The sequence below is a fragment of the Mytilus californianus genome, unplaced genomic scaffold, assembly GCF_021869535.1.
Source record: "Mytilus californianus isolate M0D057914Y unplaced genomic scaffold, xbMytCali1.0.p SCAF_11, whole genome shotgun sequence".
NCBI classification, from domain to species: Eukaryota; Metazoa; Mollusca; class Bivalvia; order Mytilida; family Mytilidae; genus Mytilus; species Mytilus californianus.
In genome coordinates, this window is record NW_026262593.1 from 33131342 (window position 1) to 33419699 (window position 288358).

The window sequence follows — 288358 nt, forward strand, 5'->3', positions numbered from 1 at the left end:
ATCAATCTGCATACATGAAGTCATTGAACAATCGGTGCTTATTGTGATGTGATAGCATAAGCATGATTGACGGAAGAGTGAACGCATTCGAAAGTTGTCCATAGTGAGTTGTTTTAATCGACTCCGTTTGGCAAAATGAACGTCATATAGGTCAATACATCTGAAAGTTTAACCATGTTAAAGTTTTTTCACATCATAATTTTCATAATTGAATGTATTTCACAGATTGCTCGCAAATCAAACAATTTTTAGATCAACGCTGTCTGAATATATTTTGCGGGTAACAATAACTTCAGGTAACAATAAAAAATTATATCAGAAATACATTTCGGCAATTAGTCTCTGGAGTAACAATAACTATTTCTTATTGTTACTTTTTGTGGGTAATCGTAGCCAGTGCCTACTTTTTATACAAACGAATGGTTTGTTTGTTGGCATAAACAAAAGCGCAAATGTTTTCCATTTTGTTAGAATATTATGGAACGGCATCAAAATTCTGTTCTTTAGGTACCTAAGAATGAATAGTTTTACACAAATTGAGAGCTCTAAATCTACGGTTACTACTTTTTATGTCCATAACAATAAATATTTCCTTTTTTTTTATTATTGATATTCTTGTACTGGGCTGATAATTGAGTATTTTTTATACATCAAGATGGATTGGTAGACATAAAAGTGAAGTTATACTAGTCAACAAAAGAAATGACACAAGGCAATGTATTTTCCATATATAATGAAATTGGATACATTGTACATAGGTAAATAATTGCCCAATTGGTCTAATATTTACAGAGTGTTATTTTCTTATCAAAACCATTGATTTAAGGCAAATACGCGAATTTTTTTTTTGGCAATTTTTGTTATTTCAAAAACCGTATTTCACCCAAAAATTCAAAAATCGATATTAGAAATTAAAACTTTAACCTTAAACATGGTCTGATTAAAATTTAGTATGCCTTTGCAGATATTTGAATACTTAATTCTCATCTTCGAAATTAAGTGCCGACTTTTGTCATCATTTTCCGCAAAATAAATTTGACCCCTGTGTTCAATAACACGGTATTTTCTCACTTTCCAATTTGGTCAGATTCTTTTAATCATATGCATTTGCTTTTTGCAAATGAATGTTTTTTTATTGGATAATTTAACAGTTTTTCTTATTTATTATATTTTATGATAAATTGGAGTTCAAACTTGTGTATCGTTACTTTTGTTGACTAGTATATTAAAGTTGAAAATTGAAAAATTTGTTGTCGCATCAAAATAAAAGGTGCCAATATTTTCCATTTTGCTACAATATTTTACAACGGCATTAAAATTCTGTTCTTTTTGTCCCTAAGGATGTATAGTTTAAAATTGAGAGCTCTATAATTCTGGAGTCACTAATATTTATGTCGATAACAATAAAAAGTGACAATATTTCTTTTTGTTTATTAATATTCTTTTTACTGGCCTGATAATTGAGTACCTTTCATACCTCAGCATGGATTGTTAGACATAAAAGTCAAGAAATATAAGTTAAAAATTTCAAAATTTGTTGTTGCTACGACAAAAGGTGCCGATATTTTCCATTTTAATGAATATTATACAACGACATTAAGATTCTGTTCTTTTTGGTCCCGAAGAATGAGTAGTTTTACACAAATTGAGAGTCTTTAAGTCTACGGTTACTAATATTTATGTCAATAACAATAAAAAGTGCCAATATTCCTATTTTTTTATGATGTTCTTGGTTTATGATGGCATGATGCATGTGTAGGGGAAGTGCATGTATAGGGCGTGATGCGTGCATAGGTTGACGGTAATACTGTCCGTGCAACAGATTTTGTACCATTTGGAGTTCATGCAACTCCATCGTTGTTTTTTTTCTATTATGAATATAGTATTTTTAAAATTATTTAAAAGAGTATTGAACACATGTTAAATGTTGAGTGTTCCCCGTTTCTTTTGATCATATTTTGAAAAAAGAAAAACACTAACTAGAATAACAAAACATAACCAAAATAACAACAAATACAAGAAAACAATACAAAAGAAAACAAAATGAAGGCGAAAGACAGTCGTCATTATATACGCTCCCTCGCCTTCTTCATTGGTTATTGATATGAGCAAACAGTACAACCGAACTGCATCATTTCTGTTTTACTCAACGGATACGATCACCTTACGTAGTATACCTAAAGTGTGCGTCAGGACTACAGTATCATCATGCGTAATTCAATTTATTTTCTCCTAATAAAAAATCTTCAATTGACCTATGCATGTTTTACATTTAGTACAAGAAAGTAATGAATGCAGCATTTTCTTGTTCATATTGTCAAATATGAAATGATATGTATTCTAGGATGTTCATCAAGCTTAAGGGGCATCTCTTAAAATTTCATTCCACAAACATAACTGCTTCAATTCTAGTCTTGGAAATTGCATATACTGTCTTTATATATATATATATATAGATGTTTTTATTGAGTATTTTTAGTTCTAATGTCATATTAAAACGCGATCAAGTACTGTACATCTACATCGAACGTTGAACTGTCAATCTTGACCAATACTCAATGCTTCAGGTGGGCACAAGAAAACTAGAGGCTCTAAAAAGCCTGTGTCGCTCACCTTGGTCTATGTGCATATTAAACAAAGGACACAGATGAATTCATGACAAAATTGTGTTTTGGTGATGGTGATGTGTTTGTAGTTCTTACTTTACTGAACATTCTTGCTGCTTACAATTATCTCTATCTATAATGAACTTGGCCCAGTAGTTACAGTGGAAAATATTTTGTAAAAATTTACAAAATTTTACAAAATTTATGAAAATTGTAAAAAATTGACTATAAAGGGATGTAACTCCTTAAGGGGTCAATTGACAATTTTGGTCATGTTGACTTATTTGTAGATCTTACTTTGCTGAACATTATTGTTGTTTACAGTTTATCTCTATCTATAATAATATTCAAGATAATAACCAAAAGCTGCAAAATTTTCTTAAAATTACCAATTCAGGGGCAGCAACCCAACAGCGTGTTGCCTGATTGGTCTGAAAATTTCAGGGCCGATAGATCTTGACCTAATGAACAATTTTATCCTCGTCAGATTTGCTCTAAATGCTTTGGTTTCAGAGATATGAGCCAAAAACTGCATTTTACCCTATGAAATAATTTTTAGCCATGTCGGCCATCTTGGTTAGCGGGCGGGGTCATCGGACACATTTTTTAAACTAGATACCCTAATGATGATTGTGGACAAGTTTGGTTAAATTTGTCTTAGAAGTTTCAGAGGAGAAGATTACAAAAATTTACGAAAAAGGGTTAAAAATTGACTATAAAGGGCAATAACTCCTTAAGGGGTCAACTGACCATTTTGGTCAAGTTGACTTATTTGTAGATATTACTTTGCTGAACATTATTGCTGTTTTCAGTTTATCTCTATCTATAATAATATTCAAGATAATAACCAAAAACGGCAAAATTTCCTTAAAATTACCAATTCAGGGGCAGCAACCCAACAACGGGTTGTCCGATTCATCTGAAAATTTCAGGGCAGATAGATCTTGACCTGATGAACAATTTTACCCCCATGTCAGATTTGCTCTAAATGCTTTGGTTACAGAGATATAAGCCAAAATCTACATTTTACCCCTATGTTCTATTTTTAGCCATGGTGGCCATCTTGGTTGATTGGCCAGGTTGCCGGAAACATTTTTTAAACTAGATACCCCAATGATGATTGTGGCCAAGTTTGGTTAAATTTGGCCAAGTAGTTCCAGAGAGGAGAAGATTTTTGTAAAAGTAAATGGACGACGGACGGCGACGTACGACGGACGCCAAGTGGTGAGAAAAGCTCACTTGGCCCTTTGGGCCAGGTGAGCTGAAAAGTAAGATAAAATCAAAAATATATAAAGCAAGTATATAGGTATGATAGGAAATAATAAAGAAAAATAAAGAAAGAAAGGGTGTTCCAAATGAGCTGATTATCTTTTATGTTGATGAATTCGGATATTTAGAAAACTGAACAAATGATAGCCATTTTAATTAAGGAAGTGAACAATTAATAACTTTAGACTCTATTCATCCCATGTTTATGAGATCTGAGACTACTATAACACATGTTATAGTAGTCTCAGATGAGATGCTTTTTTATAGTTTGCCACATCACATCGTTTTACCTACCTTGTGCATGACCAGCATCATATAATTATAACGACCTTTTCTTGTTATATATGACACAAGGTAGGGATGAATAGAGTCTAAAGTTAACATTATCCTTAGACGTCAGTTCTGCTATTTAGATGATGTATTTTCACTTATGTCCAATTAGTCAAATGTTTGCCGACTATGTTGATTGCAGGTGAAATAAAAACGAAATACCATGAATACAGCTAGGTCAGAGACATATATACACACAATGAATTGGTTTTCCTTAATTCTGTAACAGATTGCCATGGATATGTTCCATTTGACAGAGAACTATACAATTTTCCTTTACTCGATGACTCATCGTTGACAAAAATAGGTTTCCAGTTAGGTTCAGATCAATAAGAACATAGCAATATGTATTTGATGCAATCACTTCAGATATATAACTTTTGTAAAGGGTCTATAGCTACAAATCAGCATTTCAGTAATGAACAAGTGAAACTGCGTGCTAATAATGTTCACTGATGATACCCCCAGCCCAAATACTTAATGGTTGAACAGGAAGTTGTTGAGTGATGAATCTGAAAATGCATCACACGGTATAGCTGACTTCTATAAACCCTGAAATCAAATTTCAGAAATCCTTGTAGTGTAGTTCCCGAGAAAGATGCGACGAAAAATATTCATGGGACGAAGGGACTGACGGATGGATGGATAGACTGACAGACGGATGGACAGACACAGGTAAAACAGTATACCCCTTTTTGTAAAGCGGGGGTATAAAAATATGTTAAGATATTGTATGGACATCGGTCTATACGTGAAAAATGTATTGACCTTTAGATGTCTTCTGTTTTTATGTTGATGGGGTGCTGTCACATTCACCCAACCTATCTGTTTATTCAAAAGCCGACTTAACATCTGGTGATACAATGCTTGGTTCAATGCAAAACGACAGGTGTACTATTGAAAATGGTTGAATACAAATAAACAAGAGTGCACATGCTGAAATGTCTTGCCTGTTTTACGGACCATTGATTTTATGTTGAAAGTCTTAAGGATAAAGGTTTTACAGCAAGTATCATATAAACTTTAACATTTTTTAAAGATCCATGACAATGAGGTCAAGGTCAGATAAATTCTGCCAGACAGGCATGTTTACATTACAATTATTCCATACACCACATATAGTTAATCTACTGCTTATAGTATCTAAGAAACGGACCTAATCAATGATCTATATAATGAGGTCAGGGTCAGGTGAACTCCATCTGACCGACATGTAGACGTTGCAAGGAACCCATATACTAAATATAGTTATCCTATAACTCAAAATAAATGAGAAATTCACATGACAAAAAAAACTTTTTTTTTTTTTCAAGCAGTCACTGAACCATGAAAATGAGGTCAAGGACAATATGACAGACCGAAACTTATAGTATCTGCATACAAGGTATGAAGCATCCAGGTCTTCTACCTTTTGAAATATAAAACTTTACACAAATTGTTTACACCGCTGCCGACGAATAGTAATCCCTATGTCTTGCTGACTGCAATAAAAAGGATAGACAAAAATTGAAGGCTGTTATTTTTTGGGATCCAGTAAAAACAGTACCAACTATAACCAATAATATATTTATTAACATATATATAGAGAGATCATGTAGTATGCACCAATTAACCTGTGTTAGTTGTAAATATACCTATATATTATGCACAATTATAAATGAACAAACTGACAATGATGTCATAAAGAAATATATTTTGCTTGTTTTAACAAAAGCTGTAAACAATAATTAGATATACATAACACATTCATGTATCTATTATTTTATTACTATAATAGAAAAAAATTCTATATGAAATAAAAAAGAACAGAGTTCCAATGTCCCCAGCGTTGCACATATCTTATCTGTGGAAGGTCAATAACTACAAAAAAATATTTATTTTTAAAACTTTTAAAATTTTCTTGAGAGTTTTGAAGACTTGAGAGCAATTTCCGATATATTCAATATTTCCAAGGGGCATAACTCTTTAAAATTTTTGATCTGCAATTATTTTCGAAAATTTTCCATGACATTGCTGATATTAACCTTTGATATGAATTTGATAAAAAAAATCTGGCAAGAATTGTACACATGACAGCGGTAAGAATGTAATTTTCCATATTATTAATATTTCTAAGGGCCATAACTCTTTTAAAAATTATTGATCAGCACTGATTTTTGAACTTGTCCGAGACATTGCTAATATAAACCTACAATATAAATTTCATAAAAATCTGGAAAGAATTGTACACATGAGAGCGCTAACGATGCAATTTTCCATATAATTAATGTTTCCATTAGCATAACTCTTTTAAAATAGTTCATCAGCACTGATTTTAAAACTCGTCCAAGACATTGCTGATATAAACCTATGATATTAGTTTTATAAAAATCTGGCAAGAAATGTACATGTGAGAGCACTAACAAGACCAGACGTTATTTCTAATGTCCCCTGCAACGCGTTGCAAGGGGAGCAATAAACCCTTCCAAATACAGGAGATGTATTGAACAATTATAATGATGAAGTTATTAGAAGTGCCAACAACTTCCTTTTGACAACTTACTGCCTATCAGAAATTGTACAGTTTTGATTCCTCCATCCACAGGTCCTGCTATGTGGTTTGTACAAGGATCACCTGAATTTTATATTTTGATCTGACCACTGTCCATTTATTATGTTGAGTTAAAACTCTAAATATTTGTTCAAAATTAAAAAGAAGTATAAGATAACATAAATGCAACATAATTATACACTAAAAAAATTTCTACACTTTTTCTTTTCTATACAATATCTGTTTTCAGTTTTTCTTACGTTAATTCCAAATATTATGGAAAGGCAGAAGAAATTTAAATCATTAGATAACAGCACCACAAGCATAGTGATAAATTATCTGGATAAAAGATTATATTGAACTCATATAAGGAAATATATACCATACCTCAAATTTAATTTGATCCATCTAATTCATAACAAAATTGTCATCTGGAAGAATTTTATTTCTTAATAAGGGATTTTTTTCATGTTACAACTGCTTTACCAACTTCTGAAATCATAAACTAGCTTATTATATATATATAAATTTTAAATAGACTTCATGACTGAACATTTAGCACTAATGAATACATTTAAATGTGTAGAGTGGGTGGCGCATATTCGCCGTGGACACATTTTCGCCGTTTTTGCTATTTTTCTGTAAATTTCGTGTGCCTTTACCCAATACTTGCCTAAAAAGATGCTAAACGCTGTTTGTAATGTTCGAACTGTTGATATTCCTCTTTACCCCATTTCCAATGTTATTCGCACATATAAAGAAATACGCAGGTGTTTTTGAACGACTTTGGCAATTATGTAAGATTTATATGGCACGCATGCGCAGTCATAAAGTAAATATCTGTTAGAAAAATCGTATAGGAATGATCTCTCAAGCTAATTCATGTAATTGCAAACAATTGTTTTTATAATATACATCGATAATGAGGATGGTCATATCATACATTGCGGCAAAAATGTGTCCCCCATTGTACAAGAACAACTTGATTTCCTCTTGAGTTTGCGTTCATTTTTAAAACATTTAACCAATGTTTTGAAGAGAATTCTTTTATCAAACATTTTTTTCATATAGTAAACTTTCTGAAACCTACATAATAAGTTTCAAATATTCGAATGTAGGTCGGATGTAGGTGGAAATGAACGAATTTTGCGGCGAATATGCGTCACCCACTCTACCTGTAATGAACACACTCTTGACAACTGTAATCAGAAAACAATTAAACATGTTTTCAAAAAAAATAAAATATAATTATGCACCAAAAATAAACACTACAAAAAATATAAAGGTAATACAAAAAAAGTTGTAAACAATATCAACAAAGGCATATACAATGTGGGCAGAAACTCAAAACAGTAAATCATTATTTTATATCTACAGAAGTTTCTGAATGCAAGTTACCCTAACATGGAACTTGACATAAAATAATTGTATTTGGGAAAATAAGTCTGTTTAATTCTTTTTATGAAAAATAAAATTCAAAATGCATGTATATCAACTTCTCTGATCTATTAAATGCAAGTCTGGAACTAGAAATGATATATACCTTTACTACCATTTGAATTTTAGGACTAGTCTATTCAAATTACTCTGGAAGGGTAGGATGTACGCAAAATTACTTAATGAGAGTATGTTAGTTGTGGGGTATTTTGATAGTACCTTCCTTAAATATCTCACATTCATTTTAATGGAAAATTTCTTACCAAACTAAATAAATGACAGACTAATGACTAAATGCTTTCTAGGTTAACAGAAAAAGAATAAATAACCACAACAAACCAATTTTAGATATTCAATAAATGCCCAATGTAAATGGCAGTACAAGTCTTATAATTGACTAGAATGCAAATTTGAAATTTAAAATGGACTTAAACAGGGCAGCACCCAACATTCAAATGAAGTATTACAGATAAGTTTTGTAGTCATCTTTGAATATGAAGTTAGGGTAGCAGACCAAAAATATATGTGCAATGTAAAAAAAGAAAAAATAATAATTCTGAACACTTTTCATAATTATGGATCTACAGATGAAACCCTGAATACCTGTTTGAAATTATGGATTTATCAAATAACTACTGTAGCACTTTCAAAAATAGATATAAATCTGTATACTGTAAATAAAGAAATTATTTTAGGTTTTTGATAATACAAATAATGCAGCTTGGTGATTATCACAATAATAAGAACTCGAATTCTGATATCTGATACAGAAATCTGTATGCAGATTTTCCTGAGATTGCAAAAATTAATATTGCATTATTGTCTATTCTTCATAAATTGCAAGTATTACTAATTTACAGTATAACAAATTATTCATAAGTTTTACTAGCTTTTACTTGTTTAATTTGAAACTGATATTTTTCAATCTGAGAATCATCCATAAAGATGTCACATTTTAGTAAACATTTGATGATTGATATGAATGAACTTGTTAGTATCTGTGCTAGCAGTAAATTGTGTCATTGCCCTGTAACTTGAGGTTAACCTTGAGGTTAACCTTGAGGTTAAGGGACAAATAATGTAAACAAATAATGTTAGATAGTTCCACATCATAGCTTTTAAGTATCTTGTTGTCATAAATAGTATTCTATAAATCATTAACCTTTTTAAAATATAATGTCTTATTTTTCAACAAGCATTATATATGCTTTAATATAATGACCTCCTTTTTAACAGACCACACACAAGGTTTATGTTTATATATACTGAGTGCCAATAGAAACACAACACTTCATGTAATTTTATGTTGTAAAAATCAAAATATGAAAACAAATCTTATGAAGTTTAACCTATTTCTGTAAGGTTTCTGCAGACTTCTAAGGACATGCATATTCAAAGCTTAAAGACTTTTGAGTTTCAAATTGCAACCATAATGATCAAAAAGTGACACAGTTCATCAACATTTTTTCTTTCTACATTCAGTTCAATTTGATTACATTTGGATTAAATCGTGTTAGTTTTGCTTTTGATTTATTTGCAAGTTATTGCAAGTTTTGGAGTTAAAAAAAAATCATTGTTAGAAATTTTTTTTTAGTAAAATTTAGCCAAATGTTCAAAGAATGCTTTCAAATGACTATTTGTGTATTGCCATTCAAAAAGGGACAGAAGGAGGCTTGGAATATGATAAGTTGCATTTTTATTGGCACTCAGTATATATTAGTTTTAAAGTAGTTTAAATATTACAGACCACCTAATTTACATTATATGTCATCTATGAAAAAATTTTACACAAACAACCTTTCTATATGTGAGAACCCTCAGGCAAAAAGCTCATTCACATAAATCTTTTTACAGCTTGTTTACTATAAAGGATTAAGTTATATTTCTGATAATCAGAGCCTGACACAATATAATGTACATGTATGTAACCATTAGCTTCAAAGTGGGTCATTTATCAACATTTGCCAAGAACTAATGCTAATAATGCCATCCTAACAAACATTCCATTCTCTGTCTGTCTGAAGTAAGCAGCCCTTGGATCAGTATCAAAAGCAGTGCTAAAAGTGAAACATAAATAGTGTTTTAGTGTTCCCCATCTCAGTTTATATAAAGGACTAGCATATTGAATTTTTTAATTGCTATCCTTTGGTAAAGACATTCATTTGTAACTACTGTACCACAATTTCCAGATAAAGATATCTTGGAAGGTTTTGATGTATAATGAGGCAGAATTGTAAACAAAAGTTTGTCTATTTTGAATATATGAGATTAATGCTACATTTTTACAATGCTCTCAACTTGAAATTCAAAAAAAAAGGATCAGGTAGTCTCCATTTTGCTTGAGATTAGTATCTAATAATTTAATTTTTGAGGTAACACGTCTTCTGATTAGAATAAAATTATAAGGAATGACTGTAATATCCTTTCTGTCTATTTGAAATGACTTCAAAAATGTGCTGCACATTTTTAAATAAACTGCTTCGCGGGTTATTCAGTGTGCACCACATTTTTTTTATGTTATTTCTTCATAGACAGAAAAAATATTACAGTCTTTCCTTCAATAAATGATAAATTGGTTCCATATCAATGCAGGTCCAGAAAACTTTTTAAAATTAAGATATTACCTAATTTCATTATTTCTTGGTAGTGGATGCATAACAACCATTTTCTTCTTAGCTTTTGTCATCAATTCTGGTGTGACAATAAATTGTCCAAATACCTAAAATGACAATGCAGTTTTGTCACTAATTTGTCTTCGTAAAAATATATAAATAACATACATGTGATGGACTGTGAAACTCAGATCAGGAGATTGGGAAATTTTGGTCACGAGATTAGGACTCGGATCAGGAGGTTTTTAATTGACATAAATTTTGTCGTAAATGTAAACGTGTGCTGTAAAAATTGTCTTTTAAAGTGTGTTTTCTTCAACTTTCCATCCAATGTATTATGTTTATAGTACCCTTGTACTTATAAAGTTTCTCCATCTTTATATTCTACATGTTCAATTTAACATTCTTTTTTTTTAGTACGTTCTTTAAATTTTTTACTTCATATCTTTTATATATCATTATTCTATAGAACAATCATTGCAATCAGAACATTTGTTTAACTATCTGCAATTGCAATTAATTTATATTTGAATATTGAGAAACTCATATAAACCTCACACAAATGGAAGTTTTTAACGACCTTGACTGGCTATACAGTCCTTGCACGGTCGGAAAAAACCTCACACAAGGGTCATAGTTATAATATAAATTTCAATTTAAGCCTTGAAAGGAAGTATAGAACCCTCAAATAATTTTCAAATTATTATTTTTTTATTTGTCCTAAGACATTTAAAATCATTTTATTACCATCCTTTTATGATTATTTGTTCAATTTATATTTTATTTATATTGAACAAATAATTTGTTCAATTTATATTTTATTTATATTCTTTTAAAAAATTTCATTATTTAAAGGAAAGTAACTTAAAACAGGATAAATCAAGGGAAGTAACCCAATAAATACACAAAGTTTTTATTACACAACGGCAGTTAGCTTGAGCTGGGAACAGTATATCTAACGGGAAATGAATCTGATACGCTTTTCAGTATAAAATTGATAAAATCTCGGACTCCCCGAGACTTCCCAAGATTTACGGATTATGGTAGCGTCTGACTGAAAAACTATCAGAACTGCTCAACAAATAAACCACATAACTCTAATTGTAAATAAATACAAGTTTTATCATTTAGTAGATATATTTTGTCATATAAAATTACCAAAATAAGTTTGATTTATTTGATGTGAAGTGTTTTATAATAGTTTTGCAATTTGTAAATCATCGCGGCAATGGCCGCCATTTTTTTTATTACCTGGTTTGCATTCTGCACAATTCTGTGATGAAATGCTTGCGATTTTAACAAATTGAAGTGACAGAATACAAGTTTGATACACAAGCATCACTATAAAACTAGTTTGAATGACATTTAATTGATAATATCAGAAATTATTAGGATAATAGCGAGTCCGTTTTTAACACATGTCCGTTTCTGTATCGTATCTTTATTAACTATGGCACGACGATAAAATCGACTACAATCAGGTAGTGTCAAGTCCCGTCAATATATATGTTCCTGGCCTGAGGTAAAAATCGCTGATTATCAGTATGTTTGACACCCAAGCTGACAAGTGAAGCCATAAAATTATGCATGTTAATTGATTTACAGGTAAAATAAAACTTCAGGTACATGTAATGTCAGTTACACCAGATGTCTGAGATGATACATTTGGCAGAAATTTTTCATTTATGAAAAATTTTATACACAGGATTTTTTTCTCTTCAACGGGAGGTCGGGAGGAGACCCCTGAAAACGGGATTATTGTACTCCCTTCGGGAGGTTCACATGTATGAAATAAAGTTCAGCAAGTATGCTATTCTTTTGGAAAATAAACATGTTATCCTCAGATTCCAATGAAGTTTTTTTTCAGGAAAACAGGAAATTCATATTATGCTGTTTCTAAACAAATTATCTTTAATTAACCTTTTTAAATAGTTCAAATAGATTTAAAGGTCTTATCTATACTTTGCTCTGCTAGTCATCTTTTTCCCCTCGATATACATGTAGCAAGATGGATTGAGGTTTTTACCTTGAGAGCATGCCTAGTAAAAACTTCCAGGAGATTAATGCAACATTTTCCAAAAAATTGTTTGTAGGCAATTTCATCTCAATCATATACAAAACATTATCCTTGCATATCACTTATTAGGCATGCTTTAAAATTCATCTGTTGGAAGGATTATTACATATGTATATACCTTTTCAAATTCTTCTACAGATGAAAATCGTTCTTTCTGTATCCTTGTCATGTACAGTACATCTGTCTCTGGTAAGGCATCTTCTAAACAACTAAACTCTTCCTATTATCAATAGAAAATTACTTGTACAATAGAACATACATAGGGGGATAATGTCCTGCTTTTCACTCCCCCATTTTTTGTTAACTTAAGAGATATTATACAATGGAAAATGCAGCACAACATGGAATATAAGCGTAGGGAAAAAATACTATACTGCAACATTACCCTATTCCCTTGCCAACAGTGCATGTGTGTCTCTGTTTAAAATTTGATATTACTAACATGTTGGACAGGCAAAAGAATCCTGTTGATCCCTACATATACTCTGTTTGAACTGGTAGTGGAATAAAAAACACTCAGTAGGATTATTAGATGATAAAAATAAATAAAGAAAATTCCTATACATTATTTGAGTCATGATTTGATACTACTTAACCCATTACCGTATAGCGGGTTATTTTCGCGGTGTGTAAATTTTCGCAGATAGAACAAAATTCACCAAAATAAATTCCTCCAATTTAAAAGTGCACAAACAATGGTCTTGTATAAAAGTTTCGAATCTGCCAAAATAATAAATGCCAAAATATTCTGTATACCTTATTCAATCAAAATCATGAAATTTTACACCCGCGAAAATAACCCGTTATACGGCCCGAGAACACAGTTATTTCGTAGTGCATTTCTTTTAGACAATAAATTCAAATTAAAAAAATCGCACCTGCTCTATCTCAAAAAGATTTTTACAGTGTAGTGTACTACTATTGATACAAATAATATCAAAATTATAGAAACTTCTACCAGCTCTAACTCAAAATATTGACAATTCTGTGTTAAGGGGGCTAAAATTCAGTTTGACAGCTTCAGACATTCTAATTTTTGACCTTTTTTAACTGGACCAAATCACTACTTAACATAAAGATTCAGCACCCAAATTTTTTTAACATGTAATTTCATCCCCTTACTTAATAGTTCATGCATAAAATATCAAGAAATAAATTGGGAAAGTGTATCAAAAAAAAATGCAAGTTATACACTGTTCACACTAGGGACTATATTTGTAGACAACGAAAACCAAAGGACGATAACTGTGTCCTTGGACCTAATAGGATAGAATGACTTGACCAATTTTAATAAAACTTTGCATAACCTAAGTTTAGGCAATTATAAGATAGTTGGCCAAGTTTCATGGCCATAGGATATATATTATAGAAACTAGGACCATTTTAATATTGAAATTTGGTGGTTTATTTTGGACGTTTAAATCAAATATTTTCAACTGTCAAGATTTTGGCCTAAAAAATTTAAATATTGCAAAAATTTGCTTTTAAAATACTCTTGAATTTAATATAATAAGTATTAAAAGCAACGGAACACTCATTTGATTTATCAGATTTATTACAGTTATTCAAAAGTCAAATTTATATGAGCCTGTGCCTGAAAATAGAGATTTTTGAATTAAGGGAAGCCTTACATAAACATGCATTTTTTTCAACCAATTTGAAGTTTTTGAAGTTTTTTAACCATACATTATTCTTCCATATATATTAAATGTACCTTAAATGTAAAGAAAAGTTACAAAAAGCATACCACATGAGTATAAAATGGTCTTAGGCCATGTAAGACTGAGAATTATTTAGAGTCGATTTAGGTCGTAGCCCATATTTACATATAAAAATGCACACAGAGGCTATAAGAAATTGAAATTTGTTACTTTTGGCTCATTTCTATGCTAAGATGTCATGATACAAGAAGTCTAATTGCAAAAGGACTCTTGAATTCAACTTTTTTTTGCAGACAGTATGGTCTGATGACCAGTTTTTCACTTTTCAATGGAAAACTTGCATGTAGTTTTAGTCTCATTTGGCATATATTTGAACCACTTACTATCCTAAAGAAGAAAATTATGATAGCATATGAAATGAATAGGGTGTACTGATCATTGTAAAGTGGTTTTTTTTACAGATTTAGTGAAATATTTGTGATGGACTACAGATTTTATGTACAAAGCTCTTCACATTTCACATACATCAAACAGGCCGTTTAACCAGGGACATAAATACAAATATTCTGCACATTTTTTCTGTGATAATCTACTTTTCTCTAGATTCCGAGTTCACAAATGGTTAATTAAATTTGATTTAAGCATAGAAACGCAAATATCAGGAACATAAAAAGCTGTCAGATAGAAAGTCAGCATGGCTCTTAGGCATAAAATGGAAACTGCTTTAAAATGCCTATTTTAGCCGTATAATGCCAAAATGGGACATTTTAACAGAATTTCTGTCAAACAAAGATGTAAATCCTTTACTTTTATTGCGTTTGACAAATTGAAACCAGCAAACCATTCAGGAAAGTTGCCAAAGTACAGAATCTACATTTACGGAATTCATCTCTTAGGCCCGAGAACACAGTTATTTCGTAGTGCATTTCTTTTAGACAATAAATTCAAATTAAAAAAATCGCACCTGCTCTATCTCAAAAAGATTTTTACAGTGTAGTGTACTACTATTGATACAAATAATATCAAAATTATAGAAACTTCTACCAGCTCTAACTCAAAATATTGACAATTCTGTGTTAAGGGGGCTAAAATTCAGTTTGACAGCTTCAGACATTCTAATTTTTGACCTTTTTTAACTGGACCAAATCACTACTTAACATAAAGATTCAGCACCCAAATTTTTTTAACATGTAATTTCATCCCCTTACTTAATAGTTCATGCATAAAATATCAAGAAATAAATTGGGAAAGTGTATCAAAAAAAAATGCAAGTTATACACTGTTCACACTAGGGACTATATTTGTAGACAACGAAAACCAAAGGACGATAACTGTCCTTGGACCATACGGTACGTCCTTTAAGGCAAAAGAATGGCTGCAAGATTAATTAATTTGTAATTAAATTTCATTGCACTTAATAAATGTCTATTACCAATATATGGGTCTGAATGTTAGGTCCAATAATGTTCTTCTCACTTTGCTGTGGGCTTTACAAACATTCATTGTTGGTCACTGAAGCAATCAGTTGCTGACCCATTGGACTTGCCATATGATTTAGTCAATATATGTATTAGATACACCTATGAGGATGTTAGCCCAATTTGGTGTATCTAATTTACAACAAGATATAATTGTCACTGCAGAATGTCAGTTTTCCATAATTTAGGAGGGGGATCTTTCAGCAATTTGACCATATGTTATAGAAAAGCATGATAAATGCAGGGTATCCAATTTCATTTAATGACATCTTAATTATAAAATATGTTGGTTGGCTTTCAGTTCCAATTAATCTCCTCTTAGCTGATGGAATCAACTAATGCATACTACATGGTTTTACTTTAGCCATGGGATTCATGCCACAAGAGACACAAGCTGCTTTATTCAACTGTACTAACCTGTGGGATTCCCTTTTCTGCAACAATATCTTTGACACTATCTGGCATCTTAAGCATATCTGGTGACACATATCTGAACTTGACTCTGTATTGTGTCAGTAGCTTGGCCAAGGAATGTACAGTTCTACCATTCTTAAGGTCTCCAACCATTGTTACCTGAAATAACACAGCATCCATGATGATCATGTGACAAGGACCAGCTGACCTTTTAACCACTTGTATGAGTCTTTAGTGTTTCACAGGTTTTCTTTGAGTGATATTTTGTTTGAGGACCTTGCTAATGAATACCATAGAATTACTATGAAAAATACCATAATACGTCCCGTAAACGGGCGTATAAAAACAGTTGCGATGAGCTAATCTGGCTTGAACATGAATCAGTTAAAATAACCTGTGTAATGCCTTAAAGTGGCTTTCTTTCTAAAATATATATGAAGCTGTTTCGACTTTATATAGAGATGGAATTAATATTTTATGTAAAAAATATAAAAATTAAAATTAATTGGTTGATTATTAGTGTTTAACCCCACTTTAAGCAGTCAGCACAGTTGAATTTATCATGACAGTCAGTTTTTATCAATGGAGCAAGCAAGAGTACCCTGAAAGAAAAGGACCTTCAGCTGGAAAACTGGCAATACTAGTCACTTAAGTGCCAGTCTTTGTTAGAATCTGGCAATTTAGAAAAATTCAAAACATGGCAGAAAAAAAAAAACACCGACCTAAATACCCTATTTCAAAGGTACCCTCATCCTGAGTTAGAAATGGTAGGTCTTTTGTTTCTGCGTGTCTGGTAATTCGAGAAATATCTAGATAAATTTTGGTTAGAATGATAGCAAATGCATGGTTATCTCCTCTTAATTGTAAATTTCTAGTGCATTTCAACCAAATTATATCTTCAATTACCAGAACAGGGAAAGGAAACGAATTTGATACTCATGCACCATTATACATTTTGAACTTAAATGTAAAGCTGTGTGGGTTTTTGTTTGTCATGTTTTCACCACTGCCTGATTCTTAGCCAGATTGGCACTTAAGATTAAAAAGACTTACGGTTAATCCATTACATGTACCAATTTCTTCTCTGATTGTGAAGACGTCCAGTAAGGCTTGTGTCGGATGTTCTCCTACTCCATCACCTGCATTTATAACAGGCTTCCTTGAAAGCTGGGCTGCAGACTGAAGAAATACAAGAATACATTTATAGCAGGGTTACATTGAAGCTGGTACTGAAGAGAAACTAGAATAAGTGATCTAGTAGTTACAAATACTCCTCTTGCAAAAAAAATTAAAAAAAAACTTTTAAAACATTTACAAAAATTCAAATAAAAAAGAACCTATATGTTATTTTTTATAACATTGTGTTAAAATCTAAAAAGATTTGCTCAAGCCTTTTATCATTATCATATATAAACCAAAAAACAAATGGGCAGTAACTCTTAACGGTAAATGACAAAACAATTAATATTGAATTTAAGCAGTATTTCATAGTCCAAGTCATTTTCCAAAAATACTTAAAACTTTCTAAAAGATTTGGTCAAGAGGTACTTTAATTATCATCCAGACATAAAACTTAAGATCAAGGACAAAATGACAAGACATGTGTGCATACACAACCACCCCTCCTCTTAGAAGTTGGGGTGTCACAAGAAAATATATTAACAGGACTACAAGAATGCCAAGCTGCCAACTGAAGGAAAACAAGGTGACATTTATAATGTGTTTGAATTTTGTTCAACATATTTTTGCCATGATTTTCATGAAAGTTTTAGGATGTGTACTATAGAAACATGTGATATTTAGAATAAGACCAAGGGTATATAATGGAATACCTAAGTCTCAACATAACTAATTTCATATAAAGATTTAATATTGATATTGTAGTTTTTGCAATAAGTAGGAAATGTCTTTTTCATATCAATCTCAATCCAAAAATTGCAGTTTCAAGATAAACAGTCAGTGTCTATGTAAAAAAAAAATTTTCAAACATTGTTTTTTATGTAAACTTTTCACACAGAGATCTGTCTAGCATTGACACTGCCAGCACAGAAATACAAGTAAGAGCTTGCTCTAGTGAATTTTGTTACAGGTAAGAAAAACCAAAACCTATAATATATTTAGTGTAAATTGAAATCTATAACTTACAGCTATTGCTCCAGGCTTTGGATGTCTTATAACTATTACATCTGAGTAACCGCTCATTGTCATCACAGAATCTACAAAAAACATACAAATTATATCCATTATCTGATTTAAGGTAGCACTACAGTCAGAATTTTCTGACTCCAACCAACAGTCTTTAAAGATTAATTTTTCCAAAACTACTCAATGGAAATTTAAAATCTTTAACTCATTTTAAAGCTGAAATATAACTCTTTCTTAATCTATAGATAAATTTATTTTTGGTATGATTAATCTCAAAATATAGCTCATTAATTGCCAAAAAAGTGGTCTTCCAACTTGGATGAAAATGGCACATTCAGGTCAAATGGTAGTAAAAATTTGTTTTCATCCCTTTAATCAACCATTCACAATCTACAAAACCGTGTCTCAGATTTTTGATATATGCCTCCAGTAATAAGATATATTATTTTTACTGCTGGATGCCAAACCTCGTTTCACCTTTCATCTTTGGAGACCTATAAATTCATTTAGAAACAAATTATCCAAAAACTGGGACACGGTATTGTAGAAAATACTCCCTTCAATCTCATATATCAAAGTCAAGCCAAAGGGGGTACCCATAAAGTTTCTATTTTCATTTTTTCCTTACAATTCTCATGAAAAATTGTTCTGAGAAATGACCTTAAAACTGAATTTCCTCTTAAGAACCCCTATAAATGCCACATAAATACAAAAATTCCACTGGGAACACACCAGGAGTGTTCTGACACCATTACTTTATCAATAGAACCACACACATTGTGTCTTTGATGCTCTAATGCTGTAAAATTTGCATTTTGTGTGCACTGTATAACACTAACTTGGCATTTGGCGGGAGTTTGACGTCACAGATTTGACCAACATCTGTGATGTAGTAATTAAATAAAGACAAAGCTCCGCCTCTGTCCAGACAGTCTAAGATAAGAGAATAACAGGATTGGCCAGCTGCATCATAATTAATATTTAACATCATTATTCTCACTATAAAGAATAATTTTCATTTGAATTTTAAAAAGAAATATAATATGACGATGATGACTGAAATTAGCTAAAATATTAAAATTGTGCATTAAAAGACATGTCCATAAAAAGATCAAGACCATCCCCTTCTTGAAAATAGACTGTCCAACATGATTTATGAGTTTCATGGAATTAAAAAATTTCACATAAACTTAAAATTAGTTAAAATGCCTAAAATTATTTTTAAATGTAGAAGACCAAAGACGAGAAATTTATGCAGGCAGTCAGAGGCTTTCAAAGATACTTTCACACTATTTTCCATAGTTTTTTTTCATTTTGGTAGATTTTTTCCCTTTAATTTTTTCCTATTCATATCTTTTTCTTTTTCTCTGTTCTAAACTTCCATGTTTTATAAATGAGTTTTGTTGCAATGCAATGAGATATTTATCTTGTGGTCAGGGATTAACAGCTGGACACTGGTATCAACAGATGATTGACTAGCGACGCGCAGCTAGATCGGGCCGGGATGCCAGGCTAATGATTGACATATTAGCCCCTCCCAAATGCCTATATATTTAGATTAATTACATGTGCTTTTATTTACATAAGATCATTATCAATTTACTCCCTGTTGTGATATGATAATGACTTTGGGATTTTTACAAACTGTGCAGAATAATACTTACTTCAAAATTATGTGATAGAAAAAATATCTTCAAAAAATCATTGTTAGACTGTAGTGCTACCTTAAACAACTAGTTCTTGTTAATTACTGGTGCTCTATCCGTCATTACAGAGCTTACAGATTTTGGATACCAGATTTTTGGTACAAATTAAGTCAATCTGCTTAGAGGAAGGTACAGCTAGAATTTGTTTCAGGAAACTTAACTAGTAGAAAGGTATAATCAAACATGACAGAGTTTGTTCATATTCTGCCAAAATGTGGGAAAATCAAGCTATTTTCAGAAAGCAGTATTATGTGAATATAAAATGCTCCGCAGGGCGCAGCTTGATACGACCGCAGAGGTCGAACCCTGAACAGTTGGGGCAAGTATGGACACAACATTCAAGCTTGATACAGCTCTGAATTTGGATTGTGATTAAATATTTGACACAGCATAGGTTTCTGACACAGAATGAATGTGGTCTAAGAACTTAAAAATTTAAAATTGGACATTCACCTATTATGGTCCAATATCCAAAATCTAAATACATGGTTAGATTCAGCATATCAAAGAACCCCAAGAATTCAATTTTTGATGAAATCAAACAAAGTTTAATTTTGGACCCTTTTGACCTCAATGTGGACAAAGTTGATAATGGGGCCCAAAAATCAAAAATCTAAATACATAGTTAGATTCAGCATATCAAAGAACCCCATATATTCAATTTTTGTTGAAATCAAACAAAGTTTAATTTTGGACCCCAATTTGGACCAACTTGAAAACTGGGCCCATAATCAAAAATCTAAATACATGTTTAGATTCAGCATATCAAAGAACCCAAAGAATTCAATTTTTGTTAAAATCAAACTTAGTTTAATTTTGGACCCTTTGGACCTAAATGTAGACCAATTTGAAAATGGAACCAAAAATTAAGAATCTAAATACACGGTTAGATTCAACATATCAAAGAACCCCAATAATTCAATTTTTCAAAAGTTTAATTTTGGACCCTTTGGACCTCAATGTGGACCAATTTAAAAACGGGGCCCAAAATCCAAAAAACTTAATACACGGTTAGATTCAGCATATTAAAGAACCCCAAGAATTCAAGAATAAAACCCCATTGAAATTGGTCAAGAAATAAGCAATTTATACGAAGTATCTTCTTTTGCACAATACTGTGCAATTAAATATTTCTTGCTATTGCGCAATACTGTACAATTGACAATTTCTTGCTATTGCACAATATTGTGCTATTGGATATTTCTTGCTATTGCGCAATACTGTGCAATTGAAGATTTCTTGCTATTGCGCAATACTGTGCAATTGAAGATTTCTTGCTATTGTGCAATACTGTGCAATTGAAAATTTCTTGCTATTGCACAATACTTATTATATAATAATTTACACATCCTGTTTGGTGTGTATCTCCTACCATATCATTATTATTTGCTTTTAAATATAAATAACCAACTTAAAATGGAAAATTTTAAAAGAAAAAAAAAGGAAAAAAAGAAAAAAAAGGAAAACTCCCCCCCCCCCAAATTTTTTGAACCCCCTTATGATTCATCACCCCCAAACTCAATCCCAGCCTTCCCTTTGTGGTATGGTACCTTGCAGTACAATTTCAGAGAGATCCATACACTTGAACACAAGTTATTGTCTGGAAACTAGATAATGTGTTTTTTGGCTCCTTTTTGGCCCCCAATTCCTAAACGTTTCGGGCAATTACCCCCAAACTCAATTCCAGCTTTCCCTTTGTGATATGGAACCTTGTAGTACAATTTCAGAAATATCCAAACACTAACACACAAGTTATTGTCATGAAACTAGAAAAATGCTTGTTTTTTGCCCCTTTTTTGGCCCCTAATTCCTAAAATTTTGAGGCAATTACCCCCAAAATCAATCCCAGCATTCCCTGTGTGATATGGAACCTTGTGGTACAATTTCAGAGAGATCCATACACTTGAACACAAGTTATTGTCTGGAAACTAGAAAAATGCTTATTTTTGGCCCCTTTTTGCTCAACGTTTTGGGCAATTACCCCCAAACTCAATTCCAGCTTTCCCTTTGTGATATGGAACCTGGTAGTACAATTTCAGAAAGATCCATACACTTACACACAAGTTATTGTCATGAAACTAGAAAAATGCTTATTTTTTGCCCCTTTTTTGGCCCCTAATTCCTAATATTTTGAGGCAATTACCCCCAAAATCAATCCTAGCATTCCCTTTGTGATATGGAACCTTTTGGTACAATGTCAGAGAGATCAATACACTAACACACAAGTTATGTCTAGAAGTTACAAAAATGCTTATTTTTGGCCCCTAATTCCTTAACTGTTGGTACCATAACCCCCAAAATCAATCCCAACCTTCCTTTTGTGGTATTGAACCTTATGGTAAAATTTCATAGAGATCCATTCACTTAAACTAAAGTTAGAGTGCGAAAACCAATGTGTCTTCGGACGACGCCAATGTCATACCAATATACGACCGCAAAAATAAAAAGAAAACTGAAAGACAAAATTTTGAAATAAAATATGAGAATATATGGTTAGAGATAATTAAAATTTAAAAAAAAAAACTCTTTTTCATGCTCAATTACAAAAGAAAAGAAATAATTACTGTGCATTCTGTAATAAAATTAAAATTATCAGAGTTATCTCCCTCTACAAAGGCAAGTTTAATTTTTGTTTGAATCCCTAACATATAATTGTGTTTCTAAAAATATTGATATATTGAGATAAAATCTCATTTAATTTTTTCAGTTAAATGAAAATTTTTAAAAATGAATTGTATTCCTGCCTCAAAATTTGCTGATTTCATTTAAAATCTAGACCAAATGAATTCTACTATTCTACAAATGCAATGTCAGATGATGCAAGACCCCTGACTTATTTTAAATCAACTAAATTTAATTTATCAAACAACACTACATAAATGGGGAATGTGTCCATGGGACACAGATGATGCCCCCGCTTTCATATCATTTAAAGTTATAAAGGGACATAACTGAAGAACGGTAAAAGTGACGCTACCCAAATTTGTACTTGATCTGATTTTTGTGGTAATAAGTATTGTTTATAAGTTTCATAACATTTGGTTGAGGCAAACTCAAGTTAAAGAATGGAAACGAAAAATTAAGCAATTTTTCCATTTGTAAAGGGGCATAACTCTAGAACAATAAAAGTGACACCCCCAAAATTCAAACTTGATCTGTCTTTTGTGGTAATAAGCATTGTGTATAAGTTTCATAACATTTGATAGAGGCTAACTTAAGTTAGAGAACGGAAACCAACTTTGGGATGTACGGACGGATGGATGTCTGTAGGAACGTACAGACGGATAAGGGTAAAACTTAATGCCCCCTCCGCTACAGCGGGGACATAAAAAGATAAAACACAAAAGATGTGAAAAAAGCAGTTAACATTCTAAAGGAAATAGTTCAATACTTTTCAAGAAATTTCCAACTGGAAATGTTCATTATTAGAACTGAACATAGAAACTTGAGTATATGATTAGGACCATGGTTTATAATATGTTCAGGCAATAATGTATCTTGTTACTTACCCTCCAGTGTCTCCCCCTTTTGTGCAGAAGAATGTGCATCATCAAGGTAGACAACTGTTCCACCAAGTCGCTGCATAGCTGCAGAGAAGGAACAACTTGTTCTTGTACTAACTTCATAAAACATGGAGGCCATTACCTTACCCTGTGGAAATAAAAATTCACACTATTTAAAAAAAAAAGATGTGGAGAAAAGTTATGAAATTACCTGGAATAAATCTAATGCAATGAAATAAAATACTAGTTTAATCTTGACATTTTTTTTTCTTTCTGTGCAAATTCGGAACTATACCATTATCACTTCACAACCATGATCAACTGTCGGACCACGAAAAATTGGTGTTCAAATAATTATTGCAATATGTGATTTTCAATAAAAAAGGCTTAACTATATAATATTTTTATTTCACTTTGCCCAAAAACTTAACGCAGCCATCCCATAGTCTTCATATGTCTTTTTAAAAAAATGTTTAGTTTGAAGTATTTCCTTATTGTTTGGATCATTTCCTAGTTGTTGGTTATTCATCCATATATAAAGACTTGACCGTTAGTAATCCGTATAAACAATTAAATAACTTCTCAATGTCATATCAGAAATTTATGAAAAACTAAAGGGAGGTTATCTTAATAGATATAAACCAGGCACCAAAGTTTAATGAAAACTGCTCAAAGCACTTTAAAGGCATTGTCCGAAAACTGGAAAATCCCCCTTTTTTTAATGAATAAAACCTCATAACTCGGAAACGTAAAATATAAAACTTCTAAAAATCAAAAGGGAGCTTACATCAATGGATATTAACAATTCACCAAAGTTTCATGAGAACTGCTGAAAGTATTTTTGAGTTATTGTCCGAAAACTGGAAAATCCCCCTTTTTTTAATGAATAAAACCCCATAACTCAGAAACGCGAAATCTAAACTTTATAAAAATCAAAAGGGAGCTCATGTCAATAGATAAAAACAATTGACCAAAGTTTCTTGCAAATTGGAGAAAGCATTTTTGAGTTTTTGTCCGAAAACTGGAAAACCCCCCTTTTTTAATGAATAAAACCCCATTTCTCGGAAACGTAAAATCTAAAATTTATGAAAAACGAAAGGGAGCTCACGTCTATAGTTATAAACAATTCACCAAAGTTTTATGCAAATTGGGTAAAGCGTTTTTGAGTTAATGTGTGACATGTTGACGACGGACGGACAAACGGACAGAGGTATACCATAATTCGTCCCGTAAACAGGCGTATAAAAAGGAGGATTTAAACTTGTATACATTATATTTAAGGGAGTAGGGGCAATAAGGCCCTTATTTGGCCCAAATATTACTGCAAATTTAAAAGTTATCATACATATTCTGAAATTTGTCATAACTAGACTAAGGTACCAGGTATTCAGAAAATAAAAACAAAGTTCAGGTTTAACGAGTTACCATGGCAACAAACCATGACGAAATCAGTATCTTTTGTAAAATTTCTTGATTTTCCTTGTTTTTCATCAAATTTTAAGTATATTTTAGATTGGCAAAGTATGTGCGCACACAAGAAACAACTTTATATTTGGTGAGATTATGTCAGTAGTTATAATAAAGCTTCTCTTAAATTATTTTGTTGTTTCTTGGCTGCGCACGATGTTTCCGCAATGGAAATAAAGATGGAAACTGCATAAATTCTGTATTTTTCATCGTTTTCATGAAAACGGTACATATTATGACGTAATTGTGACGTCATCAGATAAAAATTCTTATGTTTTTCATTCATATTTCCTGACTCTATGCATTTCTAAACAATATGTGCAAATTTGAAATAGTTGTCAAATATTTTATTTTCTTGGGCCAAAACTGGGCCTTAATGCCCCTACTCCTTTGATTGGACATTATCAAATAATCAAATTTACCTTTACACAGATTTAACTCCGCCTACTTATATTGTTTGCAGATGTCAATCTTAATTACAATGCTTGAGCAAACATTGATACAAACAAAGCAAGCAAGCCAAACAAACCTTTGTCTTGCTAGCATTATAAAAAGAGCTGTAAATGGTTAAGTCATGTAAGTTTTAATATAAAACAAGTGTACATGGACTTTCTTGTAAAAGAAAATCCTAAATCTTATGTAAATTTTCAGAAATGTACTGCTAATGAATTATTTATTGTCTTCCTGTTCACCAATATCTAGTCGAAACAATCGTAACGTCATAGCCTTGTAGGCCGTAAAACGTCGATTTTTGACGTTTTTCACTACCAACTAGGTAACAGATTGGTCAATTCACAAAAAACAAGGTCGATGTATTTTATATTGTTAAAACGAAAATTTATTTATTAACAACATTAAGTTTCTTAAGAAAAATCTATGTATTAAAAATTGGAAATTTGATGATTTTAAAGAGATATTTATGAATGTTTTTCGTCAATTTTATGTGCTTCCTATACGAATGTTCACCTATTTTGAAAGAATTCAATCAGTAATATTTAAGAAAATAAAAGAGATAAAGGCATTATTTTTTCGATTTTCAGATATCATTCAACGAGCCAAAGTTGTATGCCAAATTTTACCAAAATCTGTGATATAGCCCATTTACTGTTCCTTGACCTTAACAACTGTTATGGAAAAGTTTGTTTAACAAATGGGAAGGCATGGAAAATATAAATGAAAATAAACTGCTTCGTTGAGCGCAGCTAGATACGCCTGCAGAGGTCCAACCCTGAACAGTTAGGGCAAAAATAGACACAATATTCAAGCTTGATTCAGGTCTGAATTTGGATTGTAATTAAATATTTGACATATTATAGGTTTCTGAATAAATGTAGTCAAAGAACTTGAAATTAGTTATATGAATTGAATTTATATTCAATTAAAGATTTCTTGCTGTTGTGCAATACTTAGTATATCTGTTGTCAGACTATAAACAAATAAAGTTCAAATAATTCTCAATGTCATATTAGAAATTTATGAAAATAAAAAGGGAGCTTACATCAATAGATATAAACAATTCACCAAAGTTTCCCGAGAATTGGTGACAGCATTTTTGAGTTATTGTCTGAAAACTGGAAAATCACCCCTTCTTTTAATGAATAAAACCCCATAACTCAGAAACGTAAAATGTAAAATTTATAAAATTCTAAAAGAAGCTTACATCAATACATACAAACAATTCACCAAAGTTTCATAAGAATTGCTGAAAGCATTTTTGAGTTTTTGTCCGAAAACTGGAAAATCGCCCCTTTTTTTATGAATAAAACCCTGTAACTCAGAAAGGTAAAATCTAAAATTTATAAAAATCGAAAGGGAGCTCATGTCAATAGATATAAACAATTCACCACAATTTCTTGCAAGTTGGTGAAAGCATTCTTGACTTATTGTCCGAAAACTGGAATTTCCCCCTTTTTTTAATGAATAAAACCCCATAACTCGGAAACATAAAATCTAAATTTTATAAAAAACGAAAGGGAGCTCACGTCAATAGATATGAACAATTCACCAAAGTTTTATGCAAATTGGTGAAAGCATTTTTGAGTAAATGTCCGACATGTTGACGACGGATGGACAGACGGACAACGGTATACCATAATACGTCCCGTAAACGGGCGTATAAAAATAACTGAAGAACGGTAAAAGTGATGCTACCCAAATTTGTATTTGATCTGAGTTTTTTGGTAATAAGTATTGTGTATAAGTCTCATAACATTTAGTTGAGGCTAACTAAGTTAGAGAACAAAAACTAAATTCAGCAATTTTTCCATTTGTAAACAGGCATAACTTTAGAACGGTAAATGTGACACCACCAAAATTGAAACTTGATCTGTATTTTGTGGTAATAAGCATGTTTATAAAGAGGCATAACTCAAGAACGGTAAAAGTGATGCCACCCAATTTCGAATTAGATCTGTATTATGTGGTAATAAGCATTGTGTATAAGTTTCATAACATTTGGTTGAGGCAAACTTATAGAAAACGGAAACCAACTTTGGAATGTACGGACGGATGGACGGACGTAAAGACGTACAGACGGACAAGGGTAAAACTTAATGCCCCCTCCGCCATGGCGGGGGCATAAAAATAAGATATTCTGTTCATTCTGGATACCTAGAGATGTTGGTATAGTTCAGAAAAGGAAGACAGTGTAAAATGACCTCTGACAACATATTTAAGAAATAACAAATTATTTGTAGTGACCGCTGGTTTTAACAATAAATAATATGCATACATACCTTGAGTATAAAATCTAATGATTTGTCTCTGATCACTGCCAATCTAAACTGATGTGCCAAGTTAAATAAGTGATGAAGCTGTAAATAAAGTAAACAACATAACTGACCACGAATCACAATGGCCTTCATTTACCTCAGGGGACCAAGACCATATAGGGCTATACTAAACTAACCCTAACCCTGACCACTAGCTCTTGAAATCTGTTTTTCCCTGGTGGTGCTTCAAGAAAATCTGTTGGTCATCACTTATATTTCTATTGCAAATACCAAAATTGCGTTTGTCCTTTGCAAAATTTTGATGGTCAAAACCTTTGGACCACTTTTGAGGACCTCTGCTAACCATGTATCATAATCTAACCTAATTATAAACCTTACAAATCCTTACCCTAAAGTACAGGATCCCCTAAAGTAAATGAAGGCCATCACATTTCTAAATGTGATAGACACAATATTATTGGACAACATTAACTTTCCGACCATAACTGCTCTCATGACATCTGGCTTGAAGCAACAATTTGTGTGCAACTGTTTGTTTTACACAATTTCTTTACAGTTCTACAATTATAAGGCATTTATTTTTCTGTGTAGGTGAACTTTCGACTTTCAGCAAGCATATGACATACCCCATCCCATAACAGATATTGTACAATCTGAAAACTCTCTTAAAATTATCAAATCAATCCTAATACAGAAGCTAAGTAATATGTAAGGAAAATTACAGATTGACTAACAGACCAATGTGGTGTTTAGTAATTCCCTATGGGATATAAAGATTTCCCATATTCAAGGGAGATAATTACCTGTTCCTTTTGGAATGCTTTTACTGTCAAGACATGATGACCAGTAACACCATGAGTATAGTGTGGCAGCCCTACAGGTTGTAAAATGGTAGATAGCTGTGCCTGTGGCGGTGTTATCATACCAATCTCTCTTTCCCTGCTACTATCATATCCACTAGCTATAAAATAAATAATAATAAACAATGGAGTTATCTCCCTTTATAAAAAGAAAGGAGATGTAATATAATTGCCATGAGACAACTGTCCACCAGAGGCCAAATAACGTGGGTGTAAGCAACTATAAGTCACTGATTTGTTTACAAATCATAATATGGCAGAAACAATTCAAACATTTATACTGCGGAACAACCATTTTTACATTTAACATAATACTGAATTTTTTGATAGCTTCCATAAATATATAAGAAATATTTATGTACATTCTAATATGAAGTTCTTCAAAACACTTTGAGAACACATCCGTGGTAAAATATGAATAAATTGTAGCATATGTCAGCTGACGGTAACATTATGATTTGCTAGGGCTGTTCCCATTTTACTACCACATCATATGCTTTTCATATCGTCAATCGGTGTAAATGACATCATTGAACAATGAGATAAGAATATAAGCACTCTACGGAAAAAATGCATGAATGTGAAACTGAATGTCATCAAAACAAGGAAACATAAACAAACAATAATAAAAATTTGTTGAAAGCCAATTTTCTTAAATAAAAGTATGATTATCATATAACTTCGTCCAAACCGGTCTAAGTATGTTATTGTAAATTGTTTAATCATGTCACTTATTCAGTTTCCTTTGTCTTTTAAGTCAATATTAACAGTGTGGTTAATTCATTCCAGGAAAAATCATCTGTTATGCTGACTATGCATTTATCCAATATTATGAATTTCAGAGTCGTATCAGACTAGAAATATGAATTGATTTTGTGCAGTATGCAGGAGAAATTTAAGCAAATAACTAAAATATGCAAGATGGTGTTATCTGATAAAGCGAATCAACTACTTTGAATTAATATATCTAAACATGCAAGATATTTCTAATATAAGTTTCTCTAATTCTTCGTCAATTTATCCCTTTCTGCACCCATTGTATAAAAAAAATTTAATTAACGTGTGGTTCCTTTGATCTCAGTTCTTCATTGGTTAAAATCCGATTATGACGTCGAATTTACTTGCTTTCCTCTGAATTTCCTATTGTAACGGCATGAAAAAAGGCGACCATGCCCGATGACGTCACATAGAAAGAACACATCTTTTTGCAGATCATTCGAAAAGACGGAATGATTTTGCCTGCATATTGTTTGAAAATCATTAGAGAAACAGATTCCACCACCAAATCTCGTGTAATACCATATTTATCCACTCTCGACAGTTAAATTTTAAATATTTAACTGTCTCAAGTGGATAAATATCGTATCACACTCGATGCAGTGGTAGAATCTATATATATCATGCATTCATGATTTTATTTAAACTGTTATTTGGAAAATAAAGAATATATGACAGACGCACAAGGAAGCTTAACAGTTTTTATATATACAGTTTGCCAAAAGACTAAAGCCTGATTAACAATTAATGTATAGGGTGTTAGAAGCACTTTCATTTCTATTATATCATTCATAAATGTTCATTATTTCCTTAATTTCATACGGCTCATCTTTGGTAATAACCATCATTGATAAAGTTCTATTTGAAATCAATTTCCACCTGCTTCACAATTATTTCTGAAAACCCCTTAAAAGCAAATCCGTGCAATGTTTCCTTATCCATATTTGTCAACAATATCATTAAGAAACTGGAAACCAAGCCATTAATGATATAACTTTAGTTTTATGAGGAATGTTTGTTATTGTTGTTTGTCTTTTTTGCTGTGTTTTTATTGGAGTTGTATTGCCACCTTGGTTCTGCTCTCTCTCTCTCTCTTTTGGCTTCCTCATACTTTTAGATTAAAGCCAACATTGATCTGATGTAGACTTGATATTTTAACTAGCAAACAGTTTATGTTTCTATTGGCTGAAAGTTGAACTGGTTATCAGGGAAATTGCAAGTGATTTTTTTTTGCATGCATTGAGTATTGCGATTTTTTCTTCATTTTTTGTGATACCTTTTCCAGCTTAATTTTTGCAATAATTAAAAACATTGCAAAAATTTCTGAATATACAGTATATTTTCATGCAAATTAAGTCAAATTATACTGTAATATTTTAAAACAACCATAATAATGTTACAGATGACCATCCACTTATTTTGTACAAGTTAAAAAGACTGAATATGGTGTATCAAATCATGACACAAACTCTGTACATTCACTGGACTATAACTAAAACCATGTAAACAGCCCTTTCATGTTTTGAACTTTATTCTATTTTCAAGGAGCAATGTGGGCCCTTAGTAAAAAAGATTTGTGGGCCCACAGTAAATCTTAAAGAGCGCAGAAAAATATATATATATATGAGCCCACATTATAAAGCACTCGCAATTAGTGAGTGGGCAACTGCTAATTTCAAACCCTACCTTTTAATGCTGTTAGTTTTTTCAAAATATAGTAACTACATATATTGAGGCATACAACACAATTACAACTACATGTTTACAAATATGAATTAAAAGCCGCTAATAATATTTTTAATTTATACATAAAATATATTATCAAAATATGTATAAAACCTAAAGTGTATTACCTTTTGTGTGTTCATCTCCACTAGGAAAGACTGTAAAATTATGGACTTTGTTTCAAAAAGAGTTTAATTAACATAAAAGTGTACAAGAATAATGAGCCAAAATATTTGTAAGCATGTTTATTGCTATTTTAAGAAATTTTCCTTTGATCTTATTGACTGATAATTTCCTTTCTCAGCACAGTAGAGTGATATGAAATATTATTGCTAGAAACTAATGGCGCACGTGCCGTTGTCAATGAAATTAACAACGTCGTCATAGGTAAAATAGCGATAAACAGATTATCATTGGTCATCTCAACTCGATCGCTTTTCTCACTTTCGCCGTACCGGCTCAAGCGAGAAAATCAATCTCGTTGAGATGACCAACGATAATCTATAAATACATACACAGTTGTATGGTCTTAATGCTATCATATTTCCTACCAAATAATTATCCTTCAGATTTTAATCGAACAATGAATGTTAATTAATCACTTGCCAGCCATGTTTTATATTGAGACAGTCTTTACTTCAGAAACTATTCAATCATAGCTGTTTTCAATCGGTTAAGTCTTTCTCAAGGGAAAGACTGATTTATATTTTCTACAAGTTTCCATATCTATTGACTGATCTGAAATGTTGGCTGGTCAGTGGCATCATTTGAAAAAAAAATTTAAACCTACAATTCTTTTGGATAATTGTAGAGGGTTTTAAACTAGCCAAATAGTTTCAGATAGGAAGATTGTCATAAAGGTTTACAATTCCTTACCATTGGAAACAATCAGTGGCCTAAATCTACTTCTCGCAACTTCTTATTTGGGTTATATAATTTATAACACGTCATTTTAAACTTTAATAAACATCCAAGAACTTGAATTTAATGAATTTATCATTGAATTTATTGAATTTTAGCATTGAAGTTATTGAAACTTATCACTGAATTTATTAAAATGATAGGAATGTGTAGCAACTTGGAAGACAACTTCAGGTTAGTTTTTTATAACTCGACTATACTTTAAAGAACTAACATCTTTTAATATGAGACTTGTAACAATTCCCAAGCTACCAGTTGCTTTGTTAGAACTATATTAATATACATGCAGGTAATAAAATCAATGTTACTTAAAGCATTTGTTCGATATTAAAACATTTACATTTGACAAAGTTTTTTTCAAAATAAGGTTGAGAATTCAAGCACATGCTTTGACAGAACCAATAAAACATAAATAAATGTATTTATTTCAACCAATTCTCAAAAGAGGAAAAATAATATTAAAAAATTTAATAAATGAATAAAAAGTGTTTGTCACAAGATATCTAACAGTTGTCGGTGTTCTTTAAAACTTAACATTAATTGAACTTTTCTTCATTTGTCACCAGAAGACAAGATTTTTAACACATGATCCTAAATTTATTTTCATATTGAAAATTCTAAATAAGGGACAGAATAAAGTATGATATCTCCAAAATCCCACAAGCATTTAGATTAAAACTAAAGTATATGATGAATTATGTATGAAATTAGTTAAAATTCCCTCAATGAAGATACAGGTGACAATATGAATACAAGGTATGATACAATATCATAAATTTACCATAGTCAAAAGGGATGTCTGAAATTAGATATACTGATCACTTAGTAACACAGTTAAGGAAGCCATATCTCAAACTGTTCTAACTTCACTAAACTGAAATTGTAGCATTAAGCCAATTTCTAACTAAAAAAATGTCCACTTTTTCTTAATTCCTATGCAATTTTCAATAACATTAAATATGGAGAATTTAGTTTCCAATCTTTTAGTTTTATCAGTATTGTAAGAAAAAATCCCCACATCTTTTAGGGTTATCAATATTGTAAGAACAAAATTTCCACATCTTTTAGGTTTTTTACTCGTGTAAGAACAATTTAATGCTTAAAAATATCCATAGTTGGATGATTCATCAAGACCAATGTATAATCAAGTAAGGGAGACAACCCTTGTTATTTGTAAAATATGTTAGCAACTTAAAGTTTTAATTATTACAATACAGAAGCTCAAAATGAAAACTTATTATGAAACTGAAAAATCACTTTTCAATAATTAAAAGCACTTCAATTGATCTTTTGTATTATAACAAACATCCCATGATAAACTTCAGGAATCAAATAAGGAAACCAATTAATATATACAAAAGCTTACCATAGGAAGTGTAACTTTCTACTTTGACTGGTTTATTAGTCAATCTATCATACGAAGCTCCTTGTAAGATCTTTCTAGGACTGGATGGCTCTGATGATGGGGCAGATCCTCCATAAGTTCCGGGTGGTATCTGTACTTGTAACTGATCACTCTGTACCTGGCTTGGGAAATGTTTGTAGCTTTTGATATCACAACCAAATCCTGGATTCAAAACAACCTAGCAAATGAAATATCATAAAAATATCTCAACAAAATACTGGATAAAAAGTCTTGCAAATATAATATCAAAATGTCTTAAAAAACATCCTCTATTCAATTAAACGAGACAAATAAACTGTTAAAAAAGACTTCTTGACTTAACAATATAAGATGTAGCAAAATGCTTGATTTAATAAAAGATGGCAAATAAAGTATCATAAAATGTATTATTGATATGTCCTTTATTTCATCTGGTCAATAAATCTGTAATGGCATCAGCGCCATGTTGGTACTCATGAATGGATAAAAAAACTGCATATTTTTCATTTTGAATGATCTGCACAATTATTTGTAAACAAAAAAAATGTCTTGTCCTATTTAGTTTTAAAATGGGTTATAAACAATTCAGTATTTCTGCTTTTTCATCATCAAATTTTACCTTAATAATAGTATATCTGTATGAACCTTTAGTGAGCCAGTCCCCTCATAAAAATTATTATTTTGACAAGTCCCAAACCCCAAAATATGGTCCCCATTTCAGACTTTAATGATTATTGAACAAATTTTTTCTGATTAATGAACATGTCCAAGACAACCAATATACTGATACATAAAATATAAATTATGAGTCGGTTTATATTATTGTTTGATATTCATAAATTTCAAAATGACATAGCTATCAAACTGACTTTGGCATACCTCACCATCTATGTATGCCACTTCTCCCCTAAGCATGACACGTCGGACTTTTCCAACCACATGTTTGCCAGCAAAGGGTGTCCATTTTGATTTTGTGAATTTCATACTTTCTGGAATGATCCATTTACTTTCCATATCAACTTCTATGTATGTGTCAGGCTGTTCTGGTAGATTGAATATTCTTCTGGGATTAGTGTGTAGTCTGCTAACTATGTCCTGCAAAAATACACAAACTAGTCATACTCCTCGGCTTTTAAAAATTTCCATGCGGGGTTTTAAGCTATTTTTAAGGACAGTTTTAAGCTCAAATGGACCTAATCTATGTCATAAGTGTTTCCAATCTAATACATTTTTATGGTTTGAAAAAGTATATATGCGTTTAAATGCTGTTTTAACTCCTTTGAATGTCTGTTTTGAGGTATTCATATTATAAAATGGAGGATTTCAAGAGTCAGGTCAACACCTCTCCTATAGAAAATCACTCATCAATCAAGAAAGCTGGCATGTCTGATATGTACAATACATGTGATGATCATCTAGAGGAAAGTTACAAAGGTTGGTTATAATCCACTTTAATAGCTTATATCACAATAAATCTCAACTTCAGTGCCTTTTTCTTGTTTTTAAAGAAAAAAAACACCATAACGTTAAATGTATTTGTATGCAATGCTTATTAAAAACATTGTCAAACTAAATGCACTAATAGTAATGCAACTTTATAGGAAATATCACTGATCTATCACAAGTAGTTTCAATCAAAACTGACTTAGGTAGAAAACTTAACAACTGTTGACGTTGCTGGAAAAGCAACACCTTTCTTGCCTTTGTCAAATTTCTTTGAGGCGAGACAAAACATATTTAACAAAAATCCTATCATAGTATAAATATCATCACAAATCATTTCAAGATTCCATGAGATGTTAAAATCTTTAATGAGACATACTGCCGTCTTCTCAGGAACTTACATCTAAAGTTAGTCTCCCTTGGTTAACAGCTGTTAACAACATAGGTAACATGGTCTCTAAACCTGGATATCCAGGAGGTGGCTTGGCTCCATCCTTCTCTTCTACTGTATGTGGGGCTGAAATAATCAATAATCAACTCTCTTTAACAACTGAAAGTAAATGACTTCTGGTATCAAGGCCAATATCCATTACAAAGCCTAAAATAATTTGTAAATAAGCAATTATGTATTAACATTCAAGGAAACAAAAAATCATTAGATACATGATTTTATTTGGAAAACAGAGACTTTTTTGCAACTAAGTGTTTTTTTTTTTTTTTTAATAAAATGGGTTTCTTCACAAATATGGTAATTCACACTCAACATTCTGTAGTCCACAAAAAGAATACCGTATAATTGGTTTTTTTTGCGGGTGTAAAATTTCGCGATTTAGGGGCAACAAATGCCCTTTGGCATTTATGAAGTTAAAACTAACATAAACCGTTATTGACCCGCCGAACGAAAAAATACATCGTTTACAAAATGCTCCAGCTATTAGAAAGTATCGTACGTATGCATAAATTTTAGAGGAATTTATTTTCGCGACTATCCTTTATCCGCCAAAATAAGCGAAAATAAACACCCCGCGAAAATAACCCGCTATACGGTATATAAAGATCATAATAATAAAGCTTAGCCAAAAAAAACAAAACAAAAAATTGTGTTTACTGAGTGTACCGACCAATGCTAATTTTTAAGGGTGGACCCCAACTTTTTTTCACCATAAATTGGGCAAATTATTTTTTCACCAGTATTATTCTTCGAAGCGATCTTCTTTTTGTTCAACCACTAGCAAGCTAAAACCGTCATCAAGTATAGTGTAAAACATAAAAAAACTTTTCTAACTGACAAAATAACTTTGACAAATGGCCGCTAAACTGGATGTTTGCCTATCCAAATAAACAAGTTTGTTTTTGCCTTACCATGATCTGTAGCGAAGCAATCAATTATTTCAAGGTTGTCCCATAATGCTTGCTGGTCTTCTTTGGTACATAGTGGAGGTTTCACCTGACCTCTTTGGTGACCAATGTTATCAAGGTCATCAGCTGTCAAGAATAGGTGATGAGGAGCTACTTCACATGTGACAGCCAAACCTTTTTCTTTAGCTGCTCTTATAACAAGGATCTAGAATGAGACATTATAAATGCATGATAAAAATCAAATTTTCTGCTAGAATGTGTTCTAATGAAGCTGACTTTCGAAATGTTGTTCTGTTTTGTATTTTCTAGCTAAAGTAAAGGTCATCCTGTTGGTAGCTCAACTGTGCAGGTTTCTTAATTTGGGTTTTAGTTTGACTTAATATGGTCTAGATACTGATAGCCAAATGTTGAGGTGTCCATGCACATTAAAAACTGGTTTAACCCCAGCATATTTTGTGGCTGTACCAAGTTAGGCTATCTATACCACCAGTTGCTTGTTGTTGTTTTTTTTTGTACGAGTCACATGTTTGTTCTATGTTGTACTCTCTACTGCAATACTGTTTTTCTGAGTAACATTCTCATGTAATATGTATTTTTTTTTTATTAAACAAGCTATTTAAACCATTGTAGAACAGGATTGGTTTTAAGACATAAACTGAACAAAAATAATTTAAGTAATATCCATAAACAGGGCCACTTACTTCCTCTTTTCTGGCAACATGGCAGATGTGAACTGGACGTTTAAAAAGTTCTGATAGTAGTATAACAGCAGCTGTATGAGTTCCTTCAGCATGACAACATAGTGGTAGATTCTTTGGCCAATGTTCAAAATGCTGAAAAAATAATGGACTTCAATTATAAATACATGGATATCCACATTTTGCAAAAGGAGTTGGTCTCAAACAAAGTTTTTCACATCTGAAAACATTTAACATCATTTATTTTATCATGATAATTTGTATTCTATGTATTTATCAGTTAAAACATGTTTACATATATATATTCAGGCATATCAGGAATGGCATCCATAAACAGGGCCACTAAAATATTTAAACTTTCTTCTTTCAAAGAACAACTCATTTCCGGAGCACAAAATTCAAAATTCTTCATAATATTTCCCTACAATTTTGAAATCATGAACAACAAGTTTGTGATTTTTTTTTTTAAAGATGTTGGTATTTTATGCATGGCATAAAAGTAACATGGATACTAGCTTAAAATCTTAATCATGAGTATTTTATGAATTTATAAAAAGCCCATTCTTACTCCATCTAAATTTATCAAAACAGTGTCCAATGAAAAATTCTTACCTTCATCCATATAGATATATCATCTAGTTTCAATGTTGTAAAAGTTTCATTCAGATACATCTTCAGTGCCACAGCTTTCCCACCAATCTGTGGTAATGTGTTGTAATTCGTACTACTGGCTCCAACAAATATACCATAATCACAACGGGCACCTTGTTTGGCACACTGAAGTGTTAAAAAAACAAATATACCATAATCACAACGGGCACCTTGTTTGGCACACTGAAGTATTAAAAAAAAACCAAATATATTCTGTTCTTGTTTATTTTGATTAATAGATCAATGCATTATTATATTATTATTTCCCTTGTTCATAATATACTGTAAATTCAGAAAATATTGCAATGTTTTACTAATGCAAAATATGTTACAGTATCAGGTTCGCAATCATAAAAACTTGTATTCTTCATAAAATATTTGCAATTGCATCAATTAAATTTCCGATTTTGACAGTGGTCAAGGATTCGCAACAATAAATGCATGCATAAACAAATTGATTGCTAGAAGCATAATCTTGTCTTAGTAAGTTTGACAACCTACATAAAGATAGAGGAATCCATTAAGTTTCGAAAAGCAATTCATAAACATTATTAATAAAAACTCAACAATAAAGCTGCAGACCAATATCAAATCATTTCGTAAAAGCCAAAAAAATTTTGATGAATGATTTCCTTTGGACTGACAGAGGTGAGCAGTTTACTCCTTCAGCGATGCAGGAAAAAATCAATAAATTTTACAAACAAATTGTTTGGATCAATCTATAATCCCATAAAATTACCTTTTGAGTTATACCAAATGCTTGATCATCAACTGTTGGAGGATTTGTATTTGGCATAGCTAAGATAAGAGTTATTCCCCCTGCTAGAGCTGCTGCAGTAGCTGAAGCAAAATCTTCTTTATCAGTAGCTCCTGGTTCTCTAACATGAACATGGACATCAATAAGACCTGTAAGTTAAGATGAATATTGTTTTATCTGAGAAGTGTCATGGGTCTACAGTTTGATTTAATCAACTCCGCTTTTGTAGTCTATTCATTCATTGTTAAAGGCCACATGGTAACTTTTGATGGTCAATTCATTAGGTAGTCTAGGGTAAGCTTTTTTTATATCTTTATTTTGTTCTTCACCTTACAGGTGAAAATTAAAATAAAATAAAATGACCATTCAAATTTACATGCTGAAAGGAGAAGGTCCGGTAAGGGCTAATTTTGGCCTAAAATTTGAAGTAAATCTGATGGAAGATTTTTTGACATTTTTTAAACACTTTAGTGTCTACTTCAGTCAATTCAATTAGTTTTTTGGAAAATATTTAAACTGATATGGTCATTAAAGACGCTCAAATTCAAGCTTAAATATGAAAAATCTATCAAATATGCCATATAACGTCACTTTTCAGATGGTTTTTGTCTAAAATGAAAGTGGCCGCATTCAGCTTCAGTCTCAACCTTTATATATGTTATGTAATATCATTAAGTACAACATATATTTAAATATTAAGACAGAACACAGATGTGGCCACTTCCATTTTAGACAAAAACCGTCTAAAAATTAGCACAAATATTAAAATTGTGAAGATTTCAGTAATCTTGCATGAATTAATGATGCTATTACCTGATGCATGTGCTTTGTATTGTCAAAACAGCCAATCTTTATGTAGCAAAAGTATTCTACTTTCCAATAAATAGCTAAAAGTTTACATTTTAACAAATCTGTAAAAAGGCTTTATTTTGGGGCCAAAAGGGGGTCTTACCGGGCCTAATCCTTTGCATTTATTGGAAAGTAATTCCACATAATTTTATGATAAAATCATTGTGCTTTTCAAGTATTGAATGCTTCTTTTTGTAATTTTATTGGGATGTAAAAGTGCTGACAGCACATTTTATATGAAGCGGGAAAACTTCAAACAAAATGTAATGAGACAAGTTTAGGTTAGCATTTTCTAAATTCGAGTAAATCCAATTTCATACAAACATTTTTTTCTGAAAATATTACAAGAAAAGGATACTTAACAGGAATCATAAAAAGTTCTGGACATCAGAACTCCTTATTCTTTTTTAAATATTTTACATTACCTGGTAGTCTCAATACTCTGTGAGATGCTATACAATCTATGTGGGTCTTGAGTGGAGGGGCACCTTTTAATCTACGTAATGCCTGAAATAATATCACAAGCTTTTCTTTCAACAACCATCAAAATCTGAGCATATTCATATCATTTATAGAAAATAGTTTACTTTTAATTGATTCAAATTATTTACTTGTTTGTGATATCCAACATCTACTTTGTCCAGCTGTTATTTTGTAATTCTAATTGTAAAAGATGATTCTTTATGAAAAAGTGAATTATCAAAATATCTTTTATGAAAGAAAATAACAAATTGATATTTTTCATTAAAGGGATAAGATAATAAAAGGTTCAATAACTTATAAAACAAGAATGTGTCCATAGTACACGGATGCCCCACTCGCACTATCATTTTCTATGTTCAGTGGACTGTGAAATTGGGGTCAAAACTCTTAATTTGGCATTAAAATTAGAAAGATCATATCATAGGGAACATGTGTACTAAGTTTCAAGTTGATTGGACTTCAACTTCATCAAAAACTACCTTGACCAAAAACTTTAACCTGAAGCAGGACAGACGGAAGAACTGACGAACTGACAGACGGACAGATGAACGAATGGACACAGACCGAAAACATAATGCCCCTAGGTGGGGCATAAAAAAAAAAATGTCAGTCAGAATTTTTTCTATTTGACAGATTGAAGATGATTTTAATAATCTGTTTGTTGCATAAAAAATTAATTTGATGCTATGTTTAAATCTAACTAATCCTACCAGGCAAAATTCCAACAAAACCTACCTCAATGATAAGTTTAGTACACTTGACATCAGTTATCAATGGTACTGAGTAATCCACAGCCATCCTTCTTGTCTTATACCCCTGGGTTACAAATGACGAAGCCCTCTGTGATCCAGACCCTCGTAGTGGCAAATTAATAACCAAGTCAAACATGTTGTCAGCTAGATAGTCTGCGATGGTCCTCTGTTCGCCACCATTTTTACATTCACCAGTATCTTCATAAGGCCAATCTACACCTTGTATCTATAGACAAAATGTAGGTTTTTTTTAAAACAAAGGACAAGGTTCATATAACACTAATTTTGACTATATGTTTCAGCTAAAATCAAAAGTGGCTATTGTGATGTTGTTATTTGGTATAAACGTTATTTGTATTCAGGGCATCCAAAAAATATTTGAGCCAGCCGGACATTTTATATCTTATCCCGATTTTAATCCCTGTAGACTTAGTAACAAAAGGCAATTATGGTAATCAGTTGGCCATCATATAATCAATGATTGACATTAAAACGATATTATACATTAATTTCCCGTGTCTGAGGGAAATATGAAGATTTGTTCACCCAAGAATATTCATATTTCACGAGGGCTCTGCCCGAGGGAAATACGATTTTTCGAGGGTGAGCAAATCTTCATATCTCCCGAAGCAAAGGGAAATGAATGTTTTATTCCACTGCCTTTGGTTTGTTTACTATCAATACATTAAATATTATTTTGCATACATTTTGTTTTCTTATCCGCTTGTTTTTATAAGCTAAACTAAACACGGCATACCCATTGATAAACTGTACCGATCAAAATTTAATTATAAGTCTTTTTGTTTTATCGTCTGAAATAAATTTGAACATGATAATGATTATTGCTATCGCTATTTTAAGAAGAATAAGAAGTTCAAAACGTTATGTACATTAACCGCGCGTAACGTCACACGATGTAATCCCGTCATTTCAGAGGGGAATATGATCCTCAGAATGGAATATGAAGATTTGTTCAATGACACGTGGGATAGTCTCAACCAATCAGATATTGATTAAACTATCAATATGTATAAAAAGTGGAATAATAAACTTTACTTTGATATAAATTCGATGTTCTGACGTAAACTGTTAAATTGAAAGCGCAACATTCGAAGTGTGCAACATCAGCGTACTAATTCTGCCTTACACTCTTTATTTGTGCAAAATAACATTGTCAAAAACTTTACTTTCGTTTTTAAAAAGTACATTTTCCTAATACCGGATGTTGACTTGACAATGGTAAATCAAGGACCAGAGACGGATACGTAAAATCCGTGTACGTTTACAAAGCTTGATTGAGTTAAGTAAAGTTATTTCTTCAAGAAAATACTCGAAATGAATGTTAGATAAAGGTATCAATGACAATTTTAGCATTTTTGAAGATTTAGGATGCATAATAAAATTTCCCACCAGCATACATGTGCACACGTGTACTAGTTCAAACAACGTGGTTCTGACGATTATTCGTTTAAAACCTTTTAAAATTTTTCATCAAATCATATTTATTAACGTATTTCTTATAATTTCAATCTTTTAGACTAAATTAATTAGATGCAAACCACTGAAATGTAAGAAAATAACTTTGAATACCCTTTCGCATACCCCAGTATTTAACACGATGTACAGTGTTTAAATATAATAATGAATATCATACAAATTCATTTATAAATATTCTTATTTGAAGAATTATTTTTAAATCTCAGGATACTTTTTTTAAAACTGAATGCTCATTTAAAATAATATCTACAAAGCGTAATTAAATAGGATGTTGTTCCAAACACGCTTATACATTTGACCTCGTTTACCTGACCACCTTTATGTCCATTGTTATGCATCATTAATTCTATTGATTAAGACAAGCTAAGGACACCTCATCAAAGGTAACAACCTGTAATCAATGAATGATTTATGGCTTCAATATTACTTATTGAAGGGTTCAATAATAATTGTTTGACAGCTTGTTGTTTTTTAAATAAAAGAACACTTGTTTTTTCTACTTTTAACTGATGTACACAAGCTAAAGACCAAGCCGTACATTGACACTTCAAAGTATTTGAAATATGCTGCATCTGTTTAATTAAACCCAAATATGACTGAAATATCTTTGTGAAATAGATTGCCACAGTTATAAACTTTAATGCCCAAACGGACATTTTTACTGATCGATAGTTGGTAAAAAAGTGAAATGACCGTTTTATGAAAATGCCTTGAATAACAAAAAGTGGCAAACCTATGCTATTTGACCGTCTGAGGCTGAATGCAGCCGGACTTATTATATAAATTTCTGTCAAGTCCGGAATATATGACCGTTTTGGAAGCCATGTTTGTATTGGAATAAGCTGAATCAAATACATTTTTAGCATTAATTGCAGATTTACAGTTTACAAAATCCTACAATGCATCTTTGCTAGCCAAGGGTTATGATCCAGTCCCCTCCTCTCCACCCTTGGCAGATTACGATAGAATTTCGGATCCATGGAGTAATGATATTCATTTATCGAGGTTGTAACTGACTGCATCCAATCAGAAAGCAGCTTTAAGATAATTACGTGTAAATGTAGAAAATGTAAATAAACAATTGCCATGTGCTGATTGTGCACCAAGTTTTTACCCCCAAAACATAGGACGATAATTAGTGACAATTCTAAAGTTCTTAATCAACTTATTGCAGTTCCTGGGTATGATTCTAGGGCAAATGTTGGAATTCCAACATATATTTTCGGTTTCTGCTTCAGGAAATATGTAAACACTAGACACAATCAATTTTGCACCTCTACACTGAAGAGAGTTCAAGTGCTGTCATTGGTCAAGAATGATGTAGTCAAAATGGGTTGACTTTTATCTACCGGTAGATGGCACAGCATTGTAATCACAAATGTTGGCTTAATCTGCCAAGGGTGGAGAGGAGAGGACTGGAATATAACCCTTGGCTAGCAAAGATGCCTAAAATGATGCTTTCAGCATTCTGGTTATAATATGCGGCCAGCTTTTATTGGTGGAGGCAGCCAGAGAGAACCACTAACGTTCTGCAGGAAAACTGATAATCCTTTTCAATTAAGATTGGAGTCAAACACAATCCTGAACGAGCAGAGTTAGAACTCAAAACATTCAGAGATCCTAAATTGTGGATTCATTATTATTTGTAGGGAACTAATTTTCATGGATTTCATGATGAGGCTTACAAATAATTTAAGTGTTCCGCAAAAGTACAAATTTACAATAAGGCTTGTATGGAAAAATTTGTCAAAACCATGAAATCAAGTATTGGCTAAAATACAATTTGTCCAAAATTCACGATAAATTGATATTCATGAAATGAATGAATCCACAGTAAATTAAAGATACAGGTGTAAGGTCATTCACTTTAATTTTACTTTACAGTAGAAACAAGCCTTTTCCAAGTATAAATTCCAGATTATAGATACTCACTTTTACTCCATGTTCTGAGAGGAAATCAGCTGTTCCCATACTAGCATATAGGTTATAACCCATCTGTTCCAATGCTTTAATTGCTGGTAATAATTCTGTCTTGTCCTAAAAAAACATAGTTAAAACATATCAAAGCAAACTTTTGATTTTAGGTAATTTCACACAATATTAATTCTTTTTTAAATTTAAGTATTTTTTAACTTGCCGAACACCAATTTCATTTATGTAATATAAAATAGGGTGACGTGGTATGATTGCCAATGAGACAACTATCCACCCGAGTTCAAATGATGAAGATATAAACAACTATAAGTCACCTGTACGACCTTCAACAATGAGAAAAACCCATACTGTGTAGTCAGCTATAAAAGACCTGGACAAAGAAAACATCAAACAATTCAAAGACGAAAATCTAACAACCTTAATTATAACAATGAAAAACAAAGGTGACAGATATGAACATGAACCAAGGACACCATCGAAATTAAAATTGCTTTGAGGATTTAGCATACAAAACCATGTAAAAAGGAGATGTAGTATGATTGCCAATGAGACAACCATCCACCTGTGACCAAAGAACAAGGATGTTAACAACTGTAAGCCTTCAACAATGAGCAAAACCAATACTGTATAGTAAGCTATAAAAGGTTTTGGCATGACAAAATGTGAAACAATTTAAAAGAGAAAACCAACGAATGGTTTTATGCTATGTTTAGCACCATTTTAAAGTATGTATATTACTGATATTTTTACCAACTTTTTTCAACTCATGTACTGATGTATGACAATTTTTTGGCTGATATAATATACACACAAAAACATTGTTTTAAAAAATCCCTACCTTGAAGCTGCCAATAGACAGAAGTATATTCTTCTTTGGAATTTTGAATCCTGTGCTCATCAAAGCCTTCAAGTAAGCTTCATAACGATTTTCTCCAAAGCAGGCTACTTCTCCAGTACTAGCCATTTCTACTCCTAGCAACACATCAGCACCATGGAGACGAGAAAATGAGAACACTGGTGCCTTGACAGCCACTCTACCACAACCATACAATACATTTACAGGTTCGACTGGTTCACCCATAATTACACGGGTTGCTGTTTCAATAAAATCAAAATCCAATGCTTTTGAAATAAATGGGAATGACCTTGACACTCTGACATTGCATTCTATGACCTTCAACTGATTGTCCTGGAAAACAAAATGGATATGTGTAAATTAATCCAAAAGAATTTCGAATGCATTTTTTGCCAAAAAATTATTAACAGATCTCAAATTTAAGTTGAACAATCAGCTAACAAATGTTTATTTCTTCAACCACTACATATGTAATACAATGCTGAAATTCATTACAAAATGTCCTACTACACATGTATTACAATTTTTAACATTCATCATACTATAAAAAAAGATGCATTCAAATCTAAGATATACCATTATGTTTTTACCTTAGCAATGAGTTGCATATTAAAAGGTCCATTAACTTCTAGAGCTCTTCCTATGGAACAACAAATCACTTTAATCTTTGCTAATGTCTCTTCATTCAAATCTTGTGGAGGAGTTACAAGAGTTGCATCCCCTGAATGGACTCCAGCATTTTCGACGTGTTCACAGACAGCCATACAAATAACTTCCCCATCAGAAGCTATAGCATCCACATCTATTTCCTGTTAAAAATGTATGTATTTGATTGAATAAACAAAATCTGAAAGATATTTCTTGTCACAACTTAACATCAAATGAATAAAATACCTAAATAACACTACAGAATTTCACAATAATTTACAAAATCAACAGTTTCATTGAAGTTATACTCCCAATATAACTACAACTAATTCAAGGTTATAATCTTAGGGTACCTTACCTTTGCCTGGAGTATAAACTTTGAGATTACTACAGGATGGTCTTTAGACAAAGCTGAGGCCTGAGACAGATAGGCCTTCAGTTCACTGCTAGAGTGAGCTACATTCATGGCTGCCCCACTCAGTACATACGATGGTCTCACAAGACACGGGTAACCAACATTCTCACAGAACTGGATGGCAGACTGAAAAGGAAATATTATAAAACTCCTATTGCTTATGAAAACAAGAGTGCACACGCTGAAATGTCTCGCCTTCTTTACTAATCATTGATATTATGTTGATAGTCCTAAATATAAAGCTTTATTACAACTGTCACATAAACTTAACATTAACCAAGTAAACTAAACATTGACCAATGAACCATGAAAATGAGGTCAATGTCAGATGAACCATGCTAGGCAGGCATGTACAGCTAACAATTCTTCCATACAACAAATATAGTTGACCTATTGCTTATAGTTTAAGAAAAACAGACCAAAACACAAAAACTTAACACTGAGCAATGAACCTTGAAAATGAGGTCAAGGTCAAATAAAACCTGCGTGACTGCCAAATAGATCATAAAATATTTCCATACACCAAATATAAAATATAATTGAACTATTGCATATAGTATAAGAAAAAAAGACCAAAACTCAAAAAACTTAACTTTGACCACTGAACCATGAAAATGAGGTCAAGGTCAGATGACACCTGCCAGCTAGACATGTACACCTTACAATCATTCTATACACCAAATATAGTAGACCTATTGCATACAGTTGTTCACTGATCCATGAAATGAGGTCGAGGTCAAGTGAAAACTGTCTGACGGACATGAGGACCTTGCAAGGTACGCACATACCAAATATAGTTGAACTATTGCATATAGTATTAGAAAAAAAGACCAAAACTCAAAAACTTAACTTTGACCACTGAACCATGAAAATGAGGTCAAGGTCAGGTGACACCTGCCCGCTAGACATGTACACCTTACAATCATTCCATACACCAAATAAAGTAGACCTATGGCATACAGTATAAGAAAAACAGACCAAAACACAAAAACTTAACTATAACCACTGAACCATGAAAATGAGGTCAAGGTCAGATGACACCTGCCAGTTGGACATGTACACCTTACAGTCCTTCCATACACCGAATATACTAGACCTATTGCTTATAGTATCTGAGATATGGACTTGACCACCAAAACTTAACCTTGTTCACTGATCCATGAAATGAGGTCGAGGTCAAGTGAAAACTGTCTGACAGGCATGAGGACCTTGCAAGGTACGCACATACCAAATATAGTTATCCTATTACTTATAATAAGAGAGAATCTAACATTACAAAAAATCTTAACTTTTTTTTCAAGTAGTCACTGAACCATGAAAATGAGGTCAAGGACATTGGACATGTGACTGACGGAAACTTCATAACATGAGGCATCCATATACAAAGTATGAAGCATCCAGACCTTCCACCTTCTAAAATATAAAGCTTTTAAGAAGTTAGCTAACGCCGCCGCCGCCGGATCACTATCCCTATGTCGAGCTTTCTGCGACAAAAGTCGCAGGCTCGACAAAAATCATATAACCTCCCTATATATCATTTTATTATCCGTTACTTTAAATTCAGAAATTATAGCCAGGTTTTTATTAATGCAAATAATATGAGTGGATGAAGATCCAATAATAAGAACTCACATTTTGATATCTGATACTTATATCTGTATGCAGATGTTCCTAAAATCGCAATAATTCACCTTGTATTTCAGCCCATTCTTCAAAACTTGCAATAATAAATGCATGCAATTATTTCTGAATTTACAGTAATAATCTGACCAGGTAAAAGAGTTATTTACAAGGAAACAAAATGAACTTCTAAATTGGTCTGTTGATAAGTGGGTGATTTTATATTTGTGGCTAGAATAAGCTTACTTTTTTTCATTTTTTTTAATCTGCTATTAAACTTTAACATTTTGAGAATTGAAAGATTTGGACATTTCACTAACCTCTAAGTCAGTAAGTTCCTTCCACTGGGGCTGCTGTATACCCATGTTGTCCAACATACGGGAAAATTTAAATCTGTTTTCTGCATTGTCTATACACTCTGGGGAAGTCCCTAGTATTCTGGCCTGAAAATACAAACATCATTGTAATGCAGGTAACATTACTATGTATATCAACACTATATTGATATACAAAACGCATTATGTACAGATCTATTTTAAATATATTGGATGGTTTACAAACTGTAGTGAATTAATTTTTTTCCAATTTAACCTACCAGTGGATAAAAAATATATCATCAGCCTGTTGGTGAAAATGCTTTAAACATTGTTAACATCTTTGAAAGACATGTGCATGACTACTCAAAAATGATTTTACACATGGATATTGAAATTGTAATAAAGTGACTATTTGTTTGACATTTAAACATTAAATGATTATCTACACATTGCAAAATTCTAAGAAAGGAGTCATTCATGATATGTTGACCAACTTTAATACTAGTATTATAAAATTCAATTTGAAAACTAGATTAATTCATTGAAAGTTTATTTTAAAATGTCTTGCAGCAAAAAAAACATGATTATCAATGAAATTAACATGTTTTAAATGAGCTATGCATTTATATTGACTAAGGCCATAAGGTAGAGTCAGTCTGCTCTTATTCACATACTGTGGATTCATTATTAATCGAAGTATTTCGGAGATTTCTTGGGTACAGGGGAACCACAAATTTAAATATTCAACAAATTACAAATTTTCTATATAAACTTTGGCTAAACCACAAAATCAGATATCCACGAAAATGCAAGTTTTCCTCAATCCACGAAAATTGGTACCCACGAAAATAAATTAATCCACAGTATGTTGTGTGCTTCGTGGCAAAGTAGGAAATACTTATTTCAACGTCTATTGTTAGACATTGTAAAGGATTTAACCTTAAAACCTTGAGGCAAAAATGCTAGCACCAGATCACTTAGGCATTTTGCAAACTTAATATCTTAATACTATCTTGTTAAATTGAATGTGTAACTTTAGGCATGTTTGATTGTATTTTACCTTGTGTATATCAATGTTGGGAAATTCTAAACCAATTCTTTGTGAACGAGCACTACACGTGTTATTTCCAAAACACATTAAATTTTTTGGATGTGTAATCATTTTCCAATTTTTGTGAAAAGTAACTCAATATCATGCACAAGTCACTTATATTCCTTTCAAGATTTCATATTGTAATAATTTTGCTTCATACAAATCTTCATATATAATAATCTTCTGCATGAAGGTTCATCGAAAAACAATTGCTGATGCTTTTCAAGAAGACATGCTAGCAAGGTCAATAAATTAGGATTTATTTTCTAACAAACTTTGTACCTACAAAATCCATGGATACACAGAAAGATGGATAGGGACATTCCTACGAATCCCAAGACTTCATTCTTTGGAAAAAGAATAAGTAATGCATTAGAATTTATTATTTAATAATAACCTATTCAACCACAAAACTTACCTGTTGTCTATGTGACTGCATGGCAATATTATATGGTAGTAGTCCTCCAAACTTACCTGTTGTCTATGTAACTGCATAGCAATATTATGTGGTAGTTGTCCTCAAAACTTACCTGTTGTCTATGTAACTGCATAGCAATATTATGCGGTAGTAGTCCTCCAAACTTACCTTTTGTCTATGTAACTGCATAGCAATATTATGTGGAAGTAGTCCTCCAAACTTACCTGTTGTCTATGTAACTGCATGGCAATATTATTTGGTAGTTGTCCTCCGACGGACAAAATTATACCATCTGGATCTTCAAGGTTATAGATGTCCATTACTGTCTGTAATGATAGATGGAAATAATAGTATTTTGTAAAAATTATTTCCGTACTCCACGTATACCTTACGACAAAATTATTTTTATTAACCTGTGTACGTTATTTTATTTGGCGGCATTTTGTCCAAGGTTATGGTTGTCTTTCTGATATTGTTAAACATCTAACCCCCTTGTTTTATTTATTTTGTATTTACATGTGTGTCATAGTTCAAATTTATTCGTTCAGTGTATGCTCACTTGTTTTTGTTAAAATGTCTTTTGATTGAGTTAAGCCATTTTAATTGATATTTTATAGTGTGTCTTTCTATGTTGTGATGTTATACTATTGTTTCAGTTAGGGTAAAGGTTGGCACCTATTAAAACGTTTAAACCCACTGCATTTGTTTGCACCTGTCCTAAAGTCAGGAACCTGATGTTCAGTGGTTGTCGTTTGTTGATGTGGTTCATAAGTGTTTCTCGTTTTTTATATAGATTAGACTGTTGGTTTTCCTGTTTGAATGGTTTTACACTAGTCATTTTTGGGGCCCTTTATAGCTTGCTGTTTTCGGTGTGAGCCAAGGCTCCGTGTTGAAGGCCGTACTTTGACCTATAATGGTTTACTCTTACATATTGTGACTTGGATGGAGAGTTGTCTCATTGGCACTCATACCACATCTTCTTATATCTATGTTTACTTCAAAATATATATGAGATTAAAACAAGGTGGCATATTCATCAATGAGATAGCAAAACTATGTTGTTTGTCTTTGTATGTACCTCTATTTTAAATTTGCAAAAAAGGAAATGTTTAGAAAATGGTAGACATAATAGAATAAATACCCTCTTGCAAGTTATCTTCACTAAGGTTTTGCAGCATGAATTATTGAAAAAATAAAAACATTTTGTAACACTAACCTCAAATGAGATTTCATCAAAATACAATCTGTCACACATATCATAGTCAGTACTAACGGTCTCAGGATTGTAGTTTACCATAATGGTCTGATGTCCCATCTGTAAATATAATATATAATTCTTTGATATTCCATGGCCAGTAGATAATATAAAACAAACATTCATTCTTATATTACTTCCTTCAAAATTACTATACACGGCCGATTACGGTATATAACCATCGAAATCATCTGTAGATGTTGTAAATAAATCTGCATATGATTTTCATAAATATCGAAGACTTGAGCTTGTGTGCACGTGTAAGCTGGCTGGTCTCTCCAATTTAACTAAATGTTAAACAAGCTACAAACAACAAAACTAATAATGAATAATACTAAGTATTTCTTAGAAAATGTTCAATTATTTCCCAGTATTTCACCAACTTGTTATCCCATGAAATTCTCCTTTGCTTCACTATTTTTTATCTAAATATCCTGTGAAAATAGCTTACAAATCTATAATCCCTTCTCTGTCATTACATAATAAAATAAGTTTTTCACAGAATGCATATTTCAACTGCAATATGTAATAGTTCAATTACTTAATTTAATGAATGATGGTCAATTCAATTCAATCCATTTGTTAATATGAAAAATCCAAGAAATCAAGGCCATCAAAAAATGAAACATGAGATGCAACGCTAAATTTCCTGAGAAAAGTAATATACATTAAGCCAGATTGTCTTCAATCAGGAAGGTAGATTTGTGCAATAGGGTTGTGTGCTGCCAACAGAACATAGTTGGAACTCCCTTTTTGTCTAGTAGAAACCCAGATTTTTCCTGGAGAAGACTTCACAAGTCTGTGATAATTTGGTTGGTTTAAGAATAAGAATAGTTTAGTATACCCTATCATCATTATATCCAACATAACACTTATACATACCTCTCTAAGTGTAGTTATACAATTAACAGCACACCAATCAAACTCCACACTACTCCCGATTCTGTACACACCAGACCCTATCACCATGATATATCCTCCTTGGAAGGACAAATCATGCTCTGCAGCATTGTATGTCAGATATAGGTAGTTTGTTTGGGCCGGCCATTCTGCTGCTACAGTGTCGATTTGTTTGACATAAGGTGTGATAGTCATTTCCTGTCTCATCTTACGAACCACAAGGTCAGAACTACAAGTACAAATCAAGGTCAAAACTAGAAGTACAAATAATGTTTTATTATCAGTGGTTGTCGTTGGTTGCTGTCAGCTGCCAAGTTTGTTTTTTGTTTTCTAATTATTGTTTAAGCATAAATCAAGATGCTAGTTTTCTATAGGGTATGGGTTTTACTCATTGCTAAAGGATGTAAGCTGACCTATAATTGCTTACTTCAGTATCCTTTGGTTTCTGGTGGTTAGTTTTCTCAATGGCAATCATACCACTTCTCTTTATGATTATTTTATAAGACAATGACAATATAAATTGTAGGGAAGATCATTTTTATTATTTTAAAAGGATTCAAATGAATGGCCATTTCAGCACCACTTTTCTTTCAATACTAAATACTGTGGATTCATTATTATTCATTGGATACCATTTATTGTGGATTTCGTGGGTACAGGTGAACAATGAATTTAAATGTTTAACAAATTACAAATTCTCAAGGTTTGTATGCACACTTTGGCAAAACCACAGAATCAAATATCCACAAAAAATGTAAGTTTCCTCAATCCATGAAAGTTGGTATCTATGAAAATAACTGAATCCACGGTAGACTAATAATGTGTGAGAAAATGAACCTTTCATATTATTTCTAATTTTTTTATTGTTCACAAGGACTTCATTCACAAAAGGTCAAATGATTTTATAAAGACCTGTGGTTATTTGTAAATTTTACAATAATTAAAGACCGATCATAAGACGAAACTGTGGTGGTATAATAGGTCAAAACAAATACTAGCACTAAATATACAACTTACAGCATCACTTACTACTATATATTTGATTTTTCTAAAATATATCCATTTGCATGACATCTTTTGAAAATGAACTCATAATTTCATACCTTTTGATAGCTCTAGCTATTTGTTCATCTGAGAAACCAAGCTGTTTAACTCTCAACATCAGATCATGTGAAATTTCCTGTCCTCGTCCAGCAAACTCTTCTAGTTTAGTGTTGTGATCAACAATATTTTTAAACTTGTACAGAAACCATTTATCTATTTTTGTCAGTCTGTACAGATCTTCTATACTTTTCCCAGCTCTTATAGCTGCTGCCAGAACAAATATCCTTTTGTCTGTTGGGTTCTGTAAATCCTGTAAGAATATAATTCAAATAAAATATTTACTTATAGCCTATGAATATTCATATGACCATCAGTTTTCATTTGAGTCATTGACTTTTTTCAAATTGTCTATCTTTCTGATTATGTGTGATACATATATTGTATTCTAAATATGGTGTAAACTTGCTATCCTGTATCGCCACAAGTTACTTTGTCACTCGCCCTTTGCATGAGCAAGTATGCCATGTGTGCATTGGAAACAGACTGAAAATGGCCATACTCTAAATCAAGAACATTTTTTGATTGTCAATCTTGCCAACAATAATTAGCATGGATACCTTAAAACCCCAGGAATTAATCATAGGATTTTCTGTCAAATACCTTTAAAATCCTAAGATGAAATGGATAGTTGTGCATGTATCTTTTTTTCATTTAAAGATTTGGGTATTTATTACTTGTGCAAAAAAGCACATACATATATATGGTACCGTTTTCCTCAACATTTGACTGATACTGTAGAATAAGAAAATTATTCCATGAATACACGGACCCCACTTCAGCTTGTTACTAGTAAAACATTCTTTCATCAACATGACTTACAGCCTCTGATACTTTTTTCTTGTAGGGGTCAAATCCTACGACCTTCTCGTCCATCATACGTAAAGCCTTCTGAAATGCTTCCTCAAACTTCCTACCAATGGCCATTACTTCTCCTACACTCTTCATAGAACTACCAATCTGAAATGAGTTAATTATAACAGGGGCTCAGTCATAAACTTAGTACAGATTCACTCTAAATGTTCATGAAAATTAATAATTCTATGGACTTTTCCACTTTGAAATCTAAAATTTATCAAATAGTTCCTGTACATCTCATTCTTAATTCAAATTTACAAGTTTGATTAGGCTTGGTTTAATAATAAACTGCAATTTTAATTGTCTCTATACATCATTTGAAAATTCAGTGTTTCAAAGTCTTGTGCATTCTGGGTAATATTTTCATTCACATGCATACACTTTATGTTCTCCTCGTATAATTGAGGTCTGGAGCTGGCATTTCAGTAACTGCTAGTAGTCCTTTGTTAATTTCTGTTAATCATTGTCATTTTGCTTTATAGTTTCTTCTGTTACCTATTCTAATATCAGACTTGAACTTCTTTTAAACTCATTTTTACTGTGTATATTGCTGTTGTGTCTTTGTTTATTCTACATTGGCTAGAGGTATAGGCGGAGGGTTGAGATCTCACAAGTCAGGAACTTCTGGCCTTAGTTAGTCTTGTGTGTTTTTGAATTTTGATTCATTTATATGTTTCGGAGTTAATTGTTGTGTCCATTTCACTAACTAGTATACATTATTATTTAAGGGCCCAGCTGAGTCTGCCTTCGAGTGCTGGATTTTCTCGCTGAGTTGAAGACCAATTGATGGTCTTGGACTGTTTTCTGCTCTTTGATTGGGTTGTTGTCTCTTTTACACATTCCCCATTTCCATTCTCAATTCTACTTAAAGCTGTGATTGGCTATAAAGATGCTAACAATAGCAAAACATAATTTCTGTTTGGTTTTCTTACAATGATATATTACCCATAATGCTTTATATTCTGAAAAAGCAGATCTGAACAGCCTACATTTCTAACTGCTTCTTTTTCTATTTAATCATGGATGGATATAAATAGTTTTAAGACATCTGTAGCATAGCAGAAATTCAATGATCGCTTAAAGAAAGACCATGATTTCAGTCCAAACTTTGGAGCAGTATCTTAAAAGTTGACTGATGTATACGGATTAAGTATGAACCAAATTGATCATATTAAAAATGTATATGGTTTAGTTTATCAAGTACCTAAAACTTTTGGAAATATTGGTCATTATTTTCTATTTAAAATGTTCCATTCATTATAAAGAATTGAAATTTTACACTTGTCATTTGGTCTGATTTACAGTAATCATGGTAATGTTATAAATGAAGCATCTTGAAAGCATCCCTGGCCAATTACCTAAATAATAGCTATTACAACTTTACAGCCTAGGTGTCTAAATACTAAGTATCCTTCCATCAATACTTCAAATTTCTGTGAATTGTATAAAGTTAATTCTCAACACCTAAAGCTTGTTATTTCATTTATTAAAACAAATAGACACTCTTGATTTTAATGTTTTTGCAAAAAGTGCATGCAAATCCAGAAATGCCAATTGAAGACACAAAGACAAAACAGTTGTTATGGAGAAATCAGTAAGTTTCCTGTCTTTAAATGGACTTGAGCCATGCAAGAGTTCTACTTTCAATATTAATCTAAAATACCTAAATATTTTAGATCTGAAAATAACTGCTAAATTATTTTAAGACTTAATTGTGAAAAGTATAACACAGATCTATTCTATACACTCAAACAATAAAATATCCATCTTGCATGGTCAAAAAACCATTTGACACATCACTCAACACAAATTTTGATTACTTTTGATTCTTGTCATGGTCTTTGCAACCTGTAGTAACATACATTACAAACTTGCCTATTACAATCAGTGAAAACAGTTTATTTTTACTATTATTTTAACCATATAATATATTTCATATTGTGGTAGACTCTTTTTTATTGGTTTTACAGTAAATCAAATGTGCATATTTCTATATTTAGTTAATAGTATTGTTTCTTGTATATGAATAATTGATTAGTATATTTTATTGATTAGCTGATTGGACTTATTGACAATAATATTTGTTTCTTTGCACAAGAAAATTTTTATGGGAATCTAAAACTAGAACTAGAGGCTCTCAAGAGCCTGTGTCGCTCACCTGACTCTACTTTGGTTTTAGAAATCATGTAAAGATAGATAAAAATCATAACAAATAATGATTGAGGCCAAATTTGGTTTAATATTGGTCCTGTTATTTAATAAAATATCCTGGTGGCCATCTTGAACAGTAAATCGGCAACAAAGTAGCAACACTTGGTCAGCATCTCATAAGGAACATTCATGCCAAGTTTGGTTTCATTCCATTCAGTGGTTAACTCTAAAAGAAGACATTTGTATGTATTTCCCATAGGGTCCTATGTTAAACTAAGTCCCCCCCTGGCAGCCATCTTGGATGATGGACTGACTGCAAAGTAACAACACTTGGTCAGCACCTCATAAGGAACATTCATGCCATGTTTTGTTTCATTCCATTCAGTGGTTCTCTAAAAGAAGACATTTGTATGTATTTCCCATAGGGTCCTATGTGAAACTAAGTCCCCTGCTGGCGGCCAACTTGGATGATGGATTGACTACAAAGTAACAACACTTGATCAACACCCCATAAGGAACATTCATGCCATGTTTGGTTCCATTCCATTCAGTGGTTCTCTAAAAGAAGACATTTGTATGTATTTCCCATAGGGTCCTATGTTAAACTAAGTCCCCCGCTGGCGGTCATCTTGGATGATGGACCGACTGCAAAGTAACAACATTTGGTCAGCACCTCATAAGGAACATTTATGCCATGTTTGGTTTCATTCAATTCACTGGTTCTCTAAAAGAAGACATTTGTATGTATTTCCCATAGGGTCCTATGTTAAACTAAGTCCCCCGCTGGCGGCCGTCTTGGATGATGGACCGACTGCAAAGTAACAACACTTGGTCAGCACCTCATAAGGAACATTCATGCCATGTTTGGTTTCATTCCATTCACTGGTTCTCTAAAAAAAAGACATTTTTATGTATTTCCCATAGGGTCCTATGTTAAATTAAGTCCCCCGCTGGTGGCCATCTTGGATGATGGATTGGCTACAAAGTAACAACACTTGGTCAGCAACTCATAAGGAACATTCATGCCATGTTTGGTTTCATTCCATTCAGTGGTTCTCTAGAAGAAGTTCAAAATGTAAAAAGTTAACGACGACGACGGACGACGGATGCCAAGTGATGAGAAAAGCTCACTTGGCCCTTTGGGCCAGGTGAGCTAAAAAAGAGTAGTTTTTTTGTATGTTGAGTAAGGGAAGTAACTTATCCTGTTCTGTTGTATCAAAGAGACATCTATATACTCTATAATTAAACAGATGTACAAATAGTCTTTCTTTCAAAAAATCAGAAACTTTAAATTAAGGTAGCACTACAGTCTAACAATGATTTTTTGAAGATATTTTTTTTATCACATAATTTCAAATTAAGTATTATTCTGCACAGTTTGTAAAAATCCCAAAGTCATTATCATATCACAACAGGGAGTAAATTGATAATGAACTTATGTAAATAAAAGCACATGGTAATCAATCTAAATATATAGGCATTTGGGAGGGGCTAATATGTCAATCATCTGTTGATACCAGTGTCCAGCTTTTAATCCCTGACCACAAGATAAATATTGTGGTCTTATCTCATTGTATTGCAACAAAAGTAATTTATATAACATGTTTATAAACAGAGAAAAAGATAAACAATATGAAAAGGCAAAAATCTAAAGGGAAGAAATCTACCAAAAATGAAAAAAAATATGGAAAAGAGTGAAAGTATCTTTGAAAGCCTCTGACTGCCTGTATAAATTTCTTCTATTTTGTCTTCTACATTTAAATACAGTTTTAGGCATTTTAACCAATTTTAAGTTTATGTGAAATTTTTCAATTCCATAAAACTCAAAAATCATGTGGGGTTGTCTTTTTTTAAAGAAGGGGATGGTCTTGGATCTTTTTATGAACATGTCTTTTGATGCACAATTTTAATGTTCTAGCTAATTTCAGTAATAGTATATTTCTTTTTAAAATACAAATGAAAATTATTCTTTATAGTGAGAATAATGATGTTAAATATTGATTATATGCAGCTGGTCAATCCTGTTATTCTCTTATCTTAGACTGTCTGGACAGAGGCGGAGCTTTGTCTATATTTAATTACTACATCACAGATGTTGGTCAAATCTGTGACGTCAAACTCCCGCCAAATGCCAAGTTAAGTGTTGCACAGTGCCACACATAATGTAAAATTTACAGCATTAGAGCATCAAAGACACAAAGTGTGTGGTTCTATTATAAAGCAATGGTGTCAGAACACTCCTGGGGTGTTCCCTGTGGCATTTTTGTATTTATGTTGCATTTATAGGGGTTCTAAGGGGGAATTCCGTTTTTAGGTCATTTCTCAGAACAATTTTTCATGAGATTTGTTAGGAAAAAATGAAAATATAAACTTTATGGGTACCCCCTTTGGCTTGACTTTAATACATGTGATTAAAGGGAGTATTTTCTACAATACCGTGTCCCAGTTTTTGGATAATTTGTTTTTAAATGAATTTATAGGTCTCCAAAGATGAAAGGTGAAATGAGGTTTGGCACTACGCAGTTAAATCGATATATCTTCTTACTGGAGGCATATACCAAAAATCTGAGACATGGTTTTGTAGATTGTATATGGTTGATTAAAGGGATGAAAACAAATTTTTACTACCATTTGACCTGAATGTGCCATTTCCATCCAAGTTGGAAGACCACTTTTTTGGCAATTAATGAGCTATATTTTGAGATTTATCATACCAAAAATAATTTATCTATAGATTAAGAAAGAGTAATATTTCAGCTTTAAAATGAGTTAAAGATTTTGAAAATCCATTGAGTAGTTTTGGAGAAATTAATCTTTAAAGAATGTTGGTTGGAGTCAGAAAATTCTGACTGTAGTGCTACCTTAAATAGTCTAAATATTGAACTATTACTGTAAAATCTTTGTTTTAAAGACATTCAATTCAATCCGACTTGTGTGTTTTTATAAAGAAAACTATTTAAACAATGGAAATATATGTACATATATATGTGTTAAATGGAAGACAGAATCTAACTCTTTACCAATTTTCATGGAAATTTGTCATATTTTTAATTGTTTCTATTTGGTTCACAATACTACTCACCTTGGTAGAAACCCTTGAGAACTTCTTCAGATCCCAACGAGGAATTTTGACAACACAGTAATCTAAACTAGGTTCAAAACAAGCTGTGGTTGGTGTCTTCTCAGAGTTAGTTACAGAGTTCCTAAGTTCTGGAAGTGGTATACCAAGAGATAGTTTAGCTGCTATATAAGCCAAAGGATATCCTGTTGCCTTGCTGGCCAAAGCTGAGCTTCGAGACAATCGGGCATTCACCTCTATTATGTAGTACTGAAATTATAGCAAATCTGATTACAACACACCTACAGGTAAAAACAAAATGTTACAGAAACATAAGCAGTCCATTTCTTATATCATTTCTTACAGAATTGAACTAACATATAATTGGAAAAATCAATTTTGTGTGAAAAGAATAAAAACTGAAAGAAAGAATTTTTTAATAAAATATGAGAAGATAGCCCTTTGATGTGCTTTTAGAAAATAAAAAGAAAACAAATTGATGAATAGGGAACCTATTTTCTTGCTACACAGCAAAAGATGTCAATTTACCAGACATCCTTAATAAATCAAGATTTCAACACTTGATCTATCTTAACAGGTCCTCTTCAACCTTTTCACATATTAAACTATGTCATGACATACATACCTTAGGGTCCATTAAGTGAGTACAGAAAGGTTAATTACCTCATGAGATTCAGGATTGAGAGCATACTGAATATTACACTCTCCGACGATGCCGAGATGACGGATGACTTTAATGGCAGTAGTCCTCAACATGTTATATTCTGTGTTGGTAAGTGTCTGACTGGGTGCTACGACTATTGATTCCCCAGTATGAATTCCTAATGGATCAACATTCTCCATGTTACATACCTGCATAAAAAAATAAGGTATTTTCTCAAAATTCTCATCTTTTAAGATAAAAATATTAACAATAAACTGCTTCGCTGAGCGCAGCTGGATACGCCCGCAGAGGTCCAACCCTGAACAGTTGGGGCAAAAATGGACACAATATTCAAGCTTGATACAGGTCTGAATTTAAATATTTGACATATTATAGGTTTCTGAATAAATGTAGTCAAAGAACTTGAAATTGGTTATATGAATTGAATTTATATTCAATTAAAGATTTCTTGCTGTTGTGAAATACACTATGCTGTTGCGCAATACTTAGTAAATCTGTTGTCAGACTATAAACAAATAAAATTTATAAAATTCTAAAGGGAGCTTACATCAATAGATATAATCAATTCACCAAAGTTTCATAAGAATTGCTGAAAGCATTTTTGAGTTATTGTTTGAAAACTGGAAAATCCCCCCTTTTTTAATTAACCCTTTCGCCGATGAGTCCCGGTTTACCGGGATTCACACTTCAGACAGCTGACGATGAGTCCCGTTTTACCGGGATCGGAATACCTCTTTTATATTTCCCGCTCAAAACAGTGCAAACACGAGTTATCTTTCTCTGTTGAATACCCGGATGAAAGTGTAAACATGGCGCTTCCGTTTGTTGAAAACCGTGTCAAAATCAGAGGAAATTTACGGAATTTACGAGAATTTGAAATGAGGGAACATTTTTTTTGAAAGAATATGGAAGAATTGAAGCCAAACTAGTATCCTTTTTTGACATAAAATGTCGTTTTGGGTAAAAAAATTACGATTTTGGGTCATAGAGCAGAATTTTGAGAATTTCACCTAGATAATGCCGAAAAATTGAAAATTTGAATATTTTATGAAGAAAAAATTATTAAAACATGAACAAAACTGTGAACATGGTGTAAGTGAATGAAATAAAGACATAAATAACTACAGACAAGTTTTTATTGATATTAATTATGAAGATCTCCTACTTGAGTAATAGTAGCCAGGGAAGCCATCGTCTCAGAGTAGCTTCTGTCTGGGCAGCTATCGGTGAAAGGGTTAATAAAACCCCATTACACAGAAATGTAAAATCTAAAGTTTACAAAATTCTAAAGGGAGCTTACATCAATAGATATCAACAATTCATCAAAGTTTCATGAGAACTGCTGAAAGCATTTTTGAGTTGTTGTCCGAAAACTGGAAAATCCCCCCTTTTTTTATGAATAAAACCCAGTAACTTGGAAACATAAAATCTAAAATTTATAAAAATCAAAAGGGAGCTCATGTCAATAGATATAAACAATTAACCAAAATTTCTTGCAAGTTGGTGAAAGCATTCTTGAGTTATTGTCAGAAAACTGGAAAATCCCCCTTTTTTAATGAATAAAACCCCATAACTCGGAAAAGCAAAATCTAAAATTTATAAAAAACGAAAGGGAGCTCACGTCAATAGATATAAACAATTCACCAAAGTTTTATGCAAATTAGTTAAAGTGTTTTTGAGTTAATGTCCGACATGTTGACGACGGAAGGACAGACGGACAATGGTATACCATAATATGTCCCGTAAACGGGCGTATAAAAACTGCAGATTATTATTCGTGGAATACCAATTTTTGAGGATTTTTTGGGTATAGGTAAACCACGAAATTTGATGTTCAATGAAGTACATATTTTTCATAGGCTTGTATGCAGATTTTAACAAAACCACTAAATTCAATATCCATGAAAATACAATTTTTCTTCAATCCATGAAATACATTATCCACGAAAATAAATGAATCCACAGTATAGAAAGTTATATCCACCTGTCTACATGACATGCGAGTTAGTGATGGTTTTGAATATATATAATTCTCAGTTTTATTGTTTAAACTCCAGTGTATATTTACCAATTTAATATGCCTCCTTTTATTACTCACATGGGATATTTGAACATTAAAAACTCAATCACTAGCTATAGAACAGTGGTACTAAATGTCCCATTGCCCAAAATTTCACTTAAAGCAGAGTTTGTTTTTTTTTAAATACAAAAATTTAAATGATTTTTTTGTTTTATGATGGATTGGTAATTTACAAAACCATATTCTTTTTAAAAATTATGTTATAAACAAATAGATTATCAATGATTTTTTGGGATAGATGAGAACAAAAATCATGTCAATATTTATTTTTATATGAGGAGTAAACTTTTATCCTTTAAAATAGTGTTATGCTGTGTTTTGTGTACTGTTGTTTGTCTTTTGGTCGGTTTCTTTTTTTGCCATGGCATTGTCAGTCTATTTTCAACTTATGAGTTTGAATGTCCCTTTTGGTATCTTTCGCCTCTCTTTTCCATATAATTAATATTTCCAAGGGGCATAACTCTTTTAAAAATTGTTAATCTGTACTGATTTTCAAACTTGTACGAGAAAATGCTGATATAAACATATGATATAAGATTTATAAAAATCTGGCAAGAATTGTACATGCGCGAGTGTTATCAAGACCTGAGGAACGGCTGGTATTTCTATGTCCCCCACAACACATTGCACCGGGACAATAAGAACAATTAAGTAGCTATCCTTTCATCAAGTCAATAATAGCAACATAGTGAAGATAAACTTTTCTAAATAGCTGTTCAAAATATATTGAAATAAAAGGTTAAAATGTTATGTTTCTGTAAAAATAAATGGAGAATGTTTCCATGTGACACAGATGATGCCCCTGCTTGCATATAACCCTATAAAGGGGCATAACTCAAGAACGATAAATGTGACACAACCCAAATTAGAACTTGATCTGTGTTTTGTGGTAATAAGCATTGTGTATAAGTTTCACTACATTAATTTGGTTGAAGTAAACTAAAGTTAAACTAAACTAAGAATGGAAACCAATTTTGGGACGTACGTACAGACGGACAAGGATAACAATAAATGCCCCCTCCCATGCGTCTTGGGCATAATAAATATAAAAAGACATCAGACAAATGACTATTTGTAACTTCTATTTAAACAGAATACATGGGTTCTCCTATCCATCCTTCATCACTGATATGACCTCAGACATACAATAGAACCAATGTATCCAATAATTATACTCACCGTGATACAATTGTCAAAGGCATCTCTGATGACTTCATACTCTACTTCCTTCCATCCTTTTAAGGATTTGTCTATCAAAACTTGACTGGTGTGAGCAAAGGCTGAGGTCACTAGAGACACCAACTGTTCCTTGTTGTCAGCAAAACCGGAACCCAGACCACCCAAGGCAAATGCTGCTCTAATCAACAGAGGATATCCTAGGTTTTCTGCTGCTTGAACTGCCTGTAAACAAAGATACAGTATTTGAAAACAACTTGCTACACTAAAAAGGGACAGGGAATGAGAAAGACCATATTGATGTCTAAACATAGGTAATTAGATACATTATTATGTAATATGATCTATGCAATTATTAACAAAGAATTCTAGTTTTGACATTCTTTATATTTGCACCCTAAAATGAATACTGTTTTTGACCTGTCTTTATAAAGGTAGCAATACAGTTAGGAAAAAAACATAAAATTGACACTCATAATTTTTAACCACCTTCTTTCTCTTGCTTTTTAATAAATAAGCCTTACTGTTTGTTCCAGGTATATGTATCGAAAAAATTGTGAAAAATAATCTCTTTTAGGTGTAACCATGGCAACAATCTGCATTTATTTGATACAAAATATTGCAAAAAAGGGGGTGAAAATGGTCACATAAGTCCCCAATATTTGGTCGAAAGTAAAATTTCAATCCATTTGAGTGAAACCTTTTCAGAAACCATTGACATTTTTCTTTCAAGAGGTCAAATAAAAATCATATGCATTTCACCTCATATTTCCATAAAGTTGAATCGAAAAATTTGAGCCCAACATATTTGTTGGAAAACACTACAATGATATCTGGACCTATGACCAGTAGGGATGTGAAAATACGGACTATCCAACAGAAAATGGCCTATAAAACATGAAAAAAACAATCTTGATGTTCATATAAACCCACTTTGAAGGCTTTATCATTTTTCAGCTATCTAAAAAATCAATTTTATTGCACAATAACTTTCATATTTGAAAAATTCACAGGGGCCAAAATGCGAAACCAAACTATTGCCACCACAGCAGCGAGCAAAAAACTGCAGTGGGAAAGGGATCAATATGATGGGTAGATACATTCCTCAAAGGTTACTTAGAAGATAACCCCCTGGAGTCAGAGTATGAATCTTACTCTATTCATTTGAAAAATTGTCACAGCACACTCAATTTAGGCTTATTCAAATACAAATGTAGAACCTGAGTTTCTGCTAATATCCTGAAATAAGCAACTGCACCAAGAGTCACTCTGCGTGTATGATAAGCCCATTTTTGTGCATATGGAAATTGTAGCAAAAATAAAATGAGATATTTAGAAAGCATTTAATCAGAGCTAAAGCAAATACAATGACTATGTAGAAAAACATGTATGAGGATACCCTTGGATCTATAAATATTGTTTCAAATATGACTGTTAAATACGTACAGACGGACAAGGGTAAAACTTAATGCCCCCTCCGCTACGGCGGGGGCATAAAAATGCCTTCAATTTATTTTATGGTCCCATAACTCTGGAAAGACAAATTAGATTTTTTTTTATATGGATGAGTTTGTTATATTCACCAATTCCAACAATAATGTACAGTTGCCAGTAAATCAATCCAAGCAAACTCAAGTTATGGCACAACATGTGAAAAATTTACTTAATTCAGACATTTAAAGTCTCATAACTCTGGAACAACATATCAGATAAATGTGGACACAGATGATGCCCCTGCTTGCATATAACGTTAAAAAGGGACATAACTCAAGAACGATAAAAGTGAAGCTACCCAAATTTATACTTGATCTGTGTTTTGTGGTAATAAGCATTGTGTATAAGTTTTATAACATTTGGTGGAGGCAAACTTAAGTCAGAGAACGGAAACGAAAAATTCAGCATTTTTTTCCATTTGTAAAGGGGCATAACTCTAGAAAGGTAAAAATGACGCCACCCAAATTCAAACTTGTTCTGTGTTTTGTAGTAATAAGCATTGTGTATAAGATTCATAACATTTGGTTGAGGCAAACTTAAGTTAGAGAACAGAAACGAATAAACAGCTGCGCCATGAGCGCATGATACGCCCGTCATCTTGTGTGTGAATTTTTATGCAATAAGCATAAATAGTTTCTGACATATGGCGTGACATGCGAAAACCCCCTTTTTTTTTTTACAAAAAACTCAATATCTCTAAAATAAAATTTAGAATCAAAACCAAAAAGTATACAGATCTTTAGATTAATATAACTAAGAAGTGTGTAAAATTTTAAGCAGTAATCATAAATCGTTTTTGAGATACGGCGCGACATGTGAAAACCCCCCTTTTAAAAAAAAAAAATCAATATCTCAAAAATAAAATTTTGAATCAAATCCAAAAAGTATACAGATCTTTAGATTAATATAACTAAGAAGTGTGTAAAGTTTTAAGCAATAATCAAAAACTGTTTTTGAGATACGGCACAACATGTGAAAAACCCCTCCCCCTTTTTTAACAAAATACTCAATATCTCTAAAATGAAATTTTGAATCATCACCAAAAAGTATACAGATCTTAAGATTAATATAACTAAGAAGTGTGTAAAATTTTAAGCAATAATCATAAACTGTTTTTGAGATATGGCGCGACATGTGAAAAATAACACACACCTGTTTTAGTTACTAAGTCCCGTAACTCAAAAAGTTTTAATCTTATTTTCACCAAAAAGTATACAGATCGTTTGACCATCATAAGAAACAACTATGTTAAGTTTCATGAAATTTGGAGAAGTCATTCTCAAGTTACGGTGCGACATGTTTATGCCGGACAGACAGACGGACGGACACCAGACATTTGTATACCATAATAAGTCCCGTCCGGGCGTATAAAAATTCAGCAATTTTTCCATTTGTAAAGCGCATAACTCTAGAACAGTAAAAGTGATGCCACCCAAATTCACACTTGATCTGTGTTTTGTGGTAATGAGCATTGTGTATAAGTTTCATAACATTTGGTTGAAGCAAACTTTATTAATTAAGTTAGAGAACGGAAACGAAAAATTCAGCAATTTTTCCATTTGTCAAGGGGCATAACTCTTGAAAGTAAAATGTGACGCGACCTGAATTCAAACTTGATCTGTGTTTTGTGGTAATAAGCATTGTGTATAAGTTTCAAAACATTTGGTCGAGGCAAACTAAAGTTTAAGAACGGAAACCAATTTCGAGACATACGGACAAGGGTAAAACTTAATACCCCCTCAGCTATATATGCCGGGGCATAAATATAATAAAAATTTATCAAACCCAACAATAACATAAAGTTTTCAGGAAATCAATTTAGATAAACTGGAGTTAGTGCAGGTTGTGAAAAATTGTCTTAATTGAAATGGTTCAAGTTCAGTAACTCTGGAACACAAGAGTGCACATGCTGAAATGTCTCGCCTTCTTTACTAACCATTGATAGTCCTAAATGAAAGCTTTACTACAACTATTACATAAACTTAACATGATCAAAGAAAATGAAGTCAAGGTCATATAAATCAAACGAGAAATACATGTACACCTTACAATCATTCAATACACTAAATATAGTTGACCTATTGCTTATAGTTTCTAAGAAACAGACTTAACCAAGAAAACTAAACATTGACCAATGAATCAAGAAAATGAGGTCAAGGTCAGATGAACGTTGCCAGGCAGACATGAACAGCTTACAATCCTACCATACAACAAATATAGTTGACCTATTGCTTATGGTTTAAGAAAAACAGACAGAAACACATAAACTTAACACTGAGCAATGAACCCTGAAAATGAAGTCAAGGTCAAATAAAACCTGCGAGACTGACATGTACATCATAGAATATTTCCATACACCAAATATAGTTGACTTATTGCATATAGTATAAGAAAAAAGACCAAAACTTAAAAAACTTAACTTTGACCACAGACTGAACCATGAAAATGAGGTCAAAGTCAGATGACACCTGCCAGTTGGACATGTATACCAGTCACCTTACAATCATTCCATAAACCAAATATAGTAGACCTATTGCATAAAGTATAAGAAAAACGGACCAAAACACAAAAACTTAACTATAACCACTGAACCATGAAAATGAGGTCAAGGTCAGATGACACCTGCCAGTTGGACATGTACACCTTACAATCCTTCTATACACCGAATGTACTAGACCTATTGCTTATAGTATCTGAGATATGGACTTGACCACCAAAACTTAACCTTGTTCACTGATCCATGAAATGAGGTCGAGGTCAAGTGAAAACTGTCTGACGGGCACGAGGACTTTGATAGGTACGCACATACCAAATATAGTTATCCTATTTCTCATAATAAGAGAGAAATTAACATTACAAAAAATCACAACTTTTTTTCAAGTAGTCACTGAACCATGAAAATGAGGTCAAGGACATGTGACAGACGGACACTTCGTAACATAAGGCATCTATACACAAAGTATGAAGCATCCAGGTCTTCCACCTTCTAAAATATAAAGCTTTTAAGAAGTTAGCTAACGCCGCCGCCGGATCACCATCCCTATGTTGAGCTTTCCGCGACAAAAGTCGCAGGCTCGACAAAAAAAACAGAAAATTAAAAAATAAATGGAGAATGTGTCCAGATGCCCCGCTTGTAAATATGCATGAGTCAATGTACTAATTATCCCATTTATAAAGGGGCATAACTCAAGAACGGTAAAAAGTGACGCTACCCAATTTCGAACTTGATCTGTGTTTTGAGGTAATAAGCACTGTGTATAAAATTCATAACATTTGGTTGAGGCAAACTAAAGTTAGAGAAGAGAAACGACAGATTTAGAATTTTTTCCATTTATAAAGGGGCATAATTCTTTTGTTTGCAAATATGATAGAAACTTCTCGATCTTTTTATTACATCTTTTCATTTAAAAGTACAAAAACATTTTTATTACCTGATTACCATATCATTGTTCAATGTAGATTTATAAAATTATTTTATTGATTGTTTATTATGACAACTGCCATGATCACTAAACAATCAGAGACATGATGGGGCTTAATTACAATGCCCTTTTATTCCTTTTATTCATTTACAAACAAAAGGTCAGTTTTAAAAACCTTTATTCTTATAAATCTATCATGACCTGAAACAACTTGTGCATACAAATTGAAAATAATAAGAAACAAAGTACAAAATTCTGATAAGATATTGATTTTACAAAATTCTGATAAGATATCAATTTTAAAAATATATCTTGTATAATTTTTAAGTTCAGTTAACTTTTCATTTAGTAAAACAAAGTCACAGAAGGAATGATAAGTGTCCTTGATCTCTGATAACAAGTCATAAGGTATAAAATTATGACAAGTAATGAATATCCGGGTTACTTCACATGCGTATTGGGCGTGATACCAAGCGGGAAACAAAAAAAGAATATTACGCCATATTGGACATGCTGCTTTTGATGGAAATGACTGAGAATATATTACAGTTTGTGCTGTTCTAACATGCAGAGGACCAATGAATAGAATAATAAGGTCAGTTTTTATAAACACTCATCTATTGCAAGTAGACTTTATATATAAAAAACAGCAAAAAAAAGTTGTTTTAAAAATGTAATCGGGTCTATACTTGGATTGGAAAGGGAGGTGACATCATCAATTTTGTATTCTTTAAAGGGAAACTTCGTAAGAAATATGCATACAATCATTAATATTAACATTTTATTCTCCTGGGTAAGTGATCAAAATAGATTTTTAAATCTGACTATCAATTTTCGACAAGACGCCATCTTGACAGCATCTCGATACAAATTACCACGTGATATCACATACCACAAAGTCCCAAAACAAGCATGACATACCAAAGGTTCTTTCAGTGTCAAAATGAGGTATATATATGTTTTTGGTAAAACTACTTTTAGTTATTGTATGTTCATCCCTAATTTGATAAATCGGCATGGCTTAATAAATTATTGCCAGAGGTTGTGTAAAAGTGGCACATTCGGGTATTCTAACGACTTCCAGACGACCTTACAAATTTAACATTACCATTGCGGATATCCATGCATAGCTTCCCTGCTGAGTGAACCAGGTGTGCACAGGTAAAATTTATAATTTATAAAATTTATATTCTGTCCCGACAGATAGTAATATGCAAGATATGAAATCCTACACATATCAAATTGGGCGCATGCCTTTTAATTAACACACTGTTTATGAACGACATGTTTAAAGAAAGAAAAATATTTTGTTAATGAAATAAACCAGCTGAAAATAGAGATATAATGAATATATTTATACATTTTCTTACGATTAAATTTGGAAAAAAATAAGTATAAACTTGAAATCAATAAATATTGACATTTTGAAAATCTTATGACAAATTTCGGTCAGCATATCGATATTAATATTTGACATAAGAGCATAGAAACATATATTTATTGCATACAAATGTCAGAAAGTCGACATAAGGTAAATGGATAGACAGTCACTGATCGAAACATCACAACTAAAAATTCATTTGTTTGCAAATATAAGAGAAACTTCTCGATCTTTTTATTACATCTTTTCATTTAAAAGTACAAAAAACATTTTTATTACCATATCATTGTTCAATGTAGTTTATAAAATTTTAATTGTACGAGGGCACCATGAAGCCAATTTGAAAGCTTGTTTTCTTTTCAATTATTTAAGCATAATAAACTATTTACTAATAAATTTTGTTTTTAATGTGGTATAATTTAAAACATACAAACTTGATTCACATTTTATTGTTCATCCCAAATATGTGACAAGCTAGGGACTGGAAACCCTCAGTACTGTCACTCTCTGAACTAGATATTTTTAGCTATGATAGTATGAGACAATTCTAGCGACCTTATACAAAAATGTTATAAAAAATATGGTCCAATCATATGAAAACAAAAATGTGAGTTAATCGGACGAGCAAAATTGGCACCATTTGATCACGAATTGATTTCGTAAACATTTAGCTATAAATGAAACTTAATTATAAAACTAGTATCTCTTTCCCTTTACAGCTCTTTTCATATTGCTTGAAAGACAAAGGTTTGTTTGGCTTGCTTGCTTTGTTTGTATCAATGTTTGCTCAAGCATTGTAATTAAGACTGACATCTGAAAACAATATAAAAAGGCGGATTTAAACTTGTATACATTATATTTAAATTTGATTGGACATTATCAAATAATCAAATTTACCTATACACAGGTTTAACTCCGCCTACTTATATTGTTTGCAGATGTCATTATGAAAAGAGCTGTAAAGTCTGATATTTGTAATGCATTCTTTTCAACCTTTCATTTCATATGCTACGAGCATACCTTCTTAAACTTTTCACTTTTCTCACTTAATGACCCTATCCACCTAAATTTTCGAAAATCGGATGTATGATATTTGTAATGTATACTTGGTGATCTTTCAATTGATATGCGACAACACCATCTTCAAGAAAGTTTGATTTAAGCACTTAATAACCCCATTCAACTCATTTTTGGAGGACAGGAATTTTATATTTGAAATGAACACATTATGACCTTTTATTTGATATACAACAATCTTACCTTGGAAGACAATTTAATTTTTGCACTCAATGACCCCACCCAACCCATTTTTGGGGGACTAAAACTTTATATTTGAAATGTACGATTTATGGACTTTCATTTGATAAGCAACAACCAAACCATGTTAGAAGTTTTAATTTTTGCACTAAATGACCCCACCCTTCTCACTGGGATGAAAAGGGGGTTCAAAATTTTCATTTTAGAGTAGAGCTCATTTCGACGTTCAATTTGATATACCAAATGACCCCATTTGACTAAGTCCAAAAAATGGTGCAATATCAATTGTATAAATAGAACTTATGAAGCTTACAAAGTCAATGCAAAACATGAAAATTTCAAATTGCATTTTTTGGGGGGTTTTCATTGAATGTTTTTGGTAATTAGTCAAACATATAACCATGTTAAACTCTTCAATTTCTGAAAAATTTAGGTGGCTAGCTGTTGTTGATTCAGAAATACATGCCCCCGCTCGCAAAATTTCAAACCGCATTATCTCTAAAACAAAAACAGATATCTCAAATCTGCTAAGTGAAAAATGATCTGCAGTTGAAGTACAACACTGTAACATAAACAAGAGTGCACACGCTGAAATGTCTTGCCTACTATAATGACAATTGATTTTATGTTGATAGTCCTAAATATAAATTTTAACTACAAGTATCACTATTTAACATTTATGATCCAAGAAAATGAGGTCAAGGTCAGAAAACCAAGCTGGAAATACATTTACACCTTCAATACAATCAATCCATACACCGAATATAGATGACCTATTGCTTATAGTATAAAAGAAATAGACCAAACCTTGGAAATTACATTTTGACCAATGAACCATGAAAATGAAGTCAAGGTCAGATGAACCCTGCCAGACAGACATGTACACCTTAAAATCATTCCATTTATCAAATATAGTTGGCCTATTGCTTATAGTTTCTAAGAAACAAAGTGAACCATGAAAACTGAACATTGACCAATGAACCATGAAAATGAGGTGAAGGTCAGACGATACCTGCCAGACAGACATATACACCTTACAATCATTCCATACACCAAATATAGTTGACCTAATGCTTAAAATTTAAGAAAAATTCGTAAGGGTTCCGCGGAACCTAGTGTCTCGCCTACTTCTGCTGTTTATCACAGGCTCAACAAAAATGAGGAAAAAAATTAATAAAAATATTCCTCTCTATACTATCTTTTGATTGTAAGTAGCTTCTGTCCAAGTTTGGTAAAAATCCAGGATAGTTTATGAATCTAATAAATGTTTTAAATAAAAACTTAAACTGTTATGTAATGTTAACTGGAAGAAAAACTAAGTCCATTTATAAGTAAAATACGGAAAAAATGGAAAAATATTTTAACAAAATTTCCTTTTAGATACTAGCTTTTAATCATAAACAAGCTTCTGTCCAAGTTTGGTACAAATCCAGGATAGTTTAAGAAAGTTGTTAAAATTTTAAAAACTTGAACCACAGAGTGAATGTAATGTTAACTGGCAGAAAAACTAAGTCCATTTATAAGTAAAATACGGAAAAAATGGAATTTTTTTTTTACAAAATTTACTTCTGGATACTATCTTATGATCACAAACAAGCTTCTTTCCAAGTTTGGTACAAATCCAGGATAGTTTAAGAAAGTTATTAAAATTTCAAAAACTTTAACCACAGAGTGAATGTAATGTTTCCTGGCAGAAAAACTAAGTCCATTTATAAGTAAAATACGGAAAAAATGGAAATTTTTTTTTACAAAATTTACTTCTGGATACTATCTTATGATCACAAACAAGCTTCTGTCCAAGTTTGGTACAAATCCAGGATAGTTTAAGAAAGTTATTAAAATTTCAAAAACTTTAACCACAGAGTGAATGTAATGTTTCCTGGCAGAAAAACTAAGTCCATTTATAAGTAAAATACGGAAAAAATGGAATTTTTTTTTTACAAAATTTACTTTTGAATATTATCTTATGATCATAAACAAGCTTCTGTCCAAGTTTGGTAGAAATCCAGGATAGTTTAAGAAAGTTATTAAAATTTCAAAAACTTTAACCACAGAGTGAATATTTGTGGACGCAGCCGACGACGGAATGTAGGATCGCTATGTCTCGCTTTTTCGACAAAAGTCGAAGGCTCGACAAAAAACAGACCAAAACACAAAAACTTAACATTGAGCAACGAACCGTGAAAATGTGGTCAAGGTCAAATAAAACCTGACAGACTGACATGTACATCGTAAAATATTTCCATACACCAAATATAGTTGACCTATTGCATACAGTTTTAGAAAAACAGACCAAAACACAAAAACATAACATTGAGCAATGAATCGTTAAAATGCGGTCAAGGTCATATAAAACCTGCCAGACTGACATGTACATCGTAAAATATTTCCATACACCAAATATAGGTGACCTATTGCATACAGTATTAAAAAAACAGACCAAAAGACAAAAACTTAACTTTTGCCACTGAACCATGAAAATGAGGTCAAGGACAATGATTATATGACAGACGGAAACTTCGTAACACAATGGACCTATATACTAAGTATGAATCATCCAATTCCTCTACCCTCTGAAATATAAAGCTATACAAATAGTTAACGATGTTGCTGCCGCCACCATCAGATTGTATTCTGTATGCTCACATTCTGCGACTTGCATCAAATGCGATTTAAACAAGAATGTGTCCATAGTACAAGGATGCCCCACTCGCACTATCATTTTGCACTATCATTTTCTATGTTCAGTGGACCGTGAAATTGGGGTCAAAACTCTAATTTGGCATTAAAATTAGAAAGATCATATCATAGGGATCATGTGTATTAAGTTTCAAGCTGATTGGACTTCAACTTCATCAAAAACTACCTTGACCAAAAACTTTAACCTGAAGCAGGACACAGGGACGAACGGAAAATTGATGTTTACAAGTGTTTGTAAAAAACATTGATGCTGTTCATAATACTCTTTTTGTAGATAATCTTTAACTTCATGTCAATTGTAGGCCAATTTATGCTAAATAACTCATATACAGTACACTTGATATAAGTGTGTAAGATGGAGTATTAACCTGTTTCTAATTGTCATTTATTTTCATAACTTTAACAGAAACCCTCCCCCTTTTTCACCATTTGCAGTTTTTCTTATTTCTATAAAGCAAAGATATACTCAGACCTGCTAATTCAATCCATTTTGGGTTAATATTACACAAGTTTTGGAACTAAGTACAATTTAATGTGCTTCCACACTCACCCAAAGAAAATTGGATATTTACCCACAAAATCATACGAACACCTTCTATTAAAAGATGGAAAAGTAACATTTTGAGAGGGCAACTTATAAATGTTAATATCTAAAAAAAACATCTCTAGAGATAACTTGTATCGAATCTTAATGTAAAATTCTGAGTTTGGAAATTTTAATAGGCCAAGGTCACTGTTATTAAATAGCTGAATGAAAATTGTAAAAATGCATCCTAGAAGTACAAATGTCAATTGTGAACCATATTTGACAGAAATATCAAATTACTGTAAATTCAGAAATTATTGCATGCATTTATTATAGCGATTTTGTCATTTTAGACTTAAATGCGATTTTAATTTTTACGATTTTGAGAAAAAATCCTGTTTAGTTCATATAAAATATTTCAAAATGCGAGTTTAAATTATTGCATTTACAACTCTGTCGCATTTGTCGCAATAATTTCTGAATTTACAGTAGTCCTAAATATAGAAACTATAGTTATAATCCTTTGAATTATTCAAATTTATTTTGCTATAAACGCATATATGTAGGGGCGACCAGCTGTCTCAACGTGACTCTGCGTTTTCCTTGAAATTTTAACTTTGACCTTTGACCCAAATTTAAGAAAATTGTGACCACTGTAGAAAATGACCACATCAATATTTCGATGAGGCTAGTTCTCCTCTTTCCAATGATATAAATATGTAACGGCAGATTCCATATAAGAAAGTGAAACAACTCCCGTAAGCACGTTAGGAAAAAATCATAAGCAATGAACTTCTGTTTTTGAATAGATGCTTTACTAATAAAGATAAAGACAATTTGACCAAAAAAAAAATTATGAGCATCATCCTTTTTAAATAAATGAAGCCTTAAATATTATGTTTCTGACATAAGATTTGACAGACTTTATTGTTTCAGACATAAGATTTGACAGACTTTATTGTTTCTGACATAAGATTTGACAGACTTTATTTTTTCTGACATAAGATTTGACAGACTTTATTATTTCTGACATAAGATTTGACAGACTTTATTTTTTCTGACATAAGATTTGACAGACTTTATTATTTCTGACATAAGATTTGACAGACAAATTGAGTTTCTGACATAAGATTTTGACAGACTTGATTCTGACATAAGATTTTTCATACATAAGATATTTTGACAGACAATATATATTTGTTTTTTTTTGACTGACATTGGAAATCCAATCCCAGTTGAAAGTCATTTTTAAAACTCCTGGAAAATACTGCAGCCTAACATCTAACAAGATTTCACTACAGGTCAAAGAACTTTAACTGTTAGCACATTCAAATGTTTCAGACATAAGAAAACAAGTTTGACAGATCTTATGTAGGAAACATATAAGTTAAAACTATTGCTTGAATAAAGTTAAATGAAAGAATCAACATGTGTTTTTTCTTATGCACAGCATGACTTACAGTTTTAACTGGCATATATTGGAACCTACAATGATTTTGAAAGTTTTTACAGCGATGTTCCTGACATAAGATTTATTGACAGACACTGAGCTATAAAGCAAGATATTTGAAAGTGAAAAAAAATATATATCACAGATGTTTTTGACTAAAAAAAGTAACAAATTTGGGAACAGGGATGTTTGAATAACCAGACTACACTAGTAAATACCAGTATACAAGTGTCAACATAAAGCATTGCAACACATAAACATTGTGTAAAAAAATGGGAGTTAATTCTGTCAAAATTTTTGCATTTTTTCAACTTGTTTTAATCATTTCTACTTTAAACGGAAACAATCATATCCAAAAATTATTTTTATAATTTCTTCTAACATCATTATTCCTCAAAACATTCACAGATTATCTTTAAAATAACAGTAATTATTATTTTTATTTATTTATTCATTTTGACAGACATTTCAATTTCTTATATGGAATCTGCCATACAGCCATGTATTATTCCTTTAACCCAAATCGATCAAATTCGTTGACTGGGCACCCTATTATTTCCACCCCCAAAAAGAGGAGAATGTTAAAATATTTGTGTATAAATGTGTATTAAACTAGCACTTCTGTCTTATAATCCATCCGAGATGTTATTCACACCTGGAACAGTTAACACTTGAGGCTAAAATGCACTCAGGTTGAGATCAAAGGAATAGATTTTCAAACAGTCAATCTTTTAATTACTGTGAATTAACCAAGCCTTCACAGCGTATTGTCAGAGAATAATACATATTTACACAATCCAAGAGGGGAAATAATTGCTAAAATTAAATGTCAGAAAGTACATATATTGTTTGACACCACAGTATCAGTTATATATGTTTGTGTAACATAGCCGTCTAAAAAAAATATACTTGTTATATTTTTTCTATTAAATAGATGCTACACGAACTGGACAATTTCTAATTTCCAATTTAGACTTACAACCATGAACATTATCTTAGTATGAAATGTAAACGTGTGTACAGTTACATGTTTGACTTTGGATGTAAACAACTGTTGGTAATTTGCTATTCAGCTTTGGTATACTTAACTGCACTCTCTGGATATAAGTGGACAATACCAAAAAGTGATATACATATTCATTTTGTGATAATGGAAGGATCAATATAAGATGTATCTGTGTAAAGTGGAACTGCAGAGAAGAAAGTACTAACATTATGACAAATATGCATTTCATAGGTGTGAAGTGTGGACAGAAAGTGGACGCATCATCAACTTGAGTTAGCTTTGATCTAGTTTGATCCTGAATGTACAGTAGATTTTTGTAAAAGTTAACAGACGACGGAAGCCAAGTGATGAGAATAACTCACTTGACACTTGGGGTCAGGTCAGCTTAGGTTAGTCCTTGTCAGTCCATAATAGATAAAGACACTTGAAATTAAAATCTTGCCATTAATACGTAACAGTATTGTAAAATACTAATGGTGTGCATTTTTATGTTTTATTGTTTCTATTTCAACTAAATGATAAAGGGTAATCCTATGCTAGGAAGAATTTATTTTCTGTCCGTGAATAAAACCATTAAAGGTTGTCCCAACATATAAATTTTGAAAAATACATAACTATTGTATTTTGTTTTAACTTTTATATATATAAATAAAAAAAATAGGGGTTTACCAATATTAGGAAGAACTCATTTTCTGCCATATAGAAAAAAAGCATTATAATTATTGGATATTTTTAATTGTTAAAGATTATTTATCATTTAATGTCCTCCTGCATCAATATTTCATAACAGATGCCTTCACACAATTTCAAGCTCACTAAGGCAAACCGCACAAGACCTCTTTGCCTAAGATAACGATGAAATACTCAGCACTGGACGTTACACAAACAACATTAAACAAATTCAATGAACTTTAACATTACAAAAATTTTTCATTTGCCTAAGGTTAAGCATTCAACTTTTACATACAACTATAGAACAATTTAAAATTCCACTAAGTTTACTAAATAGTTGCTAAAGCTATAGCACTTTTTTGCATATTCAATAATTAATCTAATTCACAATAAGTCGTTCACATTACATATAGACATGTAGATTAGCAGTGCCAACCAGTGGTCGTCCTCGGACATGGTAGTCATGATATACAGGGTATGAAATCATGTTAATGTTTTAACCAGTTTGTTGTGTACGTAGCTTGTTAAACAGTGACAACAGCGCAAAGTACATCGATTGTACTGAATGAACAAGCATGTACATTTCATACTGGAATCCTTGTAAATTAATTTAGAAGTAGAATGTCCCATATGTTATAACATCAATAAGTTTATAGTTTTATTTATTTATATTTATTAATTTGTTTATTTATTCTCTTTATACAATTTGGAATTTTTGGGGGGTATATCATAAAACAGTTTTTGCATTTCGGGAGTTAGACAGGGGTATGTTTTCTGTCTGTCTGATCACCAGCTGTCAGAGAACATATCCATGCCTAGGTCCAGGGTGCAATTAACCTACACTATCATGGTTTGTATCTTCCGTGGGATAGTGCGTATACACGATTCCCACGTGACCACTGGCTGGGGCAACTGATCAAACATAAGTTACGTTCATATTTAAGAAATACAATAGCTGCATTTGATAATAATAAAAATAATAAATTAAGCGACACAATATGTTATTTATTATAAAACTCACAAATAAAGTTCAAACAAAAAAAAAATTAACAAAAAAACATGAAGTACTTTTTCATATGTAAAATTAGGTAAATATAGGGTGCAATTTCAAACTGGAAAGCAGCCATCTAAAATACTCCGAGCCAAAAATCTTGTCTCTCTTAATTAACTTGTAGACATTTCTATGTTTAAATAGAGGTATATTATTTTTCTATCTTCTCATAGGATTGTTTTTTTGATCTTTTTATATTTATTATATAACACTGAAGATGAATGGTTGTAGGGTAGCATAGAGTTATTTCCATTTCCATAACCTAACTATTAAGTTTTTATTCTATTGCCAAAAAGATGGAGAATTTCTGAACATTGATGCCAATTCTTTTTATATTTCAATTTTAGAAGGTGTATTGATTTTTTTACATTTTTTTGTTTGTTCATGAACATTTTTCAATTTAATGATTTGATAAAAAATGGAAAGAGGAATATTCAAAGGAAGATGTTGTATATTTTTTTACTGAAGTTTGACTTCACAATACACTTTTCAACATTTTGTTATGTTCAAATTGGTCATAAATCTTTTTCTTTGGAAAAAAATTACCTTTCTTGTTTTCAAATAAACATGTTTAAAAGCCTTAAACTGTTAAATAGTAATATAATGGGGAATAAACAAATACATTTTATTGTAGAAAATCCTAAGAATACACTTTTGAAATTTTGTTTGATACTTCATGGAAATCACTGTTTTTTGTAACTTAAATTAACCTAAATTCATCACTAAGGTAAAATGATTAGGATGCTTATTCTAAACATAAATAAACCCTGCTATCAATTTTTTAAACATATTCCGTTTTTGTCTTTTATTTAAAAAACAATATATCTTATTAATCCTTAACAATTTATCTTTGACACTTAACTAACATAAGGTTTTATGTAGTGTAGATCAAATGTAGTTTTAGGTTAATAATTTTTTAATCGTTTCTTTACTTGTATAACAACTATCCAACATACTATTGAAGTCAATAATTGTGTACTATGTTGTGTATTGTGTTGTACAATAATTTTTAAAGGGTTTGTTCAATTATGTAATGTTATGTTGACTATGGTTAATAATCATAAGAACTAAAAGTAGCGTAGTTGCTAACCCAGCTATATTACTGGAGATTCAGATCCCTATGGAAATTAATGGATCAAGAGTATTTTAAATAAACTGCTTCGCTGAGTGTAGCTGGATAAGCCCGCAGAGGTCAAACCCTGAACAGTTGGGGCAAAAATGGACACAATATTCAAGCTTGATACAGGTCTGAATTTGGATTGTAATTAAATATTTGACATATTATAGGTTTCTGAATAAATGTAGTCAAAGAACTTGAAATTGGTTATATGAACTGAATTTATATTCAATAAAAGATTTCTTGCTGTTGTGCAATACACTGTGCTGTTGTGCGATACTTAGTAAATCTGTTGTCAGACTATAAACAAATAAAGTTCAATTAATTCTCAATGTCATATTAGAAATTTATGAAAATGTAAAGGGAGCTTACATAAATAGATATAAACAATTCATCAAAGTTTCATGAGTATTGCTGACAGCATTTTAGGGTTATTGTCCGAAAACTGGAAAATCCCACCTTTTTTAATGAATAAAACCCCATAACTCAGAAATGTAAAATGTAAAATTTATAAAATTCTAAACGGAGCTTACATCAATAGATATAAACAATTCACCAAACTTTCATAAGAACTGCTGAAAGCATTTTTGATTTTTTGTCTGAAAACTGGAAAATCCCCCTTTTTTTATGAATAAAACCCTGTAACTGTGAAACGTAAAATTTAAAATATATAAAAATCAAAAGGGAGCTCATGTCAATAGATATAAACAATTCACCACAATTTCTTGCAAGTTGGTGAAAGCATTCTTGAGTTATTGTCCGAAAACTGGAAAATCCCTCTTTTTTTAATGAATAAAACCCCACAACTCGAAAACGTAACATCTGAAATTTATAAAAAACAAATAAGGGAGTTCAAGTCAATAAATATAAACAATTCACCAAAGTTTTATGCAAATTGGTTAAAGTGTTTTAGTTAATGTCCGACATGTTGACGACGGACGGACAGACGGAAGGATGGACAGAGGTATACCATAATACGTCCCGTAAACTGGGATATAAATGTGTGGGAATCGATATTAACACATAATGTAATTGTTCTAATTTTTTTCAATTACTTACACATGCATAAGATATCAATAAAATACTTCCATAATTCTTATCAAAAGCTTAAATTTGATATCTTAACTTTCCACATTAATTCATTAAAAGTAATATTTTAAGATTTTTTTATTTACAAAGGAACCGTATGCAAGTGTATATTTAAAGTTTAGTAGCTGTTCGACCTCTTTTTTTCTTAATTTAAGACCAATTTTCATGTTAAAAGTTGGTAGCAGAATATTGAAATAAATGGGGAATGTGTCCCATGGACACAGATGATGCCCCTGCTTGCATATAACGTTATAAAGGGACACAACTCAAGAACTGTAAAAGTGTACTTGATCTGAGTTTTGCGGTTATAAGCATTGTGTATACATTTAGTTGAGGCAAACTTAAGTTAGAGAACGGAAACGAAATATTCAGCAATTTTTCTATTTGTAAAGGGACAAAACTCTAGAACGGTAAAAGTGACGCCACCAAAATTCATACTGGATCTGTATTTTGTCTAATGAGCATTGTGTATAGGTTTCATAACATTTGGTTGAGGCAAACTAAAAGTTAGAGAACGGAATCCAATTTTGGGACGTACGTACATACGTACAAGGGTTAAACTTAATGCCCCCTCCGCCACGGCGGGGGCATAAAAAGTGTTACTACTGTTTGTCATTTAACACGTCATTGGTTTCATAAAATGTCTTGGATTCAGAATTCTGCACCAGCTTGAAATCCAGAGTGATCACATAGACCCAGCATGCTCTGTAATAATTACCTGATCAACTGTATATGCAGCTTCACTTGGAGCTACATGTTCATTTATTTCTTCCATCTTTTCAGCAAATATTTTTCTATCTTCTGTCCATTCAATTGATGCAACCTGTGTGCCCAAAACCTTTACGTTGTACTTCTCCAATATGCCTTGTTTTGTCAATTCTATCCCACAATTCAATGCTGTTTGACCCCCAAAGGTCAACAGAACACCATCAGGACGTTCACTTTTTATAACCTGAGCAGAAAACCATATAAAATTATAAATGGCTGTCAAACTTTTATTCTAATACTGTGAATTCAGAAATTATTTTGAGCTTTTATTTTTGTGATTTTTTAAAAATGGACACAAATGAGAGATTAAGGACATAAGATACAGTTACAGGGGAGGTAATGACGTTGGTAATATGTTATTTTACGCGACATCAAACAGCAACATATCGGGGAAGATGCATTTTTCAAGTGATTTTAATCATTAGCTTGAAAACGAGTACATGGACCTCTCTTTTTTAAAAGGACATTTGATACTGTATGAAGATTATTTGTACCAATTTTTATGAAAAATCACCGATGAATTTTAAATTAGATAAAAAAGCAGCAAAAATTGCTGTTTTTTTCCCCAAAATCATGAAATTTTAATAAAAAGTAATTGTTTTCAAAGAATTGTTACACAAATTAAGAGCATATTTTTGTAATGCAGATATTCCAAATCTTATAGAAAAAAATCTGCATGTGTTTTACCTTTTGAAACAAAAAAGTTACGTATGTCTGTCCAAGAAACTGAAATTTTAAGTAAATTTCTAAAATTTTGACCCCATTTAATTCTAAATTTAGCACATGAAGGTATGTTTCTTATTACATATTTGAATCAACTAATATGAGTGAAAAATAGCTTGTATGCACTTCGCAATAAATTTCTAAATTTACAGTAATATGAAAAGAAAAAAAAATGAAATAATATTGGCTATTGGTCAATATCTTTTGTGAAGTTGTTATCACTTCGAATGTACCTGTACCCCAAGGCAAAACATGACTGAAAATCTTTCATAATAAATAGATATGAATCAACATTCAAAGAAAGATCCATATTACAATTTTTCCTATAAACCTGTTAATAAAATATCTATATAAACACTCAAGCAAAATGGGTATGATTACCAAATAAAGTAAATTTTGTCTGCCAGTTGTTTGCATATTTAAGTCAATGACATACCTGTATGACATATTCTGGTGTGATAGGTAAGAAGTATATTTTGTCTGCCAGTCCTTTTGATGTCTGTACTGTGGCTATGTTTGGATTTATCAACACAGTCTGTATGCTTTCTTCTTTCATAGCTTTTATTGCCTGTAAAAAAATACATTACATATAAAAAAGATATGCTATTAATTTCAACGGTCACTTCTTTTTTTGCATTATCTTCTCCAAAGTAACTGTGCACTTCACACTGTGGCTTTGGTGCATTATCTCCTCCATAATAACTGTGCACTTAGCCCCGTGGCTTTGTTTGGATTTATCAACACAGTTTGTATGCTTTGTTCTTTCAAAGCTTTTTCTGCCTGTAAAATGATAAAAAAATATCAAAAAGACATTAATATGCTATAAATTTCAATGGTCATTTCTTTTTCTGCAATGATAAAATAAATATGTACAAGATATTAATATGCAATGGTCACTTTCTTTTTTGCATTATCTCCTCCATAATAACTGTGCACTTAGCCCCGTGGCTTTGTTTGGATTTATCAACACAGTTTGTATGCTTTGTTCTTTCAAAGCTTTTTCTGCCTGTAAAATGATAAAAAAATATCAAAAAGACATTAATATGCTATAAATTTCAATGGTCATTTCTTTTTCTGCAATGATAAAATAAATATGTACAAGATATTAATATGCAATGGTCACTTTCTTTTTTGCATTATCTCCTCCATAATAACTGTGCACTTAGCCCCGTGGCTTTGTTTGGATTTATCAACACAGTTTGTATGCTTTGTTCTTTCAAAGCTTTTTCTGCCTGTAAAATGATAAAAAAATATCAAAAAGACATTAATATGCTATAAATTTCAATGGTCATTTCTTTTTCTGCAATGATAAAATAAATATGTACAAGATATTAATATGCAATGGTCACTTTCTTTTTTGCATTATCTCCTCCATAATAACTGTGCACTTAGCCCCGTGGCTTTGTTTGGATTTATCAACACAGTTTGTATGCTTTGTTCTTTCAAAGCTTTTTCTGCCTGTAAAATGATAAAAAAATATCAAAAAGACATTAATATGCTATAAATTTCAATGGTCATTTCTTTTTCTGCAATGATAAAATAAATATGTACAAGATATTAATATGCAATGGTCACTTCCTTTTTTGCATTATCTTCTCCAAAGTCACTGTGCACTTAGCCCCGTGGCTTTGTTTGGATTTATCAACACAGTTTGTATGCTTTGTTCTTTCAAAGCTTTTTCTGCCTGTAAAATGATAAAAAAATATCAAAAAGACATTAATATGCTATAAATTTCAATGGTCATTTCTTTTTCTGCAATGATAAAATAAATATGAACAAGATATTAATATGCAATGGTCACTTTCTTTTTTGCATTATCTCCTCCATAATAACTGTGCACTTAGCCCCGTGGCTTTGTTTGGATTTATCAACACAGTTAGTATGCTTTGTTCTTTCAAAGCTTTTTCTGCCTGTAAAATGATAAAAAAATACCAAAAAGACATTAATATGCTATAAATTTCAATGGTCATTTCTTTTTCTGCAATGATAAAATAAATATGTACAAGATATTAATATGCAATGGTCACTTTCTTTTTTGCATTATCTCCTCCATAATAACTGTGCACTTAGCCCCGTGGCTTTGTTTGGATTTATCAACACAGTTTGTATGCTTTGTTCTTTCAAAGCTTTTTCTGCCTGTAAAATGATAAAAAAATATCAAAAAGACATTAATATGCTATAAATTTCAATGGTCATTTCTTTTTCTGCAATGATAAAATAAATATGTACAAGATATTAATATGCAATGGTCACTTCCTTTTTTGCATTATCTTCTCCAAAGTCACTGTGCACTTAGCCCCGTGGCTTTGTTTGGATTTATCAACACAGTTTGTATGCTTTGTTCTTTCAAAGCTTTTTCTGCCTGTAAAATGATAAAAAAATATCAAAAAGACATTAATATGCTATAAATTTCAATGGTCATTTCTTTTTCTGCAATGATAAAATAAATATGTACAAGATATTAATATGCAATGGTCACTTTCTTTTTTGCATTATCTCCTCCATAATAACTGTGCACTTAGCCCCGTGGCTTTGTTTGGATTTATCAACACAGTTTGTATGCTTTGTTCTTTCAAAGCTTTTTCTGCCTGTAAAATGATAAAAAAATATCAAAAAGACATTAATATGCTATAAATTTCAATGGTCATTTCTTTTTCTGCAATGATAAAATAAATATGTACAAGATATTAATATGCAATGGTCACTTCCTTTTTTGCATTATCTTCTCCAAAGTCACTGTGCACTTAGCCCCGTGGCTTTGTTTGGATTTATCAACACAGTTTGTATGCTGTGTTCTTTCAAAGCTTTTTCTGCCTGTAAAATGATAAAAAAATATCAAAAAGACATTAATATGCTATAAATTTCAATGGTCATTTCTTTTTCTGCAATGATAAAATAAATATGTACAAGATATTAATATGCAATGGTCACTTTCTTTTTTGCATTATCTCCTCCATAATAACTGTGCACTTAGCCCCGTGGCTTTGTTTGGATTTATCAACACAGTTTGTATGCTTTGTTCTTTCAAAGCTTTTTCTGCCTGTAAAATGATAAAAAAATATCAAAAAGACATTAATATGCTATAAATTTCAATGGTCATTTCTTTTTCTGCAATGATGAAATAAATATGTACAAGATATTAATATGCAATGGTCACTTCCTTTTTTGCATTATCTTCTCCAAAGTCACTGTGCACTTAGCCCCGTGGCTTTGTTTGGATTTATCAACACAGTTTGTATGCTTTGTTCTTTCAAAGCTTTTTCTGCCTGTAAAATGATAAAAAAATATCAAAAAGACATTAATATGCTATAAATTTCAATGGTCATTTCTTTTTCTGCAATGATAAAATAAATATGTACAAGATATTAATATGCAATGGTCACTTTCTTTTTTGCATTATCTCCTCCATAATAACTGTGCACTTAGCCCCGTGGCTTTGTTTGGATTTATCAACACAGTTTGTATGCTTTGTTCTTTCAAAGCTTTTTCTGCCTGTAAAATGATAAAAAAATATCAAAAAGACATTAATATGCTATAAATTTCAATGGTCATTTCTTTTTCTGCAATGATAAAATAAATATGTACAAGATATTAATATGCAATGGTCACTTCCTTTTTTGCATTATCTTCTCCAAAGTCACTGTGCACTTAGCCCCGTGGCTTTGTTTGGATTTATCAACACAGTTTGTATGCTTTGTTCTTTCAAAGCTTTTTCTGCCTGTAAAATGATAAAAAAATATCAAAAAGACATTAATATGCTATAAATTTCAATGGTCATTTCTTTTTCTGCAATGATAAAATAAATATGAACAAGATATTAATATGCAATGGTCACTTTCTTTTTTGCATTATCTCCTCCATAATAACTGTGCACTTAGCCCCGTGGCTTTGTTTGGATTTATCAACACAGTTAGTATGCTTTGTTCTTTCAAAGCTTTTTCTGCCTGTAAAATGATAAAAAAATATCAAAAAGACATTAATATGCTATAAATTTCAATGGTCATTTCTTTTTCTGCAATGATAAAATAAATATGTACAAGATATTAATATGCAATGGTCACTTTCTTTTTTGCATTATCTCCTCCATAATAACTGTGCACTTAGCCCCGTGGCTTTGTTTGGATTTATCAACACAGTTTGTATGCTTTGTTCTTTCAAAGCTTTTTCTGCCTGTAAAATGATAAAAAAATATCAAAAAGACATTAATATGCTATAAATTTCAATGGTCATTTCTTTTTCTGCAATGATAAAATAAATATGTACAAGATATTAATATGCAATGGTCACTTTCTTTTTTGCATTATCTCCTCCATAATAACTGTGCACTTAGCCCTGTGGCTTTGTTTGGATTTATCAACACAGTTTGTATGCTTTGTTCTTTCAAAGCTTTTTCTGCCTGTAAAATGATAAAAAAATATCAAAAAGACATTAATATGCTATAAATTTCAATGGTCATTTCTTTTTCTGCAATGATAAAATAAATATGTACAAGATATTAATATGCAATGGTCACTTCCTTTTTTGCATTATCTTCTCCAAAGTCACTGTGCACTTAGCCCCGTGGCTTTGTTTGGATTTATCAACACAGTTTGTATGCTTTGTTCTTTCAAAGCTTTTTCTGCCTGTAAAATGATAAAAAAATATCAAAAAGACATTAATATGCTATAAATTTCAATGGTCATTTCTTTTTCTGCAATGATAAAATAAATATGTACAAGATATTAATATGCAATGGTCACTTTCTTTTTTGCATTATCTCCTCCATAATAACTGTGCACTTAGCCCCGTGGCTTTGTTTGGATTTATCAACACAGTTTGTATGCTTTGTTCTTTCAAAGCTTTTTCTGCCTGTAAAATGATAAAAAAATATCAAAAAGACATTAATATGCTATAAATTTCAATGGTCATTTCTTTTTCTGCAATGATAAAATAAATATGTACAAGATATTAATATGCAATGGTCACTTCCTTTTTTGCATTATCTTCTCCAAAGTCACTGTGCACTTAGCCCCGTGGCTTTGTTTGGATTTATCAACACAGTTTGTATGCTTTGTTCTTTCAAAGCTTTTTCTGCCTGTATGATAAAAAAATATCAAAAAGACATTAATATGCTATAAATTTCAATGGTCATTTCTTTTTCTGCAATGATAAAATAAATATGTACAAGATATTAATATGCAATGGTCACTTTCTTTTTTGCATTATCTCCTCCATAATAACTGTGCACTTAGCCCCGTGGCTTTGTTTGGATTTATCAACACAGTTTGTATGCTTTGTTCTTTCAAAGCTTTTTCTGCCTGTAAAATGATAAAAAAATATCAAAAAGACATTAATATGCTATAAATTTCAATGGTCATTTCTTTTTCTGCAATGATGAAATAAATATGTACAAGATATTAATATGCAATGGTCACTTCCTTTTTTGCATTATCTTCTCCAAAGTCACTGTGCACTTAGCCCCGTGGCTTTGTTTGGATTTATCAACACAGTTTGTATGCTTTGTTCTTTCAAAGCTTTTTCTGCCTGTAAAATGATAAAAAAATATCAAAAAGACATTAATATGCTATAAATTTCAATGGTCATTTCTTTTTCTGCAATGATAAAATAAATATGTACAAGATATTAATATGCAATGGTCACTTTCTTTTTTGCATTATCTCCTCCATAACAACTGTGCACTTAGCCCCGTGGCTTTGTTTGGATTTATCAACACAGTTTGTATGCTTTGTTCTTTCAAAGCTTTTTCTGCCTGTAAAATGATAAAAAAATATCAAAAAGACATTAATATGCTATAAATTTCAATGGTCATTTCTTTTTCTGCAATGATAAAATAAATATGTACAAGATATTAATATGCAATGGTCACTTCCTTTTTTGCATTATCTTCTCCAAAGTCACTGTGCACTTAGCCCCGTGGCTTTGTTTGGATTTATCAACACAGTTTGTATGCTTTGTTCTTTCAAAGCTTTTTCTGCCTGTAAAATGATAAAAAAATATCAAAAAGACATTAGTATGCTATAAATTTCAATGGTCATTTCTTTTTCTGCAATGATAAAATAAATATGTACAAGATATTAATATGCAATGGTCACTTTCTTTTTTGCATTATCTCCTCCATAATAACTGTGCACTTAGCCCCGTGGCTTTGTTTGGATTTATCAACACAGTTTGTATGCTTTGTTCTTTCAAAGCTTTTTCTGCCTGTAAAATGATAAAAAAATATCAAAAAGACATTAATATGCTATAAATTTCAATGGTCATTTCTTTTTCTGCAATGATGAAATAAATATGTACAAGATATTAATATGCAATGGTCACTTCCTTTTTTGCATTATCTTCTCCAAAGTCACTGTGCACTTAGCCCCGTGGCTTTGTTTGGATTTATCAACACAGTTTGTATGCTTTGTTCTTTCAAAGCTTTTTCTGCCTGTAAAATGATAAAAAAATATCAAAAAGACATTAATATGCTATAAATTTCAATGGTCATTTCTTTTTCTGCAATGATAAAATAAATATGTACAAGATATTAATATGCAATGGTCACTTTCTTTTTTGCATTATCTCCTCCATAATAACTGTGCACTTAGCCCCGTGGCTTTGTTTGGATTTATCAACACAGTTTGTATGCTTTGTTCTTTCAAAGCTTTTTCTGCCTGTAAAATGATAAAAAAATATCAAAAAGACATTAATATGCTATAAATTTCAATGGTCATTTCTTTTTCTGCAATGATAAAATAAATATGTACAAGATATTAATATGCAATGGTCACTTCCTTTTTTGCATTATCTTCTCCAAAGTCACTGTGCACTTAGCCCAGTGGCTTTGTTTGGATTTATCAACACAGTTTGTATGCTTTGTTCTTTCAAAGCTTTTTCTGCCTGTAAAATGATAAAAAAATATCAAAAAGACATTAATATGCTATAAATTTCAATGGTCATTTCTTTTTCTGCAATGATGAAATAAATATGTACAAGATATTAATATGCAATGGTCACTTCCTTTTTTGCATTATCTTCTCCAAAGTCACTGTGCACTTAGCCCCGTGGCTTTGTTTGGATTTATCAACACAGTTTGTATGCTTTGTTCTTTCAAAGCTTTTTCTGCCTGTAAAATGATAAAAAAATATCAAAAAGACATTAATATGCTATAAATTTCAATGGTCATTTCTTTTTCTGCAATGATAAAATAAATATGTACAAGATATTAATATGCAATGGTCACTTTCTTTTTTGCATTATCTCCTCCATAATAACTGTGCACTTAGCCCCGTGGCTTTGTTTGGATTTATCAACACAGTTTGTATGCTTTGTTCTTTCAAAGCTTTTTCTGCCTGTAAAATGATAAAAAAATATCAAAAAGACATTAATATGCTATAAATTTCAATGGTCATTTCTTTTTCTGCAATGATAAAATAAATATGTACAAGATATTAATATGCAATGGTCACTTCCTTTTTTGCATTATCTTCTCCAAAGTCACTGTGCACTTAGCCCAGTGGCTTTGTTTGGATTTATCAACACAGTTTGTATGCTTTGTTCTTTCAAAGCTTTTTCTGCCTGTAAAATGATAAAAAAATATCAAAAAGACATTAATATGCTATAAATTTCAATGGTCATTTCTTTTTCTGCAATGATAAAATAAATATGTACAAGATATTAATATGCAATGGTCACTTCCTTTTTTGCATTATCTTCTCCAAAGTCACTGTGCACTTAGCCCCGTGGCTTTGTTTGGATTTATCAACACAGTTTGTATGCTTTGTTCTTTCAAAGTTTTTTCTGCCTGTAAAATGATAAAAAAATATCAAAAAGACATTAATATGCTATAAATTTCAATGGTCATTTCTTTTTCTGCAATGATAAAATAAATATGTACAAGATATTAATATGCAATGGTCACTTTCTTTTTTGCATTATCTCCTCCATAATAACTGTGCACTTAGCCCCGTGGCTTTGTTTGGATTTATCAACACAGTTTGTATGCTTTGTTCTTTCAAAGCTTTTTCTGCCTGTAAAATGATAAAAAAATATCAAAAAGACATTAATATGCTATAAATTTCAATGGTCATTTCTTTTTCTGCAATGATAAAATAAATATGTACAAGATATTAATATGCAATGGTCACTTTCTTTTTTGCATTATCTTCTCCAAAGTCACTGTGCACTTAGCCCCGTGGCTTTGTTTGGATTTATCAACACAGTTTGTATGCTTTGTTCTTTCAAAGCTTTTTCTGCCTGTAAAATGATAAAAAAATATCAAAAAGACATTAATATGCTATAAATTTCAAAGGTCATTTCTTTTTCTGCAATGATAAAATAAATATGTACAAGATATTAATATGCAATGGTCACTTTCTTTTTTGCATTATCTCCTCCATAGTAACTGTGCACTTAGCCCCGTGGCTTTGTTTGGATTTATCAACACAGTTTGTATGCTTTGTTCTTTCAAAGCTTTTTCTGCCTGTAAAATGATAAAAAAATATCAAAAAGACATTAATATGCTATAAATTTCAATGGTCATTTCTTTTTCTACAATGATAAAATAAATATGAACAAGATATTAATATGCAATGGTCACTTCCTTTTTTGCAATGATAAAATAAATATGAACAAGATATTAATATGCAATGGTCACTTCTTTTTTTGCAATGTTAAAAAAATAAATATGAACAAGATATTAATATGCAATGGTCACTTTCTTTTTTGCATTATCTCCTCCATAGTAACTGTGCACTTAGCCCCGTGGCTTTGTTTGGATTTATCAACACATTTTGTATGCTTTGTTCTTTCAAAGCTTTTTCTGCCTGTAAAATGATAAAAAAATATCAAAAAGACATTAATATGCTATAAATTTCAATGGTCATTTCTTTTTCTGCAATGATAAAATAAATATGAACAAGATATTAATATGCAATGGTCACTTCCTTTTTTGCAATGATAAAATAAATATGAACAAGATATTAATATGCAATGGTCACTTCCTTTTTTGCATTATCTTCTCCAAAGTCACTGTGCACTTAGCCCCGTGGCTTTGTTTGGATTTATCAACACAGTTTGTATGCTTTGTTCTTTCAAAGCTTTGACTGCCTGTAAAATGATAAAAAAAATATCAAAAAGACTTTAATATGCTATAAATTTCAATGGTCATTTCTTTATTTGCAATGATAAAGTAAATATGAACAAGATATTAATATGCAATGGTCACTTCCTTTTTTGCAATGATAAAATAAATATGTACAAGATATTAATATGCAATGGTCACTTTCTTTTTTGCATTATCTCCTCCATAGTAACTGTGCACTTAGCCCCGTGGCTTTGTTTGGATTTATCAACACAGTTTGTATGCTTTGTTCTTTCAAAGCTTTGACTGCCTGTAAAATGATAAAAAAATATCAAAAAGACATCAATATGCACTCAACTTCAAAGGTCACTTCTTTTTCTGCAATGTTAAAATAAATATCAACAAGATATTAATATGCAATGGTCACTTTCTTTTTTGCAATGTTAAAAAAATAAATATCAACAAGACATTAATATGCAAAGGTCACTTTCTTTTTTGCAATGTTAAAATAAATATCAACAAGATATTAATATGCAATGGTCACTTCCTTTTTTGCATTGTTAAAATAAATATCAACAAGACATTAATATGCAATGGTCACTTCCTTTTTTGCATTATCTTTTCCATAGTAACTGTGCACTTAGCCCCGTGGCTTGTTTGGTTTTATCAACACAGTTTGTATGCTTATCTCCTCCATAATAACTGTGCACTTAGCCCTGTGGCTTTGTTTGGATTTATCAACACAGTTTGTATGCTTTGTTCTTTCAAAGCTTTTTCTGCCTGTAAAATGATAAAAAAATTATCAAAAAGACATTAATATGCTATAAATTCCAATGGTCATTTCTTTATTTGCAATGATAAAGTAAATATGAACAAGATATTAATATGCAATGGTCACTTCCTTTTTTGCAATGATAAAATAAATATGTACAAGATATTAATATGCAATGGTCACTTTCTTTTTTGCATTATCTCCTCCATAGTAACTGTGCACTTAGCCCCGTGGCTTTGTTTGGATTTATCAACACTGTTTGTATGCTTTGTTCTTTCAAAGCTTTTTCTGCCTGTAAAATGATAAAAAAAATATCAAAAAGACATTAATATGCTATAAATTTCAATGGTCATTTCTTTATTTGAAATGTTAAAATAAATAAAGAAGATATTAATATGCAATGGTCACTTTCTCTTTTGTAATGTTAAAATAAATATGAACAAGATATTAATATGCAATGGTCACTTCTTTTTTTGCAATGTTAAAAAAATAAATATGAACAAGATATTAATTTGCAATGGTCACTTCCTTTTTTGCAATGATAAAATAAATATGAACAAGATATTAATATGCAATGGTCACTTCTTTTTTTGCAATGTTAAAAAAATAAATATGAACAAGATATTAATATGCAATGGTCACTTTCTTTTTTGCATTATCTCCTCCATAGTAACTGTGCACTTAGCCCCGTGGCTTTGTTTGGATTTATCAACACATTTTGTATGCTTTGTTCTTTCAAAGCTTTTTCTGCCTGTAAAATGATAAAAAAATATCAAAAAGACATTAATATGCTATAAATTTCAATGGTCATTTCTTTTTCTGCAATGATGAAATAAATATGTACAAGATATTAATATGCAATGGTCACTTCCTTTTTTGCATTATCTTCTCCAAAGTCACTGTGCACTTAGCCCCGTGGCTTTGTTTGGATTTATCAACACAGTTTGTATGCTTTGTTCTTTCAAAGCTTTTTCTGCCTGTAAAATGATAAAAAAATATCAAAAAGACATTAATATGCTATAAATTTCAATGGTCATTTCTTTTTCTGCAATGATAAAATAAATATGTACAAGATATTAATATGCAATGGTCACTTTCTTTTTTGCATTATCTCCTCCATAATAACTGTGCACTTAGCCCCGTGGCTTTGTTTGGATTTATCAACACAGTTTGTATGCTTTGTTCTTTCAAAGCTTTTTCTGCCTGTAAAATGATAAAAAAATATCAAAAAGACATTAATATGCTATAAATTTCAATGGTCATTTCTTTTTCTGCAATGATAAAATAAATATGTACAAGATATTAATATGCAATGGTCACTTCCTTTTTTGCATTATCTTCTCCAAAGTCACTGTGCACTTAGCCCAGTGGCTTTGTTTGGATTTATCAACACAGTTTGTATGCTTTGTTCTTTCAAAGCTTTTTCTGCCTGTAAAATGATAAAAAAATATCAAAAAGACATTAATATGCTATAAATTTCAATGGTCATTTCTTTTTCTGCAATGATGAAATAAATATGTACAAGATATTAATATGCAATGGTCACTTCCTTTTTTGCATTATCTTCTCCAAAGTCACTGTGCACTTAGCCCCGTGGCTTTGTTTGGATTTATCAACACAGTTTGTATGCTTTGTTCTTTCAAAGCTTTTTCTGCCTGTAAAATGATAAAAAAATATCAAAAAGACATTAATATGCTATAAATTTCAATGGTCATTTCTTTTTCTGCAATGATAAAATAAATATGTACAAGATGTTAATATGCAATGGTCACTTTCTTTTTTGCATTATCTCCTCCATAATAACTGTGCACTTAGCCCCGTGGCTTTGTTTGGATTTATCAACACAGTTTGTATGCTTTGTTCTTTCAAAGCTTTTTCTGCCTGTAAAATGATAAAAAAATATCAAAAAGACATTAATATGCTATAAATTTCAATGGTCATTTCTTTTTCTGCAATGATAAAATAAATATGTACAAGATATTAATATGCAATGGTCACTTCCTTTTTTGCATTATCTTCTCCAAAGTCACTGTGCACTTAGGCCAGTGGCTTTGTTTGGATTTATCAACACAGTTTGTATGCTTTGTTCTTTCAAAGCTTTTTCTGCCTGTAAAATGATAAAAAAATATCAAAAAGACATTAATATGCTATAAATTTCAATGGTCATTTCTTTTTCTGCAATGATAAAATAAATATGTACAAGATATTAATATGCAATGGTCACTTCCTTTTTTGCATTATCTTCTCCAAAGTCACTGTGCACTTAGCCCCGTGGCTTTGTTTGGATTTATCAACACAGTTTGTATGCTTTGTTCTTTCAAAGTTTTTTCTGCCTGTAAAATGATAAAAAAATATCAAAAAGACATTAATATGCTATAAATTTCAATGGTCATTTCTTTTTCTGCAATGATAAAATAAATATGTACAAGATATTAATATGCAATGGTCACTTTCTTTTTTGCATTATCTCCTCCATAATAACTGTGCACTTAGCCCCGTGGCTTTGTTTGGATTTATCAACACAGTTTGTATGCTTTGTTCTTTCAAAGCTTTTTCTGCCTGTAAAATGATAAAAAAATATCAAAAAGACATTAATATGCTATAAATTTCAATGGTCATTTCTTTTTCTGCAATGATAAAATAAATATGTACAAGATATTAATATGCAATGGTCACTTTCTTTTTTGCATTATCTTCTCCAAAGTCACTGTGCACTTAGCCCCGTGGCTTTGTTTGGATTTATCAACACAGTTTGTATGCTTTGTTCTTTCAAAGCTTTTCTGCCTGTAAAATGATAAAAAAATATCAAAAAGACATTAATATGCTATAAATTTCAAAGGTCATTTCTTTTTCTGCAATGATAAAATAAATATGTACAAGATATTAATATGCAATGGTCACTTTCTTTTTTGCATTATCTCCTCCATAGTAACTGTGCACTTAGCCCCGTGGCTTTGTTTGGATTTATCAACACAGTTTGTATGCTTTGTTCTTTCAAAGCTTTTTCTGCCTGTAAAATGATAAAAAAATATCAAAAAGACATTAATATGCTATAAATTTCAATGGTCATTTCTTTTTCTACAATGATAAAATAAATATGAACAAGATATTAATATGCAATGGTCACTTCCTTTTTTGCAATGATAAAATAAATATGAACAAGATATTAATATGCAATGGTCACTTCTTTTTTTGCAATGTTAAAATCAAAGAGCTGAAAGCTCTGAGGAAAAATGACGCCACTGTCTCTAATATTGTGATATTTTTTATGCAAGTCTTGATTTTCACATACCGTAATTAGTTTAACATTCCAACATGTCTCGTAAGCATATAATTGATATTCGTATATGTGTGTGTTATGTGAAGATGACAACTGGCTGTTTTTTTAGTACAAATGTATAGGTCAAGACTACCTGAATGATCTACAGTATCCAATGACTACTGGCTGTTTTTTTCTATAAATAAATAGGTCAAGACTACCAGAATGATCTACAATATCCAATGACTACTGGCTGTTCTTTTGTACATATAAATAAAGACTACCTGAATGATCTAAAGTATTCTAAATAATGTGATTTTTGTCTTGCAATTACATTTTTCTAAATCAAGAATATAGACTACTAGTATCCTTTTCAAACCAAATGATTATGAAGAGCCTGTTGTTATCAAGCTCTTATACCCCACATACATATACTCATTAAATAAGTTACTAGTGACCTAGTTATTTCTGTTACTTGAAGCAAATTATATTTCTGTAGATTTAGACAATAGTATAATATTGTTTTACTAGTTTTATTTCACCTTGAAGATTAGACAAATAGGGATACTCCTTTGATTTTTTATTTCATGTCAGTCAGGTCGCTTTATATGAAACTTGAAACCACTTCTCTGCCATATTGTTATTTCATAACAACTCTGCCCTTGACCATGTTGACCCATGTAATTGATATTCATTCTTTAACCATATATCATAGTCAGTTAGTTTTTGATTTTGCGCTCCCACACCACCTTTCAGGTCAAATGTCTGTCTCCATTTAAGTTAATGACATTGAACAATCATGGTATTAAACACAATTTCAATAGTGATAATGCTGTTCTAGTAAGTCACCATATATTCAACTTGGGTAGCATTCCAGTTATTGAAATTTGTGTCAGATTAGAACAATGATCTAGACCTTTAGGAATGGATCTTACAATTTAATATGGAGCCATAGTATGGGACCCTTACACGGTAACAAAAAAAAAAAACAAGCTTGAAAGGATACAACGTCAAGCGGCAAAATCTATCACCAGAAATTACAAGTGAAGAGAGGATGGACGGGATACGTCTCTAAAATGCTTGCCTAACTGGAACTACAACAAGATCTCCAGACAAGACGAACAAGGAGTTGAAGCCAGAAGTTAATATTAATGTAAAAAGTAGTTGAGGGGCTGATTCCCGCTATTGAACCATACTGTCATTCTATAATATTATTGTGTAAGTATTTCTGTATTGTCCTTGTTATTGGTCCATGTCTTGGTGTACTGCTGGCCGAGGACCAACAATAAGGCCAATACAGAAATACATGTAATAGTATCTTTATTAATTAACTACAGTGTTACAATATTTTTTTATTTCATTTCACAAGAGATAAACATTTTTACCTTGAAGTGGAACTATCCAAATCTCAGTTTCTTTTTATAAGATGCAATATCTAATGATTTGGTGCCGTTTCCATGTATCTTCAGCCTGTTCTCATCTGATGAATTTTTCTACCCTTTCCAGTCACTATAAAGTGTTACAACTTTAATTTAGACACAACACATAAATAGTAATTGGAAAGGTACTGCCATTGCATGTGTAATGCAAATATATTAAAAAAAAAATAATGTAAGAGTTGAAATTGATACAACTATCCATAAGCCAATTGACCAAAGAACGAAGATTTGCGCAATTACAGAATGCATATGCCTGGTTCGGGTTTAAAAATAAAAGACCGTTTACAAAACATGAGCAGCGAAAGTAAACAGTAAAAATCGATTTGTACCATCGACATGATGAAATTATGAGGTCGTCAAGAAATGAACTTTGTGATAATTTACTCGTTCCCCAAACCTGAAATAATTCACTCGTCTACTTTCAAAATGCTTTTCAAATGAATGGGACCGTCTTTAACCTAAAATATATGCCATACTGAACGTTTCAGCTTGTTTATGGTGAGTAAATAAAAACTGTGTCGTACAAACAACTGTTTACTTTCAGTTTGAGTTTATCCTGACTTACGATCTAAAAACTAGAGACGTTCCGAAATCCTGTTTTGGCCGGATCAGAACTCGGCCAATACGGAAAAAAAATCTGTATTGGCCGAGTTGACATCTTATATTGCATATGCAGTTTTCATCATATTAAGTACAATAACAGTGTAGTTAATTAATAATGATACAGTTACAGACTCTGCTGCTATAACTTTGTAAACAAAGATTCATACGCACCGCGTGGGTATAACCGTATTACTAATTTCCGATTATTAAAATCTTCGTAAATCTGGATAAAGACCAGTTTCTTACCAATGGATATCAAAATGATTCCGATTATTACTTTTTTAATGATTGTAAAGTTGAAATTGCATGAAAGGCTGACATTATTTAGGAGAACTATTTTGTCTAGCGATTGCTGATCATTGGAGGGTAAAAAGTTCAACGATCTATTTATCATGTATACATACCGATTGTTTACGATTGTATGACATGTGCATAAAAGTGAAAGCTCGAATAAATATGAAAAATATAACAAAGGGATAGCTCCAAATACCATTTAATAACAAAAAACATATGGACAGGTCAAGATATCTTTTTGGTAAATAAAATAACGTATGTAAACTGGTTCCGTCCGACTTCAACACTTTGTTCGAGTGTAGCGTAATACAAGCAGATTCCAGTTAGTAATAGTATGTAAAATAGTAAATATGAAACCGAATGCGGTAGGCGGAGGCATAATCAACTTCCGTTAGTTCTGGTCAATGGTATCGGAAACATGCCGCTGATAGCGTCATTTTCCAAAAATAAATATGAACAAGATATTAATATGCAATGGTCACTTTCTTTTTTGCATTATCTCCTCCATAGTAACTGTGCACTTAGCCCCGTGGCTTTGTTTGGATTTATCAACACATTTTGTATGCTTTGTTCTTTCAAAGCTTTTTCTGCCTGTAAAATGATAAAAAAATATCAAAAAGACATTAATATGCTATAAATTTCAATGGTCATTTCTTTTTCTGCAATGATAAAATAAATATGAACAAGATATTAATATGCAATGGTCACTTCCTTTTTTGCAATGATAAAATAAATATGAACAAGATATTAATATGCAATGGTCACTTCCTTTTTTGCATTATCTTCTCCAAAGTCACTGTGCACTTAGCCCCGTGGCTTTGTTTGGATTTATCAACACAGTTTGTATGCTTTGTTCTTTCAAAGCTTTGACTGCCTGTAAAATGATAAAAAAAATATCAAAAAGACTTTAATATGCTATAAATTTCAATGGTCATTTCTTTATTTGCAATGATAAAGTAAATATGAACAAGATATTAATATGCAATGGTCACTTCCTTTTTTGCAATGATAAAATAAATATGTACAAGATATTAATATGCAATGGTCACTTTCTTTTTTGCATTATCTCCTCCATAGTAACTGTGCACTTAGCCCCGTGGCTTTGTTTGGATTTATCAACACAGTTTGTATGCTTTGTTCTTTCAAAGCTTTGACTGCCTGTAAAATGATAAAAAAATATCAAAAAGACATCAATATGCACTCAACTTCAAAGGTCACTTCTTTTTCTGCAATGTTAAAATAAATATCAACAAGATATTAATATGCAATGGTCACTTTCTTTTTTGCAATGTTAAAAAAATAAATATCAACAAGACATTAATATGCAAAGGTCACTTTCTTTTTTGCAATGTTAAAATAAATATCAACAAGATATTAATATGCAATGGTCACTTCCTTTTTTGCATTGTTAAAATAAATATCAACAAGACATTAATATGCAATGGTCACTTCCTTTTTTGCATTATCTTTTCCATAGTAACTGTGCACTTAGCCCCGTGGCTTGTTTGGTTTTATCAACACAGTTTGTATGCTTATCTCCTCCATAATAACTGTGCACTTAGCCCTGTGGCTTTGTTTGGATTTATCAACACAGTTTGTATGCTTTGTTCTTTCAAAGCTTTTTCTGCCTGTAAAATGATAAAAAAATTATCAAAAAGACATTAATATGCTATAAATTCCAATGGTCATTTCTTTATTTGCAATGATAAAGTAAATATGAACAAGATATTAATATGCAATGGTCACTTCCTTTTTTGCAATGATAAAATAAATATGTACAAGATATTAATATGCAATGGTCACTTTCTTTTTTGCATTATCTCCTCCATAGTAACTGTGCACTTAGCCCCGTGGCTTTGTTTGGATTTATCAACACTGTTTGTATGCTTTGTTCTTTCAAAGCTTTTTCTGCCTGTAAAATGATAAAAAAAATATCAAAAAGACATTAATATGCTATAAATTTCAATGGTCATTTCTTTATTTGAAATGTTAAAATAAATAAAGAAGATATTAATATGCAATGGTCACTTTCTCTTTTGTAATGTTAAAATAAATATGAACAAGATATTAATATGCAATGGTCACTTCTTTTTTTGCAATGTTAAAAAAATAAATATGAACAAGATATTAATTTGCAATGGTCACTTCCTTTTTTGCAATGATAAAATAAATATGAACAAGATATTAATATGCAATGGTCACTTCTTTTTTTGCAATGTTAAAAAAATAAATATGAACAAGATATTAATATGCAATGGTCACTTTCTTTTTTGCATTATCTCCTCCATAGTAACTGTGCACTTAGCCCCGTGGCTTTGTTTGGATTTATCAACACATTTTGTATGCTTTGTTCTTTCAAAGCTTTTTCTGCCTGTAAAATGATAAAAAAATATCAAAAAGACATTAATATGCTATAAATTTCAATGGTCATTTCTTTTTCTGCAATGATAAAATAAATATGAACAAGATATTAATATGCAATGGTCACTTCCTTTTTTGCAATGATAAAATAAATATGAACAAGATATTAATATGCAATGGTCACTTCCTTTTTTGCATTATCTTCTCCAAAGTCACTTTGCACTTAGCCCCGTGGCTTTGTTTGGATTTATCAACACAGTTTGTATGCTGTGTTCTTTCAAAGCTTTGACTGCCTGTAAAATGATAAAAAAAATATCAAAAAGACATTAATATGCTATAAATTTCAATGGTCATTTCTTTATTTGCAATGATAAAGTAAATATGAACAAGATATTAATATGCAATGGTCACTTCCTTTTTTGCAATGATAAAATAAATATGTACAAGATATTAATATGCAATGGTCACTTTCTTTTTTGCATTATCTTCTCCATAGTAACTGTGCATTTAGCCCGGTGGCTTTGTTTGGATTTATCAACACAGTTTGTATGCTTTGTTCTTTCAAAGCTTTTTCTGCCTGTAAAATGATAAAAAAAATATCAAAAAGACATTAATATGTTATAAATTTCAATGGTCATTTCTTTATTTGAAATGTTAAAATAAATATGAACAAGATATTAATATGCAATGGTCACTTTCTCTTTTGTAATGTTAAAATAAATATGAACAAGATATTAATATGCAATGGTCACTTCCTTTTTTGCAATGATAAAATAAATATGAACAAGATATTAATATGCAATGGTCACTTTCTTTTTTGCATTATCTCCTCCACAGTAACTGTGCACTTAGCCCCGTGGCTTTGTTTGGATTTATCAACACAGTTTGTATGCTTTGTTCTTTCAAAGCTTTTTCTGCCTGTAAAATGATAAAAAAAATATCAAAAAGACATTAATATGCTATAAATTTCAATGGTCATTTCTTTATTTGAAATGTTAAAATAAATAAACAAGATATTAATATGCAATGGTCACTTTCTCTTTTGTAATGTTAAAATAAATATGAACAAGATATTAATATGCAATGGTCACTTCCTTTTTTGCAATGATAAAATAAATATGAACAAGATATTAATATGCAATGGTCACTTTTTTTTTGCATTATCTCCTCCACAGTTACTGTGCACTTAGCCCCGTGGCTTTGTTTGGATTTATCAACACAGTTTGTATGCTTTGTTCTTTCAAAGCTTTTTCTCCCTGTAAAATGATAAAAAAATTATCAAAAAGACATTAATATGCTATAAATTTCAATGGTCATTTCTTTATTTGAAATGTTAAAATAAATAAACAAGATATTAATATGCATTGGTCACTTTCTCTTTTGTAATGTTAAAATAAATATGAACAAGATATTAATATGCAATGGTCACTTTCTTTTTTGCATTATCTTCTTCAAAGTAACTGTGCACTTAGCCCCGTGGCTATGTTTGGGTTTATCAACACAGTCTGTATGCTTTCTTCTTTCAAAGCTTTATTGCCTGAAAAAATGATAAAATAAATCTAAAAAAGATTAATAAAGTTTATTTTAATCATTCACAAAACTATAAAAGACAACAACATCCATTATGTGCAGTTTACTGACATTTAAAAATTAAAGGGAGCAAGAATATATTACCTGTGAACCTGAGTAATCAAATTCTCCAGCTTGGCCTATAGATAGTCCACCAGAGCCTAAGATTAGAACTTTCTTTGGTCTAGTACTAGGTACAGGAGGTACATGTACTGGGGTCTGTAGGGCCATGTTAAGTCGATCTTTTACTGTCAAACTGATAAAACAAAACATTATATTTACAGTCAAACGGTTAACCAAATCTGTCCTAAAATTCTGTAATTTATTTAGAAAATGGCAGGGAAACATAGAACTTAACATATGGTAAAATATACTTTAACAGAATATATTTTAATCTATGAATGTCTTTTTTGTTTGTTCTGCTGTCTCATTCACATCCTCTTTTATCCATATTACATTTCAATGAATATTGGTTTAGTACAACTTTCAGACTGAAGACAAATACATTGTATGTCAGATGAATAGTTAAATAATCAAAGTGCTTGTAAGCACTGAAGGGTAAAGATTGCCTTAATTTTTCAGTGGGAGCTCAAATTTTACTGACTATTTTAACAATGACATCATTGATATTTTTAGAACAGATATTAGATTATTGCACCTTGCACAAGTTATATAATATTTTTGACAAGTATAACATCATTTTGTAACTTGAATATCCAAGAATATATTTCATTGATAAATTTCTTTAAATGTTCATGGATAGGATGTATAGAATTTTATCATCAATGCACTATATTTTGTGTATTTCATAAGTAGTGATAAACGTTGGAAGATTTAGAAATCAAGTCAGTACCATAGGGTTTTGATTGCATTTCATGCAATCTTTACCCAAAAATGGTCTACCAACCAACCTTTTGTTCCCCTTCTTGTGAGCTCTGACTTGGTCTAAAAACACATCAAACAAGGATTCTAAATCTCTTGGTCCACCCATATGTTCTGGATGAAACTGGACACTACAAAATATTGTTAAAAAATTGTTTGTATACATGTTTTCTGTATGTTACATGTCATTTGTTCCTGTAATTTTTTCTGAAATGAACAATTCTCTATTACCTATTTATAATATTACCATTCATGTTTAATATTTATTATGTACATACATATTGTTTTAGTTGATTATCGTCTCTCATAAATCTGTATAGATTGGCTTATGTATACAAAATGTATCTTTTATAAATGTATTGTGTAATTTTATGCATAAGGTGAGACGTAAATAAAATATTGAATTGATTTGAATTATATTAATTATGTAATGGCATCAACTCTTTACAAAGAACCTTCTAAACTTTTACACAATGCATATAGTAAGAAATTATTTTTAATGTTAATGTATGTAAAAATATTAGTACAGTAGACTCCGGCAAATCGGATACCCAAAATGTCAGCTAAAAATATCCGATTACCCGATATATTCAATTAGACGATGAACGTATATTCATTGAATATTCTGCAATAATGAGTAGATATAATCCTGAGATGTTACTAACCCTGACAATTGCTAAATATGTGAAAGGGCGCGCTGGAGGATTGATGGAGTGATTTTTATCAGTAACATCACCACGATGTTTGTGTAAAAAATTATCAGCTGATTATGTAATGATTAAATTTGTTTGCAGATTTTAAATCCTTTATTTATTAAAATAAATCAAATGTCCTGAAATATTTATGTGAATTATTATCTACCATCCATAGTTTGTCTCATGCATATGTTTTGTAAGCAAATTAATATCCATTATTTACATTATCACACAGGTAAACTAATTTGGCTATAAATAGATCTAAGCATATCTGTGTAGAATCTCCAAACTAAAATCGAATTTGTTATAATTTTATTTCTTGAAATAATCAAATTTAAATTTATGAAAATAATCATGATTGATAAAATATTATTGCATAAAGTTTACGTTTTCTGAAGACTATTTATATTTAGGTCATAGTTCTAGAGGCTTCCTCACAAATTTGTAAACATCCAAAATGGCGTCCATGACATGTGGTTACTTGTGCACATGTGAAAAAAATATATCTGACAAAAGTCAGATTTCTCTTGTCAAAAGGGATTTATATTTATATTGCAATAAATTATTCAGAAGGAGGTACATTCAGTTTAGATTACATTTCTGATTCTGTGAACATTTAGAGTTTAATCAAAATTCTCCAAACAGCAACGTCAACTTGTCAACTGAGTCTTGCATATTTTATAAATAAATTCAAACCATTTGAAGTAAAAGGGCATCTAATTCACATGACAAAGGAAGACAATGATTAAAGACAACAATTTATTAAGAAATAGTTCCTTTTATTTAGTAAAAACAAAATCTTCTTGTCTGCAAGATTGTAAATTCGTAACTTCCGGGTCCATTTCCTGTCAGAAAAACATTGAAAATATCCGATTGTGCATGGTTTTGAACAAAATGACCTGAATATTCTTATCCGATTTGCCGATATATTCTTATATCCGATATTCGATTACACGATAAAATTAACATTAAACATATAGGGAAGGGTTTGGTGTTTTGAAATAATATTACAATAGCCGATATATTTGTTTAGCCGATATCCGATTAGGTGGAGTCTACTGTAAAACCAAGTTAAAGTTTTACTTAAAGACTATTTGAAGCAATGGAAATTAATAAAATCTATATGTATGGAGGAAAAACATGGGAAAACTAAATTTTTATTTTAAATTTAAATCATGTTTTGAATATGAAATTACATAAACATAAGAAATTAAAAGAAACATCATTTGCCCTTCAAAAATGATGTTAAGCAATCATCCTCTTCAAATTGAGAGCAGTGGATATAAGTGTATAATTAACATGCTAGGAAAATCCAAGATATTGCCTCAATGGAAGAGAAACTGGTCTTTTTGTGTACAATGGACTTGGCTGAAGATGAAACACATTTTCTGTTCACTTGTTCATTGCATTATTATGTAAGAGAAAATTTCTAGAAAATATCTTATAAGAGTAATGTGAAGAGTAATGTGAAATGAAGATTTCACATTTATTTTAACATTTTGTGAACTATTGGAGACAATTCATTCTCTTAGAAAGGTTGTTTATGTAATTTTATAATATTTAACTAATATGTTCTTTATAAGTATGTATACAGATAAGTGTATTTCTATGTGTCTTGTTTTTATCTTCCACAGAGATTATATTTAGATTTAACTACATTATATCACTAATTATATGTATGGTAATATTTTTTCATTGTAAAAAATAAAAAAATGTTAGAGTTATCCTTCTTTATATATAGGACAGGTCCGAATCTTCTCCCCATCTAATAATTTTGATGCGAGTGTTCTGATCAACTATTTCCAATCAGAATGATAGTTGTGTGAAAGGATGAATGAAAGTAGTTATGTTGTGTATCTTTATTTGTGATGTTTTTTACGTCTGGCTTTGGGGCCTGTCATTAGGTTAATAAAAGAATTTGTAATTGAATCTATATTAGTTAACAGATCTCCTCTACCCCTGTATCATGTATATTTGAACATATAAAATTTGTGATAAAAACAGTTTTGTTAACAATACAGAATATCTTATTTTAAGTATTACCAAATAAAGGTTACAAACTGACTTGGAAGTGCACACTAGTTTCAGTTCTTACTTTTAAATTATGGTTAGGTTTTTTTTTCAAAAGGGCGGGGTTTGTAAAGTTCAAGTCCATAGATTTCTTACTTGGGACAAGAAAATTTACCGACGATAAAGAAAGATAACAGATGTTAATTTGGTTCTTATTTCAAGAAGTACAGTTGATCAGACTTGCACAGTAAATTCCCTGAATGTATAAGATATTAGTAATAATTGATATTTTTCTATCATTTATGCATTTGGAAGAACATATTTTTTATACAACTTTCACATCTTTACTGAACAAATTATATGACATACCTATAAAAAGGTTTGGAGCTATGAACAACACCTTCATTAGTTTTATCATTGGCATTGGTGAACAATGGCTGCCATTCCTTTGGTAAATTTGAAACATCAACAGCAAAACCATGATTCTGTGTTGTAATAAAGCATCGGATTGTGTTGTCATAGATACATGGCTGATTATGTCCTCTATTTCCATATCTGTTAAGAATAATGTTTGTAAGACATAAGTGTAGAAAGTGCAAACTGAATTTCTATCATTCTTAAAAGAACTGGAGATTTTGCTTGCTTTAAATGAATGTTTTATTTGTAATACGTAACCTTTGAACAGTTCTTAGGTAAATAATTTTGTCTTGAAAAATTCCAAAATGTACACTTTTTTTTATCAAACATAAACGTTTAGAGAGAAATGTCTTGCCTATTTCAGTTATTACAAACATGTTCTTTCATTCATGATAAGCAGCAATTATAATGTTTTCAAGTCCTCTATTTTGAGCTAACTTAAAATCATGCCCTAAATTAAAAGTAAACATACTAAAACTGTCCATCAACAATATCAGAGAAGCTGCAATCTGATTGAAATACCGGTCCTGTGTCAACGCTTCACTTATAAGGATCTGACAAGGCTCCATTCCCCTTTTTAAAGATTTTCCAGGAACCTCAGGTTTTGTTCTAATGATACACACCTTGAAAAATTTTCTATTTTTATTTTGATGTATTTATAAAAAAAGCAAAATATCATCTTAAAAAATACCCACTTCATTTTATATGTTGAAGCACCAATAGCCAAAGACAAAAGCTGATGTCCGAGACATATTCCAAATATGGGCTTGTAGTCTGCTTCTTTGATCAGCTGACTGATATTCTGTATAGTCTGTTTACACATTTGTGGATCACCTGGTCCATTACTGAGGAATAAACCATCATAATCTAAAAACAAAAACAAATAACTGGTACCCATAGCCATCAATGTTAACATATTACGTTATCATTATTACATCTTAAAAGATATTAATCTGAAATGACAGCCTGGACTGATGAAGAATTACAAAATTACTTTCACATATAAATTGTTTTAAAAAAATTGTAAAGGGTTTTGCTGAACCCTGTGCCTAGCCTGAGACTGCTGTTCACAGTGTAAAAGTATTGACTGCATAAAAATCCAACCAAGTCCATTTCTCAGTAAGATATGGAAAAATAGAAAAAAAATATCAAAATTTTGCTCTAGATGGTAACAAAGAAAACTTGAACTTTACACCGTATCTAAATCTTAACTCCAGAAAAACAGAAATATTCTTTAAAGCTTAACTGGTTCCCAAAGCTCCTTTATCTGTGAAAAGGTAAATACTACTGAGTTTACATCGTTAAATTTTGTACCTGAGCTTTTGAGTGGATAATCCCATGGAACTACTGTGACATGTGCTCCATGCTCACAAAGACATCGAATCTGGTTGTATTTTATACCACAATCAACTGCTACTATTTTTACATCACCTTTAGGGTTATAGTCCATTGGTTTCTAGAAAGATATAATAATAATTTAGGAAGAAAACTTTATTACCCCTGATATCCTTGGCTAATGTTGCTTATAATCTAGATCTTTCACAAGAAAACTGCAACTGGTAATTGTATGTTATATATAATTATCTTTTAACTTGCATTTCATAATGATGATTGATAAATTATATCTATTATCATAAAATCAATAATTTTATGATTAAAAGGTCTGTCTGATTGATGTCTCTGCAGTTTCTATACATGTGCACATATATCAAAATTTTACATATGAAAAAAGGCATATAAAATGTTAAGGTAAAATCTAAAGAAATCAATGTTTGTGGAAAAAAGTCAAATTATTGTTGTAGGTTAAACAAATTACCATTGACAAGTTACCGACACAGAACACAATTGTAAATTACATGCAAATTATCACAAGAATAAAATTAACCTTGGAACTGTAGCTCAAATGGTATATTGTTTTGTTGTAAATTAGGCTGCTAGTTTTCTCAATTGAATTGTTTCATATTTTTCATGTCGGGGGCTTTTATAGCCGACTATACGGTATGGGTTTTCTCATTGTTAAAGGCCCTATGGTTGCCTATAATTACTTACATCCACTTCATTTGAACTTGGGTGGATAGTTGTCTCATTTGCAATCATACCACATCTCCTTATTTTTATAAGCTTGTTTTTTGTATTGTGAGAACCGTAATGGCCATTGCTCACCAGAAAAGGAGAAAAGGTGGAATATATTAACTAATTATATGCAGAAAGTATTTGTAAATTTGTAAATTATTTTATCTAAGCATGATGATTATATTTTGTTACTTACTTTTGTAGACACCTGTTGTACTAAATTCATTATGTTTGGATCTTCATATAAAATAGACTCTGGATCTATTCCTTCCATTATGACCTAAAACAGAAACAGTTCAGTTACTCTTCTTTCTGGTATTACACATTAAGTAAAAAGAAACTCTCCTTAACTATACAATTGATTTTAATTATATATCATTAAATCTGACCAACTTCAGGTTGTCTTATTCACATTTGTTTTTAAATCTTTAAAGGGTGAGAAAAGTAAAACAGAAATTTAAGCAAGATTTGTCATTGGTCTTATGTCATAAAAAGGTAAGATTTGTATGCAACTTTAATAAAAAATTGAACATTTTTGTTTCATGACTAGAATGATCTATTAATAGTTTGATATGCCTTATTTTAGTGAAAGCTATTAAGACCAAACCAACCTTTCCAAGTATTGTTCCTTTTTCTCTTATTCTCTTTGTCAACATTCTAGTATCTATTCCTGCAAAGATGTATAAAAAAAACTGATGATTAATTTATTGATTATTTGTCCATTAGCAAGTATTTCATGCATAATCAGGATCATTAGACATGTTAAATCAGTGGTTCCCAAGGCTTTGAGGAATCAACTGGACATTTGGTCTAGCAAACCGTTCTTTTTATTGAACTGGACCAAAAACTTTTTAACATGACATTTACACATGATTTTGACAAAATTAAAAATTTTACAGGTCATTTGTTCCAGTAATCCATATCACTTAACTGGACTAAACCAATTTTTACTGATCTTTGCCCGAAGTCCAGCGACCTTTGGAATGACTGTTTGATACAACAAAATTCTTCAGTACCAAGTGTTTAGTGGTAAGAAATTCAATTTGCTGGTACTAAGATTCTTCATTATCATGATTATAAGGGTTTCTTCCTGTGCAATTTCAAAAATTTCTTTTTGTGATTCATCTGTATTGAAAACAGTCCTTCAAAATTAATACCCAAAGAAAGATTATGTACCCAATGCACATGAGTAGTCTTCCATACAATAGCTTTTTTTCACTGAAACATTGGTCAATTGATAATTAGTTGTTTTACATTTCACTGAAAGAACTTGCTTCTTCCACAATACTATAATAGTGATCATTTCATTGGGCAACAATGATTTATTTCAAATTTTTATGAAATAATAATTAAGACTAAAACATAAACTTCAATGAGCAAGCTAGTTCAATTTGTGTAATATATTAATCATGTTAATGTTTTTACAGTTTTATGTCAGAGAAAATGGAGAAAAATGCCAGAAAATAACAGGGAGGGATACAGACAAAACAAAAGAAATCACAGGTTGAACATTACAGGTAGATGGTTGCAATCTATCTTCATTAAATATCTCAAATTCAACAAATTCCCTAAAGTACATAGTTAAATAACAAAACTACAAATCTATCATACAATGCTGAACTATTATATAAACCTGTCACTATATTATCATTATTAAGCCATATGATGCTTTTAACAAACCTGAAATTGTTGCTGAAAATCATGTTTGTTTTGTTTATTGTTTTGTACATAAATCAGGCCATTAGTTTTCCTTCTTTGAATTGTTTTACATTTGTTATTTCTTTGTCTTCAATAGCCTGTTATACGGTATGCGTTTTGCTCATTGTTAAAGGCCATATGGTGACCTATAGATGTTAACTTCTATGCATTTGGTCTCTGGTAGAGAGTTGTATCATTGGCAATCATAGCCAATCTTCTTATTTTTAACAAAACTGAACCTACCATACAATGCTGGGATATTGTACTCTTTCAACCAATCAGAAAGAGATTTTATAGCACTCCAATGACTATACTGCTCAGAAAAATCTCCTACAATTAAGGCAGCCACATGGATCTTTGCCGACTCAAACCATTTCTTCAGTCCATATTCATCACAATCATCAGCTGGAATCCCATAATTCCCAATCAGTGGATAGGTCAAGATCAAAATTTGTCGACTGTAGGATGGATCAGTGAGGGATTCTGGGTAACCAACCATTCCAGTCTGAAATACTGAAATTACGAACAGGATATGAATTGGTATTACGCAGAAATTGTCAATATTTATTTAGACTTTTGAAATCTTATATACATAAAACATGGTCATTTATGAATATCATGTATATAAATCTCTAGAGAAATAAAATCTAAAAACTTTCTTTCTTCTTATAAAACTCATAATGCATACTCTGTCATTAGTTTTATCTGAAAGATCGATTTAAACTAATAAACATTACAAATCAAATTTACTAATGAGTTGTTAAAAACTGCCAATATCTTTTTGCAATGAAATGTTATGTGAAATTTTGTCTGTAGTACTGGTCAGAAAAAAAAAACTTTACTCATTCCAAGTATATGTTTATTTAAAACATAGATAAATTCTGCACAATTTTTTTGAAAATGCCAATTTAACAAAGACTAATAGGGGAAACAATAGTGGTTTTACTCTTGTACATGTTGTATCAAAATGACTGTTTATATAAAACTAACACATGCCACTACTAACTGGCGCTCATTACGACTCAGAATGTTTGGTTCTCATTTTATAATGACTCAGCATACTTCCATCCAGGCAATATTCATAATCCCTATCGAAAGGCAGTTCACACTCAACATAAATTTCAATTTTTCTCTTTTAATAAATGTTTAATATAAGATTTGTGTGATGAAAATCATATTTTATTCAATTAAATGCTGCTTCTGTGTAATGAATAAATCTTAGTGTCAAATGTTTTTGATGTTGTTATTTTAACAGTTGGCTGATATCAATAATCAAAAAGGATGGCATTGTCAGTGTTAACATACAAAGGAGCTGATAGAAACTTAATAAGAGTGCCACATTCAGGTACAATTATTTAGGTAAATAAAAGGTAAGGGATACTGTAAATTCAGAAATTATTGCGAAAAATGCAACAGGGTTATAATCGCAATAATTTAAACTTGCATTTTGAAATTTTTTATATGAATTAAACAGGATTTTTCTCAATATGGCAAAAATTAAAATCGCATTTTAGTCTAAAACGACAAAATCGCAATAATTTCTGAATTTACAGTATACTTAACAAAAATACTAATCATAAATATGATATTTTTATCCTTAATACAAAATAATGCTGTGGTCCTAAGACATGTCAGATAAATCAAAAGATCGTCATATCAGTACCAGAGATTTCTATCAAGCGTTATACCAAAAACAAATATTTTATACCTGATGTGGTAGGTTGTTAGCAAGTGGATGGATAAGTGGTCACATTGGGCAGTGTTTTACGGTTTGATGAGAGTTACCAGTTTTAATGTTCTTGTAAAAACTATTTAATTAAAATGCATGGCTCACATACCCTTTATCAGGTTGGGGACAACCCAACAAATGGGGAACAATTCCCCAAATGACTAACAATCCCTCATTTGAGTAATCATTTGATAGTCCTAAAAATAAAATTTTCTAAACTGGTCTTTTTACTTAAAATGGCATAAATTTATAGAAAATGAAACAACTTCTTCCAACAAACTATATTTTTATTTTTGGGTTTAAAAAAGTTAGTAGCCTTGAAAAATGTAAATTTTTCAAAGTTTTATTAGGCTTGTAACGTCTCAGTAAATCAGGTTAGGGCTATCCATCTTTTGGAAAATTTGCTGTGTTTTTATGACTATGTGCCATTTAGATTAAAAAGACTCAGTTAAGATTTTTTTTATTTTTAGCACTATCAAATGATTACTCAAATGAGGGATTGTTACTCATTTGAGGAATAGTTCCCTATTTGGCAGGTTGTCCCTAACCATCTGCGGAACCGTCCGCAAATTGTCAAAAAATATTATAAGGACCTAAGAGCTACGGTTCCACAGATAGTCCCCAACCTGTTTATGCTTTATGCATGAAAAAAGTTCAAAAATAAAAATTCATGTAAATTATACAAACATATGGTCATTTTGCCATAAATGTGTCTTCATCCTGTCTTGTTATTACGAATGCATTATAATTTCCATCTAGGAGCATATAATTTGTATTATTAATTAAATACTCTGTTATTGGACTTAATAGGATGAAAACTGCATATCCAATACAAAAGTGTCAACTCGGCCAATATTGATTTTTTCCGTATTGGCTGAGTTCTGATCCGGCCAATACAGGATTTCGGAACGTCTCTAGTTTTTAGATCGAAAGCCATGATAAACACCAACTTAATGTAAACTGTTCTTTGGAAGACGATGATATATTTACTCACCATAAACATGCCGACACGTTCAGTGTGGCAAATATTTCAGCTGAAAGATGGTCACATTCATTTAAAAAAGCATTTTGTAAGAAGACAATTTAATTATTTCAGGTTTGGGCAACGAGTCTGTAGATTATCACAAAGCTTATTTCTTGTCGACCTCATAACTATTTTACACATTTTATCAGTTTAATGAGTGCACTTCGATTTACTGTTTACTTTTGCTTCTTATGTTTTTGTTAGGTATCATATATTTTTCAACCTGAACCAGGCATATGGATTGTTGAAGGATGACCTGTAATCTATTGTTTAAGTCTTTGTTCTTTGGTCATGATCTATTGATAGCTGTCTCATTGGCATTCATACATTACTCCTACTTTTATTTAATCCTTGAGTTTCTGAATCTCTCATGCAATGGCAGTGCCTTTCTAATTACTATTTATGTATTGCGTCTAACAATGTATTGTAACACTTTATATACTATAGTGACTGAAAAGGGTTAACAAATCATTAAAAATTGTAGAAGACACTTCCAAACAGCACCAGATCATTTGACATTGCAGCTTATAAAAGGAAACGGAGTAACTCAGATTTGGATAGTTCAATTTCAAGGTAAAATATGTTAAAATCTTGTGAAGGGAGATAAAACACAAGAAAAAACAGGTAAACACTGTAGTTAATTAATAAAGATATCAATAATTATCATTACATGATTATTTCAGTATTGGCCTTGTTATTGGTCCTCGGCTAGTCCAAATAATTATGACGTCTTGAAAGGCTATTATATTTTTTTTCTTTGACGCCTTATCGTCGCAGGAAGGCATCAAAGCAAAAATTTAAAATAGCCTTCCAAGACGTCATAATTATTTGGACAAGTCCTCGACCAGCTGTATTGGCCTACGTCTTTGCCTCTGGCCAATACAGAAAGCCTTGGACCAATAACAAGGCCAATACAGAAATAATCACGTAATATTAGACATAGTAGGACTATCAAGCAAAAACATATCTCATGCAGTATCTTCACTTATGACAGGTCTTGCATGTCGTTTGTGTTTCAATTAAGGCTTGTATGATAAACGTCATTACCAACTTCTCCTGGGATACTATTATTCGCTCCAAAATGGATTCCTTCGACTTCAAATCCATCCTCGAGCAGTAACCGTCCTTTCATTTTCGAATCAGCTGAGCCCATAAACCACGTGTTGTTGTTTTTCTACAAAATAAAACGAAGTATTCTTACTCAAGAAGAAAAGACAGGCGTATAGCTATATTCAGACTGAGAGACATTTTTGTTTACTGAACCTTTGTAGTTTGCATACTTCCTACGGATAATTCTTTCAAACACAAATTGCAAACTATTGTTGAGATCAACAATTAACGTTTGAGCACTCTAATGACCCGCCATTTTCTTCTTCTTCTTTCGTGGGTTACACTAAAGACCTGAAAGTGGACCTGAAAAGACCTGAATAGACCTGAAGATATGCTACTCGATTTATTCAAAATACGATTACTTTATTACTTTTAAACGGATTTTCTTCAAGTTAGAATTTTATTTAATTAAAGATCTACATTTTATCAAAAATAAAATGTTTTAAATAAAAAACAAATTGTTGATGCCAAAACTTGGACCTGAACGGAGAAATGAAAAGACCTGAACAGACCTGAAAATCTATGATCGGACTTATTCAAACTTTGATAACTTTTTAAATATTCAATGGATTTCCTTCAAATTAGAATTTTGTGAAAGGTAAAAAACCGCACTTTATTAGAAATAAAATGTTACAAATAAAAAACAAATTGTTGATGCCAAAACCTGGACCTGAACGGAGAAATGAAAAGATCTGAACGGACCTGAAAATCTATGGTCAGACTTATTCAAACTCCAATATTTTTTTTTTAAGTATTCAATGGATTTCATCCAACTTTAGATTTTGTAAAATAAAAAATATAACATTTTATCAAAATAAAAAATTAGAAAATGAAAACTGATATGTTTTGGGTGCCAAAACTCGGACCTGAACGGAGAATTAAAAATCTGAATGGACGGCTGAAATTCCACTAATTATATATTTTTTTCTCTTTCAAAGAATTTCCTTGAAACGTGGATTTTGTTAAAGTATGAATTAAATATTTTACCAAAATAAAAAAAAAACAACATTAACGAAAAATATTATGTTGGTGACAAGTCTTGGACCTGAATAAACCTGAAAATAGATATTTGAAGGCCGTATACGGTGACCTACAGTTGTTAACCTCTAGCTATATAGAGGGGATATGTCATTTGGTCTCTTGTGGAGATTTGTCTCATTTGTATCATACCGCTTCTTCTTTTTTTCAAATATTTCATCAAAAGAAAAACAAATATCAAAACTGACGGGAGGATAATCAAAACTGATACATGTCAAAAAGACGGGGGATACCAAAGGATAAGCAACTCTCACATATCAAAACTTTTAAGTCAATATATATAAAGAGACAGGAGATACAAAAGGATACCATAGGCATAAATAAACCTGTAAAAGGGTTGGCATCTTTAAACTAGATAACCCCGCCACCTGCTGTATGTGCCTGTCCTAAGCAAGGAGCCTGTAATTCAGTGGTTGTCGTCTGTTGATGTATATCATCTTAAATTGGTATATCATATCGACTATTATCAGAAGTCCATTTCTAGTAATGGACTTTTGCTATTAATGATTTATAAAAAGTTAGAGCGTTGATCTGAATTCATTAATTATTTGACGTTTTTGGTTATAAATTTTTTTTGTAAAGTTTATAGTTAAATTTGTGACCAAGCAATGTTTAGTTTGTGTAACAAGATTAAATGATAATCTAATTTAAAGATTAAAATGAAATGTTTATTTAGACTAATGATCCAATTATCAACTAATATCAATACAGGGTGTGAATTACAGTCGGCACACGTTCATGTAATTAAAACATTCCAATCGACGAACCTGTAACCGTGTTTAGATTACATGGTTTATGTGCAAATGATACTTTTATTTTCAATATATAAATAAAACAGTTTAAGACCTGTTTATATAAATGCAATTTAAACAAGTTAATTATAGTTTGAATAATTTTCCACGGGCAATCCTGCATGTTTTCTCTGTAGGTCCAGGTTTCAACATCAACAAGGTATTTTTTTATTTCAGTAAAATGTTCCTGTATATATATAAAGTCTGTCTTTCTCTTTAATTTAATTTAATTAAAAATATAAACAAATTGAAAAATTAGGTTCTGTCAGTTTAAATACATCTACCCGTATTGTCTGTTTAGGTCTTGTCCGTTCAGGTCTTTAATTTCCCCGAAAAGGTCCAATTGTTTTTAAATAAACAAATATTTTTTTGTAAAATTCTGTATCAATTCAATGAAATATTATACCTTTTCTATAACAAAACTCAAATTTCAAGGAGATTTATTGAAAACTAAAAAGTTATTTAACTTGAATAAATCTGACCGCAGATTTCAGGTCAATGCAAGTAATTCAATTTCCCGTTAAGGTCCGAGTTTTGACACCCCAACAATATTTTTCATATTTTTTTAAAAAATATTATTAATAAATTGAATTTTTCGTTTCGCAAAATCTAAAGTTGAAGGAAATCCATTGAAAAACAAAACAGTTATTGGAGTTTGAATAAGTCCAACCATAGATTGTCAGGTCCGTTCAGGTCTTTTCATTTCTCCGTTCAGGTCCAGGTTTTGGCATCTACAATTTGTTTTTTATTTAAAACATTTTATTTTTGATAAAATGTGGACCTTTACATTTAATAAAATTCTAACTTGAAGAAAATCCATTGAAAAATAAAGAAGTAATTGTATTTTGAATAAATCGAGTAGTATATCTTCAGGTCTATTCAGGTCTTTTCAGGTCCACTTTCAGGTCTTTAGTGTAACCCTTCTTTCGTAGATCCCTCCTGTCTAGGAGCACTCGAAGTAGGGTTGTACTAAAGACCAGTAGACGAATTCGAAAAAGACCCCAACAGAAAAGTCTACAAATACATATGTAGCTTTTTCTCTGAATTGATATTTTTCAACTGTGAATTATTTGATGGAAATTCCGGAGCATCTGAGATCACCCCCAGTTATGATGGGTTTCGTGTTGCTTAGTCTTTAATTTTCTATGTTGTGTCATCTGTACTATTATTTGTCTGTTTGTCTTTTTATTTTTGGCCATGGCGTTGTCAGTTTGTTTTCGATCTATGAGTTTGACTGTTCTCTGGTATCTTTCGTCCCTCTTTTACATTAATCAAAACACACGAGTCATTTTAAGATAATTCAGAAATACTTGGTACCGTGACCAGGGCCGTAAATTACATAGAGGCATGTAGGCAGTTGCCTCCTATTGCGGACTGACAAAAAAAAAAAAAAAGAAAAAACGAAGAAAAAAATACTGAAAAGAAAAAATTGTTAAAATGAAGCATTATTTTAATAGCACTGGTTGTTACTTTTACGTCTATTAATGAGATTGGGTCAAAATGTATAATAGAGCAAGCAATCAAACACACGCACTTCTACCCAAATATAAAACAAATGCTTTTGCTTCTGTTAGCCTTGCCAGTTGGGTCCTGAAGTTGTGAGAGATCGTTTTCTGCGCTACGGCGCCTTAAAACATGGAACAGGTTAACAATGACGGAAAGCAGATTACGTGGTCTGGCTATGCTACATATAGAAGTGACAATGTTGGCAATATCGAATCAGGGACAGTCTATACTAACTGTTAGTATAGAAAGTCCCTGATCGAATGCATAGAAGTGCTAAAGAGATGGGAATCGTTCGGGCACAGAAAAATCCCCTTAGCAATTGACAAAGCCTAACCGAATAAAATTGTCAGTGTAAACAAAAAGCGTTACGTTATAATAATTTGAATTTGATAATTAAAAGTTATGAGTTATTAATTATGCATTTTCATGTTAAGGTTTGAAAATTGTGTCTCTGAAACGAAGTCAAAATAGCTCGATTGGGACAGCCAAAAAAGCATGATAAACCACAAAAAAAAAAAAGGCTCAACTTTAGGGGGCCTTTCATTTTAAATTGTTTCCCTAAAACTAAGCAAAAATAGCTTGTGAAGAGTCGTAAAGCAGGATGAAGCGTAAAAAATCTTACTTTACCGGCACACGTAATCTAACTCTGGTTTATAACTATTTTCAATATATTCCAGGCGTTTATTTATTGAAATATAACAAAAATTTAACAAGTGGTGAATTCTGGGGAGGTACATTGCATACAGGGAAAAGGCCCGAAAAAATATCATTTTCTGCTTAAAATGGGTCAAAATGGCTCGGCGAAACTCAACTGCCTCCCCTTACAAGACACGCAATTTACGGCCCTGCCGTGTTTTTATTTTATTTTAGAAAGACTTTTAAAATTAATTTACCTTCATATCAGTCATTGGGCTTATTTGTATCAAAGACATAAACAGTTTTGGTTGACATAGTGTATATGACGCCGACTTCATACTGAAATTTAAAAAAAAATGCTTTAACCTCACTTTCCCCCTGTGTGTAAACGTTTCTCTCACTGAATAAGTAAATTTTGGTGACTATGTTGATCGCATATATTCCTTTGAACTTGAAATAAATTATACCACATGTAGAGTTAGGTCCGTTTCTTGTCTTGACTTATAGAATTTGACAGAACGGTTGAAAAACTTTATGACAAAAAAGATAATTTCGATTTTCACATTGTAATTTTTCCATTTTCATATTGAAACCGCATTCTTTAGGCACCTGAATATGGAGAATATATTTCCCGGTTTTATGTGATATTCCAGAGCTTATTTTTCTCAGTAAATTTTGTGATAGAGATTTTCGGTTTTCAATGAAGGTGCTGAAAGGGTTCTTAAATGTAAATTTGTATTCATCACTTTTTTTACTGACGCCATCCGATACGAAACATTTGTCTAGAATATGGCCAAGATGTTTTAATTGTCATATAGGCTAAAACCCATATTCTATCCAAGTTATGGCATTACCGAATGATACTTATAGTTAACCGGGATTTAATTGCCTTGAGCAACATGACATCATGTCACGGTAATTAGTGGAGCAGAAATTTATCTACAGTACCGATGCACCTACTTGAGTACCAATATTTTGTTGTTGAGATTCGTTTTGCCGTTAATCTCCCTTTTTCTTGTACTGTTGGTGGATAATTGTTTATCTGTTTCGCGTCGTAGTTCTGTTGGTCATGTTTTTTTCTGTTTTTCTTCGACTTATGGTTTTTGAATGCCACTTGGTATCGTCTCCTCATTTCTATTTGCAGGTTCGACTCGTTGTTTCCCTATGACTTCACTTCAGTAAACAGCTAATGCATATTTTTATTTAAAAAAAAAAGATAAACGTGAAGCTTAAATTTAAAAGAACGACAAATCTCTTCATTATGATGAAAAGAAATCAAATGAAAGCATTATTTTTTTTCTTGACAGATTGGACCACGAAAAGTTTTCTACAACTTTTGTGCCTGTGTGAATCATCGAAAAATAACGTTATTTCGATCATGATTAAAATTCCTCAAGCCTGGATTTTTCATAGAAGATTTACTGCAAGAGTATCATAAAATCCTTAAATAATTGCTAAAGATGAAATTGTTCGTGATTATATAAAATAACTAGTTAACATATCTTTATATTGTATGAAACTGACGCCAAGCCGGGTAGATTAGAGTATAAAAATATGACAACCGGACCGTCTGGCAGTATTCCATGCCGAAGGCCTAGTATGTCGTCTGCTTAAAATACGCAAATACTTCTAGTCAGAATGAGGACGATTCAGAACGTACCTACTTACTTGATTTATTGTAAATTCGTTCTATTAATTTCCTGGATATACACGGAATGTTTGCCCCTAGACGTTAAGCATACTTAAACAATAGTCATTTCTCATCTATAAATACTGAGATTTCTTTTTGGACGCGGGTTTTGCTCCTTTGTCCGCGCACTGTTATGCCTGTCCTCCTTTGCTTCGCTTGAAATAAGGGTAAAGCTACGCCACTGAAAACCATACAAAATAAGCTCATATTTAATCACAACAAGAACACAGGAATAAATGGGATATAATCATATTTATGTGACAGACACCAAGAAGTTCAATACGCAAATATTAAATCTGATAAAGTGTTTGTCAATATATGGAGTACCTCAATGTTCAATTTTAGGTCCTCTATTACCGTATATATAATATGTACCGATGCATGATTAAAGAGCAGCAAGAATCATACTTAAATATTATCATTAAACAAGATCAGAGTATTTGCTTTTTTTATACTCATCGAAGATGATATATTAAGGTAGATTACCAAAATTGAAAATTTAAATGTCAAACCGGATTATTTTATATTTAAGTTAAACATGTTTCATACTATACGAAAATGTTACCGCAAATCCTAAAGTATATCCACCACATATAATTTAATATTCACCACATCTTTTACATTTGCTATAAATCTGTTTATAAAACTGACATTGACATTTCCAGGATTTTGAAAAGAAGGGATCCAGATTCCTTCTTGATTTTACCAGTCATGGGCGGTAGTTTTTCTGTCTCGCCTGGACAGTCAAAAAGAGAGACTTCGGCTTGCTGTTTCCGGCATCGGCGGCGGCGTCAACAGTTTGTTACAGTTAAATTTGTGATTAGGTCACTTTAAGGGAAACAACTACTGGTCAATCAATGATATTTCGGAAGGCGGTATTGGCACCACTCATTTCCAGGGAGGTTACACGCTTCAGTCCCCTAAGTCCTGGTCTATTGACTTTGAAACTTTGCATAGTTTACATGTGAAAAAATGGTGTTGATGAGCGGTGTATCTGCATTGTTGTTGAACGGTGTATCTGGTGTTGTTGGATGATGTATTTGGTATTGTTGAACGATGTATCTGGTATTGTTGAACAGTGTATTTGGTGTTGTTGAACGATGTATCTGGTATTGTTGAACGGTGTCTCTGGTGTTGTTAAACGATGTATCTGGTGTTGTTGAACCGTGTATCTGATGTTGTTGAACGATGTATCTAGTGTTGTTGAACAATGTATCTGGTATTGTTGAACAATGTATCTGATATTGTTGAACGGTGTATCTGGTCTTGTTGAACGATGTATCTGGTATTGTTGAACGATGTATTGATGTTGTCGAACGGTGTATCTGGTGTTGTTGAACGATGTATCTGGTATTGTTGAACGGTGTATCTGGTGTTGTTGAACGGTGTATTTGGTATTTTTGAACGATGGTTCTGGTATTGTTGAACGGTTTATTTTGGTATTGTTGAACTATGTATCTGGTATTGTTGAAAGGTGTATCTGGTGTTATTGAACGATGTATCGAACGGTGTATCTGGTATTGCCCAACGGTGTATCTGGTGTTGTTGAACGATGTATCTGGTATTGTTGAACGATGTATCTGGTGTTGTTGAACGATGTATCTGATATTGTCGAACGATGTATCTGGTGTTGTTAAAAGGTGTATCTGGTATTATTGAACGGTGTATCTGGTGTTGTTGAACGATGTATCTGGTACCCGGTATTGTTGAACGATGTATCTGGTATTGTCGAACGGTGTATCTGGAGTTGTTGAACGATGTATCTGGTATTGTTGAACGATGTATCTGATGTTGTCGAACGGTGTATTTGGTATTGTTGAACAATGTATCTGGTATTGTTGAACGATGTATCTGGTATTGTTGAACGGTGTATCTGGTATTGTTGAACGGTTTATTTTGGTATTGTTGAACGATGTATCTGGTATTGTTGACCGATGTTTCTGGTGTTGTTGAACGGTGTATCTGGTATTGTTGAATGGTGTATTTGGTATTGTTGAACAATGTATCTGGTATTGTCGAACGGTGTATCTGGTGTTGTTGAACAATGTATCTGGTATTGTCGAACGGTATACCTGGTGTTGTTGAACGGTGTATCAGGTGTTGTTGAACAATGTATATGGTGTTGTTGAACGGTTTTTACAATTTGACTGAAGAATCATGTGAAGATGAACTCGTCGTTTCCTGAAAATAAAGCAAACAATTGTGGGTAGTTATAATGATCTACCATGGCATGGATGAGGGTCTGGATGAGGTTAACATTATAGAGAATAATGGTAAAAAATTGCAGAATAAAGAAAAAAAAAAGAATGGAGAAATAAAAATCAGAAAAGTAATTTCATTCAGATATGGATATCAATCCTTAGTAATGGAACCCATTTAAATCAATAATTTACGTAATAAATGGGACCATGGAAGTAATATGTGAGAGAAAGTTGAGGTGGATAACTTTCATTTCTTGTACACCCAGTGTATTTTTGTAAAGTTTATCGATTAATAGGACTTGTATCATGTGTATAGACTATAACGATAACAGTTGCATCCATATTTATCAAAAGACCATTGTATTAAGTAAGAAAATATGAATTTTATAAGGTTGTGTGGTAGGGCAGTAAACAAATTAGAGAAATCATAACTGTCAACGGAAGCAAGCTGACTCTCAAAGCAGGGGGATTCAGGCGGGGGCGTGGCGGGCATGAGTCCCCTAAAATTTGCAAAGCACGGGTTGTCGTTAGATTAATAAAGAATATTTCGATAATTTTACCTCAAAAAATTTTTCGCCTCGCTCTGCTCGGAAAAATTTAAGTTTGCGTCCCCACTAAACTAAATCCTGGATCCGCCCCTGCAAAGGAACAGAAATATAAAAAAAATTCTAACATTTCAGAACTATGAGACACCATCTTCACCATAAGCCGAAACCAAAATCGAAACGGAAACCGAAACCAAGGGTTGTGCATTACTAGAGTTAAATGTTAATCTGTGAATGCATCAAAACAAACACAAGTTACAGCAAACATATTTCTATTTCAGTGAAAACCATCTCATCTAAATCTAAGATGAGAATCTCATCTAAATCTAAGATGAGAATCTCATCTAAATCTAAGATGAGAATCTCATCTAAATCTAAGTTGAGAATCCAAAAAGTGTGCTTTTGGCAACCAACTTCCAGCAAATTATTATACATTTCGTATTTTGTTATCTCCCTTTTTCCTTTTCCTCGGGTTTTATTGGTGTTGTTATATATAACTGGAAGAAAAGTGACATTTGGAACTTTTACAATAATTCAGAAAGTGCTTTATATGAACATTAATGAGTTTCATTTTAAATTGAATATTTCTTGTTTAAAATGTTTCTTTATTCTTAAACATAATGTTTCTTTATTTCAAATACCCAAATCGATCATTATAATAATTGGATTTTTGTCCTCCGGCCAAACTTAGTAAAATAGCGATAATTGCTTCTTGTCGGGAATTTCCCTCTTATAAAAATAAGGAGATGTGGTATGATTGCCAATGAGTCAACTATCAACCAGATTTTGAATGAAGCATGTGAAGTGAATAGAAGCAATATAAGCAACCGTACGACCGTCAACAATGGGTACCGCATACCGTATAGTCAGATATAAAATGCCCCGACATGAAACAATTCAAACTAGAAAACTGACGGACTATTTATAACAAAACAATTTACAGAGATGCTAGATTTTGACTCGAATAAGATTTCTGGTTCATCCACGTCCTCAATCGTATATCAACTTACTTCATATATATACTATTTATAAATCAGGCATTTGATAGATTTCTACGGCCAGTTTTGGATTTGCTTCAAGGCCGTATGGCGACCTATTATAGCTGCTTACATCTACGTCATTTGGTCTCATGCAGATAGAAAGTTGTCTTATTGACAATCATACCTCATCTTCTTATTTTTATATATATTTGAAAAAAGTTATTAAATAGTATTTAGTTATGGATTACATAAACTTCACAATACGCTTCAGGTTTCCACTGCTCAATGCATTGATTTTTTTAAACGGAGCCTCCATGTGTGGATAAAGCATTCATACCCTCTTCAGTTGCATTCATGTAAAAAACAATATTTTAATATTTATAAGATTTTTTTCAAATTCGATAGTTTTAATGGGTTTTGTTGTTGTCTATAACAGGAGTTGCGAAATTCAAGAAGTTGTAAGGAACAATAATAGCAACCCATAAAGCACAGTTACTGTAGCATCTTATTTGACATTTGTATTTCCAAATGCTTTGAATTACTGTGTTTATGTACTTACCAGTGAAATAAAGTGTCACCGCTCAGTGATTGTGTACCTCCTAATAAAAACGTCAATATAATACTTCCATGAACATATCAACCTAATAACAATTGTTTTTCTTTCAAACGACATGCATTTGTTTAATTCATGATAATTATAATAGTTTTGAATTCCCATCTAAAGAATAATAAAAACGTGAAATAATGTAGAGTTGTGTCCGCCTTAAAACCAGTTGAGATTATCATCAGACAACGGAAGCATAAGACATTGTCAGGATACGACAATTGGAACATATCCGTCGTCATCTGTGAAACAGATATTACATAACGGTCAACCAAATCGTGATGGCGTCCGTAAACTTTTCGAAGGGATGATTGCAACTTTACCACTTGGAACTCATAGTTTAATAGTTTCCTCGTGAGTAACAACCCTCTACCAAGGAAATCATGATAGGAAATGCAAGCTCTGGAATATATCATCCATTTGGAGATATATACGCTATATGCAGGCGCAGCTGGAATGTTGCTACATGCAGGGGTAAATTCAGTAAATAAATATACGTCATCAAGGACCGGCCAATTGGGGGAGAGCTTTCTGTATAATACTGAAGTAATGTGCTCCTCTGATTGGTAGATAATGTTAATTTTGTAATAAATATTTTTTGTTAGATGGATCAAAACTAGGGTAAATAAAAATGTAAAACAGATAAATGCGGAATTCACTTAGTATTTTACTACAGGGTTGAAAAGTAATAAGGGTGGGGTCTGGGGTGGGGCGGGGTGGGGATTGGGGGTCGGGGGTGGGGTCGGGATCAGTATAGGAATTTAGAGTGTTTGTAAACAAGGCCATGTGAATGGCTCAAAAATGACGCATGACTCCATGTTTTTATTGTTTCAAAAGATGGGGCTACATTTGTACTTAAATGAATGATATATGAAAACTTCTGATTTCTAAAGGTAAACCAGGTATGAATTTAATTCAAGACAAAGGTTGGGATCGAAGCCAATGGGAGATTTTTTTAATGAATTTACCCATATAGAAATGGAAAGTTCCTGATTGGAAAGCTGAAATCATCTCTTTTATCGTAAAGTTTTATTTTCAAACGACCCTCATTGTCAAGATATGAAACAGACTTTCAAAAATGTAACTATATCTGTTGTATCCTTATTTCAAATTCGATGGAATAGATGCGTTGAACATAATTCATCAAACTTTGAATTATTTTGTGAGAGGACAATCATCATATATATAGTTTAATAGAAATTGATCCAATATCAACCCATTTAGGTGCGAATCATATCTCTGGCTTTACATTGATACTGTGCCATGAACGCAATGTTTCGGGGTTTTTTTTCGGAATTGTGTTCATTCCAGGGAAACCTTCATCAGAGACCACCTCTTTTGTTTTTGTTTTTCCTTTATTTATTTTTTATTACTGTTTAATTTTATTTTTTTAAATAGTTTTGGAATTTTTTTTAATAATTATAACTTTTTAATTTGTTAATTTGAATTTGCATTTTGAATTTTTTGTTTTTCAAACTATTTCAACCAATGTTGAATTAAGTGTTTCAAAGTAAGAAAGTATCGTCATAAGAATATCAGTTTACATGTGTTGTTTACATGATGGTCATTAATTAGTTCTACACAATTAAATGTTTAGTAGGAACTGTGAGGTTTATATAAATTATTTTATAGCTCGTTTCACTAATTCACAAATGTTTCTATTTCTTTTGAATCCTATATTGATAGGTTTTTATGGAATTTAACACCTATTGTAGAATCTGTTTTAATAAGATGCCAGTATTTCCTGAATACTTTTTGAAGTTTTCTGCTTGAGGATGATAATTTGTTATAAATGATACATTACATCTATTTTCAACTTTTTTCTTTTTCTTTAATTTATCTTGTCTGTTTTGGAATTTGATTTTTGATAGAATTTGTTTTACCAATTTCAGTTTATATTCTCTAATTAATAGTTTTTCAATAAAGAGTATTCTGGTTTGAAATTCAAGTGGTGCTGTCAGTGTTGGTGTTTCTAAGTATACGAATGACTCCGCCTTTAATAAAGGATTTAAAGTTTGAAATGGGGTGGTTTGAGTTTTTATAAAGATATAGGAATTTTTCGGTATTCTTTGTAAAGCATTTCAGGTCTAAAACACCAGTATTTTTGAAGCGTTCGCCTTTGAAGATTTCAAGGTCTAGAAATTTTATTGAATGATTATTGCATTCATAAGTGAACTTTAGCAGGTCGTGTTGTTTAATTGCATTTTCAAACAGTAAATCAATTTCAGACTCTTTTGCTTTTACAACCAGTAGTCCGTCATCTCTCATTCTTTTATGAAAAAAAATTATTTCAGAGATTGGGGAGTTTTTAAGGATTGAGTTTATGTGATTGTAAATAGCAATGTCACATATTTCAGGGGAAGCTGTTGCTCCCATTGATGCTCCATTACTTTGTCGATATGAATTTCCATGAAAGGTAATTTTTTTTTATCTTTATTATGAAAGGTAAATTCATTATTGGAAAGTATAAGTTTTGTTATTTCAACCAGAAACTTGTTGGTAGGTTTTGTTATAGGATATTCAATTTCTTCATGTTTATCAAGCGCTTTTTGTAAAGCTGTGATTTCCTCAAATCTGAGATTGGTATATAGTGATGTTATATCATATGTAGCAAGTAGTACATTATTATCAAATGTACAGTTTTCAATATTTCTGATTAAGTCACCTGTGTCAGAAATGTACGTTTTTTGTGTTTTCACTAAGGGAAGTAAGAAATAATCAAAATATCTTCCTATTCCTTCAAGTGGTCCATTACATTGTGATATAATTGGTCTACGTGGGACATTTTTAGTTGTTATTTGATTTTTCGTTTTCAGTGTTTTGTAAAACTTCATTGTCAAGTTTGTTAATTTAAGGGAGGAAGTATGCAAAAGGTGTTTTTATATAATTTTGTTCATTTTTAGTGTAATTGAAAGATATTTCATCAATACAGTTTTCTTCTTTCATTTTGTAAATTACTTCATATACTTTTTTTCTGAGTGTTTCTAAGATTTATCGCTTTAGTTTGTTCATAATGTATGTTGTCATTCAATTGTTTTTCACCTTCTTTCAAATAGTCGGAAAGATTTTGAATGACTGTTACATTGTTTTTATCTGCTTTGTGAATGATGATATTTTCATCGTGTTTTAGATTCTTGAGGCAGTTCCTTTCTTGTAGTGAAAGGTTAAATTGTGTTTTCGGGATATATCTAGATAATTCCATTTTCATCTAGAAAATGTATTTTTCAATAGGGTTATCGGTAAACGCCGACACCGAAAAATTTGATTTCTCCTTGAAGGGATGAATTTCACTCTGTATATTTGGATTTTCAAGGAAAAAAATGAGAGTCTCAAATTTCTTTCATTTTTTTTGAAATCTTTCATTATTTGTTTTATGGATATATTTGTTGTTGGAACAAAGTTTAGACCTTAAGCAAAAACTATAGTGTTTCCGGTTGTGATAATGTTTTAGATGATAGATTCAGTACAAATTGTTTTGCAATTTTGAGCTTGATTTGTTGTTTATGTAATTTTATTTTATTTTTGACGGCTTTGAACTTTTCAATGTTTTTTAGTCTTTTTCTTGTTTTTATTAAGTCTTCTATGTTTTCCGATGATTTTCTATGGGTATTAGTTATATGAGTGTGATTTTGTATTATTCCATATACTTAAATATGATTCTGTATCACTATTCTCATTGGATGTTAGTTTTGTCATGACCACAAGGGGTGTGTCCTTTTCATCATTGTTTTGGTATGTATCTATAATTGCAATCTAGATCAAACGTGGATACGCAGCTGGCAATAAATAAACGAACCTAGGGATAAAATATTCACAGGTTTATTGATTTACTGTCATTAATTTGCAATATATCAAAAATCGAAGTAAAAGCAAAAATAGTGTTTAGGTATTTTAGTAATCATTTGAAAGAACGTGAAGTCAAAGGATAATGCTAGCTTCTTTTCATTCTTCACGAGAAGGTCCTGTTTAAAGTAATCATCATATAAATAAAGGAACGGGTCGACAAGAAGAGGAACACAGTTGGTTCCCATGGGAATGCCAATTGTTTGTCGAAAAACACGTCCTCCAAAAGTAACAAATATGCTGCCCATCAAGAAATCAAGCATCTTGATAATGTCAATTTCGGAGATTTTTGTCTTTGAATCAGTGATTTTTTACAAAGTACGATTTATCCCCCCCTAAGACAAGTTCATTGTATCTACAAATCGATAAAATCATTCGTTCTCTTTTTAAGAATAGTCGAAACGATATGTATCAATTATACCACTATGTGCAGCTCCGTCCTTTCAACGTACCATTCTTCATGATTGATGTACATTATAATCTTAGCTTTATCTACACATAAAATTGTATTAAATTTGACATTTATTTTAGAAGAGTGATTGTGTATAACGTTACTTTCAAAATGATAAATACGATAATCAACCTTATTCATTATTTTAAGATACAAATTCCATGTTTTTTTTTAGTGTTCTCATTTGCACAAATATTTGCAGTAAGAAGAAAGGTGGATCTCTCATGACCGTACGACATTCTCTTCAAAGGTGGACGACAAATAGATCTCCCTCCCCTTTTTTTAAAAGAAATTCCCCCTCGGTCTCGGAACGAAAATAAAGGTCAACTGCAAATGTAACAACATGACCACAAAAGTACATGTATTCGTATTTATGATGTTGAGATAATCAATCTATTCAACATTTCATAACTATAAACATCTCACCTTATGCGTACATAAATAGAATTAAAAAAAGTACTTATTTTTGTATATATCACAGCCAATCGGTGCTGATTTATGAGAGACGATAACAACATATACACTGATGATTATAGGGGCTACGATTTTGACAAACAATTTTAAAACTGATTTGTTTGAAGATGAATTAGACAGCTGATGCCCCTTTAAACACGAATTACAACATATACAACCTGATCGTGATATCATTTAAAATATAAAACTTCTAGGCGTCTTTTCAGAATAAAATTACAAGTTTTGGCACATAATATATGAATAAATTGATTCGCGAATAAAATGCCCTTTTCTGACAGTTTGTACAATTCATGAAACTTTGATAAATCTTATAAAGATATTAAGTTAAAAGAAATTAACTAATTATGAAAAAAAAGAAGTTGTGGTGCGACTGCTTATGAGACAGCTTTCCACCAGAGACCAAGGTAACATCTATAGGTCACCATACGGCTTATAACAATAAGCAAAACCCAAACCGCATAGCGATCTTGTCCCGACATGACACATGTAAATCAATTCAAATGAGAAAACTAATGGCAAACCAATAAAAGAAAAGCAAATACGATAAACAATAATAAACAATATCAACTGAACTGAATGTTCCTGATTGAGACAGACACATGTGACGGGGTTAAACATGTTAACGTATGCCGATCCTCCCTACCCTGGGACAGTAGTGTAACAGGACAAAATGAGAACAAAGTTAACTATGAAAATCAGTTGAAAAAGGCTTAACTCATCAGATTAAAAAAACAAAGCACACAATCAAAGAGCTGATACATAAAAGGATAACTTGAATTACAATGAAAGCAGACCACACAAACCCAGCCATTGTTGCTTTCGAAATAATTTTTTATTCCAAAAATAATATACTTACACATATCTCCATCAAAATAGATTAAAGTAAATATAAAATCTCCGAAAACTGTTGATACAAATTAAATTTTCTATAATTCTACACATTCCATCTCAGCATGTTCAACTTTAGGGAAGCAAATATACCAGGAATTGATAAGGATTCACTTGAACATTTTTCTGACACTGAAACTGATTATTTCTAAAGGGAATTTATTACGGGGACTAAGTCTAGAATTTATGGTTACAAAGGACTGATGAAATCCCGCTTCTATCAATAAAATTCATATGCACTGAACTAGAAAGTAGAAACTAGAAAAGTCCAGATAACAGATGTTCAGGGCGTTAGTATTCTACTTGTGAACTGGATATAAAATTATTACTTCCAATTTACTTCTTTCAAAATTGAATTGTGTACAAATTGATGTTGAGATGAGGCATGGAAGTTTTTAAGTTGTAAAGCACAGGCAAGGATATTGTAACACTCCTGGAAACAGTTCTAAGACTGTTCTAAAATGATAGTATATAAATAAAGGAACTAAAAAAGCAGAAAAAGATTAAGATTCCGTGTGCTTGTTTTCGAGATAAAAGCCATTGAAAATTTGGCGGGAAATGATTCTCTCTAGACTTTTCATACGTTTAACATTGGCCGCTGTTTTGTTTCAAAAACCACGAAAAAATAACAATGATTTTATAAGATTTTCAAATATGGCTTTTTAAACTATATGTAATAAAATTATGAAAAGAAAAGTAGGGGTTAGTGGGCAAAATTTTTTAATGGCAATACATGGATAAAACTAGAGGATTCCGAAAATCTGGCAGAAATTCAAAAACAGGGGAAGCAAACATCCTTAAGACAGACATTGCCTCCTATAGAAGAGGATGAATTAATATTGCTTTTCCATTTACCAATATATATTTATGACATCACTGCATCAACCAAATGATTTTTATTAACACTAATATTGGTATCTATTAAAAGTCTGCCAACTCAATCTCAGTCAACTATTTTTTAACTATGTAATTCCAATTATTAACAATTATGTGTCTGATTGACCTCATCAGCCAATGTAAAAATATTCCTGTTTAATCGACATGGTTCGCTATACTTTGTATGGTTTGTGTATGCTTAAATGCTTGAATAACGAAATTCATGTCATCAAAGCCAGTTAAAGAAAGGGGTAACTGTAAAATAATACCATAAAAAGTTCGTGCGTCCGAAGCGCTCTTCAAGATTTACGTTCATTAGGAACGCTCAAACTTAACAATTTGCAAGGCAGGGGTGTATAAATACGTAGAGACCTTGTTAAGAGTTTTATGACCAAACGGAATCCTAAAAGAATAGCCAACTTAATCTCAACTGCGCCAGAATGAGTTATTACCTTAGTTTCTATATAATTTTTTAAAACGTATATTATCGGGGAATTTTAGAAAAGTATGTTTTGAATTATGTCAGTACAAAATTACTGACCATTAAGCTGCTACCACAGTGAAAGACAATTTATAATGTTGCGTAATTTTTACAGTTCTGGTCAAGGAATCGCAAGCGTTTTTTCTCAATATAAAAGTAAGATAGACATGAAGCATTATGAATTCTTACTCAGATATGGCAATGAATCCGTACAGTAAAGCAAATTCGCCTCTGACTTGGGGATACTGTTTGAATATCTGATCAACAAGAAGTCACTGTTTTTCCAAGTCACGTGTCCTTTATTTGTTCAGACCAAATGCCATATTGTTTCTAGATGTTAGTCAGCATCAGTAATGTTTAGAGGTTACTATATTCTTGGAATGCATATATTGTTATAGAGAACATCTACAGGTAAAATCAATTATACATGCACCTTATTAACCTACATTTTCTACAACTTAACATTTAACATATTTATGTCGCCTTTGGCCTATTACTGTCTTTTATGAAAAAAAGTATCTAGGTGACATATTTACAACATTTGAATTATAGATGAAGAGGTCCTAGGACGTGGATGTTCCTGCAAATTAATAGCTGTTGTAGTTTTGCTGCATATTGCTATATCAGCAAAAGACAAATTATTGTTTGTAAGGCCTTTTGTAAAAAAATGTAAAAAAACTGTCAGAATAATTAGCCAGATAGAGGATGACAATTGAATTATTCTTAAGGTAATAAGGTTTCTCTTCTATTAACTTGCATCGTTTGAATTCGTGGTTTCATTTTATTTATGAGAATATGTTCAACAAATCAGGCAGGCATATCAAACATAATGGTTTCTGTCTGCCTTATTGGTATTTTAAGCATGTATCAGGCCTTTGGTTTTCTTTTTTGACTTGTTCCACATTTTGTTATGCCGCGCCCTTATATATCTTACAATACGGAATGGAATTTGCTCATTGTTGAATGTCGTACATTGATATTTAGTTGTTTGCATCAACGTCTTTTGGTCTCAGATGGAAAGTTGTATCAATGGAAATTACACCACATCTCCTTATTTTTATATATATCAAACATGAATCGAATGTGTTCTTTGACCGTGTTCGACATTAACTTTAATAGCATCTAAAATGATTGACATTTGCAAGAGAGAATTGTGACATAAAGCTTTTAACATGTTAAACGAATACTTGAAGCTATATTCAAAAATTTCTGTCACTGAAACCAAATCAAAAGATATCCTTATTACAAATGGGATATCACATCCTAATTTGTACGGTGATTTTGTTTATATAACAAATCAATTTAGATACAATCAATGTAAACACATTGAACTTTTGAATAAATTTATTGTTAAAGGTTGTCAAGTTTATATTGTAGTACTAAGATCTTTAAGTATATTCTCTTTATCGGTACTAAAACTTTTTTTTTACTTTTAATAAATTAAAACATAACGTAAGGTAACACAATACAAATATATTTACCACCAATCAGACAACATCAAACTAATATAAATACTTTCATACAGCTTCAGAATTTATAAATGACAAAGCAATAGAAAGAAGAAAGTTTAATCTTTCAAATTTGTATAATTTCATAATTATGTACTACTACTAATTGTTTGCTAAACTGTGATGTACACCTTTAAACAAAATTAGTTTCTTTGTTATTCTTAGCCTCCCAAATTTTTTGATAGATTCTTGTGCAACACATTTTGACCTCCAAAAAGATGTCTCAGATTTTTCCTATTGTATGTTATGCTCTCATAAACCTCCAATTCAGTTTGCAACCTTAATTCTTAAGAACTCACTAAATTCAATTGGTATAGAATTTGTTCTATTGGATTTATTGGAAATCTCAGACACCCTTTTGAAGATAACAGGTCGAAGATCAAAATGTATTAAAATCAGACAAATCGAAATACCCATCTAGGATCTAATTTTATTTAAAACTACATTTTCATGACAAAAATGTATGTCGCAATTAAATAAATAAGGATTTTCCTACTTGAACCTCATTAACATATTCAATATAATTCACAAATGTACCATGGGGATACTTCAGGATTGGCCTTTAATCATAAATCAATTTGGTTTCGACCAGTTAGAAAACATTCCATCTCAGCAATTCTAAATATATAAAATGTGCACCCCTGTGCATCAAAAATCAGATCTTGCGAGAGAAGTTACATCATTATTGGCCTTGCTATTGATATGTTCAAAACTCCGTCCACCTTAATGATTTTAGAAGTTTAATTTCACGTTGCATTTGTTTTTTTTTAATTTGGATTTTTTTTAAATATTTTCCCCAAAAGCAATTTATACATATGTACATAAAATTATCAGATGGTCAGTCTAGAAGATTCATATGGGGGATTTCTATGAATATAATGGTATACAACGAAAATATGCTGTTTTACACAAACTCGAATTTACTTAATATTCTAGTTTCGGGAAAAAATGCGTTTTGTTTTAAAAAGAATTCATATTTAAAAGGGAGGCGAAAGATACCAAAGGGACATTCAGACTCATAAACATAATAAACATTCTCCTAAAAAAATATGATAGTAGAATCATCATTAACGTCAGAAACATAAACTGTTGTACAATTGTATTTGTCTGGTCATTGGTCATAAAGCTATCAAATAATTCTATTGATTAATTACAGAGCACTGCACACATAATCTCAACTTGTATCAGCCAGACACGTGCATTTGTTTTCAAAGCTAATATAAAATTATATTGTTTTTTGTATTGTGCTACCTTAATATAAATCTATGTTCAATTACGAACACTTATGCTCCTACATTATGTCATGTTTATGAAGTCTTACGTTTGATGTATACTGTTTAATATATTAGTCTGGGAAGACATAGTATATCAATTAGTTGAAATTGGCTTTGAACTATTTTCAGTAACTGCGAGTGATGTTACATCGACACTTTGTGTCGTATTGTTAGTTTCTTTTGTGGTTCGTGTCGATCTGATTATTCAAGTACTATTCAACAATAAAGTTTGTTCTTATATTATGCTGTTACACCACTGTCCTGTGTTAGGGAAAGGGTATTTCGACGACAAATATGTGTAAACTGGCATTGAATTGGTTGAAAAATAATCAATCAATCAATCAATCAATGAAAAGGCCAGCAAATATGTGAAAAATGTTTTTTGTTCATTTTATTTTTTTTATTAACAGGTTACAATTTTCTCCAGAAAACCTGCTTCATGTAGTGGATTCAATGTAATACTATTTTTTTATTAGCAGGTTACAATTTTCTCCAGAAAACCTGCTTCATGTAGAGGACATACATACTTTAATCACCTGCGTTATGTAATGGGCATATACATACTTCAATCATCTGATTTATGTAGTGGACATACGTACTACATTCACCTGAGTTATGTAGCTATATATGATAGTGGACATACATACGACAGCTGCCTGTATAATTAAATGAAATAAACCTTATATCTTACGTGACTGATGCAGTTATTCTTATTTTTAAGTAATAATCGCATAATTGATTTATTAACTGGATTTGAATGTGACGTCATTCGGTGATGAACTTCACTACTTGGAACTCCTGGTTTCATAGCTTCCTTGTTATTTATATCAAGCAAAAAACTAATGGCTTTAACTATGTTTTGTACAATAAGTGTATTTTTGTTAAATTTATCGATTAAAATGAATTGTATTGACTACAACAGATATAGTTGCATCCATATAGATCAAACGTTTACTGTATTAAATAGGGAAATGGAGTTTTTATAAGATTATATGGTAGTGTGATATACAGATGAGAGAAATGATAACTGTCAACGGAAACAAACTGACCATCAAAGGAACACAACTTCCAAGTATTTTTAACAATCCAGAAAAGGTTAATGCCACTATTAACTGGCTTTTTAAAAATGTTTGATAACGAGTTCCTAACGTATGTAAAAGCACTAGTTAGTAGAATATTTGTTGCAATAATTTACTGGATACAGATATAAAGCGAAATTGATGAAGATGTATTTGTAAATTAGGAAAGGAATACATGATAGTATGAACTTTGTAGGGTTCAATAACTTCCACTAAATTGTTTACGTGATGTCAATAATTTGTAATGTGTTTTAAATATCTCTGACTAGTGCTTACGGATTACATTTTAACATGATTTGCATATTTAGTACTTACGATTGTGACATCAGCGAATAAAACCATTTACCGAATTAATACTTACCATGAGCAACTCGACCGATGCCACATGTCACACTCTTCCGGAGCACCTGTGATCCCTCTTGCTGTTTATTTATATTTTTGGAAAAGGGGTCATGTTGATTAGTCTTTAGTTTTTATGTAGTGTTTTGTAGAATGCTGTTCTCTTTTCGTCGTTTTTTTTATTTTCTGTCATAATTTTGTCGGTCTTTCTTCGAATTATGAGGGGGCCTCGGTGGCCGAGTGGTCTAAGTAGTCCAACTACTGTTTCACTAACCAGTCAACATTAAGGTTGTGAGTTTGTATCCCGCACGGGGCAATGCACTAGACTCCAATCTTAATTGACTAGGATTGTTGGTTTTCCTACCGAAGGTCTGTTGTTCTGTCCGGGCACTCCGACTTCCTCCACCAATAAAAACTGACATCATCGAAATAGCACAATAGTGTTGAAAGTGGCGTTAAAACACCAATCAATCAACCAATCGACTTATGAGTTTTAATTCACCATTTGTTATCTTCCTCTTCTTTTGTCTACGCATTATAGTTTGTAACTTGTTTGAATATCTCGGTAAAGTACTTAAGTCGAACGAAGACAACAATGTTGCTTGTATTGTCAGCTTATACATACTCTATTTCCCAGGTTATCTAGTTTGTTTTTCAGTTTAGAAATAATTTAAGTGGAACAATTATGTGTAACAATACTTTAAAAATGATGAATACGACATTCCACGTTATTCATGTATTTCTTTAAGAAAAAAAAAATGTTATTAGCGTTCTTATTTGCACAACGATTTGCAGCAAGAAGGAAGGTGCATTTCTCATGACTTTAAGAAATTCATATCAACTAATTTTCGAAGGTGGACGATACTTTGATTCCTTTTTTTAAAGAAAATTCTTAACTCCTCGGTCTTGGGACAATATCAAGTCACCTATTAATATAACAACATGACCACAAAAACTACATGCATATTCAATCTTTGATGTTAAGAATAAATCAATCAAACATTTTATTGTCATAAACGTCTCACCTTATGCGTACAAACATAGAATACAGTAATAAAAGAAACATATTTTTGTTTTATTTATCACAGCCAATCTTTACGGATTCATGAGAGACCACTAGAAGAGAGATGCTGTTTTAAATGCTTTAACATTATTGGTGACAATGTAAAAAATGTTATTCTACATGGCCCTGTTTATGATGTTCTTATTCTAAAAGTTAAAAGGGAACACTGTCAAATAACACTGTATGAAGTTCGCGCACCCTTAGCGCTATTATAGACTTAATATCACCAGGAATGTCCAAACATAACGATTTGCAAACCAGGGATGTATAAATACGTTGAAACATTATTAGGATTTTTATTACCAAAAGGAATATAAAACTAAAAGCCAGTTCTTTCCTGCTTTGTTCGAGGGAGTTTATCCTTAGTTTCTATATAATTTTTTAATCCATCAACGGGCAATTTTAGAAAGTATGATATAAATTTTGCCAGTACCGCGGTACTGACCATTGAACTGCTTATACAGTGAAAGACAATTTATAAAGTCGAGTAATTTGAAAAGTTCTTGTCATGGAATATACAGATTTTTTTCCTACAAAATTAGACGTGTGGCATTAGGGTACGTATTCTTACTTAGATCTGGCAATGAATCTATAGAGTGAAGCAAAATTTACTTAGGGATCCTGTTTGAATATCAATAGCACCAGAAATCACTGTTTTCCAAGTCACATGAACTCTTTTCGTTCAGACCAAATTCCATATTGGTTGCAGATGCTAGTCAGCATCAGTTCGGTTTATAGGGAGTTATATACATGGATGCATATATTGTAACAGAGTACACCTGCAGGTAAATCCTAATATATAAGCTATATCTGTCAGTATAAGTCAATAATACATATACCTAATTAGCCTACAATTTCTACAACTTGACATTTGACATATTTATGTCGCCTTTAGCCTTTTACTGTCTTAAATGAAAAGGCATCCAGGTGACATATTTACAACATTTATCTTATAGAAGAAAAGGTCCCAGGACGTGGATGTTCCTGCAAAGCAATAGCTAGACATTCAAGAGTTGTAGTTTTGTTGCATATTTATATAGCAGCAAAAGACAACTATTGTTTGTAAGGCCTTCTTGCTGGATTAAAGATGTCACCAAGACAAGTTTTAATTCTATTTATTATCGGAATTTATTGCAATATTTCACAGGAGTTTGTTTTAAAGCGCAAACAAGTTCAAAGTAAGTATGTAAAAAGTGCATACATTTTGCCAATGTTATCGTTCGTATTGTGTTTTTGTATTAAGATGAAATTTAATGGGCCGAACCCAGTGGGTATAGGTTCATACAACTACACGAAGCTACCAAAACTTTGAGCAAGTTGCAATTGGTGAAACCTAGATGACATATTTATTGAATAACAATAGTACTTGTATTTGCATGATTCAACAAAACAGTATAAGCATTTGCTATAAAATCAAGGGAAACAACCCATGTGATTCTATTCAGTTTAATTACAAGCACAATTCAGGGGTTTCTTTTTGCAAGCCACTACGTCAAAACAAACAGTATAAGCATTTGCTATAGCATCAAGGGAAACAACCCATATGATTCTATTCAGTTTAATTACAAGCACAATTCAGGTTTTTTTTTGCAAGAATTGAGAAAAAAAGATATCACTACTACCGCTACGTCAAAACAGTATCACACGTTTGACAGAGTGTATACAGGCTGATATCGAATTGAAATTAAAAAAAAGGAATGAAACTCTTAAATAGAGAAGGTAAAGATGGTCAAGTTGGTATAATTGAATAATTTACATCTACTTCTATGACCTTGATGGATGTGCATTATTGAGGATTTGTATTGAATATTATATACGTGTTTTACTCAAATTATAGTATGGAGTCATATCATAAAAATGGGCAATAAGTCGAAAAGAGATAATCGGGTACACTATTTCACAGTCAAGCGTGTTCGAATTGACTGTTTTGTCCTGAAAACGTGAAGTGTATGTATTTTATACATCGTCTCGCTTCCGATTTCACTTTTTTCATTTATTAAAGCTACATGTTGATATAAAATATTAAAAATTAACAGTACCAAAACATGAAATATTTGGGAAAATTGAAATACCTTTCTAATTAGTCATAATAACAGGGTGTATTTGAATAGAAAAAATCTTCGTGCTACTACAAATGTTTAAATGTATTTTTAACATATTTTATACCGTTCACTCAAATTTCCTTAAATTTTTAACTCAAAGACGACAGACTTTAATTGTGGATCTTTTGTGTGTATAACTTCAATAAGATATCATTTTAAACTCAGACAAACAACAGTACATACAACACAACATAAAAAACTAAAGATCTAGTCTTCAAACTCTGAAAATGTTTAGTCTGCCCTACCATGATATATTTGAATAGATTTTTTAAGTGTCTTTTGAACTTAGAAATTCCTCCTCCCCCTGACATCCAATGAAGCAATATTTTTAAGTTGCTAAAGCCCTCAAAGTACGTTATATGATGCTTTATAGCTCATAGATACATTTGTTTCTTAAAATACAACTGTCATGTAAGGACCGTAATATGCCATCTGAACGAATTTATCGTTTTTCAAGAAATACATTGACAGCACATCATTCTTAATAATTGGAAGTTTTCTACGAAATAGAATCCTGACTTTATATGAAAATTGAAATGCGTATTTATCAATTATTTTTCAACAGTCACCACACCTGCGCCAAACCCCTTTGGGATATATGACCAGTTGTGCAGTTACTACAAGCAGATATGTAACTGCGCAAGGATTCGACAATTTTGTGTTGATCCATCTTGCTGCAACCCATCAAGATTTGCTGTCATGAGAATGATTGGGCAGATGATAGAGGAGGATGACGACTGAATTATTCGTCAGGTAAAAAATTGTCTCTTATAACTTGCACCGTTAAAAACGTTGTTTCATTTTATTAACGTGTATAGGTTCAACTAAACAGGCAGGCATATCACACATATTGGTTGCTGTCTGTCATATTTGTATTTCGAGCATGTATCACGCCGTTGGTTTTCTTTTTTGTTTGACTTGTTTCATTTTTTTTATGCCGCGTCCTTTTATATCTTACAATACGGATTGGGGTTTGCCCCTTATTGACTTTCGTATAAAAGAAGCGAAAGATACCAAAAGGATATTCAAACTCATAAGTCGAAAACCATCAAACAATGCCATAGCCAAAAACGAAAAACGAAAAACGACAGAAAGACAAACAACCGAACAACACGAAACCTCACAAAAAAACAAATCATGCTCCAAAGAAAAGAGGACGGGATTGTAGTCATGACGATTTGAACAAATCCGTCGTCATATGTGAAACCGATTTTCCTATATGGTCGGCAAATTCGTGATGGCGTCCGAAAAGTTTCGGAGGGATGATTTCTACTTCACCACTTGGAACTCTTAGTTCATTACTTTCTTTGTAAGCAGCAACCCTCTATCAAGGCCTTCATGATAGGAAATGCAAGCTCTGAAATATCGTTTCAACTGGGAGATACATACTCCACATGCAGGCGCTGCTGGAATGTTGCTACATAGAACTGGAAACAATTTGGAAGCTGAAATCATATCTTTTGTTGTAATGTTTTGTTTTCTCAACCAATCGTATGTTGACCTTAAGATGTTTGAATCTACGTCTTTTGTTCTCCGATTGAAAGTTGTCTCAATGGCAATTATTATCAACTTATTTTTTTATATATCAAACACAAATGTTTTTTTAATGGCATAGATATTGATAGTTCTCGACATTGTAAATGACTTTACGTAAATCTTGATCATTTACTTTCTTCTGAGATGATTATGTTATAAGTTTAATTAAAAGATTACTACAAACCACGCAAAACTTTCTGTCGGTAAAACCTTAAACAAAAGAGAGCTTTTATTACAAACGAATATCACATCCAAATTTTTACGGTAATATATTGTTTATATAGCCCATTAATTTAGATTCAATACATGTAAACTTATTGAGCCTTTGAATAAACTTATTTTTAAATGACGTAACATTGTGATCTTTGAATATATTATCTTTATTGGTAGTAACACTTATTTGAACTTGAATGAAATATGACATAACTTAATATAAATTGATATACAACTATGAACACTTATGGTGCTACATATTTATATTTTCCATTGCAAAGGGTCATGTTTTTGACGTCTTTACATTAAATCCGTTTGATATATACTGTTTGATAGTCTGAGAAGTCAATATATATTTATTTGTTGAAATTTGCTTTGAAATAGCTTTCATTAACTGCTATTACACCAACATTTTATGCAGAATGTTTTGCACCAACAAATGTGTTTACCCCTCAGCGAACTGATTGACAATTAATTAATTAATCAATCAATCAATCAAAAAACGGGAAATATGTGATAAATGACTTTTGTTCATTTTATTTTTTTCTATTAACATGTTTTATTTTTCTCCAGAAAACCTGGTTTATGTAGTGGACATACGTACTACAATCACCTGCTTTATGGAGTGGGCATACATACCACAACCGCCTGCATTATGTAGTGAACATATACAATACACTCACTATATATAGGTTAATGAACCAGCTAATGTTATAGTCATATTTAAATAAAATATCTATATATCTTATTTGAATTGTGCAGTTTTACTTTTTTCAATAATAACCGTTTAATTGATTAATTACCTGACTCTCAATATGAGAACGAGTTCTTCACAATCTCCGCCTAATCATTTGTATTGCAAACTGACGAATGATGCGTACTTTTCATAAGGATTTTTTTTTGAGAGGGAGTAGGAGGGGATGTCATCCCGAATTCCCGGAAAAATGAACGCTGAAACCCGAATTAACGAAAAGATCAAGCATTCTTTCCCGGATCCCGATAAGCGTAAATCCCAAATTTTCGCAAAAATAAAGGCCCAATCATGACGTCCTGAAAAAGGTCCTTCCGCCCATCTCTACTCTCATAACAACAAGTTGCATGTTTAGTTAACTCAACCTCAGCTGTATAGATGAAATATTTTCATTCAAAGTTTGGTAGAGATCCATGATATTCAACTCATTCAAAGCATAACACAACTACGTTTAATCAGCTTGATATCATAACTTTGATCTACATAAACTAACAATTGAGAATCGACCGAGAACTGAAGATGATGACAAACAAGCGATTTGACTTAAAGGATGTTCGCTATCCTTGTTTTTGATTTTTTGCCAGTTATTCGGAATCCTCAAGTTGCATGCCAACAAAAATTTTGTACTTTTTTTTCATACTTTAATTACATATAGTTTAAAAATTTGAATTATGTTTAAAAAAACAAGGACTTTCAAAATACTGCTTTGTAGTAATATGTAAGCCAAGCAATAATTAAAAAAAAAGCCAAGACAAGTATTCACTGCTAGCAGACATATTCATATCTCCACACTGAAAGTCATGATTTTATCGTCAAATGAGGTTGGTCTGAAGTGGAAAACTTTTAAACTGTATTAAATTTTTTTTTTAATTTCAGTATAACTATGCTATAACTCATCTAAAATGTTTTGTAACAAACCTCAGTATTGGCTAACATAATAGTGTCATCTGTACACAACAAAGTACATATCCCTATAATGTCAACACCAAAATTGAATGATTTTATGCAAGTAGCCAATTCATTAGTGAAAATTTAAAAAAAAATAGAGGAAGAATTGAACACCCTGTTTCAAACACCGGTTGAAAGAAAACACAGACCCTATTAATATTATAAACTCCAATCGAGTACCTCTCCCCGTGACCTAGAATGCATTCAAAAATTTACATCAACTTGGTGTGTTGTTTCAATATCAACGTCGGATGTAATAGATATACGAAATAATAAATAAAAGTTCAGCTAGGTATATTGTAAAGTTAAGATATATAAGTTAATTCTTTATTTTCAAAGTAGTGTTGAAAACAAATAACGGGTATACTAAAGTAAAATAAAAAGGTACACAACTTCAGCACCTAGAATCTATAATTCAAGACCATCGTGTATTATTTGTGAATTAGACAGTAAATATCTATGTTGTAGGTCTTGGTACTTTCCAATGAATTTTTTGAGAAAAGTACGAGACGTTCTTTGACAATACCCTGGCTCATTAATGTTTTGCTTAGACACGGATGCCGTTTTACAAAATCTGAGTAGCAGCTACAAGCTCTTGACTATCGTATGAGTTAAAAAATGTATGCTCAAAACGCGGGTTAAGTTGGTATATTGCTGCTAAGGTGACGAAAATTTATAATTTTAAAATTGAAATTGTCTCATTTGTCATAGATTCCGGTACTTTTTACTTTTTACTTTTTATATATTTTACAAGTGTCTTAAGGAACTCCGACTCATATGAACATAAGAAAAGGTTGACCAGAAGAGGTGCCTTTTGGTTAACAAGGGGAATGCTCAAACCTTAAGATTTGCCAGCTAGTGATGCATAAATACGTAAAACATTGTAAGAGTTTTGTAAATAAAATAGATAATCTTTCCAACTTCGTTCGAGGGAGTTTGCACCTTAGTTTCTATAAAATATTTGAATCTATAAACGGGAAATTTCAGAAAAGTATGTTATAAATCAGGTCATTACCGCAATACCGACTATTGAACTGTTGCTACAGTGAAAGACTATTTATAAAGTTGAGTAATTTCTAAAGTTCTGGTCATATAATCTGCAGAATTTTTTTCCCCCCTCAATATTAGAGCTAGGTAGACATGTGGCATTAAGATAACTATTCTTACTCAGATATGGCAATGAATCCATAGAGTGAAGCAACATTCACTGAGGAATCCTGTTGGAATATCTAAAGCACCAGAAATTACTGCTTTTCAAGTCACATGACCTTTTTTCGTTAAGACCAAATGCCATTTTGGTTGGAGATGTTAGTTACCATCAGTAATTTTAAAGGGAGTTAAATACATGGATTGCATGTATAGTAAAAGAGGGACGAAAGATACCAGAGGGACAGTCAAACTCATAGATCGAAAACAAACTGACAACGCCATGGCCAAAAATTAATAGACAAACAGACAAATAATAGTACAGATGACACAAGTATAATAGAGTGTATCTACATGTCAATTCTTATAAATAAGCTATATTTAAGTCAGTTATACATGTACCTAATTAGATTATAATTTCTACAACTTGGCATTTGACATTTTCATATCGCTTTAAGCCTATTCCTGTCTTTTATAAAAATGCATCCAGGTGACATATTAACAACATTTATATTGTTATAGAAGATAAGGTCCCAGGACGTGGATGTTCCTGCAAAGCAATAGCTAGACTATCAAGTGTTGTAGTTTTGTTGCATATTTCTATAGCAGCAAAAGACAACTAATTGTTTGTAAAGCCTTTTGGATTAAAGATGTCCCCAAGACAAATTTTAATTCTGTTAATTATTGGAATTTATTGCAAAATTTCACAGGAACATGTTTTAAAGCGCAAACAAATTAAGGGTAAGTATGTAAATATTGCATAAATTTTACAATTGTTATCGTTCGTATTGTATTTGTAAGGAACAATTCAATGGGACGGACACAGTAATTATAGGTTCATTAAACTACAGGAAGCTACAAACAACTGTGGGCAAGTTTCAATTGGTGAAACCTAGTTGACATATTTTATTTGATAACATTAGTACTTATATTTGCATGATTTAACAAAATGTATGGAAGAGTATAAGCAGTAGCTTTAGCATCAAGGGAATCAACCCTTGTGATTCTATTCAGTTCGATTACAAGCACAATTCAGAGGTCTGTTGTTTAACTTATCGTTAAACTAATCATATGATTAACTTTAATGAGTCGTTAAAAGTTAATTGCATGATTAGTAAACACAATGATTAAATTTTGTCGTTCTACTTAATTTAATCATTGTATTAGTTAATCACTGTATTAGTTTTTAATAGTATGATTAATTTTGGGTAATAAGCAAGTGTTTCCCACAACACATTGAAAAACAAGGCCCATAACTTCCTTTTCTGCATTCAAATATAGACTTTCTTTTTACATAGTTTTTAGGTGGCAAATATGATTGAATATAATATATTTAATTATATATAAGATGATGTGGTATGAGTGCCAATGAGACAACTCTCCATCCAAGTCACAATTTGTAAAAGTAAACCATTATAGGCCAAAGTATGGCCTTCAACACGGAGCCTTGGCTCACACCGAACAGCAAGCTATAAAGGGCCCAAAAATTACTAGTGTAAAACCATTCAAACAGGAAAAACCAACGGTCTAACCTCTATAAAAAACGAGAAACGAGAAACACTTATGAACCACATCAACAAACGACAACCACTGAACATCAGGTTCCTGACTTTGGACATGTTCATATTTTCTATGGTAACATATTACTATTTCAGATTATTCAAAACTGTCTATTTGATTTCAAAGTAAAATGTGCTTGAAGGGAAAAATAATTTCAGTTAATGCAGAAAGTAATGCATTCTTTTTAATAAAAAATGCTTTAGGGTACATTTTCCAATGATAAACATTTTCATTTAACCTATGAATAAGGCCAGAGTTTTTCAATTGTTTTTTCACAAATCTTTGTTATCTGAAATGATGGGGTCAGATGGTCGAAAAAATCCAACTCAGTCAATTGCATCCAATGAGCAATTTATGATGAAATTTTGTTTCTAAAAAAACGGTCCAATCATTGTTCAAACTAGTTTTACCATGCAGCAAGTGGCTGTTCCAACTCGGAAACATTGTCAGTGTTTGTATTCGGTCCTCTCTTAAAAATGTTGGTTGCAGAAAAATGTATTCTTCATGAGTCCGTCATGGCCATGATCTTCATGGAATTTGATGTCACAGTGAAAGCATATAACTTGAAGTCTTTGTTAAATTTATATATCCACATGATAATGAGTCCTTCAAAAATCTTTAATTTCTGTTGTTTATTTAGTACAACTCTCTAAGATACACGTTTTTCGTTTTATAAATGACGAAATGCTCGTAATGGAAAATCCGTGGAATATTACACTCCTTTGATGGTGAAAAGTGTTTTTTTTTCACGTCCGTATTTAATCAAGTATGCCATGCCAAGTAAACATTTTATATGATTATTATACGGATGGTGAAAAATAAATTACAGAACTGTGACCGATAACATACATTGTAATTCATACGGCATAAGTAGACCCCATGTGACAATTTTAGATCTTCAATTTTGTAATGTAATGTAATTTTTTTATACTAAAATAACGACTTGTTCGTTACATTTATTAACAATACCCTGAACTTTTTTTTGGGCAAAAAAAAAAGAAAAAAAAACAGTGATAAAGGTCAAAGAAAACTATCTGACAATATGATATATCTTGGGTATCCGATATTCACGCGAGATGGGGTGCATACTAGTAAATATAAATATAAGAAGATGTGGTATGAATGCCAATGAGACGACTCCCCACCGGAGACCAAATAATGTAGAAGTTTAACAGCTATAGGCCACTGTACGGCCTTCAACAACGAGCAAAACCCATATCGAAGAATAAGCTTTAAAAGGCATAGAAATCACAAATGTTAAACAATTCAAACGAGAAAACTAAAGGCGTTGTTTGTGTACTAAACAATGAACGAAATACAAATATGATATATAGCAACAAACGACAACCACTGAATTACAGGCTCCTGATTTGGGACAGGCACATACAAAAAGATTATATACAAGTAGCAGATGTTTATTTGGTACTTTTTGGTCTCTTTTACAATTGGGTGAGATTATGGTACAACCGACCAACAAAGATGGATGCTTACTATGAGTAAAATAACTATGGACTATGTGTATGTTTCAATTTTTTTCCAGCAAAATATGCAGCTTCTTGTTTGAAATACATTCTTTAAATTGCTCTCCGTCATAAATATGCATGAAGTATTTGCCACTAGCCGTTCAGCAAACAACAGTCAATCAATCATATCTCCTCTAAAATTACAGTACTTAAAATGACTTTAAACAATTAAAAAAAAATAATAAAATATTCGTTAAATCCTTTGAGCAGCTATATACACGTCTCCTATTTATCAACATGTTCAAATTTCAGAAACAAAAGAAAAAAAAACTAATATTGAATATCAAACACACTGTGTTACTGCATGGGTTGTCTGTCTTTTGCTGATGATGATGGGTGGCTGTTTAACTTCCTGCATGGCATATTAGATACATATTTAGGACCAGAACATGCTAGTGCGTAATGAATATTAACCAAGCTTTGTACTAGACTGACTGGCTGAACCGGATTTGTAACGTGCTTATTCACAAGACAACATTCCGTAGGAAGACATGTTACCGTCCTGAGACACTTTATCCTCACTTCGAGCCGACTAGTCTTTGCTCTTATCCATTAATACCGCTTGATTAGCGGGGACGCATCAAATACCAATTTTAAAGTCTTTAGTTTGACACGGCTGCGGTTTGAACCGACGACCTGCGGCACTCGAGACCACCGAGACCGTGTTTGTTTGTCTCATGACTTTTGTGCTGGGTGGAAAAAAGCCTAACTAAGAAAACCTGTGTTCAAAAATATGCATGTCATTTTAAAAGATGAATATTTTATATTCGCAAATGAATTAAATCAGATGAATGTGATTATTAATGTTTTATATCTCAGCCTTAGAAAATAATACTTGACATGTCATCGCAATTAAAAATCTTTTTATTCTTAGGTGTATATTTATGCATATTTATTAAGTGGTTTTCTTACATATGTTGTAGCTCACGTTCATTTGACTACATGTATTTTACAGTTCTCAACATTCACCTCTTACCATGAATTCAGTGTCATTAAACATAATTATTCACTCCTTTCATTCTGTGGTTAATAAACACTTGACTTATTTGTTTGTTTCTTGGATTTCGTTATAGATTTGTTGTGTCTCACCTAACATGCATAGATCTCGCAACTTTTTATAGCCATATGAATATTTGTACGTCATAAATAGCATGTTCTTACATTGTAGATCACCTTCCGAACGAAAACACGTGTATTATCAATGTCTCTCAATTGAAAAAAAAAAAAAACAAAACCAAAAGTTCGGAAAAAAGAAATTCCATTAGATTATACCAGAAGATTGACAATAAAAGGATGGAGAATTTGTGGTGACTAAAGAAAGTTAAAAAAAAAAAGACTTACATGATAATGCAGACATGGCTGATTATATTAAAGTTTATTTGAATAAATAAAGTTTTAACCAGTAAAACACCCTAATAAAGAAATTATTTAAAAGGTTTCAGCATTGTTTTATTTTTAAAAATCAAACTGTCGGATAATGACGTCAAAGGAAATAACAAAAGTGCACACGCTGAAATGTCTAACCTTCTTTACTGACCATTGATTTTAGGTTAAAAAGTCTTAAAGATAAACAAGTCACATAATCTCAACATTTTTAAAGATCCATGACAATGAGGTCAAGGTCAAATAAATTCTGTCAAACAGACATGTACACCTTACAATTATTCCATACACCAAATATAGTTGATCTACATGTATTGCTTATGGAAATTGAAAAAAACAGACCAAATCACAACTTAACATTGATCAATGAACCATAAAAATGAGGTCAAGGTTTGATTATACCTACCAGACAGACATGTACACGTTACAATCATTCCATACACCAAATTTAGACCTACTGCTTATAGTATTTAAAAAACAGACAAAAACACAAAAACTTAACTTCGACCAATAAACCATGAAAATGAGGCCAAGGTCCGATGAAACCTGCCAGACTGACATGTACCCTTAACAATCATTCCATACACCACATATAGTTGACCTACTAACATAAGGTATCTGGATACAAGGTATGAAGCATCCAGGTCTTCTACCGGCTGAAATATAAAGCTTTATACAAATAGTTTACATCGCTGCCGCTGCCACAGCCTCCGCATAGTCATCCTTGTTTCGCATAATGCGACTTTCGTCGCAGGCGAAACAAAAATGGCGTTTAATGTTGACTACTTATTTTCATCTCAACTGTAACGGTAATTACTCGCATAACCATGATAACGGTAGAATATTACATGCTGAAAGTTATATGGCTGATAGTATATACTATTATAAGGATGCTCCATGTTCTTTATTTATAATTTTGAAACCATTTGTATTTCATAATTTCTTACTCGGATTTACCGGAGAGGCAGTGTTCAGTGTTAAAAAATTTAAACATATATTCATTGATGATCTGAATTATTGGAGAGTTTTTGCCTCTTGAAGGCCGGTATAGACCTTATCGCTATTTGGAAATCTGCGCCATATGACTCAAGTATCTGCGCCTATTTAACTATTGACGTCATAACACAATCACATTTCCATTGTAGCGTCATATATTTTCTATTATGACGTCAAACTTTTACGGGAACCTTTGTAATGTCCAGTAACGGCGGACAAATAGCGATAAGGTGTATTAGTAATAGACACCCTACCCCTAACCCCAAGGGGGTATAAGACTTCTTTTGAAAAAATATCTGACACTCGGAAATGAGTAACAGGTGTTTGTTTTTGTATATCGTGTCAGCTGAGAAATATGAGACTTTTCATTGACTATATATATATATATACTTAATCAATGACATAAAACACTTACGGTAGTAAATTTTCATCATTAATATTTGGATCCTCGTCATGGTCATAATTTTTACTAAATGGGAATAAATATATGATGTTTTAAAACTACGCATAAAGATAAATATCGTAAGGTCCCAGCTATCCGTTGGTCGAATTTATCCATTAAAATTTACCCGCGTAAGCAGTTAGATGAAGGGTGTTACTAAATGTGCTAATATTTGAACTTCGAAAAACAGGAAAATTAGCAAAGACTTGCTGTGGAAATCACTTATGGCCTTTACATTAATGCTATAGTAACCTTTATTTTTTATAAAAGCTGGTTCGCCATCATTTGTTGAATGATTCCGCACGATAATGTGGCCCGTCTTTACAATCAACACTGCTCGGTAAGCGGTAAAATACAAACAAAAAACTGCCGAAATGTGCAATTTCTTTCTGTTATCAGATGACCATTGTATGTATTCGTCCGATCCTTCGTCCTATCTTGTCTAATCCCTTTCCAATTTATGCGTTAACTCAACTCCTTACAAATCTATTGTGTATCTTTCAAATCTAAAGCGCTTTCATAGCTGGTCATTGCTAAAATCCCTTTCCAGGGGATAAATATCTCTTAAACGTCTCATTTTTCGAGCATAAACCTATATTGGATGTTTTAATCATATGATTAACATTTAATACACCTTCATGAGGTGGATAAATTTCACGACAGTTTTAGCATTTTTAACACCGCATTTAAATTAACGACAAGTTGAACAACACACTTATCGTATGGTTATTTTTAATCAAATGATTAAGAAATTTTAACGACTTGTTAGAACTAACGACAAGTTGAACAACAGACCCCAGGTGTTTCTTTTTTAAGAATGCAGAAAAAAGATATCATTACTACTGCTATGTCAAAACAGTAACACATATTTGACAGAGTGTATACATGCTGATATCCAATTGAAATTTAACAAAATGAACGGATCTCTTTATTAGAGAAGAAACATATGGCCAATGGTATATTTGAATTACTTACATATGTTTCTATGACCTTGAAAAGTTTAAGGATGTGCATAATTAAGTATTTTTTTGTATTTTATATACGTGTTTTACTCAAATTATAGTCTGGAACCAAGAGGTATTTGTGGTAGGTGCAAATACATCTTGATCTTTAATATGCATAAGCAAGAATTCCACGGAAAAAAATTCCTTAGAAAGATGAATGATTGATTTTTGTAAAGCAATATTTTGCATCTCTGCCAACTGCAATAGTCTTTAAGGAACAAATTCTAAAAATGGAAAATAATCTTATTGACAAGAAATAATTGGGTACACCTTTTTACGATCAGGCGTGTTTGAAATGACTGTTTTGTTCTGAAAACGTGTAAAGCAAATATGTTTCAATCATCTTATCGCTTCCGCTATTTTCATATATTAAAGCTGCATGTTTATATAATAACATTTAAAATTCACAGTACGAAAACATCAAATATATGGGACATATGAAATACCTTTCTAATTAGTCATAAAAACAGAGTAGGTGTGTTTTTGAATAAAAAAAGCTTCATGCTACTACAAATGTTTAAACTTGAGGAGTATTTCTGACTTACATTTTATACAATTTCATTTCATCATTTTTTAATTACAATTTAGGTATAATAATATATAAAAAAAAATTATATTTTATTCATGAAATATACTAAAAAAGAAAAGTCGGACACTCTATTCACTCAAACTTTCTTAAATTTTAACTCAATGACGACAGACTTTACTTGTTGATCTTTTGTATGTATAACTTCAATAAAATGGCATTTTAAGTGCGTGTTATCTAGGGTAGTTAGTCTTTACAATCTGAAAATATTTAATTTGCCCTACCATGATATATTTAAATAGATGTTTGAAATGTCTTTTGAACTTTGCAAATTCTCCCTTGAAAACCAATCAGGCAATAGTTTTAAGTTGCCAAGCCCTCAAAGTACATTAAATGATGCTTTATAGTTAATAGATAAATTTGTCTCTTAAAAGACAAGTGTCGTGTAGGGATCATGATAATGCCATAATTTATCGGATTTCAAGAACTAAATTGATAGCGCATCATCCCTAATAATTTGAATTGTTTACGAAATAGAATCCTGACTTTATATGTATATTTCTATAAATTTAAATCCGTATTTAACAAATTTCTTGAAAAAAATATTTCATTTTTTGCCAATTGTACGGATCAGCAATGTCAAATGGATTCTTATTTTACGTTAATCTCACAATTCTAGAAATTTTGAAAGTATTAGATAATAACAATTTGAATGATTATATTCAACAGTCAGGCAACCTCCAGTCGACTTTATCATCATTGGTGTATATGACCAGTTGTGCAGTTACTACAAGCAGCTATGTGACTGCGCAAGGATTCGACAATTTTGTGTTGATCCATCTTGCTGCGAGCCATCACCATTGGCTGTCATGAGAATGATTGGCCAGATGATAGAGGAGGATGACGACTGATCTATTTTTCAGGTTAACACGTTTTCTCTCTAATAACTTGCATCGTTTGAATGCGTTGTTTCATTTTACTTACGTATATAGGTTCAACCTAGCAGACAGGCATTTCAAACATAATGGTCCCTGTCTGCCATATGCTTATGAGGTCTTTGGTTTTTTTGGACTTGTTTACTTTTTTGTTATGCCGCGTCCTTTTATATCTTACAATACGGATTGTGTTTGCTTATTGTTGAATGTCGTATGAGAGAGGCGGTAGATACCAAAAGGATATCAAAACTCATAAGCCGAAAACAATCTAACAATACCATGGACAAAAACGTAAATCGACGAAAAGACGGGATTGTGGTTACGGCAATTGGTACAAATCCATCGTCATATGTGAAACAGATTTTCCATAACGGTTAACGAACTCGTGATGGCGTCCGTAAAATTTTTTGAAGGGATGATTTCAACTTCACCACTCGGGGATATTAGTTCATTACTTTATTTGTAAGCTGCAAACCTCTATCAAGGCCTTCATGATAAGATATGAAAGTTCTGGAATATCGTATCAACAGGAAGTAAATACTCCATATGCAGGTGCTGCCGGAATGTTCACAACTGGCAAGCTGAAATTATATCTTTTGTTGTAAAGTTTCGTTTTCACAACCAATCGTATGTTGACCTTTATATGTCTGCATCTACTTCTTTTGGTATTTGAAGGAAGGTTGTCTCAATGGCAATCATTATCAACTTATATATATAGCTCAACATGCAGACTTCTTATACGTTCAGGTATTTCACATTCAATTTGTTATGGAAATATTCTTTATAAAGCACAAAAATGTCAGTATTCACCTCTGAAGCTAACAAAACCTTTAAATAGACTTATTAAGAAGGGATATAGTTACGATACTGTTGTCAGGTCATTAAAGATTGCATATTTTGGTGTTAATATTGATTCACTTATAGGGTCTTTGCATCGGCACTAAACACATTTATTTAAAAACCAGTTGTTGGCATGACACGGGTTATGTTCTTCTCATATATGTTATGATGGTATGATACTTAACCCCTAACGGGAAGGATTGTGCCTGATATTCATATGATGAAGAAATAATGTTTCAATCAGTTTAATTGAAGTCTGGAGCTGGCATGTCAGTTAACTGCTAGTAGTCAGACTCGGACTTCTCTTGAACTGAATTTTAATGTGCGTATTGTTATGCGTTTACTTTTCTACATTGGCTAGAGGTATAGGGGGAGGGTTGAGATCTCATAAACATGTTTAACCCCGCCGCATTTTTGCGCCTGTCCCAAGTCAGGAGCCTCTAGCCTTTGTTAGTCTTGTATTATTTTTAATTTTAGTTTCTTGTGTACAATTTGGAGTTTAGTATGGCGTTCATTATCACTGAACTAGTATATATATTTGTTTAGGGGCTAGATGAAGGACGCCACCGGGTGCGGGAATTTCTCACTGCATTGAAGACCTGTTGGTGACCTTCTGCTGTTGTCTGTTCTATAGTCGGGTTGTTGTCTCTTTGACACATTCCCCATTTCCATTCTCAATTTTATATATATATATATACATATATAGTTTATATAATCCGTTCTTCCTATTTTGACTCCTCAAAATTCAAGAGTCCATCCTAAATTGAGGTAAATTATGTGGCCTTCCAATAACCGTTTCGATTCCTAACATCACTGAAGAGACATTAATTGTCGAAATCCGGATATGGTGTACAAAAAATCTTTGCACCTTTGTTTGCGGTATACCATCTTTGCCGCAAGTTTATTGTTTTCTGTTTGGTATTAAATTTGTAGTTAAGATCCATTTATTACACCTTGTGATTCGTTTATTTGGCAATCGCCAATGGCAGTCAGCAGGATTGAAGAACATTTGTTGTTCGACCTGTTAGTCAAATGCGTTTTGTTAAAATATACTTTTCACTCTTTTGGTCTTTTGCTGTATATATATGTATATATGTATATAAAACAAGTCTAAATTGAAAACAACGTTCAAACCTATGATTGCGTTGGATAAAAACCGCAATTTTTATACGTGTGCATGTAACAAATTTCGTTGTAGAAGGGTCTAAATACAGCACAAACAACATTTTCCAAAAGACCAAAAGAGTGAAAAAATATATTTTAACAAAACGCAATTGACTTGAAGGTCGAACAACTGATGTTCTTAAACCCTGCAGACTGCCATTGGCGATTGCCAAATAAATTGATCACAAGGTGTAACAAAATTGATCTCTATATTAACTTAATACCAAGTAGAAAACAATAAACTTGCGGAAAAGATGATAAACCGCAAACAAAAGGTGCAAAGGTTTTAGTACACCATATCCGGATTTCGACAATTAATGTCTCTTCAGTGATGTTAAGAATCGAAACGGTATTTGGAAAGCCATATAATTTATCTCAGTTTAGGATAAACTCTTGAATTTTGAGGAGTCAAAATAGGATGAACTATATCTATATATATCAAACATAAAAGTTCTCCTAAAGTCATCGATATCGATAGTTCTCTTATTTGATCCTTTTAATTAATTTAAATGTCGTAAAATTTACATTGTAGTATTGTGATCTTTGAATTTATAATTTTTATTTGTACTAACGCTGATTTTTAACTTAAATAAATTATGACACAGCTTATTGATATACAACTACGAACATTTATAGTCCTACATATTTATATTTTGCATTGCAAGATGTCATGTTTATGACGTCTTTACATTAAATCTGTTTGATGTTTACTGTTTAATATATTAGTCTGGGAAGACATGGTATATTTATTTCTTGAAATTGGCTTTAAAATAGCTTTCATTAACTGTGAGTAATCTTAGATCGATACTTTTTTGTGATTTGTGTCGATCTGTTTATTCAGGCTCTATACAACCGATTTTGAAGTTTGTTCTTATATTATGCTGTTACACCACTGTCGCATTTTATGGAGAGTGTTATTCACCAACAAATATGTTTAAACCCTCAGTGAACGGGGTGACAATCAATCAATCAATCAATCAATCAATCAATCAATCAATAAAGAAATCAATAAAGAAATCAATAAATAAATGAATGAATCAATCAATCAATCAATCAATGAAAAAGTAGGTAAATATGTGATAAATGTTTTGTGTTTATTTTATTTTTTTCTATTAACATATTTTAATTTTCTCCAGATTACCTGCTTTCTGTAGACGACATACTTCAGTCACCTGCTTTAGGAAGTAGCCATTCATACTACAATCACCTGCTTTATGAAGTAGACATACATACTACCATCACCTGCTTTATGGAGTGGGCATACATACCACAACCGCCTGCATTATGTACATATCCAATACACTCACTATATTTATGTTAAAGTCATAATTAAATAAAATATCTATATATCTTATGTGTATGGTGCAGTTTTTCTTTTTTTAATAATAACTGTTTAATTGATTTATTTACTGAATTTTAATATGAGGACGAGTTCTTCACAATCTCCGACTAATCAATTGTACTGCAAACTGACGAATGATGCATACTTTTCATAAGGAATTTTTTTTTCTGAGAGGGAGTAGGAGGGGATGTCATCCCGAATTCCCGGATAAGTGAACGCTGAAACCCGAATTATCGAAAAGATCAAGCATTCTTTCTCGGATCCCGATTAGCGTAAATCTCAAATTTTCGCAAAAATGAAGGCTCAATCCTGACGCCCCTCTTTATTCTCATGACAAGAAGTTAGCATTATTAGTTAACTCCAACTCAGTTGTTTAGATGAGATATTCTCACTGAAAGTTTCGTAGAGATCCATGCTATTCAGTTCGTTCAAAGGTAACACAACTACGTTTAATCTGCATGATATCTTGACTTGATCTACATAAGCTAGCAATTGAGAATCGACCGAGAACTGAACATAATGACTAACAAGCGATTTGACTTTAAGGGTGTTCGCTATCCTTGTTTTTGACTTTGTGTCAATTATTCGGATTCCTCAAGTTGCATGCCAATAAAATGTTGACCGCTAATTCCTACTTTTTTTGTATATTTTTATTACTTATAGTTTAAAAATTTTAATTTTCAATGACTTATATTAAAAAAAACAAGGACTTTTAAAACACTGCTTTTGTAGTAATATGTAAGCGAAGAAATAATTCAAAACAAGGCCAAGATAAGTATATTCACTGCTAGCAGAAATATTCATATCTCCACAATGAACGTCTTGACGTTTACGTCAAATAAGGTGTAATGTTTAACCCCGCCGCATTTTTGCGCCTGTCCCAAGTCAGGAAGCCTCTGGTCTTTGTTAATCTTTGATGTTTTTTTTAATTTTAGTTCATTTATATGTTTCGGAGTTTAGTGGGACGTCCATTTTCACTGAACTACTACACAGTTTTGTATAGGGGCCAGCTGAAGCCCGCCTCCGGGTGCTGGATTTTCTCGCTGTGTTCAAGATCCATTGGTGGCCTTGGGCTGTTTTCTGCTCTTTGGTCGGGTTGTTGTCTTTTTGGCACATCCCTAATTCCATTCTTAATTTTATTGGTCTGAAGTGGAAAACTTTTAAACTGTTAAAAATTTTTATTGTCAGTATAAAAATGCTATTACTCATCTAATATGTTTTGTAACAAACCTCAGTGTTGGCTAACAGAATAATGTCATCTGCACACAGCAAAGTACATATCCCTATAACGGTAACACCAAAATTAAATGATTATATAGAAGTAGTCGATTCATTTGTGAAAATGTTAAAACACAGAGGAAGAATTAGACACCCTGTTTCAAACCCCGGTTGACAGAAAACACAGTCTGTATTGATACTATAAATTCCGATCGAGTACCCGTACCTGTGACTCAGAATCCATTCACAACTTTACTTCAATTTTGTGTGTTGTTTCAATATCAACGTCGGATGTAAAAGATATATGAAATAAAAAATAATTCAGCTAGGAATATTGTAAATTTTAAGATATATAAGTTAATTCTTTATTTTCAAAGTAGTGATGAAAACAAATAACGGGTAAACTAAAGTAAAATAAAAAGATGCACAACTTCATCACCTAGAATCTATAATTCAAGACCATTTGTGAAGTAGACACTAAATATCTATGTATTAGGTCTTGGTACTTTCCGATAATTTTTTTGAGAAAAAAGGACGAACCTTCTTTGAAAGAACCCTGGCTCATTAATTTTTTGCTAAGACACCGATTCCGTTTTACAAAGTCTGAGTAGCAGCTAATAGCTTAAGGTCTTGACTATCGTATGAGTTGAGAAATGTATACTCAAAACGCGGGTGAAGTTGGTATATGGCTGCTAAGGTGACGAAAATTTATAATTTCAAAATCGAAATCGTCTCATTTGTCATAGATTCTGGTACTAAGATTACCGCTGTTATCAAATTCGAGGTAAATGTCTAGAAGAGGCTGTATCTGTAGATTCTTGAATCTCTAGTTCAGGAGGATATACTAATGTAATGAGATCCAATCAGAAAAGGTTTAACTGTTAATGGAAAGACATCATTAGTATACCTGTATGTGAAATGACATAATTTAGCTTCCTTGATCTTCATATATTTTACAAGTGTCTGAAGGAACTCCGACTCGTATGAACATAAGAAAAGGTTGACCAGAAGAGATGCATGGTTGAGTAACAAGTGGAAAGGGACTCTGTAAAAATACAATCTATAAATTTCTTCGGATCCGAAGCACTTTTCCCATAATCATGAATGCTTAAACCTAAAGATTTGCAAGCCAGTGATGCATTAATACGTAAAACATTGTTAAGAGTTTGATGAATAAAATGAATATAACAATAATAGCCAAATTGTTTCCAACTTTGTTCGAGGGAGTTTGCACCTTAGTTTCTATAAAATATCTTAATCTATCAACGGGAAATTTTAGAAAAGTATGTTATAAATCAGGTCATTACCGCAATACCGACTTTTGAACTGTTGCTACAGTGAAAGACTATTTATAAAGTCGAGTAATTTCTAAAGTTCTGGTCATTAATCTGCAGAATTTGTTTCCCCCTCAATATTAGAGCTAGGTAGACACGTGACATTAAGATAACTATTCTTACTCAGATATGGCAATGAATCCATAGAGTGAAGCAACATTCACTGAGGAATCCTGTTGGAATATCTAAAGAACCAGAAATTACTGCTTTTCAAGTCACATGAACTTTTTTCGTTAAGACCAAATGCCATTTTGGTTGGAGATGTTAGTTACCATCAGTAATTTTAAAGGGAGTTAAATACATGGATTGCATGTATTGTAATAGAGTGTATCTACATGTCAATTCCTATATATAAGCTATATTTAAGTCAGTTATACATGTACCCATAATCTGCAGAATTTTTGTTTTTCCCCTCAATATTAGAGTTAGGTAGACATATGGCATTAACATAACTATTCTTACCTAAATCTGGCAATGAATCTATAGAGTGAAGAAACATTCACTTAGGGATCCTGTTGTAATGTCTAAAGCATCAGAGATCACTGCTTTCCAAGTCACATGACCGTTTGTTGTTAAGACCAAATGCCATATTGGTTGCAAATGTTAGTTACCATCAGTAATGTTTAAAGGAAGTTAAATAGATGGATTGCATATATTGTTAAAGAGTACATCTACATGTAAATCCTTATATATAAGCTATATTTAAGTCAGTTATACATGTACCTAATTAGCCTACAATTTCTTCAACTTGACATTTGTCATTTTCATATCGCTTTAAGCCTATTACTGTCTTTTATGAAAGGCATCCATGTGACATATTTACAAAAATTTATATTGTTATAAAAGGAAAGGTCCAAGGACGTGGATGTTCCTGTAATTCAATATCTAGACTATCAAGTGTTGTAGTTTTGCTGCATATTGCTATATTGCTGCTTGTAAGGCCTTCTTTTTGGATTAAAGATGTCAGCTACTTTTAATTCTCTTTATCCTTGCAATTTATTGCAATATTTCATATGAGCATGCTTTAAAGCGCAAAAAAAAGTAAGTATGTAAATATTGCATACATTTTACCATTGTTTTCGTTCATATTGCACTTGTAAGTAAAATGTAAAATTCAATAGGACGGATACAGTGGTTGTAGATTCATAAAACTACATGAAGCAACCAAAAATGTGGGCAAGTTGCAGTTCGTGAAACTTATTTGACATATTTTATTTAATAACATTAGTATTTATATTTGCATAATTCAACAAAATGTATGGAACAGTATAAGCAGTAAGTAGCTATAGCATCAAGGGAAACAACTCATGCGATTCTATTCAATTCAATTACAAGCACAATTCAGGGGTTTCATTTTGCAAGAATGCAGAAAAAAAGACACCATTACCATTGCTACATGAAAACAGTATCACATGTTTGACATGGTGTATACAGGCTGATATCCAATTGAAATAAAACTAGAGGCTCTCAAGAGCCTGTGTCGCTCACCTGATTCCACTTCATGAAAATCATGTAAAAATATATCAAAATCATAATAGATACCTAATAATGAGTGAGGCCAAATTTGGTTTAATATTGGCCCCCTGTAATTTAATAAAAAATCCTGGTGGCCATCTTGAACAGTAAATCGGCAACAAAATAGCAACACTTCGTTAGCACCTCATAAGAAACATTTATGTCATGTTTGGTTTCATTCCATTCAGTGCACCTCTAGAAGAAGCATTTGTATGTATCTCCCATAGGGTCTTATGTTAAAGGAAGTCTCCCTGCTTGCCGCCACCATGGATGATGTCCTATGTTAAACTAAGTCCCCCCCAAAGCGGCCATCTTGGATGATGGATCGGCTTCAAGGTAACAACACTTGGTTAGCACCTCAAAAGGAACATTCATGCCATGTTTGATCTCATTCCATTCAGTGGTTCTCTAAAAGAAGACATTTGTATGTATTTCCCGTAGGGTCCTATGTAAAACTAAGTCCCCTGCTGGCGGCCATCTTGGAATATGGATCGGCTTCAAAGTAACAACACTTGGTCAGCACCTCATTAGGAACATTCATGCCATGTTTGGTTTCATTCCATTCAGTGGTTCTCCAAAAGAAGACATTTGTATGTATTTCCTCTAGGGTCCTATGTTAAACTAAGTTCCCTGCCTGCGGATATCTTGGATGAGGGATCGGCTTCAAAGTAACAACACTTGGTCAGCACCTCATAAGGAACATTCATGCCATGTTTGGTTTCATTCCATTCAGTGGTTCTCTATAAGAAGTTCAAAATGTAAAATGTTAAGAGACGATGACGACGACGGACGACGACGGACGACGACGACGACGGACGACGGACGCCAAGTGATTAGAAAAGCTCACTTGACCCTCTGGGCCAGGTGAGCTAAAAAAGGAACGGAACTCTTTATAAGAGAAGGTAAATATGGCCAAGATAGTATATTTGAAATATTTGCATCTGTTTCTATGACTTTTTTGAAGTTTAAGGATGTGCATAATTAAGGATTTATTTTGCATATTATATACGTGTTTCACTCAAATCATAGTCTGGAACCAAGTGGTACTTGTGGTAGATGAAAATACATCTTGATCAATATGCATAAGTATAAGTTCCACCGAAAAAAATTCCATAAATGATTGATCTTTTTAAAGCAATATTTTGCATCTCTGTTCACTGCAACAGTCTTTGAGGAAGTTATCCTAAGCATGAGGAATATTCTTATCGAAAAGAGATAATCGTGTATACTATATTACGATCAGGCGTGTTTGAATTAACTGTTTTGTCCTGAGAACGTTAAAAGCAAAAACATTTCATAGATCGTCTGGCTTCAGATTCGAATATTTTCATATATTAAAGCTGCACTTTAAAAATTCATAGTAAAAACATGAAATATATTGCAGCTACTACAGATGTTTAAACTTGAGGTGTATTTCTGATATATTTTATTCAATTTGTTAAATCATTTTTCATTTACAGTAAAGGTATATTAATATATATATATTTTATTCATGAAATATACTAAAAAAGAAAAGTCGGACACACTGTTCACTCAAACGTCCTTAAATTTTTAACACAACAACGACATACTTTACTTTGTATGTATAACTTCAATAAAAAATCATTTTAAGTGTGTGTTATCTAGGATAGTTAGTCTTCAAACTCTGTAAATGTTTAGTCTGCTCTACCACGATATATTCAAATAGATTTTTAAGTGTCTTTCGAACTTTGAAAATTCCACTCTGAAAACCAACCAGTCAACAGTTTTTAGTTTTAAGTTGGAAAATCCCTCAAAGTATATTAAATGATGCTTTATAGCTAACAGATAATTGTGTCTATTCAAATACAACTGTCATGTAAGGATCGTAATACTGTAATCTGAATGAATGTATCGGTTTTCCAAAGCTAAATAGACAGCGCATCATCCCTTATAATGGGAAGTTTTTTTACGAAATAGAATCCTGACTTTATATGTAAATTGAAAAGCGGATCTAATAAATTTCTAAAATTGTTTTTAAATATTTGACAGTTGTACGGTATAGGAATGTCAATAAAAGTAAAATAAAAAAATACTGAACTCCAAGGAAAATTAAAAACGGAAAGTCCCTAATCAAATAGCAAAACCAAAAGCTCAAACAATAAAAATATCAAACGAATGGAAAACAACTGTTCAATTCCTGACTTAGTACAGACATTTCCTTATGTAGGAAATGGGGGATTAAACTAGGTTTTATAACTATCTAAGCCTCTGACATGTACAACAGTCGCATAAAATTCCATTACATTGACAATAACATGTAAGCAAAACTTACAGACATTATAGGACAAATTGATTCTTGATTTCGATAATCTCTCAATTCTTTGATTGGTTTTTTTTCAAATGTCACCACACCTATATATCATGACCAGTTGTGCAGTTACTACAAGCAGAAATGTGACTGTACAAGAATTCGACAATTTTGTGTTAAATCCATCTTGCTGCAACCCAACACAATTTTCTGTAATCCGAATGGTTGGCCAAATGATACAAAAGGATGACAACTGAATTATTCTTCAGGTAAAAACGTTTTCTCTCTAATAACTTGCATCGCATTATTTCATTTAATTTACGTATATAGGTTCAACCGAGCAGGCAGGCATATCAAACATAATGGTTGATGTCTGCCATATTTGTATATTAAGCATGTGTTAGTCCATTGTTTTTGTTTTTTTAACTTGTTTCATATTTTGTTATGCTGCACCCTTTTTATATCTTACCATACGGATTGGGGTCTACTCATTGTTGAATGTCGTTTAAGAGAGGCGGAAGATACTAGTACCAAAAGGATATTCAAACTCATAAGTCGATAATAATCTAACAATTCCATGGCAAAAAACGAAAAACGCTGAAAAGACTAACAGTACATTTAACACAACATAGCAAACTACAAACTGAACAATACAAACCCCATAAAGAAACCGGGGATGATTTCAAGTGTTCCGAAATGGTCAACAAATCCTCCTCTAAATGTGGCACACGTTGTAGCGCTCATGTAAATAGAAGACGGTGATAAGTCTTATTTGTTAGGTCATATTCTAGTATTTAGAACAATTCGTCTTCATATGTGAAACTGATTTTCCATAACGGTCAACGAGCTCGTGATGGCGTCTGTAAAATTTTCGAGGTGATGATTTCAACTTCACCACTTAGAATTCTAAGTTCATTACTTTCTTTCTAAGCAGCAATCCTTCAAGGCCTTCATGATAGGAAATGCAAGTTCTGGAATATCGCATCAACTGGGAGATATATATATATATACTCTATTTGCCGAATGTTGCTACATAGAAATAGAAACTTCACAATTGAGAAGCTGAAATCATATCTGTTGTTGCAAACTTGCGTGTTCTCAACCAATCGAATATTGACCTTAAGATGTCTACATCTACCTGTACATCTTTTGGTCTCTGATGGAAAGTTGTCTCAATGGCAATCATTATCAACTTAATTATATATATATCAAAACATAAATGTTCTCTTAATGTCGTCGATAATGATAGTACTCGATATTGTAAATAACTTTTCGTACATTTGGATCATTTACTTTCACCTGAGATAACTTTTTGATAAGGATTTAAACATCTTAAAAGAACACTACAAACCACGCAAATACTTCTGTCGCTGAAACCATAAACAAAAGAGAGCCTTGCAATATCCTTTGTTTTCCTATCTTAACACAAGCGGGATATCACATCTTAATATTTACGATAATATATTGTTTATATAACCAATTAATATAGGTACCATACATATACAGTTATTGAGCCTTTGAATGAACTTATTCTTAAATAAAGGCAACAGTAGTATACCGCTGTTCGAAACTCATAAATCGATAGAGATAAAAACAAATCCGGGTTACAAACTAAAACTGAGGAAAACGCATCAAATATAAGGGGAGAACACAACATTAAAATGTAACACACACAGAAACGAACTATAATATAACAATGGCCATTTTCCTGACTTGGTACAGGACATTTTAAGAAAAAAATTGGTGGGTTAAATGTCGTAAAATTTACACTGTAGTATTGTAGTCTTTGAATATATAATCTTTATTGGTAGTAACACTGATTGTAGCTTACATAAATTATGATATAACTTAATGTAAATTGATATACAACTACGAACACTAATGGTGCTACATATTTATATTTTGCATTGCAAGAGGTCATGCTTATGACGTCTTTACAGTAAACCCTATTGATGTATACTGTTTAATATATTAGTCTAGGAAGACATGGTATATTTATTTGTTGAAATTTGCTTTAAACTAGCTTTCATTAACTGCGAGTACTCTTAAATCGATACTTTTTTTTTGATTGTGTCGATCTGATTATTTAAGCTCTTTCCAACTGATTTGAAAGTTTGTTCTTATATAATGCTGTTACATCACTGTCGCATTTTACGGGGAAAGTTTTGAACCAACAAATATGTTTAAACCCTCAGTGAACTAGGTGACAATCAATCAATCAATCAATCAATCAATCAATCAATCAATCAATCAATCAATCAATCAATCAATCAATCAATCAATCAATTGACCAATCAATCAATCAATCAAAAACCGTTATATATGTGATAAATGTTTTTTTGTTCATTCTATTTATTTCTAATAACAGGTTATCGTTTTCTCCAGGATACCTTGTTTATATAGTAGACGGACATACTTCAATCACCTCCTGTACATTAGTGGACATACATGTTACAACCACCTGCTATATGTAGTGGACATTAATTCTTCAGTCACCTGATTTATGTCGTGGACATACATACCACAAGCGCGTGCTTTATGTAGTGAAAATATACAATACACACAATATTTAAGTTAATGAAACTGCAAATGTTATAGTCATGATGACATGTAATAACTGTATATCTTATGGGAATTTTGCAGTTTTCTTTTTTTTTTAATAATAAATTTTTAATTGATTTAGTAACTTGATTTCAATGTGTTGACAAGTTGTTCACAATCTCCACCTATCAATTGTACTTCAACTGCTGAATGACGCGTAATCTTTATAAGGAAATGTTCCGAAAAGGAATAGAAGGGGATGTCATCCCGGATTCCCGGAAAAATAAACGCTGAATCCTGAACAGATAAAGCATTCTTTCCCGAACCCGAAAAATTAATCCTAAATACCCGGGTCCTGAAAAGTGTAAATTCCGAATTTTATAGGCCCAATCCCGACGTCCTGAAAAAAGTCCTTCCGGCCCTGTTAACTCTAATGACAAGAAGTTAGCATCATAAGTTAACTCCACCTCAGCTGTATGGATGAGATTTTCTCATTCACAGTTTCGTAGCACTTTTTTATGAGATCCATGCCATTCAACATCATTCAAAGGATACCACAACTATGTTTAATCTGCTTGATATCATGACTTTGATCTACATAAAATAACAATGAGAATCGACCGAGAACAGAACTGATGACAAACAATCGATTTGATTTTAAGGATGCTCGCTTCTCTTATTTTTGATTTTTTGTCAGATATTCGGAATCCTCTAGTTTGTGTCATTAAATATTTTGCCCGCTAATCCCTACTTTTCTTTTCATGATTTTATTACATATAGTTTAAAAAAACATTTTTGAAAATCTTATTAAATCCTTGTTACCTTTTCAAAGTTTTTGAAAGAAAAAAGTACTAATGTTAAATTTTAGAAAAATCGATAGATAATCATTTCTTATAAAATGTTCAATTAATTATATTTAAATAACAAGGACTTAACACTGCTTTCGTTGCAGTACGTAAGTCAAGAAATAATTCAAAACAAGTTCAAGATAAATATATTCACTGCCAGCAGAAATTTTCATTTAAGACAGAAAGACAGATACCATTAACATACTAGAGTATACACAGGCCAGATTCGGAGCTTGTTTTGCTGTTTGATATAAAAACTAAATTGACGAAAAAAGATCATTTATTCAAAATCATAAAATTCAAAAATACATTTTGCAAATAAAACATTTGACATAAAAGTTCATAATTGATATGAAATTAAAATACATAATTAAGTTATAGACAATGCATACTTTAAGGTTTTTCTTGTCGTAGAACACACCGAGGGGTGTCAGGATTGATCAAATGAAAGACCGACCGTAGGGAGGTCTTTCTTTGAGCAATCCTGACACCCCGAGTTGTGTTCTACGACAAGAAAAACCTTAAAATATGCATTATCTGACTTATATACCGTCGAAAAAAAATTCTGTTTATTACAATTTTGCAGAAATTTCTATCCTATTTTACCGATCATTAATGTGGGAGATTCTGCTCAAATTAGTTTGGTTATAACCACGCCTAACATTTAAATTATAATGTATATACAAATAAGGTGAAAATAATTCACTAAAATAAAACTCACTTATTAAGATATAAAAGTGTGTAATCATTGTCCAGTTATATTAAAAGAAAATCCACATTACGACCATGGATGGTATAGATTTGTTAGAGTGGGACCCGATTTTTCTTACGCAAAGTTCGTATTCTCAAGTAAGTGAAGAAAAAGAAAGTGATATTCTAAGTTATTTTGATTTAAAACCAAGTGGTAATGATTTAGAAATTACTGGTATAAGTCATCAATTTAGACACGGTCAACCAGAGACAGCAAAATCCCTTCAAAACAAGATTGAGGAATCGGTGCCGAAAAATTCAGTCAAAAAATATATATGGGGTTATAATGCTTTCAATAGTTGGCAAGCCGAGCGCCGTTTACGTCCGATATCAGATAATTTAGGAATTCCTCCGAATTGTTTGCAAAAGGATTTGGTACACATGGACAAAACAGAACTGTCGACTTCGTTACAATATTTCATTGCAGAGGCCAAAAAAAAAGACGGAGGTAAATATCCGTCCAACAGTATTTATGACCTGTTTTCCTCAATACAGGGATAGTATCGTCATCAGAAATCATCTAGTATAAACTTCTTCACGGATCCCGAATTTCTTCGGGCTAGACAAGTGTTAGATGCTGTCATGAAAGAAAGGGCCACTGAAGGTCTCGGTGCAAATACGCGCAAGCAGGCTGATGTGATATCGGTAGATGAAGAAGTGTCATTATATGATAAGGGTATCCTTGGCGTGGATAATCCCCAACAACTTCTAGACACGTTGCTTTATTTGTGTGGTTTGCATTTTGCATTAAGGGGAGGCACTGAACACCGACAGCTCAGACTTAATTCTAATCCGCAAATAACTGGTCCGTTTCAAGATAAGGATGCTAAATTAAGATACCTGTTGTACAAAGAGGATGTTTCAAAAGCTAACGCAGGTGGCCTTAAGCACAGAAAAGTTGTTCCAAAATGTGTCCGAGCATTTGAAAACCCAGAAAACAGAAATAGATGTATTGTTACAGTATTTGAAAAGTACAAGTCACTTTGGTAAGTAGCTTATTATTTATAAATAACTTTATAAAATGGGGGGGGGGCTTATATTTAACGCGTTAACGCTTTTCAACACTTACAAAAAAAACGACTAATGGTATTCCTTGTACGTTAAAATGACAATAGAAGAGGGGCGAAAGATACCAGAGGGACATTCAAACTCATAGATCGAAAAAAAAAATGACAACGCCAGTGGTATCCCCTCCTCCAAATTTAAAAGATGAAGCCCTCTCTGTACCGATTTCCTTATAAAGGTAAAGAACATGAGAAAATATGAAAATTGAATGGTGTAAAGAATATAAGAATAATGTATAAAACTTAAAAAAAAAAAACAAAGGCAGCAGAAAAATATGAAAATCGTCTAATGTACATGTAACACATCAAAACAAATCATGAACACAAAACAGACATCCAAAGGTTGAATTAAATTTTCCAATACGAATCCACAGGATTTAATACTGTTTTCTTTAATATATCTTCTCATCATGCTTCAATGAATATGATAAAATCTGAAATATTTGTTGATCTAATCTAACGTAATTTCCTTTTACAGCTAATTTCCTAATGCATGCAGGGTGAGACTTTGGTTAGCTTGCTTGCTTTGTTTGTATATTGACAATTGTAATTGGGATAACTTTCAATCAAATTTAAATATAATATATACTCGTTTAATAATGCCTGTTTATATTGTTTGCAGATGTCAATCTTAAATACAATGCTTCAGCTTACGTTTATACAAACAAAGCAAGTAAGCCAGCCAAAGTTTTACTCCACAAGCATTAGGAAATTAGCTGTAATTTACCTATAATAATTAAAATCATCTTTACATTATTACATTATGTGTGTTTGAAGTAAAATTTTACAAAACGTTTTCTTTTATTTAAGTCCAACAAATGGCGGAAAGGATTGTTTTTACCTTACACCTTTAAAACATATCAAAGATGGACAATGGTATAGCAAAACTCCTATTGGACACAACACTTTACAAGGCACTGTAAAACGGTTGTGCACAAGTATTGGACTGACTGGAAAACGTACAAACCATAGCCTCCGAGCCTCAGCAGCAACACGTCTTTATAATGCTGGCATAGAAGAACAACGTGCGGCCGAAACAACAGGTAATATAATAGTAAAATGAAACATTATAATTTCTAGTCTTTTATTTTTAATATTCTTATTTAGCCCACACAAAATGGCATGAAAAAAAAACAAACACGACGGTATTCCTTGTCTGCATGACATTACCCAATAACTGTTCTTTTTCACAGTTTTTTTTTCAATTGCTTTAATAGAGAACTGATGATTGTAAGAAAAATGTATAATTATCTTTGTACAGAGACTTCAGGAAACTTATCATTAAGATAAATGATTGTATCTGTCACGATCACGATATTTTGGGTAATCAGATTTACCATAACTCGTCCGCTCGTCTGTTTGTCCGTCATGCTTCAGTTACTGCTAAAATTTTGAGTTTTATTCCTTTTATTGTGATGTTGAATATGCAGTTCAATAAAAATAAAAAGTGCTAACGTAAACGCAAAAATAATTAAGCTATGTATGGCAGGTCATCGTAGTAATGCAGTAAGAGTTTACAAAAGGACTTCTGCCGATCAACAAATAGAGGCATCGAACATCTTGTATGGATTAAGACCGTCAGATGGAAGTAAGAAGGCAAAACCATCAGCAGCTGCCGGTGCACCAGTTGGTAGTGCTTCGGTTGAATGTTCAACAGACGAGAGTGACAAAAAAACTGTGACTTGCAACTTTTCTTTCAATTTTTCGTTATGATTAATTCATGTAAAATAAAATGAATAAAATCTGTTAACAAACAGTTAAAGTAGTTTTTCAATCAGGATAAAATAATGACCTGACACAGGTCATTATTTTATGCCTTGGAGCACATTTCATTGAAAAATGGTATCGTCCGGGTTGATTCTGAAAAAGAATGACCTATCGTTCTGAAAGAAAATAACTCCATATAGGTATATAATACGAAATAACATCGACTTAAATCATATCAATTGAATAAATGACAAAGAATAGCAAAGGTGGGGAGAAAAATCTGCCACAAATCCACTCTTAGGTTGAAAGAGTGGATCCCCCATCCGACATGAATACAATTGATATATAGCATGTTATAATTGGGCAGCATGACATTCACGTACACAAAAAATAACACTATAGTTTTGTAAAACGTTTTGACATTGAAATAAAACATAACTATAAACCTACATATATTATTTTATAATTATCTCCGCTGGTAAATGATGTCAATATTATCCCAGACAGGGCCACAGCAATAAAGTTGCAATAATAATCATTATGACGTATATTTATTCACATTTCGTCTTATGTCTTACATCTAGACATTTAATAACGTAGTCCCCTAAATATTTTAGAACAAACAATATGTATAAGTACAGTAATTAACCAAAAACATTTTGCCTCTGTTTTTCTCTTTAAAAAATATCTCTCCATAACCATTGTATACTGGACAACTAATAATAAAATATTGTTCATATTAAATCCTCATACAAAATAAAAGTACATTTTTACAAAACCTTAGACTTCTTTCTATATAAGAAGTTTTATATCTCTTTCTATTATGAGAATCTCATTTAACATTTGGCATTTCGCAATCGCATTTGTATAAATATAGATACATTTCTGAAGAAAAACAGGTTTCTAGTTTGAAATAAGTAAATAAGTCTCTAATTTAGTTCTTTTTTACTCTTTAATTTTTGTTGTGTTCCAAATTGATATCAAACTCTTACAAAGGTTTTGCTTAACTGACTTGATAAAAAAAATTTAGCTTTACATCTGAATTTTGAATATTCAGCTTTTTCGAAATACAACGAATGGAGGAATACCAGCATTCGATATAAATAGTAATATTTCATATTGATAATACCACTATAAAATAATGGGAATCTACCAAGTTCACTTAGCACAGCTAAGCTAGAGGACTTTATTTTCACACTTAACATATACTTCATATATCTAGAATCGAAAAATCATTGCTATAAATGAGTTGTAATAAATATTCATTTTCTTCCTGGCCTGCTGCAGAGCTAGTTTTAAACATACCTGTAATCTCATTGCCATACATTAAAACAAGGTTTTTGTTGTAGGTCGTAATTGAGTTGAAATACTTGAATTGGAAGATAAGAAATATCTTTGTAATCTAAATACAACTTTTATGTATTTTTTGTATACATCTTCTATACCTTGCGTAAATTTCATACACAGTTAATGTTTATAACATTCAACACATACTATTATTTCTTTCTCGAAAGAGAAATAATCTTTTGAATATTTACCAGGTTAACTAAGTATAATAACTTTGATGTTTTATAGATTGATCTCTAAAGACCATAGCATTTAGTACAAAATTGGAATAAACCATCATTATCGTTATATATATATAATTTGAAAAACTGCAAATTTAAGCTAAATAGGCATTGCTGGCATCCATCACATGACCTAAAACCAATTCATGTATACATACAGGAAGTTAAACGGAACCATAATATTAAAAAAAAAAAAATAGTAGCCTACTAGGGGCCAACGGAAGCCCGCCTCCGGGTGCGGGATTTTCTCGCTGTGTTGAAGACCCATTGGTGGCCTTCGGCTGTTTTCTGCTCTTTGGTCGGGTTGTTGTCTCCTTGACACATTCCCCATTTCCATTCTCAATTTTATCAAATTTGAACTTTGACAGTTTTGATAATGTTTAAAGACATCAGGAGGGCAGGCAATACTGACCCCATCCAGACACCTATATACAATTTATATTTACCAAAGGCAAAGCTATATATTTAAAAACTCCACAATGATCATAATTACGTTGAAAATACCATTTTTCATTGTAATATATAAAACCAAATGTAAACCAAAGAACAATATTTCCTCCTCGACAAATCAACAGATAGTTGTAATTGTATGAAATAAAGATCTTAAACGTTTTGGCAGGCAATACTGATCCAAAACAGAAGCAAATCATTTTATTACTAAAGTTCAGATAAACGTTTTAGCAGGTATTACTGACCCAAAACAGAAGCTTAACATTTTATTAATAAAGGGACCTCGTTGGCCGAGTGGTCTATGTAGTCGAACTACTATACCACTTGCCAGTCAACATTGAGGTTGTGAGTTCGAATCCCGCACGGGGCAGGTGCTATCGACTCAAATCTTAATTGGCTAGGATTGTAAGTTTTCCTACCGATGGTCGGTGGTTCCCTCAGGGCACTCCGGCTTCCTCCACCAATAAAAACTGACCGCCACGAAATATATAGCACAATAGTGTTGAAAGTAGCGTTAAACACCAATCAATCAATCAATCAATTTTATTAATAAAGATCATAAACGTTTTTGCACGAACCACTGACGAAAAACAGCTGAAGCATTAAATTGGATTACTAACTTAATCCTTTTTATCCTTATAAATTCCATAATTGCATGCGATTTCAATCCTTGGATAACGGAGACGGGAATTCAATCCATTAGCTGCTGCAGAAGTCGCCGCCCTTGTTCTACAACTAGGTGCTGTATAGTACCGAGAGTCGAAACCAATTAACGACAGAGCCAACTTTAAAGAGGTGGTGAAATAAGAGCGTGCAACAGATGCTTCAGACTTTCATTGGAACAAAGGTCCAGTTGTGTATCCATATGCTAATCGAAGACACCTTTTGTAAATTAGTGTTGATAAAACAGTCAAAGTAGACTTTGGCCAGTCAATGATTATTGTTGATACGACTCGCACGTCGAGATCAAAATTCGTATCTCAAAATTAATTTTGTCTTCTTAACGTCAGTTAACCAGCAATTCATCAACATTCGTATGTTTATATTATCGGAACTGTGACATACCACTAATATATAAATTTATATGTAAGTTGTTGATATCACGCTTTATTGCATATTTCCTTCAATGGTTGATAGTTCTTACGTAGAAGAATAGCAGACTCAGACTCTTCGTTCATAGTTAAACCATGAAATAAACAAAATTAGATGTAAAATAATAAAAAAACAAAAATTGTTTTTATATAACAAACTCGATCTCACTCTATAACAGTAAATATAACAAATGTTAAGGTATAATATTAAACATATATAAGAATTAAATGGAGTTTATGAACTTTAAACTATTAGTGTTGTTTTGATAACTTATGTCATGTTCATTGTCATTTTTAATGGTTAAACTATTATAAATCATAAGCAAACGACCTTACAATGCTTAAATATTGGTATAAAAATTATCAATTAAGTTCATCGCATCCCAAAACTACATGGACTATACAAGTAAACATAATTTAACTATATTACATTAGCAACATGTATTAAAATACTGCTAAACATGTACAAATAGCTACATGTCTTGAAATATCGGCAATTCTGGCGAATATGCTGAATTACAAAATATTTTTTTCCAAACCAATCACCATGACGAAAATAACAAAGTAGCATGAGTTTCATGACAAAGCATAAAACAATACCCACTAAATAATAACATATTTGCAAATACACAGAGGACATAAGTCCAAGCTACCACGAGCTCTGCAAAAAAAGAAATACACAGAGGGCATAAGTACAGGCAACCACGCCCTCTGCAGAAGCAAATACACAGAGGTCATAAGTCTAAGCTAACACGACCTCTACAAAATCAAATACACAGTGGACATAAGTACAAACAACACCACCCTCTGCAAAGATTAAAATATCATCCACCTTAACAAACAGGCAATGACAGGCAAATTGGTTTGTAATAAATAAGGAGTTTGTTGCGATAGATGTAAGAGACATATTCTTCTTATACCGTTAACATATAGCAAACAAGGTACATATGCAAACATTTAAAAACTGGCAATTATAGCAAATAGGCTAACCTAGAATATTATTTGTTCCAAACCAATCACCGTGAACATATTAACCAAAGTAACAGTAGTTTCATGACATAGCATAAAACAATAAACAACACAACATTAAAACGTATTTGCAAAAACAAATAAACAAAGCCAAACGTAATAGCAACCATGCCCTCTGCACCGATTAAAATATCGTCAACCTTACCCAAAGCAAGTAAGGCAAATTGGTTTGTAACACAATAAACAGTAGCTTAGCCTTATTATTTAAACTGTATGTCTCTTTCTGTCGATACATTTATTTTTGGCATTGCACTAGTCATATCTTCTTTGACTGTCCATGACGTTAAAATACTAAATCCCTGGGATGTGTTTTAGCTGATTTTAGTCTCTGATGCATTATTTTTTATTATTAATTGTTTTGGCTTTTAACTAGCTGTCAGTAACTGCGAGTACTCTCAAATCGTACTTTCTTGTTTATTTGACCCGTTGATACTAATTGTATTGCTTTTTTGTTATTCAATTTTATTCAGGGTTATATCTGGTCTATATACCAGCTTTGATAAGTGTTTGGTATTACTATAAATTTTCACTTCGTACTATGAACATCAAAATTATTTATTTTGTAAAAATACTTCCTTTCTCTATTGGAACTGTACACGTATACCTAAAAACAAAATTATTTTCATTTACCTGTGTTTAAAGTTATTGCAAATGGCTGATATTTTTGTTCGAGCATATTGTTTTTCTTTAATTGTTTAACATTTCATACCGATATAATATGTTACTTTTATTATTCTTCCCTTAGTTTATTTATTTTGTATTTACATTGTATCATAGGTCAAATTTATTTGTTCAGCGTATGTTCAATGGTGTTAATATGTCCTTTGATTGAGTTAAGCTGTTTCAGTTGATATTATATAGTGTGTCTTTCTATGTTGTGATGTTACACTATTGTTTCAGAAAAAGGGTGAAGGTTTGGTACCATTAAAACGATTAAACCCGCTGCATTTGTTTGCACCTGTCCTAAGTCAGGAATCTGATGTTCAGTAGTTGTCGTTTGTTGATGTGGTTCTTAAGTGTTTCTCGTTTCTCGTTTTTTATATAGATTAGACCGTTGGTTTTCCCGTTTGAATGGTTTTACACTAGTAATTTTTGGGGCCCTTTATAGCTTACTGTGAGTCAAGGCTCCGTGTTGAAGACCGTACTGTGACCTATAATGGTTTACTTTTATATATTGACTTGGATGGAGAGTTGTCTCATTGGCACTCATACCACATCTTCTTATATCTATGGACCAACAACAAACTTTGAATTGTCTATTTCAAACATAAACGTGACGAAACAGGGTTATTTCAATGTTGAATTGTGAGGTTGTTTTAATGTTAAGTTTAAACCTACATCCAATAAAAAATCGACGTTGAAAAAACGCAGAAAAATAATGGTATCTCATTGACAGCATCACCTTTTCAATCTCAAATTTCAAAACTAACTGTTCATTCAACGTCATTTCAACATTGTATAAACTTTGGAGTGCCTGCTTGGAAATGATGAACATTACCATAAAGACGACCTGTGCAAAATAATGAAATAATAACTCGTGCTAACTCCTTCTGGTGGGCTCTCTTATGCTTAATATCATCATCCCAACTTGTAAAAAAACAACATCGGGTTTATCATCAGCTATAATTTTCCAAAAGCATGGTAAATAAGTACATTTTGATTGCAAACTCACAGTGCCACTACCAAAACCAACAATAATTTTACCCCAATATCTCTTCAACAAAGAGACAAATTTGATCAACCAATACGTGTATTGCATAAAACAAAATCGTGTAATCTTTATGAATGAAAGAATGGTCAAAAAGCAACTATACGTTTGTCCATGATGTAAGCATAAAATAGTTAAAACACAAAAAGATTGTTCGCTTTTACCTTAAATTGCAAAAAGGAATTCGCTCCAGTCCAAAATCATCCATAAAGTTAACAAGTCAAAAGCTGATGATAAAAGGAAGCACAGAACATATACACGTGAACTCGTGCAGACCCCGCAAGATCATTGACCAATAAAAAGATGTAATCCAATCATGCACTGGTCATACGTGTTATCTCTAAAAGTGAAAACATGTTATCTAATTTCAACAATTTATCGTTTAATTAAGTATGATAAATCTGACCCACTGACCAGTACAGACACATCATAAATTTACAGTATAAATATCTTCCTCTTTATTTAAGTCTGAGCAATAAACAATTATACAGAATTAATCTTCCTTGCTGTCTTAAATGATTGTATTCAGCTTTTCAATTAGCAAATAAAATTGGTTATCTCCACGCTTAAAGTCATGACGTGATCGTTCAAATGAGGCTGGTTTAAAGTGGAAAACTTTTGAACTTTTAAAAATCAGGAAAAATAATAAGGAAGAATTGGACACCCTGTTTCAAACCCCGATTGACAATAAACACAATCTGTTTCGAGCACATGTACCCGTGACTTAGAAGCCATTCACAACTTTACATCAACTGAATGTGTTGTTTTTAATATCAACGTCGGATGTAATAGATATACGAAATAAAACATGATACTTTAAATAGACCTATTGTAAGTTTAAGATATATAAGTTAATTTTGTATTTTCAAAGTAGTGCTGAAGACAAATAATTGGGAAACTAAGGTAAAAAAAAAAAATACACAACTTCAGCACCTTTATTCTATAACTCAAGACCATCGTGTATCATTTGTGAAGTAGACACTAAATATTTATGTATTAGGTTTGGTATTTTCCGATGAACTTTTTGAGAAAAAGGACGAGACGTTCTTTGACAAAACCCTGGCTCATTAAATTTTTGCTAAGACACCGATTCCGTTTTACAAAGTCTGAGTATCAGCTGCATGCTCTTGAATATCGTTGAGAAATGTATAATCAAAACGCTGGTGAATCCTGAATATTGCTGCTAAGGTGAAGAAAATTTATAATTTCAAAATTGAAATCGTCTCATTTGTCATACAATCTGGTACTGAGATGACTGCTGTTGTCAAATTCGAGGTAAATGTCTAGAAATAATGCGGAGGAAGCTGTATTTGTGATTTCTTTAATCTGTAGGTCAGATGAATATACTTATAAGATACAATCAGAAAAGTTTGGACTGTTAATGGAAAGTAGATCATCAATATACCTGTAGGTGAAACTAAATAATCTAGCTTCTTTGATCTTCATATTTTTACAAGTGTCTGAAGGAACTCCGACTCATATGAAAAAAATAAAACATTGTCCAGAAGAGATGCATGGTTGGATAACAAGGGGAAGGAGACACTGCAAAAAAATACACTCTATAAATTTCTTCGGATCCGAAGCACTATTCTAGCTTCACCATAATCAGGCCTAGGATTGCAAGCCAGGGATGCATAAATATGTAGAAACATTGCTAGGAGTTTTATGAACAAAAGGAATTCGAATATAAGCCAAATTCTTTCCAACTTTGTTCGTGGCAGTTCGCACCTTAGTAGCTATAAAGTATCTTAATCTATCAACGGGTAATTTTAAAAAAGTATGTTATAAATCAAGTCATTACGGCAGTACCGACTATTGAACTGCTGCTACAGTGAAAGACTTTCTATAAAGTCGAGTAATTTTTAAAATTCTGGTCATGTAATCTGCTGAGTTTGTTTTTTCCTCAATATAAGAGTAATGTAGACATGTGGCATTAAGATAACTATCCTTTCTCAGATCTGGCAATGACTCCATAGAGTGAAGCAAAATTTACTTAGTGATTCTGTTGTCTAAAGCAACAGAAGTCACTGCTTTCCAGTCACATGACTTTTTTTCGTTAAAACCAAATGCCATATTGGTTGCAGGTGTTAGTTACCATCAGTAATGTTTAAATGGAGTAATATACATAGATTACTTATATGTTGTTATAGAGTAGATCTACATGTAAATCCTAAGATATAAGCTATAGTTACGTGTACCTAATTAGACTACAATTTTTACAAAACTTGACAGTTGACATTTTCATGTCGCCTTTAGCCTATTACTGTCTTTCATGAAAAGGCATCCAGGTGACATAATTTCAACGTTTATGTTGTTATAGAAGAAAAGGTCCCAGGACGTGGATGTTCCTGTAAATTAAAAGCTAGACAATCAAGTGTTGTAGTTTTGCTGCATATTGCTTTAGCAGCAAAAGACAACTAATTGTTCGTAAGGCCTTCTTTTGGATTAAAGATGTCACCAAGACAAGTTTTAATTCTGTTTGTGCTTGGAATTTCTTGCAATATTGCACAGCAGCGTGTTTTAAGTCGCAAACAAGTTAAAAGTAAGTTTTTAAATATTGCATACAATTTACAAATGTTCTCGTTCGTATTGAACATGTAAGGTAAAATTCATCATTGGAACGGATACAGTGGTTATAGGTTCATTAAACTACATGAAGTTACCAAAAGCCGTGGGCAAGTTGCAGTTGGTAAAACCTAGTTGACATATTTTATTGAATAACATTAGTACTTATATTTGCAGAATTCAATTAAGTATACGGAACAGTAAAGGCAGTAGCTATTGCATCAATAAACTCGTCATAGATACCAGGATTGAAATTTTGTATTTGCGCCAAGGGAAACAACCCATGTGATTTGCATATTAGAATTATTTACATCTATTTCAGTGACCTTAAGGAATTTAAGGATGTGCATAATTAAGGATTTTGTTTGCATATTATATACGTGTTTTACTCAAATTATAATATGGAGCCAAGCGGTATTTGTGGTATGTGCAAATACATATGGATCTTTGATATGCATAAGCATAAATTCCACCGAAGAAAATTCCATAGAAAGATAAAAGATTGATCTTTGTAAAGCAACATCTTGCATGCCTGCCAACTGCAACAGTCTTTTAGGATCCCGGAAAAAATCTTAAAATTAGCAATAATCTTAACGGCAAGAGATAATCGGGTACACTATTGTACAATCAGGCGTGTTTGAATTGATTGTCCTGTCCTGAAAACGTGCTAAGCAAATATATCGTCTCGCTTCCACTATTTGAATTTTAATTTCCATATAGTAAAGCTACATGTTGATATAATAACATTAAACATTCAACGTACAAAAACATGAAATATACGGGACATATGCAATACCTGTCTAATGAGTCATAATAACAAAGTAGATGTTTTTGAATAAAAAAAAAGTTTCGTGCTACTCGAATGTTTAAACTTGAAGTGTATTTCTGACTTATGATTTACACAACTCGTTCAATCATTTTTTAATTACAATTTAGGTATTTTAATATATATATTATTTTCATGAAATATACCAAAAAAGAAAAGTCGGACACACTTTTCACTCAAACATCCTTACATTTTTAACTCAATGACGACAGACTTTACTTGTAAATATTTTGTATATATAAGATAAATAACTTCAATAAAATTCCATTTTAAGTGTGTGTTATCTAGAGTAATTAGTAGGGATGTCAACAGATCTGAAATTTAATATTCGAGTACTCAGTCATGATACTCACGAGTACTCGAGTACTCGGATAAATCTTTCACGTCTGGTGAAAAGTATTGATTTTTGTTGGGATGCGGTATATTTGTTATTACCTTTCATAAACCAAAAAAATAATATGATGACTTCGCTTGACAACTTAACGAAAGACATATTATCATATACTTTGAGTAAATAACTTATAATGTTTACAGTATGATAATAGCATTAAATTAACGTGAATTTCATATTTTCCGAAATGGTGTTTAGCAGGCTGATATGAAAAAATTATCACATACCTCCGGCTATTATGACATGCCTTTCCGTAACGTTATCGCATGGCATTCCGGCGTTACTCGGCAAAATCCGGAGATCACACCTAAGGTAGCAATATACAGTAAGGAAAAAAATATCAAAATGTACTCTCATAAATTTTACCATCCCCTTTTCCTTGCTTTCTTGCAAATCAGGCTTACTGTTTGTGTCATATATGTGTATATGTATGTAATCAGTATCTTCCAGTAGTTAAAATTACAAAATATTATTTCTTTTTGGTGTATCTATGGCAACAATCTGTATTTATTTGCTATAAAATATTGCAAAAAGGGGGGTAAAGATGTCACATAATTCCCAAAAATTTGGCCAGAAGTATAATTTCAATCCCTTGGAGTGATACCTTTTCTGAAACTGCTTACATATATCTATCAACAGATCAAATAAAAACCATGTGTCTTTGTCTTTCGTCTCATTTTTTTTGGAAAATTGCGTCAAAAAGTTCAAACAGTCAAACAGAAAATAGCCCATAAAACATGTAAAAAATAGTCTTGATGTTCTTATAAACCAACTTTGAAGGCTAAATTAGTACTCAGCTGTCTAAAAATGTATTTTATTGCACAATAACATCCACAGGGGCCATAATGCGAAACCACACTCCTAACTGTGTATTGCTACTTCAATGGTACGTTTTCAGTGAAAAACATAACAAAGTAGGGCACAAAATAATTATTAGGAAACAGGAAAATATATAATATAAAACACAGAAAAAAAAAACAAATGATACAATAAATGCATTTTTCAAAGTTTACAGCATAATTGAGAAAGTTACTTTACAAATGTTGACCTTTCCAAACAGTGTTCATTATGACTTGTTTTGTTGAATTATCGTCAATATAAAAATATATTAAACTGTTGTTTTTCTCCTCTGTTGAGGCATTTGATAGAAAGATTTCATATCAGATGTATTACATTTGGCGTCTGAGTTCCATAAATTTTTCCCTTTTTAAACTTCTACTTGAGAACCACATAAAAGGATCAATATATTAAACTGTTAATTTTCTCCATTGTTGAAGCATATGATAAAAAGATCATAACATGTCATTTTTCATATCAGATGTATGATCAGCCCTTGGTCAATATCAGCCCTCGAGCCTTCGGTTCTTGGGCTGATATTGAACCTTGGGCTGTAATAATCTGATATTATTGCAGAACTCAAACTGTATGACTACAAAATATAACGTAATCCTTGGTTATGTGTTTCGATCCTCTTTTTTTGTGTCATTTGATCAATGAATAACTGACCACCGTTTCTAAAAATAACCTATCATCATAGAATAAAATAATAATCTAGTGTATCATTGTGTCACATATTGATTGAAATGCATATTATACATAACATTAAAACATACATAGAACAATCAATACCAAACCATATCAATTTGACTTATGAGACACATTGCACAAAATATATACATGGTCTTAAAAATCAAACGATACTTTGAAATTCTATTTTTAAAACTAATAATTTGATTAAAAAGTATTTTCAACATGAATAAAACGAAAAATAAATATTTACTTTACATCTATATAAAACTTCAGACATAGGTGAAAATATTTACGTTAAGATATCACTTTAAACTAATATACATAATGTAAATAAGCAGAACTAGTTACAACAATTTATTCACGGTGAAAAGTTTATGTAAACAATTTACGTCGCATGAATAACTTATAAATACTTTTACATAAAAAAAGCTGAATCTCGGAGCAGTGCATGCTTCTCAAAGTATCGAAACTATGTTGTGAACATTGTGAGTAATGCCCAAATTTAATTCATTATATAGAGAACAGTTCGATAAAACATGTTTCTCAGTTTCAACACTATTGTCCGAACAATAAACACACAGTCGATCTTCAACAGGTATTGGCGGCCTGGTGTTTCTTCCAGTATCGATGGCTAACGGGAACGAGCCTACACGAAACAGTGCCATTACACGTCAGTACGACCGTACAATACTTTTTTTGAAACATACGTTTCCACGGAACAGTTACTTTTATATTGCTTGTATGTTCTAAGTCTATTTCCATTATCTTTTCCGCAATCGTTTAAGAGATCGCTCTGCCATTCTGTGTTATTTAGGATGTTTACTTGTTCAACGACTTTTTTCATGGCTGCTTTTTTACTTATTGTCACATCACTAACAATGTCCCTAATTTCCAACATGTTGACCGTCTTGTTCACCTCCGTATTCCAGCCTTTCCTTCGACATGATATCCAACTCGAGATATTAAACACAGTTCTTCAATGAAGCAATTATTCTTTGTGTGTTCATGTACCTACTTAGAAATATGCTAATAAAACCATCAATATGTAAATAAAGTCCGACTTGAAAGACAATCTGTATCATCTGTTCCCGTGGAGTCAGTAATTTTGATATAACGACTTGTACCATAAATTTTCAACAAATTATTGGACTAAACATTATATCTACAAAACGATATTTAATTATCAATTAAATGATAATAAAGTTTCAAATAAACATTTATTACATCGAATGTACATCTCATGCCAATCACGCTTACAAAGAGCTCTTGATTAACAATCAAATCTAAGTTAAGTGTACAGCTTGTGATGAGTTATAATTGATCCATGAAAGTGTTGATCCGTGTACAAACACCGTTACAAATGTCTCTAATCAGTTGCTGAATTTAAATGTAAGACGTAAGATTTACGGTGAACTGTATTTACGTTGTTAATGAATATCAATTAGTATTACGAAGGGAATATTTCAAAGGGAACTTAAGTCAGGGGAAATGTCTCAAGATTTTTAAAAGGCAAACTAGTTTTTAAGTACTAAAATTTTACTCGAGTACTCGGCCTTCCGAGCGAGTATTCGAGTATCAATGGTATCAATAAGCTACAACGAACAAAGTGTCAATATGAAGCACCTGTACCAGATCTGGGTAATTACAGACATAATAATGAAAAAAAAAAATCAAATACATAATAAAATGTGGCTGGAACATGCTCTCTTGGTTTAAACCACATGTCAACTGAAACCCGGATGAAGTAACAAGGCGGGCAAATCTCATATTAGGCGTTATCAATTAAGTAAAACGAGAGTTGCCTCCCATTGTACTCAAGTTGCAAAAAGCCGTAAAAGTACATTGAATGATGCTTTATAGCTAATAAATAAATTTGTCTATTCAAATACAAAAAAGTTAAATCACAAAAATACTGAACTCCGAGGAAAATTCAAAACAGAAAGTCCCTAATTAAATGGCAAAACCAAAGCACAAACACATCAAACGAATGGACAACAACTGTTATATTCCTGACTTGATACAAGCATTTTCTTATGTAGAAAATGGTGGATTGAACCTGGTTTTATAGCGCTAAACCTCCCACTTGTATGACAGTCGCATCAAATTCTATATTCTATAAAAATTATATTGAAAACGATGCGTGAATAAAACAACTGTCATGTAAGGATCGTAATAATGCCATCTGAATGAATTTTTCGGATTTCAAGGACTAAATTGACAGCGCATCATCCCTAATAATGGGACGTTTTTTACGATAGAATCCTGACTTTATATGTTAATTGAAATGCGTATTTATCACATTTCTTGAACAAATATTTCATTTTTTGGCAGTAGTACGGATCAGCAATGTCAAATGGATTCTTGATTTCGATAATCGCACACAATTCTCGAAATTTTGTAAGTATTTGATAATGTCAATTTGATTGGTTTTGTTTTTAACAGTTACGACACCTCTGTCTAACCCATATGATAAATATGACCAGTTGTGCAGTTACTACAAGCAGTTATGTAACTGCAAAAGGATTCGACAGTTTTGTGTTGATCCGTCTTGCTGCAACCCATCACCATTTGCTGTCATCCGAATGATTGGCCAGATGATAGAGGAGGATGACGACTGAATTATTCTTCAGGTAAAAAACGTTTTCTTTCTTATAACTTGCACCGTTTGAATGCGTTGTTTCATTTTAATAACGTGTTTAGGTTCAACCTAGCAGGCAAGCTTTTCAAACATAATGGTTTCTGTCTGCCATATTTGTATCTTAAGCAGGTATCAGCCCGTTGGTTTTCTTTTTTTGACCTGTTTCATGTTTTGTTATGCAGCGTCCTTTTATATCTTACAATACGGATTGGGGTTTGCTTATTGTTGAAAGTCGTACAAGAGAGGCGATAGATACCAAAAGGATATTCAAACTCAAAAGTTTAAAACAATCTAACAAGACCATGGCCGAAAACGAAAAACGACGAAAAAACAAACAACAGGACACAAAACACAACATAGAAAACTACAAACCAAACAACACGAACCCAACCAAAAAACTTGGATGATTTTAGGTGTTCTGCAATGGTAAACAAATCATGCTCCAAATGTGGCACACGTTGTGGTGCTCATGTAAATAAAACCCGGTGATAAGTCGAATTCGGTAGGTCACATTCTAAGAAAAAGGACAGGATTGTGGTTACGGATATTCGAACAAATCCGTCGTCATATGTAAAACAGATTTTCCCTAACGGTTAACAAACTCGTGATGGCGTACGTAAAATTTTCGAAGGGATGATTTCAAATTCATCACTTGGAACTCCTATAAAAATAAGGAGATGTAGTATGATTGTCAAGGAGACAACTATCCACTAAAGTTCAAATGAAGTGGATATAAGCTATTGTAGGCAACCGTACGACCTTCAACAACAAGAAAAACCCATACCATATAGTCGGCAATAAAAGGCCCTAACATGACAATTATGAAACAATTCAATTGAGAAAAACTAACGGCCTAATTTAAAACAAAACAATTTACGAAAAACAACATTACGACATGAACCAACGACAACTACTTAACTACAGGCTCCTGACTTGGGACAGGCACATTAAGAATATGGCGGGGTTCAACATGTTTGTGGGCGCTCAACCATCCCCTAACCTGAGACGATAGTGTAACAGCACAACATAAAAACAAACTATAAAAATCAGATGAAAAAGGCTTAACTCATCAGATCGATACAAAGCAGTTCATTACTTTCTTTGGAAGCAACAATCCTCCTTCAAGGCATTCATGTTAGAAATGTAAGCTCTGGAATATCGTATCAACTGGGAGATATTTACTCCATATGCAGGCGCTGCCGAAATGGAAAGTTCACAATTGAGAAGCTGAAATCATATTTCTTGTTGTAATGTTTCTTTTTATCAACCAATGGCATGTTGACCTTTAGATGACTGCATCTATGTCTTTTGGTCTCTGCTTAAAAGTTGTCTCTATGGCAATCATTATCAACTTATGTATATATACATGTATATCAAACATAAATGTTCTCCTAATGTCATCGATATTGATAGAAATCGACATTGGAAATACCTTTTTGTACATCTGAATCAATTAATTTCACCTGAGATAATTTTGTGAAAAGGATTTAACATCCTAAAAGAATATTAAGACTATGCAAAGATTTCTGTCTCTGAAACCAAAAACAATAAAGAGCCTTGCCGTATCCTTTGTTTTCCTTTCTGATTACAAACGGGATATCACATCCTAATTTTTACGGTAATACATTGTTTATATTGCCCATTAATTTAGAAACAATCTATGTAAACTAATTGAGCCTTTGAACTAACATATTCATAAACGTCGTAAAATTAACGTTGTAGTATTGTGATATTTGAATATATAATCGTTATTGGTACTAACACTGATTTTAACTTAAATAAATTATTACATAACTTGATATACAACTACAAACACTTGCGGTCCAACATACCTATATTTTGTATTGTCATTATTTATGACGTCTTTACATATATACAATCCGTTTGATGTATACAGTTAAAGATATAAGTCTGGGAAAACATGATATATTTATTTATTGAGATTGGCTTTGAACAAGCTTTCATTAATTGCGAGTAAACTTAAATCGATACTTTTTTTTGTGGTTCGTGTCGATCTGATTATTCAAGCTCTATCCAACGGATTTCAAAGTTTGCTGTTATATTATGCTGTTATACTACGTACACTGTCGGATTTTATGGAGAGTGTTTTGCACCAACAAATATGTTTAAAACCTCAGTGACCTGGGTGACAATCAATCAATCAATCAATCAATCAATCAATCAATCAATCAATCAATCAATCAATCAATCAATCAATCAAACACAGGTATATTTGTTATAAATTTTTTTTTTCATTTAATTTTTTCTATTAACAGGTTATTATTTTTTCCAGAAAACTTGGACATACATACTTCAACTACCTGCTTTTTGTAGTGGACATTTATGCTACAACCGACTGCTATATGTAGTGGACATTCATTCTACAATCGCCTGCTTTAAATAGTGGATTTGCATACCACAACCGCCTGTTTATTCAGTGAACATATACAATACACTCACTATATATACGTTAATGAACCAGCAATTATTATAGTCATGATGAAATGTAATAACTGTATAAAAGGGAATAGTGCAGTTTTTCTTTTTTTTTTTTAAATAATACCCTTTTAATTGATTTATCAATTGGATTTCAATGTTATGACAAGTTTTTCACAATATCCGCCTTATCAAGTGTACTGCAACTGATGAATGATGCATACTCTTTATTAGGAATTTTCCTGAAAAGAGGTAGAAGGACATGTCATCCCGAATTCCCGGGAAAATGAACGCTGAATCCCAAACCCCTGAAAATATAAAATATTCTCTCCCGGATCCCGAAATATCATTTCTTAATACCCGAGTCCCGATAATTGTAAATCCCGTATTTTCACATGAAAAGGCCTAATCCCGAAGTCCTAAAAATATCCTTCCACCCTTCTTTCGTCTCATGACAAGAAATGTTCATAATCAGTTAAATCCACTTCAGCTGTATAGATGAGATATTCTCATTTAAAGTTTGGAAGCATTTTTTATGAGATCCAAGCCATTCAATACCATTCAAAGGATTACACAACAACGTTTAATCTGCTTGATATCATGACTTTGATCTACATAATCTAACAAACAGAATCGACCGAGAACTGAAGATGATGACAAACAATCGATTTGACTTTAAGGATGTTCTTGTTTTTGACTTTTTGTTAGATATTCGGAATCCTCTAGTTTCGTGCCACTAATAATTTTGCCTGCTAATCTCTACTTTTCTTTTCATAAATTTATTACATATAGTTTAAAAAAGCATTTTTTGAAATATTAATAAATCCTTGTTACTTTTTCATAGTTTTAAAAGAATAAAAAAGTACTAAAAAATAAATGTTAAATTTAAGAAAAGTGTAGAAAGAATCATTTCAATTTTCAATTAATTATATTTCAAAAACAACGACTTAACACTGCTTATGTAGTAGTACTTAAGTCAAGAAATAATTCAAAACAAGGCCAAGATAAGTATATTCACTGCTAGCAGAAATATTCATATCTCGACACTTAAAGTCATGACGTTATCGTTCCAATGAGGGTGGTCTGAAGTGAAAAAAATTTAAACTGTTAAAAGCATGAAATAATTAAGTCAGTTATACATGTAACTAATTAGCCTAAAATTTCTACAACTTGACATTTAACATGTTTATGAGTCTATTACTGTCTTATGAAAAGGCACCCAGCTACCAAATTTACAAAATGTATGCTATAGACGAAAAGGTCCCAGGACGTGGATGTGCATGCAAAGTAATAGCTAGAAAATCAAGTATTGTAGTTTTGCTGCATATTGCTTTAGCAGCAAAAGACAACTAACTGTTTGTAAGGTCTTCTCTTTGGATTAACGATGTCACCAAGACAAGTTTTAATTCTATTTATCCTCGGAATTTATTGCAATATTTCACAGGAGTATGCTTTAAAGCGCAAACAAGTTAAATGTAAGTATGTAAATATTGCATATATTTTGCCAGTACTTTCGTTCGTAGTGCATTTTTAAAGATACGTTGCAGTTTGTAAAACTAATTGACATATGTTATTGAATAACATTAGTATCTGCATAATTCAACAAGATGTATTGAACAGTTTGAGCAGTAGCTACAGCATCAAGAGAAACATCCCATATAATTCTATTCAGTTCACTTACATGAACAATTCATGGTTTCCTTTTCGCAAGAATGCAGAAAAAAGATACCATTATTAACGCAACGTCATAACAGTATCACAAATTTAATAGAGTTTATACATATACAGGCTGATTTCCAATTGAAATTAAACATACGAAATTGAACTCGTTTTAGAGAAGCCAAGTTGATATATTTGAATTGTTTACATGAGTTTTAATGGCCTTTAAAAGTTTAAAATAGGTGTATAATTTAGGATCAATTTTGCACAATTCATGGTTTCCTTTTCGCAAGAATGCAGAAAAAAGATATCATTATTAACGCAACGTCATAACAGTATCACAAATTTAATAGAGTTTATACATATACAGGCTGATTTCCAATTGAAATTAAACATACGAAATTGAACTCGTTTTAGAGAAGCCAAGTTGATATATTTGAATTGTTTACATGAATTTTTATGGTCTTTAAAAGTTTAAAATAGGTGTATAATTTAGGATCAATTTTGCATATTATACACCTGTTTTTACTCAAATAATAGTATGTAGCCTAGAAATATTTGTAAAGTTTAAATTAAAGAGAAATGTGTACAAAACAGTCAATTACGGTATGCAAATATATCTTGATCTTTAATATGCATAAGGACGAATTCACCTGAAACAAATCCACAGAAAGATAAAAGCTTGAATTTTTAGGACTAATTTTCATCTTTGCCCACGGCAATAATTTTTTGGGAAAAAATCATAAAAATGGGCAATAATCTGATCGAAAAGAGATCAAAAGGTTCACATTTTTACGTTCAGTCGTGTTTGAGTTGACTGTTTTGTCCTCGAAACTTGTAAAGCAAACATATTTAATATATCATCTCGCGTCAGATTCAATTAATTTCATATATTAAGGTTCCTGTTGATATAATAACATTAAAAATTCACAGTACGAAAACATGAAATACATGGTTTCAATGAAATACCGTTATAATGAGTCAGTATTAACAGAGTAGGTATGTTTGAATAAATGTTCGTGCTACTACCAATGGTAAAACTGGAGGTGTTATTCTGACTTGTATTTTATTCAATTTTGTTCACTCATTTTTCAATTTATGCATATTAATTTTTTTATTCATGAAATATACTAAATTTTGACGAATAAGAATACTGACTGCATAGGTATATTGAATGTGTATGTAGCAAATGTCTTGAAAAAAAAATGTTAAATATGTTGACAGTTGCACGGATCAGCAATGATAAATGGATTCTTGATTTTGATTATCTCACAACTCTAGAAATTGTGTAAGTATTAGATAATGACAATTTGAATAATTTTTTTCAACAGTCAGACCACAAGTAATAAATCGTCTTGTAGATGGAGTATATGACCCGTTGTGCACTTACTACAAGAAGATATGTGACTGCGTAAGGACTCGAGAATTTTGTGTTGATCCATCTTGCTGCGAGCCATCACCATTTGCTGTCGACGGAACGACTAGACCGAACATGCCGAAAGAGGATGACGACTGAATTATTCTCCAGGTAAAAACGTTTTCCCTCTAATAACCAGCTGCATCGTTTATATGCGTTATTGATATACAAATACGACCACTTATGGTCCTTCACATTTATATTTTGCATTGCAAGATATCATGTTAATGGCCCGAGAACACAGTTATTTTGTAGTGGATTTCTTTTAGACAATAAATTCAAATTAAAAAAATCACACCTGCTCTATCTCAAAAAATATTTTTACAGTGTAGTGTACTACTATTGGGACAAATAATATCAAAATTATAGAAACTTCTACCAGCTCTAACTCAAAATATTGACAATTCTGTTAAGGGGGTCTAAAATTCAGTTTGACAGCTTCAGGCGTACTAACTTTTGACCTGTTTTAACTGGACCAAATCACTACTTAACATAAAGATTCAGCACCCAAATTTTTTAAACATGTAATTTCATCCCCTTATTTAATATTTCATGCATTAAATATCAAGAAATACATTGGGAAAGTGTATAAAAATGAATGCAAGTTATACACTGTTCACACTAGGGACTATATTCGAAAACCAAAGGACGATAACTGTGTCCTTGGACCTAATGACGTCTTTACATTAAGTACGTTTGATGTATACTGTTTAGTATATTAGTCTGGGAAGACATTGTATATTTATCAGTTGAAATTGGCTTTGAACTAGCTATCAGTAACTGCGAGTAATCTTAGATTGATACTTTGTGTTGTTTTAGATAATTATTTTTGGATAAGAACTTCTGGATAATTTTAAATCTCGATCTTTCTCTGAAATCAACACTTTTGATTTTTCAACCCTGTGTATCGCCATTCACCATGTAAAATTGAAAAATCGTCTAAAAGAAATTATCCACAATGCTTTTCAATATCAAAATTGTAGCTTACGCTTTACATTTATTTCTTTGAGATACCATACGGCATATTTTGTAAATAGTGAACAAAAATGTAAGACATGCTACGCAGAGGAACAAGTGATCAGTATTCTGGAGTTTCTTATAGACAATATATTTGTTGAATTTTGAGGTAGACTTTTTCAACAAATGGTCGGTATTCCTATGGGAACGAACTGTGCGCCTCGCCTTGCCGATCGCGACCTCTTCTAATTTTCATACGAGTCGGAGTTCCTTCATACACTTGTCAAAAACAAGAAGATAGTTCGGTATTCAAGAGCTTGCAGCTGCTACTCAGACTTTATAAAACCTCACCAGTGTTTGAGCAGAAAGTTGATGAATGTTATGGTGTTCTTTATTGTCATTGTAAATTATTAACTGTTTAGTCCATTTTTGGTAATATCCTTTTGGCGTGTCTCGGTACTGATGCATCCCCCAATGTGGTGTTGTGCTGTGGTCATTTTTTGTGTTCTTGTCTTACATTTTTGCTTATGTGCTTTGTCTATATGCCATTTCGTTTGTTCTTATTGTGATTAAGATTACAACACAATGTTGACTACTGTGCCTCTTTTTTGACATTTTGACCTATGATGTCTGTTTGTTGTGTTTACACATTGTTGTCAATATAATGGAATTTTATGCGACTGTCATAAAAGTAAGAGGTTTAGCTAGCTATAAAACCAGGTTAAATCCACCATTTTCTACTTTAGAAAATTCCTGTACCATGTCAGGAATATGACAGTTGTTTTCCATTCGTTTGGTGTGTTTGAACTTATGATTTTGTCATTTGATAAGGGACTTTCCGATTTGAATTTTCCTTGGAGTTCGGTATTTTTATTATTTTACTTTTTTTTGTAAGTTATTGTTTGTGCTCGGGTCTATCCAACGGACTTTTAAGTTTGTTCTCGTATAGTGTTGTTACACCACATAACCTTGCATCGCATATAAGGGAAATTATTGTGCAACAACAAATGTGTTTAACCCCGCAGTGAACTGGCTGACAATCAATTCATCAATCAATCAATTAATCAATCGATCAATAAATCAGTCAATAAAAAAACCGGCAAAAATTACACCACATAACCTTACATCGAATTTATTTTTTCTATTAACAGGTTATAATTTTCTTCAGGAACCTGCTTGATGTAGTGGATATACTACTACTTGCGTTATGTAGTGGTCATACATAACACAACCGCCTGCTATATTTAATGGACATACAAACTACAATTGCCTGCTATATGTAGTTGACATGCATATTACAACCGCCTGCTATATGTAGTGGACATACATACTACAATCACCTGCTTTATGTAGTGGAATGCATACCACAGTTACCAGCTAAATATAGTGGACATATATATACTTCAATCACCTGTTTATGTAGTAGACATATATACTTTAACCGCCTGATTTACGTAGTGGACATATACAATACACTTACTATTCAAAGATTAATGAACCAGCAAATGTTTTAGTCATGATTAAAAGAAATGAACTATATATCTGATGTGAATGATCCAGGTTTTCTTTTTTTTAAAACGTTATAATTGATTTAATAACTGGATTTTTATGGGACGACGAATCCTCCACAATCTCCACCTGATCAAGTGTACTGTATTAATGATGCATAGCTTTATAAGGAAATTTTTTTAGCGGATTTTGAAGGGGATGTCATCTTGAATTCCCGGAGAAATAAACGCTGATTCCCGAATTCTGAAAAAAATTAATACTAGTAAATAATTCCAAAGTCCTGGAAAGTATAAATCCTGAACTCATGAGTTTTCTATTATTCGTTTTGTTTTAATCCTTTTTCGTTTTTTTTTGCCATTGCATTGTCAGTTGTTTTTGTCGACTTATGAGTAATCATTTGTCATTTTTCGTCTCTCTTTTAGCTTTTGAGGCAGAAAGTTGAAAATCCGCTATTGATGGACGTTGCGCAGTAATAAATCAATATATCTATCAACAAATCGATCCCGATTTGTTTTTTCGTTGATAGAGGGATGCTGCTTAGAAATAAGTTTATAAACCTAGGCTCCTTATGATAAAAGTCATCCCATTGACATGTTACGGACGTTTTCATATTATTGGTTGACCATTGTGATTATGACCACGAATATGTTCTTATTGTCCAATACTGATTTCTTTGTTTATTAAAATTGTGAACTCGACATACCATCATGGCACAAAAAACACGATTCGTGTCACTTGAAGAACAGGAACTGGTTTTTCTTGCAGATCAGCTGACTTGTTGATTTTTCTTAGGGTTTCTGTGTTGTACTTTTGATATTAAATATGTCATTGTTTGTATTGTTTTCCCAGTAAGTTTCTAGTCTATCGTTTGGCTAGAGAGTCTTCGAATTTTCATTTGACATTTTCACATTCTGTCATGCTTTACGGTTTCTGAACTTTGTGTTTCGGACTGGAGTCGGATAAAGTCACTCTTCGCATACAGGATGTCGTTTTTTTCTAGCGTGTGTTTAATTTTCTCTAGGTTCGCGTCAGCTAAAATTCGAGAAAAATTGACTCTGCGTAAATTTCCCTGCATATATTTCAAGATTTTTTTGCTGTTTAAAAGTTTCACATATTTTACCGTTAATTATCGAGTTAACACAAAATGCACATATGTAAACTCTTTTCCCCCTAAAGTTTTATAACCTTACATATAAAATCAGATCGACATATCACAAGAATTTGCATATTAAGAAAATTAAGACCTCTGTTTTCATAATAATTAAATAGGCTAATCATGTAAAACCTTTGACAAAAACAATCAGTGATCTACTAGTATTCATTACTGTTAATCTAAGAGAATTCATTGATTGTTTTCAAAACCCAAAAATTTTGAATAAATCAAAACAAATCTCATTTACACTGATATTTGCATAAATATGCTTTAAAAATACTTTGTTATACGATCACAAAAATTACCAAAGCGTTAAAGTTTTAGCATGCCGCAATGTACCCAGTTAAGTATCCTAGAATAGTCGATATATTTGTTATCGATTACTAGTATCTGTCATTTGACAATGCTCATATTGTTTGTATCTTAAAACATTACAGTGATTTTTTTCGCGCGTATTTTTCTAATAAGGGAAAATAATACACAATGAAAATTTAATCTGCCCATTTTGTCATCAAATCGCGAAAAAATCTGATGCAAAATATACCCTATATACGGTACTTGTCAATTGTTCCCTCAATTTACTTATAGCTTATTAAAAGTTGATCTCAATCTTTTATTCATACATATACAGTCCGCCAAAAGTTAAGCACCACCTATTTTTATTGCATCGAAATTTTTTTCATTTAAAAAGAATCAGTTATTCCTCGAAAAAAAGAAAACATTCATGTAGCAATTTTGCTAACATATACCATAAAAAAACATAAACTTAAGTTTGGTCACTTATGCAGGTTCTATGCATTTAAATTTTGCGTTCATAGAAATAGTGCAAATTACACAAATCAGAAACAGAATTTAAGTTTCACTGTGATCTAATTTTTTGACAACAATTAATCACCCAATATCATTAAAATTCTCTACAAATTATCTTTGGTATGTTAGGCAAATTGAATGTCAATATTTGAGTCAATAAGATGTGTAACCACCTCTCTTCCGGTAAAGTTCAATAACACGGCGTCTACGACTCTGTAAAAGCCTTTTGAACTTTAGTTGAGGAAATCTATTCCATTCATCAACAATTGCAACTCTTAAAACGCCAAGATTGTGCAGTGGTGGCAGTGGTGGATCTCTGCGATTGAGATTTCTGCCAATGGCATCCCAGACATCGATAGGTTGCATGTCTTGAGACATCGGAGGCCAAAAGGTAGTGTCAATGGCTTCTTGCGCTTTGTACTCGGCTACGATCCTTGCCCTGTGTGGTCAAGCGTTGTCGTCCATGTACAAGGGTCGTGACTCAAGTGGGTGATTGTCAAAATGAGGGACTACAATGTTTCTAAGCACCAAATCCCTGTATGTCTGTCCGTTCATGTTACCCTTCAGAACATGCATACCCAGCTTACAACGGTATGAAAAGCAACCCATACTGTAACACCACCAGCACCGAATGCAGTCTTTGGGAAAAAATTTTTTGTTCATAGGCAGTTTTTCTCCCACCAAACTCGTATTTTGTCATCTACTGGTCGTAACAGAAACCGACTCTCATCTGAACAATGATTTTTTTGCCAGCATCTCATGTTCCATCGGCAATGGTCATTAGCCCCTTGAAACCTGATTATACGGTGCCTGGCTGTTAGGGAAGGTCTCTTGACAACACGACGTGCTCTTAGGTTTCCTCTATGAAGTCGACGGACCAATGTTTTAACACTAACACGACCACCTGGAGGCCAGTGGTGTCTAAGCTGCGGGGCAGGAGTAAATGGGTTGGCTTTAGCACGACGAATAAGCAGTCTGTCATCACGACGGGTAGTTAAACGGGGTCTTCCGGACCTTGGTCTATCATTTACAGTTCATGTGTCAACATGACGTTGCAAAAGTCTAACAATGACGGTGTGATTAACATTGAAATGGTTACCTATGCTCCTAGTGCTCCTACTGGCATTTGATATGCCAACTGCTTGCCAACGTTCAGCCACAGATAACTTATGCCTTGCCATATTACACAATGACTTGATGAAGGTTAAATTTGACTTGTATGCGTGACAGTAGGAAGATGATTTGAAGGTATCGAAACAGTGTATTTGTAAAAGTGCAGATGACCTTTAATAAAAAGTTGCTTGACGGGTTTATCGGAGTTCAATCTGTTTGGTCGTAATGAATTTTCTTAGTGAATATTAAAGGCAATTCATAACACAAAACATTAATAATTTTTCGCAACAATTAAAAAAATATTGCCAGATATATGTAGGTTGTGCTTAACTTTTGGCGGACTGTATATAAAATAAAGGAGCTGTGTTATAATTGGTTATGCTATAACTATTCACCAAAAACCAAAGCAGGTATGTCAGTCAAGATCAGACAAAAGCAATACCGTATTTTAATCTATTAAAGTCCCGGGATAACAAAATCTTAAACAGTTCAATAGAAAAGACCAACGTCCCGATTTAAGCTAATAACATTAAATGACAACGATTATGACATACAACAAAGCAACGTCAATCACTAAAGTACAGGGGTCTGACTTGTCCAATTGCAAACGATTTCTAGACAATGTTTCCCAGACTAAAATAGAAATCAGTACAACTACAAAGAATTAAGTGTAAAGATGTCTTGCGGAAAGGATGACTGTGTGCAGCGTATCAAAATGATGCAAGACCATGAAGGCTTACAATTGGTAGCTATTTTAGTCTTTAGTTAAACTATTGAAAGTAAATTCAGTCAGTACTAGTGAAAGTTCGTACCGATAAAGAATATACTGGTATTCATAGATCTAAAGTCAGTACCGATAAAGACTTCCGGTTTTCAAAGATCTAAAGTCAATACCTAAAAACACTAAACACATTAAAAGATATAATAACATAAACAGTGCCAAGTTTTCTGCATTAGATGCGCATTTCGACAATCAATGTCTATTCAGTGATGCTCGCGGCCAAAACATTTGAAATTCCAAAAGCTTATTAAAAAGATGAAGGGTTATAAACCAAAAAGGAAACAAAAGTAAGCGTAAGCCAGGTAAGGAATCAGAGCTTTGCATGAGGGAGATACATTCAGTACCGATACAGATTTTACCGGTTTTCAAAGATCTAAAGTCAATGCCGATGAAGACTATTCCGGTATTCAAAGATCTTACTACAATGCTAAATTGATAACCTTTAAAAATAAGTTAATTCAAAGGACAAGTAAGTTTACAAGGATCGTATCTTAATTAACGTACTCTATAAAAAAACATCACCGTAAAATTAAGAATGTGATATTGTTTCTACAGATACAGCCAACTGTTGTCGTTTGCAGCAAAAAACAATGTTCAGGTCTTTGGTGTGACACGGACGGAGATCAAACCCAAGATCTCTCGCACTGGAGACAAGCAGTATATCGATATTGATTAGGCGGTTGTTTCTCATATGATGTTTAGATGTCGGTAAACGTTTCTTTCTCTTTCAATGATCCACTACAAAAAAAAAAATATTCCAATTTTTTGGCGGAGCAACAAAATCGATTTTAGACAATTTGCAAAAACATTTCACGTGCTACTTGAATTTTACACATGAAGACCTGATCTATGAAATCCAGCAAACCACATAATGATCATGCAAAATAATCAACCATAACTGGGAAAGAATAAGTCGGTCAGGAATAAGACACAAGTAAAACAATGAATGACCTTTAAAAGTTTTATTTATAAATAACCATCCTTCATGGTTAACTGACGTATGGGTTAAAATTTTTTCGACATCTTTAACTAGCAAGCTGGTATCTGTATCAAAGCAGTGCTTTGTCCCTTGTTTTGTAATGGATAATCTTGAGTCAAAAACATGATAAGATACAATACATGCGACTTGAATAATCACAAAAAGCTGCAATTTATCACATGTTTGTTTGAAATTAAATAAATGGCCTTCATGTTACGTCGTGTGTACTGAAAACCACAACAAATGTCTTGCATATGGAACAAGGAAATGACATGATTACCATCTACAAGAGAGCAAAGGGTTGGGATGAAAACTACTTTATAATAAGTACTTAAGGACGCATTCTTCTGACGTTTCAGTCTCGTTGAAATCTTGTTCTGGAATTATTTCCAAAACATGTGATACACGTGGAAAAAAGCAATGAATTTAATAAATATCATAATCAAACTTAACTCTGTAAAAAATTGTGTATTTAAGTACTTTTTGAGTAATAATATTTTTCAAATTTTATTACCAATCAAGTCAGTCTTTTTAGCCAAAATTTTGAGAAAAAGGGTGAGGGGTTCAAGAAATGATTTTACCAGAAACATGTACATCCCATATCACGTTTTTCTTTTCAAATTTCTTAGAAATGTATTTTTTCAATCATTTATAACAAAGAAGTTGAAATAATATGCATTTTTTTCCAAAAACAGAGAAAAATCATAAATTTACAAAATTGACAGCATGGTAAATTTGACACGAAAAAGCATCAAAATATGATAAAACTTTCTTTTATTAACACCTACCTATAGTTTTTTTAAATTAAATTTATTCAGATTGGTCTAATTCATCTTTATTGAAAGTATGAAACAAGTTTAATTGTGGAACTGTGATTTTTTTCACGATAATAGCCCAAAAATGGGTAAAAATTGATGAAAAATGGGAAAATCATCAAAATTGGGTACTTTGAAAGGGCCGTAGCAAAAAAAAAGAAGTGCACAACCATATGATTTTTTCTTCACCAACTATTTTTTTACACAAAAATCAGGTTAAGAAAAAAAGTTTAATTCTAGAAATTTTTGGCTCCTCAGAGTTGTACATCCTTAAGCAGGATTCCCGGGTGGGAACAACCGTATTGTTAGCAGATATTTTTCAGCGTCGGTGATGTTCAGAGTAAACAATATATATTTCTGATTTACATATACTGTTATATAATATACCTTAAAAATAGGCTATAGTTTAGACAATTGAACATTACCTACAATTAATACAACTTGACATATTTATGTCGTCTTTATATATTTCGGTCTTTAATAATAAAAAAGTGTGACAATATATACAATAGTCTGTTTATACAAGAAGACGTCCCCGCACGTGAAGCCACCACTAAACTATCAACAACTGTTCTTTTGCTGCTTTAAGCTATAGCAGCGAAAGACAATTATTGTCTGCAAGATCCTCGGTTTGATTAACAATGACGCCAAAAAAAGTTATAATTCTTTTTATTCTAAAAATGTTTTGCTCGAGGTAACTGGATTTTTTAAATATAGATAAACAAGTATAGTTTAAGAATTATTATCAAAGAGGGGGTCCCGTATGAATAGAAGGGTACACATTTTAAATGATATTGTAATACTGTAATATTGTTCATAACTATCTTTTAGAGGAACCAATTACCGATTTTAGTATTTCATCAGTGATAGAAAACGTCGACGTTTATCGTTTTTTCCGGAAACAGGTTGATTAATGAACCAATTAAAGAAAGATATTTCATTTAAAGTTCTATAAAACAAATAGAGCATAATAAGTATTTAATGGAAAGAAAATGTATTATGAAAAAAATCAACCAAAGTTCACCATTAAAGTTTGTTTTTTCAAATAAATAAACAGATGGTAAAACTAACGGGATAATACAAATGTAATAGCACTTTTAAAAAAATTGTCTTCCACGTAATACTCTGGTAGTAAAAGGATTGACATCAGTCAACCAATTAATCAATCTATTATAATGCAGGGAAATATGGCTTTTTTGTTTTGTTAATTAATTTCTTTTTGTTTTTTACAGGTAATAATTATCTGCGGAAAATCTGTTTGATGTACAGCAGTAGACACACATACTTCAGATACAATAAATAGGTTAAAGAAACAGCTAACAAAATAGTCATGATTAAACGAAATAAAGTCAGATATATCTATATCTATATATTTAAAATGGTCCTTGAAACACAGAAAGAGCATAATTCATTTACTAAGTGTAATAAAAGCAATTACAGTACTAAAAATGAAAAACAACACTTGTAATGTCATGCGTCCAAAGCGCTATTCTGGATTTACCTTAATCAGGAAGTCTCAAAGACAAACATTTTAAAGCGAAGGATGTATAAAATCTGAAACAGTTCAAAAGCTTTATGACAACATGGAACTTCAAAATAATAATCAAATCCATCTAAGGTCAAATTTGCCCGAGAGAGTTGAAACCTCAGTTTCTTTATAATTTATAAATTTATATCCGGACAAATTTAAAAATGGTTTGTATATTTTGAATTTTTTTAGAGAAAGTCCAATACTAGAGAAGAACATAGTTTTTTTCAAAACATAACCCTTTTCACCTGGCCAATCTCTAATAGGACCCCTGGCTTCAATTACAAGGATATGTTTTACTCTAAGGACAGTGCTTATATAGTGTTACTCTGTATAATATTTAGCCTAATGCACACCACCCTATATGTTATATATATATATATATTATATTGTTATATGTTGGTGTGCTATCGTTTGTTCTTGTTTGCGCTTGTAACCAACCACATGTATGATTTAATAATTGTTTGTACTTGTATGAATTTTTACAAAAGAAAATCATCATTGCCAAGTGTACTTAATGCTGTATTTAAGACATATTTTAGCTGTGAATATATATACCATTGCCAAAAGTCCAAATTTCTGTGTTTTTTTTTGTATTTATGCTTCTTTTGTTTTTTGTTTTTTGGTTGCTTTTTGTTTGTTATTTTGTTTTTTTCTTTTCTTCTTCTTTCTCTAAAATGTAGGTCTTGCTTTGGAAATAATATCTGTATCTAACTAACAAATATTAAGATTTTCAATCAAGTATGATTTAATTAAAAAAAGTATAATCAATTACCTAATCCTGGGGCCCCGGTGTGAATCAGTAGTTGATACTTAAAGAATCCAAAAATCTACTAGAGTACATATATTGTAAATATCTTTCCAAGTAGTATTAAATAAATTTGACTTCTCTACACTTTACACTTATGTTCTTGATTTTTTACTTTAAAATAGATTGACGGAATTAGTTAATCATTGTTTCAATAAGACGATTGGCCAAAGTATATACACATATCCTGTTTTTAAAAGGGAAGTCATACTTTGTAAAAAAGAAACATTTTAATTAAAAAAACAAATTCTGTAACATCAGGATGCTCTATTATTTTATTGAGAACATATATATAAGGTTTGGCTGACGTGTTTTTAAACTGACAATCGGCATTTCTATGGGAACCAACTATGGTACTCTTCTTGCTGACATAATCCTAAAGCAGACTTCGTACAGAAGCTCCTCAGATAAAATGGAAAAAAAAATAGCATTATTCCTTAAAATAAAAGATAAAAAGAAAAAGAAGTTAACATTATTCTTCAAATTCCCGTTACGCTATAAAGATGATGTCCTGTCACTAAATAATTGAAAGATTGGTTACCATGTTCAATGCATCAATCCCATTAAGTTTGGTATTACTGAAAACACAGGAACAGTGAAGTCTGTCACGCAGCTTAATTAGCTTGACTAATGTCTAGATATTGATGGTCATTCCGGGCATGCTCCAAAACACTTTTATGTTTTAAATTTTTATTTACCAAGTATACATCATTCAATGAACAACACAAACATCTAAAACTTGAAATTTAAAGATTAAACTATCAAAAAATTAAGTGGTTTTAAAATTCTCAGCAACATCCTTTTAAAATCGAGAGCAGATAATTATACTGAATTTGATAGGACAGTTTGTGTTTTCTGGATTTTTCATCCCCGTGACCCCTTTTTTATATGATTTGTTGATTGTATTTATGAAAAGCAATTATCTCATTGAATATTAACCAATTCTATCGTTTAAATGTTTTCTCAATAAGGAAATTTCCCCTATAAAATCAATATAAAACAACTGTGATTTCGTTAATTCCAATATATTTTAACGAAAAAACAAGGTCTGTGACCCCCAGTTTTTATATGAAATTTAAAAGACCGTTGACCCAGGAGTCTTTTACAGAAGTTTAAGAAAAATCTATCGTCGAACATTTGGATACTCCAGCTACCTTAACTTTCTATTTCTACGTATCAAAATGTCAGCAGCGCCTGTGTATGGAGTATACATATATTTAAAAAACGATATTGAAGAGGCTGTGTTTCCTATCATAAGTGACATAAAAGATGATCTATACAAGACAAAATACAGCCAAAATGCGTCAATATAACCTTACCCGAAATATTTATGCACAAATATATATCAACTCTAATTACAACATACGTTTATATGATATTAAAAAATGTATTAACAAAAATACTGAACTTCCAAGATAAAAGGTGGAAGTTCATAAAACCGCATAAAATCAATCGCTCGACTTAATCAATCTACGTAACAACTGGAAACCCACTGTTGTGTTACTGACTTGGTACAGGCATACAATATAAACGTACGATTCTGATAAGAGAGACACATTTTTTCTGGAAAAATATTATAAGGTAAACTCCAGACCAGAGACTACATACTAAATTTGTTTGGGCTATCAATGCAACGAATGAGTAAAATTAAACATATAAAGCACCATATGCAAACATTTGTATTTCAAAAATGTATTTATCGCTGAATAATTTGATTTAGGATGTAACACGTCTTCTGATTGGCTGAAAGTTTTTTTGTATATCAGCTCATAAACATAGTTTTGTCATGTGACCGTGACGTCATCAATTTTGGAATTTAGAATTAAATTATATGGAATGACTGATATATTTTTTCTGTCTATTCGAAATAACCTCAGAAAAGTGGTGCACACTTTTAAATAAGCCGCAACGCATGTTGTTCAGTGTGCAACACATTTTTGAACTTATTTTTTCATAGACAGAAAAAATATTATCGTCATTCCTCAACTAACGAATAAAATAACACATAAAATGGACGTGAATAACAAGCTTCGGAATGCTGGTACAGCGCTAGAAAAATCTTAGAATTAAACATTCTTTACATCTCTTTCTTGTTTGTAAGTTGAGAAGCTATTTCGACTTTAACTTTATTTATCTCAAACAGAAACAATCTCGATATCTCAAGCTAAACATGGCATCTTTTACTGTAATTTCATATTCTGACATGTAAAGGGGAACGTGGAGTAGTAAAACATATGCTTTAATTATGATAATATCTATTTTGACATTTGTCTGTCACTTTTACATGTTTTAGTTATTAATCCTTTTTGTAACAAGCATTAAGTAGCATGAAACTTCATGGTTTAAGACAGCTGTCACATTGCACCGAGGATTTCCTTAATTGCCACCACTAAAGTTGTAGTTTCGTTTGACCCATCAGCGAAACACTGCGCTTGTGGTTTGGAAAAAAAATGTCACAAAATAAAGTTGTAGTCGGTCTGTTCTATTTGGAATGTATTGCATGTAAGATCACCATCGGCATGGTTTCTGTATCAGAAAATTAAGTTTGTATTAACATGCTTTAATTGAAGGCGAGCTTTCTTTAATTCTTTAAACTGTATCGGTATGTTTTGTAACCCGATATCGATAGTATAGTTAAATGGATTTGTGAAGTTGTACGTTCTTTTATATACCTTTTGTTTTTCCACTAATCGAGTTCAAAATAGGTTGCGTACTCTAAAAGCTACGTAGTTTAATAATGTGTCTGTCTTAATTAAAGACAACATTTTTTTTTTACTTTACAGATGTACTGTTCAAATCTCGTAAATACATTAAGAAAACAGGAACATCATCAGTTGTCCTCAGTTGTGAATAACAGGAAATGGAATGTCTACAATTAAGACTCAAATCAAAAGGAATCTGGGGATCAATATTCGGTCTGTACCAAACAATGAGTGTCTGTAAAAAATCAAAAGTGTCAAACTCTTACCGTCCAGAGTCTTGAAACGATGTGAAACAATTAATATATATAATCAAATATCTGCAATTAATACCGAAGATATTCAACAACTAACCAAGTCAAGTATGAGACCAAGGTGAAAGTCAAGTATGAGACCAAGGTGAAATGAATTTTTAGCAATCAACTGAAATTAGTTTGATCAGTAGATTTAAAAAGGTACATTAAATAGGGACAAGAACCACTTGATCTTATAATATACTATACTGAACTCATCATATATACCAGGCTTAACATCGCGCGTTTCGTCTACATAAGACACTTGTATCAAAAAAGTTAAAAGGCCAAAGAGAGTACGAAGTTGAAGACCATTAAGGTTTTGCAAAATACAGCTTAGGTAATCTATTCTAATCTATAAAGCATAGTTTGAAATAAACAATCATAAACAATATTGTAAACTTAGGCGAAGATTTTATGGAAGCAGACTCAAAGTAGGTTATCTGCTGATATGAAACCGTGACGTCTTACACTTCAATATCGGCGATTGAGTATTGGAGTTGATTTCAAACAACTACTCAATAAACTTTAAAGGAAGACACGATATGTTGCGAGGCTCAAAGTAATATATACATTAGTTTCTTTTTAGCCCTAAAATCATTTGATGTTGAAGGCAGATTTATGGTGGTCTCTGTTGAATTCATTCATAATTTGACGATATTTGTGGCGATTTAAAACATATTAATACAAGCATTGTGTATTGGTAACAACTGAATGCTGTTTTTGTCTAGTATGTTTTGTTTTGTGTATAGTTAGGTTACTGCCTCATTGTTTTACACCTATAAATTCCTTTTATTTCTTACATTAAAGGGATTTGTTAAAATGTTTTGACGAACTTAACATGTAGTAATGTTTTCTCTTCTTAATACACTGAACTGCAGTCAAGTTTAGCGTTTGATAATTCATTGATAACATTCTGGCGTATCACAAACAAACAACTTGTAACGTCCCATTTCATTGGCCGAAAGATTCAAATACAACAACAATCGTAGTATGCACGTGAATTGACACAGTTGACCGACAATGGAATGTACTATGTTTTACTACGAACGTAAACAGGTTTGTGTACTGCTGTGTCGTCGCCTGATTTTCAAATAACGGGGTCGAAATATTATCCTTGTGATATTTTTTTTATTTATAAATGTTTTCTACGTAACAACCCAATTAACATGTAGATCTACCGGATAATGAAAAATATTAGGATAAATACATGTGCCACATTTAATATTCATAAATAAAATGAACCACTTTTAAATTTCTTTCACACTGACGGGATACAATCATATCCTACGTTATTGTCCTGGCAATGTTGTAGTTACTTGTAATAAAGATCTCATAATGAAAATAATTCATGATGGGTTGCACATTTCTCCCTAAACTAAGTATGAATTTATCGAGAAACATAAAATTGAAGGTTAACAAATTTAGTATGCTTATTTTAAATGAAGTATACAATAATACATGTACAATAAACTGTTAAGGTGGCTAGGGCGTCTTAATTAAAATTGATAGATTTTTTTGATAACTTGTCAAAATGAAGTTTTTATCATTCTTTTTTCAAAACTGTATTAAAAAGTATGGGTCACCGGACTTTTTTTCACGCTAAAGGTTGTGCAAAATTGTCAGATTTTGTATAGATTATGCATTGAAAATCAAATTTTGAGTGATAAAAAGAAAACGTACTATCAGAACTTAAAGATAAAATGTGAGAAGATTGCTCTTATAACATGCTTTCAGATAAGAAAAAGAAAAAATGGGGTCACCGAACTTGTTTTCTTGCTACATATCAAAATAGGTAAATTCATAACACTTTCTATTATAAAAATTACTTTATTTGAGTTATCTCCCCTTATTTGGCAAAGTTGAAAAAAATCTAAACAAACACAAAAAAGGTGTTTTTGAGAAATTACAACTGTAATTATGATAAAACACACAATTTTCCATATTTTTATCAAAAGTCTTTACATAAATTACATACAACTCTCAAAATTTGCACATTTCATCAAATATCTAGACCAAAGTTATCAGCTTCTTCAAAATCAAAGATGGCGGAAGACACCCGAGCCACCTTAAACGGAATACAAAAAAATTAAGGATGACAAAATAAATGTACAAGGAGGGACTCACCTTTTTATTAATACATTTAATGAATAAACACACTTTCTTTAAACATGTTAAATTGATTGTTTATCATTACCAAACAGCGAGTTCGTTGACATAATACTTGGTTTTCTATGTAAATCTATGTAAATATTTTCATCACCTACATCGCCGGAGTTACAAACATGTGTAAAGTACATTTCCTTTCATTGTGACCAGTGTTTTGGTACCTCCGTTTTTTCTAAAGAAAGCATGGTTACCTGCTCCGCATTTACTTAGAATTCGGGATATTTTTTTCAAAATCAAGTAAACCTGGGACTATAATACTAAAATATATTATGCTAAAATATATTATGTCCCAGAGTAAACTGAATATGAAGGGAAAAAACACACTATCCAAAGTCAAATCCATAAAATCCCAAAACTTCCCTGTTTTTAAAAGCCATGAAATGATATGTAAATGTAAGTTGTCATTTGTGATTCTATTTTTATATTTCTATGTAGTTTCATATTAATTAAAAAAAAAAAGGTTTAGTATACGCGAGATTAGTTTAAGGGTCGAGGAGGAGGCTGTGATATACTTACTATAGAATATGAATATTAAACACAAAACCTATTTACTATAAAATCGTGCAATATCCATATTATGTGTGTAGTTAACTACGGTCTCATTTAGTTTATCCAACACTCTAGAGTCATTTCATTCATATTTCCTAATTTGGTCTCATTGCAAACACATGATGATGTAACTTAACAGATAGAAAAGGTATGGGGTTAGTCCAGAACTACTTGAGAGGATATAGTTGGAATCAAAATAATTCGCCGTGAAAACTGTAATAAAATTGAGAATGGAAATGGGGAATGCGTCAAAGGACAACAACCCGACCATAGAGCAAACAACAGCCGAAGGCCACCAATGGGTCTTCAATGAAGCGAGAAACTCCAGCACCCGGAGGCGTCCTTCAGCTGGCCCCTAAACAAATATGTATACTAGTTCAGTGATAATGGACGTCGTACTAAACTCCAAATTATACACAAGAAACTAAAATTAAAAATGATACAAGACTAACAAAGGCCAGAGGCTCCTGACTTGGGACAGGCGCAAAAATGCAGCGGGGTTAAACATGTTTTTTGAGATCTCCCCCCTCCCCCTATACCTCTAGCCAATGTAAGTAGTCTTTGTTAAAAAAAAATCAAATTTAAAACCAAAGGACATTATTAGAACTTTTACACACAATTATGATATAAATAAATTTCACATGCACATGTATATAATTTAGAACGCCTTGAGATAATCAAGAACACAATCATGTACGTGATCATTCAACTTTCGATCGTTTATAGTACGCGTGTTTTGGTTTTATTCGCAGGTGTGATTCGGCGGGGCTCAACTGAGTTTATATGAGGTCGATAGATTGAATTGACCAACGACAACACTCGTTCCTTGACGAGTTGATCTAATAAAGTTTGTTTGACTGAATATGTCGCACGGCCTTTCGCTAAGCTTGGCTGCAGTTAACACATAAGCAGTCATTAACATAAATAAAAGGAAATCAGTTTACACGTCAATGAAACATCAACTCTTTAACAATATTATAGATCTCAAAAACACATTCTTAGTTATCACAGGTATTACAAAATATAAGCAGTAAATCCATAGGTCCACTTTAATACAATTATTGTGGTCTATAAGTTATATATACCCCCAACCACCCAAAAAAAGCCCAAAACATACAAAAATAATAAATTATTTAATAATTCTTCATTAACTACACATTCAGGTATTTTACATTCCAAACATTAAAGTGATATATAATACCCATTAACCTTGTTGTCAACTACCAAAAACTGACATATTATGTAATTATATAGTTCTTTAATGACATGTATAAAATAGATTTAACCACGTTTTAGGCCGCCCTGTCTGTCTAACTGAAGGTTTCGTTTCGCTGAACATGGCAGCCAAAGATAATGTTTGCAGGCATAGAATTTTCATATAAAGTGAATTACAATTTTATTTCGCCATTGAATTCATTGTAGTATTTCCCCGGACACTGTTATAAAATTAAATGAAGTCAAATTAGTGTATCATATAATTTGTAAACGATGTCAACAAGAATAGGTCTCAAGGGTTAACGTCGGATAGGCAACCTTCACCATCAGGCAATATTTAGGGGTGAATCCGAAGGAAAAAGGTATTGGGTCTCTAGCTTACCTCATAACACGAAAAATTATCTTTTATTATATTTTTTATCTGATATTTGACAACTGGTACCGCCTTAATTTTTATGTGGGTATCAACTCCCCCTTTGAAACCTTACTATCGATAAGTATAACAGATAAGAGTATAAATTTGTGCTTTCTGGTGAAAAAAAAGTGACAAAAGAAACTGTCAACGATACAAGGATTTGTCACCTTGATGTCGTCTTTTAAAAGCGATTAGTAAGACAGGGAGAAAATTCAAGCTCCTAATTCCTGCTTGATTTAGTATGAAACTTTACTGACTTGTACTGATGGATCATGCTTACATAATTATAAAGTGTCCACTCAATGCTTAATGATAAAAACTGCATATAACTGTTCATTTATCAAGCTTAATGAAAGAACGAAAATAGATATGCCTTCTTAAGCAAATAAATTTTTCTCTTACGATTAATCAAAGTGTGTTTACATGTATGAGCGGTTATCTTTTTTTCATTTTACCTTGTATAAGACGAAGAAAGATTCTTGATATAAATAATATATGTAATAGGTTTCATCATTTCTTTATGTCTAACAGCACGTTTACATGACATTCAGCTGACATGGACACAAATCAAACCTTTTTCAACGACTCCGTAAATTATTGATTGATTGGCGGTTGCTTACCGTCTTACACAAATAAGATACATATTAAAGGATGACGATAACATGTTATTAATACATAACAGTTCTCTACCTTGTATACTACTGAAACAACGAATCAACGTTTGAGAGTGCTATTTTACAAGATAAAAATTTGTTGGACGAAATGAAACAGTTATCACACAGTATATTTGGTATCAGAACGGATTAGTCTTTGATTTCACTCAAGGCTACGTGCATGTTTGGTTGATAATTTGCAAATATTTATTTTAATAATTTTGGTGTTACCTTGCCAGGAATTGACCAATACAATTCGAATCAAATACGTACAGAATTTTTTTAAGACTCGATTTTTGGTTTCAAGGTTTAAAAATCATTTAGGGAGTTAATTATGATGCATGCAGTATCTTACATACATAAGCTTCTCATGAAGAATAAAAAGAAGCTAGCATTATCCTTTAACTTCATGTTCCGCTATATAGATGATGTTCTCTCACTAAATAATTCCAAGTTTGGTAACTATGATGAACACATCTATCCAATCGATCTTGAAATAAAACATAAAACAAATACAGTAAGGCCTGCCTCATATCTTAACTTACATCCAGAAATTGACAATGAGGGTTGGTTGAGCACACAACTTTACGACGACAAAAGGGATGATTTAAGCTTTCTAATTGTGACCTTTCCATTTCTATGTAGCAACATTCTAGCAGCGCTTGCATATGATCACAACCTAAAATTGGTAAATCTACAAACATACATTTGTAATGGACCACAAGTATAGATGAACATCTAACAAACATCAAAATAAACAACAACAAAAAAAGATTAAGGTGTTGAAAGGGGATGGAGGGAGGGAAAATTTATAAAATAACGATCTATAGATCAGCAAAAATATGTAATAAGATACATTGTGTAGAAACTGACCAATGGTCATCCAGCCAAAAGATTGTAATGCAGGGGTTCCACAAAGGGTTTAGGAAAATGGAAATTTTTAATCAAATTTATGGTTTTCTTCGTCTGCATAAAAATAGTTATTAAAATAACTTGCCTTTATGCTTTCCTCCTTCAACCCAAACAAACCACCAGAGGTTTAACATTCACTTGTATGAGTCAGCAAGTAGCTCATGTATTTTACATTCTATTGGGCAATGCATAAATGAAAAGAGAAACAAGAAGGTGAATTGCGAAATTTTTACTTATTCAGAGTAAAAATTGTTCTCATATGAAAATAAACAATATATACATTGTACATATACATTTGTATAACAAGATAATAATGAATAAAAAACATGAAACGATAATACAATAATACAGAATACAATAGCTTGGCCTAGTAAGGGGTCAACTAAGCCACAAGGAAAGATGTAATGAAATAAATCTTTCCTACCCCACAAAGGCCAAGCACTTGGCAAAAAATAGAAAACATGAGTTTAATACATACCCATATGGTTAACCACAGTCATAACTGCTGTTCAAAAGAGATTTATGCTAAAACAAATTGTACGACTAGCTATATTAGCTTTATTAGTTCATGTTCAATCTATGTCTAAACTAACAGTGAAAATACTGAATGTGATAAATAATATTTGAACAGTTCTAAGAAGTGATACATACCAGCCCGAGCCAGTACTGCAAAATACACATTAAGGTAATGTCCTTGTTACTAATCATGGCAATTTTTACAGCAATTTTATTACATTATTAACCTTCAATAAAAAGCTGCGTTCAAATAAATAAAATAAACAAACAGTGAAAATACTGAATGTGTTGAATAATATTTAAAAAGTTCTAAGTAGTGATACAATACCAGCCCAATCAAGTACTGCAAAATAAACATTAAGACAATTTCCATGTCAACAATTTTTACAACAACTATATTACATATTCACCTTCAATAATATGCTGTTTTCAAATAACTAAAACAAACATACAGTGAAAATACTGAATGTGACGAATAATAGTTGATAAGTTCTAAGTAGTGATACAATACCAGCCCAAGTAAGTACTGCAAAATAAACATAAAGACAGGTCTTTATAATAATATTAACCTCAATGAAAAGCTGCTTTTAGATAAATAAAACGAAATTGACGAGCAAAAAATATTTACAAATGTATTGGTGAGAGATCAAATTAAGCATACATTTGAAATAAAGACTTAACGGCCCAAGGGAAAAAAAAGAATGCTTTTAATAACTTGTATCGACCGGCCAAAACATGGTCGATATGCAATGTATATCTAATTATTAAATTCAATTGACCAAAAACCTGGTATATAAGTATTATATATTGACCAAATTCTTGGTATATTACCAAAATCTATTGACTGGCTACATCATGGTCTATAAGTAATATCTAATGACCAAATATATAGTCCATTATTACATTTACTAACCAGTTACATGGTCTATTACCAACATCTATTGACCAAACATATGGTCTATAAGTAACATTTATAGCCTAAATACATAGTCTATAACCTGATAACCAAAATTTACCAAAAACATGGTTTATAAGTAACATTTAATGACTAAATACGTGGTCTGTAACCAACATCTATTGACCAAATACATGTTCTATAAGTAACATGTAATGACCAAATACATGGTCTGTTACCAAAATCTATTGACCAAATACATGGTCTATAAGTAACATCTAATGATCAAATACATGGTCTGTTAACAACATTTATTGACCAAATACATGGTTTATAAGTAACATCTAATGACCAAATACATGGTCTGCTACCAACATTTATTGACCAAATACATGGTCTATAATTAACATTTAATGACCAAATATATGGTCTGTTACCAACATCTTTTGACCAAAAACATGGATTATAAGTAACATCTAATGACCAACCACATGGTATATTACCAACATTTATTGACCAAATACATGGTTTATGAGTAGCTTCTAATGACCAAAAGCATGGTTGATAAGTATCGTATACTGAACATTTACATGGTTTGTTACAAACGTATTGACATGATATATATTCATAAGTAAAATCTATTGAAAAAATACATGTACATGGTCCACATAAAACGTATACATCATAAGTTCATATTATGTCGAACAAAAACATGGTCAAACGCAAATGTATATAATTTAAAATCTTATTCTAATGAACAAATACATGTTGTACATAAAATAAATATATCTAAAATCATTTTTTATTAAACAAATACATGTTCTACATAGAATTTATATATCTAAAAATCATATACTATAGAACAAAATAAAGGTCTTCATAAAATGAATATATCTAAAAATAATATTTCTATTGAACAAGTACATGGTTTACATATGAAATTTATATACATATCTAAAAATCATATTCATTGACAATTAACATGTTCTACATAAAATAAATATATCTGAAAATCATATTCTATTGAACAAAAATACCTGGTCTACATGGTATAACAAATACTAACCAAAAAACATGTTCTTTATACATATAGGAAGATGTGGTATGAGTGCCAATGAGACAACTCTCCATCCAAGTTACAATTTATAAAAGTAAACCATTATAGGTCAAGGTACGGCCTTCAACACGGAGCATTGGCTCACACCGAACAGCAAGCTAAATGAAGAAACATCTAATGACCAAATACATGGTCTGTTACCAACATCTATTGACCAAATACATGGTCTATAAGTAACATCTAATGACCAAATACATGGTCTGTTACCAACATTTATAATATATGGATCAAATACATGGTCTATAAGTAATATCTAATGACCAAATACATGGTCTGTTACCAACATCTATTGACCAAATACATGGGCTGTTACCAACATCTATTGACCAAAAACAAGGTCTAAATACATCTAATGACCAACAACATGGTCTGTTACCAACATGTAATATCCAAATGCATGGTACAATGTATGTTACCAACAGTAAATGAACAAATACATAGTCTATATAAAATGTATATTTTTAGCTAAAACTCATATTCTTTTGAATAGTACATTTGTACATGGTCTACATAAATGCATAAACAAGTATCTAAAAATCATATTCTATTGATCAAATAAATGGTTTACATAAAATTTATATCTAAATATCATATTCTAGTGAACAAATAAATGGTTTACATAAAATATATTTATATAAAATTCAAAATTCTCTTAAACAAATAAATATAAAATCAACATTAAATGTTCATACATGTATCTACAAATCAATTTATATTCTTTCGAATAAGTTCATGTTCTAACTCAAATGTAGACATCTAAAAACTATATTTTATTGGACAAATACATGGTCTACATGAAATACATATTCTATAAGTAATATCCAATGACCTAATACATGGTCTATAAGTAATATCTATTGACCAAAAACATGGTCTAGCTATAAATAACATCAATTGCACAATTATATATAGTCTATTACCAATAGATATTGACCAAGAAAAAGGTCTATATACAATGCTTTAATAAATTTCAAATTCTCTTTACCAAATACATTGTATATAATTAACATATATATTGACCAAATACATGTTCATGGTCTTAATACACACATGATACAATGTTTATTTCAACATCAAATCATATTAACCAATTACATGGTCTATTTGCAATTTATTCTTGACCCAAAATGGTTAAATTCCATTTTACAAAATACATTTGTACATGGAACAACTTTTCAACATGATCTTTGGATATTTCAAATATTCTTTATTAAATGGCACTCATACCACATCTTCTTATTTATATTTATGTATGTATGATCTTTGCCAAATACATGTTTGACTCTACATGTTTATGCTTGATAATAACTTTAAAATGCCTATGAATTGAATTTGTGGCATATACTTAAATCATGGTCTATATGTGACATGTATTGACCAACATACCGGTACATAATTTGTATACAATGTCTTCATGTATCTAAACTTCAAAATCTATTGACTAAATGCATGTACCTGGTCAATTTGTAGCTTATTCTAAACCATATACATGATCTCTTTTAACTGTAAATACTTTTTACCAAATACATGGTATAAATTTATCTATGCATGGTTCAAAAGTTCTGCATATGTACATGTATGTACAAGTATGATTGTTGCCAAATACATGGTTTGACTCTAAATACATTGCTTATAAATATTTTAACAAACATATGAACTAAACTTGTGATATATACCCAATATATGGTCTTTGGTATTAATATACCTTTAAATGCCTTTTGAATTAGGATATAGGCTCATAAAATAAGTTTGTAATACAATGTACATGTTAATCCTGAATGTCATGCTTGCCTCATATTGTTTACATTGTATATGCATTGCATGGTATCATTATTATCATCATTTTTTGTTTTACATGTATTTTCTTTTTTTTTCTATTTTATATAATATTTATTCATGTAATTTGTATAATTGTGTCTTTCTCTATTTTTGTAGGTCCTTTTATACAATGCGTCTCAAACATCAGATTCTATTGAGCGAATACATGCATGACATGGTTAATTTGAGAATTTTCTTGACCAAATACATGATCTATTTTAAATGTAAATACAATTTACCAAATACATGGTATAAAAAGTAAAATCACAAAAATACTGAACTCCGAGGTAAATTCAAAATGCATCTATGCATGATTCAAATGCTCTTTAAGTGTACATGTATGTATTAGTATGATCTGTGTCAAATACATGAACTTTATAAATATTTAAATAGGTACATATACATGTATATGAATTAAACTTGTTATAGGCTAAATACATGGTCTTTATTTTATATTTTCATTTATTTATAATGTAAACTGAAAAATTGTGTCTCTATTTTTGTGACCAATAACATGTAGCTGAAGAAAATGTCACTTGCACTTGTGTCTGTTGTACACGGGTTACTTATTTTAGTATATGCATGATATGCAGATAAATATAGATTCTACCACTGCATCGAGTGTGATACGATATTTATCCACGCGAGGCTCGCCGAGCGTTTTAAATATTTAAAATTTAACTGTCGAGAGTGGATAAATATCGTATTACACGAGATTTGGTGGTGGAATCTGTTTCTCTAATGATTTTCAAACAATACGCAGGCAAATTTATTCCTTCTTTTCGAATGATCTGCAAAAAGATGTGTTCTTTCTATGTGACGTCATCAGGCATGGTCGCCTTTTTTCATGCCGTCACAATAGGAAATTCAGAGGAAAGCAAGTAAATTCGACGTCATAATCGGAATTTAACCAATGAAGAACTGAGATCAAACGAACCACACGTTGATTAATTTTTTTTTTATACAATGGGTGCTGAAAGAGATAAATTGACGAAGAGTTAGATAAAATATAAGACACAATTTGCAAACTGCATTATTATCTTTATTACACGTATCATTTTCTGGTCATGAAATGCAAACGTTGGACAAAATAACCTCAACATGTATATTATTTAAAACAAAATGATTACTCTACATTTTAAAATCTATAACATACATTTACATGTACAATGTACAGTATGGCAAGGCGAAGATTTTTATAATACATTTGTATTTCTAATTCCCAATACTAAGTGTATCTCTTCTGCAGCAAAGATTGGTTACGAGCTGTTCATAAGTCTTAAATGGTTCCAAAACAAATGTATATTATTATCCTCTCTTCTGTAACCCAATCCAGACCCTCATACATATCTTGGATAATATCAATCACATGTATAGAACACAAAATTACCATTAATCATTGTAAATTGTACAATTTATCTAATTAAATGATACATAACAATGCTACAAAAATAAGAACGAGTGTGTAAAAGTAGGATTGGTAGAAGTATGAGTTGATAAAAGTAGGATTTGGTTGAGTACGAGTTGTCCACGGTACCAGTTGTCGTGTACCCATAGAAACAACAACATTTACAACATTATGATTCCTTTGAAAAACTCACATCTAATCAACACTATAGTATGATAATGTATCTGGTTTTAATCTTGCATCACACAGGTCTTTTCACCCCAGGTGCAGATCCAGGATTTTGAAAAAAAGGGGATAGGGTCCACTGTACACCACTGTTTGGATTGTTACTTGTACAAAAGCCCATTGATTTGTCACATGTGTAGCTCCATCAGGGAATTGGACTCCTTGTTTCCCTTAAACTGCCTTTGACTCATATTTGCAAAATTATCACCAAGAACTAAAACTGTATAATGTGGGTATTTAAATCTCGTGCTACATTGTTTTGCAATTTGTCCACTGTGCCTCCACCCATGCCATTACAACTCACACTATATTGCCCTAACTTAATCCGGGTTGTAACATAATGTCGTTTGTTGAAGCTGGAGTGCGACGTGAAATAAATCTGAGTCCTAGTTTCGAAACCATAAGTACATGTAAACATGAAAATGTCAATAGGTAAAATAGTACTATTACATTTTCTCAGCATTAGGTTGGCCTTTTGTGTACCCAAGGCAGGTGAAGGAAGTCAACTTAGGAGCGCTGTGATTGGATGTAAGGGAATGAATAACTGTAGTGTGTATATTTACAATATAAATTTTGAAACCCATTGAAATATTTTCTGGAGAATTATTTGAAAAGACTTGCAAAATTTCATAAATTTGGTGTAAAATGACGGTGGGCATGGATAACATAAACAAGCTCCGTTGGAAGTTGGTCATGATACTATTTGGCTTCAATTTTTAAAACAGAATAATAAAGTACTAACACCACACATAACTGTTTTGTGCAGGTTTTTATTATAAAAAGTGGTAAATTTAGAAAATGTTAGTATTATCGCCTATGGCAGAATAAATAGTACCGTTTCCCTATATGTATTACGATGAGACCGAACAATCGAAGCAACTTCCGATGAAGTTTGTACAAATTCCGACATTCAACAGCTTCTGCGATGTTATGGATTATAGTTAAAACACAAATGATGTTTAAAGAAAGTGTAAATAAAAATAATCGTAAACGCTTTTGTTGCGGAATACGCTGCTACATAATGTTCCCATAATGTTTGCGATATATTTTTTTAAATTCTAAGTCAATGTTCGTGTACACATAATATATTGAAGACGGCGAAAAAGCTCATACGCATCATCAATATTTCATCTGTTCAAACGAATTATGCACGAACGTGCATAAATAAAAATAATCTAGAGAAGGGCCTTCCTCAAATATATCCAATCATTTTACCTATGTTAAAGTCCAAATAACGACTGAAAATTTATAAAATCCCAAATAAAAATCTTGTTTACAAAATAACGATCTGTAGATCAGCAAGAATGTGTAATAAGATATACATTGTGTAGAAACTGACCAATGGTCTTCCAGCCAAAAATCCTAATGCAGGGGTTCCACAAAGGGTTTAGGAAAATGATCTGTTTCACAGATGATGACGGATATGTTCCAATTGTCGTACCCACAATCCCGTCCTCTTTTCCTCGAACATGACCTACCGAATTAGACTTATCACTGGGTTTGAACTAACATGAGCAACACGTCGAATGTCACTAGTGGTGCAGGATCTGCTTCGCTTCCGGAGCACCTGAGATCACCTCCGTTTTATGGTGGGGTTCGTGTTGTTCAGTTTTCAGTTTTCTTTGTTGTGTTTTGTGTACTTTTGTTTGTCTTTTCGTCTTTTTTTGTTTGTTGCCATGACATTGTAAGTTTGTTTTCGACCTATATTTTGAATATCCCTTTGGTATCTTTCGCCTTTCTTTTACATTGTCACATGTCGCGATTCAATTACAAATAGAACATTGTAACTTTACAAGAGAGGCAACAGTAGTTTACTGAGGTTTAAATCCATATAAAATATACAAATCAGGATAAAAAAACCAGATGGAATTTCATGAAATCTATACGGACTGAATTCGGGTGCGTTGACAATGTGAGCGTCTCCTGTCTATGCAAGCATTCTCCACCATGCAGATCCAAAATCAGTCAAAATATCACAGTAGGTAACAGGACACTATCTCTGTAAACTTAAAAATTTGATGACTTCTCTTGTATCTTAAGATTATAGATCACGAAAACATGCATATATGTTGCTTGTGAGTTGGAACAGACACATTATGTCGTTTGACCAATTCGTGGTGATGACCGTAAAAAAGCATCACATTTTCAAACTCATGCAAAGATTGTCTTAGCATTATCTTGCACAATTTTTGGCTTTTTATGCTTTTAAATTCGTATTTGATTTGGCTTCCAATTGTTTTGATTTGAGCGCTATTAATGAGTTGAATCTTATGCAGAGGCAACGCGCGTTTGGAGGACCAAATTATAAACCCAGTATCGTTGGCGAATAACAGTGAAGACGGTTTGGTACAGTGAAGAAAAAAATATGAATAAGAAAACCCTTAAAATGACTGCAAATGTTAAATATAATGATCCATGTAACACAACACAGTGATCAATCTAGCCTTATAACTCATTACGATGGGTTGCAGATTATCTGTAATCTCCTCTTGTTACACGTATGTAATTTGTCTGAGTGATAAAAAAAGTTGTCAAAGTTGTCAAAGTAAGAAGCTTTACTTATGTGAATATCAAATAAATATGTCCGATGTCAATGTATATCCTACATCAGATATAAGATAAACAATTTGAATTATATGACTCCGTGCATGCGATACTGATTGTGCCTTGCGTGCGATTTCGATAGTGCCGTTTATATGATTTCTGCTATTTCGATATTAAATGGAATGCCGTCCCGATAGTACCTGCATGCAGTAGCGACAGTGGTGTACATGCATTTTCCAATAGTGCCGTGTGTGCAGTTCCGATAGTGTCGTTAATGCCGTTCTACACTACCAGGAATTTACATAGCGTTTACATGTACTTTTAATGCCACTACATATACAGAACTAATAAAAAATATAATCAATCAGTACTTTTCTTACCCATATCTTTTCAGTACATTTAATTATAAGCAAGTTTTCAGTAATGTTGAGAAAAAGTTGTTTTCAGTACCGAAAATTTCAGTCAGTTTTCAGTACTGAAAATTTCAGTCATTTTTAAGTACTGTAAATTTCAGTCATTTTTCAGTACTGAAAATTTTAGTCATCTTACTGTACTGAAAATTTTAGTCATTTTTAAGTACTGAAAATTGTAGTCATATTCAAGACCTCAATTAAAAGTTCTCTGTTATGCTATCACAATGCTAGCATTATTACAAACATCATAAGATGGTTTTGGATAAATACAAGTATTTTCTTTTAAAACTCCATTGCTGTGATTATTATTTCATTTCAACCTGTTAAGTCATTGGAGATTCTTTTGATGAACTAAATGACCACATTCTTTATGTGCCTGTTTCAAGCCAGAACTTTTAATTTTTGATTGTCGTTGTTTGTCGTCTGTCATAAATGGTGTTATTGAATGTTTTTTTACGTAGATCAGGACGGTTTTTTTTCTTACGATTAGTTTCACTAGTTATCAAGTAGACTTTTATAGCTTTCCATGTGCTATGATTTTTTCAGTGTTGATGTATGTGAAGAACAGAAAAGGAGCAATGTCATGAAGACAGCCAAATTCACATAAGCATAAATACAAAACCAACATGCAGAGGTCACCATTACGGTTCTTCAATATTTGGCAGTCCACACCATACAATAAGCTCTGAATGGCTCCGACAAAAATATAAAAAAAGGAATACTATCCAGCTGTACAGCACAATGTCAGAATATCTTTTAGTAAACTAATCATATAACTACACATATACATATCTATGACAGGCACTTGTACGACTTGGGACCAAATTGCATATAAATGTGTCGGGGTTAAATCGGTTTGGTCGACGTCTAACATCAGACAATATGATCATACTTAGTATCCTTGTTCTGTTGGTGATAGTTATCAATCATACCACATCTCCTTGTTTTTATATTACAATTAACAATTAACACTATCGACTATATATATGCAGTCGTCCATATTAAAACTGTTCCTGTAAGCAACAATGCGGGGTCATTACTATTTTTGACTCGGCACTTTTTTGGACCACTTAAATTTCAATGAAGTCTGTATTGTAGTGCATGCGTTTCTACTATAGATAGAAAGCTTTCTTCTGATACCATGATAATTTGTTATGGTAATAATTTCAAAGTAATTTTAAAGAAAGTGCACACATTTCAAGATAACATAAATCTTGGCTTAGTTTAATCAAGATTAGGACATTACCCTTTATCTAAGTTAACCTTAGATTAAACACATTTTATTGTTCTAAAGGACAAATGGATCATACCTAAGTTTTTATTTCCGACTTGGCTTTTTTTTAGGTCCTTTTTGGTCATATAGCTCTTCAACTGTTTCGATTCTTATACATTCTTGGCTTGCAAATATCCGACTTTGAGCGTTCCTGATGAAGGTAAATCCAGAAAAGCGCTTTAAACGCATTAATTTATAACGTGTTGTTTTCATTTTTTAGTAACAGATAACCCATGCAGGGAAATTCCATAAATTACTTTCTGCAGATGATACACAAGTTGACACAAACCCATACAGATGTAGTTATTGTTGTTAGCTATAGGGATGTATAAATACTCTGCAACGTCTGGTCTGTGTTTTTGTTAGATATTTTTCTGCTTTGTATCGATCTGATGAGTTAAAAACCTTTTCAATTTCAAATGATTTTTATAGTTTGTACTTATGTTGTGCTGTTACATCACTGTCCCAGGTTAGGGGAGGGTAGAGCGCTCACAAACATGTTTAACCCTGCCACATTCTTTATGTGCCTGTTCCGAGTCAGGAGCATGTAGTTCAGTGGCTGTCGTGGATCATGTCTGTCATATTTGTTTTTCTTAAATTATTTTATTGTAAATTAGGCCCAATTAGGCCGTTAGTTTTCTCAATTGAATTGTTTCATATTTTTCATGTCTAGGCCTTTTATAGGCCGCACGGTTGCCTATAATTGCTTACATCCACTTCATTTGAGCTTTGGTGGATAGTTGTCTCATTGGCAATTATAACCACATCTCCTTATTTTTATATTCTAATACACCAATTTGGGAGTTTCAACTTCTTTGAAAAACAAGAGTGCACACGCTGAAATGTCTCGCTTGCTTTACTGGCCATTGATTTTATGCTGATAGTCCTAAATATAAAGTTTTACTACAAGTATCACATAAACTTAACATGATCAAAGAAAATGAGATCAAGATCAGATAAACCAAGCCGGAAATAAATGTACACATAAAAATCATTTCATACACCAAATATAGTTGACCTATAGCTTATAGTATACGAGAAACAGATCAAACTATGAAAACTTTATCTTGAGCAAAGAACCATGAAAATGAGTTTATGGTCAGATGAACCCTGGCAGACAGACATGTACACATTACAATCATTCTATGCTTTAAATATAGTTGACCTATTGCACATAGTATATAAGAAACAAACTTAAAACTTGCCATTGACCAATGAACCATGAAAATGAGATCAAGGTCAGATGATAACTGCCAGTTGGACATGTGCACCTTATAATAATTCCATGCACCAAATAAAGTAGACCTATGGCTTATAGTATCTGAGATATGGACTTGACCACGAAAACTTAACCTTGTTCACTGATACATGAAATGAAGTCGAGGTCAAGCAGAAACTGTCTGACAGGCATGAGAACCTTGCAAGGTATGCACATATCAAATATAGTTATCCGACTACTCATAATAAGAGTGAAATTAAGAATACTAAAAGTCGACAAAAAATTGCAAATATAATACTTAGAAGACTTTGCATTTCAGATAGCTGGCTATCGGTTTAAACAAGAAACCAGCAACACCAACATTGGTATTTTTTATTTAGCGGCAGGAAATAAGATCCTGAACTTTGGTGTTTCTATTTCTTCTTTGTGTGGTTGTAATATTGCATGACAATTTTGACAGCAGTGGATTTTGAACGAAGAGCTGAACTAATTTTTAGGGTAGTAAGGCAGAATCCTGTTTAAATACATAATTTCAAATTATTAATTTGAATTAAAAGGAAATATAAGTGAAAAGCCCATGAAACAGTAACCGTTCTTCCCAGGATATTTAAATCTATTACTATTTCGGTTTTCTTCATCATTAACGTCACTACTAATAGTGTGTTCAATTACAAAAACAGCAAATGTTTGCCTTGATCTAAAGCACTTCAATCCAAAGCAATTGCTATGAAAGAATTATTTAAAATACAGACACATTTTCTATCCATGAATTTCACATGAAAAATTTCATGTGAAATAAAGGGAAGTCGAGCTTTCTTATGAAAAATTTCACATGAAATTAACATGAATCTAGCTTTCACATGAATTTAACAATAACTGAACATATTTTAGATAATGTTAATGCTCATCTAGTATACCTTCTCTCTTTTATAATACCGTACATAAATTTGAAATGTAGTCTTATTTTTAGTATTCAGCATGTGTTCATACTACCATTCTATATTTCTTTCTTGTTGTTCAAATTTCTTGGTCCTCAACAATACTAGTCATTCCTGTACACTCCAAACAAAAATGTCTCCAATGCCACATATAAGATGCAACAAGAATGCACACGCTGAAATGTCTCGCCTGCTTTACTATTCATGAATTATTTTATGTTGATAGTCCTAAGGATAAAGTTTGAGTACAAGTGTCACATAAACTTAACATTGTCAATGATCCATGAAAATGAGGTCAAGGTCAGATTATCCAAGCCAGAAAGACATGCATAGCTGACAATCATTACATACACCTAATATAGTTTTGCTATTGCTTATATTATGCAAAAAACAGACAAAACCATGAAAATTTAAAAATTGACCAATGAACCATAAAAAAATGAGGTCAAGGTCATATGAACCCTGCCAGACAGACATGTACACCTTAAAATAATTTCATACACCAGATAAAGTTGACCTATTGCTTATAATATTAGAAAAAACAGACCAAAACAAAAACTTAACACTTCACCAATGAACTGTAAAAATGAGATCAAGGTCAGATGAAACCTGCCAGACGGACATGTACACCTTACAATCATTCCATACACCAAATATAGTTGACCTACTGCTAAAAGTATCTACGAAATGAACTTAATCATGTAACTTTAACCTTAAATATTGGTCTGTGCAATGGGGCCGAGGTTAGGTCCTAATACAAATAGGTAGGTGAGAAATTCACATAACAAAAAAAGAATTTATTTTCAAGCAGTCGCTGAACCATAAAAATGAGGTCAAGGACAACAGATATATGACAGACCTTCGTAATATTAGGCATCTGTACACAAGTTATGAAGCCTCCAGGTCAATTACCATCTAAAATATAAAGCTCAATACAAATAGTTTTTGCCGCAGGATTGTTATCCCTATGTTTTGCATGTCGTAGGAGAGACAATAAAACAAAGTAGGCAAGGAAATGTGTCACTGGTGTTACCGTGCAGAATTTCATGTACATGTTTTTGCCGCAGGATTGTTATCCCTATGTTTTGCATGTCGTAGGAGAGACAATAAAACAAAGTAGGCAAGGAAATGTGTCACTGGTGTTACCGTGCAGAATTTCATGTACATCGATGACTCGCATGCTGGATGATAGTGGTATTACTGGTGATCAATTTTGAAACAAACAAATTACCTATGGAAAAAAGTCTTAATTGCAAAAGACAGAAATGAAATATGTTAATTCTTTTATGAAAGTTTTGTTTATCTACTAATAATTTAATCTTTTACAAATAGTTTACTCATATATTCAAGTGCCTGTACCAAGCTAGGAACCTTCCCATTGGTGGTGTCTCATGTCTTAACTTTGTATTAAAAATATTCTCTGTTGATATAGTTTTTATTCATCTTATTCACAACTTTTATAGGGTTCTGACTGCATGTTGCCCTTGTGATGCTAGTTTCATGTCTTTTTATCGATGGGTTGCTGTCGGATTCATATGCAGTTTTTTGGGGCAGGGGCCCAGCCCCCCTTATGGAGCTACATAAATAGTTAATACATAGATTTTCTACATTTCCCACACCATGGGATGACCTCAAAGTTTGGATAAAATCCTGGTTATTTCAATGTTTTCAACTATGGATTCATTAATTTTCGTGGATTTAGAAAAACTGTAAGATAATTATATATAGAAGTATTGAAAAATGACAAAAAAATTTAGTACTGAAAAATGACTGAAATTTTCGGTACTGAAAAATGACTGAAATTTGTGGTACTGAAAACAACTTTTTCTCAACATTACTAAAAACATGCATATAATTATATGTACTGAAAAGGTATGGGTAAGAAATGTACTGATTGCTGATATTTTTTACCAGTACTGTATAAGAAGTGGCATTAAAAGTACACGTAAACGCTACGTAGATTTCTGGTAGTGTAATAGTGCCATGAATGACTTTCCTATAGTAAAACATGTATATGCGATTCTGATAGTTTAACGTCCATACTATACACTGTCTTTTTTACAATATTTTTTAGATTGCCTTTGCCGTATTTTGCGCAACTTTTTGGAATTGTTTATTTTGAAAGCTCGTTATCTTCGTATTTGATTTGGTATTCCGATTGTCTTGATTTGGTCGCCACTGGTGAGTCTGATGTGGACGAAACGCACGTCTGGCGTACGAAATCATCAGCCTGTTTTCTTTGATGAGTTTTCAAAGCTTGACATATTGACTGAACATCGGTAGTCTATCATTGTATCTATGCGTTTTGATTGCATGGTCATCAGGATCCCACGTTTTTTCGTTGTTATGAAAAACTTGATATACATTGTGTTTCTTCTTAGAGTTTCATCTGATGTGACTTTGACATGCTTATAGGCTATCATCTGAGCGGGAAATTTGGTGTCGAAAAGTTTCAGCACAGAAACAAAGGTTTCAGTAGAAAATGTTCACAACTTATTATTCCATAAGATAAGAATTTTCGAGCGTCAATTGATAAAGAAAATTGTATAACGTTTATATGACCTATACATAAATGTACTTCAAGCACGATGTAAATACTAGCTATGATAGATACCAAAATATGAAAGATGATTATTTGTGTTATCTTTCATGTAAACTTATTAGTGCTTACAAATTCAACATTTATTAAGCTTTAAAGGAAAAAGTTTATTAAGGTAAGTATTTGTTAATGAATATTTCAATCAACTTTAGAATAATAATATTTTTGAAGCAACACGTTTTTTTTTGTTAAATGACAACAAGTTTAAAAAAAATCAGTCCGAATCTAAGCTCTTTGTGATATTAAAACATTTATTACATCGATTTGATCTTTTTTTTTTAAAAGTTTTAATTTGTTACAGAACATGCACATGCACAAACCATTTCTTGGTTATGCGTGCAATTGTCATTTCCTGGAGAAAGGGGGATAATTCAAGTAACTAAAGATCACATTTTGTTTTATTCTGAATTCAGCTGCAATCACATTTACTTCGCCTTAAAAGCAGTAAAAAGTAAAATAACAAAAATACCGAACTCCAAGGAAAATTCAAATCGAAAAGTCCCTTTTTAAATGGCAAAATTAAAAGCTCAAACACATCAAACGAATGGAAAACAACTGTCCATATTCCTGACTCGGTACAGGCATTTCCTTAGTAGAAAACGGTGGATTACTGGTTTTATAGCTAGCTAAACCTCTCACTTGTATGACAGTCGCATAAAATTCCATTATATTGACAACAATGTGTGAACAAAACAAACAGACATAATAGGTAAAAAAGTCAAAAATAGGGGTACAGCATTCAACATTGTGTTATAATCTTAATCATTATAAAAACAAACAAATATGTCAACAAAGAAAAACAAAATGGTATATAGACAAAGCACATAAGCAAAAATGAAAGACAAGAATACAAAAAATTACCACAGCACAACAACACAATGGCGTGATTCATAAGTACCGAGGAACGCCAAAAGGATATTACCAAAAATGGACTAAACAGTCAAGGTTAATAATTTACAAAGCCAATAAAAGAATACTATAACACGCCATTAAGATGATAAACAACGTCAATACCTAGAATCGATACTTCAAGACCATCATGTATTATTTGTGAAGTTGATACGGAATATATCAATTCATTTGATGTGTTTATTTAATAAAATACATAAACACTGGGTCTAACTAACAATATTATTTATAAACCTTTGTTTAAGATATAGACTCTCAATTAACGCTTTACACAGTTAGTATTTGATTAATGGCTTCTTATGCAATTTAGCCAATCAGAACCGCAACTTCATTTCACTTCGGTGAACTGTTAATGACCACAAAAATGAGATGAGAAAGAGAGAACAGAACGGTATCTAATATGGTCGAGGAGAATTCAAAACTATTTTTGAGATTGTGTAAGCAGACACATGAATATGGAATGCGTAATATTAAAATCAAAAAGACTTAAACAACCCCTAAAACAAAGACATGAAATAAGCATGTCAACAGCTTAAGCATGGAAGATAATCTGAAATTATCATCATGACAATGTGGGAATACTTTCTTTATACTAGCTTACTATCACGAATCAGATTCAAGATAACAGTCATATTGTGGCAACAATTTTCAGCTGTGATTTTGGGGATATAAAAGTATGTCATTGAATAAACTAGCCTAAATATTATTTAATTCATAATGAGGTTGCAGAATCGATACTTCATTCAATCAGGAAATATGCAATTCATTGTTCTTTATTTATAAGAAAGGGCATCTTCAACGACTTCAAATATAGCAATATTCTTAAAACATATGCATATGTAGCATATCACCTTGACACGAAATCCGTTAGAGGTGTAATGATTGGTACAAATGTATCTTATTCTGTGCAAAAATAGTTTATTTGTTAGCTGGAATTAGGCATTGAAATAGTTTTTAGTTTTGAGTTAATGAAACTTCATTGAATATACCAGGTTTATACTTTTGTATACCAGACACGTGTTTCGTCTTCATAAGACTCATCAGTGACTCTCAAATAAAAACAGTTGAAAGGCCAAATCAAAATTGGAGTTCATTAACAATAGACAATTCAAAAATATTTTGCCTAATAAGCCTTATGGTATATAACCACTAATTCAGGCCTGGTCAGAAAGAACATACAAGAAAGTAGTACATATTTTAAACAAAATAGTTCCTACGCATAGCTGTATCTTTGTCAATAGGTGAAATATTTGGGTAGTTTTGGTATCAAATGAAAGCTTGGGGTCTTGGGATCAATGTAGATCCCTTATTGAAAGTTTCTTTGGAATAATAAAAAAAGTATATCAAATTTTAATAGGAGGGCACATTTGCCCTGTTGTTCAGATCTGAAGTACCTGTTTTTTGTACTATCAAACTTCCGGGAACCAGTAAGCTCTAATATGCAATTAAAGGTATGTTGAATTTTTTAGCACAAGTCAGGATAAGGTAAAGTTTTGACATGAAATGACTGCCACTTTATTTGAACTTAAGACAAAGTAGCCATTAAAGCTTGACAGTGCTGAATTTAATATAGAAAGCAATGGGGCTATGAATTAGTGGTTTTATTCCTTATGCGATCTATACCTGGGGTTAGAAAAACCTTATTGTTTCGAATAATTCAACATTTAAAAACATTAAATTTACAGAAAAATGTGATTAAAGTTTATTCCCTAGATTTTATATGTCCCTGTCATTTCTACAATTGCTTATATATATGATAATAGTAATAATAAATATAAAGCAATAGACCGGGTTTTCATTACTGGTTTTTCTCTGGAAAAATACACACTAAGAAAAATCAAAGAAGACACATAAGTAACGGAGAGAAAAGGGGAGCCATTCGAGTCATTTTTGCCGTCAATTGACAGTCGCTAAATAGTGTATCCTATTCTACTCTGTCGACATATTCGGTCTCGATACTCTTTGATTTCATGCAAAATCCTTAGTTTTCTCTATTGGTTAGTATATTCAAAAAGTCTGAAGATCGGCACCCTTGACTCTAATACTAATTTATCAACTAAATACAAAAGTATTTCAATACTTCATTCGACAATACACATGGTACTTTAGATGCGGCACGTTTTATGTTGCCTGACTTTTACCAAAATAATTACATTGAAGGTTCAATAGAATGTTTATGATAACTTAAATGGTATCTAACGTTTTTGTTTCCTATATCTAGATGAACGACACGGAGATGAGGCTTAACAAAGCTAATTCGGAGTCGCAAGAATACACCCTCAGAGAAAAGACTGTCAAAACTTTATTTCTTATATGCTCAATGTTTGCACTGGTATGTTTTTAAAATTTAAAATATTTACGAGAAAACGATTAATTTAGTCAAAATATCTAAAATAAGATTATGATACAGTCATATATCAAATTATTTGAAACACTGAAAATGTTTTGTCCATTTTTTCATAATTTTGCAGTTTGATTTCCATTGATAATAGCTTTGTTTCATTCATCACCTGTTCATTTTAGGGACTATTTAGAGCATTCTTTTTGGATTGTTTATTCATTCAAACTCTAGATGCTCTGTTTGGTTTTATTGTTGTATTAATAGTGTTTAGCTTATATTTTCTTTAGTTATTTCTATAAATAATTTTTAGGATTAAAGTGTTACATACAGAACAATATAATTTTAGTTATTTATAAATGGTTCTTTGTTCAAATTAATCTCGTATACTGTATTCCAGAGTTTTATCGTACGATACGTTTGGAATTGCATGACTCTAAACGGAGCGAGAATGGTAATGTAGCCAGAGTAAAATGTTAAATAACAAAAATACAGAGTAAACGTCTTCTGCTGTGAATCAATATGTCTCACATGCATGCAAAATCAAAAAGTAAACGATGGCACGATAGGAAATTCTTGATGGTGAACGCAAACACATCCTCCATTGAAAATAAATTGGAAAGATGTCGTTTGGTCATTAAAGATGCTCTGCTCTATGGTCGGGTTGTTGTCTCTTTGACACATTCCCCATTTCCATTCTCAATTGTATTTTTTACAGAGTTTGTCTTTAGTGCCGTGTGGAGACAGTAGAGTGCCTCCCCGTGCTTCAGGTTTATGCTCTTATAATATACTATATTATGGAGTGTGTGTCCGAGCGAGAACTTCTCTATGTTCATTACTTTAGGAATATTTATCAAAAAGTAGTATTTCACATTCAGCCCCATTCTTCTATTTAGTCAGACGTCGGTCGCTACCCTGATATACCCTATCTTTTGTTTTATTTTTCGGGTAATTTATGACGGATAGCGTTTGACGTCTTTAGCCGAATAGTTTTAATATTCACATAATTCAATTTATTGTGTGCTGGTTCATATTCTGGACGCCAGTCTTTGCTCCTTTCTTATAAAATCCATATAACAAAAAGCAAATATGAAGCTTAGCAATGGAAAAATATTAAATACTAAACTCGTTCAAAAGGTATCTACACGTCTCAATCTTCAAAATCGCTTATCTAAAAATACTACCATCGCGGTTACCCTTCTATCGATAAGTGTCATGCCAAAAAATGACTTACATGTCCCCGTCTTTCCACCAACAATACGGTAAGGTCTACGTTTAATGGTCGCACATTTTCTTTAAATTTTGAAACTGACATAACTTGAAAAACAAACAGTATTATTTATTTACTCACATAAAACAAACCGGGATGCGGTATTCAGTACATAGGTGAAACTGGACGATATTTATCAAAACGCACGCAAGAACACCTGAATCGTTTTAAAAGACCCAATAAATTCAAAAGTATCATTTATCAACATCTTAAAAAGCACAACATCCTATTAAATATTTAACAGATCAACCTTTAAAGTAGTAAATAAGATGCCTGGTGAATCTCATTCAAAGTTTGTACGATCACGGAAAATAATTGAATTAAATTGGATTAAAAAATTACAGACAGTCTACCCTCTCGGTCTTAATGAATATATCATGGGAATTGGAAATATATCAAGAACCGATTCTGTTAACATTTTGGATATAGTTTCTAAAACTGTTCGTAAAAACCGTTCTCATGAGCGTAGAAAAAATCGCAATCAAAGAAAATTTCGGACCAACCATACAAATATTTCGGTCCTAATTTCTATTTCAAAAAACAACGGCAGACATTATCTATTAACCAAGCTCTGTTCTTTACCTATAAATAAATTAAATAAAATTTTAGAGGATTGCAACACAATTTCATATTGCAGTCCTAAGTATAACCTTTATTTTTCATAAAAGCTGGTTCACCATCATTTGTTGAATGATTCCGCACGATAATGTGGCCCGTCTTTGCAATCAACACTGCTCGGTAAGCGGTAAAAACTGCCGAAATGTGCAATTTCTTTCTGGTATCAGATGACCATTTTATGTATCCGTCCGATCCTTCGTCCTATCTTGTCTAATCCCTTTCCAATTTATGTTTTAACTCAACTCCTTACAAATCTATTGTGTATCTTTCAAATCTAAAGCGCTTTCATAGCTGGTCATTGCTAAAATCCCTTTCCAGGGGATAAATATCTCTTAAACGTCTCATTTTTCGAGCATAAACCTATATTGGATGTTTTAATCAAATGATTAACATTTAATACACCTTCATGAGGTGGATAAATATAACGACAGTTTTAGCATTTTTAACACCGCATTTAAATTAAAGACAAGTTGAACAACACACTAATCGTATGATTATTTTTAATCAAATGATTAAGAAATTTTAACGACTTGTTAGAAATAACGACAAGTTGAACAACAGACCCCAGGTGTTTCTTTTTGGAAGAATGCAGAAAAAAGATATCATTACTACTGCTATGTCAAAACAGTATCACATGTTTGACAGAATGTATATATGCTGATATCCAATTGAAATTAAACAAAATGAACGGATCTCTTTATTGGAGAAGGTAAATATGGCCAAGTCGGTATATTTGAATTATTTATATCTGTTTCTATGACCTTGAAAAGTTTAAGGATGTGCATAATTAAGGATTTTTTTTGTATTTTATATACGTGTTTTACTCAATTATATATATGGAGCCAAGAGGTATTTGTGGTAGGTGCTAATACATCTTGATCTTTAATATGCATAAGCATAATTCCGCCGAAAAAATTTCCATAGAAAAATAAAAGATTGATTTTTGTAAAGCAATATTTTGCATCTCTGCCAACTGCAATAGTCTTTTAGGAACAAATTCTAAAAATGGAAAATAATCTTATTGACAAGAGATATTTGGGTACACCTTTTTTCGATCAGGCGTGTTTGAAATGACTGTTTTGTTCTGAAAACGTGTAAAGCAAATATGTTTCAATCATCATCTCGCTTCCACTATTTTCATATATTAAAGCTGCATGTTGATATAATAACATTTAAAATTCACAGTACGAAAACATTAAATATATAAGACATATGAAATACCTTTCTAATTAGTCATAATGACAGAGTAGGTGTGTTTTTGAATAAAAAAAGCCTCATGCTACTACACATGTTTAAACTTGAGGTGTATTTCTGACTTATATTTTATACAATTTCGTTCCATCATTTTTCAATTAGAATTTAGGTATAATAATATATAAAAAAAAAAAATATATTTTATTCATGAAATATACTAAAAAAGAAAAGTCGAACACTCTATTCACTCAAACTTTCTTAAATTTTAACTCAATGACGACAGACTTTACTTGTTGATCTTTTGTATGTATAACTTAAATAAAATGGCATTTTAAGTGTGTGTTATCTAGGGTAGTTAGTCTTTACAATCTGAAAATATTTAGTTTGCCCTACCATGAACTTTGCAAATTCTCCCTTGAAAACCAATCAGGCAATAGTTTTAAGTTGCCAAGCCCTCAAAGTGCATTAAATGATGCTTTATAGCTAATAGATAAATTTGTCTTTTAAAAGACAAGTGTCGTGTAGGGATCATAATAATGCCATGATTTATCGGATTTCAAGAACTAAATTGATAGCGCATCATCCCAAATAATTTGAAGTTTTTTTACGAAATAGAATCCTGACTTTATATGTATATTTCTATAAATTTAAATGCGTATTTAACAAATGTCGTGAAAAAATATTTCATTTTTTGCCACTTGTACGGATCAGCAATGTCAAATGGATTCTTTTTTTTCGATAATCTCACAATTCTAGAAATTTTGAAAGTATTAGATAATAACAATTTGAATGATTATTTTCAACAGTCAGACAACCTCCAGTCGACTTTATCATCATTGGTGTATATGACCAGTTGTGCAGTTACTACAAGAAGCTATGTGACTGCGCAAGGATTCGACAATTTTGTGTTGATCCATCTTGCTGCGAGCCATCGACATTGGCTGTCATGAGAATGATTGGCCAGATGATAGAGGAGGATGACGACTGATCTATTCTTCAAGTAAACCCGTTTTCTCTCTAATAACCTGCATCGTTTGAATGCGTTGTTTCATTTTATTTACGTATATAGGTCCAACCTAGCAGACAGGCATTTCAAACATAATGGTCCTGTCTGCCATATGCTTATGAGGTCTTTTGTATTTTTGGACTTGTTTCCTATTTTGTTATGCCGCGTCCTTTTATATCTTACAATACGGATTGGGGTTTGCTTATTGTTGAATGTTGTATGAGAGAGGCGATAGATACCAAAAGGATATCAAAACTCATAAGCCGAAAACAATCTAACAATACCATGGCCAAAAACGTAAATCGATGAAAAGACGGGATTGTGGTTACGGCAATTGGTACAAATCCATCGTCATATGTGAAACAGATTTTCCATAACGGTTAACGAACTCGTGATGGCATCCGTAAAATTTTCGAAGGGATGATTTCAACTTCACCACTAGGGGATATTAGTTCATTACTTTATTTGTAAGCAGCAATCCTCTATCAAGGCCTTCTTGTTAAGATATGAAAGTTCTGGAATATCGTATCAACAGGAAGTAAATACTCCATATGCAGGTGCTGCCGGAATGTTCACAATTGACAAGCTGAAATTATATCTTTTGTTGTAAAGTTTCGTTTTCACAACTAATCGTATGTTGACCTTTATATGTCGGCATCTACTTCTTTTGGTATTTGAAGGAAGGTTGTCTCAATGGCAATCATTATCAACTTATATATATATATATATATATATATATATGCCGCACAAACAACATTTTTCAAAAGACAAAAAGAGTGAAAAAGTATATTTTAACAAAACGCATTTGACTAACAGGTCGATCAAAAAAATGTTCTTAAATCCTGCTGACTGCCATTGGCGATTGCCAAATAAACGGATCACAAGGTGTAATAAATGGATCTTAACTATAAATTTAATACCAAACAGAAAACAATAAACTTGCGGCAAAGGTGGTATACCGCAAACAAAGGTGCAAAGATTTTTTGTACACCATATCCGGATTTCGACAATTAATGTCTCTTCAGTGATGTTTGGAATCGAAACGGTTATTGGAAGGCCACATAATTTACCTCAATTTAGGATAGACTCTTGAATTTTGAGGAGTCAAAATAGGAAGAACGGATCATATAAACCCGGAGGCAAATATAATACAAGCCCAAACGAAAAAAATATAAACAAGTCTAAATTGAAAACAACGTTAAAACCTATGATTGCGTTGGATAAAAACCGCAATTTTTATACGTGTGTATGAAAAACAAATTTCTTGTTAGAGGGGTCTAAATACAGCACAAACAACATTTTTCAACTAAATTGATAGCGCATCATCCCAAATAATTTGAAGTTTTTTTACGAAATAGAATCCTGACTTTATATGTATATTTCTATAAATTTAAATGCGTATTTAACAAATGTCGTGAAAAAATATTTCATTTTTTGCCACTTGTACGGATCAGCAATGTCAAATGGATTCTTTTTTTTCGATAATCTCACAATTCTAGAAATTTTGAAAGTATTAGATAATAACAATTTGAATGATTATTTTCAACAGTCAGACAACCTCCAGTCGACTTTATCATCATTGGTGTATATGACCAGTTGTGCAGTTACTACAAGCAGCTATGTGACTGCGCAAGGATTCGACAATTTTGTGTTGATCCATCTTGCTGCGAGCCATCGACATTGGCTGTCATGAGAATGATTGGCCAGATGATAGAGGAGGATGACGACTAATCTATTCTTCAAGTAAACCCGTTTTCTCTCTAATAACTTGCATCGTTTGAATGCGTTGTTTCATTTTATTTACGTATATAGGTCCAACCTAGCAGACAGGCATTTCAAACATAATGGTCCCTGTCTGCCATATGCTTATGAGGTCTTTTGTATTTTTGGACTTGTTTCCTATTTTGTTATGCCGCGTCCTTTTATATCTTACAATACGGATTGGGGTTTGCTTATTGTTGAATGTCGTATGAGAGAGGCGATAGATACCAAAAGGATATCAAAACTCATAAGCCGAAAACAATCTAACAATACCATGGCCAAAAACGTAAATCGATGAAAAGACGGGATTGTGGTTACGGCAATTGGTACAAATCCATCGTCATATGTGAAACAGATTTTCCATAACGGTTAACGAACTCGTGATGGCATCCGTAAAATTTTCGAAGGGATGATTTCAACTTCACCACTAGGGGATATTAGTTCATTACTTTATTTGTAAGCAGCAATCCTCTATCAAGGCCTTCGTGTTAAGATATGAAAGTTCTGGAATATCGTATCAACAGGAAGTAAATACTCCATATGCAGGTGCTGCCGGAATGTTCACAATTGACAAGCTGAAATTATATCTTTTGTTGTAAAGTTTCGTTTTCACAACTAATCGTATGTTGACCTTTATATGTCGGCATCTACTTCTTTTGGTATTTGAAGGAAGGTTGTCTCAATGGCAATCATTATCAACTTATATATATATATATATATATATATATATGCCGCACAAACAACATTTTTCAAAAGACAAAAAGAGTGAAAAAGTATATTTTAACAAAACGCATTTGACTAACAGGTCGATCAAAAAAATGTTCTTAAATCCTGCTGACTGCCATTGGCGATTGCCAAATAAACGGATCACAAGGTGTAATAAATGGATCTTAACTATAAATTTAATACCAAACAGAAAACAATAAACTTGCGGCAAAGATGGTATACCGCAAACAAAGGTGCAAAGATTTTTTGTACACCATATCCAGATTTCGACAATTAATGTCTCTTCAGTGATGTTTGGAATCGAAACGGTTATTGGAAGGCCACATAATTTACCTCAATTTAGGATAGACTCTTGAATTTTGAGGAGTCAAAATAGGAAGAACGGATCATATAAACCCGGAGGCAAATATAATACAAGCCCAAACGAAAAAAATATAAACAAGTCTAAATTGAAAACAACGTTAAAACCTATGATTGCGTTGGATAAAAACCGCAATTTTTATACGTGTGTATGAAAAACAAATTTCTTGTTAGAGGGGTCTAAATACAGCACAAACAACATTTTTCAAAATACCAAAAGAGTGAAAAAGTATATTTTAACAAAACGCATTTGACTTACAGGTCGAACAACAAATGTTCTTAAATCCTGCTGACTGCCATTGGCGATTGCCAAATAAACGGATCACAAGGTGTAATAAATGGATCTTAACTACAAATTTAATACCAAACAGAAAACAATAAACTTGCGGCAAAGATGGTATACCGCAAACAAAGGTGCAAAGAGTTTTTGTACACCATATCCGGATTTCGACAATTAATGTCTCTTCAGTGATGTTAGGAATCGAAACGGTTATTGGAAGGCCACATAATTTACCTCAATTTAGGATAGACTCTTGAATTTTGAGGAGTCAAAATAGGAAGAACGGATCATATAAACCAGGAGGCTGTATTTAGACCCCTCTAACAAGAAATTTGTTTTGCATGCACACGTATAAAAATTGCGGTTTTTATCCAACGCAATCATAGGTTTTAACGTTGTTTTCAATTTAGACTTGTTTATATTTTTTCGTTTGGGCTTGTATTATATTTGCCTCCGGGTTTATATGATCCGTTCTTCCTATTTTGACTCCTCAAAATTCAAGAGTCTGTCCTAAATTGAGGTAAATTATGTGGCCTTCCAATTATCGAAAAGATCAAGCATTCTTTCCCGGATCCCGATAGGCGTAAATCCCAAATTTTTGCAACAATAAAGGCCCAATACTGACGCCCCTCTTTATTCTCATGACAAGAAGTTAGCATTATTAGTTAACCCCAACTCAGTTGTTTAGATGGGATATTCTCACTCAAAGTTTCGTAGAGATCCATGCTATCCAATTCGTTCAAAGGTAACACAACTACGTTTAAACTGCATGATATCTTGACTTGATCTACATAAACTAGCAATTGAGAATCGACCGAGAACTGAACACAATGACTAACAAGCGATTTGACTTTAAGGGTGTTCGCTACCCTTGTTTTTGACTTTGTGTCAATTATTCTGATTCCTCAAGTTGCATGCCAATAAAATGTTGCCCGCTAATTCCTACTTTTTTTGTATATTTTTATAACTTATAGTTTAAAAATTTTAATTTTCAATGACTTATATTTAAAAAAAACAAGGACTTTTAAAACACTGCTTTTGTAGTAATATGTAAGCGAAGAAATAATTCAAAACAAGGCCAAGATAAGTATATTCACTGCTAGCAGAAATATTCATATCTCCACAATGAACGTCTTGACGTTTACGTCAAATGAGGTGTAATGTTTAACCCCGCCGCATTTTTGCGCCTGTGCCAAGTCAGGAAGCCTCTGGCCTTTGTTAGTCTTTGATGTTTTTTTTAATTTTAGTTCATTTATATGTTTCGGAGTTTAGTGGGACGTCCATTTTCACTGAACTACTACATAGTTTTGTATAGGGGCCAGCTGAAGCCCGCCTCCGGGTGTTGGATTTTCTCGCTGTGTTCAAGATCCATTGGTGGCCTTGGGCTGTTTTCTGCTTTTTGGTCGGGTTGTTGTCTTTTTGGCACATCCCTTATTCCATTCTTAATTTTATTGGTCTGAAGTGGAAAACTTTTAAACTGTTAAAAATTTTTATTGTCAGTATAAAAATGCTATTACTCATCTAATATGTTTTGTAACAAACCTCAGTGTTGGCTAACAGAATAATGTCATCTGCACACAGCAAAGTACATATCCCATAACGGTAACACCAAAATTAAATGATTATATACAAGTAATCGATTCATTTGTGAAAATGTTAAAACACAGAGGAAGAATTAGACACCCTGTTTCAAACCCCGGTTGACAGAAAACACAGTCTGTATTAATACTATAAATTCCAATCGAGTACCCGTACCCGTGGCTCAGAATCCATTCACAACTTTACTTCAATTTTGTGTGTTGTTTCAATATCAACGTCGGATGTAAAAAAAATATATGAAATAAAAAATAATTCAGCTAGGAATATTGTAAATTTAAGATATATAAGTTAATTCTTTATTTCAAAGTAGTGATGAAAACAAATAACGGGTAAACTAAAGTAAAATAAAAAGATGCACAATTTCATCTCCTAGAATCTTTAATTCAAGACCATTTGTGAAGTAATCACTAAATATCTATGTATTAGGTCTTGGTACTTTCCGATAATTTTTTTGAGAAAAAAGGACGAACCTTCTTTTAAAGAAGCCTGGCTCATTAATTTTTTGCTAAGACACCGATTCCGTTTTACAAAGTCTGAGTAGGAGCTAATAGCTTAAGCTCTTGACTATCGTATGAGCTGAGAAATGTATACTCGAAAATTAATAATTTCAAAATCGAAATTGTCTCATTTGTCATAGATTCTGGTACTTAGATTACCGCTGTTATCAAATTCGAGGTAAATGTCTAGAAGAGGCTGTATCTGTAGTTTCTTGAATCTCTAGTTCAGGAGGATATACTAATGGAATGAGATCCAATCAGAAAAGGTTCAACTGTTAATGGAAAGACATCATTAGTATACCTGTATGTGAAATGACATAATTTAGCTTCCTTGATCTTCATATATTTTACAAGTGTCTGAAGGAACTCCGACTCGTATGAACATAAGAAAAGGTTGACCAGAAGAGATGCATGGTTGGGTAACAAGTGGAAAGGGACTCTGTAAAAATACAATCTATAAATTTCTTCGGATCCGAAGCACTTTTCCCATAATCATGAATGCTTAAACCTAAAGATTTGCAAGCCAGTGTTGCATAACTACGTAAAAACATTGTTAAGAGTTTGATGAATAAAATGAATATAACAATAATAGCCAAATTCTTTCCAACTTTTTCCGAGGGAGTTTGCACCTTTGTTTCTATAAAATATCTTAATCTATCAACGGGAAATTTTAGAAAAGTATGTTATAAATTAGGTCATTACCGCAATACCGACTATTGAACTGTTGCTACAGTGAAAGACAATTTATAAAGTCGAGTAATTTCTAAAGTTCTGGTCATATAATCTGCAGAATTTTTGTTTTTTCCTCGCAATATTAGAGTTAGGTAGACATGTGGCATTAAGATAACTATTCTTACTTAAATCTGGCAATGAATCCATAGAGTGAAGTAACATTCACTTAGGGATCCTGTTGTAATGTCTAAAGCACCAGAGATAACTACTTTCCAAGTCACAAGTCACATGACCGTTTGTTGTTAAGACCAAATGCCATATTGGTTGTAAATGTTAGTTACCATCAGTAATGTTTAAAGGAAGTTTAATAGATGGACTGCATATATTGTTATAGAGTACATCTACATGTAAATCCTTATATATAAGCTATATTTAAGTCAGTTATACATGTACCTAATTAGCCTACAACTTCTTCAACTTGACATTTGTCATTTTCATATCGCTTTAAGCCTATTACTGTCTTTTATGAAAGGCATCCATGTGTCATATTTACAAAAATTTATATTGTTATAAAAGAAAAGGTCCCAGGACGTGGATGTTCGTGTAATTCAATATCTAGACTATCAAGTGTTGTAGTTTTGCTGCATATTGCTATATTGCTGCTTGTAAGGCCTTCTTTTTGGATTAAAGATGTCAGCTAGTTTTAATTCTCTTTATCCTTGCAATTTATTGCAATATTTCATATGAGCATGTTTTAAAGCGCAAAAAAAGTAAGTGTTTAAATATTGCATACATTTTACAATTGTTTTCGTTCATATTGCACTTGTAAGTAAAATGTAAAATTCAATGGGACAGATACAGTGGTTGTAGATTCATAAAACTACATGAAGCTACCAAAAATGTGGGCAAGTTGCAGTTCGTGAAATTTAGTTGACATACTTTATTTAATAACATTAGCATTTATATTTGCATAATTCAACAAAATGTATGGAACAGTATAAGCAGTAAGTAACGATAGCATCAAGGGAAACAACTCATGCGATTCTATTCAATTCAATTACATGCACAATTCAGGGCTTTCATTTTGCAAGAATGCAGAAAAAAGACACCATTAGGTCCGAGGACACAGTTATCGTCCTTCGATTTTCGTTGTCTATAAATATAGTCCCTAGTGTGGACAGTGTATAACTTGCAAATTTTTTACATACACTTTCCAAATTTATTTATTTATATTTTATGCATGAAATATTAAGTACGGGGATGAAATTACATGTTAAAAGAATTTGGGTGCTGAATCTTTATGTTAAGTAGTGATTTGGTCCAGTTAAAAAAGGTCAAAAACTAGTATGCATGAAGCAGTCAAACTGAATTTTAGACCCCCTTAACATAGAATTGTCAATATTTGGAGTTAGAGCTGGTAGACTTTTCTATAATTTTGATATTATTTGTCTCAATAGTAGTACACTACACTGTAAAAATCTTTTTGAGATAGAGCAGGTGCGATTTTTTTAATTTGACTTTATTGTCTAAAAGAAATGCACTACGAAATAACTGTGTTCTCGGGCCTAAGAGATGAATTCAGGAAATGTAGATTCTGTACTTTGGCAACGTCTCTGAATGGTTTGCTGGTTGTTTCAATTTGTCAAACTCAATAAAAGTAAAGGATTTACATCTTTATTTGAAAGAAATTCTGTTAAAATGTCTCGTTTTGACATTATACGGCTAAAATAAGCATTTTAAAGCAGTTTCCATTTTTAAACCTAAGAGGCATGCTGACTTTCTATCTGACAGCTTTTTATGCTTTGATATTTGTGTTTCTACGATTAATTCAAATTCTATTAACCATTTGTGAACTCTGAATATAGAGAAAAGTAGATTATCACAGAAAAAATATGCAAAATCTGTTGTATTTAGGCCCTGGTCGAACGGCCTGTTTAATGTATGTGAAATGCTTTGTACATAGAATGTGTAGTCCATCATAGAAATTCCACTAAATCTGTAAAAAAAAGTACTTGACAATGATCTCTGCACCTTATCCATTTCATATACTACCTTTATTTTCTTCTGTAGGATAGTATGTGGTTTAAATATATGCCAGTTGAGACTAAAACTACATGCAAGTTTTCCATTGAAAAGTGAAAAAACTGTGCATCAGACCATACTGTCTGCAAAAAAAGTTGAATGCAAGAGTCCTTTTGCAATTAGAATTCTTGTATCATGACATCTTAGCATAGAAATGAGCAAAAAGTAACAAATTTGCATTTCTTATAGCTTCTGTATGCATTTTTATATGTAAATATGTGCTTCGGCCTAAATTGACACTAAATAATGTCCAGTCTTACATAGCCTAAGACCATTTTATACTCATTTGGTATGCTTTTTGTAACTTTTCTTTCCATTTAAAGTATATTTAATATATATGAAAGAATAATTTATGGTAAAAAAACTTCAAAAACTTCAAATTGGTTGAAAAAAATGCATTTTTATGTAAGGCTCCCCTTAATTCGAAAATCTCTATTTTCAGGCACATGCTCATATAAATTTGACTTTTGAATAATTGTAATAAATCTGATAAATCAAATGAGTGTTCAGTTGCTTTTAATACTTAATATATTATATTTAAGAGCATTTCAAAGGAAAATTTTTGCAATATTTAAATTTGTTAAGCCCAAATCTTGATAGTTGAAATTATTTGATTTAAACGTCAAAAATAAACATTCAAATTTCAATATTAAAATTGCCATAGTTTCTATAATATATATCCTATGGCCATGAAACTTGGCCAACTATCTTATAATTACCTAAGCTTAGGTCATGCAAAGTTTAATTAGAATTGGTCAAGTCTTTCTATACTATTAGGTCCGAGGACACAGTTATCGTCCTTCGATTTTCGTTGTCTACAAACATAGTCCCTAGTGTGGACAGTGTATAACTTGCAAATTTTTTACATACACTTTCCCAATTTATTTCTTGATATTTTATGCATGAAATATTAAGTAAGGGGATGAAATTACATGTTAAAAAAATTTGGGTGCTGAATCTTTATGTTAAGTAGTGATTTGGTCCAGTTAAAAAAGGTCAAAAACTAGTATGCCTGAAGCTGTCAAACTGAATTTTAGACCCCCTTAACATAGAATTGTCAATATTTGGAGTTAGAGCTGGAAGATTTTCCTATAATTTTGATATTATTTGTCCCAATAGTAGTACACTACACTGTAAAAATCTTTATGAGACAGAGCAGGTGCGATTTTTTTAATTTGACTTTATTGTCTAAAAGAAATGCACTACGAAATAACTGTGTTCTCGGGCCATTACCATTGCTGCATGAAAACAGTATCACATGTTTGACATGGTGTATACAGGCTGATATCCAATTGAAATAAAACTAGAGGCTCTCAAGAGCCTGTGTCGCTCACCTGATTGTACTTCGGTTTTGGAAATCATGTAAAAATATATCAAAATCATAATAGATACCTAATAATGAGTGAGGCCAAATTTGGTTTAATATTGGCCCCCTGTAATTTAATAAAAAATCCTGGTGGCCATCTTGAACAGTAAATCGGCAACAAAGTAGCAACACTTCATTAGCACCTCATAAGAAACATTTATGCCATGTTTGGTTTCATTCCATTCAGTGCACCTCTAGAAGAAGCATTTGTATGTATTTCCAATAGGGTCTAATGTTAAAGGAAGTCCCCCTGCTTGCCGCCACCATGGATGATGTCCTATGTTTAACTAAGTCCCCCCCCCCCCCCCCAAGGCGGCCATCTTGGATGATGGATCGGCTTCAAGATAATAACACTTGGTAAGCACCTCAAAAGGAACATTCATACCATGTTTCATCTCATTCCATTCAGTGGTTCTCTAAAAGAAGACATTTGTATGCATTTCCCGTAGGGTCCTATGTTAAACTAAGTCCCATGCTGGCGGCCATCTTGGAATATGGATCGGCTTCAAAGTAACAACACTTGGCCAACACCTCATAAGGAACATTCATGCCATGTTTGGTTTCATTCCATTTAGTGGTCCTCCAAAAGAAGACATTTGTATGTATTTCCCATAGGGTCCTATGTTAAACTAGGTCCCCTGCTGGCGGCCATCTTGGAATATGGATCAGCTTCAAAGTAACAACACTTGGCCAACACCTCATAAGGAACATTCATGCCTTGTTTGGTTTCATTCCATTCAGTGGTTCTCTAAAAGAAGACATTTGTATGTATTTCCCATAGGGTCCTTTGTTAAACTAAGTCCCCTGCTGGCAGCCATCTTGGATTATGGATCGGCTTCAAAGTAACAACACTTGGTCAGCACCTCATAAGGAACATTCATGCCATGTTTGGTTTCATTCCATTCAGTGGTTCTCTATAAGAAGTTCAAAATGTAAAAAGTTAACGACAACGGACGACGACGGACGACGACGACGACGGACGACGGACGCCAAGTGTTTAGAAAAGGTCACTTGGCCCTTTGGGCCAGGTTGGCTAAAAAAGAAACGGAACTCTTTATAAGAGATATATATGGCCAAGATAGTATATTTGAAATATTTGCATCTGTTTCTATGATTTTTTGGAAGTTTAAGGATGTGCATAATTAAGGATTTATTTTGCATATTATATACGTGTTTCACTCAAATCATAGTCTGGAACCAAGTGGTACTTGTGGTAGATGAAATACATCTTGATCTTTATTATGCATAAGTATAAGTTCCACCGAAAACAAATCCATAAATGATTGATCTTTTTAAAGCAATATTTTGCATCTCTGTTCACTGCAACAGTCTTTGAGGAAGTTATCCTAAGCATGAGGAATATTCTTATCGAAAAGAGATAATCGAGTATACTATATTACGATCCGGCGTGTTTGAATTGACTGTTTTGTCCTGAGAACGTTTAAAGCAAAAACATTTCATAGATCGTCTGGCTTCAGATTCGAATATTTTCATATATTAAAGCTGCACTTTAAGAATTCATAGTAAAAACATGAAATATATTGCACAAATAAAAAACCTTTCTAATGAGTCATATTAACAGAGTAGGTGAATCTAAATTAAAAAACAGCTTCGTGCTACTACAGATGTTTAAACTTGAGGTGTATTTCTGATATATTTTATTCAATTCGTTCAATCATTTTTCATTTACAATAAAGGTATATTAATATATATATATTTTATTAATTAAATATACTAAAAAAGAAAAGTCGGACACACTGTTCACTCAAACGTCCTTAAATTTTTAACACAACAACGACATACTTTACTTTGTATGTATAACTTCAATACAAAATCATTTTAAGTGTGTGTTATCTAGGATAGTTAGTCTACAAACTCTGTAAATGTTTAGTCTGCTCTACCACGATATATTCAAATAGATTTTTAAGTGTCTTTCGAACTTTGAAATTTCCACTCTGAAAACCAACCAGTAAACAGTTTTTAGTTTTAAGTTGGAAAATCCCTCAAAGTATATTAAATGATGCTTTATAGCTAATAGATAATTGTGTCTATTCAAATACAACTGTCATGTAAGGATCGTAATACTGTCATCTGAATGAATTTATCAGTTTTCAAGAGCTAAATAGACAGCGCATCATCCCTTATAATGGGAAGTTTTTTACGAAATAGAATCCTGACTTTATATGTAAATTGAAAATCGGATCTAATAAATTTCTAAAATTGTTTTTAAATATTTGACAGTTGTACGGTATAGGAATGTCAATAAAAGTAAAATAAAAAAATACTGAACTCCAAGGAAAATTAAAAACGGAAAGTCCCTAATCAAATAGCAAAACCAAAAGCTCAAACAATATCAAACGAATGGAAAACAACTGTTCAATTCCTGACTTAGTACAGACATTTCCTTATGTAGGAAATGGGGATTAAACTTGGTTTTATAACTATCTAAGCCTCTGACATGTATAACAGTCGCATAAAATTCCATTACATTGACAATAATATGTGAGCAAAACTTACAGACATTATAGGACAAATTGATTCTTGATTTCGATAATCTTTCAATTCTTTGATTGTTTTTTTTTCAAATGTCACCACACCTATATATCATGACCAGTTGTGCAGTTACTACAAGCAGAAATGTGACTGCACAAGAATTCGACAATTTTGTGTTAAATCCATCTTGCTGCAACCCAACGCAATTGTCTGCAATCCGAATGGTTGGCCAAATGATACAAAAGGATGACGACTGAATTATTCTTCAGGTAAAAACGTTTTCTCTCTAATAACTTGCATCGCATTATTTCATTTAATTTACGTATATAGGGTCAACCGAGCAGGCAGGCATATCAAACATAATAGTTGATGTCTGCCATATTTGTATTTTAAGCATGTGTTAGTCCATTGTTTTTGTTTTTTTAACTTGTTTCATATTTTGTTATGCTGTACCCTTTTTATATCTTACCATACGGATTGGGGTCTACTCATTGTTGAATGTCGTTTAAGAGAGGCGGAAGATACTAGTACCAAAAGGATATTCAAACTCGAAAATAATCTAACAATTCCATGGCAAAAAACGAAAAACGCTGAAAGGACTAACAGTAGATTTAACACAACATAGCAAACTACAAACTGAACAATACAAACCCCATAAAGAAACCGGGGATGATTTCAAGTGTTCCGAAATGGTCAACAAACCCTGCTCTAAATGTTGCACACGTTGTAGCGCTCATGTAAATAGAAGACGGTGATAAGTCTTATTCGTTAGGTCATATTCTAGTATTTAGAACAATTAGTCTTCATATGTGAAACTGATTTTCCATAACGGTCAACGAGCTCGTCATGGCGTCTGTAAAATTTTCGAGGTGATGATTTCAACTTCACCACTTAGAATTCTAAGTTCATTACTTTCACCTGAGATAATTTTGTAATAAGGATTTAAACATCTTAAAAGAACACTACAAACCACGCAAATACTTCCGTCGCTGAAACCATAAACAAAAGAGAGCATTGCAATATCCTTTGTTTTCCTATCTTATCACAAGCGGGATATCACATCTTAATATTTACGATAATATATTGTTTATATAACCAATTAATATAGATACCATACATATACAGTTATCGAGCCTTTGAATGAACTTATTCTTAAATAAAGGCAACAGTAGTATACCGCTGTTCGAAACTCATAAATCGATAGAGATAAAAACAAATCCGGGTAACAAACTAAAACTGAGGGAAACGCATCAAATATAAGAGGAGAACAACGACACAACCAAAAACACATCATTAAAATGTAACACACACAGAAACGAACTATAATATAACAATGGCCATTTTCCTGACTTGGTACAGGACATTTTAAGAAAGAAATGGTGGGTTAAATGTCGTTAAATTTACACTATAGTATTGTAGTCTTTAAATATATATTCTTTATTGGTAGTAGCACTGATTGTAGCTTACATAAATTATGATATAACTTAATGTAAATTGATATACAACTACGAACACTAATGGTGCTACATATTTATATTTTACATTGCAAGAGGTTATGTTTATGACGTCTTTACAGTAAACCCGACTGATGTATACTGTTTAATATATTAGTCTGGGAAGACATGGTATATTTTTTTGTTGAAATTTGCTTTAAACTAGCTTTCATTAACTGCGAGTACTCTTAAATCGATACTTTTTTTTATGATTTGTGTCGATCTGATTATTTAAGCTCTTTCCAACGGATTTTAAAGTTTGTTCTTATATAATGATCTTACATCACTGTCGCATTTTACGGGGAGTGTTTTGAACCAACAAATATGTTTAAACCCTCAGTGAACTGGGTGACAATCAATCAATCAATCAATCAATCAATCAATCAATCAATCAATCAATCAATCAATCAATCAATTAATCAATCAATCAACCAACCAATAAATCAACCATTCAATCAATCAATTAACCAATCAATCAATCAATCAATCAATCAATCAATCAATCAAAAACTGGTATATATGTGATAAATATTTTTTTGTTCATTCTATTTATTTCTAATAACAGGTCATCGTTTTCTCCAGGATACCTTGTTTATATAGTAGACGGACATACTTCAATCACCTGCTGTATATTAGTGGACATACATGTTACAACCACCTGCTATATGTATTGGGCATTAATTCTTCAGTCACCTGATTTATGTCGTGGACATACATACCACAAGCGCGTGCTTTATGTACTGAAAATATACAATACACACAATATTTAAGTTAATGAAACAGCAAATGTTATAGTCATGATGACATGTAATAACTGTATATCTTATGGGAATTGTGCAGTTTTTCTTTTTTTTTTAATAATAAATTTTTAATTGATTTAGTAACTTGATTTCAATGTGTTGACAAGTTCTTCACAATCTCCACCTATCAATTGTACTGCAACTGCTGAATGACGCGTAATCTTTATAAGGAAATGTTCCGAAAAGGAATAGAAGGGGATGTCATCCCGGATTCCCGGAAAAATGAACGCTGAACCCTGAACAGATAAAGCATTCTCTCGAACCCGAAAAATGAATCCTAAATACCGGCCGAGTCCTGATAAGTGTAAATTCCGAATTTCCGCCAAAATATAGGCCCAATCCCGACCTCCTGAAAAAAGTCCTTCCGCCCCTGTTAACTCTCATGACAAGAAGTTAGCATCATAAGTTAACTCCACCTCAGCTGTATGGATGAGATTTTCTCATTCACAGTTTCGTAGCACTTTTTTATGAGATCCATGCCATTCAACATCATTCAAAGGATACCACAACTATGTTTAATCTGCTTGATATCATGACTTTGATCTACATAAACTAACAATGAGAATCGACCGAGAACAGAACTGATGACAAACAATCGATTTGACTTTAAGGATGCTCGCTACTCTTGTTTTTGATTTTTTGTCAGATATTCGGAATCCTCAAGTTTCGTGTCATTAAATATTTTGCCAGCTAATCCCTACTTTTCTTTTCATGATTTTATTACATATATTTTAAAAAAACATTTTTGAAAATCTTATTAAATCCTTGTTACCTTTTCAAAGTTTTTGAAAGAAAAAAGTACTAATGTTAAATTTTAGAAAAATCGAGAGATAATCATTTCTTATAAAATGTTCAATTAATTATATTTAAAAAACAAGGACTTAACACTGCTTTCGTTGCAGTACTTAAGTCAAGAAATAATTCAAAACAAGTTCAAGATAAATATATTCACTGCAAGCAGAAATTTTCATTTAAGACAGAAAGACAGATACCATTAACATACTATAGTATACACAGGCCAGATTCGGAGCTTGTTTTGCTATATGATGTAAAAACTAAATTGACGAAAAAAGATCATTTATTCAAAATCATAAAATTCAAAAATACATTTTGCAAATAAAATATTTGACATAAAAGTTCATAATTGATATGAAATTATAATACATAATTAATACGAAATAACATCGACTAAAATCATATCAATTGAATAAATGACAAAGAATAGCAAAGGTGGGGAGAAAAATCTGCCACAAATCCACTCTTAGGTTGAAAGAGTGAATCCCCCATCCGACGTGAATACAATGTATTTATAACATGTTATAATTGGCCAGCATGACATTCACGTACACAAAAAAATAATACTATATTTTTTAAAACGTTTTGACATTGAAATAAAATATAACTATAAACCTACATATATTATTTTATAATTATCTCCGCTGGTAAATGATGTCAATATTATCCCAGACAGGGCCACAGCAATTAAGTTACAATAATAATCATTATACGTATATTTATTCACATTCCGTCTTACGTCTTACATCTAGACATTTAATAACGTAGTCCCCTAAATATTTTAGAACAAACAATATGTATTAGTACAGTAATTAACCAAAAACATTTTGCCTCTGTTTTTCTCTTTAAAGAATATCCCTCCATAACCATTGTATACTGGACAACTAATAATAAAATGTTGTTCATATTTAATCCTCAAACAAAATAAAAGTACATTTTTACAAAACCTTAGACTTCTTTCTATATAAGAAGTTTTATATCTGACTCTTTCTATTATGAGAATCTCATTTAACATTTGGCATTTCTCAATCGAAATTGTATAAATATAGATACATTTCTGAAGAAAAACAGGTTTCTAGTTTGAAATAAGTAAATAAGTCTCTAATTTAGTACCTTTTTACCCTTAATTTTTGTTGTGTTCCAAATTGATATCAAACTTTTACAAAGGTTTTGCTTAACTGACTTGATAAAAAAAATTTAGCTTTACATCTGAATTTTGAATATTCAGCTTTTTCGAAATACAACGAATGGATGAATACCAGCATTCGATATAAATAGTAATATTTCATATTGATAATATCACTATAAAATAATGGGAATCTACCAAGTTCACTTAGCACAGCTAAGCTAGAGGACTTTATTTTCACACTTAACATACACTTCATATATCTAGAATCGGATTGTTCTAAAAAAATCATTGCTATAAATGTTGTAATAAATATTCATTTTCTTCCTGGCCTGCTGCAGAGCTAGTTTTAAACATACCTGTAATGTCATTGTCATACATTAAAACAAGGTTTTTGTTGTAGGTCGTAATTGAGTTGAAATACTTGAATAGGAAAATAAGAAATAGCTTTGTAATCTAAATACAGCTTTTATGGATTTTTTGTATAAATCGTCTATACCTTGCGTAAATTTCATACACAGTTAATGTTTATAACTTTCAACACATACTATTATATCTTTCACGAAAGAGAAATAATCTTTTAAATATCTACCAGGTTAACTAAGTATAATAACTTTGATGTTTTATAGATTGACCTCTAAAGACCACAGCATTTAGTACAAAATTGGAATAAACCATCATGTCGTTTTATATATATAATTTGAAAATTGCAAATTTAAGTTAAATAGGCAATACTGGCATCCATCAAATGACCTAAAACCAATTCATGTATACATACAGGAAGTTAAACGGAACCATAATATTAAACAAAAACAAAACAATAGTAGCCTAATAGGGGCCAACGGAAGCCCGCCTCCGGGTGCGGGATTTTCTCGCTGTGTTGAAGATCCATTGGTGGCCTTCGGCTGTTTTCTGCTCTTTGGTCGGGTTGTTGTCTCCTTGACACATTCCCCATTTTCATTCTCAATTTTATTAAAACAGAAGCTTACCATTTTATTAATAAAGGGACCTCGTTGGCCGAGTGGTCTAAGTAGCCGAACTACTATACCACTTGCCAGTCAACACAGAGGTTGTGAGTTCGAATCCCGCACGGGGCAGGTGCTATCGACTCAAATCTTAATTGGCTAGGATTGAACGTTTTCCTACCGATGGTCGGTGGTTCTCTCAGGGCACTCCGGCTTCCTCCACCAATTAAAACTGACCGCCACGACATATATATATATATAGCACAATAGTGTTGAAAGTGGCGTTAAACACCAATCAATCAATTGTATTAATAAAGATCATAAACGTTTTTGCAGGAACCACTGACCAAAAACAGCTGAAGCATTAAATTGTATTACTAACTTAATCCTTTTTATCCTTATAAATTCCATAATTGCATTCGATTTCAATCCTTGAATAACTTTTCAAAAAGTCAAATAAAAACTATTGGTGATATATGGGACAATAATACCAAAGATTTTAAATCGTGCAATGAAATATATCAACAACTAATAGATAAACGTAATTGTATTTCGGAATACTCGCGAATTTAAAGTTCCATACCACAAACATTCGTGCAGATTTTAAAAAATAACGATGTTCAAAGCACTTTAAAAAGCCACAAAATCAAAATTTCTGAAAACTGTGAATTTCTAAATCCAGATAATAAAATCATTAAAATCAAAGATTTGACATTAAAATATCTACAGTTAAACATAAACATAACTGAGACCCCTAAGTGTCAAACAAAATGGAAAAATTTGTATAGCGAGTATATAAATTTGGAAAAAATTTGGCTAAATCTCAGTAAAATGGATATTAATAGAAAAGTTAAAGAATTGCAATGGAAATGTATACACAGGATTATATATACCGAAAAGAGACTGCAAATAATGCATATGTCAAATGGAAAATGTCACTTATGTGATGAAAATAATAATATTGAAACACTCGAGCATTTATTTTATCAATGTAATAATGTTAAACCATTGATAGAAACAGTTGTCAGAAATTTACAACTTTGTAACCTAATAAATAACGAGACGCTCGTTGAAAAAGATATTCTAATAGGAATCTGTACAGATAATTCGAATAATATAATTTTTAATGCAATAATACTTTATTTTAAATGGGCTATTTGGAAAATACGTAATAAATGCAAATTCGATAAAATTAAACTGAATATGCAGTCTATACAAAGCCTGTTGAAATTGCAAATGAAAAACAAATTAAAACTACTCTTGCTACGCTCGGATATAAAGTATATATGCAGATCAAAAATTGAACTCTTTATCGAAAAAATATAAGAAGATATACTTAGTTCTACTGCTCTAAACTAAAGGTGTGTTCGATTCCATATATAATAATCTTATTGTATTTTAGAAAGAACGTAGTGAACAATAAGTTATTTTTACAGAAAGAAATATTTGTATTGTAATCGATATTTGAATCTATGTCTGTGCATATTATGTATATAAGTAAATTACCACATATATCATGCTTCTTAATACATTAGTACTTACCACATGTGCTTTTTCCTTAATCCATACTTATATATTGCAGAATAATTTCAATTTTTGTTCAATAACATCAATAATTTCCAATTCAAATTTTCTCAATCAAATATATTTTTTTCAAGTTTAAATAAACACATGTTAGTCAGTGAACCGGATATACGATAGTGATTATGTATTACAGTGATGCTTAACAGGTAAAATCGATTGTATTGGTTATTTAGATATATGTATGTAAAACTATTGTAAGTTTAAATTCATTTGATTTTTTCCCTGGTCAAGTGAGGCTGTTAAAATACAGTGGCCCCTAAATATGCGACCTGGGCTACTTAGGTATTTATATATCAGGAAATGAATGAATAAAAATATTTGTTATCGTTAAAAAAAAAAAAAAAAAAAAAAAAAAAAAATCCTTGAATAACGGAGACGGGAATTCCATCCATTTGCTGCTGCAGAAGTCGACGCCCTTGTTCTACAACAAGGTGCTGTATAGTACCGAGAGTCGAAACCAATTAACGACAGAGCCAACTTTAAAGAGGTGGTGAAATAAGAGCGTGCAACAGATATTTCAGACTTTCATTGGAACAAAGGTCCAGTTGTGTATCCAAATGCTAATCGAAGACACCTTTTGTAAATTAGTGTTAATAAAACAGTCAAAGTAGACTTTGGCCAGTCAATGATTATTGTTGATACGACTCGCACGTCGAGATCAAAATTCGAATCTCAAAATTAATTATGTCTTCTTAACGTCAGTTAAACAGCAATTCACCAACATTCGTATGTTTATATTATCGGAACTGTGACATACCACTAATATATAAAACTATATGTAAGTTGTTGATATCGCGCTTTATTGCATATTTCCTTAAATGGTTGATAGTTCTTACGTAGAAGAATACCAGACTCAGACTCTTCGTTCATAGTTAAACCATGAAATAAACAAAATTAGATGTAAAATAATAAAAAACAAAAATTGTTTTTATATAACAAACTCGATCTCACTCTAGAACAGTAAACATAACATATGTTAAGGTATAATATGCGATAATTTTTTTCTACAATCAATCAACCATTAAACATATATAAGAATTAAATGGAGTTTATGAACTTTAAACTATTATTAGTGTTGTATTGATAACTTATGTCATGTCCATTGTCATTTTTAATGGTAAAACTATTATAAATCATAAGCAAACGACCTTACAATGCTTAAATATTGGTATAAAAATTATCAATTAAGTTCATCGCATCCCAAAACTACATGGATTATACAAGTAAACATAATTTAACTATAATACATTAGCAACATGTATTAAAATACTGCCAAACATGTTAAATAGCTACATGTCTTCAAATATCGGCAATTCTGGCGAATATGCTTAATTACAATTTTTTTTTTCCAAACCAATCACCATGACGAAAATAACAAAGCATAAAACAATACCCACTAAATAATAACATATTTGCAAAAGCAAATACACAGAGGACATAAGTCCAAGATACCACGACCTCTGCAAAAAAAAAAAATACACAGAGGTCATAAGTCTAAGCTGCCACGACCTCTGCAAATATACAGAGGACATAAGTACAAACAACACCGCCCTCTGCAAAGATTAAAATATCATCCACCTTACCAAACAGGCAATGATAGGAAAATTGGTTTGTAATAAATAAGCATTTTGTTGCGATAGATGTAAGAGACATATCCTTCTTTTACCGTTAACATATAGCAAACAAGGTACACATGCAAACATTTAAAAACTGGCAATTATAGCAAATAGGCTAACCTAGAATACTATTTGTTCCAAATCAATCACCGTGAACATATTTACCAAAGTAACAGTAGTTTCATGACATAGCATAAAACAATAAACACTACATTAAAACATATTTGCAAAAACAAATAAACAAAGTCAAAAGTAACAGCAATCACGTTCTCTGCACCGATTAAAATATCGTCCACCTTACCCAAAGCAAGTAAGGCAAATTGGTTTGTAACACTATAAACAATAGCTTAGCCTTTTTATTTGAAGTGTATGTCTCTTTCATATTAGAGTGTTTAATTGTAAGAAATAGTTTAAAAATATTATATATAAGTATGTAACTTTTCATTCTATCATGTATGTTAATATTATTCTGTAAATATATATGCAATAGATCTTAATCATTTTTTGTAAATTAATGTATGCCAATAAATTTGAGTATGTGTATTTAAATAAACCACGTCTCATACAAATGCCTAAGGCGGATCTTATACGTTAGGCACATTTTAGGATGCCTTTTGCATTTAAGTGTGGAACATCTTATGTTAACAAGGATTCAGTATCGGATCGCAGCACGATAATTGATCCAAGTTCTATATCAATCACTGCATTAACATGTTCATTTTAACAATGTGGCCGATTAGCTGCAAAACGGTGAAAAGGCTGGCCGATAATGATTCCCAAAGAGACAACAATAGATCACCGTACAGCCTTCAACAATGCACAAAGCAAATAGCTCATAGAAGGCTAGGCAGGCCCGGTATGAACAATGTTTAACAATTCAAACTAGAAAACCAACCGCTGCATTTAAAACGAGGAACAAATATGATAGACATGGACCAACAACAAACTTTAAATTGTCTATTTCAAACATAAACGTGACGAAACAGGGTTATTTCAATGTTGAATTGTGAGGTTGTTTTAATGTTAAGTTTAAACCTACATCCAATAAAAAATCGACGTTGAAAAAACGCAGAAACATATTGGTATCTCATTGACAACATCACCTTTTCAATCTCAAAATTTCAAAACTAACTGTTCATTCAACGTCATTTCAACTTTGTATAAACTTTGGAGTGCCTGCTTGGAAATGATGAACATTACCATAAAGACGAACTGTGTAAAATAATGAAATGATAACTCGTGCTAACTTCTTCTGGTGGGCTCTCTTATGCTTAATATCATCTTCCAACTCGTAAAAAAACAACATCGGGTTTATCATCAGCTATAATTTTCCAAAATCATGGTAAATAAGTACATTTTGATTGCAAACACACAGTGCCACTACCAAAACCAACATTAATTTTACTCCAATATCTCTTCAACAAAGAGACAAATTTGACCGACCGTTACGTGTATTGCATAAAACAAAATCGTGTAATCTTTATGAATGAAAGAATGGTCAAAAAGCAACTACACATTTGTTCATGATGTAAGCATAAAATAGTTAAAACACAAAAAGATGGTTCGCTTTTACCTTAAATTGCAAAAAGGAATTCGCCCCAATCCAAAATTATCCATAAAGTTAACAAGTCAAAAGCTGATGATAAAAGGCAGCACAGAGCATATACACGTGAACTCGTGCAGACACCGCAAAATCATTGACCAATAAGAAAGATGTAATCCAATCATGCACTGGTCATACGTGTAATTTCTCTAAAAGTGAAAACATGTTATCTAATTTCAATAATTTATCGTTTAATTAAGTATGATAAATCTGACCCACTGACCAGTACAGACACATCATAAATTTACAGTATAAATATCTTCTCTTTATTTAAGTCTGAGCAATAAACAATTATACAGAATTAATTTTTTTTGCTGTCTTAAATGATTGTATTCAGCTTTTCAATTAGCAAATAAAATTGGTTATCTCCATGCTTAAAGTCATGACGTGATCGTTCAAATGAGGTTGGTTTAAAGTGGAAAACTTTTGAACTTTTAAAAATCAGGAAAAATAATAAGGAAGAATTGGACACCCTGTTTCAAACCCCGGTTGACAATAAACACAATCTGTTTCGAGCACCTGTACCCGTGACTTAGAAGCCATTCACAACTTTACATCGACTGAGTGTGTTGTTTTTAATATCAACGTCGGATGTAATAGATATACGAAATAAAACATAATACTTCAAATAGACCTATTGTAAGTTTAAGATATATAAGTTAATTTTGTATTTTCAAAGTAGTGCTGAAGACAAATAATGGGGAAACTAAGGTAAAAAAAATACACAACTTCAGCACCTATATTCTATAACTCAAGACCATCGTGTATTATTTGTGAAGTAGACACTAAATATTCATGTATTAGGTCTTGGTATTTTCCGATGAACTTTTTGAGAAAAAGGACGAGACGTTCTTTGAAAAAACCCTGGCTCATTAAATTTTTGATAAGTCACCGATTCCGTTTTACAAAGACTGAGTAGCAGCTGCATGCTCTTGAATATCGTTGAGAAATGTATACTCAAAACGCTGGTGAATCCTGAATATTGCTGTTAAGGTGAAGAAAATTATAATTTCAAAATTGAAATCGTCTCATTTGTCATAGATTCTGGTACTGAGATGACTGCTGTTATGAAGTTCGAGGTAAATGTCTAGAAATAATGCGGAGTAAGCTGTATTTGTGGTTTCTTTAATCTATAGGTCAGATGGATATACTAATAAGATCCAATCAGAAAAAGTTTGGACTGTTAATGGAAAGTAGATCATCAATATACCTGTATGTGAAACTAAATAATCTAGCTTCTTTGATCTTCATATTTTTTACAAGTGTCTGAAGGAACTCCGACTCATATGAAAAAAATATCCAGAAGAGATGCATAGTTGGATAACAAGGGGAAGGAGACACTGCAAAAAATACACTCTATAAATTTCTTCGGATCCGAAGCACTTTTCTAGCTTCACCATAATCAGGACTAGGATTGCAAGCCAGGTATGCATAAATATGTATAAACATTGCTAGGAGTTTTATAATTCGAAAATAAGCCAAATTCTTTCCAACGTTGTTCGTGGCAGTTCGCACCTTAGTAGCTATAAAATATCTTAATCTATCAAGGGGTAATTTTAAAAAAGTATGTTATAAATCAAGTCATTACGGCAGTACCGACTTTTGAACTGCTGCTACAGTGAAAGACTATCTATAAAGTCGAGTAATTTCTAAAGTTCTGGTCATGTAATCTGCTGAGTTTTGTTTTTTCCTCAATATTAGAGTTAGGTAGACATGTGGCATAAAGATAACTATTCTTTCTCAGATCTGGTAATGACTCCATAGTGTGAAGCAAAATTTACTTAGTGATCCTGTTGTCTAAAGCATCAGAAGTCACTGCTTTCCAGTCACATGACTTTTTTTCGTTAAAACCAAATGCCATATCGGTTGCAGGTGTTAGTTACCATCAGTAATGTTTAAATGAAGTAATATACATAGATAACTAATATATTTTTATAGAGTAGATCTACATGTAAATCCTTAGATATAAGCTATATTTACGTGTACCTAATTAGACTACAATTTTTACAACACTTGACAGTTGACATTTTCATGTCGCCTTAAGCCTATTACTGTCTTTCATGAAAAGGCATCCAGGTGACATAATTTCAACGTGTATGTTGTTATAGAAGAAAAGGTCCCAGGACGTGGATGTTCCTGTAAATTAATAGCTAGACAATCAAGTGTTGTAGTTTTGCTGCATATTGCTATAGCAGCAAAAGACAACTAATTGTTCGTAAGGCCTTCCTTTTGGATTAAAGATGTCACCAAGACAAGTTTTAATTCTGTTTATGATTGGAATTTCCTGCAATATTGTACAGCAGCGTGTTTTAAGTCGTAAGTTTTTAAATATTGCATACAATTTACAAATGTTCTCGTTCGTATTGAACATGTAAGGTAAAATTCATCAATGGGACGGATACAGCGGTTATAGGTTCATTTAACTACATGAAGTTACCAAAAGCTGTGGGCAAGTTGCAGTTGGTGAAACCTAGTTGATATACTTTTATTGAATAACATTAGTACTTATATTTGCAGAATTCAATTAAGTATACGGAACAGTAAAGGCAGTGGCTATAGCATCAATAAACTCGTCATAGATACCAGGATTGAACTTTTGTATTTGCGCCAAAGGAAACAACCCATGTGATTGGCATATTTGAATTATTTACATCTATTTCTATGACCTTAAGGAATTTAAGAATGTGCATAATTAAGGATTCTGTTTTCATATCATATACGTGTTTCACTCAAATTATAGTATGGAGCCAAGCGGTATTTGTGGTAGGTGCAAATACATATGGATCTTTGATATGCATAAGCATAAATTCCACCAAAAAAAATTCCTAAGAAAGATAAAAGATTGATCTTTGTAAAGCAATATGTTGCATGTCTGCCAACTGCAACAGTCTTTTAGGATCCCGGAAAAAAAAACTTAAAGTTGGCAATAATCTTAACGACAAGAGATAATCGGGTACAATATTGTACGATCAGGCGTGTTTGAATTGATTGTCTTGTCCTGAAAACGTGCTAAGCAAATATATTTAATACATCGTCTCGCTTCCACTATTTCCATATAGTCAAGCTACATGTTAATATAATAACATTAAATATTCAAAGTACAAAAACATGAAATATATAGGACATATGCAATACCTGTCTAATGAGTCATATTAGCAGAGTAGATGTTTTTGAATAAAAAAAAAGTTTCGTGCTATTCGAATGTTTAACCTTGAGGTGTATTTCTGACTTATGATTTACACAATTTCGTTCAATCATTTTTCAATTACAATTAAGGTATATTAATATATATATCATATTCATGAAATATACTAAAAAAGAAAAGTCGGACACACTTTTCACTCAAACATCCTTACATTTTTAACTCAATGACGACAAACTTTACTTGTGAATATTTTGTATATATAACTTCAATAAAATTCCATTTTAAGTGTGTGTTATCTAGGGTAATTAGTAGGGATGTCAACAGATTTGAAATTTAATATTCGAGTACTCATTCATGATACTCACGAGTACTCGAGTACTCGGATAAATCTTTAACGTCTGGTGAAAAGTATTGATTTTTGTTGGGATGCGGTATATTTGTTATTACCTTTCATAAACCAAAAAATAATATGATGACAACGCTTGACAACTTAACGAAAGACATATTATCATATACTTTGAGTAAATAACTTATAATGTTTACAGTATGATAATAGCATTAAATTAACGTGAATTTCATATTTTCCGAAATGGTGTTTAGCAGGCTGATATGAAAAATTTATCACATGCCTCCAGCTATTATCACATGCCTTTGCGTAACGTTATCGCATGGCATTCCGGCGTTACTCGGCAAATTTCGGAGAACACACCTAAGGTAGCAATATACAGTTAGGAAAAAATATCAAAATTTACTCTCATAAATTTTACCATCCCCTTTTCATTGCTTTCTTGCAAATTAAGCTTACTGTTTGTGTCATATATGTGTATATGTATGTAATCAGTATCTTCCAGTAGTTAAAATTGCTAAATATTATTTCTTTTTGGTGTATCTATGGCAACATTTATGTACTTATTTGCTATAAAATATTGCAAAAAGGGGGGTAAAGATGTCACATATTTCCCAAAAACAGTCAAACAGAAAATAGCCCATAAAACATGTAAAAATTTGTCTTGATGTTATTATAAACCAACTTTGAAGGCTAAATTAGTACTCAGCTGTTTAAAAATGAATTTTATTGCCCAATAACATCCACACTCCTAACTGTGTATTGCTACCTCAATGGTACATGTACGTTTTCAGTGAAAAACATAACAAAGTAGGGCACAAAACAATTATTAGGAAACAGGAAAATATATAATATAAAACACAGAAAAAAAACAAATGATACAATAATGCATTTTTCAAAGTTTACAGCATAATTGAGAAATTTACTTTACAAATGTTGACCTTTCCAAACAGTGTTCATTATGACTTGTTTTGTTGATTTTTTTTTATCGTCCATATAAAAATATATTAAGCTGATGTTTTTCTCCTCTGTTGAGGCATTTGATAGAAAGATTTCATATCGGATGTATTACATTTGGCGTCTGAGATCCGTAACTTTTTCACTTTTTAAACTCCCACTTGAGAACCCCATAAAAGGATCAATATATTAAACTGTTAATTTTCTCCATTGTTGAAGCATATGATAAAAAGATCATAACATGTCATTTTTCATATCAGATGTATGATCAGCCCTTGGTCAATATCAGCCCTCGAGCCTTCGGCTCTTGGGCTGATATTGAACCTTGAGCTGATCATACATCTGATATGAAAAATGCCATGTAATAATCTGATATTATTGCAGACTCAAACTGTATGACTACAAAATATAACGTAATCCTTGGTTATGTGTTTCGCTCCACTTTTTTTGTGTCATTTGATCAATGAATAACTGACCACCGTTTCTAAAAATAACCTATCAGATAGCAATAAAAATAAAATAATAATCTATTTTATCATTGTGTCACATACTGATTGACATGCATATTATACAATAACATTAAAACATACATAGAACAATCAATACCCAACCATATCAATTTGGCTTATGAGACACATTGCACAAAATATATACATGGTCTTAAAAATCAAACGATACTCTGAAATTCTATTTTTGAAACTAATAACTTTGATTTAAAAGTATTTTCAACATGAATAAAAAAAAAAAAAAAATATTAATAAAAATATTACGTAAAAAAAATACTTTACATCTATTTTAAACTTCAGACATAGGTGAAAATATTTACGTTAAGATATCACTTAAAACTAATATACATAATGTAAATAAGCAGAACTAATTTATTCACGGTTAAAAATTTATGTAAACAATTTACGTCGCATGAAAAACTTATAAATACTTTTACATAAAAATGGGTGAATCTCGGAGCAGTGCATGATTTTCAAAGTATCGAAACTATGTTGTGAACATTGTGAGTAAAGGTCAAATTTAAGTCATTATATAGAGAACAGTTCGATAAAACATGTTTCTCAGTTTCAACACTATTGTCCGAACAATAAACACACAGTCGATCGTCAACAGGTATTGGCGGCCTAGTGTTTCTTCCAGTATCGATGGCTAACGGGAACGAGCCTCCACGAAACAGTGCCATTACACGTTGATACGACCGTACAATAATTTTTTGAAACATATGTTTCCACGGAACAATTACTTTTGTATTGCCTGTATGTTCTAAGTTTATTTCGATTATCTTTTCCGCGATCGTTTAAGAGATCGCTCTGCCATTCTGTGTTATTAAGAATGTTAACTTGTTCAACGACTTTTTTCATGGCTGCTTTTTTACTTATTGTCACATCACTAACAATGTCCCTAATTTCCAACATGTTGACCGTCTTGTTCGACTCCGTATTCCAGCCTTTTCTTCGACATGATATCCAACTCCAGATATTACTATGAAGCAACTATTCTTTGTGTGTTAATGTACATACTCAGAAATATGCCAATAGAATCATCAATATGTAAATAAAGTCCGACTTGATAGACAATCTGTATCATCTGTTCCCGTGGAGTGAGTAATTTTGATATTACGACTTGTACCATAAATTTTCAACAAATTATTGGACTTAAAATTATATCTACAAAACGATATTTAATTCTCAATTAGATAATAATAAAGTTTCAAATAAACATTTATTACATCAAATGTACATCTCATGCCAATCACGCTTACAAAGAACTCTTGATTAACATTCAAATCTAAGTTAAGTGTACAGCTTGTGATGAGTTATAATTGAACCATGAAAGTGTTGATCCATGTACTAGCACCGTTACAAATGTCTCTAATCAGTTGCTGAATTTAAATGTAAGACGTTAGATTTAAGGTGAACTGTATTTACGTTGTTAATGAATATTAATTAGTATTACGAAGGGAATATTTCAAAGGGAACTTAAGAAAGGTGAAATGTCTCAAGATTTTTAAAAGGCAAACTAGTTTTCAAGTACTAATATTTTACTCGAGAACTCGGCCTTTCGAGCGAGTATTCGAGTATCAATGGTATCAATAAGCTACAATGAACAAAGTGTCAGTATGAAGCACCTGTACCCGATCTGGGTAATTATAAAAATAATAATGAAAAAAAAAAAAATCAAATACATTATACAATGCATGTGGCTGGAACATGCTCTCTTGCTTCAAACCACATGTCAACTGAAACCCGGATGAAGTAACAAGGCGGGCAAATCTCATATAAGGCGTTAGTAGTTGAGTACAACGAGAGTTGCCTCCCATTGTACGCAAGTTGCAAAAGCCATAAAAGTACATTGAATGAATTTATAGCTAATAAATAAATTTGTCTATTCAAATACAAAAAAGTTAAATCACAAAAATACTGAACTCCGAGCAAAATTCAAACGGAAAGTCCCTAATTGAATGGCAAAATCAAAAGCACAAACACATCAAACGAATGGACAACAACTGTCATATTCCTGACTTGGTACAAGCATTTTCTTATGCAGAAAATGGTGGATTGAACCTGGTTTTATAGCGCTAAACCTCCCACTTGTATGACAGTCGCATCAAATTCCATTATATTGACAACGATGCGTGAATAAAACAACTACTATGTAAGGATCGTAATAATGCCATCTGAATGAATTTTTCGGATTTCAAGGACTAAATTGACAGCGCATCATCCCTAATAATGGGACGTTTTTAACAAAATAGAATCCTGACTTTATATGTATATTGAAATGCGTATTCAACTAATTTCTTAAAAAATATTTCATTTTTTGGCAGTAGTACGGATCAGCAATGTCAAATGGATTCTTGATTTCGATAATCGCACACAATTCTCGACATTTTGTAAGTATTTGATAATGTCAATTTGATTAGTTTTGTTTTTAACAGTTGCCACATTTTTGCCTAACCCCTACGACCAGTTGTGCAGTTACTACAAGCTGAGATGTGACTGCGCAAGGATTCGACAATTTTGTGTTGATCCATCTTGCTGCAACCCATCACCATTTGCTGTCATCCAAATGACTGGCCAGATGATAGAGGAGGATGACGACTGAATTATTCTTCAGGTAAAAAACGTTTTCTTTCTTATAACATGCACCGTTTAAATGCGTTGTATCATTTTAATAACGTGTTTAGGTTCAACCTAGCAGGCAAGCATATCAAACATAATGGTTTCTGTCTGCCATATTTGTATCTTAAGCAGGTATCAGCCCGTTGGTTTTCTTTTTTTGACCTGTTTCATGTTTTGTTATGCAGCGTCCTTTTATATCTTACAATACGGATTGGGGTTTGCTTATTGTTGAATGTCGTACAAGAGAGGCGATAGATACCAAAAGGATATTCAAACTCAAAAGTATAAAACAATCTAACAATACCATGGCCGAAAACGAAAAACGACGAAAAAACAAACAACAGGACACAAAACACAACATAGAAGACTACAAACCAAACAACACGAACCCAACCAAAAAACTTGGATGATTTTAGAAGTTCCGCAAAGGTTAACAAATCATGCTCCAAATGGGGCACACGTTATGGTGCTCATGTAAAAAAAACCCGGTGATAAGTCGAATTCGGTAGGTCACATTCTAGGAAAAAGGACGGGATTGCGGTTACGGATATTGGAACAAATCCGTCGTCACATGTAAAACAGATTTCCCAAACGGTTAACGAACTCGTGATGGTGTCCGTAAAATTTTCGAAGGGATGATTTCAATTTCATCACTTGGAACTCCTATAAAAATAAGGAGATGTGGTATGATTGTCAAGTAGATAACTATCCACTAAAGTTCAAATGAAGTTGATATACGCTATTGTAGGTAACCGTACGACCTTCAACAACAAGAAAAACCCATACCATATAGTCGGCAATGAAAGGCCCCAACATGACAAATATTAAACAATTCAATTGAGAAAAACTAGCGGCCTAATTTAAAACAAAACAATTTACGAAAAACAAATATGACAGACACGAACCAACGACAACTACTGAACTACAGGCTCCTGACTTGGGACAGGCACATTAAGAATATGGCGGGGTTCAAAATGTTTACAATTGAAAAGCTGAAATCATATCTTTTGTTGTAATGTTTCTTTTTCTCAGCCAATCGCATGTTGACCTTTACATGTCTGCATCTATGTCTTTTGGTCTCTGTTTAAAAGTTGTTTTTATGGCAATCATTATCGATCTATATAATATTATACATGTATATCATACATAAATGTTCTCCTAATTTCATCGATATTGATAGAAATCGACATTGGAAATACCTTTTTGTACATCTGAATCAATTAATTTCACCTGAGATAATTTTGCGATAAGGATTTAAACATCTTAATAGAATATTAAAACTATGCAAAGATTTCTGTCTCTGAAATCAAAAACAATAAAGAGCCTTGCCATATCCTTTTTTTTCCTTTCTGATTACAAACGGGATATCACATCCTTATTTTTACGGTAATACATTGTTTATATTGCCCATTAATTTAGAAACAATCCATGTAAACTAATTGAACCTTTGAATAAACATATTCATAAACGTCGTAAAATTAACGTTGTAGTATTGTGATATTTGAATATATAATCTTTATTGGTACTAACACTGATTTTAACTTAAATAAAATTATTACATAACTTAATATACAACTACAAACACTTGTGGTCCAACATACCTATATTTTGTATTGTCATTATTTATGACGTCTTTATATACAATCCGTTTGATGTATACAGTTTAGCATATAAGTCTAGGAAACCATGATATATTTATTTATTGAGATTGGCTTTGAACAAGCTTTCATTAACTGCGAGTAAACTTAAATCGATACTTTTTTGTGGTATATGTCGATCTGATTATTCAAGCTCTATCCAACGGATTTCAAAGTTTGTTGTTATATTATGCTGTTATACCAAGTGCACTGTCGGATTTTATGGAGAGTGTTTTGCACCAACAAATATGTTCAAAACCCCAGTGACCTGGGTGACACTCAATCAATCAATCAATCAATCAATCAATCAATCAATCAATCAATCAATCAACCAATCAAAAACAGGTATATTTGTTATAATTGTTTTTTTCATTTTATTTTCTCTATTAACAGTTTATAATTTTTTCCAGAAAACTTGATTTATGTAGAGGACATACATACTTCAACTACCTGCTTTTTGTAGTGGACATATATGCTACAACCGACTGCTACATATAGTGGACATTTATTCTACAATCACCTGCTTTAAATAGTGGATCTGCATACCACAACCGCCTGTTTATTCAGGGAACATATAAAATACACTCACTATATATAAATTAATGAACCAGCAATTGCTATAGTCATGATGAAATGTAATAACTGTATAAAAGATAATAGCGCAGTTTTTCTTTTTTTTTAAATAATACCCTTTTAATTGATTTATTACCTGGATTTCAATGTTATGACAAGTTTTTCACAATATCCGCCTTATCAAGTGTACTGCAACTGATGAATGATGCATACTCCTTATTAGGAATTTTCCTGAAAAGCGGTAGAAGGGCATGTCATTCCGAATTCACGGGAAAATGAACGCTGAATCCCGAACTCCTGAAAATATAAATTATTCTCTCCCGGATCCCGAAATATTATTCTTAATACCCGAGTCCCGATAATTGTAAATTCCGCATTTTCGCATGAAAAGGCCTAATCCCGACGTCCTAAAAAAATCCTTCCACCCCTCTTTCATCTCATGACAAGAAACGTTCATAATCAGTTAAATCCACTTCAGCTGTATAGATGAGATATTCTCATTTAAAGTTCGGAAGCATTTTTTTATGAGATCCAAGCCATTCAACATCATTCAAAGGATAACAGAACTACGTTTAATCTGCTTGATATCATGACTTTGATCTACATAAACTAACAAACAGAATCGACCGAGAACTGAAGATGATGACAAACAATCGATTTGACTTGAAGGATGTTTGACTTTTTGTTAGATATTCGGAATCCTCTAGTTTCGTGCCAATAAGAATTTTGCCTGCTAATCTCTACTTTTCTGTTTATAAATTTAATACATATAGTTTAAAAAAACGTTTTTGAAAATATTAATAAATCCTTGTCACTTTTCATAGTTTTGAAAGAATAAAAAAGTACTAATGTTAAATTTTAGAACAATGTAGAAAGAATCATTTCCCGCCAAATTTTCAATTAATTATATTTCAAAAACAAGGACTTAACACTGCTTATGTAGCAGTACTTAAAAGAAGATATAATTCAAAACAAGGCTAAAATAAGTATATTCACTGCTAGCAGAAATATTCATATCTCGACACTTAAAGTCATGACGTTATCGTTCCAATGAGGGTGGTCTGAAGTGAAAAAAATTTAGACTGTTAAAAGCATGAAATTAATTAAGTCAGTTATACATGTAACTAATTAGCCTACAATTTCTACAACTTGACATTTAACATGTTTATGAGTTTATTACTGTCTCATGAAAAGGCACCAAGATACCAAATTTACAAAATGTATGTTTTAGACGAAAAGGTCGCAGGACGTGGATGTTCATGCAAAGCAATAGCTAGACAATCAAGTATTGTAGTTTTGCTGCATATTGCTTTAGCAGCAAAAGACAACTAACTGTTTGTAAGGCCTTCTCTTTGGATTAACGATGTCACCAAGACAAGTTTTAATTTTGTTTATCCTCGGAATTTATTGCAATATTTCACAGGAGTATGCTTTAAAGCGCAAACAAGTTAAATGTAAGTATGTAAATATTGCATACATTTTGCCAGTACTTTCGTTCGTAGTGCATTTTTAAAGATACGTTGCAGTTTGTGAAACTAATTGACATATGTTATTGAATAACATTAGTATCTGCATAATTCAACAAGATGTATTGAACAGTCTGAGCAGTAGCTACAGCATCAAGAGAAACATCCCATATAATTCTATTCAGTTCACTTACATGCACAATTCATGGTTTCCTTTTCGCAAGAATGCAGAAAAAAGATATCCTAATTAACGCAACGTCATAACAGTATCACAAATTTAATAGAGTTTATACATATACAAGCTGATTTCCAATTGAAATTAAACATACGAAATTGAACTCGTTTTAGAGAAGCCAAGTTGATATATTTGAATTGTTTACATGAGTTTTTATGGCCTTTAGAAATTTAAAATAAGTGTATAATTTAGGATCAATTTTGCACAATTCATGGTTTCCTTTTCGCAAGAATGCAGAAAAAAGATATCATTATTAACGCAACGTCATAACACTATCGCAAATTTAATAGAGTTGATACATATACAGGCTGATTTCCAATTGAAATTAAACATACGAAATTGAACTCGTTTTAGAGAAGCCAAGTTGATATATTTGAATTGTTTACATGATTTTTCATGGTCTTTAAAAGTTTAAAATAGGTGTATAATTTAGGATCAATTTTGCATATTATACACCTGTTTTTACTCAAATAATAGTATGAAGCCTAGAAATATTTGTAAAGTTTAAATTAAAGACAAATGTGTACAAAACAATCAATTACGGTATGCAAATATATCTTGATCTTTAATATGCATAAGGACGAATTCACCTGAAACAAATCCACAGAAAGATAAAAGCTTGAATTTTTAGGACTAATTTTCGTCTTTGCCAACGGCAATAATTTTTTGGGAAAAAATCATAAAAATGGGCAATAATCTGATCGAAAAGAGATAAAAGGGTTCACATTTTTACGTTCAGGTGTGTTTTAGTTGACTGTTTTGTCCTCGAAACTTGTAAAGCAAACATATTTTATACAACATCTCGCGTCAGATTCAATTAATTTCATATATTTAGGTTCCTGTTGATATAATAACATTAAACATTCACAGTACGAAAACGTGAAATACATGGTTTCAATGAAATACCTTTATAATGAGTCAGAATTAACAGAGTAGGTATGTATGAATAAATGTTCGTGCTACTACCAATGGTAAAACTGGAGGTGTTATTCTGACTTGTATTTTATTCAATTTTGTTCACTCATTTTTCAATTTATGCATATTAATTTTTTTATTCATGAAATATACTAAATTTTGACGAATAAGAATACTGACTGCATAGGTATATTGAATGTGTATGTAGCAAATGTCTTGAAAAAAATGTTAAATATGTTGACAGTTGCACGGATCAGCAATGATAAATGGATTCTTGATTTTGATTATCTCACAACTCTAGAAATTGTGTAAGTATAAGATAATGACAATTTAAATGATTTTTTTCAACAGTCAGACCACAAGTAATAAACCGTCTTGTAGATGGAGTATATGACCCGTTGTGCACTTACTACAAGAAGATATGTGACTGCGTAAGGACTCGAGAATTTTGTGTTGATCCATCTTGCTGCGAGCCATCACCATTTGCTGTCGACGGAACGACTAGACCGAACATGCCGAAAGAGGATGACGACTGAATTATTCTCCAGGTAAAAACGTTTTCCCTCTAATAACCAGCTGCATCGTTTATATGCGTTATTGATATACAAATACGACCACTTATGGTCCTTCACATTTATATTTTGCATTGCAAGATATCATGTTAATGGCCCGAGAACACAGTTATTTTGTAGTGCATTTCTTTTAGACAATAGATTCAAATTAAAAAAATCACACCTACTCTATCTCAAAAAATATTTTTACAGTGTAGTGTACTACTATTGGGACAAATAATATCAAAATTATAGAAACTTCTACCAGCTCTAACTCAAAATATTGACAATTCTGTTGAGGGGGTCTAAAATTCAGTTTGACAGCTTCAGACGTACTAATTTTTGACCTGTTTTAACTGGACCAAATCACTACTTAACATAAAGATTCAGCACCCAAATTTTTTAAACATGTAATTTCATCCCCTTATTTAATATTTCATGCATTAAATATCAAGAAATACATTGGGAAAGTGTATAAAAATGAATGCAAGTTATATACTGTTCACACTAGGGACTATATTCGAAAACCAAAGGACGATAACTGTGTCCTTGGACCTAATGACGTCTTTACATTAAGTACGTTTGATGTATACTGTTTAGTATATAAGTCTGGGAAGACATTGTATATTTATCAGTTGAAATTGGCTTTGAACTAGCTATCAGTAACTGCGAGTAATCTTAGATTGATACTTTGTGTTGTTTTAGATAATTATTTTTGGATAAGAACTTCTGGATAATTTTATATCTTTCTCTGAAATCAATTCTATCAACACTTTTGATTTTTCAACCCTGTATATCGCCATTCACCATGTGAAATTGAAAAATCGTCTAAAAGAAATTATCCACAATGCTTTTCAATATCAAAATTGTAGCTGACGCTATACATTTATTACTTTGGGATACCATACGGCATATTTTGTAAATAGTGAACAAAAAGGTAAGACATGCTACGCAGAGGAACAAGTGATCAGTTTTCTGGAGTTTCTTATAGACAATATATTTGTTGAATTTTGAGGTAGACTTTTTCAACAAATGGTCGGTATTTCTATGGGAACGAACTGTGTGCCTCGCCTTGCCGATCGCGACCTCTTCTAATTTTCATACGAGTCGGAGTTCCTTCATACACTTGTCAAAAACAAGAAGATAGTTCGGTATTCAAGAGCTTGCAGCTGCTACTCAGACTTTATAAAACCTCACCAGTGTCTGAGCAGAAAGTTGATGAATGTTATGGTGTTCTTTTATTTGTCTTTGTAAATTATTAACCTTTACTGTTTAGTCCATTTTTTGGTAATATCCTTTTGGCGCGTCTCGGTACTGATGCATCCTCCAATGTGGTGTTGTGCTGTGGTCATTTTTTGTGTTCTTGTCTTACATTTTTTCTTATGTGCTTTGTCTATATGCCATTTCGTTTGTTCTTATTGTGATTAAGATTACAACACAATGTTGACTACTGTGCCTCTTTTTTGACATTTTGACCTATGATGTCTGTTTGTTGTGTTTACACATTGTTGTCAATATAATGGAATTTTATGCGACTGTCATAAAAGTAAGAGGTTTAGCTAGCCATAAAACCAGGTTAAATCCACCATTTTCTACTTTAGGAAATTCCTGTACCATGTCAGGAATATGACAGTTGTTTTCCATTCGTTTGGTGTGTTTGAGCTTATGATTTTGTCATTTGATAAGGGACTTTCCGATTTGAATTTTCCTTGGAGTTCGGTATTTTTATTATTTTACTTTTTTTGTAAGTTATTGTTTGTGCTCGGGTCGATCTGATTTTTCAATCTCTATCCAATGGACTTTTAAGTTTGTTCTCGTATAGTGTTGTTACACCACATAACCTTGCATCGCATATAAGGGAAATTATTGTGCAACAACAAATGTGTTTAACCCCGCAGTGAACTGGCTGACAATCAATTCATCAATCAATCAATTAATCAATCGATCAATAAATCAATCAATAAAAAAACCGGCAAAAATTTGAAAAAAAAAATTGAGAATGGAAATGTGTCAAAGAAACAACAATCCGACCAAAAGAGCAGAAAACAGCCCAAGGCCACCAATGGCTCTATCCAACGGACTTTGAAGTTTGTTCTTATATAATGTTGTTACACCACATAACTTTACATCGAATTTATTTTTTCTATTAACAGGTTATAATTTTCTTCAGGAACCTGCCTGATGTAGTGGATATACTACTACTTGCGTTATGTAGTGGTCATACATAACACAACCGCCTGCTATATTTAATGGACATACAAACTACAATTGCCTGCTATATGTAGTTGACATGCATATTACAACCGCCTGCTATATGTAATGGACATACATACTACAATCACCTGCTTTATGTAGTGGAATACATACCACAGTTACCAGCTAAATATATTGGACATATATATACTTCAATCACCTGTTTATGTAGTAGACATATATACTATAACCGCCTGATTTACGTAGTGGACATATACAATACACTCACTATTTAAAGATTAATGAACCAGCAAATGTTTTAGTCATGATTAAAAGAAATGAACTATATATCTGATGTGAATGATCCAAGTTTTCTTTTTTTTAAAACATTATAATTGATTTAATAACTGGATTTTGATGGGACGGCGAATTCTCCACAATCTCCACCTGATCAAGTGTACTGTATTAATGATGCATAGCTTTATAAGGAAATTCTTTTAGCGGATTTTGAAGGGGATGTCATCTTGAATTCCCGGAGAAATAAACGCTGATTCCCGAATTCTGAAAAAAATTAATAAATAATTCCAAAGTCCTGGAAAGTATAAATCCTGAACTCGCAAAAAAAAAAGCCCCATCCTGACGTCCCGAAAAAAAAAACCCTTCTGTACTGTAATGAAAAGACATTATCAGTTAACTCAACATACGTTGTACAGATGCGGTATCCTCAATGAGAATTTGATAACTTTTTTATGATATATATATCGCAATGAACTTCAAGTAATGGATACCACAGTCACATTTGATTTGTTTGATATGACTTGGATCTATATAATATTATTAACTGTACCAGTTTTGCTGCACCAGATGATCATTCCTATAATAAATTGTCTCAACAGCAACCAAATCAAACAATTCAAGAGTTGACATTAATTAACAATAGGACAGACTGAGAACTAAACCACATCTTCTTATTTCTATATTTATTGCAAGGTTTGTTGCTCATGCTGTGTGGATGCAGTAGAATGTGTCCCCGTGCCTGTGATGTATGGCCTTATATTCTACATTGTATGCCTAGAAAATCAACCTAACAATGTTAGAGTAGATCTGATTCTTTACTTCCTCCCCGGTCGGGCCTGAAACCTGTATTTTTCACTTCTAACTGGCAACACCGCCTAGGATTGCGACGACGCCTTATCCCCACCCTTAACTATATTTGATATATACTTATTTAAGTTTGTGTTTCCTATCATGCTTTAAAACGCTTAGATGGTCTCCTGCTAGCATGATCGTCTCGAATGCTGAAGGACGTAGGTAAAAATCCCGACCAGGTGAAATCTAAGATTTAAAATTGGTCTTCAAATATCATGCAACGGTTATGAGTAAGAACCGAAACCGGTGCACTGGATCTGCTAACCCTTCATGAGCTCCCGAGATTACCCTTGAGTTTTCTATTATTCGTTTTGTTTTAATCCTTTTTCGTTTTTTTTTGCCATTGCATTGTCAGTTGTTTTTTTCGACTTATGAGTAATCATTTGTCATTTTTCGTCTCTCTTTTAGCTTTTGAGCCAGAAAGTTGAAAATCCGCTATTGATGGACCTTGCGCAGTAATAAATCAATATATCTATCAACCAATCGATCCCGGTTTGTTTTCGTTGATAGAGGGATGCTGCTTAGAAATAAGTTTATAAACCCATGCTCCTTATGATTAAAGTCATCCCATTGACATGTTACGGACGTTTTCATATTATTGGTTGACCATTGTGATTATGACCAAGAATATGTTCTTATTGTCCCATACTGATTTCTTTGTTTATTAAAATTGTGAACTCGACATACCATCATGGCACAAAAAACACGATTCGTGTCATTTGAAGAACAGGAACTGGTTTTTCTTGCAGATCAGCTGACTTGTTGCTTTTTCTTAGGGTTTCTGTGTTGTACTTTTGATATTAAATATGTCATTGTTTGTATTGTTTTCCCAGTAATTTTCTAGTTTATCGTTTGGCTAGAGAGTCTTCGAATTTTCATTTGACATTTTCACATTCTGTCATGCTTTACGGTTTCTGAACTTTGTGTTTCGGACTGGAGTCGGATAAAGTCACTCTTCGCATACAGAATGTCGTTTTTTTCAGCGTGTGTTTAATTTTCTCTAGGTTCGCGTCAGCTAAAATTCGAGAAAAATTGACTCTGCGTAAATTTCCCTGCATATATTTCAAGATTTTTTGCTGTTTAAAAGTTTCACATATTTTACCGTTAATTATCGAGTTAACACAAAATGCACATATGTAAACTCTTTTCCCCCTAAAGGTTTTATAACCTTACATATAAAATCAGATCGACATATCACAAGAATTTGCATATTTAGTAAATTAAGACCTCTGTTTTCATAATAATTAAATAGGCTAATCATGTAAAACCTTTGACAAAAACAATCAGTGATCAACTAGTTTTCGTTACTGTTAATCTAAGAGAATTCATTGATTGTTTTCAAAACCCAAATATTTTGAATAAATCAAAACAAATCTCATTTACACTGATATTTGCAAAAATATGCTTTAAAAATACTTTGTTATACGATCACAAAAATTACCAAAGCGTTAAAGTTTTAGCAATCCGCAATGTACCGAATTAAGTATCCTAGAATAGTCGATATATTTGTTATCGATTACTAGTATCTGTCATTTGACAATGCTCATATTGTTTGTATCACATTACAGTGATTTTTTTCGCGCGTATTTTTCTAATTAGCGAAAATAATACACAATGAAAATTTAATCTGCCCATTTTGTCATCAAATCGCGAAAAAATCTGATGCAAAATATACCCTATATACGGTACTTGTCAATTGTTCCCTCAATTTACTTATAGCTTATTAAAAGTTTATCTCAATCTTTTATTCATACATATAGAGTCCGCCAAAAGTTAAGCACCACCTATTTTTATTGCATCGAAATTTTTTTCATTTAAAAAGAATCAGTTATTCCTCGAAAAAAAGAAAACATTCATGTAGCAATTTTGCTAACATATACCATAAAAAAAAACATAAACTTAAGTTTGGTCACTTATGCAGGTTCTATGCATTTAAATTTTGCGTTCATAGAAATAGTGCAAATTACACAAATTAGAAACAGAATTTAAGTTTCATTGTGATCTAATTTGTTGACAACAATTAATCACCCAATATCATTAAAATTCTCTACAAATTATCTTTGGTATGTTAGGCAAATTGAATGTCAATATTTGAGTCAATAAGATGTGTAACCACCTCTCTTCCGGTAAAGTTCAATAACACGGCGTCTTCTACTCTGTAAAAGCCTTTTGAACTTTAGTTGAGGAAATCTATTCCATTCATCAACAATTGCAACTCTTAAAACGCCAAGATTGTGCAGTGGTGGCAGTGGTGGATCTCTGCGATTGAGATTTCTGCCAACGGCATCCCAGACATCGATAGGTTGCATGTCTTGAGACATTGGAGGCCAAAAGGTAGTGCCAACGGCTTCTTGCTCTTTGTACTCGGCTACGATCCTTGCCCTGTGTGGTCAAGCGTTGTCGTCCATGTACAAGGGTCGTGACTCAAGTGGGTGATTGTTAAAATGAGGGACTACAATGTTTCTAAGCACCAAATCCCTGTATGTCTGTCCGTTCATGTTACCCTTCAGAATACTAGTATGCATACCCAGCTTACAACGGTATGAAAAGCAACCCATACTGTAACAACACCAGCACCGAATGCAGTCGTTGGGAAAAAGTTTTTTTTGGTCATAGGCAGTTTTTCTCCAACCAAACTCGTATTTTGTCATCTACTGGTCGTAACAGAAACCGACTCTCATCTGAACAATGAATTTTTTTGCCAGCTTCTCATGTTCCAGCGGCAGTGGTCATTAGCCCATTGAAACCTGATTATACTGTGCCTGGCTGTTAGGGAAGGTCTCTTGACAACACGACGTGCTCTAAGGTTGCCTCTATGAAGTCGACGGACCAATGTTTGAACACTAACACGACCACCTGGAGGCTAGTGGTGTCTAAGCTGCGGGGCAGGAGTAAATGGGTTGGCTTTAGCACGACGAATAAGCAGTCTGTCATCACGACGGGTAGTTAAACGGGGTCTTCCGGACTTTGGTCTATCATTTACAGTTCCTGTGTCAACATGACGTTGCAAATACTAACAATGACGGTGTGATTAACATTGAAATGGTTACCTATGCTCCTAGTGCTCCTAATGGCATTTGACATGCCAACTGCTTGCCAACGTTCAGCCACAGATAACTTATGCCTTGCCATTTTACACAATGACTTAATGAAGGTCAAATTTGACTTGTATGCGTGACAGTAGGAAGATGATTTGAAGGTATCGAAACAGTGTATTTGTAAAAGTACAGATGACCTTTTAATAAAAAGTTGCTGCTTGACGGGTTTATCGGAGTTCAATCTGTTTGGTCGTAATGAATTTTCTTAGTGAATGTTAAAGGCAATTCATAACACCAAACATTAATAATTTTTCGCAACAGTTAAAAATATATTGCCAGATATATGTAGGTGGTGCTTAACTTTTGGCGGACTGTATATAAAATAAAGGAGCTGTGGTATAATTGGTTATGCTATAACTATTCACCAAAAACCAAAGCAGGTATTTCAGTCAAGATCAGAAAAAACCAATACCGTATTTTAATCTATTAAAGTCCCAGGATAACAAAATCTTAAACAGTTCAATAGAAAAGACCAACGTCCCGATTTAAGCTAATAACATTAAATGACAACGATTATGACATACAACAAAGCAACGTCAATCACTAAAGTACAGGGGTCTGACTTGTCCAATTGCAAACGATTTCTAGACAATGTTTCCTAGACTAAAATAGAAATCAGTACAACTACAAAGAATTAAGTGTAAAGATGTCTTGCGGAAAGGATGACTGTGTGCAGCGTATCAAAATGATGCAAGACCATGAAGGCTTACAATTGGTTAGCTATTTTAGTCTTTAGTTAAACTATTGAAAGTAAATTCAGTCAGTACTAGTGAAAGTCCGTACCGATAAAGAATATACTGGTATTCATAGATCTAAAGTCATAACCGATAAAGACTTCCGGTTTTCAAAGATCTAAAGTCAATACCTAAAAAGACTAAACACATTAAAAGATATAATAACATAAACAGTGCCAAGTTTTCTGCATTAGATGCGCATTTCGACAATCAATGTCTATTCAGTGATGCTCGCGGCCAAAACATTTGAAATTCCAAAAGCTTATTAAAAAGATGAAGGGTTATAAACCAAAAAGGAAACAAAAGTAAGCGTAAGCCAGGTAAGGAATCAGAGCTTTGCATGAGGGAGATACATTCAGTACCGATACAGATTTAACCGGTTTTCAAAGATCTAAAGTCAATGCCGATGAAGACTATTCCGGTATTCAAAGATCTTACTACAATGCTAAATTGATAATCTTTAAAAACAAGTTAATTCAAAGGACAAGTTTGTTTACAAGGATCGTATCTTAATTAACGTACTCTATAAAAACATCACCGTAAAATTAAGAATGTGATATTGTTTCTACAGATACAGCCAACTGTTGTCGTTTGCAGCAAAAACCAATGTTCAGGTCTTTGGTGTGACACGGACGGAGATCAAACCCAAGATCTCTCGCACTGGAGACAAGCAGTATATCGATATTGATTAGGCGGTTGTTTCTCATATGATGTTTAGATGTCGGTAAACGTTTCTTTCTCTTTCAACGATCCACTACAAAAAAATTCTATGTGGTGTCACCAGAAAATATTCAAATTTTTTGGCGGAGCAACAAAATCGATTTTAGACAATTTGCAAAAACATTTCACGTGCTACTTGAATTTTACACATGAAGACCTGATCTATGAAATCCAGCAAACCACATAATGATCATGCAAAATAATCAACCATAACTGGGAAAGAATAAGTCGGTCAGGAATAAGACACAAGTAAAACAATGAATGACCTTTAAAAGTTTTATTTATAAATAACCATCCTTCATGGTTAACTGATGTATGGGTTAAATTTTTTTTCGACATCTTTAACTAGCAAGCTGGTATCTGTATCAAAGCAGTGCTTTGTCCCTTGTTTTGTAATGGATAATCTTGAGTCAAAAACATGATAAGATACAATACATGCGACTTGAATAATCGCAAAAAGCTGCAATTTATCACATGTTTGTTTGAAATTAAATAAATGGCCTTCATGTTACGTCGTGTGTACTGAAAACCACAACAAATGTCTTGCATATGGAACAAGGAAATGACATGATTACCATCTACAAGAGAGCAAAGGGTTGAGATGAAAACTACTTTATAATAAGTACTTAAGGACGCATTCTTCTGACGTTTCAGTCTCGTTGAAATCTCGTTTTGGAATTAGAATCATGTGCAAAACAGTGTAGCCGAGACCCTTGATTGGCGCGCTGAAATATCCCATTGACTGGGTCAGATTAAGTGAACGTTCGTCTGTAACGCCCACAACTCCCGACGTATTTATTATAAACATTTAAACTGTGGGGTTGCCAAAAGGTCTTAGTATATATACGAACTACAGTGCACAGTATATTATATACATATTTTATTTGCGATCATGAAATGTACGAAGTCGTCCATTACTATGTAAATTGGGTCGATTAAAAAAATTGCTGAATATGTTTCTGTTGCCAGGGGTTTTTCACAAGTATAGTAGTTAGCAGAAAAGATCATCAAACTATACATTTTATACTGAACTGCGGCCAAGCTTAGCGAAAGGTCGTGCAACATAATCAGTCAAACAAACTTTATTAGATTAACTCGTTAAGGAACGATCGTTTTCATTGGTCAATGCAAACCTTCCACCTCACACCTGCGAAAATAGAACACGCGTACTATAAAGCTGAATGGATTGATCAGTATTCACGTAGCCGGTCAAGGTCGTTAAAAACTTCCATCGTCGTATTCACGTACATGATTGTGTTCTTGATTATCCCATGGCAATTCTAGCTTTTATACATGTTCATGTAAAATTTTAAACTTTAATCTTAACAGCCACGTCGAAATATTTAATTCAACTGTCTCCTCTCAATTGGTTCTGGATTAAGGGAGCTACCATTTTATTTTGATTAGGGGTGGGGGACTTAGATGAAACATTTTGTCCTGCATTTTTTTTAGTTGTTATCTCTGTCCTGTCTTTCTATTTTTCAGTCTGTTAGGTCCTGACTATATTTATTAGTTTATCCTGATTTTTTTACATAAATCGTCATCCGGCCTTTTTTTTGTCAAGTTGCTCACCCTGCCTTATCTTTTATTCAATGGACTTGATGAATTAACGTTGTACTTGAAATGAAACCGTACTTAACTACAAAAATAACCAAATTACATACTAAAGATATTGCTCGATTTTTATAGTAAATGGGTTTGTGTTATAAACTGTCATGTTCATTATTCATATTCTTTCATAAGTTTTAGGATAGTGTGATTTTTTTTCTGATTTAGTTTACTTGATTTTGAAAAAAAAATCCCGAAATTCTAAGTAAATTCAGAACATGTAACCAGCCATGCTTTGTTTAGAAAAAAATGGAGATGGCAAACCATGGCACAGTGGAAGGAAATGTACTTTATAAACTCCAGCGATATACTTTCTTAATTTATAATTAACTGTTTTGCTATTCTCGATTGAAAATTATATATTGTAAAAATTTAAATAGTTGCATAGAAAACAATCAGATTTAAACAGTGTGGTTATTCTCTAAATGTATTGATAAAAGGTGACTCCATTTTTGTACATACTTTTGCAGTAGTCATCCTTAATTTCTTAATATTTCGTTTATAAGTTTATCATACATGTATTTCATTTTAATACCGTGCATACCACACGTTACTTTGGCGGATAGTTCAACAATGTTATGCAAAGCTCTATTCTTACGGTATGAAATTAAAGGATAAATTTTCAATCAATTAAAATCGAAAACAGTACATTTATATAGTTCCTTATAAACTACGACATTTCTCACAAATATTTATTTATTTTTTAGTTCCACACATGCAAAAATAAAATCTTCGCCGATGAAACATTTCAAACCTTTTTACACCAACATGCCTTCACTGAATTCATTTGAATTTCGTGGTGACCATGATAGTACATTGCATAGTACATCTATATTCACGTGCACACATGATACGATCTTTCGGGGACAATTTGCTCGTTTATGACAGGTCATTTCTGAATGACCAAACGCTTAGCTACTTTATTTTCGTTTTATAGCATGAAAAAAATAAAAGAGGAATGTGCAACCCATCATAAATTTGAAATGGATCAGTATTATGAGATCCTTATTATAAGTAACTACGACATTGTCAGGATAATAACCTAGCGTCAATATGAAAGAAATTAAAGTGGTTCATACATTCATCCGTATAAAAGCGGCACATGTATTTTATTTTATCCTTATATTTTTAATAGTGCGGTACAAGTGCTGCATGCATAAAGAATATTACTTAACACAAATTATTAGTATAATATTTCGACCCCACTATTTGAAATTCACAAAATACTTATTTAATTATTTCGACCAAAAATCATTGTTTTTTACGTTCGTAGTAACGTAGTACATTCCATTGTCGGTCACCTGTGTCAATTCACGTGCACACTACAATTGTTGTTGTATTTAAATCTTTCGGCCAATGAAATGAGACGTTACAAGTTGTTTGTTTGTGATACGCCAGAATGTTATCAATGAATTATCAATCGCTAAACTTGACTGCATTTCAGTGTACCTATTCAAAAACGTAAATGCAAATTTCACAAGGCTTGATCCAAATAGCCTTTTTACTGTCTAATAACTTGCAAGTACGAAAAAGACAGGAAAGAAGTATATTTTGTCTATATGTTTTGTGTTTGCAAACTTTTTAAAGTTGATCATGCATTCGTTCTAAAATAAAATTTTGACCAGATAAAAGTTAAAAGATGACATAATTGGACAACCGCAATTGTTAAATCGCTTTGACGTCCGAAAAAAAGATAATGATCAACACATCCATTGTAACTTTTAAAGCCATTTAAATCCTTTTTTGCTGGAAGAACGTCCGATATCATAAAAATTCATTATCAAAACATAACAAAAACACAAGTAAAGAACGTTTAAGTATTCAATATAAATCAAAACACAAAGGTTATTCCTGATTAGTTTTTCGAATTATTTTATTTAGGCGTTGAGACCCTTTGGTGACCCACAGTTTAAATGTCTATAATAAATACGTCGTGAGTTGTGGGCGTTACAGACGAACGTTCACCTAATCTGACCCAGTCAATGGGATATTTTAGCGCGCCAATCAATGGTCTCGGCTACACTGTTTTGCACATGATTTTATTTCCAAAACATGTGATACACGTCGAAAATAGCAATGAATTTAATAAATATCATAATCAAACTTAACTCTGTAAAAAATTGTGTATTTAAGTAGTTTTTGAGTAATAATATTTTTCAAATTTTATTACCAATCAAGTTAGTCTTTTTAGCCAAAATTTTGAGAAAAAGGGTGAGGGGTTCAAGAAATGATTTTACCAGAAACATGTACATCCCATTTCACTTTTTTCATTTCAAATTTCTTAGAAATGTATTTTTTCAATCATTTATAACAAAGAAGTTGAAATAATATGCATTTTTTTCCTAAAACAGAGAAAAATCACAAATTTACAAAATTGACAGCATGGTAAATTTGACACGAAAAAGCATCAAAATATGATAAAACTTTCTTTTATTAACACCTACCTATAGTTTTTTTTAAATTAAATTTATTCAGATTGGTCTAATTCATCTTTATTGAAAGTATGAAAAAAGTTTAATTGTGGAACTGTGATTTTTTTCACGATAATAGCCCAAAAATGGGTAAACATTGATGAAAAATGGGAAAATCATCAAAATTGGGTACTTTGAAAGGGCCGTGGCAAAAAAAGAAGTGCACAACCATGATTTTTTCTTCACCAACTATTTTTTTACACAAAAATCAGGTTAAGAAAAAAAGTTTAATTCTAGAAATTTTTGGCTCCTCAGAGTTGTACATCCTTAAGCAGTATTCCCGGGTGGGAACAACCGTATTGTTAGCAGATATTTTTCAGCTTCGGTGATGTTCAGATTAAACAATATATATTTCTGATTTACATATACTGTTATATAATATACCTTAAAAATAGGCTATAGTTTAGACAATTGAACATTACCTACAATTAATACAACTTGACATATTTATGTCGTCTTTATATATTTCGGTCTTTAATAATAAAAAAAGTGTGACAATATATACAATAGTCTGTTTATACAAGAAGACATCCCCGCACGTGAAGCCACCACTAAACTATCAACAACTGTTCTTTTGCTGCTTTAAGCTATAGCAGCGAAAGACAATTATTGTCTGCAAGATCCTCGGTTTGATTAACAATGACGCCAAAAAAAGTTATAATTCTTTTTATTCTAAAAATGTTTTGCAAAATTTCACAGGAACATGTTATATTATAGCTTGGACTAGTATTATTTGTACACTGTAAATGAATTTCTGCTAATAATAACACGCCCCTTATTATATAGGGGTTTGAATGTCAATTCATAGTATCTCGTTAGGCACAATACACCGGCACTAATAAATAATAACACGTATAAATAATTCCAGCACTGAGCCACAGTTCATAAAAGAGTAGTTTACACCGGAAAATAAAAAAAAAACAAAATAAAAAAAATACATCAAATAGAATCATGTGCAAAACAGTGTAGCCGAGACCCTTGATTGGCGCGCTGAAATATCCCATTGACTGGGTCAGATTAGGTGAACGTTCGTCTGTAACGCCCACAACTCACGACGTATATATTATAAACATTTAAACTGTGGGGTTGCCAAAGGGTCTCAGTATATATACGAACTACAGTGCACAGTATATTATATACATATTTTATTTGCGATCATAAAATGTACGAAGTCGTCCATTACTATGTAAATTGGGTCGATTAAAAAAAAAGCTGAATATGTTTCTGTTGCCAAGGGTTTTTCACAAGTATAGTAGTTAGCAGAAAAGATCATCAAACTATACATTTTAAACTGAACTGCGGCCAAGCTTAGCGAAAGGTCGTGCAACAATAATCAGTCAAACAAACTTTATTAGATTAACTCGTTAAGGAACGATCGTTTTCATTGGTCAATTCAAACCTTCGACCTCACACCTGCGAAAATAGAACACGCGTACTATAAAGCTGAATGGACTGATCAGTATTCACGTAGCCGGTCAAGGTCGTTAAAAACTTCCATCGTCATATTCACGTACATGATTGTGTTCTTGATTATCCCATGGCAATTCTAGCTTTTATACATGTGCATGTAAAATTTTAAACTTTAATCTTAACAGTCACGTCGAAATATTTAATTCAACTGTCTCCTCTCAATTGGTTCTGCAAGGATTTGTATATACAAATCCTTGGTTCTGGATTAAGGGAGCTACCATTTTATTTTGATTGGGGGTGGGGGACTTAGATGAAACATTTTTTCCTGCATTTTTTTAAGTTGTTATCTCTGTCCTGTCTTTCTATTTTTCAGTCTGTTAGGTCCTGACTATATTTATTAGTTTATCCTGATTTTTTTTTACATAAATCGTCATCCGGCCTTTTTTTTCTCAAGTTGCTCACCCTGCTTTATCTTTTATTCAATGGACTTGATGAATTAACGTTGCACTTGAAATGAAACCGTACTTAACTACAAAAATAACCAAATTACATACTAAAGATATTGCTCGATTTTTATAGTAAATGGGTTTGTGTTATAAACTGTCATGTTCATTATTCATATTCTTTCATAAGTTTTAGGATAGTGTGATTTTTTTTCTGATTTAGTTTACTTGATTTTGAAAAAAAAATCCCGAAATTCTAAGTAAATTCAGAACATGTAACCAGCCATGCTTTGTTTAGAGAAAAAATGGAGATGGCAAACCATGGCACAGTGGTAGGAAATGTACTTTATAAACTCCAGCGATATACTTTCTTAATTTATAATTAACTGTTTTGCTATCCTCGGTTGAAAATTATATATTGTAAATATTTAAATAGTTGCATAGAAAACAATCAGTTTTAAACAGTGTGGTTATTCACTAAATGTATTGATAAAAGGTGACTCCATTTTTGTACATACTTTTACAGAAGTCATCCTTAATTTCTTAATATTTCGTTTATAAGTTTATCATACATGTATTTCATTTTAATACGCACGCAAGCCACACGTTACTTTGGCGGATAGTTCAACAATGTTATGCAAAGCTCTATTCTTACGGTATGAAATTAAAGGATAAATTTTCAACCAATTAAAATCGAAAACAGTACATTTATATAGTTCCTTATAAACTACGACATTTCTCACAAGTATTTATTTATTTTTTAGTTCCACACATGCAAAAATAAAATCTTCGCCGATGAAACATTTCAAACCTTTTTACACCAACATGCCTTCACTGAATTCATTTGAATTTCGTGGTGACCATGATAGTACATTGCATATTACATCTATATTCACGTGCACACATGATACGATCTTTCGGGGACAATTTGCTTGTTTATGACACGTCATTTGACCAAACGCTTAGCTACTTCATTTTCGTTTTATAGCATGAAAACAATAAAAGAGGAATGTGCAACCCATCATAAATTTGAAATGGATCAGTATTATGAGATCCTTATTATAAGTAACTACGACATTGTCAGGATAATAACCTAGCGTCAATATGAATGAAATTAAAGTGGTTCATACATTCATCCGTATAAAAGCGGCACATGTATTTTATTTTATCCTTATATTTTTCATAGTGCGGTACAAGTGCTGCATGCATAAAGAATATTACTTAACACAAATTATTAGAATAATATTTTGACCCCACTATTTGAAATTCACAAAATACTTATTTAATTATTTCGACCAAAAATCATTGTTTTTTACGTTCGTAGTAACGTAGTACATTCCATTGTCGGTCACCTGTGTCAATTCACGTGCACACTACAATTGTTGTTGTATTTAAATCTTTCGGCCAATGAAATTAGACGTTACAAGTTGTTTGTTTGTGATACGCCAGAATGTTATCAATGAATTATCAATCGCTAAACTTGACTGCATTTCAGTGTACCTATTCAAAAACGTAAATGCAAATTTCACAAGGCTTGATCCGAATAGCCTTTTTACTGTCTAATAACTTTCAAGTACGAAAAAGACAGGAAAGAAGTATACTTTGTCTATATGTTTTGGGTTTGCACACTTTTTAAAGTTGATCATGCATTCGTTCTAAAATAAAATTTTGACCAGATAAAAGTTAAAAGATGACATAATTGGACAACCGCAATTGTTTAATCGCTTTGACGTCCGAAAAAAAGAAAATAATCAACACATCCATTGTAACTTTTAAAGCCAGTTAAATCCTTTTTTGCTGGAAGAACGTCCGATATCATAAAAATTCATTATCAAAACATAACAAAAACACAAGTAAAGAACGTTTAAGTATTCAATATAAATCAAAACACAAAGGTTATTCCTGATTAGTTTTTCGAATTATTTTTATTTAGGCGTTGAGACCCTTTGGTGACCCCACAGTTTAAATGTCTATAATAAATACGTCGTGAGTTGTGGGCGTTACAGACGAACGTTCACCTAATCTGACCCAGTCAATGGGATATTTCAGCGCGCCAATCAATGGTCTCGGCTACACTGTTTTGCACATGATTCTATGTATTAAGAAACTGAATAGAAAATTGGGGGAAAGTTACAATTGGTGAAACTACTATAAAATGCCACGTTTCTTGAGTAACACTAGCATTGAGAACTTACATAATTAAAACTAAATGTATAGAATATTATGAACAGATGGTTTACATTCAATGGAGATTCTCATTCGATTCCATTCAATACAGAATCTCACAAATCAAATGTTCACTAGAAATTTTATGATACAAATTTTTTTCAATGGCTATCATTACAATTTTTGAACCCTCCGGAACAATATTTGACCAGTTGTGCAGTTACTAAAAGCAGATGTGTAAATGCCAAAATTCGACAATTTTGTGTTGATCCATCTTGTTGCAACCCATCACAGTTTTGTTTCGTCGGAATTGTTAGCATGATAGACGATGGCGACTGAAGTTATCTTAAGGTAAACAAAGGTCTTTCTTATAATTCTAGCCGAATAATATTTTTCATTTAAATACGTCGTTATATTTGTTTTATGTCTATAATTCCAACAAAGCATGCACAGGCAGACATATCAAGCATACGTATTTACTTTATGGCATTTATATTAATTTTGTTCAACATTGCAAATATTTAGAAATAACCTTTAGTGTATCTGGATCTATATCTTTCGCTCAAAGGAAATTATATCATTAAGCGTGAACTGCATACTACAAACTACTCGACGATTTCTTGTTACTAAATCCAAATATAAAACAGCTTTGGCGTAATTAAATATCAATACAAATTATCATAATCTATGCAAAGGGTTTTCAATTGATATGATTAGAAAAAAGCTACCGAACCACATGATCACCCATTCCACTGAAAGAACTGTTAAATCCGACGATCCGCATTTGAAGTCTCGTTTTGATTGTATCGCTACATATTTATTCTTCTGACGGTTATATCTGTGAATTGTTAGAAGAAATGTCAAAGAGAGGCGAAAGAACCCAAATGGATTTTTAAACTCATCAGTAGAAAACAAACTGAATAAAAAAAAAGATGAAAAGACAAATAACAGTACACAAAACACAAAGACAACTATAGACAGAAAAACAAGAAACCAAATAAAAAACCGGGGGTTGATTTCAGGTACTCTCAATATATGACCAATAAACCAATTATGGCAGACTGTTTACTCGAGGTAACTGGATTTTTTAATTATAGATAAACAAGTATAGTTTAAGAATTATTATCAAAAAGGGGGTCCCGTATGAATAGAGGGGAACACATTTTAAATGATATTATAATACTGTAATATTGTTCATAACTATCTTTTAGAGGAACCAAATACCGATTTTAGTATTTCATCAGTGATAGAAAACGTCGACGTTTATCGATTTTTCCGGTAACAGGTTGATTAATGAACCGATTAAAGAAAGATATTTCATTTAAAGTTATATAAAACAAATAGAGCATAATAAGTGTTTAATGGAAAATGTATTATGAAAAAAAATCAACCAAAGTTCACCATTAAAGTTTGTTTGAAAAAAACCGGGGGTTGATTTCAGGTACTCTCAATATATGACCAATAAACCAATTATGGCAGACTGTTTACTCGAGGTAACTGGATTTTTTAATTAAAGATAAACATGTATAGTTTAAGAATTATTATCAAAAAGGGGGTCCCGTATGAATAGAAGGGAACACATTTTAAATGATATTATAATACTGTAATATTGTTCATAACTATCTTTTAGAGGAACCAAATACCGATTTTAGTATTTCATCAGTGATAGAAAACGTCGACGTTTATCGATTTTTCCGGTAACAGGTTGATTAATGAACCAATTAAAGAAAGATATTTCATTTAAAGTTCTATAAAACAAATAGAGCATAATAAGTATTTAATGGAAAATGTATTATGAAAAAAATCAACCAAAGTTCACCATTAAAGTTTGTTTTTTCAAATAAATAAACAGATGGTAAAACTAACGGGATAATACAAATGTAAAAGCACTTTTAAAAAAATTGTCTTCCACGTAATACTCTGGTAGTAAAAGGATTGACATCAGTCAACCAATTAATCAATCTATTCTAATGCAGGGAAATATGGCTTTTTTGTTTTGTTAATTAATTTCTTTTTGCTTTTTACAGGTAATAATTATCTGCGGAACATCTGTTTGATGTAGTAGACACACATACTTCAGATACAATATATAGGTTAAAGAAACAGCTAACAAAATAGTCATGATTAAACGAAATAAAGTCAGATATATCTATATCTATATATTTAAAATGGTCCTTGAAACACAGAAAGAGCATAATTCATTTACTAAGTGTAATAAAAGCAATTACAGTACTAAAAATGAAAAACAACACTAGTAATGTCATGCGTCCAAAGCGCTATTCTGGATTTACCTTAATCAGGAAGACTCAAAGACACACATTTGAAAGCCAAGGATGTATAAAATCTGAAACAGTTCAAAAGCTTTATGACAACATAGAACTTCAAAATAATAACCAAATCCATCTAAGGTCAACTTTGCCCGAGAGAGTTGAAACCTCAGTTTCTTTATAATTTATAAATTTATATCCGGACAAATTTAAAAATGGTTTGTATATTTTGAATTTTTTTAGAGAAAGTCCAGTACTAGAGAAGAACATAGTTCTTCAAAAAATAACCCTTTTCACCTGGCCAATCTCTAATAGGACCCCTGGCTTCAATTACAAGGATATGTTTTACTCTAAGGACACTGCCTTATATAGTGTTACTCTGCATAATATTTAGCCTAATGCACACCACCCTATATGTTATATATATATATATTATATTGTTATATGTTGGTGTGCTATCGTTTGTTCTTGTTTGCGCTTGTAACCAACCACATGTATGATTTAATAATTGTTTGTACTTGTATGAATGTTTACAAAAGAAAATCATCATTGCCAAGTGTACTTAATGCTGTATTTAAGACATAATTTAACTGTGAATATATATACCATTGCCAAAAGTCCAAAGTTCTGTGTTTTTTTTTTATTTCTGCTTCTTTTGTTTTTTGGTTGCTTTTTGTTTGTTATTTTGTTTTTTTCTTTTCTTCTTCTTTCTCTAAAATGTAGGTCTTACTTTGGAAATAATAATATAGTAATGCATAATTCATAATTTAGATTACTATCAAGTACTAAGTAGTTCTATTTAATTATATACAATTAATGTTTTACGTGGCCGGGAAATGGTACGTTTTTTTTTTCTGTATCTAACTAACAAATGTTAAGATTTTCAATCAAATATGATTTAATTAAAAAATGTATAATCAATTACCTAATCCTGGTGCCCCGGTGTGAATCAGTAGTTGATACTTAAAGAATCCAAAAATATATTAGAGTACATATATTGTAAATATCTTTCCAAGTAGTATTAAATAAAATTGACTTCTCTACACTTTACACTTATGTTCTTGATTTTTTACTTTAAAATAGGTTGACGGAATTAGTTAATCATTGTTTCAATAAGACTATTGGCCAAAGTATATACACATATTCTGTTTTTAAAAGGGAAGTCATACTTTGTAAAAAAGAAACATTTTAATTAAAAAAACAAATTCTCTAACATCAGGATGCTCTATTATTTTATTGAGAACATATATGTAAGGTTTGGCGGACGTGTTTTTCAACTGACAATCGGCATTTCTATGGGAACCAACTATGGTCCTCTTCTTGCTGACATAATCCCTAAAGCAGACTTCGTACAGAAGCTCCTCAGATAAAATGGAAAAAAAAAATAGCATAATTCCTTAAAATAAAAGATAAACAGAAAAAGAAGTTAACATTATTCTTCAAATTCCCGTTACGCTATAAAGATGATGTCCTCTCACTAAATAATTGAAAGATTGGTTACCATGTTCAATGCATCAATCCCATTAAGTTTGGTATTACTGAAAACACAGGAACTGTGAAGTCTGTCACGCAGTTTAATTAGCTTGACTAATGTCTAGATATTGATGGTCATTCTGGGCATGCTTCAAAACACTTTAGTGTTTTAAATTTTTTTTACCAAGTATACATCATTCAATGAACAACACAAACATCTAAAACTTGAAATTTAAAGATTAAACTATAAAAAAATTAAGTGTTTTTAAAATTCTAAGAAAAATCCTTTTAAAATCAAGAGCAGATAATTATTCTGAATTTGATAGGACAGTTTGTGTTTTCTGGATTTTTCATCCCCGTGACCCCTTTTTATATGATTTGTTGATTGTATTTATGAAAAGCAATTATCTCATTGAATATTAACCAATTCTATCGTTAAAATGTTTTCTCAATAAGGAAAATTAAATTTCCCCTATAAAATCAATATAAAACAACTGTGATTTCGTTAATTCCAATGTATTTTAACGAAAAAACAAGGTCTGTGACCCCCAGTTTTTATATTGAAATTTGAAAGACCGTTGACCCAGGAGTCTTTTACAGAACTTTAAGAAAAATCTATCGTCGAACATTTGGATACTCCAGCTACCTTAACTTTCTATTTCTACGTAGCAAAATGTCAGCAGCGCCTGTGTATGGAGTATACATATATTTTAAAAACGATATTGGAGAGCCTGTGTTTCCTATCATAAGTGACATAAAAGATGATCTATAAGAGTCAAAATACAGCCAAAATGCGTCAATATAACCTTATCCGAAATATTTATGCACAAATATACATCAACTCAAATTACAACATACGTTTATGTTATTAAAAAATGTATTAACAAAAATGCTAAACTTCCAAGATAAAAGGTGGAAGTTCATAAAACCGCATAAAATCAATCGCTCGACTTAATCAATCTACGTAACAACTGGAAACCCACTGTTGTATTACTGACTTGGTACAGGCATACAATATAAACGTACGATTCTGATAAGAGAGACACATTTTTTCTGGAAAAAATATTATAAGGTAAACTCCAGACCAGAGACTACAGACTAAATTTGTTTGGGCTATCAATGCAATGAATGAGTAAAATTAAACATATAAAGCACCATATGCATACATTTGTATTTCAAAAATGTATTTATCGCTGAATAATTTGATTAAGGATGTAACAAGTCTTCTGATTGGCTGAAAGTTTTTTGTATATCAGCTCATAAACATAGTTTTGTCATGTGACTGTGACGTCTTTAATTTTGGAATTTAGAATTAAATTATATGGAACGACTGTAATATTTTTTCTGTCTATTCGAAATAACCTCAGAAAAGTGGTGCACACTTTTAAATAAGCCGCTACGCATGTTATTCAGTGTGCAACATATTTTTGAAGTTATTTCTTCATAGACAGAAAAAAAATATTACCGTCATTCCTTAAATAAAAAAATAAAATAACACACAAAATGGACGTTAATAACAAGCTTCTGAATGCTGGTACAGCGCTAGAAAAATCTTAGAATTAAACATTCTTTACATCTCTTTCTTGTTTGTATGTTGAGAAGCTATTTCGACTTTAACTTTATTTATCTCAAACAGTAACAATCTCGATATCTCAAGCTAAACATGGCATCTTTTACTGTAATTTCATATTCTGACATGTAAAGGGGAACGTGGAGTAGTAAAATATATGTTTTAATTATGATAATATCTATTTTGACATTTGTCTGTCAGTTTTACATGTTTTAGTTATTAATCCTTTTTGTAACAAGAATTAGGTAGCATGAAACTTCATGGTTTAAGACAGCTGTCACATTGCACCGAGGATTTCCTAAATTGCCACCACTAAAGTTGTAGTTTCGTTTGACCCAACAGCGAAACACTGCGCTTGTGGTTCGGAAAAAAATTGTCACAAAATAAAGTTGTAGTCGGTCTGTTCTATTTGGAATGTATTGCATGTAAGATCACCATCGACATGGTTTCTGTATCAGAAAATTAAGTTTGTATTAGCATGCTTTAATTGAAGGCGAGCTTTCTTTAATTCTTTAAACGATATCTGTGTGTTTTGTAGCCCGATATCGATAGTATAGTTAAATGGATTTGTGAAGTTGTACGTTCTTTTATATACCTTTTGTTTTTCCACTAATCGAGTTCAAAATAGGTTGCGTACTCTAAAAGCTACGTAGGTCAATAATGTGTCTGTCTTAATTAAAGGCAACATTTTTTTTTACTTTACTGATGTTCTGTTCAAATCTCGTAAATAAATTAAGAAAACAGGAACATCATCAGTTGTCCTCAGTTGTGAATAACAGGAAATGGAATGTCTACAATGTCAATTAGACTCAAAATCAAAAGGAATCTGGGGGTCAATATTCGGTCTGTTCCAAACAATGAGTGTCTGTAAAAAATCAAAAATGTCAAACTCTTACCCGTCCAGATTCTTAAAACGATGTGAAACAATTAATATATATTATCAAATATCTGCAATTAATACCGAAGATATTCAACAACTAACCAAGTCAAGTATGAGACCAAGGTGAAAGTCAAGTATGAGACCAAGGTGAAGTGAATTTTTAGCAATCAACTGAAGTTAGTTTGATCAGTAGATTTAAAAAGGTACATTAAAAATGGACAAGAACCACTTGACCTTATAATATACAATACTGAACTCATCATAGATACCAGGCTTAACATCGCGAGTTTCGTCTACATAAGACACTTATATCAAAAAAGTTAAAAGGCAAAAGACAGTACGAAGTTGAAGACCATTAAGGTTTTGCAAAATACAGCTTAGGTAATCTATTCTAATCTATAAAGCATAGTTTGAAATAAACAATCATAAACAATATTGTAAACTTAGGCGAAGATTTTATGGAAGCAGACTCAAAGTAGGTTATCTGCTAATATGAAACCGTGACGTCTTACACTTCAATATCGGCGATTGAGTATTGGAGTTGATTTCAAACAACTACTCAATAAACTTAAAAGGAAGAAACGATATGTTTCGAGGCTCAAAGTAATATATACATTAGTTTCTTTTTAGCCCTAAAATCATTTGATGTTGATGGCAGATTTATGGTGGTCTCATTGTTCATTGTTAATTTGACGATATTTGTGGCGATTTAAAACATATTAATACAAGCATTGTCTATTGGTAAAAACTGAATGCTGGTTTTGTCTAGTATGTTTTGTTTTGTGTATAGTTAGGTTACTGCCTCATTGTTTTACACCTATAAATTCCTTTTATTCTTACATCAAAGGGATTTGTTAAAATGTTTTGACGAACTTAACACGCAGTAATGTTTTCTCTTCTTAATATGTATGGAACACATAAGCAGTCATTAACATAAATAAAAGGAAATCAGTTTACACGTCAATGAAACATCAACCCGTTAATAATATTTTAGATCTCAAAAACACACTCTTTGTTATCAAAGGTATTACAAAATAACAGCAGTAACTCTCATGAATGAGGAAACCATTGAAATCCATAGGTCCACTTTAATTCAATTCTTGTGGTCTATGAAATATATATACCTCGCGTTACAATAGTCGAACCGATATACTAGTAAGTGATATTCCAAAAGAGCCTTTTCTAAAATGTGTTTATATATCAACAGCTACAGATGAACAGTAGTAGTAATAGAAGCTTATCAGGAGTGGTTCTACAGTGAATTTAAAACAAAACCCAAACCCTAGATACCCTACCCTAAAAACAACAAGAACAAATACCCCCTCCCCCATTTTACCCAAACCCATCCAAATAAGCCCAAAACAAACCAAAATAATAAATTATTTAATAAATCTTCATTAACTACACATTCAGGTATTTTACATTCCAAACATTAAAGTTATATATAATACCCATTAACCTTGTTGTCAACTACCAAAAACTGACATATTATGTAACTATATAGTTCTTTAATTACCTGCATAAAATAGATTTTACCACGTTTTAGGCCGCCCTGTCTGTCTAACTGAAGTTTTCGTTTCGCTGAACATGGCAGCCAAAGATAATGTTTGCAGGCATAGAATTTTCATATAAAGTGAATTACAATTTTATTTCGCCATTGAATTCATTGTAGTATTTCCCCGGACAATGTTATCAAATTAAATGAAGTCAAATTAGTGTGTCATATAATTTGTAAACGATGTCAACAAGAATAGGTCTCAAGGGTTAACGTCGGATAGGCAACCTTCACCATCAAGCAATATTTAGGGGTGAATCCGAAGGAAAAAGAGATTGGGTCTCTAGCTTACCTCATAACACGAAAAATTATCTTTTATTATATTTTTCATCTGATATTTGACAACTGGTACCGCCTTAATTTTTATGTGGGTATCAACTCCCCCTTTGAAACCTTACTATCGATAAGTATAACAGATAAGAGAATAAATTTGTGCTTTCTGGTGAAAAAAAAGTGACAAAAGAAACTGTCAAAGATACAAGGATTTGTCACCTTGATGTCGTCTTTTAAAAGCGATTAGTAAGACAGGGGGAAAATTCAAGCTCCTCTTTCCTGCTTGATGTAGTATGAAACTTTACTGACTTGTACTGATGGATCATGCTTACATATTTATAAAGTGTCCACTCAATGCTTAATGATAAAAACTGCATATAACTGTTCATTTATCAAGCTTAATGAAAGAACAAAAATAGATATGCCTTCTTAAGCAAATAAATTTTTCTCTTACGATTAATCAAAGTGTGTTTACATGTATGAGCGGTTATCTTTTTTTCCTTTTACCTTGTATAAGACGAAGAAAGATTCTTGATATAAATAATATATGTAATAGGATTCATCATTTCTTTATTTCTAACAGCACGTTTACATGACATTCAGCTGACATGGACACAAATCAAACCTTTTTCAACGAATCCGTAAATTATTGATTGATTGGCGGTTGCTTACCGTCTTACACAAATAAGATACATATTAAAGGATGACGATAACATGTTATTAATACATAACAGTTCTCTACCTTGTATACTACTGAAACAACGAATCAACGTTTGAGAGTGCTATTTTACAAGATAAAAATTTGTTGGACGAAATGAAACAGTTATCACACAGTATATTTGGTATCAGAACGGATTAGTCTTTGATTTCACTCAAGGCTACGTGCATGTTTGGTCGATAATTTGCAAATATTTATTTTAATAATTTTGGTGTTACCTTGCCAGGAATTGACCAATACAATTCGAATCAAATACGTACAGAATTTTTTAAGACTCGATTTTTGGTTTCAAGGTTTAAAAATCATTTAGGGAGTTAATTATGATGCATGCAGTATCTTACATACATAAGCTTCTCATCATGAAGAATAAAAAGAAGCTAGCATTATCCTTTAACTTCATGTTCCGCTATATAGATGATGTTCTCTCACTTAATAATTCCAAGTTTGGTAACTATGATGAACACATCTATCCAATCGATCTTGAAATAAAAGATAAAACAAATACAGTAAGGCCTGCCTCATATCTTAACTTACATCCAGAAATTGACAATGAGGGTTGGTTGAGCACACAACTGACGACGACAAAAGAGATGATTTACGCTTTCTAATTGTGACCTTTCCATTTCTATGTAGCAACATTCTAGCAGCGCTTGCATATGATCACAACCTAAAATTGGTATATCTACAAACATACATTTGTAATGGACCACAAGTATAGATGAACATCTAACAAACATCAAAATAAACAACAACAAAAAAAGATTAAGGTGGTGAAAGGGGATGGAGGGAGGGAAAATTTATAAAATCCCAAATAAAAAATAACGATCTATAGATCAGCAAAAATATGTAATAAGATACATTGTTTAGAAACTGACCAATGGTCATCCAGCCAAAAGATTGTAATGCAGGGGTTCCACAAAGGGTTTAGGAAAATGGAAATTTTTAATCAAATTTATGGTTTCCTTCGTCTGCATAAAAATAGTTATTAAAATAACTTGCCTTTATGCTTTCCTCCTTCAACCCAAACAAACCACCAGAGGTTTAACATTCACTTGTATGAGTCAGCAAGTAGCTCATGTATTTTACATTCTATTGGGCAATGCATAAATGAAAAGAGAAACAAGAAGGTGAATTGCGAAATTTTTACTTATTCAGAGTAAAAATTGTTCTCATATAAAAAAAACCAATATATACATTGTACATATACATTTGTATAACAAGATAATAATGAATAAAAAACATGAAACGATAATACAATAATACAGAATACAATAGCTTGGCCTAGGAAGGGGTCAACTAAGCCACAAGGAAAGATGTAATGAAATAAATCTTTCCTACCCCACAAAGGCCAAGCACTTGGCAAAAAATAGAAAACATGAGTTTAATACATACCCATATGGTTAACCACAGTCATAACTGCTGTTCAAAAGAGATTTATGCTAAAACAAATTGTACGACTAGCTATATAAGCTTTATTAGTTCATGTTCAATCTATGTCTAAACTAACAGTGAAAATACTGAATGTGATAAATAATATTTGAACAGTTCTAAGAAGTGATACATACCAGCCCAAGCCAGTACTGCAAAATACACATTAAGGTAATGTCCTTGTTACTAATCATGGCAAT

The 288358-nt window shown here is 32.0% G+C and overlaps 1 protein-coding gene and 4 long non-coding RNA genes across 13 annotated transcripts; 4 read left to right on the plus strand and 1 right to left on the minus strand.

The window, feature by feature from the left end:
* Window positions 1-5757: 5757 nt before the first annotated feature.
* On the minus strand, window positions 5758-112664 carry LOC127719905 (CAD protein-like). 3 transcript variants are annotated; one of them, XM_052226262.1, is made up of 44 exons: window positions 112495-112664; window positions 112279-112405; window positions 108722-108991; window positions 107392-107450; window positions 106977-107060; window positions 106022-106163; window positions 105403-105574; window positions 104660-104845; window positions 101615-101716; window positions 100809-100959; window positions 81782-81913; window positions 80573-80806; window positions 62693-62914; window positions 59433-59621; window positions 58773-59018; window positions 53504-53641; window positions 52684-52934; window positions 51563-51809; window positions 50642-50740; window positions 49650-49751; window positions 47918-48040; window positions 45921-46103; window positions 45505-45723; window positions 44897-45247; window positions 44056-44160; window positions 40610-40852; window positions 39817-39898; window positions 38525-38691; window positions 37747-37911; window positions 37138-37269; window positions 36440-36641; window positions 35479-35594; window positions 34514-34729; window positions 33617-33833; window positions 31458-31487; window positions 28771-28928; window positions 27971-28048; window positions 23775-23916; window positions 18560-18630; window positions 17468-17593; window positions 16418-16573; window positions 12980-13081; window positions 10797-10891; window positions 5758-10229 (listed from the first exon to the last, which is right to left on the minus strand). In XM_052226262.1, exons 1-44 carry the CDS (start codon window positions 112507-112509, stop codon window positions 10127-10129), a joined length of 6750 nt encoding a protein of 2249 aa, XP_052082222.1. In that variant the 5' UTR covers window positions 112510-112664; the 3' UTR covers window positions 5758-10126. The 3 variants fall into 3 exon arrangements, with proteins under 3 accessions (XP_052082222.1, XP_052082220.1, XP_052082221.1); XM_052226260.1 differs by having other exon boundaries at window positions 37747-37968; XM_052226261.1 differs by lacking the exon at window positions 31458-31487 and having other exon boundaries at window positions 37747-37968.
* Window positions 107054-133046, plus strand: LOC127719937 (uncharacterized). 7 transcript variants are annotated; one of them, XR_007990558.1, is made up of 6 exons: window positions 107054-107275; window positions 107680-107809; window positions 108208-108297; window positions 109734-109837; window positions 111716-111804; window positions 132607-133046. It is a non-coding gene; the product is annotated as an uncharacterized LOC127719937 (long non-coding RNA). The 7 variants fall into 7 exon arrangements; XR_007990557.1 differs by lacking the exon at window positions 107054-107275 and having other exon boundaries at window positions 107516-107809; XR_007990561.1 differs by lacking the exon at window positions 107054-107275 and having other exon boundaries at window positions 107516-107809; window positions 109734-109823.
* Window positions 133047-141794: 8748 nt separating this feature from the next.
* On the plus strand, window positions 141795-153031 carry LOC127719936 (uncharacterized). Its single transcript, XR_007990555.1, has 3 exons — window positions 141795-142045; window positions 149468-149661; window positions 152814-153031. It is a non-coding gene; the product is annotated as an uncharacterized LOC127719936 (long non-coding RNA).
* Window positions 153032-174368: 21337 nt separating this feature from the next.
* LOC127719935 (uncharacterized) lies at window positions 174369-182596 on the plus strand. The gene is made up of 3 exons (XR_007990554.1): window positions 174369-174653; window positions 179866-180053; window positions 182355-182596. It is a non-coding gene; the product is annotated as an uncharacterized LOC127719935 (long non-coding RNA).
* Window positions 182597-251157: 68561 nt separating this feature from the next.
* On the plus strand, window positions 251158-258712 carry LOC127719932 (uncharacterized). The gene is made up of 3 exons (XR_007990544.1): window positions 251158-251365; window positions 256442-256620; window positions 258673-258712. It is a non-coding gene; the product is annotated as an uncharacterized LOC127719932 (long non-coding RNA).
* The last annotated feature ends 29646 nt before the right edge of the window (window positions 258713-288358 follow it).

Excerpts from the sequence above, each read along its gene's own strand:
- LOC127719905 (XM_052226260.1), bottom strand. Across the intron at positions 46,104-47,917 it reads AGGAACTTACTGACTTAGAG|TCTGCCATCCAGTTCTGTGA; the intron begins GTTAGTGAAATG and ends TTTCCTTTTCAG. Across the intron at positions 37,270-37,746 it reads ATATATCTATATGGATGAAG|CATTTTGAACATTGGCCAAA; the intron begins GTAAGAATTTTT and ends TTATTTTTTCAG.